Source organism: Orcinus orca, chromosome 8, assembly GCF_937001465.1.
Source record: "Orcinus orca chromosome 8, mOrcOrc1.1, whole genome shotgun sequence".
Classification (NCBI taxonomy): Eukaryota; Metazoa; Chordata; class Mammalia; order Artiodactyla; family Delphinidae; genus Orcinus; species Orcinus orca.
Window position 1 is genome coordinate 37023589 of NC_064566.1, and position 263516 is coordinate 37287104.

General features: G+C 42.5%; 3 protein-coding genes and 2 long non-coding RNA genes across 12 annotated transcripts; 2 read left to right on the top strand and 3 right to left on the bottom strand.

The window, feature by feature from the left end:
* Positions 1–17086: 17086 nt before the first annotated feature.
* E2F8 (E2F transcription factor 8) lies at positions 17087–35302 on the top strand. 7 transcript variants are annotated; one of them, XM_033409289.2, is made up of 13 exons: positions 17087–17643; positions 19391–19518; positions 21930–22208; positions 22555–22711; positions 24651–24965; positions 25185–25346; positions 27003–27140; positions 28634–28837; positions 29143–29230; positions 29473–30004; positions 33556–33688; positions 33806–34200; positions 34557–35302. In XM_033409289.2, the coding sequence occupies exons 2-13, from the start codon at positions 19504–19506 to the stop codon at positions 34737–34739; spliced, it is 2601 nt and encodes an 866-aa protein (XP_033265180.2). In that variant the 5' UTR covers positions 17087–17643; positions 19391–19503; the 3' UTR covers positions 34740–35302. The 7 variants fall into 7 exon arrangements, with proteins under 7 accessions (XP_033265180.2, XP_033265172.2, XP_033265191.2 ...); XM_033409281.2 differs by lacking the exon at positions 17087–17643 and adding an exon at positions 18074–18207; XM_004263913.4 differs by lacking the exon at positions 17087–17643 and adding an exon at positions 18964–19068.
* LOC117197440 (uncharacterized) lies at positions 34694–70621 on the bottom strand. The gene is made up of 4 exons (XR_004478074.2): positions 67973–70621; positions 63931–64056; positions 63177–63367; positions 34694–34829 (listed from the first exon to the last, which is right to left on the bottom strand). It is a non-coding gene; the product is annotated as an uncharacterized LOC117197440 (long non-coding RNA).
* Positions 65743–77420, top strand: CSRP3 (cysteine and glycine rich protein 3). Its single transcript, XM_033409354.2, has 5 exons — positions 65743–66548; positions 70778–70946; positions 72670–72802; positions 75392–75485; positions 77089–77420. Exons 1-5 carry the CDS (start codon positions 66341–66343, stop codon positions 77163–77165), a joined length of 681 nt encoding a protein of 226 aa, XP_033265245.2. The 5' UTR covers positions 65743–66340; the 3' UTR covers positions 77166–77420.
* Positions 77421–85816: 8396 nt separating this feature from the next.
* Positions 85817–134477, bottom strand: ZDHHC13 (zinc finger DHHC-type palmitoyltransferase 13). Its single transcript, XM_049713482.1, has 17 exons — positions 134041–134477; positions 119132–119277; positions 116226–116348; positions 114535–114612; positions 113158–113302; positions 111673–111737; positions 110113–110275; positions 109752–109877; positions 106610–106743; positions 103412–103514; positions 98513–98635; positions 97579–97641; positions 96784–96877; positions 95060–95143; positions 91120–91277; positions 88738–88835; positions 85817–86431 (listed from the first exon to the last, which is right to left on the bottom strand). Exons 1-17 carry the CDS (start codon positions 134386–134388, stop codon positions 86293–86295), a joined length of 2190 nt encoding a protein of 729 aa, XP_049569439.1. The 5' UTR covers positions 134389–134477; the 3' UTR covers positions 85817–86292.
* An 806-nt stretch (positions 134478–135283) lies between these two features.
* On the bottom strand, positions 135284–184453 carry LOC117197399 (uncharacterized). Of its 2 annotated transcripts, none has more exons than XR_007478782.1 (3): positions 178078–184453; positions 147463–147684; positions 135284–138166 (listed from the first exon to the last, which is right to left on the bottom strand). It is a non-coding gene; the product is annotated as an uncharacterized LOC117197399 (long non-coding RNA). The 2 variants fall into 2 exon arrangements; XR_004477989.2 differs by having other exon boundaries at positions 147529–147684; positions 178078–184433.
* Positions 184454–263516: the final 79063 nt, after the last annotated feature.

Sequence of the window (263516 nt, forward strand, 5' to 3'; positions counted from 1 at the left end):
TATATATAAAATAGATGACTAATAAGAACCTACTATATAGCACAGGGAATTCTACCCCATACCCTGTAATGGCCTATATGGGAAAAGAATCCAAAAAAGAGTGGATATATGTATATGTATAACTGATTCACTTTGCTGTACACCCAAAATTAACACAACATTGTAAATCAACTATACTCCAATAAAAATTAAAAACAAAAAAGTAAATTTAAAAAAAAATTTTTTTTCTCTGCCAAAGGAAATATGAGGAAAAAGAAAATTCACCACCTGCAGCCCTGGTCTGGCTTCCTGATCTTGGAAAGCTCTTCCATCCTTCCCTCCTCTCACAAAGGACTCAAGGAAATGTGTCCTAAAATGTGATGAACAGTCACCAAGGGACGTTAACAAACTAGGAGAAACTTTCACCCTTGCCAGGAGTTGAAAAACACAAATTAGAATTAGATAGTCTTTTCACCTGTCAAATTAGAAAAGATTTTTTTAAATGATAACATCTAATGCTAGCAGGTATGGAGTAAAACAGGCATTTTTACATCCTGCTGGTAACAGTGCACATTGATTGTACTTCTCTGGAAAACAGTTTGGCCGTGTCCAGTCAATTCTTGCTATTCCCTGTAGTTACATTTTATAAAGTCACCGCGAACACAGAATTACAGTGAATACTGAACCGTAGTTCCTAGGGGGAATACAGGGTTAGGTTACTGGGAGCCTCTGGTCACAACACTTTTGTCAACCAATCGATACGTACCTTGTTTTACATGTGTCTCTATTTAAAAACACCACTTCAATATACTATATACTGTTGATTCGTTAATATTGAACTCACAGCCAACAGCACTATAAGCCAGGCCTGAATGAGGCTCACCAAACACACGTATTATCTGTGTAAAGCACATCACAGCCTTCCCGTGCTTACAAACACTAGACAGCACTCTAGCACAACACGTGGGGGACATTTTAAACAGCAAAATCACCAACAGAAAGCACAGAAAATGCCAAGAGCACGGCCCTGAGAAGACCAGGTGAAGGACACTATAGTGTAAGGGAAATGAGGAGGCAGAACATCTCAGCTGGAAACGTGCATGATGGAGACTCAAATTTTTCCACTCTGCGCATGTCAGCAAATGACTGTAAAAGCCCAGCGAGCATTGATTTCGAAGTTGCAAATCAATCTTAGCAAGTAGGTGAATTTGCAAATCCGCGAAAAATGAGGATCCACAGTATCTATTAAGAACCTAAAAAGCTCAGCTACCTTGAAAAGGACACAGGTGACACAAATACAGACTTGATTTCACAAGTGCCTTCTGACCTGATCCTATCGCAGCTGAAAAAGATCCCTCTGAAACAGAGTCGGGGCCTGACTGGTAAGTACTGTGCATTTTGGGCTGAGAACTGCAGTAAGGAGAATTAAAGGCCCCCCACTTGGATTTGGGGAGGGGGAGCATCACAAAGCCAGGCACAGGCTCCTCTGCCTCCTCACAGACTCTAGGCTCTGTCCTCAGGGAAAAGTTCCCACTAAGGACCAAGCCCTTCTCAAGTCTGTGCCAAACCCATGGTCCTTGTAATGGCCTGGAGGTCAAGGCCTCTTCTCCCATTCTGACTTACCTCCTGCCCCCTCTCACTTTGACTTGTTTCTGTCCCACTGGTCTCCTTGCTGTTTACTTGAACGCACCAGGCAGGGTATGATCCCACCTCAGGGCCTTTGCACTTGCTGTCTGCCCCCCCTAGAACTCTTCCTCCCGAGAGTCAATTGGGTCTTTCCCTCACCTCTTTCCTCTCTGCTCAGTGGGGCTTTCTCTGCCTGCCCCCACCCATCTCTCCACTCTCTCTCCCGTTTTATTTGTCTTCATAGCTGTTATCATCTGACTTATTCATTTCACTTGTTCATTTATTGTTATCTCTCCCCACAAAAGCTGAGAAAAGGGGGTTTTATCTTTTTTTTTAACCCCATATTCCTAAAAGAAGGCCTAGCACATACTAGGCACTCAATAAATATTTGTTGATCAAATGAATGAAATGAATGTCAGATACTAGTAGTATAGTAATAGGAATTAACATTTTTGCACCACTCACCGTACTTGGGTGCTTTACACGTTTCTTCATTGGTGTCTCAAAGCTTTAACAGGTGAGCACTCTTTTGCCCATTTTATAAGTGGAAGCACCAAGGCACAGGGAGATAATACACTTCAATTAACATCAACCAGTTATTGAGATTGGGCTGCAATAAAGGCCAGATTTTTCTAATTCCACAGCTTCTACACCAATGTTTTTCAAACTATCTGTGGTGAAGGACCAGTTGGGTGTCTTTTTTCTCAGTCCATCCCAGACTGATAATAGAAAAATAAAGTGGAAAAAAGTATAAGATACCCTCTGCACTTGGATGGCACAGCAATATTAAAGTTTTAAACACTTGCAGTGTTTGTATTTATCTCACCACAGACTGGTAGAAACAGTTCCACCCAGACGGTACTGAGCAGCTCTGCACGTACACCTAAAGAACCAAATAGTCCTGAGTTTCCAGGTGGCCTGGGGACTGGGGCTGAGACTCCATGAGAAAAGTTCGTAATCCCTTTCCCATGTAGGGAACCTGAAAATTTCACAAATCAACCTTCCTTCATTTGACCCCTGCAGTTCTGTGAGGTGGGAAGTAGCTTTTCTCATCCTCAAGATTCAGGTAAGAAGACCTGCTTTTCCCTCTGCCCAGAAGGCCCCTTCCCTGGGTTCTTCCCTCATCAGCCTTGGCGTCTCGGCTCAGCATCACTTCCTTAGAGCGCCCCCTGGCCAGCCACCCCCCCAGCCCCCCCCCACGCCCCGCCAGATACCACCTCTGACCCGCTCTGTTAACACACCCTATTTATTTCCAGCACAGCACTCATCACTACCAGAAATTGTCTTTCTTTTTCCTACGTGTTTACTTGTCTACTTTCCCTCTTCCCTCTTCATGAAACTCCAGGAGGGCAGAAACCTCCTCAGTTCATCGGTCTCTCCCTAGTACCTGGCACAGAGTCAGGCTCCCTGAAAGATGTGTTGAAGGAACGCAGTAAAAAAAAAAAAACAGTGGTTAACTAGCTTACCTAAGGTCAAAATCAAACAAGTGTAGGAGCTGGAAAGCAAATCCATTCAGTCGTTCATCAGATAATGTTTCCGCGTCTCCTCCTGAGTCAGCCATCGGGCTGTGCGCTGGGGTCGCGGTGGTGGGCAAGAGACGCAAGGTCTCTGTCCTACGGGGGCTCACAGGGCTCAATTTCCAAACGCGGTGCTCCTCCTCCCTGCCTTTCTGGCCCTTTCTAGTTTCTTTCACCTGTACGTGCTTTTCTGGCTGCAAACACTTCGTCGAGTGTTATCGTGTAAGCAGGGAACTTTTTTACACCTGTTTTTGCCAGAAAAAATACATTTGAATTGGAAATAAACAGTGAGTAATTCTTTAGGATAGTATGTCCCATGCAATTACAGGCATACTTATTCTGAGAAATTATTCATTGTTTATCTGAAATTCAAATGTAACTGGATGTTCTGGGGTTTTCCTTCTTTTCTTCCTCTAAATCTGGTAACATGACACATTTTACAGATGAGGAAACTGAGGCTCAGTGAGAACAACTGACGTAAGTGACTGGCCACAAGGGCACACAGCCAGTGGGAGAACCAGAACTCGCCTTATCTGCTGTCCAACAATTAGCTACGTCCTCATCCTCTCTCAGAGACCCTGTGCTTCTGCGCCCAAGCCAATCCCTGCATAGCTGTCTAAACCCACACACTGTGAAGGTGATCTTGCAGTTGAGATGTCTCCTTGGCCTCCAGCAAGTTTCTATGTCTATATGTAATCATTTTTAGTAAATCTTTTTCTGATTACAAACATACAGACGGGCAACATGTTTACACAATTTAATACTTCACACCAATGAAAAAGAACTGACTTCTGCTACACAAAACAACAGAACAGATTGGTGAGTTTTTATGTATTTATACACATCAGCTTAAAGAAATAATATTGAACAATAATCCAGACACAAAAGAAGACATCCTGTATGATTCCATATATATATAAAGTAAAAACTTAGGCAAAACTAATCCATGGTGATAGAAGAGTCGTTCCTAGCAGGAGAGGGGTTACTGGGAAGGGACCCAAAGGAACGTTGGGGGCTTGGGTAATGTATATCTTGATCTGGGTGGAGATTACTTATGTATATAAATATGTAAATCCAAGCTGTTTGCTTACAATTTACATATTTTCCCTTTGTAGGTTATACTTCAATGAAAAAGGAAATACAAACAAGAAAGTTAATAGATGCCCATTGTAAAAACTGAATGAAGTACAAACAAGTATGAAAAAAACAAAACCAAACCATCTGTATTCCCACCACTGGGAGAGATCACCACTAACATCTTAGAGCATATCCTACCAGATCTTTTCCCAGTAGCATTTCCTAAGAAAGGAATTTGGGACCTAAAACCAATCACTGGAGGTGCTAATTTATTTAGGAGCCTGAATTTCCTGGACATGTCTTTCACTTACCCAGAAAGCCGTGAAACGAGTAGATTTAATTTGACCATTTTAGAAGAGCATGGAACAATTAACAGCAAATAAATGGAATTAAAATCAAATTGAATACAGCCTTTCAATGATATGACTTAGAATCTGATTTTAAATACAGTAATGAATATAAAATGAAAGCTTAGCATGTGGAAGGCTAAAGGGCTCTTGAGCGTCCTGTGACCCAGAATGTCACCTACTGGTCACAGTCTGTAATAACATCCCACCACACCATTATCTAAATGTATGGCCTTCCTACTGAGAAGCCTCAAAATAATACCTCTTTTTTTTTCTATGAGTTTATATATCTCTCCCAAGAGCTTCCCAGACACATTTGCTTCCATAGTGAATTGCACAGGTCCTAGCACGTAACAGTTTGTTGAATGAATGAACGAAAGGATGGATAGACGGTTGGATGGTGGATGGATGGATAAACAGATGGACATTATTGTGCGTTGTTGTGAAATGAGGAAATAATCTCTGCCCTACCCAGCTCACAGGATTTTTTTGGTTTATTTTGTTTTTAATAAAAATGATTTGATACACAGAGTGAAACGATTACCATAGTCAAGCTAATTAACATATCATCTCACAGTTACCTGTTTGTGATGAGAACACCTGAATTCTATTCTCTTAGCATATCTCCAGTATTCAACACAGCACTGTTAGACTAGCCATCGTGGTCTCTAGACTTATTCATCCCACGTAACTGCAACCTTGTACCCTTTGACCAATGTCTCCTGATTCCCCCCACCTCCGCACCCCCAGTAACCACCGTTCTACTCTCTCTGTGTTCAACTATTTTAGATTCCACATATAAGTAAGAGAATGCAATTTGTTTCTTTCCTCAGAGGCTTTTTTGGGAGAGTGAATAAGACAGCCCTTGGGGGAGGCCAGATGAATGTGAGGGATTTTTATGACAACCCAACGCCAGGGGGTGGAGGAGTCCAGTGGTGACCAGAGTGAGCAGTGAGGCTGCAGAGACAGGTACTGCGTGAAAAACAGGAAGCTCAAAGAAATGTGAAATGTCTCGAACCAGATACTCCACAGGCACCTGACAGCTTTTAGCTATTCTCCCTTTCCTCCTCCTCCTTGCAGCCCAGTTCACAAATCCCTGCACAGGACCCGAGGGGCTAAGAGCAGAGATTTGCTCTTTTGGGGGCTGACTCAGAGGGTAGGTAATGTTCAATGTTTGTCTGCTGTCAGTTTTTGAAACAGGCCAGGGTCACAGTGCTTGCGGACGTGAGCTGGCCCGTCAAAGCCCTCCCTGAGTTAAGAAAAGTGGTTTCTGAGCCACTGTCAGGCTGCCTGATCGCAAGGTGCCCATCTGAGCGTGTCCACTGTGACAGTGCTTGACAAGCATCACGCCGGCCTTGCTTTTAGATGCCGCCCAGCGGGGGCTCTGGTCTGCAGAAAGGCAGCCTGATGCAATTGAAAGAGTACGGACAAGAGGTCAGAAGACTGGGCTCAGCCACCTACTACTTAGGTGACCTTGAGCAAGTCTGCTTGCCCTTGCCGGTATATAAAAAGTCTCATTAGGACAGTGTAACAAGATAATGCCTGGGAAAACACTGTCATCTAAAGCACTGGACCCAGGTTAAGGTGTGGCTATTAATAAAACCCTAGATGAACATCATGCCTGAGTGACCTGCATGAGCTCAAACTACAAGTTGTGTCACCTGCATTGATCTGGGCCTGGCTGCTTCTTATGGAATCCAATCCTGTTTCAGCGGCTACATCACAATTATGGCCCACTAACACCTACCCCCTATTGGCTTTTTGTATATGGGCTGCGCCCCTTGGAGCACCATCCACTCCTTATGTGGGCGATTTTTTGAAACTAAGTGTAAACTTTGTGTTACACATACACTAGGTAAATTTAATCTTATTGCTCTGGTCTACCTATATAAGCTATTAAAATATTTTTAATACTGCTTCGGCTACCTATCTGCCTGCTGACTTGGTGAGAGCCATACATTTCAACAGTGTACAATCCATGCATTTGTTCATTCAATATACATTTACTGAGCACCTGCTATTCTCTAGACACTGGGTTAGGAACCAGGAGATTCAGAGGGTATATCTGATGGAGGGTAGCAAATGCCATAGTAGAGGCTAAGAGAGTAGGGCATTCCTATTGCTGTCAGCAGCATGGGAAGTTTTCTCAGTTCAGGAGATGTGGCGGAGGCCACTAGCCACTCGCCTCTTCTTTCTGAGCAAACCACTGGACTATATTTTCCAGCCCTGACAATTTGTGGTGCTTCTGCATTAATGACCATATCTTCCTAGGCAGATGAAGAGATGAAGTCCACTGTGACAGGCTTCTAATGGTTTCTTAGAAACTGCAGGTGGCAACAGCTAGCCTGCTTTTATCTGTCTAACCTCTTCACCCCATCCTCATCCCCTCGTCACACACACATTCATTCCACAAATATCGGTAGAGTTCCTACAATGGGCCAGCACTATGTTGGGCACTGCTGCATTCTCTTAAATCCTCTCTGAGTTCAAAAATCTCCACTTTGAGGAGCAGGTGCCTTCTCCATGTGGGTGGATCCCCTTCCTTAGCCGTTTCATCCCAGCCAAAATCAAGGTCTGAGCCTCTGCATCCTCACACCCCCAGCTTGGTATGGCCAGGCTCTGTGTAAATGTGCCAAGAAAGGAAGGAAGGAAGGAAGGGAGGGAGGGAGGGAGGAAGAGAGGGAGGGAGGGGAGTCAAGGCACTTCTGTCTTCTTGGTCTCTTCATTAGCAGAGCACTGTAGTGAGTAAAACTTGGATGCAGATACAGATCCAGACTTGAGTCCCAGATCTGCGACCAACAAACTTTGTGACTTTAGCAATGGCCTGTACAACAAGCTGAATAACCCAGAAGACCTTTGAGTTCCCACTCAACTCTAATATTCTGATTCTTTCTATGCTAATCCCGAATTCCTGGATGAATGCTCCTCTTCTAATCTAGCTTTACAGAGGAATAAAAAAGTTTCCCCAAAGAGGCAGAAGAGAGGGAAGAGTTTCACCAACTTTCCTTATAATGAAATATCTGCTGGCAATAAGCAGTCTGAAGCTAAAAAACAAATGCTAAGTGTTATAACTGCAGAATATCCTAAAATTCTTCCTTGCCTGTAACCTGATTTCTTTTAGGCTCAGCCTAATTCTGTCCAGACTCAGGCTCCATGTTAATTGTCAAGACCGGCTTGAATTATTCATGGAATTTCTACACTGGAATGGTTTGCGAGATGTTCTTTGCAGATGTATTCATCCTTTCACGGCTGCAGGAACTCAATAATGAGCTGTTTGGATTGGGGAGTTCCTTCACTTTCTTGGGCCTCTGTTTCTTCACCTGTAAACTAGGGAGGCAGTTCCCCCCAGCTCGAGAATGTCTTTGGTTCTGTGGTTGCAGGTGCCTCAGCCAGAGATTCCACATGCAGCTCACAAGCAGCAGCAAACCACAGAGACAGAAAAAAAAAAAAAAGAAGGTTGCCATCCAACGATTAAATGCAAAAGGAATTATGCAATTAGCAAAGGACGTTGATCACACAACATGGGAGTCTAATTGCAGCACATGCAAATGTTTGCTAAGTTAGATAAATATGGGTTTGCAGTCACTCTGGTGCACAGATTGAGTGGTAAAATTAAGGAAAATATAAAAGTTAATTATGAGATGGGAGTGATAAACATAGTGTATGTGCACTAGGCCCATTAGGATTATTAACCAAGTAATCAGCACACACCAAAAGTGTTATAGGAGTCCCAGGCCCATAGTTGGACTACCGTGTACTGGTTACCATGTGTCACAGGACATGGAAAACATGCTTCATTTTTACATAGCACCTGTCACCTGTCACCTGTCACCTGTCACCTAGGGAACCCCAGCACTCAGGTCCATTGGCTCATCAATATGCCCAATGCACATGGCCAAGGTGGGCCAGGCTTCGTGTGCTGGCTCAAAGAAAAGCTGTATCCTATTGGTTCTCAGACTCTCCTGAACCTGCCGCCAAGTCATAAATCCATAAGCCCATGAAGTAGCTCTCACAAGATGTGCATATCAGCCTGCTGGGACCTTTCAGCGATGGGTAAACAGTCCTGGAGAGGCAGCCACAGTGAGAGCCCAGGTTCTAGAGGCAGACAGCTTGGCTTTGAATCCTGCGTCCTTCACTAATTCTTTGACAAACTGGCTCAGTTCACTGTGTCCTGGTTTCCTCATGTCTGTCATGGGTACAATAATATCACCTACCTCTTGGGGTAGCTGCAAGGATTAGAGGAGTTATGACCGATAACAGAACACTGTCTGGCACATAATAGACACTCAATAAGTGCCTTGTTTCTTACCCTCTGGTTTCCCCTACTCATTAGATCATTCATTCAACCAAGTAAGGGCCCCGTGGGGTGAGGCACTATGCTAATGATAATGACCATGGGGGTGGAGGTGGGGTGGGAGACATACACACACGGGCTCCGCCCTCATATCGGGATTAGGGAGGAAATGTTGGCACACAGATAACTGCAGTGAAGCCACACATGAGGTGCACTGCTGAAGTGTTATGAAATGCTCGAGGGTGCATCATTCCTGCAAGGCAGCTGGAGAAAGCTTCACTGAAGACAGGCCACTTTGAGGTAGGCCGTGATGAGATTTTAACAGATGGTAGGCTGGGTGGAAAAATGTGTAACATTCTAGGCAGAGGATATGTCATGGGCAAAGATGCCGAAGTCAGGAAACTCAAGGCAACATCAAGTCATTGCAGGAAGTGATGGGTAAGGCTGGGAAGGAGCTCTGAGGTCAATCGTGGCAGGGGTGGGGTGGGGAGGTCTTGATATCAAGCCCTGAGTATCAACCTCGTCCTGTGAGCCATAAAGAGTCCTTGGGACATTTTAAATAAAACATTTTAGGACAAAGCAGTGTTAAAGGAAGATGAACCTGGCAAGGGGAGCAGAAAGGATAGAAAAGGGAAAGGCTGGTGACAATGGGAGCTGGGAGGCTACTGCAATAGTCCAAGTGCACAGTAATGAGGATACGTATGAAAAGAAATGCAAGGGAAGGACAAATTGACAGGACTCAGTGACCAAGAGGATGTGCAAAGCACAGACAGAAAGGAGGAGATAAGAGAAGGTTTTGAACTTGGGGAGCATGGACAGAAAAGGAGGCTTGCTAGTCAAGCCAGGGTTCTGATTCCTAGTTCCCCAGCATATTATACCAGTGAAGCTCTACCAGTGGGAAGCAGCATAGAGTAGAAGTTCTGAACATGGTCTTGAGAGCCCACATCCCTGCCCTGCTGCTTGCTAGCTGTGTTACCCTCAGCCAATCACCTCCCAGAGCTTTCCTCATTTGCAAAATAGGGATAAGAGCAACCTACCTCTCAGGTACACGGTGAAGATGAAATGAGATAATGTGCCGATAACGTGAAGCACCTAGAAAGTGTCTGCCCCCCTGGGGACCGCTCAGTAAATGCTGAAAAAAACAAAACCAGGACCTCAAAGTAGAGACTATCCAAAAAAAAAAAAAAAGCCCTAAGTAACTCTGCACTAAAATTCCCCTGAACATGGTTTGTTCACGCTTTGAGTATTCAGAAGCTCTTTCCAGAACTTGCAGAAACACCAGTACACTATCACTGTGCTGTAGTCCCGCAGAAGCACTGGTTGGTACATATTCGGGTCAGAATAAAGATAAACCTAGCTCACTGTACTGATTTGGAGGCGGAAGGAGAGAAAGCAGTGAGCAACAATCCCAGATCCTGCTGATGGAGTCAGACCATGAATTTGGGTAACTTTCTCCCGTTTTCATCAAGGACCTCACCATTTCCTTCTCTTGCCTCTCAGGCAATGCCAGCTTTGACACGCTATTTCTGATGTCCTGTGACAAAGGTTATAGAGATGATCCCAGGGGCTGCTGACCAGTCAGTGGGCATGTATGGACTTCCAAAGCCTGCTGAGACACAGCTGCAGGAACATCCCTGGGCGGGGGGCCAGTGGTGGGAGGCAGGCCTGTCTGAAATGCTTGGTCACACCTGGAGAGCCGCAGAACCAAAGGCAAGGGCGCCAGTAAACCATCCCAGCTCTTGGGGCACTGTTATTCATTCAACAAAAATTCAACATGCAAAAGCAAACTGGTTCTACCAAATGGGCCACTGGAGTTTGGAAATTCTAGACCTGAATCTTGGCCTGATCCGTTTCATCACAGAGCTGTGAGCTCTGCTCACAGCTAACGTCTTCCTGCAAGCAAAACTGCTCTTCAACCAAACTGCGGTTCGTTTTCCAAAATACCTGGAACCCTCTGAGACAACCTTTCCGGGTCCAGAAAGACAAAAAGACAGCGAGCTGTGAAGTGGGGGATTGACCCCACTCTGTCAGACTTCAAAGCCTGTGCTTTTTCCAATTTCCAAGGGAAGCCTAACACCAGCATAAAATTATACAATGTTGGGAGATTTAAGTAATTAAGTCTGCTCTCCCTGTATCACAGGGGAGATAACTACAGCTCAGAGGAGTTGAGTGACTTGTTTAAGATCACATAGCACATAGCAGTTCCTACTGTGGAAATCAATAAGCTAGCAAGAGATCTGATCATATGAATAAGACTATTTCCTTATAATCAAATCACAATTCATGTTCTCAAACATTATTATTTTTACTTATGTTGCTTTGGTTGGTCTCACACAATCAGTGACATATTTATGCTACAAACATTACCAACCCCTTTCAGAGAAGGAAACTGAGGCTTGAAGAGGTAAGTGGTCTACGCTAGGGCACAGAGGTAGAAGGCACCACAGCCAGGGCTAGAGCCGAGTCCTTGTATTCTAAGCCAGTTGGCAAATTCTATGCCCAGGCCTAGGTTTACAGCCTTTAAGATGTCTGTGTGCTGGGAGCACAGAGAAAGGAGAACAAAGAGCAGGAGAGGCAATATATACTAACAGAGCCCATAAACTAGACAGGAAACCTTCAATTATGAGGTACTTATTAATTCTAATAAGAGATAAGAGTATGTTATGTTCGAGCATTTATTTCCTCTTCAAAGTATCTTTCTCAAGCATTTCTGTAAATTATGTCCTAAAAAAAGGCCTCAAGTTGTTATGCTTCCAGGACACTGGACATGCCCCCCTGAAGTTGTGCACTGAGCCAGCTGCACCTCCTGCCGGGGGTGGCAGGAGGAAGGGGAAGAGGGTGCGAAGATGCAGACTCTGTTGGTCAAGAGGAATTTCCTGGCCAAACCACCTGGTTACCGGGAATCTTTTTCTCCAGAGTGATTAAACCCCACAAAGAAACAAAAACAAAAATAAATATTGCTTTGTCTGGATTTGTGTGGGTTACAATAACATGTAATAATAACTGTTATCGAGTACTTACTGTAACGTGCTAAACACTGTGCTAAGCACGTTACAGTACTCGGTAACAGCTATTACCTCATCTAATCCTCACAACAACCCTTCAAGGTGGGTATTTTGATCCCCATTTTAGTGAGGAGGGGAAAGTGAGGCTCAGAGAGGTTAAGTAATGTGCCTAAGGTTACACGGCTGTAATGATGAGGTAGGCTTTGAACCAAGGTCAATTTCACTCCAAAGTCCTAACTTGTATCCACATCCTATCTTCTCTCAAGGAAGAGGACTGACTAGAAGATGCCCCTCCATTCTCCAGACCCTGAGTTTCTCTAAGAGGCGGCCACAGATGCTATGACACAGATAGGACATTATTATCACAAGGATACCAAGATAACCAGTATCTAAAAATTTTGGTTAGCAAATACCTTTCCCTTTTTTAATAAAAAAGTAATGTTTCATATTATTCAAACTAACCTTAAAACAATTATACATTTTTATTCCAAAGACTGAACTTGTAATAAAGCTTAGCTCTATATTTATGTGTTTATTTATTTATTTACTGAAAGAGTTAAACTTTAAAGCTTAGCTCTATTTTAAACACATTTGTAGAACTATCCGTTTTGTGGGCAGATTCATATGCAATTACTCCAACCACTTTCCATACAGAAAAATACTGTGAGCTTTTATTGAGCATTTGCAATTAAAACTGAGAAGACAGTTATGCACTTCTTTCAGAAGATCCTAAGTATTTTGTCAACAAAATTAACTATGTATGTCCTATCCAATCTCTGTACTATATGATGAGGCAGTGTAGTAAGCCGTTAAACTCTACCATAATATGTCTGGATATCATGGGTATATTAGATCAAGTCAGATCCTGAAAACCATGACTTGAAGGAGAATTCACATGAGCCAGTGAGTTAGAAGAAACGTGTAAGGGGAAGAAGTGGGTTCTTAGAGCGCTTGGTGACTGCCTGTAACCCAGTGGGGGAGATGCCCCCAGCCCAGCTTGGCTGATTAAGAGCCTGTTCTGTCTTCCTGGCTCCTGGCTCCAAGACTTGGCAACAGAGAGCCGGCAGAGGTTTAACTAACCCACTTAATCTGACTTCAATGATCATTCCAGGAGAAACCGGGTTGCCTCCAGGGACTCTGAAGCAGCAGTCTGAAAGCCTCAGATAAGCAGACAACCTGTCCAAATGAAGTCCATGTCCCTGGAAAAGAAAAAGAGAGAGAGAGAGAGAGAGAGAGAGAGAAAGAAAGAAAGAAAGAAGGGTGGTGAGTAAGTGAAAGGTTAGTTTTGTCACTGTGATGCGACGGCAGCCGCCAGGTCCTATAGCAGGTGCCCAGCACAGTCCCTAGGCTCAGAGCAAGTGACCCATACACATGAGCTGAAAGAAGGAAAGACCAGAACTTGGGTTCCTAAGGAGAAAAATACCTACAGAAAACTTAAAAAAAAAAGTACTATAGAGGTAGGACATAGAAAAGAAGCCATTTGCTAAACTGAGGGGTGGCAGAGAAGTCTCACATTTACAGGAAAAAAATAAGATGATGGTAGTAATAATAATAGCAGTTAACACTTTGTGCCAGACACTGTTCTACTCCTTGACTGTAAATTCCAGTAGGGCAAGGTCTTTTCCTCTTTCACTCACCTGTACACACCAAGCACCTAATTCAGGGCTTGGGGCCATAGTAGGCATTCAGGATACTCTGTTTTAGTGAATGAATAGATAAAACAGAAGTCATGGGTCGGGGAGGGGGGTGGAAATAGTATTTAGCTAAGTTAAAAAAAAAAAAATTAAAGGATGGTAATTATGAGCTCATTTTTTCTAACATTATTGAGCACTGAGTATGTGCCAGGCATTGAACTTGGCCCTGAAGATAGAGATTAAACGACAAGGTATACTCTGGGCAATTATTTAATCAACCAATACTTATCAAGCCCCTGCTCTGGGCCAGGCATCCAGATGAGCACTGCGGGGAGAGAGATATAAGGGAGTTCCTTTCCCTGCCATCCAGGAGTTCACAGTGGTGTGGGTGGGGTGTGTATAACAAGAGAGGCATACACAGCATTATGATCAGGACAGGGTGTGAGGAACCTGCCTGAAGGGGCCAGCACTGTTACCCTTCCCTACCAGACTTCAAGCAAAGGGTAGCCATCGCTGATCAGGGAGGTTATGGGATTCCTGCATTGACTGGGACTTTCTCAGGTACTAAATTCCTGCCCCCACTGCCAAGAATCTGTATATGTTTTCAGTACTCTAGAACCTGGAAAATGGGCTCTTCCAATCCAAGATAAGCGCTAAGCCTACATGATCCTCAGGTCTATGACAATTTTAAGATCAGATGATGCGGTAACGCAATGAGGACAGCACTCAGACTCCAATTCTATAAAAAGGGTCCTCAGTATTTTGTGTTCTGTTATCCCCAAAGCACTTTTAAACTTAGATGCAATAATTGCTCAATAAATGGCAGCAACTGTTGCCGCGGCAGCTGAGTTCAGGGCTGCAGATATCCGCTCAGGGCTCGGAGTCGAGTGGCGTTCCCCACAGGAAGTCACAGGAGAGCTGGAGCAAACCTCACACACAGCCCAGCAGGCTCTGACCAATTCTGGCTCCACCGTCAGCACAAGCCACCTCCAGGCTCTCCTACCCTCCTGCACCCCTTGCCGTATCTACCCTCTTTAAACCTTGTCCAAAGTGGACTCAGCATGCTTCATTTTCAGGAAGAGTAACCAACTAGTTAAAAAGCCCAGGGAGGGCTGAGATCTGGTTGGGAGCAGCTGCGACCTAACCCAGCACATGGCGATCTGTGCCACTGAAAGCTGTAGATGACTCTTTTGTGGTGGTCGTGCCAATGTGTGCTGCAGAAAAAGCACAAGCCCGCACTGCCCCCACTGGGTCAGGAAGTAGAGCGGGTGATAGAAGCACGTGGGGGGTGGAGGCAGTGAGAGAGCAAGAGGGAAAGGTCTAGGAGCCCACTGGCTAGAGCAACTTTTTTCTTAGTTCCTTGACCTGCCCTGGTCAGCAGGGAAGAGGCTGCTTTTTTCACACCCTGTGTGTGAGGTTCTGATGATAATGAAAAGGGCCGTGATTCCAAAATCCTGAATGTTACCTTTGATTCTAGACACCTCAGGTGACTCCCATCTTTCCCCATTACCTCTGATATCTTTTTACATTGTTTAATGCTGAACTCGTTACCCAATATCTCACCCTCCAAGTTGTGCTAGCATAAGGGTAGCAGCAGAGAGTCGAAAGACTGGCCTACTTCAGTGAGACACAGATTATACAACATGGTGAACAAAAGACCAGCAACAAATGCACGACTATTCCCTTGGATTATATAACTGGAAAACACGTCTGATAGCAATACAAGAAAAAAAGATTTCAAATCTGTCCCTTCATCCTTCCTTCTTGGTTGTGCAGTAAACATAAAAGTTTTCAGTTAGTCTTGTGTCTTTCCTTTCCACTCATGCTGAATTTCAAATCAGACACACCATACAGTGTTGAGTAGAATTGTTTTCGCTTGCTTTCTTTTTTCGTTTCCTTTACATGAAAGGGTTGTTAAGACTTTAAAACTATATCATTTCCCTCTTAATAGGGCCACTTTTCATCCCAGTCAGTAAACTGGATTATAATTTGCATGTTTCAATAAGACACGACAATTGTCATTAAAACAAGAATTACAGATCCCTCTTTTTCTATATTTTGTTATGTTGGGGGAGGGGTTATGTAGTCAAGAGTGGTCTAATGTGTTACCAACATTGCTTTTATAGGGACTTTCAGAAGCAGTGGAATGGGATATATGAACTGGGAGCAGGTAGACCTGGATTATAATCCTGACTCTATAGCTAACTTGGCTATCACTTAAACCTTTTTGTGCCTCAGTTTTCTTCTCTATAAAATGGGGCGCAACTATCCTGTGAAGGAAGTACGGACTGGCCCAAGCACAGTGGAGAACATGGCTTTCAGTGGAAAGCCCTCAGGAGTAAAGAGACTTGGCTTCAAATCCCAGACCAGCCACTTACCCCGAGACCTGGGGTTTGTTACTTAAAAATGTTCTACTTCAGGCTTCCCTGGTGGCACAGCAGTTGAGAGTCCGCCTGCTGATGCAGGGGACACGGGTTCATGCCCCGGTCCGGGAAGATCCCACATGCCGCGGAGCGGCTGGGCCCGTGAGCCATGGCCGCTGAGCCTGCGCGTCCGGAGCCTGTGCTCTGCAACGGGAGAGGCCACAACAGTGAGAGGCCCATGTACCGGAAAAAAAAAAAAAAAAGTTCTACTTCACTTTCTGGATGGTAACTCACAGTTAACACCTGTACTGAGTATTGAATGAGATGACATCTGTGCAGCCTCACCAGAGGCGGCGGCTCCTTGCATTATTTGCCTTACAGGTACTTGGCCCTCAGACCCCTAGGGCATGAATGCCCCCGTAGACCACAGATGTGAACGCATCAGTCACCGGTTCTGAATACAGTGGCATCAGACCTTCCCTTTAAAGAGGATTCCCGGGTTGTAAAAACTTAAGGTAGGTTGAGCAGAGCTGGACAGGAACACTCCTGTAAATGCTGGTGGGAGAGGGGGAACAATCCGTGAAACAGTGGCTAAAGCAGAAGCACCAACTGCCCCCCTTTCGTTGATGTGTATATAAACACACCCTCCTCCGGAAAAGGTGTACCGGGGCTCAGTAAGAACGAGCTGCTCAGTGCTGTCGGGGGTGGGGCCCGGTGGGGCCCTGCCCAGTGACCTCACTTTATTTTAAATCTGAGAGCTCTAGGTGGCCGCTGGCTTCTGCACAGCACCGCGCCCAAGGTCGGCTTTCAGGTGGAAGCGAGTTCTTGAGCGACACTTGCCTGAAGCCGGGTAGGACCCGCTCCCCGGGTAGCGGAGAGGGAAGGACCGAGACACCACGGCGCTAACCGTTCGGGGCAGCCACCCTGCGCGCCCTGAGGTCGCGTTCAGCGGCAGAAAGAGCCACCGCTCGCCACCGGGACCCCCAGTCCTACGGCCTGTCGCTACAGCACGGCGACCTTAGCCTCAGTATCACTGTATCCCCGCCCTTATATCGCGTCCGGGAATATAAGAATATCCCGCGCTGCAAGTCAGCACTGGGTGATTCGTTGATAAATATAAATAAGTTACACGCTAGGGGATTGCGGCCCCGCGCTTTGCTGGAGCTTAAAAGATGAGAAATTACAAAAGAGGAGGAAGAGCTCAAACCAGTCGATAGATGGGCGCCCTGATCTAGGCGCTGTTGGGCAATAAATGCGGTCCCGCAACTCCAGCACAGGTCCCCAGAAAAGGGAAACGCTTTAAAGCAGAGAACAGCGGAGCAAGACAACGCGGGCGCAAACAATCCAGGCACAGGCAAAGGCAGCGCTGCCGCCCCGGGCCTCGGTTTCCCCGTCTGCAAAACAGGGCGTTGCACTACAGTGTCTCCCAAACCTCCTATTAATCTAGAACTCTACAATAATCCATGCTGAAGCTGCCCGAGGCTCGGAAACCGGAAAAAGAGGGAAAAGCGAGGGAAGACGACAGGGAGGGGGAAAGGGAGGAGCCGGGAGGAGACCTGGAGAGGGAAGACGGGGGACGCCTGGAACAGGCTTGGCGGGTTTTCAACCTTATTCCTCCTCCTCCCACACCTGCATTCTCAAGTCTGGGCCGAGACCCCGCGCCCATCAAATCTGATCTCCGGTTGGCAAGCTTCTCCCTCCACACCCCAGTTTCTAGAGGCCATGAGCAGATGGTGGGCAACACAATAATGCATGCCATGGGTGGAAGGGGTAATGGTCCTGGCTGGGATCCCCAGGGCAGGTGAGCGGATCTGGGGCTGGGCAGCGGGTGGGATGGACCCAGGCTGGGGATTGCGGAGCGCCCGCGTCCCAACCCGCGTGCCCCGGGCGGACTAAACTTCATTCCCCAACTTTGAGCTAGGGGAGGGGGTGTTTGCCAAAAAAAAAAAAAAGTTGCTTAACTTTTCCCCCAACTCTGTCGTGGAGGCAGGACCGGAGGGCGGTGCCTGCACCCTGATTCGCCGCCGGCTCCAGTCTGGAGGCTCGGATTGGCGCGCGAGGTCCGGGGCCGGGATGAGCGGGCGTGGGGGAGGGGAGCGGCCCTCCCTGCCCGCGGGATCGGCTCGCGCCGGGAGCGGGTTAATTTCAAATCGGGGGCTTGACTGCTCCTGGACGGTCACGTTCCCTCTGCCCGCCCGCCGGCCCGCCAGTCCCGGTCCCGGCGTTTCCCTCCGGCACCCACCTCTGCGCAGCGTAAGGACCGACTGACTGCCCGACACGCGGGCTCCCGGGCCTGAGCGGGGAAGGGGTGCCGAGGAGTCCCCGCTCAGCCCCCGTCGGCTCCAACCGTGAGGTGAACTGACAGGTCAGCGGGGCGCAGAGGGACGCGGCGCTCGGCCAGCCTGGCACCGGGAGAGGGCTCGGGAAGGCAGCGGCGGCCGTTTCCCGCCTCTCGCTCCTCCCGGGGCCGTGGAGGGAGGAGCTGAGCTCCCGCGCAGAGGGGAGGGGGCGAGCGAGGGGGAGGGGCAGGGATGCTGTGGTTCCGGGCGCGGGTTTGCCCGCGCTCAAGCCCCGCGCTGATAAGGGGCGGCGCCGACCACGGTCTGGCTTTCCGCGCCAAATTTTTAAATCGAAGGCGGAAGGTCCGGACCCGCCCCTGGCGCCGCCAACCAATCGCAGGCCCGCGACCAGCACTCTGATTGGTCGGGAATCGTTGCCCTAGAAACCGCGAGGATGCTGTCCAGGAACTGCCTGGCGGGCGGCGCGCTGAATGGGACCGGTGGGGGGAGGGGCAGTTGGCCTGGCGCTAGGGGAAGTGCGCGGGGCGCGGGAGCCGGTGGCGGCAGGGGGACTGTACCTGGTTGCCTTGCTGAGCAAATGCAGCCTTCCATGGTAGGCTCCAACATTGTGGCGTGAACTAGCCGCCTGAATAGCGAGTACATAGCGCTTTAAGGAAGCCGCATCTGTAAGGAAGTCTTTTTTAAAAAAAGTCTTAATCATAAGGCGCTCTTTAAATGCCCAGAATACGTTTGGAGCTTAAGGACTGAATTTGTAAGTTACCTATCAAGCTGTTTCCCAAGACTTTACTGCTGAGCCTATGCACGTGTGTGTCAAGGGAGAAAATCAGACATCTAGATGCAGACTTTTATCCAGATACTTAGGGTTGTGGCTGCTTAGCCGGAACCTGGGCTCATGCTTTGAGTCCCGAGCTCTGATCTGTGAACAGGTGGGTGCTTGTGCTTGCTACAGTCCATTTGGTGGGGTCTGGAGAATGGTTTGCCTTCTCTAAAGGTGGGAGAGGGCTGTCACTGGAAATTCTGTGGGTTGCTTGAAGTCTCATGACAGCAGATCGGTTAGCTGAAGGAATTTACAGGCGTTTGATGGAGTTCTCTGCCCCGTGGGGCTGTCTGTGGTCGAGAATAAAATGTAAATGTAGCTTGTCAGTTTTCTTTAGCCTTTGTTTCAGTAGCCTGTGGTGTCCATGAAGTTATTTTCAACAGATCTACGGCTTTTATTTTTAACTTTTTCTATTTCCTTTTTTCTTTAAGGATATTAAAATTTTTAATTGGACTACCTGGACTACTTGAACCATCAGGATATTGGGAGGAAATCCAGATTTTTCATTTTTAAAGAAACTCTAAATGTATGAGAAATTTACAGAATGGAGAACGAAAAGGTACCTTTTTAGCTTCAATACTCATCCTTGCAGTTTTAAATGCAACATCATCCTGATTTAGCTCCATGATTCTTCAATATCCAATATCTTACTAATGCCGCATCCTTTTTTTGGTTATCCTTTTTTGGTTAGCCCCTATAAAAACCCAGAAGGAAGGGAAATTTAATTTTTGAAGAGGGGAAAATTACCTAGGATTACTCTTTCTAGTTTTTTATGATTTGGTAGAAATTTCAAAGAGATAAAGTAGAGAGAAAAGGTATTTTTAAGAATAATAAAATTTGTTAGTTGCTTTATGATATTTCTGAGGATTCTTGAACAATAGGAATTCAGAAAGGGCATTTGACATGATTTGAGATTGGATTTCCTGTTAAGATCATTTTCTACCAAACCACCAGTCTCTTTTAACTATAGGGGACACTGTCAGTGAGGGGTATCTTGATTGATGTCCAAATACTGATAGGTTAAAAAAAAAATGAAATATGCAAATTTCCTAAAAGTTTTAGATAGTAGTCAAATAAGAGAATTGCTATTGCTTCTGATGGTCAGAGGCAAAGGACAGCAGCCCTGAGAAAAATCCCCTTCTTGGATCAGCACCTCTCAAGTGCACCATCAGGGGAGGGTCCCCCCCTTGGGTCCATCACACTGACTTCCATGTAAGGGTACCATAGTTGGATGGAGGAGATTCAGATTCAAGTCCTGTGTGACCTCGCTCAGCCTGGGTGTCCTCTTCTGTAGAATAGAACTACAGGATTGGATGAAAACACAAATGGAAAAGCACTTGATAAATCCTAAAGAGTCACAGACATATAAAATAGTCCCGTTAATCTTTGTTCCTAAAGTCACTGAAGAATTAGTGAGTCAGGCTTCCCTGGTGCGCAGTGGTTGGGAGTCCGCCTGCCGATGCAGGGGACACGGGTTCGTGCCCCGGTCCGGGAATATCCCACATGCCGCGGAGCGGCTGGGACCGTGAGCCATGGCCGCTGAGCCTGCGCATCTGGAGCCTGTGCTCCGCAACAGGAGAGGCCACAACAGTGAGAGGCCCGCGTACCGCAAAAAAAAAAAAAAAAAAAGAATTAGTGAGTCTCTATTCTTTCGCTTATTGCCATCCTAAGCATTTTCTTATAGATATAGATGTATTCTCAGTGTTTCCATTAAAACAGAACAGTTAATGCACAGCAATGCAAGAGGGGGATTGACTGGTCATTGTACATTGTAAATTGTAGACAAACATCTTTTGTTGCTGTTAATAAAAACATGATAATAAACATCCTAATCAAACTTTTTAAAAATAAAAATAAAATAGATACAGGTGGTAGGAATGTGTGAAGTCACCAGTGGCCAAAAGTAGAAGAAATATAGTCTCCATCAGTCTTAAGTATGAACAGCTATTAATAATGTACCCCCTTGTTTCTCAGTGGCAGTCCAGCCTCTGCTAGGAACCAGCTTTGTGGTCTTAGGTAACTAATTTTACTTCTCTGGGTTCCATTTTCTCCATCTGTAAAGTGAAAAGGTTAAATATTCAAAGAGCAGACTTCTCTGGTCGGAAATGCTGCTCATAGGCACTCTGGATTTTGCTCCCCAGTGGATTTTGCCACCAAGTCTGACCATATGCTAGCCCTCACCCTTGTTTCCTTGGCTCTCTGACTTTTCTGCAACAGTGGTATTTTATTGAGTAGCCACTGCATGCAGTCATTGTGCTAGATACACAGATGAATGGGACATGGTTTCTGCCGTGGAGACGTTTACTTATTACAGTGTCATAAGTCAAAGTCACTCCGAGGAGTTTGGGATCACTTAAAATTATCAGTCCCATTAAGGGAAGCTAAGTGAAAGGTATACGGGAATGCTCAATCTTTGCAACTCTTCTCTAAATCTAAAGTTATTTCAGAATCAAATTTTTAAAAATTATAAGTCTTGGGCTTCCCTGGTGGCGCAGTGGTTGAGAGTCCGCCTGCCAATGCAGGGGACACGGGTTCGTGCCCCGTTCCGGGAAGATCCCACATGCCACGGAGCGGCTGGGCCCGTGAGCCATGGCCGCTGAGCCTGTGCGTCCGGAGCCTGTGCTCCGCAACGGGAGAGGCCACAACAGTGAGAGGCCCGCGTACTGCAAAAAAAAAAAAAAAAAAAAAAAAAAATTATAAGTCTTAAAGTTTTCTTTTTAAATTCTTGGAACATAAAATGAAAAGTTTAAGTCCATGCTTTGTTGAAAAGTTAAAAATGGGAAATTTAGCTATTAGAATGGACAAGTGTCAACGTGATCATTGGAATATAGTCACTAATTTAATCAACTCGACAACCTCACTAGGCATTTTTTTCTTAGCACTATTCTATTTATACAATTTCTAGAGTCAAAAGCTATCTGATAAATCCTTTTATACAGTGGATTTAATAATTTACTTGTTTTGAACCAGGAAAATCTCTTTTTCGAGCCACATAAAAGGGGACTGGTGAAAACACCTCTGAAAGAATCCACCGCAGCAAATATAGTGTTGGCGGAGATCCAACCTGACTTTGGCCCTTTAACCACACCCACCAAGCCCAAGGAGATCTCCCAGGGAGAACCGTGGACACCAACAGCCAACCTAAAAATGCTAATCAGTGCCGTGAGCCCAGAGATCCGCTACAGAGATCAGAAAAGGGGTTTGTTTGACAACGGAAATGGATTACCTGAGGCCAGAGATTGTTTACATGTAGGTTTTCAGAGGCCTGGGTGGAGACTGGGGGATTTGGGGAGCGGGGGTCGGGGGAGCAGTGTGAAGCTGTTGCAGAAGCACTAGCAGTGTAAAGCATCACCCCCCTCAGAGCCCTGGAGGGGTCTGGACCCCATCAAATACAGCCCTGGGAATTCTGAACCTGTGACTTACTTATGAACTTCTTCCCTTTCAGATCTGTCAAGCAATTTATCCTGGCTCCACACCTTTTCTTTCCAATTTTGTAGCTATTGAAGCAAACCATGTGTATAAGTGTTAGTCATTGAGCGCAGATGCCCCCAATAAATCTTTATGAATAAGACATTATTTACATCTTTCTTTGTAGGAACACTTATCTGGAGACGAATATGAGAAATCCCAACCCAGTCGAAAAGAGAAAAGTTTAGGACTGTTGTGTCATAAGTTCTTAGCTCGATATCCCAACTATCCCAACCCTGCTGTGAATAACAACATCTGTCTTGATGAAGTAGCCGAGGAACTTAGTAAGTACGCAAAGAGCTCACCGAAATGGTTAATCATTAAAGGGACTTCATAGACTGACTTCTTCAGACCCACACTCATCTAGCCAGTGTTTGTAATGACACAAGGCCACACAGAAGTTAGCCATCTGTAAAGCCCTATTAATTTAAGAATAACCGCATACAGTTTCCAGTCTCAGTTAAGTCTTAAAACAGAAGCAGAAAATCACAATGGAGATTGCTCTGACTGCATTTCGAAAGCTCTGATGCTTTAAAGGGAGGCACCATTGTTCTATGACTTGTTTCATAAACAGCTACAACTCTGAACTTGGGTCTTGTTTCTCACTGGAGCCAGGCTGTGGAATGGTTTCTTCACAGTTTACAATGAGGATCGGCCTCTGGGCATGGGAGCAGGGCTTTAGCCCTCCCTGCCATTCAGCGCTACTCTGAGAACCAGTGCATTTTCTGAATGTTTTGTGTTTGCCAAAAGTTACTGTGTTCCCCTGCCCCCTTTCGCTCCTCTCTTCATGGACTCAAATCTAGTTACAGCTAAAAAGGAGTCTGTGGCAAACTTGGTATACCTTTGGAGTCATGAAAATACGATAATCTGGATCTGTGAAGAGATATACAGGATATTTTAATATCTAGCTATCACCCTGGGAAGAAAGTTTTGTCCTTCTCATACGTGTTTATACATATCAACTTTATTTCATATTTTAAGAATATGCTATTTAGATTCATCTCTTCACATACACTTCATTGTAGCTATGGAGGATGTACCCTTTAATTCAGCAGGTATCTACTGATCACCTATTATGTGCCAGGCAATGTTGTAGCAGCTGGGATGGCATTGGCGAACAGAAAGACAAAATCCCTGCTCCTGTGGAACCTGCTTTCTAGTGGGGTCAATAGATAATATGCAAAGGACATAATAAGTAAGTAATTATGATATATGTTAGAAGGTAATATGTGCTGTGGAAAAAAGAAAATGTAGACCAAGGTAGAGGGGGATTGGAGTGCTAGGGGTGTGCTTTGCAATTTGCAATTTAATTTTAAATGAAGTGGTCAGGTCAGGCCTTGTTAAGAGGGTGACATCCGAGCACGGACTCAAAAGAATCGAGGTGGGGAGCTGTGAGGACATCTGGGAGAAGGATTCCAGCCAGAAGGAGCAGCCCAGCACAAAGGCCTCAGGCAGGGGCATATCTGGCAAGTTCCAGGAACAGCAAGGAATCTCAGCACCTTGTACCTATCATATGACAGCCGTGTGTGTGTGTGTGTGTGTGTGTGTGTGTGTGTGTGTGTGTGTGTGTGTGTGTGTGTGTGTGTTGGGAACTAATATAAGAAATGGAGTGTAGGGCTTCCCTGGTGGCACAGTGGTTGAGAGTCCACCTGCCAATGCAGGGGACACGGGTTCGTGCCCCGGTCCGGGAAGATCCCACATGCCGCGGAGCGGCTGGGCCCGTGAGCCACGGCCGCTGAGCCTGTGCGTCCGGAGCCTGTGCTCCGCAACGGGAGAGGCCACAACAGTGAGAGGCCCGCGTACCGCAAAAAAAAAAAGAAATGGAGTGTAGAGTGTGGGATTTAGAGCACTGAAGACTTGATTTTGCCACTTACTGGCTCTGTGCCTTGAGGTGAACAGCTTAGCCAGCCTGAGCCTCTATCTCCTCATCCTTAAAGTGTGGATAATAATGCCTACCTCACAAGTTTAGGGTAAAAATGTCCTAAACCTGTATGGCGCAGTGGAAGCCCTCAATAAATGTCACCTTTCTAATTCATATTAACTATTTGTGCCCTTGGAGAGCAGGGACATGCCTTTCTCATCTTCACACTCTTTGTTGAGCATAAATAAAGTTAATATAATCCAGAACCTACTGTCTAGTAATCCCTGGAAGGAAAAGGTATTCAATTCTATCCACATTACAAAATCTGATCCTAGTAAGGTACAATTGCTCATTCTTTGCAGATGTTGAGCGCCGACGCATTTACGATATCGTCAACGTTCTAGAGAGTCTGCACATGGTGAGCCGGCTTGCCAAAAACAGATACACTTGGCACGGCCGACACAACCTCAACCAAACCCTTGGGACTCTGAAGAGCGTCGGGGAAGAGAACAAGTATGCCGAGCAGATTATGATGATCAAAAAGAAAGAATATGAACAAGAGTTTGACTTTAGTAAGAGTTACCGTATAGAGGATCCGATCATCAAATCAAACACTGGCCAAAACGGACACCCAGACATGTGTTTTGTCGAACTTCCTGGAGTGGAATTTCGGGCAGGTGAGAGCTGCTGCTGAAAAGCTCAGGCGGCAGCGCACCTCTGGGAGGTCTAAAGAAGAGGTTCCTTAGGGAACCATGCTCAAAGCTTCTGCTGCTTTTAATGTGAAAATGCTGCACATCAGCCGTGGGATCAGGTTGTGGTATTTTTAGCCTGGTTACTTTAGAAAGCACTTGTCCCTTCATGAATTTTAATTCTCTAATCCTCTTCCTTCTCCAAAGCCTCTGTAAACAGCCGCAAAGACAAGTCTTTAAGAGTGATGAGCCAGAAATTTGTGATGCTATTTTTGGTGTCAACGCCTCAGATAGTGAGCCTGGAAGTTGCTGCCAAGATTTTAATTGGGGAGGACCATGTGGAAGATTTGGATAAAAGCAAGTTTAAAAGTAAGTGGCACGACTGCCATGGACTTTCGGACCTACTCTTAAATAATAAAATCTCGGTTATTAACTGATTTCCAAATACATTTGTTATATAAACAGATCATATCTAGTTAGGCTTTTGTATCTTCACTTCTCCCCAGAAGCCATGATGATACTGCTTTAGCTGACTTGTGGGATTCAAAGATACGTATATAATTACTCTTATCTGACACTTTGGCTTATACAGTTCCTTAAATGTTACCTCCTTTGTTACTGTAACATTGTCTCCATTTTACACATGTAGAATCTGTACTGTCTGAAATCTAAATGAGCAGTAAATTGTAAAGTGGGACTGGAACCCAGGTCTCTGCTCTTTCCACTGCCTCTCATATTTGAGGGTGAAAGTAACTTCTAACACTGTCCCCAGAAGTGACCTGCAGCACAGATGGTTCGCCGTTTTGAAAGCGGTTTTAGCCAGAATATCTGCTCTAAGTTGCAAAGAGACCGTAGATTAGGTCCCTAACACAGCTCTACCCTTGCCTCTAAGAACAGACTTTGCAGGAACCCCCTCAAAAAGGAGTAGAGAGTGTGGAAGGGAGTGCTCAGCAGACACCTGAGGGCATTAGCGACCTCCAAGTAGGGCATGAGGCTGGCCTGGACATGGGTCATTCGGGGGACCCGGCTGACTGGTGAGGAAGAGCTGCCCCGAGCCACAGCAGAGGCTGGGGGAATGCCTGCGAGCTACCACACAGATCCCTTCCCATCCCTGGGAAGCTGTACTGGTGAAGTATATTAAGAGTATATGAAAGTATATTCAGACATCACCAGTGTCCCTATAAAGACAAAATGAATAGAGATTAAGGCAATAATGCTGGCAATGGGCTTGGGAGATCTGTCATCTCAAAAAACACATCCCGATACTACCAATGGGCTGCCCGCTTTCTCTGAGCCACCAGTTTTCAGCTCTCCATTTCACTGGTTAGTCACAGCCCTGGAAACTATTCCAGGAACTACAGATGTGTAATTTCCTGAATCCCCAGGGAATTCAGAACCTTGTGGCATGGCCATGAAGAAGGGGCTCAATTTGTAACTTTGTACTGTCAAGCTGAAGTAAAGGCAGACTTTTTGTAGCAAAACTTTTCAAGATATGTAAGATTTATAGAATTAACAAATCTCTACTTTTCATATTACATATGGACAGTATGAAAATTTATAAATTTTGATGGGCTATAGAATATTCCATGCTTATATTATTAAATAAATCTTTTTATAAACTATCACAAGCAGGAAAGCAATACATTTATCATCGATACTGTATTTCTATTTGTTCATAATCCTGAATCCTCACTAGGAGATGCCGAGCAATGGTAAATTTTTATTAGAAAATCTGTAACATGATTCCCAATAAGGTGATATCGTTGAGTCACTTTTCCTTTTCCAACATGTACTTTTGTCATTTCAAAATTCAGTATCATCAGTAACTGCGTCTTTTCAATATTTAAAACTATTTTTTGTTGTTTTAATTAAAGCAGTGTCCCTAGCATAACTTAAGAGTCACATTTTTCTCTGACACTGATGGTTAGGATAGCTCTTTGAATGTACATGAAGTCCTTACGAAGCAAAGTTCTTTGATCTTTCATTATTCCACTAAGGGATGTATACACTTTTCTTCCCCCCCAGCAAAAATTAGGAGGTTGTATGATATAGCTAATGTTCTGAGTAGCCTGGATCTTATCAAGAAAGTTCACGTTACAGAGGAAAGAGGCCGAAAACCAGCTTTTAAATGGACAGGCCCAGAAATCAGTCCAAATCCCAGTGGTATGTATTTGTTTTCTTTCATTCATTGCTCCGTTATTTTGAATTAACGCACATTTGGAGATATTCTCCCTTTCCCTTCCTACCCACACTCCCACATGTAAAGAACATATATAAGTGATTGAAATGACAATTAAAGATGAACCGATATGGAAAATTTAGCTCTTGGCTCCGTCAGCAGCCAAGGTCCATAACAACTGCACATCCTGTGCAGGAGGCAGAATCTGTATGTGAAAGGATTTGAGAAAGTTGAAAGCATCATGAAGCATAAGATACTACTGCTGTCATTATTATGCTGCTCAGTGACCGTAACAGAGTCTGTGCACATGGAGAATATGAAGTGAATTCATTCCAGTATCAATATTCTCGTCTCCTTCTCAACTCTGGGATTCTGACATTTTGTGTTCCACCAAGATCCCCACACAGAAGTGCTGGAAGGTGGGAAGAACATGGGCTGTGGAAGCAGAGGGAGGCTTAGGTTCCAGTCCCAGCTCTGATACTTATCAGCCTTGTGGCCTTGGGCAGGTTACTTCTCCAAGACTGTTTCCTCACCCACAAGTGGGAAGAGGTTATTGTGATTTTGGATATAACTACAGAGAGAGGTCCTTTGGTACAGGGATTCAGAGTGTAGGCTCTGGGCTAGACTGATCGGGTTCATATCCCAGGCCCACATTCTACAAGCTAAGAGACCGTGAGTCAGTTAATGTATGAAATGTCTCTGAAATGGGGTTGCATTTCCTGAGAAGTACCTACCCAAGTTGTAGAGAGTGTCTTAGCCTGTTCAGGCTGCCATAGCAGAGTACCATCAACTGGGTGGCTTATAAGCAACAGACATTTACTTCTCACAGTTCTAGAGGCTAGGAAGTCCAAAATCAAGGCACCAGCAGATTCAGTGTTTGGTGAGGACCTGCTTTCTAGACAGCCGTCTTTTCATTGTAACCTCACGTGGTGGAAGGGACTAGGGAGCTCTGGGGGGGTCTCTTTTATAAGAGCACTAATCCTATGCAAGAAGGCTCCACCCTCATGAGCATCTCGCAAAGGCCCCACCTCCCAATACCATCATATTGGGCATTAGGTTTCAGCATATGAATTTGGTGGGTGGGGGAGTGGGGAGGGACACAAACATTCACTCCATAGTAGTGAGGGTCACCATATTTCATCAGATTACGTCTCCACTGATTCTGAGATGCACAATGTTTTATATATCAATAAGAAAGAAAAAATCAGTAACAGTCACACTATAGCACATCACTGGTTATAAGATACAACGGCTTTCAGAGATGTTAAAGTGTGAAATATTATCTCAGAATTTATTTAATAAGATAAACAAGGTTTTGTAGGTGAAGCCCTTAAAACGGTATCTGGCACATAGTAGGTGCTCTATTAACTGTGGCCAGTTTAATTCTTAAAATCATTTTAGAATCACACTCTGACCTCATACCCCAGAAGGAGGCCGAACCAACCGTGTATTCACACACTGCCCTTTCCTGTTTCAGGTCTTGGCCCAGTGCTTCCTTCTGCTCCCTCTGATTTGGAAGGGAGGCGGTCTTCTAAAGAGAACTGTGCCAAAAACCTCTTTTCCGCACGTGGGAAACCAAACTTCACTCGACACCCATCTCTCATCAAACTGGTAAAGAGCATAGAAAGTGATCGGAGAAAGATAAATTCTGCTCCCACTAGCCCTATCAAAACCAACAAAGGTATGTTTACAATCATGTCAGGGCTCTGTTCGGAAGAATTCCTTTTTATCCGACTTTTTAGCTTACTTGATCCCGCGGGACTTGCTAGAGAATTGTTTCAACTTCCATAGTCCCAAACCCACTTGAAGACTAACTATATATGAATTAAAGGATTAAAAAGTGATTTGTGGGGTTTATTGTTTAATTGCTGGGTGATTTGGGGGAGCGGTGCATGTTCCTTTGACCTCAGTGATGTTTCATCTGTGTGAACATGTATTCTTTTGCTTTGACCAATCCTCTCCCCCACCTTCTTTTTATTTTACCAGCTGAGAGTTCTCAGAATTCTGTGCCTTTTCCCAGTAAAATGGCTCAGCTCGCAGCTATTTGCAAAATGCAGTTAGAAGAGCAATCAAGGTAGGCAACGCTCTTTAGTAACAGGATGCATTACTTTACCTGCATCGATAGGATTACTTATTTTACGTAAGAATAGGCACTAGCCTTGGCAACTGGTGAGAGAATCTTTTCTATACGGAATCATTACAGAAACTATCTGCTAGTTTCATAAAAGCATAGCTTGGATCTGGGGCAATCTGAAGTGGTAGAACATTTTAGAGAACATGTTTCCATCGTATCATGTTTTAAATCTTGTCTTTTAGTGAACCCAGAAAGAAAGTGAAAGTACAACTGGCAAGATCTGGGCACTGCAAACCAGTGGCCCCTCTGGACCCTCCAGCAAATGCTGAGCTAGAGATGACAGCACCGTCCCTCATCCAGCCCCTGGGGGTGGTCCCCCTCATCCCCAGCCCATTGCCATCGGCAGTGCCCGTGATCCTACCTCAGGCCCCTTCGGGCCCATCATATGCCATCTACCTGCAGCCTGCCCAGGCCCAAACGATGACGCCGCCCCAAGGCCTGAGCCCCACGGTCTGCCCCACCCCCTCTTCTAACGCCACGAGATCAAAAGGTTCCACGGATACCACCACAGAGAATGCAGCCAATGATCCACCAAAGTCCAGTGCCTCCGCCAGGCCTGGAAGCTTGCTGCCAGGGCTAGAGCGACAAGGTACAAAGAACCGAGACAGGGAGCCTGCTGGAGAAAGAGGCTCAAAGAGGGCAAGCATGCTCGAGGACAATGGTTCCAAAAAGAAATTTAAAGAAGACCTAAAAGGACTTGAAAATGTCTCCACAGTAAGTACAGCCTTGAACTGTGCAAAGCTTTAGGAGCTCCCCAGTTGATTACGAGAGAATCTGGTGGCTTGTGAAATTTACCAGAGCAAACAGCAGTCTCTCAGAAAACAGGGAACTGTTCCTTAGCATCCCATAATCCAAACAAGGCCTCAGACAGCTAATCCCCTTACTGGGATGATGGCAGGGACATTTTTAACCTCTGGAGGAAGGGATTATTTGCTCTCTTTTTAAAGCACTGCGGGTGGTTGTCCTTAAGTCCATTTCTCCCGTCACACACTGGAATGCAAACACCTGCCATGAAAGTCTTAAATAATTTACAAGCAGCCGTGACCCCAAATGAATGGATGGACACATAGGGTCCCTTTAACTCCTGCTTTCTGAGTCATTACTTGATGTTTGTTTGATGTCATGTAACTGGCATCCGTTGCCTAGAAGAGAAATTGTTCCCCCTGTTTTTACTTTCTACCTAAAATTTAAACCAAAATTTCCATTTTGTGCAAATAGAAAAATCAAACTTAGCTTGGCTAATTTTAGGTATATTTGATGCATTGGTTTCTAGAGATTTTGATGTTCTAGACAATTTTCTTCCTAGATGGAGTTTTATTCAGGAAGGAATGAACATCTATTGGATGCCTACCCACATACCATACAGCAGAAGTATTAGGCACTTTTACATACATTATCTCGTTTTCCTCCCTTAGGACAATTATATATGAAAGACAGCATCACCAAATAAACGAACACCACTAAACGTGGAAGCAGAAGTTAATCTCTCATTTTGTCCCTGCTGTTAATTCAAGTTATTTTACTTCCCTTCATCTTGTTTTTCCACATCTATAAAGAATTTGTTCTGCCAGTTTTTCCTGATCGTCTATTGGGTGTAAAGAGAATATGCTTTGGATCAAACCTGTGCTCTGGATCAAACCAAACCCAGCACCTGCCTTTGGGGGTGGTTGCTTTTGCGCACTTGCCCCAGGGCCATATTACAGTTTTTGTGAGGTTAAGTGCGTTTATTACATGATGTTTTACATAAAGGGGTTTGTGGTCCTTTTAAGGCACCGTAGAAGCTGAAGGGTATTATCTGTAACTGTTGTTATTAAGGAGGCTTTAGAGTTTGTCAAATCTTCCCTAAGGATGGCCTCATGGTAACCATTCAAAACATCCATTATCTTAGCATAGTATCATTTTGCATCTAATGTCCATGCTAGGGGGAAAATCACAAGGCTTCGCTTGATTCGATTTTCTGGGAGGTCCATAATCTCTTTGAGCCAATGGGTATGATTTAATAATGGTCTCCTATTGCTCACTTAGTTATTCAGGATTAGGGTTTTCACTGGATAGATTTTTCACGTCCCCTGCTTCTTTGTTCATCTCCGACTTCATTTTGACCATTTCTTTTTAGCACGGACTGAGCAGAACAAAGAAAGTGAGAGATTCATGTGTTAATTCATTCAACAAACATTTACTGAGAATCTACACTTCTAGGGGTGGAGAGAAGACAGTATACAAACAAACATATCAGGTAGTGAATGATAAGAAGGATGGTGAAAATAAAACAGGATAGTGTCATAGGAAGAGGGGTAAGAGTGGTAATGTAGGCTCAATGAGAAGATGTGCAAGTTGAAATATGTCAAATTCTTTCATCCTGCTATTTTAATAGTTCTAATTTTTTTTAAAAAAAAGGAATTGGCATTATAGGTGAAAAAATTTTGCGATGAATATAGTTTGTAGGAAATGGAAGGATAATTATTATTAGAGTACTTTAGGTCTTGCTGGAAATTTGAAAAGAGTTAAACCGGCAACCAGAAAAACTCATACCATGAGAGAATACAATTAAAGATAGCAAAGAGCAGCTATTTGTAAAACACCTAAATCTACCCCTTGAAAATTCTTTTTTGCTGCAGTCTTTAAGGAACCTACTAGTAAAGATATTGAATAGAACTAAGCATCTAAGAAACAAAATTGAAAGTCTGTGGTTCCCTTTAGCATTGTGGATTCTGACCAGACCTATTAACAGCTAGATCAAAGTATAGACTGTTGTTTTGACAATGGCGAGAAGAAAGATCCAGAGGAAGATAAAAGGAGGGCCCCTAGTTTACAAGACCTGCTTTTTCGCTTTTACCAATCCTGCTCCTGGTAAGACTGAGCAGACTTTTCAGGCGGCTCAGCCACCCATGTAGGCTGTCTCTGTTTGCAAGAGTACAAGGATCAGCAGGCATGGCGCAGACACACACAACCCAACACTCTGGCCATTTCGGTTTGGAATGTAACTTTATTCCCTAAAGCTTTTGCTGCATGACAATTGGGCATCTCATATGAATTAATCAGTTCTCTTTTTTATCTGTAATTTTTTGAACCCTGGTGCCCTGCCCTTTCATTTGTATATTATAAGGGTGTTTGTTTGGTATCATTTGAACCTAAAGTACTAGGGGGAAAAATGTATAGTTGTATAATTCCTTTGCTCTAAATCAGGAGTCAGCAAACTTTTTCTGTAAAGGACCAGATAGTAAATGTTTTTGGCTTTGTGCGCCATATGGTCTCTGTTGCACCTATTCACTCTGCCATTGTTAAAAAAAAAAAAAAAAAAAGGCTTCCCTGGTGGTGCAGTGGTTGAGAGTCCGCCTGCCGATGCAGGGGACAGGGGTTCGTTCCCGGTCCGGGAAGATCCCACATGCCACGGAGCGGCTGGGCCCGTGAGCCATGGCCGCTGACCCTGCGTGTCCGGAGCCTGTGCTCCGCAACAGGAGAGGCCACAACAGTGAGAGGCCCGTGTACCGCAAAAAAAAAAAAGAAAAAAAAAAAACAGCCAGGAGGCTGTATTTTTGGCCTATGGTTTGGCATTCCCTTTCTGTAAGTCAACATTTCTTGAAGTTTTCCTTAAATACCAATACTACCAAAAATTAAGTTGCTGAATAACCTAGGAAATGTTACATGATGCCCCCTTGGAGAACAATGCATGCCATCATAAAAGTCCCTTAGAAATTCTGTCATAAAGACCATTTTCCTTTGTTTAATTCAGAATTTCCCAAACATATTTGACTATGATTCGCAGAGTGCCTGCTTGCATCCCATAGGACTAGAGCCCCTCAGAATATTCTTGGGAAATACCATCCCACACAATTCAAGGACAATCAGATAATAACACAGCAGTGCCTTTACGGTGTCCAGCTGCATTAAACTTGTTCTGACAGTACCACATCATACCAAGAAGTCTGGTAGCAGGACTTAGGGCGTCAGTGGTGGGGGTCAGGGGGGATGTGCTGGGTAAATCCTGTCCTTAAGCAGGTTCAGTGCTAGCTTTAGGACACTTCCGAAGACCACAGATGGCATTTAAGAAACACATGGTTTGTATTATTCAGGACAGGCACTGGAATGGGAAGGAGGGCTATTGTCTTCAAAGAGCCATTATAGCTGGCCTGCCCGTGGCCCATACCATTGGAGGCTTTAGTCTGATGAGAGAACCACCAAGGGATACTAGTCCCAGAAGAGGCGCTTGGCCATTTTTCTTCCATATTTGTGTGTAAAATAAATGCTTCCTCCTTGTTTTCTAGACCTTGTTCCCATCAGGATACCTAATCCCTCTTACCCAGTGCTCAACCCTGGGGGCAGAGTCCATTTTGTCTAGTAAAGAAAGCTCAGGTACACTTTCCCCAAACCACAGGATCTACAGCTCCCCGATTGCAGGTGAGTGTACGTAAAACACTGTTCAAATGTGGGTCATTCTCAAGTTCACTCAAGCCTTGTATGCTTCTCGGACAAATGCCTGTGCTTTTAAGATATTCTCCCCCCTTTTCTTTCCAGGTGTTATTCCAGTGACATCATCTGAACTCACTGCTGTTAATTTTCCCTCTTTTCATGTAACACCTTTGAAGCTAATGGTCTCACCAACTTCCGTGGCAGCCGTCCCTGTCGGGAACAGCTCGGCTCTCACTTCGAGCCACCCTGTTCCCGTCCAGAACCCGAGCTCAGCCGTTGTAAACTTCACTCTGCAGCACTTGGGCCTCATCTCCCCTGGTATGCAGGTGTCCGCCAGCCCTGGGCCTGGAACCGTTCCTGTGTCTCCAAGAATAGAGGCTGTTAGTGTCACACCAGAAAATGCAGGCACTCAGCAAGGAAGGGCCACCAAGTACGACGTATCAGTCCTGGGCCAGAACCAAACAAATGGACAATCAGTTGCAGTGACAGGGGCACAACAGGTAAGAGTATTTCCATTTATTTTTTTCCTTAGGTTATTAAGTCCCCAATATCAACATCACGGGAGACTCACATTTGCTTTTCTCCTTTGGGAGAGGGACGAGATTAAAGGCCTGCCTTCCTTCCAAACCCAGGAAGAGTGCCCAAGGAATCCATTTTATGGGGTTATCATGAGCTTTTTGTCTCACCTTAGCAAAAATAATTGAGAACATGAAACTCATGCAGGCTCAGCCGGCAGATTTCAGGGCATGCGAGGTTCCCATCATGTGACGTGTCCCTCCAGTCCAGTTTTCTAAGGTTGCCAGGTGTGCCTGTCTGCATGGGTTTGACTTTTCTCCATTCTTCTCTTTCCAATCAGCCTGTTCCTGTGACACCCAAAGGGTCCCAATTAGTGGCTGAAAGCTTCTTCCGTACCCCAGGTGGACCAACGAAGCCGAAAGGCTCCTCCTGCGTGGATTTCGACGGTGCTAATAACACCTCCATAGGAACTCTCTTTGTTCCACAGCGAAAACTGGAAGTCTCAACGGAGGATGTCCATTAATTGAGAGATTCGGCCTCGTTTAATCTTCTAGAGTTGTTTAACAGAGATGATATCCTCAGACTGATATGGAGAACACATTCTCTGAAAATGCTGTAAATACGTTGGGAGTTTACTTAATTTCAAAACAGACACTTGTTTTCATACTTATATATATCCATACACACATAAAATATATATTTGTATTAAGCTAAGTTCAGCCATCAGTCCTACAAAATAAAAGAACTGAAGTATATTAACTTCTGGGGGAAAGAGTTCGTTGTTCCAGCTGTGCCTATACTATTATGCCTAGTAACTGTGTTAAAGTTTACTTCCCTTTGAGTGAATCTGTGACAGGCCTAACGCAGCGCTCTCTACAACTTTGCACAAAGAAAACGCTGTGATGTACAATGTTGTATTTTTAAATAGGGCTGTGGCTATATTTTTTGTAATTTCTTTCAGCTGTTGTTGCAGTATGTCTTTTTGTAAAGTTCGCAACAATCCTTACTTAATCAAGTCTATGGAAAAATTATTTATAAAATGTATTTTTAATCATAAGTTGTTCAAATTAAAACTTTTCTAAAATGTATTTAACTTTTCATTTGGCCTTTTGGAAGAAAAGGAAAATTTCTCGAGCCTCTGAGGCAAATTCTTAGTACGGAGAATACATCCTGGGTTTCCTTAGATATGCCAAGTTTATTGCCTACGTTCTTCCCCTCTTTTGATCTTCCACATGGCTCCACTTTTACAGAGTGAAAATGGCTTCAGAGAAGCTGTTGCTTGGCCAAGGACGGCCAGCTTAGTCCCCTGGGCTTTCCACCACGCCCTGGGAGGTTGGAAATGAGAGGTGTGAGTTGGGATGCTCCTGCCCTGGCATGGCATGGCATGGCCAGCATCCACCCTCTTCCGTCCCGCTGTCGACAGAAGAGGGGCTGCAGCTACAGTCCTCTTTCCACACTTTCCAAATGGCCCAGCTCCAGGGGTGGGCAAGTAGCAGTAAGGATTCTAATTTCGTCCACACTCAAGGAACTACCACATCAAACCCTCCATGAGCTCCAAGAGAAGGAACGAGCTATAATGTGTTAAGTGTGCATCTCCCTGATCCCCTGGTTATGCAACAAATTGTACCTTAAGAATTAACACATGCCTTCCCTTGTCAGGGTCTTAAAGGATCATTGTAATATCTACTTCCTGCTTGTTTCCTATGTGCCAGGCACTGTTACACATTTTAAAGGCATTATCTCTACAAGCTAGGGCGATGAGGTCACCGAGGCTCCCAGAAATTCAAGCAGCAAGTCCAGGGTCACACTGCCAGTGTACGCAAGGACTTAACCCATGTCTTTATCTCTTTATCTGTTCATTACCCATCTGCCTCCAGATGCATGCCCAGCAGCTCTAGCAGGAACCAAGCACATTGTTTCAGGGTAATCTGAGCATTTACAAGCTCAAAGCTTTCAAATATACATGTTTTGTTTGCACAACCAAGTACAGCTAAGAGGCAGATTTGCACGCTGACCTAGAGATCCCTCTTCCTCCACACCACTAGAGAGCCAATATGAACTATTTCCCCCAAAGTTCCTCTGCCTTGTCTTTTATAAACCTACTTGGAGGGCATGTGGATGGTTCCTGATTTAAGAAATGGCTCCTGCCTTTGCTTATAGTATCATTGAGGAAGACAGTATGTACACACAAATAAATGAAAGAAAGTAAATCCATTCAATACAGAGAAGGTAAGCTGCCAATAGTAGATATAGACTAAAGATACAGTTCAGCGGAGGCTACTACATAATTGCACAGAGAACTGAGAGAAACACCAACCCAGACAGGCAGTCACTGAAGCTCCAAGGAGGTGAATCTCCTGACATCTGCTCCCCAATAGCCGAGCTAGAGAGACTGCAGGCCAGGTTTTGTTCTGCCCCCCTTCTCAGGTCTACACATGGAGAAGTACCTCCCTAGGATGGAGGTTTGGGGAAATCAGATGCACAGAAAGAAAGGAGATGTGTCAGGTTTTGAGACAGCTCTGGGGTTGTCCCACCCAGCTCTGCCACTGGCAGATTCGTAAAGTTGCCCCATAACCCCCACCTCCTGGTGTTCACGCCCTTGTGGATTCCCTTCCCTTGAGTGTGGGTGGGACCTGTGACTTCCTTCTAACCAACAGGACACAGTGAAGGTGATGGGGTGTGTGTGAGTGTGTGTGTACATGATTAAGAGCCTGCCTTTCCCGCTTGGAGGAGTCAGAGTGGCCATGTTTGGGGAGCCCAACAAAGGACCTGTGAGCAGCTGTTGCAGCTGAGGGTGGCCTGCCACCAACAGCCAGGAAGAAACTGAAACACTGAATATGGTGCCAACAGTCTGAGTGAGCTTGCAAGCAGATCTTTCCCCACTTGGACCTCAGATGAGACCGCAGCCATGACCTTGACTGCAGTCTTATGAGATTCTAAGCAGAAAACCCAACTAAGCCACTCGCAGACTCCTGACCCACAGAAACTGTGACATAATAAATTTGAGTTGTTTGAAGATGCTAAGTTTGTAGTGATATGGCCATGCGGCAGTAGGTAACTAATACAGCTACATAACCCACTAGTGTTCATAAACGTCTTCTTCCAGTTTGTCTTATTAATGTTCACTGGTTTTATAGGCATTCATAGAAACAAGCATCACTGGCACATGGTAACCCCAAAGGCTTTCATGGGAGAGTGTCCATTTTTAAAGCTGGAAACAACTTTAAAGATGCCAGGTTGTAGCACAGTAGTGGACAAAGTTATCTGCCCAGCACGAAATTTCTTTCCTCAAACTGCCTCCTGAATTTCCTCTTAAGGAATTACTGGGTGGAGCCCAGTGGACCATAACTGGGGGTCCTAGCACATGTCTATCAAGAGTGGGGTTGACATCCAGTCTAAGCCAACCTCCCTGGAATTTGATGTTCATTTCATCCTCTCAGTGGCGTTCTTACCATTCTGTCCCCACTGCAAGACTGTTGCTGGCGTTCCTGCTTCCCAGCCTCTGGAAAAGCTATGGCACCTGCCCAAGTTCAAGCCTGATTTTCAGTCACCTGATTCTGTGCACCTCTGCTATCCTTCCAAGAAATTTCCTTTGCTTCAAGTTGCCAATCATACCTGTGGCTGGTAACCAAAGGACTCTTAACAAATCACAGAGTGAAACTCAGAGCCAAGGCTTCCCAGTTCCCAGACCAGTTAAATCCCTGTTCCCGGGACCTGATGAAATCCAGCCAATGATTGAATAGAAGAGGCCTTAAGAAATGCTTATCTCACCAGAAAATGCAAGCAACTCACATCTGTTCAAGTGAATGCAACATGCCATTTAAAATACCTAAAAGGGTAATAGCATGGGGAAGAGATGCAAGTAACCCAGGGAACTAGAGCAATAGAATTTGCTGCAGGAAAAAAAAAAAAAAATTGTTTAAACCCAGCTTTAAAACAAGTTTCCTCAGCCTTTTCCTTTTCAAGCGATTAGGGCTTCTGCAGATAAAGGATAAAGAGATTTTCAGAATTTAAGCAGATAAGCTGTCTGAGCAATCCTATTAATTATATAGAAGAGTGTGGGTTGACTGCAGATTCTTTACTATATTTACCACCGACTGGTAGTTTTCAAATCTTGAGAGCCTGAAACAAGAGGTAAGCTGGAAACAAAAGTGTCATTATTTCAGGTTGAAAAAAAAAAGTATCAACTTTACAGAAGTGATTTTATATCTCAATGTTCTATTGAGGTCATTCAGGTCAATTACGTGCTCAGTTGGATCAGTAACTATTTGGACTTGTCGTGACTGTCAACAATTTGTAGAAAAATAGGTAGGGAATATATTATCAATGTCCTTCAACAGTCAAGTAACTAACTACATTTCTGAAAGTTTGCAAGAGAATCATCCATATTCCATGAGTTAAGCTCTGAGTCTGATTTGCCCTTTATATATTGAATTCTTCTTAAAAAGTATTTATTCTGTAAAATATCTAGGAATACACCTACCTAAGGAGACAAAAGACCTGTATGCAGAAAATTATAAGACAATGATGAAAGAAATTAAAGATGATACAAATAGATGGAGAGATATACCATGTTCTTGGATTGGAAGAATCAACATTGTGAAAATGACTATACTACCCAAAGCAATCTACAGGTTCAATGCAATCCCTATCAAACTACCAATGGCATTTTTCACAGAACTAGAACAAAAAATTTCACAATTTGTATGGAAACGCCAAAGACCCCGAATAGCCAAAGCAATCTTGAGAAAAAAAACGGAGCTGGAGGAATCAGGCTCCCTGACTTCAGACTATACTACAAAGAGCTACAGCAATCAAGACAGTATGGTACTGGCACAAAAACAGAAATATAGATCAATGGAACAGGATAGAAAGCCCAGAGATAAACCCACGTACATATGGTCACCTTATTTTTGATAAAGGAGGCAAGAATATACAATGGAGAAAAGACAGCCTCTTCAATAAGTGGTGCTGGGAAAACTGGACAGCTACATGTAAAAGAATGAAATTAGAACACTCCCTAACACCATACACAAAAATAAACTCAAAATGGATTAAAGACCTAAATGTAAGGCCAGACACCATCAAACTGTTAGAGGAAAACATAGGCAGAACATTCTATGACATAAATCACAGCAAGATCCTTTTTGACCCACCTCCTAGAGAAATGGAAATAAAAACAAAAATAAACACATGGGACCTAATGAAACTTAAAAGCTTTTGCACAGCAAAGGAAACCATAAACAAGATGAAAAGACAACCCTCAGAATGGGAGAAAATACTTGCAAATGAAGCAACTGACAAAGGATTAATCTCCAAATTTTACAAGCAGCTCATGCAGCTCAATATCAAAAAAACAAACAACCCAATCCAAAAATGGGCAGAAGACCTAAACAGACATTTCTCCAAAGAAGATATACAGATTGCCAACAGACACATGAAAGAATTCTCAACATCATTAATCCTTAGAGAAATGCAAATCAAAACTACAATGAGATACCATCTCACACTAGTCAGAATGGCCATGATCAAAAAATGTACACACAATAAATGCTTGAGAGAGTGTGGAGAAAAGGGAACCCTCATGCACTGTTGGTGGGAATGTAAATTGATACAGCCACTATGGAGAACAGTATGGAAGTTCCTTAAAAAACTACAAATAAAATTACCATGTGATCCAGCAATCCCACTACTGGGCATATACCCTGAGAAAACCATAATTCAAAAAGAGTCATGTACCAAAATGTTCATTGAAGCTCTATTTACAATAGCCAGGACATGGAAGCAACCGAAGTATCCATCAACAGATGAATGGATAAAGAAGATGTGGCACATATATACAATGGAATATTACTCAGCCATAAAAAGGAACGAAACTGAGCTATTTGTAGTGAGGTGGATGGACCTAGGGACTGTCATACAGAGTGAAGTAAGTCAGAAAGAGGAAAACAAACACCATATGCTAACACATATATATGGAATCTAAAAAAAAAAAATGGTCATGAAGAACCTAGGGGCAAGATGGGAATAAAGATGCAGACTTACTAGAGAATGGACTTGAGGACATGGGGAGGGGGAAGGGTAAGCTGGGACAAGGTGAGAGAGTGGCACGGACATATATACACTACCAAATGTAAAATAGATAGCTAGTGGGAAGCAGCCACATAGCACAGGGAGATCAGCTCGGTGCTTTGTGACCACCTAGAGGGGTGGGATAGGGAGGGTGGGAGGGAGATGCAAGAGGGAAGAGATATGGGGACATATGTATATGTATAACTGATTCACTTTGTTATAAAGCAGAAACTAACACAACATTGTAAAGCAATTATACTCCAATAAAGATGTTAAAAAAAAGAAAGTATTTATTCTGGTTCAATCCCAGGTTTTGTCACCAAAAAAAAAAAAGCATTTATTCAATTTTTACTATATGCTTAGAACTGTTATGCAAAACAATGCCACTTTTGATAATAAAATATCCTCTGTGTATGAATCTTCTAAAAGTTTATCCTGAATAAAAAATTTTTTAGTTACTACTAATTAAAATCTTTCTAAAATGATAATATACCCTTCCAGTTCCTAAACAGAGTACTCTGAATATAATTTAAACTTTTCTTCATGTTTCAGAAACTCATGAGCACTATTTTATTAAAGTCAAATTCAACAAACAAACAATTTAGACCATCTATGATACAGTAATGCCCTCAAGGGCTATTAAGTATGTAGGTCTGTATCCTCCTAAAATTACTGGCTCCAGAATATTATGCTTTCCAAGTTCTGTTTTTAATGGTTTTCTGTCTCCAACTTTGATATCAGCTTCAACTTGCTTCTTCCCTCTAACCTCATGATGAATCTCTCTTCTAACCCAGGAAAACTGAAGGATTCCAGGGGAGCTGATGTCACCACACTCACTTTTATAAACCACTCAACAGATTTCTAACTATTTAAAGAGTGCTCTTTTTCTCTCTTGGGGGATAAAGGCCATGAGCTTCACCTCAGGTGTTTCCCTTGCCAAACAGTGGTCTTTCTCACTGTCCACACAAATCCAAAATTGTTGATACTGGGAATCTGGGGCATGACGGAGTGCCAGGAATGCTGAATTTAAATTATAGCTCTATATTCATGATCAAAATCCACCTTAGCCAATAAGGGCATTTCTACATGGAGACATTTTGAGAAATACTACACGTCCTAGATGTACTAGGGGGAAAGGTGGGACTGGAGAGATAAAAGGAGTCATTTTTATTGAGCATCTACTACTATACCTACTCCAAAACAGTATTATGAGGTGGTTACTATTGGTGCCATTTACAAATGAGGAAGCAAATATGTAGCTTTTCAGAAAGTGTGAGGAGCATGTCCCAATCCCACAGTATGTGTGCAAAGGCAGCACGCACGTGCAGATCAGCCTGGTGACAAAGCTTTTCTGATTCCAGGGCACCACGCCCCACTGCTCCATCACACTAAAGCTATCACACGTTTTCAGACTGTGGTGAAACAGGTTGTTTCCAGATTGTTCATGACAAATGAGAACAGAGCTTCAGGAACATTACCCTCAAGGTATGACAGCTGTTTCTATTTAAGGCTCTCTACCTACAGTGATTAACGCTGTATCAAGTTGCCTAAGCCAGAACACCATTTCACAAAAACCCCTTCGTGTTATGGTTGTGCTTTTGAGTTTTCCAAACGAGGAATGCTTGGCTCCTTGAATTGACTTGTTGGTGCCAGCTCTGGTTCTCCACCTCACCCTTTCAAACCTTCACTATCCCAGCTCCTCCTACAATGGTGTGAGGTCTAATTCCTGTAAAAAAAATCCCTGACTTCATAACTCATCGCAGTTCTGCTTCCCTGATTTAACACTGACTATACAATACCGTGCAGCACATTTGAAAGTAAATGGGGCTTGGGGAGCTCCAGAAGTGGCCAGGGGCTGTCTAGTTCCCAGAGCGCAGAGAATAGGATGTGCCAGTAAACTGTGGGTCACTTTATAAGCTGTGGGTCATTTTGGTTGCCAATATTTTAGTAACTGCAAATCCAGGAGCTAAAGCATGTTTAGGTCAAAATGCCCTTTACAAATGCACTGCATGGTACTCAGCCACGGCCCACTCACTGCAGCATCTGACCCAGCTCAGTTACCGAGTTACTCAGTTACTGGAGACTCCCGGGGGCTCCAGGAGACTCCGCATCCAAGATCTCACCTGCCTCAGCTCAGTCAGATAGAAAATGTGTTTCTTAGGAGCCAACATCTGGCTTCTGGCCCCAGCTCTGACCCCCTAAATAAAGCACATAACCTCTCAGGCCTGGTTTCCTCTTCTATCATTACAGAAGCAAGCTCAAGGAAATGATTTCTGAAGTCCCTTAGAAATAAATTTTTATGAAAAGCAAATTTAAAGTCACTAGTGATTCCTAGCACATAAGCAGAAACTGCACTCAACCAAAAGAAGTTTGTCAAATATATGGGAAAGGGATAATCCTAGGGAGAAAAGGAGATGCTTAATGAAACCACTTATCCTCAGACCTGAGCATACATGGGCTCCCTTCTGGCGAACACCACATAAAGCAGATTTAGAATTTATTGCTGCTTTTAGTGCAAAAAGTTGTCATTTCCATGAAACTAATCTTATAGGTTAGGAGTCCATTCGTTCTTCTGTTGGCTTTAATATCTTGACTTTGCCTATCAGTTCTACATATTTTTTGGTCAGCTCTGTGGCAGCTATGTGGCATCACATAGATGACCTATGTGACCAAGAGCTTCAGTTAAACATTTGAGGGAAGTGGCTAGGCACCTCACTTAACAAGCAGCTTTCTGAATGGGATATTCTGAATAATATAGAGCCTGAGGATCTCAGGGTTGGAAAGGACCTTGGAGATCACCTCATCCAGGGCTTCTCACACTTCCAGCTTGGACCCTATCTCCAGGCCCCCCCAAAACCGGTGCCAGGTTGGCTATATCAGAAACTCAGAAACATCTTCTACAGTTTCTTGGGTTCCCACCCTCAGAAATGAGTCTAGGGTAGGGTCCTGGAATTTACGTTTTTTTAAGTTTCCCAGTTCATTCAAATTTGTTGCTAGGTTTGAGAATAATGATCTGTAAGAGTGGTCATCCAGTATTTAAACTGTCATTACAAAACTTCTGGTGCTAATCAAGACAGAGTGAACCCATGATAGCCTATCTCTCCCATCGATTATAACTAAAACCTCCAGAGAGAATACAAAAGCTACTAGCTGAGGACTCCGAAAAGTAAACGGTAGCATATAGACTGAGAAGGGAAGTCAAAACCTGAAGCACCACTGGTATGGCAGTGAGATTACTCGGTTTTTCTTACCTTTATCTCTTGGCTTTGATCCGAGGGTGGGCTGAGTCCTGGAACTGTGCTACAGGTAGAGACAGCAAAAAATCTGAAAGAAACCCCCTTTTCTAGCCAGAGGATCGGGAAAAGGGGCCCTTAAAGCTGAAGAGTATGGGGAGAATCCCTTTAATTTTTCTTTCTTTTTTTTTTTTCCTCCCGGGCCTCAATGCCAGTCCCAGTCCTAAAGCTTCACTGTCACGATGGCAGCAGCAGTGGTGCGCGTAACCTAAAACTCAAACAACCATCTCTCGGTTTGCACAAATCGGGAAAGAGTCCCAATGGCCTGAAGAGAATGGGAGGGATTCCTATTATTTTTCTCTCTTCTTTCTCTTCATGCTGCCTAGAAGGCACCCCAGGTTCTCAGAAAGTGCATGGGTTAAAATTCTGGGAGAAACAATGGCTTACTAGCCAGAAGACTGCAAAAAAGGGCCCCTGGGAGCCACAGAGAGTCAGGGCAAGTCTAAGGATGAGAAAGCTGGAGAAGCAAATCCCTTAATTCTTTTTATTTTCCTTTTTTTTGGAAATCCCTTCATTCTGACTATGAACAAGCACCAATCTCACTCACTCCTGAGTTATGCATGTACAACACAGACCCAAAAAGAAGAGAAAAAGTTTTGAGACCTAAACTATGATATAAATCACTGCCCAAGTAACAGATAAACAATTGAATGGTGTATGTGTTGGGCAGACAGACAGAGCACGGCAAAAGCTTTGAACTGACATTGCACCCACCACTCTCAGAAGGTAAGATACAACTTGGAATATGAACATAACCAGGCACGTTGCCTGCTAAAATAAGCAAGCAAATAAAAATTAATGCTCTCCAGAAGATTTTAATAAGGCCCAGAGCCTCACAGCGTAATATTCAAAATTCCAGAATACAATTCAAAATTACTTGACTTACAAAAAAGCAAAAAACACAGAATAGAGAAAATCGGCCCAATTCTCAAAGGAAAAGAGCACCAACAGATGCCAAACCCAAGACGATCCACATGTTGGAATTAGAGAGTGGCATGGACATATATACCTACCAAATGTAAAATAGATAGCTAGTGGGAAGCAGCTGCATAGCACAGGGAGATCAGCTCGGTGCTTTGTGACCACCTGGAGGAGTGGGATAGGGAGGGTGGGAGGGAGACGCAAGAGGGAGGAGATATGGGGATATATGTATACGTATAGCTGATTCACTTTGTTATAAAGCAGAAACTAACACACCATTGTAAAGCAATTATACTACAATAAAGATGTTAAAAAAAAAGTGACTATTGTAACCATGATCCATGAAGTAAAGGTGGACACTCTTGAAATGAATGGAAATATAGATGTTCTCATCAGAAAAATAGAAACTATAAAGAAGAACAAAGTGGAAATTTCAGACCCGAAAAATACAGTTTCTGAAATAAAGAAAATTCACTGGACTGACTTAATAGCACAAACAAAAATTAACATTCCCCAGAGATTTTAGTAGTGCTCAGAATCAATAGAGAGACCAAAAATGGACCCATGCAAGTATGGTCAATTGATCTGATACAATTTTTTGACAAACGTGCAAAAGAACTTTAATGCAGAAAGAATAGTCATTTCAGCAAGTAGTGACAGAACACTTAGACAACCGTATACACAAAAGATTGAACCTCAACATACACCTTATGCCTTATACAAAAATAAACTCAATATGAAAAAATAAAATAAAATAAAATAAACTCAATATGGATAATATGCCTAAATATAAAATGTAAACCTATCAAACATTTATTTTAAAGGAACCATAGGAGAAAATCTTTGTTACTTTGGGTTAGGAAAAGTTCTTAAATACAACCCCAAAAGTTTGCATAATCCATGGAAGACATAATTATTAACCTGGACTCCATCAAAATGAAAATCGTGGAGTCATAAAAGGCTTGAAAAATGTTTAAAAAATGAAAAGAACATCACAGACTGGGCAAAAATATTTGAAAAATCACATAACTGATAAAGAACTTGTATCCAGAATATATAAAGAACTCTCAAAACTCAACAATAAGAAAACAATCCAATTTTTAATAGGCAAAAAATTTGAACAGTTTACTAAAGAAGATATATTGATGGCACATGAAAAGATTCTCAACATCATTATTCACTGAGGAAATGCAAATTTAAAACACTTATTAGAACAACTAATTAAAATACCATTATTAGAATGACTAAAATTTTTAAATCAAGAAATTGACTATACCAAATGCTGGTAGATATAGAATCTGGAATTCTCATTCACTGCTGATGAGAATGCAAAATGGTACAGACACTTTGGAGAACAATTTGGCAGTTTCTTAAAAAATTAAACATGAACTTACTTTATGACCCAGAAATTCTCCTCTGGTGTATTTACTTCAAAAAATGAAGAGTTATGTTCACACAAAAACCTGTATGCTACTGTTTGTAGAATTAGCAGTTTATTCCTATTCACTCCAAACTGGAAACAACCCAAATATTCTTGGAATTTATCCTACTTGGTGTTCTTTAAGATTCCTGGATCTGTGGTTTGCTGTCTGACATTAATTTTGGGAAGTTCTCAGTCATTATTGCTTCAAATTTTTTTTTTGTTGCTCCTTTCTCTCTTCTGGTATGTTACACCTTTCATAGTTGTCACACAGTTCTTGGATATTCTGTTCCATTTTTTAAGTCTGTTTTCTCTTTGCTTTAGTTTTGGAAATTTCTGTTCATATGCCCTCGTACTCACTGATTCTTTCCTCAGTTGTGTCCAGTCTACTAATGAGACCATCAAAGGCATTTTTCATTTCTATTTTGGTATCTTTGATTCCTAGCATTTCTTCTTGATTTTTCCTTGGGATTTCCATCTGTCTGCTTACTTTACCTGTCTGTTCTTCCATGTTGTTTACTTTTTTCATTAAAACTCTTAGCATATTAACCATAGTTGTTTTAAATTCCTGGACTGACAATTCCAACATTCTTGCCATATCTAAATCTGGCTCTGTCTCTTCAAACTCTGTTTTTTGCCTATTAATATGCCTTGTAATTTTTTGTTGAAAGCTAGATATGAGGTACTGAGTAAAAGAAACCCAGTAACGGTTCCCATGAAGGTCTTTACTTGTGGGTTTCTGCTCCAGTAAATTGTGATTCTCTGTATCCACCTATCTGTCTCTCCAATTTTGGGGGCAGTAGTTTTTCCTGTGGTCTCAATTCTCTGATGGGTATAAGAAGAGTTGTTAATTTTCAGTTTATTCAGCTTTTAACTTGTTGTTAGAATGGAATCATGACTTCCAAGCTCCTTACATGCCATACTGGAAACCAGAAGTCACTTATATATTCTTCAACTGGTTGACGGATGGACATTGTGGTAGATCTATACAATGGAATACTACTCAGCAATAAAAAGAAACAAACCTTGGATGAGTCAACAATACGGATGAATTTCAAATACACTATGCTGAGTGAAACAAACATGATTCAAAAGGCTGGATACTGTATGATTTCATTTACATGACATTCTGGAAAAGGCAAAACTTTAGGGGTAGAGAACAGGTCAGCAATTGCCAGTGGTTGGGGGGGTGGTGGATTTGACTACAAAGGGGAAGTACAAAATAATTTTGGAGGATGGTAATTATTGTGTATCTTGATTGTTGTGGTAGTTATGTGAGACTACGTATTTGTCAGAATGCATAAAACTGTACAATAAAATGTTCATAAATTTTAAAGAATTTTTAAAAATTGCCATTACAGCACCTCATCTGGGTTGTTTCCAAACTCTGCTTGAAAATTCCCTATGACGGGGAATTTATTCTTTTCAGAGACCACTGATCCTATTAGTACAGAGCTTCCCTATCACTGTGCTGTGAATGGATTACAGGTTGCCAAGATAGTAAACATCTCAGCCCTCAGGCAGGTGGGAATCATTGGACTACTCTTTTCCACAGTGGGCTGTAAAACTTCTTTCATTTTCTATAATTATCATTAAGTGAAAAAGGATGCACTGTGTTATTAGATGGATTAAAGTTTTTTTATACATTGAAACAATATCAGCCTATCTACAATGTCTATTCTTATTGGTCCTTGTTTTTTCTTGAAACACATTTACTCCCTCCTTATATATATGGCAGTTCATCAGGTATTTGAAGATTTGCTATATGTTTTCCTACTCCCACGATCACCAGTTCGTCTCTGAGTAAATGTGTCTGGTTCCTTGGATCTACAAGGAAAACATTTTTATTGAAGCTGGTCTATGATATCTGCCTTCACACATCCAGCAGAGAATGAATAATACAATCTTTTTTTGCAGACTGAAACTATTACAGGGTCTCGTGATCTTCAAGTTTTGTCATCTAACCGTACTGGCTCTAAAGCCTCTAAGAGTTCGTGGAGCACTTTCAAATTCTAGCATTTGGAGACAACTCACTAGAAGGAATTCACAGAATCAAAATATCACCAAGCAAGTTAACTATAACACAACCACCAGCACCATATCTCAGCATCTATAAAAGGATCCACATCTATAAAAAAGATCCACAGTTGTCACCCCGTATACTTGGCCTCCCTCCAGCACTGTGTCATTCTGTAACTAGAGCTCCTTATTGCCCTGACCCTTTTCTTTCATATACTCATGAGGCAAAACCTTCTCATCTTCCAGGAAATGGGAGACCTTTCTTAGGTTCCAGCTAATCTTCTCAGGAAATTGTTCCTCACTCACAAAACATCTCACCATCTACTTAGCCCACATTCCAGCTGACAGACATTGCCATAACAATATGTATACTCAGCGAGAAATAAATTTTATCTCCTGTGGCTTTATGGAAACTTAGTTGAAATCCCTTGGTCTATGACTTCAGATATAGCAAAGTGGATTTAAGAAATTGGATTGAAATCTCCCAACACCAAGACATCCCCTCAATGGATATTTGAAACACACATTGCAAGTTATAACTCAAATCTGATGACAGATGATTTTTCTAACTTCTGTTTATAACTCCTAAATCAAGGAAATACAAATAAAACAAAGCCTATTTCTATAGGCTAGAAAGAAATTTCTGGATAAGTGAGATTTCTGCTAAACAATTTAAAAGTAGAATTTTGCTTGAATGGATCTATTAAAAATGAGAACAGCTCTGCAGAAGATGCTGAAAAAGAGAATAAGGATACAAGCCGCATTTGCAAAAGTCATATCTGATAAAGGACTGTTATCCAAAATATACAAAGAACTCTTAAAACTCAACAATAAGAAAATGAACAACCCAAGTAAAAGATGGGCAAAAGACCTCAACAGACACCTCACCACCAAAGATACAAAGATGGCAAATAAACATATGAAAAGATGCTCAACATCTTATGTTGTTAGGGAACTGGAAATCAAAACAATAAGGTATCACTATACACCTTTTAGAATGGCCAAAATCCAGAAGACTGACAACACCAAATGCTGACAAGGATGTGGAGCAACAAGAACTCTCATTCATTGCTGGTGGGACTATAATACAGTCAATTTGGAAGACGGTTTGGCAGTTTCTTACAAAATTAAACATATTCTTACCATATGCTCCAGCAATTGCACTCCTTAGTATCTACCCAAGGGAACTGAAAACTTTTAAAACCTGCACATGGATGTTTATAGCAGTTTTATTCATAATTGCTAAAACTTGGAAGCAACTGAGATGTCCTTCAGTAGATGAATGGCTAAATAAACTGTGGTCCATCCATATTCAGCACTAAAAAGAAATGAGCTATCAAGCCATGAAAAAATAGGGAGGAAGCTTAAATGCACATTACAAAGTGAAAGAAGCCAATCAGAAAAGGCTACGTGCTGTGTGATTCCAACCATATGACATTCCAGGAAAGGCAAAACTATGGAGGAAATAAAAAGTTTCAGAGGTTAGCGGGGAAAGAGGTTGAATAGACATAGCACAGAGGATTTATAGGGCGCTGAAACTACTCTGTATGATAATATGATGATGGGCACATGTCATTATACATTTGTCAAAACTCACAGAATGTAAAACACCTAGAGTGAACCCTAACGTAAACTATGGAATTTGGATGATACTGATGTGTAGTGTAGGTTCATCGATTCCAAAAAATGTACCACTCTATGCAGGATACCGACATTGGAAGAGGCTGTGCGTGTATATGGAAATTCTCTGTACCTTGCGCTCAACTCTACTGTGAACCTAAACTTGCTCTAAAAAATAAAGCCTAGTTTTTTAAAAAAATGGGTAGAATAGCATTTCAGAATATTGGAGGGCTTTCAAGTTTCCTGTTACACAAAAGGAAATTGTCACAGCATCTAACAGGTGCCAGGGATACAGCTGCACTCACAACATTGAGGATTTCCGACTCCCTTTGTACCTGTGACGTATTGTAGAATGCCTTCCCTAAAGACCTGAATTTAAAACTCCACCTCCAAGCATCTTCTCCTTCCTCTCCAAACCATCTTCATGTATGACCTGACCACTTTATTCTCTCCTCCATCTTTGTGAACCCATCAGATCAACTAATCTTTCTGAGGTCTTTTTCTTAGCCTTATGCATGGCCTTTCAACTTTAAAGGGCCAGAGGCCTGATGTTTTGGCAGTAAGGAATTTTTTGTTAGTTGTTTTGCTTTTGTTTTTGTTTTTTACCCTGTATCAGGAACTCTTACTTCATAAAATATTTGGTGCTTTTTCTAATACCTAAATTTTTTTTGTGTGTGTGTGGTACGCGGGCCTCTCACTGTTGTGGCCTCTCCCGTTGCGAAGCACAGGCTCCGGACGCGCAGGGTCAGCGGCCATGGCTTACGGGCCTAGCCGCTCTGTGGCATGTGGAATCTTCCCAGACCGGGGCACGAACCCGTGTCCCCTGCATTGGCAGGCGGGCTCTCAACCACTGCGCCACCAGGGAAGCCCTCTAATACCTAAATTTTATGTAATGGGGCCACAGTAGGAGAAAAGTGTTTTTATGACAATGTGGAATGTCTGCTCTTGTTACTAAGGGACCATCACACTCAAAGGGAAATAAAGACTTAGTCTTCCTAACTAGAAGATAAGAACCTTCAAATTTTACAGTTAGAAGACACCTTTAAAGTCATTTTGTCAAGCATTTTAGTAAAGAAAAAATCAGAAAGGGGGACCGACTTGCCAAAGGGCACACAGCTCAGCCCATCACAGAGGAAGGACTAGAAACCCAATCTGTTTGTTCCAACCTGGTGCTATTTCCATTTTAGGCATGGCATGAACTTTTTGGTAAAGCCAGTAAAAGGCTTCCAACTATTCAAAAAGTACACCCAATCCTTATTTTAACATTTTAGATGGAGTATGCTTAAATAAGTAATTTCTTCATGCTGATTTTGTGCTTTCTGTTTTGCTCCTTATCTCAGATCTGGTAGGAATTTAGCCCTTTCAAGACCTCTCAGAACCACCCAGTTAGGGACTTCCCTGGTGGTCCAGTGGGTGAGACTCCGGGCTCCCAGTGCAGGGGGCTCCGGTTCCATACCTGGTCGGGGAACTAGATTCCGCATGCACGCCACAACTAAGAAGGCTGCATGCCGCAATAAAGATCCTGTGTGCCGCAACTAAGACCCAATGCAGCCAAATAAATAAATAGTAAATAAAAATGATTATTAAAAAAACCCCACTCAGTTAGATGAATAAATTCAACCAAAAAATTTCAAATGCCTATAGGTACCAACACAGAGGACACAAAGATGAAAAAGATGCTCTCTGTTCCCCTAAGGAGTTCACCATCTCATGAGCCAAAATGACATATGAAAAACCAGTCAAAATTCCTTGAAATGAGGAGTGTGAAAGGAGTGTTTGGGGGCCGGGCAGAGAGTGGTGCGTCCCACCTGGAAAGGGGTGGGTGAGGAGGCCTGCACTGAAGAGGCAGCATCTGAGCAGCTCATGGAAGGCCGAGGAAGATTCCATCGAGGGGGTAGGTTAAGGAGGGGGAGGACATTCCAGGCAGAGGATGGAGCATGAGCAAAGCAGAGAGGCATGAGAGGGCTGGCTATTTTTAGAGAACAGTGATTAGACTGGAGAGGCTGGAAGATAGAATAAAGGAAAGTGGGGCGGTGGGAGGAAAAGTTGGAAAGTTAATTTGGGGCAAGGAGGAGAAACCTGAATGCCATGTCAAAAGTTTTTAGTAAGATCACATAGTAAGGGGGCGCTAATGGGGGTCTTTAAGCTGGAAGCTGCCATCATAAGATCTGTGTTTCGAAAGACAGCTCTGGTAGCAGTGTGAGAGATGGAAGACAGGTGGGGAAAACTCAGCGGGAAGCTTCTGAAAAAGTCTAGGCAAGACATCTGAGCCACGGCAATAAGAGGAGCAGGGATAAAAAGGACTGGATTCAAAAGAATTTCTGTTGTTGACACAGGTGAACAGCGACAGATGCTAGCCAACCCACGGAAACAGCTCCTAAGATGATCGCATTGATCCGCTTTAGAACCTCCATGAGTGGATTTGCGTTTGTCAATTTGCTGTCCCTGTGATACCCGCTTAAGGGGTTTGCACGGCTTCAGGCTCCTCCTAGAGGCTTTGTCTTGGCTGAATAGCGAATGTAGAAACAGCCTCTACTGAACCCAAGGGACCACCGATGTAAATAAAGCCCTGCGAATCTCTCAGGGCAAGATGAAGTTGAGTTGGTACTTTGGCTGCAGAGGCACTCTGACCTGTAGTGATTCTCAGACCTAGTGTCCTCTCTCCCAACTATGTAATGCCGACCAGATCACGTGAAACCTCCCTCAGGGCACTGGCTCTGGAGCAGAGCACCTGGTTCAAGTTCTGACTTCACCATTTACTGGCTGTGTGACCTCACCTCTCAAGCCAGGATCTTCATCTGTAAAAAGGGAATAATAACACCTATATCCCCCCACTGCTTGAGAGAAACAGAGAGAAAGGGACAGAGAGAGGAGAGAGATCACATCTGAGAGAGAATCAAACACTTGATAATGCTTTTAAGCTGAAAGCATTATGTAAGAAATGCTGTCATCGCTGTAATCAGCAAGTGATGTATGGCCATAAGAACAAAGAGGCCAATACAAAAATCTGAATGACGCAAGTACATCAATTATTTGTTTCTCCAAGTCTCACTCCATTTCAGGAGGGACAAATACATATATATATATTTTTTTTATCTCTTGGGGAAAAGGAACCATCTTAGTTCACTTAAGTGTTGCTTTGCTCATTTCTCTGCCTTTCATGGATGGGCCGCATGGCCAGGAGCAACCTTTGAATGGTAGTCTTAAATTAATTCTCTCTTTGAAATAACAGCCAATGACAAAATGTCAGACTACTGGTGCATAGAAATAGTGAAAAGCCCTAGTTACTCCAAGAATGTGGCTAACGTTGAATACATTATAGTCCAATTATGTTTCTTTTCAGAGGGGTTTGGATGAGCAGATGAAAGCTGAGATTCCCAGGCCTGTAAATTCTTCGACAGCATATTCCCTCTTAGTATGGCATGGTTTAGAGCAGTGGTTTCCAAAGTGGAAGGGGGCACCAGCATCCTAGAGAGCGTGTGAAATAATACTAGAGCATGAGAAAAAGAATTAGAACTTTTATTACATTTATTTTTATCTTTTTTAGTGCGTAGCATGGAGTGTGTTTTATAGTGTATATTACAGTAATGTTTATAATTTACATATATATGTACATACATATGTGTGTTGTGTGTGTATGTGTAAACAAAAATGTTTACCGAGGGGACAGCGGTCAAATGAATTTGGGAATCAATGTTGTAGAAGGGATTTGAAGTTCAATCTGGGTTTGAATTTCCCTGTCTCCTTAGTCATCTGTGTTTCCCAATGACTCTCCAGTTTTTAGCTATCCTAGGAGAACGGAGCGGGTAAAGCAGCGTATTCTAGTCCTGACATTGCCACCGACTCACTGTTGACTTAAGTATGTGGCCTTGGGGTAATTACTTAGCTTTCAAGCACTGTATTTATTTCATTCCTCACTCATACAATGGGTATAATAGTATCTTCTTTACAAAGTCATTGAGAGAATTAAATAGAATAAAGTTTATTCTGATTTGGGTATAAAGACAGTGTTTTAAGGCATGTGTTTAATATCATCGTCCCTTCTTACTCTCTCGCCTGATCTTCTTTGTGTCCTATGTTTCACAACAGCTGACTCATTTATGGCTATTCTTGGGGAACAATGGGGCAGAAACAGTGGGTTCTAGTCCTAATATTACCATTCACTCACTGTTGAGTGAATACTCAACTAGTATTCATTGAACACCCTGCCATGTGTCCAACACATGCTTAACATTATCTATTCCTGTTAGAATCCAAAAGGCATGTGCATCATTTTTCAGATGAAGCCGCTCTATAGCAGTGCTAGTCAACAGAACTTCTGCAATGATGGAAACACGCTATAGCTACGCTGTTCAAGGTGGATGTATGAGCCACAGTGGGTGATAAGCACTTGGAATATGGCTGCTATGACTGAGGAACCGAATTTTTCATTTCATTTAATTTCAAATAATTTCAATTTAAATAGCCATATGTGACTATTGGCTACTGTATTGGACAGTACAACTGTAGAGACTGCTGAGCTAGCATTCACGTGTAAGGCAAAACTGAGACTGTCATAGGCTGAATTGTCTTCCCCAAATTGTATGTCGAAGTCCTAACCCCTGGTACCTCAGAATGAGACTGTATTTGAAAATAGGGCCTTTAAAAGTAAAATGAGGTCATATGACTGGGCCCTAATCCAATATGACTGGTGACTGGTATCCTTATAAAAAGAGGAGATTAGAACACAGACACACACGGCAGAAGACCATCTGAAAACATGTGAAGAAGATGGCCATCTACAAGCCAAGGAGAGAGGCCTCAGAAGATACCAACCCTGCTGACACCTTGATCTTAGACTGCTAGCTCCAGAATTGTGAGAAAATAAATGTCTGTTGTTTAAGCCACCCAGTGTATGGTATTTGTTATGGCAGTTCTAGCAAACTAATACAAAGACCTTTTCACTTCTAGTTCACTTACAACAGGCTTTCTCAATAAATTCATCAAGAATACATTCTATCACTCACACACACACAAACAACACAATACACAGAGTTACAAAAGTAAGATACAAAAAATATATAAGTAACAGTAGTTGAATGAAGAAAGCAGTAAATTTATAATTAGGGGTTTTTTTGTTATTTTTTAATAGATCTTTATTGGAGTATAATTGCTTCACAATACTGTGATAGTTTCTGTTGTACACCAAAGTGAATCAGCCATATGCATACACATGTCCCCATATCCCCTCCCTCTTGAGTCTCCCTCTCATCCTCCCTATTCCACCCGTCTAGGTCATTGCAAAGCACCGAGCTGATCTCCCTGGGCTATGCTGCTGCTTCCCACTGGCTATTTTACATTCAGTAGTGTATATATGTTGATGTTACTCTCCTTTAGCCCCAACTTCCCCCTCCCACCCCATGTCCTCAAGTCCATTCTCTATGTCTACATCTTTATTCCTGCCCTGCAACTAGGTTCATCAGTACCTGTTTTGTTTTGTTTTTTTAGATTCCATATGTATATGTTAGCATACGGTATTTGTTTTTCTCTTTCTGACTTACTTCACTCTGTATGACAAACTCTAGGTTCATCCACCTCACTAAATATAACTCAATTTCATTTCATTTTTTTTAAAGCAATTCTTTATTTACTTATTTATTTGGCTTAGCTGCTCTGCAGCATGTGGGATCTTCCCAGACCAGGGCTCAAACCCATGTCCCCTGCATTGGCAGGTGGATTCTTAACCACTGCTCCACCAGGGAAGTCCCTTGTTTCTTTTTACGGCTGAGTAATATTCCATTGTATACATGTGCCACTTAGTTTCTCATCTCATAGAAGAAATAAAATATGGCTACCACTTAAATCTATATCTATCTATCTGTGCATAGCTTTTAAATTAGAGGAAGAGGATCATTTCTAAGTCATAAAAGAAAACATGACAAGGAAAACTATTAAATCTAATAAAAGTCCAGAAAAGAAAAAAGAAACATTATTTAAAAAAAAAATGAAAGGAATAAGCCCATATATATCAAAAATCACAATAAATGTGACTAAAGTATCCTTTTAAAAGGTGACTCAAGTTATGTAAAACCCAAAATATTGTCACGTGTTAACTCTGGGAAAGAAAGCAGGATTGTGGGAGGGAACTTTTACAATTTACTGTAAACACATCTTTATCATTTAGTCTTTCACGATAAAAATGCATTCCTGTATTACTTGTATAATCAGACAACATTTTTTTAAAGGTCAGAAACATTAGAGTCAAACCCAGATTTTCTGGCTCCAGAAATAATTCTACTATACACATTGCATTTCCCCTTAAGGGAACTAAACCCCTTCTTTGGGCCTTAACATCTGTACTATAAAATGAAAGTTGTGGACTACATTTGTGACTTTCAAATTTTGTCTCAAAAAAGTATTTTAGAAGCCACTTTGGGGGTTCCGAGAAAGGCTATGTGAGTAGACCACCTATTCATTATAAGAGACCACCTATTTATTTCAAGCAGTGAATTTCCTCTTTTATTTGCTTTATATATCAATGTTCCATTTAAGACTATTTATAGAAAATAGTATTATCATTCTAAAAAAAAGTTTGAAAGCTGCTATCCTGGAAGACTTCTAAAGTACCTTCTAACTTTAACATTCTAGAGTACTCGCCATTTCCCCATTTCTACAACAAATACACTTCTGCATGAAAACATAGACTAGGAAAATCGCATATTAGGTTTTTGCTGTGTTCATATTCGTGAAATTAGCACAACCTTCTTTACAGTTATTTCCATCACTCAACCAACTGCTTTGTGGTTATGTAATGAACAGGCTAATATGGCTGATTTGAAGGGCTGGATTTCATATCCCTCTCGGTTGGGTATTACCTACACCTAACCTCAACAGCTAGGTCAACACTAGTGGAAACTGCCTTCCCCTAAGAGACAGATAACCTGGATTTTCATCTGGGACCTACCAAGACTCATTGTTTGGCCTTTAGCAAGTTATGTATCTCAGTTTCCTCAGCCATAACATGAAGAATTGGTCTAGTAAATCTCTGAACTTCTTGCTAGCTATCAAATTTTATAATTTATATGAGTCCTTGATGCTTGATCAAAATATATGCTCATTTCAGGCAAAGAGAAATGAGACCTCCAAAAACAATGTGGGTTCAGAGAGACGTGTCAAGACTTGTAAACAGGATGCACAGCCGTGTTAAATTCTTAAGCAGAAAAAGATAACAAAGTAACTCAAACCTTTGGAAAGAAAGGTTTTCTTCATAGGATAGCGGGCCATGAAGCGACAGGACCCTAATGATTAACTGACCTTTTTTTCCCAAGCCCCTTTGAAGAGATTATCTAACTATCATTTCAGACAACCATGACTCCTATTTTTAGCTCTGAGTTTTCTTCACGAGCACAGTGACCTGCGTCTCAGAGTTACAAAGGGCTCCCAGATATGGTTCATGATTCATATGCAGGTACCTTGCATTGACTTCCAGGAAGGTTAGGGGGGGTAGGAGCCAGGAAAAATGATTTTAGGTGTAAAACCTTTCTTTGCTCTTGTTCCTTTTCCCACCACTTGATCAGAAACGCACACTCCACGAATTGATCCCTTGGCGCCATAGGCGATTGGCGATTAAAACAGAACCCAAGAGATACTGTTCTCCAAGGGCCTCGCAGCTGGTGTGGGCGGGACGACACTCAGGGCTTTGGTCACCGGCTATTTCCAGCCTCTGATAGCAGTTGTGTTACTCATGTCTCATTCACCCTCTCCCCTCGGCCTCCCTCCCCTCCCCTCCGCAGGCCAAGGCTGGTGACAGCCCCCATATATTTAAAGAGGACGTGAGCCCCCTTAGGCAGTTGAGCCGACAGAGACCGCACAGGCAGGTGAGTGGAGCGAAGGGCATCAGGGCTGGGGGTGGGCTGGCCTGGTGGCCAGCTGGGACTCGGAAGGGTCCCGTAGAGCAAGGGTGTGTTTCATGTCCCAAGTACCAGCATCCACTCTGGTTCTGTGTGAGGAGGCTCAAGTTATGCTTGATTCTGGGTGGACCTAGTTGTCTAGAACATTCCTAAAAGGGTGATTAGCATTTGGGGGCTCAAGGAAAATCCACAGAGAATGAGTAAGGGATTATTTTCGGTCTAAAACTATTTCCATTATTCATGGAATAATGTTGCTTATCGTCTTAGTCAAAAGACCTGCATTCTAGTCCTAGGACCACGTAAATGAAAGGATGCGTGACTTTGAGAAAGTTCCTGCCCTCAGGGTCTTGGTCTCCTCTGCAGTGATGGATGTGGACGTGGTGACAGTTTTCTAAACTGTAAAGCACTGCACAGTTACAAAGTGGTTGCAATAGATACGATACAGCAGAAGCCAGCTTTCCAATGCGCAAAATACAAGGATGTGCTCTTTTCAAAGGTGTGGGTGAATGACTCATGTCTATATTTCACCTTACCCTGTCTCTCACATAGGTAATACTCAATGGAGTTGTTGATTTAAAATTGATTTTATATCCCAAGGATGTTCAGCAACTGGCTTGCTTTTAATAATTTGAAACTAATCAAAGCAAGACCCAAAACAGACATTGCTGTATTGAAAACCCATTAAAAGCTCTGTTTACCGGGAAGATAATTCCAAGCTGGGGCTGAGGGGTGATTCCCAGTGTTTCCTCTAGGTTTCAGTAAAGGACTTTTTTTTTTTTTTTACATCCCAGTGAATGATAGGCATAAGTGTGACTGATAATAAGAAGTGGTTTTAAACAATAGTCTGAGTGGAGCTGCTGCCTTCAGATCAAAGCCACTGCCTCTAATTTCTGTTCCCTTCACTGAGCTGGGGAAGTGACTCCCCAAGAAGGAGGGGTTGGGGAACAGGTCTGAGGAACCTTGTCTCTCTGCAGTACAACTCAATGCAATTCAATGAGCTTGTACTGACCATCTCATGTGTCGGAACTGGTGTGAAGTAGAGGCATCACTAATGCAGGGAAGGTTGGGCATCAACATGGACAGGACAAGAAAATAGGAAAGAGCCTGTGTCCTCAGTTGCCTTTTGGGACTGAATCTCAATGCTGGGTACATCCAATTCATTACAATTTATGTAAAACTGCTTTCTGATCCAGAAAATGTCCGCGATTCTTCTGGCTTGGCGTTGGTTCCATTCTGAACAACTCAGTCATTAAAATGAGCCCAGGGGACTTCCCTGTGAGTCGAGTGGTTCAGATGCTGTGCTTCCACTTCAGGGAGCGTGGGTTCAATCCCTGGTTGGGGAACTAAGATCCCTCACGCCAAACGGCACGGTCAAAAAACATAAAAAAATAAAATGAGCCCTGGCTGTTGGCAGAGCGTACAGCCGACCCTCAGGCTCAGCGCCCTCTCAGCGGGCAGACAGGTGCTCTGCAGCCCCTGCACAAGCCGTCCATTGGAGATGGAGGGGGCAGGCCAGGGGGCGGGGGGAGAGAGAAGGAAAGAGCGAACAGGGTCCTTCAACAGGCAAATTGCCATGGACTTCTTGGAAGAAGTGGAGACAGACTCTCAGTAGAATACAAATTCAGAAATCCTGGGAACTTGAAGAAGGAAATAGGAGAAAGCAAAGAGCATCAGTCATAGAGGCAGTTCAGATTCTAGCTCTGAGCATCACTGCTCTGAGTTTCCATTTCTGAGCAGTAAAATTAAAGTAAGGCCACCTATCCCAAAGGGATTTGTTAGAATCAAATGGGATAAAGTATAAGAAAGTACTTTGTAAGTCTAATAAAACTGTACAAATATTCAAGGCCTTGGAGAAAAGGCACAGGGCCAAACCTGATGGGCTGCAGGAGGATTTCCTGCTAAGTACAAATGTGATGATAAAAGTCCAGAGGTCAGAGCAAATAACAAGTTGACCAGGAGTTAGAAGATGATTAATTTGTTTTACAAGAGGAAGGACACAGACAAGGAATATAATACACAGGGAATATAACTCCTGAGGCAGGCAAACTTCCAATCATAACTGTGCCACTCAGATTTCTGGGAATACTATATCCAGAGTTGGCCTTCATGGCCAAAGAGAAATGTGATGCCTTCAAATGCAAAAAACTTCAGTTATTCATCACAATGAAGGAATTCAGGAGAAGAGACAATAATTGTCTTATTACTGGGACCAAGGAAGATGGAAGCTTCGGAGCCTCATCACGGACCTCACCATGGGAAAGCGTAGATCGTGATTTGTTGGTCGTTTACTGCCCTGTGCAAGCTCAGAACAAAATTAGCCTATTTAACTGTCACCAAAAGTCCTGCAAGAAGTCATTCTTCAGAGGAAGTAACGAAAGTTCAAAGAAGCAAAGTAATTACTCAGGATCACACGGCTAGGAAGTGGCAGAGCCAGGATGTAAACCAGGGTGCAACGTGGTCTTAAAAACAAATTATAAAGGCCAGGATAGAACAAAGTGAGTTTCTGAGAGTAAAAGTCAGCCACACCTCAGAGATAATTTCAGGAAAGATATAATATGACCTGTGCATTACAGCCTTAGTTTAAGGGGCAGGTGTGTCTACTCTGAATTTTAAAGGGATGAGAGCTGGGTTTATTTCTGTGCTGGGATTAAGCAACCTATCTCCCCAGGCTTTGTGAAAGGGCCTCTGGAAGGGGGACTTCATATATCTGTTCAGAAGCTTAGGAGGAAGCCGCTGACCTTGAATGTCCTACACCGGGGAGCTGAAGGTCATGGTCTCCCTGGGCCACAGTGACTCTGTTTGGGTTCACTGCTTCCCTTCAAAGTCCAGAGCACCAGAGAGGTCAGATGGTGGTAGGCACCAGAGCCGCCAAAGTGAGGAAGCGGGTGTCCCGGGGCACAGGCTCAGGACCCTGCCTGATGTGCCGTCCCTGGTGCCAGGCACCCTGATCCCCCCAAGGAGGCTGACTCTTTCCCTGGCCTGGCTGCATCTGTTCTTGCGTACAGCACACTCTCAAGGCTGAGACACAGAGTTGGTTCACAGTCTGAAGAGAAGGGCCATGGAGAAGGAGTTGGAAAGATTTACTTGTTTTAAGAAAATGGATTTTAAAACCATTTTGGAGATAAAATAATAACAGTAATAATGAAAGCAACTAAAATTATTAAACACCTGCTACGTATAAGCATTGATGTGTAATATGTTAGCTATTATTATCTCATTTAACTGAAAACAACCTTCTAAGGCAAGTCTTCTCATTCTCTCTTTATGTGCATGACGACATGGGCTCAAAGATTTTAAGTAATTTGCCCGTGGTTGAACAGATAGTGTTTTTTTGTTTTTGTTTTGCGGTACGTGGGCCTCTCACTGTTGCAGCCTCTCGCGTAGCGGAACACAGGCTCCGGACGCGCAGGCTCAGCGGCCATGGCTCACAGGCCCAGCCGCTCCGCGGCATGTGGGATCCTCCCGGACCGGGGCACAAACCCATGTCCCCTGCATCAGCAGGCAGACTCTCAACCACTGCGCCACCAGGGAAGCCCCAGATAGTGTTTTTTGAAACCTGGCTTGGTTCTTTCCAAAGCCCTTCTTTCCCCACATCATCTGTTCTACCTGGATTAAGAGACTAGAGAAGAGGCAGTGTTTGAGAGGAGACACTACTGGGCAGCTTTTCTGCAAGGTGAGGCTCTAGTCAGCGATCAGATCCCTAAACCTGTCTCAGGGCTTGAAGGACCCTTGAAGGGGGCTTCACTACATTACAGCCACTTGGACACCCATCCCCTGCCAGGCTAAATCAATAGTGAGAAAGAACTCTCCAGCCCCAAAGGAGCCCTTTCCATGTGTGAAGAGCACTGACTCTGAGAAAGTCTTTTATTTTACTGAACTGAATTCCGCCTCCCTCTTTTACTCCCACCCATGAGCATTCTCTCTGTCCCATGGAGAGACAATGGGTCAATCAGATCCCAATTCCCATCAGCTGGGAAGGTTGGTTAATGGAGGTGCTGACCCTTGTGCCCTCTCGAGCGTGTTGTAAGCAGGAACACGGGACACAGAACCAGCTTAAACTGGGGTTTGAATTGTGGTTCTGCCGCTTACTGGTGGTAGGACCTCAGACAAGTCACTTAAGCCCTCTGATCCTCATTTTGCTCATCTGCAAAATGGGGATAACAAAATTTACTACGCAGGGCTGTTGTATTTAAGGATAGTATGTCTATAGCAACTGATACACAGTAAACAATAAATAGAAGCTAATGTTAACAGAAGAACACAGCTTTGGAGTCAGAGCGACCTAAATTCCAACCTAGCCATGTGACACACACTAGCCACGTGACCTTGGGCAATGTAATTTCCCTGAGATTCCATGTCTCCATCTCTAAAGTGAATGTTGTAAAAGCACCTACCTTGAAGGGTTGTTGTGAAGCTTAAATGAGATTTACCATAGGGCCTGGCCCAAAGACTGGGCATCAGACGCCATGGCTTTATAACAATATTATTATATTAGTAATAATTGTGATTATCACTTAGATTCCAGATATGTGTTTCTATGATCCAAAATCTTTGCCTCAGTCAGTGTAGACAATTTAACTCACTATGTGGAATCAGGCACCTAATAGGACAACCAAATAAACCAACACTGAGATGAAAACAGCATTGTCGCTGGAGGTCTCTGCTCAAAGCCATAGCCTAAGGTTCCCTCCCTGGTTCTTTAATGGACCCCTAACAAAGAAAGAACAGAATCACTGAGCACCCATTTTATCTACACCACCCACTTTTGCCCTAAGGTATCACCTTTCAGCTCCGCAGTTGGTAGTTTAAAAAAAGAAAAACAGAGTGTTGGATTAGGAAGAATGTGCCCAAGTTACACAGTACAGTTATACTTTTAAAAATTCAGACTGATACGTGACAACTTAGAGTTGTGGCAGAACTCATTAGCTCTTACATTTTATAACATTCTGCGGTTTACAAAGTGATTTTACTCACACGAACAGCTACCGTCCTCCCAGCAATAGTGAAATAGATGGGACTAGTATGCCTGTTTTATAGAGAGGATATTGAAGTTCAGAGAGCCTGCATGGTTTTCTCAGATCACACAGCTTTGAAGAGGCAAGACAGAACTAGAACTGTGGCCTCCTGCATCTGGTTTACAGCCTTCTCCAGCCCCTACTCTAGCACATTCCCAGTATAATCTCTTCCACAGCACTACTCGTTACAAAATCCACCCAGGTAAGTCTCACACTGGGATCTGGTATCTAAAAGTCTGGAGTCCACCCTCTCCCTAGTTGACATCACAGGGTCCTGCATTCCGTTTCATCCTCCTAATTTCGACTGTCCCCCCTTTCAGTCCTGACACACGACTTTGTGACAACACAGCCATCTCTGGGACTGGCCCAGGGAGTAGTGCCAGGTGATGTGATGGAGACTGTGATCCAGGTGACAAATGGGGCTGAGTGACGGGCAAGCCTATATTTGGTGTCCCACCTTCAATGACCCTTGCCTGTGTCAGGCAACGCTGATAAACAAATGGCCCACCCCTTGGTATCTTGCCTGCATAAACTCGCATTCCAGGCCTGGCTAGGGGAGTGTTGAGACACAGGAATTCCAAAGCAATGCAGGAGGCTGAGAAGGTTAGATATGTAAGCCAGGACCTACGTGTGCTTTCAAATCATAGTGACTTAATTAGCAGATCGGTGCTATTTGAGTAAACTGAAATAAAGTGAAGAGCACTGTCTTACCTTTGAACAGCTTCTCAGTGCTGCTTTGAATTCCATCATCTTTCCATGACCTTCACAGTGATCCTGTGAGGAAAGTGCAGGACATAATCATCATTTTTGACCCATGTTAAGGCTGCAGGGTCAAGATTAGAACCTGTGTCTTCCAATTCAGGATGCTTTACAACACACGCTGCCTTTTGGCCTTTGAGCATCTGAAGAAGAAATCAGAGACGTCGTCTGTGTTAGGCCCCCATAGCTACATTTCCATCTTTAGAAGTGCAACTGAGCACCTGTTTAATTGAATGCTTATGGATTTCTATTTTGAGTTTCAAGTCTTGATAAATGTACGTCAGATATTTATGGTCACTTAATAACAACCTGTGCCAGGCTCCATTACCTTGTGAAAAAGCTATTATCTGTAATCTTATACGCACTTTGGAAAGTATCATGTGTGGACAATTGCTGAATACACACACACACACACACACACACACACACACACATACACACACACACACACACCCCCCTAAGAAGCATATCTCTTTCCCATTAACTTGCAGGACATGCCAATGAAATCTCCATTGAAGATTTGAAATGAGAAATTTGACCTGGGGTTGTTTTCATTGAAAATTTTCACATCATTAATTTCACAAGTGTCACTGTCACATTCCTGGATATATACTGCATTTCTCCTCTATTTTATATTATGTTGAAACTCAGGACCAAAATGAACACGAAGAAAATTATGATTCTACCCTTTTCCAAAAAAACATACCATCTTTAGTCAGAGAAGGGTGGATCTTGGAAAAAGAAGTTGGGTAAAAAATTACCCCCAAATGTCACTTTTTATGCCTCATCTTGTTTGTACATGAGATGGCAATCTTGAAAATCTATTCTGCCCCTGAAAGTAAAAAATAAAACAATTTGGGCTCTTTTAGGACATATTAAGTTCTCCATGCCTTTCTGTGTGCTCTTTTCTCTGCCTGAAATATCCTTTTCCCTTTTCTCTATCTGGTGAACTCTTATTCACCCTTCAAAACCCCATTTAGATGTGATGTTTTCTGTGATCCTCCAACAACTCACTGCTTTCCTCCCCAATCTAAATGTCGGTAGCCATGCCCTCCTTTGAGTTTGCATAGCACTTCTCATAAGCCTCTTTTCTGGTACAGAGTATTCTGGTTCCTGCCTATCTTTCTCACTAGAATGTAGGCTTCTCAAGGCTAGGGGACAGGACACAAATTACCCATTTTTATAAGCTTTCCTCTCCTTCATTCCTCACCGAGTAATTAGTGCAGTGTCTGACACATGATAGGTAGGTAGTAAATGCATGGTGATTAAATGAATAAATGAGTAAATGAATGCAGACTTGATCCCAAGCCTTTCAATTCAAAATCCATTACGCTTCCCATTAAACTAAGCAATCTGAACTATAGAAATAGTAGCACTAAATGTTTCCTTTTAAAAAACTTATTTCCTAAGATTTTACTGAATAAAAAGAAGAACCTGCTTCTCTGAGAAGGGTAGGATGTTCCTGGCTAACCTAACCTGCTTTTGGAAGCAGGAAAATCTCCTTGCAGGACATTTAGGTGGAGCGTTTCCCTTTGGTCCTAGTATCGGTTTCCATGGTCTGTTTGCTATTTACCTTCTGTTTCTCAGCAAAACCTGTCTTTCTTACGAGGCTGGGAGACACAATCCAGACCAGGTGACCCAGGAGGCTTAGTGTTAATTGCCAACTATTATAAGAAGGTGACTAGCTTCCCAGAAGGGAAAGAGAAGGTCAGAGGCAGCCACTTGGAATTGTCTGATAGTGCTTGGTGTCAATGACAAGATGAACACCAGGCTTCTTAGAAACCAAAGGATCTCAGAGAAAATTCAGCCCCCCTGGGACTGGCAGGATTTCAGATTTCACTGAGTACTGATGACTTATTTTAGTTCCGCTCTGGGGAAACTGAAAACTGGCTTCATACTTACAGACAGACACAGAGGAAAGAGAAAAAAGTTTCTTGATGTCCCTCCTTGCCTAGTATCTCTCAAACATAATTCTCTAGTCGGGAGACAAGGATGGCCTGGGGCTGGCTATCAGCAGCTTCTGGTAGCAGAGGGTGCTTGAAGGGTGTGCAAGGACCTGCAGGAGCATCACCTGTCCCTGTGAGCTCTGACGAGTACCTTCCTGTACATCCTCTGAACTCCACTGTGAAGCAACAGGAAAAGAATGACCCTCTTCATATCATAGGTGGGAAAACAGAGGTAAATAGAAGCTCTGAAGTTCATCTCGATGCACATGGCAAGTTGCTGGTAGCCCCGAAAGCAGGAGGAGGCTTCCAAACCACTGATCTAGTGCAGTGCCAACATAGCTCATTGCCTGGGCAATGATATTTCTTAAAAAGGAATGAATGGATAGATGAAATAAATCTGAATAGAGTTTTTATATATTATGTATTTTTATCAGCAAGATGAGCCAAGGCTTTGCTAACCGAAGGGTGGTGCCCTCCTAGCAGCAACAGCCCTGCCTGGAGTCTTAGAAGTGCAGAATTTCCTGCCTCTCCCCCGATCTACCAAACCAGAATCTGCATCTTAACAAGACCCAAGGTGACTCAAGAAGCGCTGAGCTAGATAAGAATACCATCTTCATAGGTTACTCCCACTTCTGATGGAATAATTTTTAAAACCCTAAGTGGAAGAAAATAACAATACTGAATATTTGCATACAATTTCAGATACACAAAACTAGCTTATCCATTCCTTCTAAGGACCCTGTGAGGTACACGGGAGCAGGGGCTATTGAAATTTAACAAAAGAGGAAACTGAGTCCCCAAGTGGTAAAGTGACTTGCTCAGAGCTTGCTCTGAGTGTCTGAGCTTATCCAGTGACTTACACACAATAACCATTTGCTGAAGGAATGAATGAACCACCAACAAACTGGGGCTGGATCCTGGCCTTCAGACCACAGCACTACTAGGGATTGGGTCACTCTTTTTTTTTTAAATTTTTATTGGAGTATAGTTGATTTACAGTTTTGTGTTACTTTCTGCTGTACAGCAAAGTGAATCAGTTATACATATACATATATCCACTCTTTTTTAGATTCTTTTCCCATATAGGCCATTACAGCGTACTGAGTACAGTTCCCTGTGCTATACAGTAGGTCCTTATTAGTTACCTATTTTATATATATTAGTGTGTATATGTCGATTGGGATTGGCTCACTCTGGAGGTTGCCTAAATTTAGGGTATTTGCTTTATGTCCTGTTAGACTTGACCTTGACCAGAGAGTCTTCAAGATGCCAAACTGGGGCGGAGGAGCGAAATGCGGAGCCTGCGGAAAGACCGTCTACCATGCGGAAGAAATCCAGTGCAACGGAAGGAGTTTCCACAAGACCTGTTTCCACTGCAGTGAGTTGGGTGAACGCCATGACGGCCCCTCAGCACTTCGAAGTTCACACTTAGTCACAGATACTGTGTATCAGTAGTTCTCAGAGTATGGTCTGGGGACCAGCAACATCAGCATCCCCTGGGAACTTGTTAGGAATATCACTTTGGGGCCCCACCTACAGAAGGGATGGTGCTCTCCTGAGCACCCCCTCTCCAACCACTTGTCCAGCTCAGAGGCCGTTTCCCTGAAGCTCAAAGTCAGAACAAGCTCCCAGTGGTGAAAACTTGACCCAGTGGCGACATTTACAAAGTGTGACTTGACAGAGTAAGAAAGCCATCACTTATCTGCAGCCAGGATGGACTTGGCTTGATGTGCTGTCCCCACAGGCCAGCGGTCACCGAAGCCAGCTGCAACTGGTCTTTCCTAAGAAAGAACCTGTGTCAGGCTGGGGGGCAACAGATGACAATTCTGGAAGCGTCGGAAAGGGAAGCGTTTGGGGCACCATCAACTTGACAAGGGGAATCTTTACCGTCCCCTGCTGGACACAGTTTCACAAATGTCAAAACTAGGGGGGCATTTAAAACCCCGTGGTCCACCTGGGAGTCAGGCTCTACCCAACTCATGTGACTTTGGACAAGTCATTTCTCGTCTCTAAGCCTGGGTCACTGGCATCTGCAGCAGAGCCAGGAGCAGAGTCTGTACCTTCAGATTCCCAGTCCAGTCTCTTCAACACGACTGCATTCTAGAGTTTCCTAGCAGCTTAATCCTATTTTAGGAGAGCACTTCTGTCTTGGTCACTTGCCTTCTTTGCTCCCCTCCAGTAGGTCTGGCTTAAGGGTTAGCTTTACTGGACATTTCGCAGACGCGCGCTCCCCAACCCTTCGTGACCCATCCGCCCCCATGTCTCAGCCCAGCAGCCGCAAGGCATCACGTTGCCTCAAGCTGTTTCAAACAGAACTTCAAGGGTTGGGCTCCATCTGTTAGGGCATGGAGACACTTCATCCTCCAGAAATAGTAGCACTTTCTCTGCTGCAGGAGTTTCCATTATCCCTTACCTCCCACAACAAACATAACTGTCACCAAGCAATAGGGGGAAACTGCTGTGAGTGATTGGGTGTGTGGATTTACTAATGCTTTAGGTTTTAATGATGCGTAATTCTTTTTAAGCCATCATACACATTCATCAGGTTCACCACTATCATCACAATGATCCAGAGTCATTGCTCAAGAGAGTTCATTCCATAACCCTCTGGCTCTTGTCCAAATATAGCTAGTGTTCTTTAAAAAGAGTGGGGGAAAGGAATATTGGAAAGAACACTGGAGTTGGAGTGAAAATGACTAGGGTTTGAGCATGGGCTCTACCATGCACTTTAACTGTGTGACCTTGGGTAAGTCACCATTGTGAGCCTCAATTTCCCCATTTATAAAATAGAGATGGTTATACCTGCCACACAAGTTGTTGTAAGAAGAAAGCTGGGTTTCTTCATCTGAGATCCAGTTTTCTAGGCCTTTATTCTCCTTGCATCAACTTGGATGTCTGAGTGGGTACAGGCAACGGTGGGGATGCTTTCCATGGCGAGGGGTGTCTTGTTTTCCCAGGCAGCAGGAGGATGCCCTGTTTAACGGAGCCATGGAAGAACGATGTGAGCATTTGCTGCTGCATCCCTTTCAACCCCTGGATATTCTCCTTAGAACCTGTGGGTGGGATGGGGGTCTGAGCAGTACAGGTTTCTGCAGTGGTGGACAGAAGGATCCTGGAGAGGAGCGTGATTTTCTGTAGTATCGTCACAACAGTGGTCTGTCCACAGGTCAACCTGTAGTTGCTGGAAATAGAGTTCAGAGAGGCAGAGTCTACCTTAGTTTGTCTCCTGGCCAGTGTTCTCCAAACTTCTATATAAATCTTAACCCCCCTACCAGTGCTGTCCAAAAGATATATAATGCAAACCACATATGGAAACTTAAATTTTCTAGTAAACTTATTTTTTAAAATGTGAAAAGGAACAGGTGAAATTAATTTTAAAACATTTAACCCAATATATCAAAAAATTGTAATTTCAACATGTCACCAATATACACATTATAACATCATGTGACGGGTGAGTGGCTATGGTATTACACAGCACAGCTCTGCTATGCCTGTGTGTGTGAAAGCTAGTCAGAAGCCAGGGAGTGGCTATAGAATTGGCCAGGACAAGACAAGGTATAGGCAGTCCTGGAATGATGGGAATGAGCACTGGAGTAGGAGTCAAAGGACCTGAGGCCAGTCATGGCTCTGCAATTTACCACTGTATAATCGCGGACAAGTCACTGATCTTCATTCACACATGCATGCATGCATTCATTCATTCATTCATTCACTCAACAAATGTTTACGGAGGACTAACTCTGGGCTAGGCTCTGTGTTACATTCTGGGGATATTAAAACTGTTTTGCCCTCAAAGAACTCAGAGTATAGAACATAAATGAATAGTCAACAAGTTGTTCTGAAAAAAAAAACAAAGAAAACCAAGTTGTTCTGGAGATTAGTAACTGACAGCTACAGGAAGGGCAGAGACAGGTATATACCTTACATGCTCAAATATAAGGCAAATTCCCCCCAAAATTATTCCTCATAAAAAGGGTTTGCCTTGGCTTCAGAGTCTTATAAAGTCTCTCATGCTACAGGACAGTCTCTCAATTACTCCATTTATTTAAACTGTTTTTTAATAGAAATTCTTACAAACAATATTGACCTAATTATTTAATGAACTCCCATATGCCTGTTTCCCCAGCCACATAACCATCAACCTCTGGCCAATCCTACCTCATCTACAACCTTATCTTCTTCTCCCACTCTTGTATTCAATAACACTTAAAAAAAAAAAATAACCACTTGAGAAAGGCATATTAGCCTGAAACAACCTCATTCAAAGCTGGATGGCTTATAGAGGTCACTTGATGGGACTGTTTTTTTAAAAAGGAGGCAACTAAATTGAATGTCCATATATTATTATTCCTGTGGATATATGACCTCACTGTTACAAGCACTAAGTAGCACCCAAAGCAACCTTTAAGGATCATCATTACAAAGCGATATAGCAAGGTATTAGGCTGTGGAGATCCTACATACTTTTTAATGCTGCCCTAATATTATTGCTAATAGGTACTTCTTGCTGAGATACAATTTCCAGGTGACAGCCTCCTTCTCAGGTAAACAGGGCTGCCTCTAAAAGACACAGACAGAAGTAGGGATGAGCTGCTCTGGAGAGCTGAGTCAGCTGCCTCAGAAAGACACTGTGGAGAAGGGAGATGCTGATGTTGAAGATGCAGAGGAATAATTTGGATACAATTGTTTCCTGAATTTGTGTCAGATTAGAAAAAAGTAACATCTCCAAATCCATATATTGTTGATCTATATTATTAAATTAAATGTTACAAGCAGATATTTGACACTTTCATTTATATCCTTAAATGTTTATTTATTCAAGTTGGCAAAAATTTTTCTATTAATAGAAAAGTCTAATTAATAGAAGATTTTCTATTAATCTCTTTGGAAAAATAGGGGATTGTCTTACATACTATGTATAATGTATATACACAACATGTGTATAATAACTATACTAGGGTAAAGTATGGGGGATACTTTACATTAGGTGATATACAGTAACCAAGGGGCTTGAGCCAATATAAGCCTAACAGCAGGTCTTCATTGCCTCCCCTGCTTCCAGAAGTGGATCAAAAGAAGTCTCAGCCGTAATTACCTCCTTGAATATCAAAGTGCTTTTCAAAATCCATTTTAAGTAGAGAAACTGCTCAATGCTGATTCTGATATGATTAAGAAAAAAATAAGTTCCTCCCCTGCCTCAGCCCCTCACCCCCTACTCACCCACACACAAATACACTCACACTTCCCGATGTCATTTGTGGTGAGACACTCAGGAGTGCATGTTGTCCCCATTCAGGGACAATATTCTTGGCTGGTCCAAGACCACACACCAGGTTCCAGTCCTGGCCTCCACCTCTTTCTAGCTGGGTACCACTGAAAACATTACTTCCCTTCTCTGTGCTCCAATTTCCTCATCTGTGAAACAGGACTGCCTTGGAATCTACGACTCAGGACAGATGCTCTGGTCAGGAATCAAAGTTGTGTTCTTGGCTGGTGGGGGCGGCCCTTGTGCTGAGTCCCTTGGTCCCAGTCAGGGTATTGGGGGTGCAGGGAAGGCGGGGAGGAATCTCAGTGCTAACCCCCTGACCATCCTTTCCTCAACAGTGGCCTGCAGGAAGGCTCTGGACAGCACCACAGTGGCAGCTCACGAGTCTGAGATCTACTGTAAGGTCTGCTACGGGCGCAAGTACGGCCCCAAGGGGATCGGGTATGGACAAGGTGCCGGCTGCCTCAGCACGGACACGGGTGAACACCTGGGCCTCCAGTTCCAACAGTGAGTTACTGTTCCGCTTCTCCCAGCCCGTAGAGCCCCAGCTATCAGGACAGTTCATTCTGTTCCCATGGCAACGTTTTCTGGAAGTGGGAGAATGGACTCTATTGCTGACTTGCCAACAATAGGAATACTCAGTCTGACCAAGTTCTAACAATGTGTCATCTCTCCGAAGACTCTCTTTAAATTATCTGCCTTTCAAAAGGGCAATTACTTTTACACCATGGCTCTTGGTTTGCATGTCAAGAGAAAACCCAGAATGTACAGATGTTCTATTGTTTGACCTTCGCAAAACTGCATGGAGTCTCTTTTCTTCCTCGTTGAGCATTTTTTGTGTAAATCACATAAATATGGCAGGGACGCAATGGCCATCCTCTGTGTGCTTGTCACTGAAAGATTTCTTCCCTTGGGTTGTAAGATAACTAACGTCTGCATCGCAGTGGGGAGTGGCTCTGTGGGGATGGGCTGTGCCTCAGAAGTAGACAATTATAACTTTCTGTAGGTCTCCCGTGCTGCCTGTTGCCAGTACAATGTTGAGGTTTCCCCAACATTATCCTAGGGAAGCCAGGGTTTCACACTGTGCCACCTCCATCTACCAGTCTGCTCTACTTGATGATCATGCTGACCTCCAGCCCAAAATTGAATATATACACTGACAGTCACTGGCCTGCAGCTGCTGTCTGGCCAGCTGGTACCCGGGCTCAGCTCTGTGGCGAGACTGGCAGAAAGGCCCAGCCCAACTGAGGCAGTGTCCCCCAGAGAATAGTGAGAGCATCTGAAGAGTCATCTGGTCCCTTCCAAAGAAAGTAGCCCATGGTAGAGCCTGGAAAACTGCAGGGATGTGTGATTAGTCATATAAATTTTTCTCACTACTCAAGCCCAACCAGAGATGCTATTTTAAAAAGAAAGATGATACCAGCTGCATTCTCTGTCTCACATTACCCAAAGCTCACTCTTCTACGTTAGGGCTTTCCTGTGGTGCTGCACAGCCAGGAAGAGTCTGGAGACCTGGGTTTCATCCCAGCTCCACCAGTTATGAGCTGCTAACCTTGGGCACTTACCCCTCTGGCCCATGCTCTCCTCCAGCTAGCCCTGCCTCCTTTAGAGGGTTATGGTGAGGCTCAAACGATAAACGTACAAGGAAACGCCAAAAGATATGGAATCACAGGGTTATTATTGTGCCTCTTTCTTAGACTTTGCTCTCAAGAGGACAGGGGACCTTTGGATGCAGGGTGACAATTTGAACTGTGATAAGCATCAGCTCATTGGACTGTGGTTTGTTTAGTATCAACTGTCAAGATCCCATCTTGCCCTGTAATATTTTTACTCATTTTGGAAAGCAGACCCGTGGGTTTCAAGATGGTATAGAAAACCCTAAATGAACAATCACAGCAATATAACAACAAGACAAGGGTAATTATACAAGCTAACATACGTGGAACACTTGTGAAGTGCTTTACAACAGAAAGGAAAGAGGTAAGTGAATTCTGGCTAACATTCCTCAGCCCTTACAACAGGCCAGGGAGGCACTGTTCTAAGTGCTTTACTCATGTGGCCTCATTTAACCTTCTCAACAACCCTGTGAGGAAGGTACTTTGACTATCCCCACTTTCCAGATGAGGCATCTAAGGCACAGAGAAGTTAAGTAACTTGCTCAAAGTCACACAGCTAGTACTGTTTGCCAAGGGAAGTCTATAGGTTTCATTCATTTGTCAATTTCCACCAGGTCCCCAAAGCCGGCACGCTCTGCCACCACCAGCAACCCTTCCAAGTTCACTTCGAAGTTCGGAGAGTCGGAGAAGTGCCCTCGATGCAGAAAGTCAGTCTATGCTGCTGAGAAGGTGATGGGAGGTGGCAAGGTAAGGACTTCTATATGAGTCAGATGGGATGCTGGGAGGAATGAGAGAAGAAAGTAGGAACTGAGGGCGGGTGGAGGCCAGACCCTCCTTAGCTCCCAGGAACCACTTAGGAGCCACCCATCCTTACCCACTTTCCTGGGCTGTGACTGTCACCCTGCAGTGCCTTAGGAAACTGGAACTGGTGGATGGAATTCGATGCAATAAGCGTTAACCCACTAGGGGGAGGCACCCAGCTAGGAGCTCTGGAGAAACAAAGGCACACAGGCTCCCCTATCCTGTGTCCACAATCCTTCCAGAAAAGTGTCAGCCCTGGGAGCTGTCGCCACTGCATAACTCAGCCTGATATTGGCATCACACTGATGCACACAGCAGACACCCCACAGCAGTGAGAAGCATCCTCGCTCACAAATGTCCTGGCAATAGGGAAAGTCATCTGATGTCTGAGACAGTAACACACACTTGTCTACAAGCTCCAGTTTCAGGCCTGAAGCCAGGGTGTTCACCGAAGGATCTGAGCCTGAAGACAGACAAAAATCCTGTTTATACTAAGTAGGGGGAGGAAGCCCACAGAGAGTGTCTGACTCCAAATATAGGCGCAGTCTCCACCCCAGGACAGGCCATTTAAATACAGGTGAGGACCCTGGGCTGTGCCTAGAAGACACGCAGATAAGAAAGCAGACAGTCTTCTGGATGATCCAAGTCACACAACTCTCTTCCATCAGAAATACAGGGAGAGTATCAAAAAGGCTACAAATAATAAACGCTGGAGAGGGTGTGGAGAAAATGGATCCCTCCTACACTGCTGGTAGGAACGTAAACTGGTGCAGCCACTATGGAGAACAGTATGGAGGTTCCTTAAAAAACTAAAAATAGAGTTACCATATGATCCAGCAATCCCATTCCTGAGTATGTGTCTGGAAAAGATGAAAATTCTAAGTCAAAAAGATACATGCACCCCAATGTTCATAGCAGCACTATTTACAATAGCCAAGACATGGAAGCAACCTAAATGTCCATCAACAGAGGAATGGATAAAGAATGTGGTGTATAGGGACTTCCCTGGTAGTCCGGTGGTTAAGACTCCATGCTTTCACTGCAGGGGGTGCAGGTTTAAGCCCTGGTCAAGGAACTAAGATCCCACATGCCACACAGTGTGGCCAAAAAAAATTTTTTTGTTTGTTTTTTTGTTTTTTTTGCGGTACGCGGGCCTCTCACTGTTGTGGCCTCTCCCGTTGCGGAGCACAGGCTCCGGACGCGCAGGCTCAGCGGCCATGGCTCAAGGGCCCAGCCACTCCGTGGCATGTGGGATCTTCCTGGACTGGGGCACGAACCCGTGTCCCCTGCATCGGCAGGCAGACTCTCAACCACTGTGCCACCAGGGAAGCCCCCCAAAAAAAATTTAAAAAAAGAATGTGGTGTATATAAATGTGTGTGTGCTATATATATGTGTGTGATATATATACCACACACACACACACACACACACACACACACACACATACACACACAATGGAATATTACTCAGCCATAAAAAAGAATGAAATAATGCCATTTACAGCAACATGGACGGACCTAGAGATGATCGTACTAAGTAAGTCAGACAAAGACAAATATCATATGATATCACTTATAGTGGAATCTAAAAAAATGATACAAATGAAATTATTTACAAAACAGAAAGAGAGTCACAGATATAGAAAACAAACTTATGGTTACCAAAAGGGAAGTGGGGGGGTGGATAAATTAGGAGTTGGGGGTTAACGTATACACATGTTAAACATCAAGGACCTACCTACTGTATATCACAGGGAACTATATTCAGTATCTTATAATAACCTATAATGAAAAAGAATCTGAAAAAGTATATATATATATATATATATATATATATATATATCACTTTGCTGTACACCCAAAACTACTACAACATTGTATATCAACTATACTTCAATTAAAAACAAATACACAGGGCTTCCCTGGTGGCACAGTGGTTGAGAGTCCACCTGCCGATGCAGGGGACACGGGTTCGTGCCCTGGTCCAGGAAGATCCCACATGCCGCAGAGCGGCTAGGCCCATAAGCCATGGCCGCTGAGCCAGCATGTCCGGAGCCTGTGCTCCGCAACGGGAGAGGCCACAACAGTGAGAGGCCCACATAACGCAAAAAAAAAAAAAAAAAAAAAAAACAAATACACAAAGAGTTAAAATGAAGTTGAATTCCCTGGATGATTGCCCATTTCTTCACCTTTTTTCTTTTTTCATTTTATATTCAATATGTTACCCACTGCCTCAAGTCCAAGTTCCCCTCTCTTCAGTATTTTGGATCTTCTAGAAATGGGAAGCCCTATTCTATTTAGTCTGTTCTGAAGGAATACATATGGAAATCACCTTGATCTATTCGTTTTTAGGGGTCCTAAGAGTCGCTGGCCAAGCCCGTAGCCAGAATAATTATTCCAGGGGCCAATTAGGTGGGTGAACTGTTAAGACAAGGGCATGCCTTTACATGCTGCTGGTCAGGGGACTTAACACGGAAATAAATGCCCTGCCTGCCCTATTAAATATCCACCTGCCTGTTCTCCTGTGCCCTGCAGCCTTGGCACAAGACCTGTTTTCGCTGTGCTATCTGTGGGAAGAGTCTAGAGTCCACGAACGTTACTGACAAAGATGGGGAACTTTATTGCAAAGGTGAGTGGTTCCAGAGAAGACTCTCTTGAGATGTTTTCCCAGGGAGGGTTCTTGGCAGGGGAAGTTGTGTTCCTGCCGAGAGGCTTGTGTCTGCCCGGAGGCATGGCTTCTCAGCCTGAGCCAGGTTTGAGCTCACAGGATGGGGAGCAAAGCCACCTAAGGGAAAGTAACCTCCTGCCTGACCCAGCTCTGGTCCCCTCCACAGGGACATCTGGGGGGACCTGATACTTATAGATGCCCAGTGGTTCCTGAGCACCTGGGGGGAGAGAGGACAAGGAGGAAGCAGTGTCCTGACTGGCCTTGGAAGAGGCCTTAGGTCTGGACAAAAACATCACATTTCCTTTCAAAAACCTGAACACTGTCCATTTGACTGGCAGATAAGGGTGACAGCGTTGCGGGGTATGCGGATGAACTGTGTTCTGCCTCTCCTGAATTTATCAAGACACATCTATCTCCTTCCTCCCTCCCTCCCTTCCTTCTTTCCCAGCCCCCTTCCTTCCCTCCCTTGCTCTCTCCCTCCTTCCTTTCTGACATTTCTGTTTCTGACGTTGCACATCACTTCGTGATCACAGAAAGCGAACTGACAAGCTGGTTTCCCTTCTGGTCCTCACAGCTCTGCCCCTAACTGCCTCCATCATCCCTTTGTCTTGCAGAGAGGCAATAGAGGCTTAGCTCCTTCCTGATGCTACAAAGAAGAAGGGACGCTTTAGGGCCAGGGCAATGTGTCCGTACCCTCAGAGCCTCTCCTAGGCCTTTTCTGTTTCTCAGCGGGGTCCTCCCACCCTTTCACTCAATGATGGTACCTCAGGATCCCCAAATGTGTGTGTTAAGAGTTGGGGAGAGGCAAGGGGGAGGACGCTACTAATCAAGACTGTAGGTGGCCCAGCTTCTCCCAGGATGAGACAGGATGGAAACTGATGCACTATCTGACAGGGGCTGCCTTCTTCTGTCAGTACAGGGTACAGAGGGTTCTCAGCAGTCACAGGCTATAAAATTCTAAAATGTTGCCACAGCCAGTAGGGAGATCAACCTATAGAGAAGTAATTGCATTCTCAAGTGGTACAAGCTCTAGTAGAGGATGCTACACAATGCAGGGCGCAAAACGGGGCAAGTGATTGGCTGGGGGTGTCGGGAAAGCTTCTTAGAAGAGAAGCTTCCTCTGGGCCTTGAAGGGTGAACGTGGGTTTGGGAGGGGGCATTCCAGGAACAAGGAGCAGTGAGTGCAAAGGCACCAAGGCCAGGCCATCATGGCTCGTTCCAGGAACTGCAAGCAGTTGTGTGTATCTGAAGGGCAGGCAGGGAGGCGGAGGCGGAGGCGGAAGCAGGAGGGGATGAGGCTGGGCAGGCAGCCGGCAGCCAGATTATGTTGACTCAAATGAGAAAATGTCTCTGAACACACCTAGGGAAGTGCAAAGAAGTATAAACCGTTTTATTAGCAGATCTAAAATAAATACAGTTCAATGTGTTTGAAAGTTAACTTACAAACACATTTGTCAAAAGGATGCTTCTCCCAGGTAAAAGGACTGTGGTCAGACAGAGGGAACTGAAATGATGGTGCTGACCAACCCCTTCTCTCCCCTGTCCTCTTCTCTCTCGTTCACAGTTTGCTATGCCAAAAATTTTGGCCCTACAGGTATTGGGTTTGGGGGCCTTACACATCAAGTGGAAAAGAAAGAGTGAAAAGTGCACCGTTTCTCAGGTCTCTCATCGGCCTAAAGCACTTGCCAAGTATCCTACCCAGATGGAAACCCTCCCCAAACATCCTTTTGTTGGTAGTTGGACAGTGTTTCTCTTCAGAAGTGATCACAGTCTTTACCTGAAGTTAGAAGAGATCTTTGGAAGAAAATTATTAAAAGTCTAATCCGTAACAAACACTTTATTATTTACGATACTTGGGGTGGGAGAGGCCATAAATAAAAGTTTAAGCGGTAACTTCTACGTCTCTGGATCTTTTCTTTCAAATAGGGGGAAATTTTCAAAAAAACAGAGAGATAGTTTAAAAAAAAAATTGTGCAGAGGATGTAATGAAGTTTGGTGTCAGCTGTGGAAAGAGTGAGGAGGAGGAGGAAGCCACGGGCAAAGGGAAGGCGTCTTCTAGAATCTGTTGGCTAAGCTTCTTTCTAGTTAGCGCTAATGGAGAAGAAAACAGGGGGTCCCGGAGGAAACAGACAACATGGTAGCAAATTCTCAAAGGAAAATCAAACTAATAAAACTGTTAACGAGCTGATCCTTCTGTCCGTATCATGGGCTTTGCAATATTACACATTTCGTGAAAACTCAGAAATGGCAACAAAACGTGGAGTTTGCTTCTGTGTTATAAACAACATGAGGATGATCTCCTTTTATTCTGGGACAATTCCCTAAGGTTTAGCAATTGTCTTAAAACTTCTCCTCCATCAGATTGCCAGACTCACGAATGAAACGCAGCCAATTAAAAATGTCTTCCTCTGCCTCCTCGGCGAGATCTCAACGGCTCAAGCGTGTGTATTTTCTCGCCTCTGCTTTTAACAACCACGGCATTTCTCCCACCACCATGCACTTCTCCATTATTTGCAGAAAATGAGAGCAAATGAAAATCTATTGACAAAAATTGTGAAACACTTGACTAAACCGTGGCTTTTTCTATGCTCCAAGTCCCAAAAAGGTGTTCTTTAAAATGAGCGTTTATTCAGGGTTGCTTACTTGCTGTCATGGACAAGGCCTTGCACTGACTTCATTATTTATCTATGTATCTATTTTTTGATGCTCAAAATGCAATTACATTTAATCATTTTCTCTCTCTGATTGGCATTAATAGAATGGTTCAGAAAAAAAACAACAACAAAAAAACAGCTGGCAGAGGTTGTGTCCCATCCCACTATCAAAGAGATAATATACAAACATGCTTTACTTGCCTAGAGACTCTCGCTGGGGTAATTCAGCCACTGAGTTCCACTCAAACGGCCTGAGGATGGAAATATTGTACATTCCACATTCTCTGGGGAAGGAAGCCTAGGACAACGTATTTTTAATTTGTAAACCTTTTCCCAGAGCTATATAAGAGATCCCATCATTGTCGATCGAACAATTAATAACACCAGGGATGAAATGAATTAACTAAACCAAATCCCCTTTAACCTGCACTGACTTTAAAAGCAATATGCTACCTTGGCCCTTCACTAGGAAGTCCCCCACACTAGGGACTTCCAGCCTTGCTGAGGGGTAAGATACATGTGAAATGACTACCAGACAGTGCAACCTATTCCTCCACTGCAGTTCAGTTACCAGCCCCACTTACCACACACCCAGGAGACAAGCAAAAAACTTCAGTCATCCTTAGCTCTGCCCTCTCCCACATCCCCCCTTGCCTCATTCCCCAAGCCTCCCTGATTCTGACTCCTCCACGCCCACTCTTCGGTATGTGTATCAATCGGCTACGGCTGCCATAACAGAGTACCATGGAATAGGTGGCTTAAACAACACAAATCGTTTTTTCACAGTTCCGGAGCCTAGAAATTTAGGATTAAGGTGTCAGCAGGGTTGCCGTCTTCTGAAGTCTCTCCTTGGCTGGTAGATGGCTGCCTTCTCCCTGTGTCTTCACATGGTCTTCCCTTTCTGTATGTGTGTGTGTTGTAATTACCTCTTCTTATAAGGACACGAGTCATCCTGGATTAGGGACCACCTGAATCACCTCGTTTTAACTTAATTATCTCTGTAATACCCTATCTCCAATTATAGTCACATTCTGAGATACCGGGGGTTAGGACTTGGACATAGGAGTTTGGGGGTATAGGGGGGCACAGTTCTGCCCATAACAATATGTCATATAAGGACTTTCACGAATTGGTCTTGGACTTAACCCATTCAACTTAGCTTTAGACAATCTCTTCCATACAAGCCCCAGCTACATTCAAAGATCTGAAGCTTTCCAAATACTACAAGTACCCTCACCCCTTCATGCTTTTGTGAATGCTATTTTTTTTGCCTGGAATGTCAGGAAGATGGAACCTCCTCCCAACTCCTTAGCCTGGTGAACCCCTAGTAATCAAGTCACAGGTCAAATGCCATCTCCTCTGCAAAATCTATTCCTGAACTACCTGAGCAGAATTAATCCACCTCTGTATTCTCATAGCCAGTACATAATTAACACAGCACTTATCTCATTGCATTAAATTTTTAAACCCCCATCTGCCTCCTTGTTAGAATGTGACACACTTGTATTCACAGTGCTCGAAAAATAGTAGGCACTTAATAAACATTTGTGGAGTGAGTGAAGTGGGAGAGACTGTAGGCTGGACTAAAAGCAAATTCTACTAGAATATAAAAGAAGAGATTATTATATACTGGAGTGGAGGGGTTTGGAAATGAAAAAACAAAACAAAGAACCTTATTGTGGTTCAGCAGTGCCTGTGTTTCTCCTCTGCTTCCTGGGCACACTCTTCTACTGCATTTCCCAGGCTCCCTACCAGTGACCAGGACACATGCTGAGTTGGCCAATGGAGGCCCGGCCCCCAAGACTCCCAGAAAAGTCTCCACTCTCTCTTTGCACATCTGTGGATACAGAAGGCCCAGTGGACACTGAGGCCCTAGGAAATGGTGGAGCCATTAATTGGGAAGGAGCGTGGGTCCCTGCATGGAAGAACACCTGCTAATTCTAAATGGACTGTGACAAGAAGGAGAAATAAGTCTGATGTTGTGTTAGGTCACCGAGATTTGGGGGATGTTTACTATCGTGTTAACTTCCTTGACTAACGTGCACCTGAAATAGTGGATGTGCTGCATCCAAGAGAGCTGCTATCAGTGTCCATCCCGTTCATTTAAGTCGCAGGGAGCAGCAACAGGATTTTGCCTACTATTTGTGAGATCAATTCAAATGTGTGCTCTCCAACGTGACGATACCGGCATTTGGGAAAAGGAATGAAGTTACGGCATGGTGATACGAGTCACATGATTGGGCTTGCTTTGACTTTAAAACAAAACAGAAACAAAGCCCTGCTATTACCTCCAAGCTACTGCCTTCTCCCCTCTCCTTTCAGAGCCAAACTGTAAGACTAGGTCCCATTTATTCCTTAGCGTCTCGGCATCTGGCTTCTGATCCCCCCATGCCGCCACACCGCCGCACCTCCTGAGCACAAACTCTCCGGTATCTCCTCAGTTGCTCTTCTCAGCCCTGCCTTCACTCCTGACCACTGCTTTCTCTCTGAAATTAGTTCCTCTCCTTGAATTCTATGACTCCGTCTCCCGACTGCCCTCATACCCAACCTCCTCCCAGCCCCCTCCCCTCCTTCTCCAGCTCCCTAGATCCATGTTCCATAAGGTCACATTCCTGCCCTTCTCCTCTCTTTTTTTTTGTTTGCATTGGTTTTCATCTTTGGTCTATTTTTAGAATTGATCTTCCCATTTGGGGAGGGCAACTCCCTTTTCATTTTCATCTCATTTTTCTAGGTGTCTCCTGTGACAAACTCATCCCTGTGCAGGTGACTCCCATCCATGCCCTGGCCTCCTTCCAGCTGTCTTAACTGTTCCACTGGATAGCTTTAAGTATCTCAAACAGGCCCCAACTACCAAACTCACCACCCAGTCTCTCCACACTGTCTCCTTTACTTCTCAAAACAGCACCACCGCCCCCTCATTCACTGGGTTCAACACTGCAAAGCCATCCTTGACTCCTCCTCTGCCTCAGTCAGCAACGGGGCCTGCCCTTCCCTCCTGTGCCTTCACTACTGGTTGCCTAGACCACACTAAAAGTTTACCTCTAACATTTTTTATCTGTCAAGGTCCAGTCAGAAAAACAGAAATCACACTAGTTTTGTTTTTTAAGAGAGAAAATAATAGAGTAAATTGGCTAAACAAGTGCTAAAATTTTTGAAAAAGTAACAAGGGACACACTGAATTAACACAGAGATACAAACTGCAGCAAGCAGCTACACCACCCCTGGGGCTGGGGAAACAAAGAGAAGAGATGGGGGTATCCTCATTTACATGCCTCAAGGAGAGCTCTCCGGGGGGCTAGGAGTCAGACCTCTGAGGAGAGCGCCCTGCCTAACTGCTGGTGCTTCTAAGGGGCACCATGGAGCTGATCCAGGGAAATAGGTGAACACTGATTCCAACTGTCATTGTCGGGGTGAAGGGCCATTGTTTGAAGAGCACTGAGGGGAACAGCTGGCAAGTAGGATGGAGTAAGTCCCTTCTCCCCTCCTGCTTCCAGTCTACTGGCAGAACTTAACGGAAAGTCGGCTGACAAGGAGACTGTAATTTTCGGAGTCCTAGCCCAGACACACAACGCAGAGTAGAAGGGGAAGATGTGGCACATTTCCCTACCACTAGCTTCTCTCTCTCTAGTCAATTTTCCAAAGATTTCTGAATAGCCAGCAGTTATTGAGCCCTTACTATGTGCCAATTACAATTCTAAGCACTTTCAATGTATGAACTCATCTAATCCTCTTAACAGCACCTGGAGGTGTATACACCCCACAATATTACCCACAATACAAATAAGGAAACCGAGGCACTAGAAAGCTAACTCATGTGCCCAAAGAGATGAAAGTAGCTTATAATTGACATATCCAGGATGCATACCCAGGGTGCCTTTCACACCTACATATACCCGAGGGAAAAGCCAAAATAGAATAATGGGAGTGCAATTCCCAAAGTAAGTGATTCTCAAACTGTAGCACATACATGTAAGAGCCATCTGGGGAACCTGACAGAAATTCAGACTCCAGGACTCTCTTCTGAGAGACTGATTCAAAAGGTCTGAGATGAGAAATTTGAATTTCAAACACATTATCCCTGGACACCACCCTCCACACCCACCCCCCAGCCCCTGATTCTGATGTGAATGGTCTGTGGACCACAATTTGAGAACACTAACTTGGCAGGGGTTGGTGAGAAAATAAGAGAGGATATAACTTGAAAAACTCCACTTGCCCCCAGACTGAGAATCAGCCTTCAACACAACTCTGATCACATCGTGTTCTGCTTAAAATCCCTCAATTCCACTCAACAGATTTATTCAGCAGATTCATGCAAATATTTATTGAACACATACTACGCGTTAGACAGTATTTTAGGTGCTTGGGATACATCAGTGAACAGAACAAAGATCCCTCATAGACCTTATAATCTGACAGGATGGAGAGGGAGACAGTATGCAGTAGACCATAAATAAATCACACAGTATGTCAGAAGGTGGTAAGTGCTATGGGGGAAAAGGTAGCGTAGGGTAAAGAAGAGGAAAAGGGCAAGAAAAGGATGTTACGGGCTTCCCTGGTGGCGCAGTGGTTGAGAGTCCGCCTGCCGATGCAGGGAACACGGGTTCGTGCCCTGGTCCAGGAGGATCCCACATGCCGCAGAGCAGCTGGGCCCATGAGTCATGGCCGCTGAGCCTGCGCGTCCGGAGCCTGTGCTCCGCAACGGGAGAGGCCACAACAGTGAGAGGCCCGCATACCGCAAAAAAAAAAAAAAGAAAGAAAGAAAAGGATGTTACAACTTCCAAAATGTGGATGAGGGTAGGCCTCATTGAGAAACCGACATTTCAAAGAAAGCTGTGAGGAAAGGCACTATGGATTTCTGGGGTTACAGCAGTCTAGGCAGAGAGAACAGGCAGGGAAAGGTCTGAGGCAGAAGCATGCCTGGGAGGTATGTGGGATCAGCAAGGCGAAAAGCAAGAGAAGCGGTCAGATCCTATAGGGTCCTGCAGGCTACTGTCAGGGCTTCGGCTCTTCCTCTGGTGAAATGAAGAGCCACTGGAGGGTTCCTGAGCCCAGGAGTGACGTCATTCAATCTGCTTTGTACGAGGATCACCCCACTGCTTGTAACAGGGTGAGGGTAGAAGCAAGGAGACCAAATAAGAAAGCTGTAGTAATCCAGGCAAGAAGCGCTGGTAACTCAGGACTACAGCAGCAATGGTGGCCAAAAGGATTCAATTCTGGATATATTTTGAAGACAGAGCCAGTAGGATTTCTCAAAGAAATGAATCTGTGGTATTACGAGAAAAAGTAAGTTATAAGAAAAGATTCTAAGGTTTTGGCCTGAGTAATGGAAAGGATGGAGTTTCTGATCAACTGATATGGGGAACACTGAGGGTAGGGAACAGGGTTGTGTATTTTTTATTCATTTACTTTAAAATGTATTGTATGTTTTATTTTTAATCGATTTTTAAAATCTATGTTTTATTTGTGCACATGGGGCTAGGGTAGAAATCAGAAGTTCAGTTTCAATTTGGACAAGTTAAATTTAATATGTCTATAGATGTTTAAGTGGGTATGTCAAGTACACAGTCTGGAGTTTGAGAAGGAAGTCCGAACTGGAGTTAACAACCTGGTGCGTTTGGGCACATAGATGGTATACGTCACTACACAATCCGATGAGATTATAAAGGAAGAGGAAGTGAGTTTAGATAAAGGGCAAGAAGATCAAGGAGTCGCCTCTGGGACATTCCACAATTAAATGGTAGGGGCGGCGGAAAAACAGCAAAGGAGATGTTAGGCTCTCAAGAGCAACCAGCGAGAGGAGGAGGAAACTCAGGGGTGCTCTCCTGGAGGCCAGGTGAGGAAAGTATATTAAGGAAGCACCTGTCAGATGCTGCTGGTGGGTTCTGTACGATGGACTTGGAGCTGACACGCAATTTAGCAACACAGAAGACACCGGTGTGCTTGACAAGAGCAGTTTCCATGAGGTGCTGGAGGTGAAAGCCTGACTGCAGATGGGTTAGGAGGAGGATGGGAGAGAGGACTTGGAGATATTGACAAGGTTTTCAAGAACTTTTACCTACAAGGGTAAAGAAATTGTTCCTTATTGCTCACTTTAATCTTACAGTTCCTTCCCTTAACATCGTTCAATGCCCCTGGTGATCTAGCCCCCGTCCACCTTTCCAACTTATTAACCAAGCTCCCCACTTCCAACATCCTATAGACCCAGGCTGTCATTGTTCTGACTATACTTTAGACTTTCCCGTTGTCTTTACTCACAGAGTTCTCTCCATCTGAATGCCTTTCACTTCCAACTCCCCATTTCCAAACTCAGTATCACTGAAAACCGTTTCTAATGCCCTATCATCCATAAACACTTCCTTGATTACACCCACCGAGGCTCTCCCCAACCTCTAAACTCTAACCGTATTTAATTTGCACCCCTCTTAAAGCTTTTAGTATTTTCTACATTATACTATAGTTTCATGTATCTTAGCTTCCCCTCTAGACTGTAAATGCCATGATTAGTATGCCCAATTAAATGTTTTATGGCCTGCAACACCTAGCATGATGCTCCATAAATATTTGTGGAATAATTTAAAAATGAATGAAATGTGCTTTCCATGTTACATATCAATTAGGTGTGCTGCAATACAGTGGCTCTGGGAATTTGAATTTTAAACAAGTGAGCCCCAGGCCCCTGCCCTGTCCCTGTGACTCTGATCTAACTGGTCTATGGACCACAATTTGAGAATATTTACTTGGCGGGTGTTGGTGGGAAAGGAAGGGAGAGAGAGAAAGTCCTTCTGTCCCTTAAATGAGAATCAGTCTTCAAGCCACAATTCTGATCACATCATGTACTGCTTTAAAACCCTGCATTCATACAACAAATTCATTCAAATATTTATTGAACACATACGTGTCAGGTGGTATTCTAGGAGGCTGGGACCTCAGAGTGGGTAGCCCACTTGGTATCCATTTGACCTTGAAGAAAATACAAGCTTCTTTAGGCTTTAGTTTCCTTATCTCAAAGCCTCTGTAGAAAAAAGGAGAACAGGTCTTTGAGGAACTGAAAGGTCTATGCAATTAGAGTACAAACTGTGGTCCAAAACAAGATGGTAAACAAAATAAGGTGCTATCATTCAGGGCCAGCTGGACATGATAAGAATTTTAGCTTTTACCCCAAGAGCAATGGGAACCTAAGGAGGGGTTTTCAGCGGGAAGGTGCCATGCATATCCAGGGGCGCGCACACACACACAGACACACACACAGACACACACAGACACACAGACACACACACACACACACACACACACACACACACACACACACACACACACACACACACACACACACACACACACACACACACACAACCAAGAGTTCAAGTTGAATTAGCATTTCTTCCAGAACAAAGAAAATGAGCAATTACAATCACACCAGTCGAATATTTTAAGGGTGCTAAGTAAAAATTGTAATTAATCTTTAAGATTTCCTGTTCAATTTTCTAAGCAAAACGGAAAACAAAATTAAATCTTGTTATTGCTACTAACAGTGATCTCAGCTCATTCCTGGGATTTGGGAATTTTTCTTCACATCCTATATATACCTTTTCTCGATTTAAGATTCAAGAAGTGTCAAGTGTCAGAAACTAAGTCTCAACTACAAAAAAAAAATTTTATTAAGTGTGAAAGCAAAACAGGTACATCTATTTAAATATTTTTTTACATATTTATAGATAAAACAAAGACAAATAATTTATCAAAAATTACAAGTTTAAAGAATAATACTATTTTGAAACAGCCAATAAAAGTATCTGAAAATACCGCATTTTCTCCGTAATTGGTGAATATTATCTCCAAAAAAAAAAAAAAGGAACTTGCATTTTCTTGTGAAAAATATAAAAGTTTTTTTTTTTAGATGTCTGCCAAGATTGTTCAGAAACAGTCCATCTTACTAAGTCTGAAAACGTGTAAGCCTTTCTCGAGAACTTCTGTTTTTACCAAATGCTTTAAAAACCACCTGTGTTTTCCTTTGGGCTTAGGTGAACTATAAATCTTCACTTCACTTGCAGACCACAGGGCATCAACATAAATACAAACAACTCAGAGTGAGAGCTGTGGGTTGCTTTTCTTCACACTGAGCGAAGAACTTTCTCCTTAGCTGGGTGAAAGACCATGGTGTACTGTGACGTCCAGTCTACTGCACAGGGCTTGACCAAGCCAAAGCAGCCACACTGAAAGAAATCCGCGAGGTTCTGTGTGAACCCAAGGCTGCCAAGAAAGAAAGAGAACACGTCTTACTACATTTCCTGTTAGCATTTGACAAACATTCATTCAAACCATAAACAGTCACTGAGAATTTACAGTATACATCCTTCCAAGATCCTGCAGGAATCTAGAGGTGAATCAGACAGTTCTTGAATTTATGGCCCTTGAAACTGAAGCCCAGTTCCATTTCTGGACCTGAATCCCTATTTTGAGATTCCCTGGCTTGTGCCCAGCAACTCAAGTTCATTTTGGGTCCCCACTCACTAGAACAGTCACTGCCACCATTAAGTTTCTTTCTTTCCATTCCCACTGCTCTAATTCAGACTTGGACTATCTCAAAGGACAGACAGGCCAGAAAAACTATGATCAACAAGATGGGATTCTTCGAATTCTAAGAAACTCTAAATGGTGTCTCTGTCTCAATTCCTTCTAATTCATCCTACATACTGGAGACTGGTCCTCCAAACACCTGATATATTCATAGCCCCTAACCTCCCAGTCAAAACCCTTTAACAATATTCCTCTGCCCAGAGGCTCAAAGCCAAATCCCTCATCTTTGTACTCACAGCCCTATACAATAAAGCCCAGGACTCCTCGGGTATTGAAGCTCCAAACTCATCTTTTGTTATAGCTACTCTGGCTTTATTTTTCCCATGATCACAACTGCATGGGCCATTCTTCTACCCTGGAACCCACACTCCCCTACTCTTCCATCAGGTAACACCCTTATCCTTTTAAGCCCTACCAGTTCTCAAGGCCTAGGTCAAGGCCCACTTCCCCTTTGGAGCCTTCCTGACTACATATCTTCAGCATCATTTTTCCCTCCATTAAATTCCTGAATGCTACTGTCTGTTCCAGTTATCATGAATATTCATTTTTAGGCATATGCCCCATCTTTCAAGCGCCTAACCCAACGTCTTAAACACATCAGAACACATCTGTGTGTGAGGATGCATGTGCCACAGCTGCTGGTTACTGAGAGTGGTCAAGAAATTTGCAAGGCTTCTAAGAAGGTAGCTTCCCAGGCAGGGGGCTGCCCACACGGAACTGATGGGGTGGAAGCAGGGAGGCATGCTGGGGACCGACAGGGCCCAGTTCAAGAGCTGGCTAGTGAGTAAAAGTAACTTAGGGGAAGACAATAAGACAAATCTTGGGAAGCTAGTTTCAAAGTGGCTCCAAGGCTTTACCTTTAGTTCCTCCAGTAATGCTGCCATGTCTTAGCAATTCCCCAAAACGCCCCAACTCTCTCGCCTCTGGTCCTTTATTCAGACACTTCTCCAGGGCTCGGGATGCCCTTCCTTCCTGCTCCCCACCCCACACCTTTCAAGGCTCAGCTTAAAATTCCACCTCTATCACAAAGAGGTCCATACTTCGGTGGAGTAAATATTCCTCTGGTTAAGTCACTGAGAAAGGGATTTTATTATCACTGCCAGTCTGAAACAATCATCACAAGCTTAACACGACTCTCTACACTCCATCACTTTGGCCGTCTCTTCCCAATTAAGTCAATTTCTCTCCTCTAAACACACATCATAGTCATATCCCAGGCTCTGATTTCCTTGTCTAACAGCCTAACAGTTTCATCTTGTACCGTGAGTGTGCTTTAAAATAGACTGCTCATGAGATACGCAGCGAGCAGGCAAATCCCTAGAGGGCACTGGGTCACCTCTGCAGCGCTCTCAGCCTCCAAGATCCCGACATATCTGACAGGAAGATAAGCTTCAAACCCTGATCTCTCATCTCATAAGATGACGGCAATCCTACAAACACTCTCATTTTCAGCTGGGGACAGGTTTTACACAACCAGTGCTCTGGGGAAAACATATCCCAAACCTGAAAAAGTAACTCTTCCCTGACACAGGTGGGCACTTTAAACATCGGGCTAAAAGAATTACTGGTGATAGAAAGTCAGGTTGAAAATCCTGGCAAAGCTCACAATCTAACGCTTTCTACAGAGAGCCCCGTGGCTGGCTTTCTCAGCCACGTGCTTAGTTATCTCCCGCTGACTTCATGCCAGCAATATGCAACCTTGTGACCATGTGGCTTGACTGAAGAGATCTCCCATCTTGGCAAAACTTCAAAGTCACTTACTGTTTGTGCTGAGTCCAGCAGACTAAATCTTACCACCTTGGGGCTCATGACCTTACCACTCATCTCCTGTCACTGAGGCTTCCAAGAAAGAAGAGGTTCAACTCCGTCAGCCAGTTAGAGGATGGCAGCAGGGCTGTGGGTGGTGACACTAGGTCGGGAAACCAATGGTGAGGCCAGCACCTTCCACCGGCTCAGTGGGCAGAATAGGTCTCACTTACTTGTATGGGGTCCTCCTGAGGGACAATGTCTGTTTCATGTGCCTGCTCTGCTTCAGCAGGCTGGTTCTCTCATGAGAGGTCAGGCCCAGAAAAGCAATCTGAAAATGAAGGTGGGAAGGTACATGAAAAACACCCCCACATTGAGGCTCATCACTCTTGACAACGTATCACAGGACACTGGCAAACATTCAGTTCTCCCCTAAAGGCAACATCACCTGGACTGCTAACCAATGATCACGGTGAGGGCAAGGACAGAGCAGCTCAAAACAAGACTCCTATGTAAATCTAGTAGCTGGGCATTTTTTTTTTTTTTTAATTGTCTGACTTTTATTAACCTTCAAGAAAGCAGAGTGCATTGACTCAGTCGTGAAATGATTGCTTTAGTAATTCAAGCTGTGGCTTACGGCCATGTTTAGACTCTCAACACATTCAGCATTCAACTTCCAGGTGAATCAAACAACATAAGGTTAGCATTAATGCAATTACCTCAACCTCTATACGCTTCTTAGTATCTCTTTGAAAAGGGCCAAATAAAAAAGTTAATCTGAAGTGAAGAACATTTAAATCCATAAATTTGGGGAAGTGTAAGAATTAAGGTAACTTTAAAAACTCTCAAATCATTAAAACCAGTATTTTTCACTAAGCTATCTCACCTAATCCTCAAAATAATTCAAACATCAAGTTCCTTATCTGTAAGACAGAGATTATCACAGCATCCTCATCGGATTCTCTAAGGATCTGCGATAAGATATTTAAAATGATCCAGTGCACAGGCTGACAGAGATGAAGTAACTGGTCCAAGGCCACACAGCTTAGAAAGTGGCAGAACTGGGGCGGACACCTCAGTCAGTGTGAGAATAAAGCCCACGGTCCTTGCCAGCCATCTATATGCTCAGTTTGACTCCCTACGGTCAAAACCATGACTCACCTGAGCCCTCGGGAAACGAAAGGCTTTAAATAACTGGACTGTCTTGTTTATTAAGAAAACAACTTTACTCTGAATTCCTGTTTTTGAAAACTATCCAAAATTTTGAGTCCACTCTCCTGCCTCAGAGAGTATAAACAAACTTTCTTTTAAAAAGTAAAGCTATTATAGCCTCAAATGTACTTATTCTAAGAGTCCAGGAAAGAAGAAAGAGAATTAGAACTGATGTCCCAAATCTTAGGTTCTGCTTCTAACTCCACCTCTGACTGAGCCCTATGGCCATAAGCAAGGCACTCAACATCTCTTAGGTTTAGTTTTCTCATCCATAAAATGGAAACACAACTTTGGCACAGACTCCATCTCAAATGTCTGTGAGGCCATTGACGGGAAAGTGCTTTGGAATACGTAAAGCATATATAAATATTAGGTATTACAAATGATTATAATATTAATAATCATTGATGCTAATATCCATTCTTACTGCCTGAGTCTGTAGATGTCAGATAGGAGACTAGGATGGGTATTATTCAGAAACCTCAGTTCAGCCAGTATTATTACCTTAATTCCTTTCCTTAGCCTTTTCCCCCTTTTTTCTTACTTTATTTTTTATTATTATTGCAGAATTGGTTACTCCCCCGTAAAAATGGAATACATCTTGCTTTTGCTGAGTAATGCTCTAATGATCTGAGCTCTGGCAATAACCGGCTCAGATGATCACGGCTGTCCATTCCACGGGGGCAGGCCGTAGCAACAATGAGAATGAGGTTATGCTCGTAAGCGAAGGCAGGCAGCAGGGCGGGGACAGGAGCTTCACAGAAAGCTGAAGGTGGTGGCTACTGCCCCGGAGCATGAGCTTTCTAACGGTCACGACCTACTCTGCAAGTGTAATTACCATGTCTGTTGGTTAGTGATACATCTTTCATTTCTCCCCCACTTCCATCCACTTAAGTACTGCATAATAAGAACGATAACAGACAGGGCTGGGAAAAGTGAGGGAACATAATCATCTCGCATTTGCACAATGCTTTACAGTTCATACCATGCTTTCATACGCCATATAATTTAATTATATGATGGAAAAACCCCTTGAAATGAACTGTCAGAAGACCTAAGTTTCCAGTTCTGATTTTGCCACTCACTGGGTTACCTTGAGCAATTCAATTCACCTCTCTGTACCTCTATCTGTAAAAGAGGTCAGATTAGATAAATCCTAGGGCTACACTAACACCTTATTACTCTAACCTTTAAACCATCCTGCGAGAGTAGACAGGCATTATTATCCCCATTTTACAGACAAGGAAACTGAAATTCAGGAGTCAAATGACATGCCCAGACCCACAGAGTAAGTGACAGAAGTGGAACTCAAATCTAAGTCTTCTGATTTGAAATTCTAGTCTTTCTATCTCACTATGGGGTATTGGAAATTTTACTCAAAGGCATTATAAGAAGATAAATACCTGAAAGAGCTGAATTAGTAATAAAAATGTTGACCATGAGAAATGGAAAGTTGCTAACGTGAAGATATATACGACCCAAGGGGAACAGGCCACGATCTGATTGAGGTAGGTCCACAGTCCATCTGCTTTGAATGTTGTGACGCAATGATTTGACCAATCTGTGAATTCACAAAAAAGGAACCCATTATTTAAAAAGGCAACAAACTAGTGATCATTCCTCAAGAAGATAAAAATCACTGCAGTTCTGTTTAGGGAGAAGAGAAAGTAAGACATGATGGCACAGATCAGAACTCAACTTTAAGATTTTATCTTCCAAATAAATGTCAGCTCAACAAAGATTAAAAAAAAAAAGATACCTCACTGTTAAGGCTATGATAATACTGCATTGGTAGTTGCCAATGAGGGAATAAAAGCAAAAAAGGTCTATAAAATCATCACTAAAATTAGCATATTCAGTATAAAATACACTGGCCAGAAGTTAATTGTTCAAGGACTTGATAACTGGGAATGATTATATATTTAATAAATATTTGTCCTAGAAAATTCTCTATCGTATCCATGTTACAGCAAGATAAGGGTCTATTACAGAACAGAATATAAACTCTTACTAAGGGTTCAGATCAACAGGCCATTCCTGTGGGCACAAGAAATCCTATAAGCACCTAGATACCACTGGACCACAGCCTACAGCATGCAGTTACTGGGTGTACTTCTGCACTGGGACCATAATTAATCCTGCAGGGGTAGAAAAGCCAGGTGAGAGAACTCATGAGTCAGACACCCCTAGGAAAAGAACAGAGAACAAGATTCATATGGTCGCAGCTCAGTTTTTCCCCAGGAACATCTATTTATATGCCAATCAAAAGTGAGGCCTTCACTATGGTCTTCATGATGTTGACCCCCTAACCACAGCCAAGAGCAGCAGTAAGAACACAGGTAGGAAGCAGCAGAAATAAGGGAACAGATCTTCAAGGTTATGTAAAACCAATGACTTTAAACAGGCATCATGAGCATTCATAAAGGACAAGGAAATAAGAATTGTGTAGATTTGCACCTTGAGGTTTCATAAATGCCTCTGACAATTTGATAAGTAGTTTCAGACATTTTCCCAAAGCAGCACTTAAGAGCTCCTGGGACAGGAAGAAAATGAGTCCATGACTTAACTATCAACCGTCTGTCCATTTTTTCTTTTTGAGTCTCATTTGATTTCCAACCACCTTTCATGAATATATGCCAGAAGAATTCTAAGGGCAATCATCATAGAGTAACAATCAAGGTAAAAAACGTAAGGTAAATTACACTTTCTTTAGAGCTTCTCATTAGGACTGCAAAGAAAGATGCATTCCATGTACCTGACATAACAAAAAAAAGAATATCATTTCCAACAGCAGGCAGAGGAAACAGCTGCTGAGTGGGAAAGAGTATCTACTTTCTTTCAGCTTATGGATTTCTACTGCTCCCTTCTGGGAATTTTTTTGATAACACAGCATGACTTTGAATGGAAATTTTCATAGGACTGATTTCAGATTTATCAAAGATATGGCTGCAAATGGCCACATACATTATGTTATGCAATATAACACTTTAATATGTACTAACAATACATTCTTATCAGGTGGTCACTGGCTAGTGATAGGGAACGCATATTGCTCCAGGACAATCATTTTCATCTTCAAACAACTCTGACAGTTACGATGTTCTTTCTAACAATGATCTAAAATATTTCTCCCTGTAACTTGCGGGATGCTGACACTTTGAGTGACTTACTGTCCACCCTGAAAACAGACCTCACAAAAGGGGAAATGCATGGAGGCTGCACAGAGTCAGAGTAGCTGGAACCGGATCCCACGAGGAGGATGAGGGTGCACAGCAGCATTCTGGCACCAAGAGCGTTAATGAGAAACAAAGGAGGTGGGATGACAATGAGGCCTCATTAGAAAAATGGAGCACAAGTTCGTTTTTGCCGTCTGTGAAATAACGATAAATGACAGGATGCGTGCATTCGGTGTAAAGAAATACTGTCAGAATATAAATGGGATAAAAGTAACAAAACATGTTCAGCTAGTCTATACAGCTGTTAGTAAATGTAAGGTGGGACTGTTCCTAAGAAACAAAAAAACGTGATACAAAAATTGGTTCAGAGCCAGAGAATAAAGACAAAGAGGAGGGAAGAACCAAACGCATGTAATAAGGAAGCAACTTGGAAAGAATGAATGTGATGGAAAATTACTTCTGTCCTTATCAATACAGTTGTATGCTGGACATAGCCACCACACAAAGATGACTATTTTTAGTGAAGAGAGAGAATGGGGAGAGACAAGAGTGGTGTAAAATCTGGCTCCTCTCCCCGAGGATCAAGTCCAAGGGACAAGGTGGTCCATGGGCCAGCTTAAAAAGGTTTTCCAGGAATACGCTTTATTCTCAGGCCTTAAAAAGGCAGCTCTTTCGACAGAAAGCAGCACTGTCAAAAAAATCTTTTTTCTTACACCACAGGACATAATCTAAGAGGTTTTAAAATTTCAATGCTTAGGACTTCTGATGGCCTTTGACAAGAACTGAGATCAGGGATCACAACCTTCTGACTTAGGTCCATTTGAGATGGTGGCAGTTACAGTGAGCTACGAAAGCATTCCCTAGTGATCAGAGACACCAAAGGTGTCTGGTACGGAGAAGGGCTGACAAGGTAACTGAGACCCCCTCCATGCCTACGGCAGGGCTAAAAATAGATCATTTCATAGATTTTAATTAACAATCTCTAAACATGAAACCCTAAACAAAACAAAACTTGTAATACTGGATGTTTCTGGAGAAGAGATCTGGGAGGCTGGGGACAGCACAGGAGGAACTGTCTTTCAAAAACTAAACAAAGTTTAAATTAGAGAAAGCCAGTGGGTGAGTGGGGTGGGGAGTGTAAGGTGCGGTGGGACTTGGGATGCTAAGGGGAAAAGAAAAATTGTAGGAAAAAACTTTCCACGTCTTCCTGAATCATTTCAGATTTTAGCTCAAGCAACAAACTAGTATTATTCTACTGGCAAAATCTAAGACTTAAGCATGAATACAACAGGAGGGTGGATGGAAACAGATCAGTAGCGAAGCCTCTGCCTCTAGATCCAAATTCTCCTAAAACCTTCAGAATAAATGAATAATAAACAGTTAAACAAATAAAGTCAAAATAAACTACAAGCACAGTGTTTCTGGTTAGGTAACCTATTCCAAGGTCTGAAAAGCATAGTCATGCAATTCTTAAGAGCTAACCAAAATCCTCCCTGCTTCAATTTAAACCCTGTTCTTAGTCACTCACCTTGGAACAGCTCAGCGTCACTCCCTACATGAGACCCCTCAACGCCCTTCTGCAGTGCTGATGAAAAGTTATTTGCCTTTCTCAGGGATGCAGAATAAGTGAGCTAATGTTTTCTTCCAAGTTATTATTTCCGACCTTTCGATCATTGTTACTGTTTTCCCATCAGTTCTAAGTTGTGACTTGACATCTGTCAAATGGCATGAGCTTTCAGTTTTGTTCCTTAATTACTGTGACCACCTCCACCTCCCTCCCACAACCTCTCTAGCACCAACCTTTTTTTTTTCCTAGTTTATTTACTTATCACTTCCCTTGCTTTGTACTTGAACACCTACCTGATTTTTACTCATTTCACTGGGGGATAAATCTGCACTTACCTTAAATGAATCTCTATTTCTGACCACTTTTCAAATTTATCAAGGTCACTTTAGAGTAGAATCTCTTCCAAACTACCGACAACTAACCTCTTCTAGCACTTCCTGCAGCTTCCCAATGCTGAGAGAGTCTTAGAGACATTTGTTTCATTTTTATTAGGGTATGGTTTATAGTCATCCAGCCGGAATGTGAGATACAAGAGTTTACAAGAAAAAGTATATGTGAGTGCGGGTGCATAAGTTTGCTATAAGAAAAATTTATACTTACAGATGAAAGATTCGTATATAATCCAGTCACACACGATGGAAAGGAAAAATAAGAAGAATATGTAATAATGATGGTTGCCAAAACCTACATCAAAAAGAAAAACATGTTTAATACTTTCTTCCAATGATTTTCCAGATCAAGACCTTATTAAACCACTTCCCTGTCAAAAGCCTTCACCAAAGTAAAAAAGAAATAAGCAGTTGTTTTGCTTTTAAATACAATTAAACCCAAACCAAACAGCTCTGATATGTCATGTTCAATTGTCCATGTTCACTAAACTAATATTTATTCATTACCTACCTAAAAGAAGACACTTCTTTTTTGGATAGAACAAATACAGCTCTAGGATGGCCTATACAGCATTGGAGGGAGGGGAGGAGGCAGGATTTGGGGCAAGTCATACCCTGTCTCTTCCTTCCTTCCGTGTAATAAGTTTATATAAGTACAACTTCTGGACATCAAGTACTGACTTAATCAGGGGAACAGAGAAAACAAATCTGAGGGGCAACAGATATATTGCAGGAGACTGACACAGCAAAAGAGGGGCAACCTGCGGCCTGAGAAAGGCCTACAGAAGCAAAGAAGGGGTTAGGGGGCCGGGCAACCAAGCCCCACTGTTGCACGTGCTGCCCCCTTGATGCTGGAGATGGCAGCATTTTGATACTGATGACACAAAAGCTCCTTAGCCACCATCACATTCCCACCTCCTCCTGAGGTAGCAAAGCCCAGCAGAAGGAGCAACACCCGCTGGAATCAGGAGACCCAGATTTACGAATGACAAGCTGTGTGACTACAGGTACATCATTTAACGTCTCTGATTCAGTGTTCTCACTTTTAATATGGGGAAAACATCTCTTCTGTCTACTGCACAGGCCTGTGGCAACCAAACAGGATGATATATACAAAAACACTACGTAAACGCAATGTGATAAAAATATGTGGGCTCATACTATTGTTTTCCCACTGCCATTCAAAGGTGTCTGCTATAATGCCAATCATCTCATCTCTATGGTGGGATGGGGTACACGAAGCCTGGAAGCCCAGGAATTCTCTCTTCACCTGTTCTCTAGGAACAGTGGAGAACATCAAAATGCACCGAGGAAAGCTGCCTGAGCTGAGGCAGCCTTTTGTTCATCAAGATTATACATGCATAGCCTCCCCTGAAGACCCATGACCATAGTTCCTCTGAAGTTCCTCATAATAAAGCCCTGGCTTTTACCGTGACGGCTCGGAGGAAACCCAGGGCTTCAGATCAGAACACTGCCTGGGTGGAAGGCAATCCCCAGACCCCTGCCATCTCTGGTTCTAGCACCTACCTGAGCCTTAGAGGCAAGTAGAGAAGGTGAATAAAAGGGACAAGACACAAAATATGGAAAAGACATGGTATCTAGAGTGGAAGACTGGCACTACTAAAGTGATCTCAAGCAAATAATTTGACCTTTAATATTTTTTCAACTCTAAAATGGAGGTAATAATACCAACCTCTGATGTTCAAAAAGGATACTATATATAAAGGTACTTTATACATGTTAAAATATTATACAAATGACATTAATTATTATTATTAACATCAAGAGTCAGTGTTCCAAAGGTGTTGGACCACAAAGCTGATTCTCTGACAAGCAAGAGTGGACCCCTTACATGCTTTCCACTTTTTCTGAGTCACACACATAACTAAAGAGAGCTGAACTTCAAAATGGTAAATGGAAACTTGAGCCTCTCACCGATGCACCGTCCAGTCCACAGGCAATGTTGATCATACCGAGCCACACAGGAGTCGCACACGTGGCAGTGGAGTGACCGTAATGGCTTCCTTATCTAAGTGGACAATTAAGAGAGATCTAAGCAAAAATCAGAATCTCAAAGTGGTAACAAATCAAAAGCAAAATCTTATTCCTAAATTATAACGACATTGGCACAAATAATCCTACATCGATCATCAATTCACTTAGAGGCTCTGAGATGCCTTATTACTATTTACATCCACATGTCTAATTAGGCCATCACTAAAAGGGATTTGAACTCCAGAGCTTACTGACACTGACTAAGGGGAAAAGAGGCAGCACCACATAGCAGAATGAGCCCTGGACTAAGAAAAAGGGAACCGAGTTACACTTCTGGTTCTGCCAATAATTTAGGGAAAGTTACTTCCTCCCTTTAGGCTATGAATCTTCAGTTGCTAAATCAAAGGTTTCACTAAGTGGTTTCTAGGGTCATCATGAGCCTCTGACTCCAAGTTAGTTCTAACATATGCTTCATGGCAGGAAAAAGCAAAGAAAACACACAAAGAGATTTAACCACAGGCAACTTCAAGAGATTACAAACATCATTCTCCCACATGTTCAAGGCAGAAGACTGTTCTGACAGTAATGCAAAATTTTAAAAAACAAATTTTACACCTGGTAAAAAGAAAGGTGTATAAATATACCATGAAGATTTGAGAAATGCTTACATGAGCAATGTAACCAAGAATTTGCTTTTACGATGGGAAAAAAATTATAAAGAAAAGACTCACTCACAAGACATGATGTACAAAATGTTCTGAAATCCAGACAGCCGGTCTCTGCAAGGGTGATGATATTCTGAAAGACATCAAGTTTGACCTTATGTTTGCGTTTTGTTGGGGAATGGATGATGCATGGTTACATACCATTCTCACAGCTCTCTCTTCAAACTGAGGTAGCTAGAAAAGCAACTTAGAAGACTTGCCACCATATCATTCTGTGCTTGAAATATGTGACTTTTCAAGGCTGCATTTTCAACCATAGCCAATAAATTAGAACGCACAAAAATTACACCCCCCCCTTTTCTCCATGAATGGCAATGATTTTTCAGTTATAATATGCTATAGAAAAATAAATACATACATTATACACTCATAAAAAAGGAACAAGAACCACCTACACATCAGAACTGATGGTTATAAGCACCAAAGGCAGTCTTTCAGGAACACTGGCTTTAGGTAACATAGAAGACAACAGTCTCCCCAACTTCTAAACATTCATGAGCAATGGAAGACACATCATGTCATCTGACAATTTCATGTCTGAGGAAGAGAAGGGGCCTCTTCTCAGCCAGTAAGGAGAAGGACTCTCCTTGACCCCTGCCTAGATACCCTCCATGTACTTAATGGGGGAATTTAAACTGTATGACCATTATCTAAGTATTACTATAAAGAAGTAGGCGCTCACATCTACTGACAGAAATTATACCTGAAAAAGTTCCAGTGGGATATTACTGTAATAAAAAATAAAAATATTTTTTAAACTTTCATATAAATAAATGACAGTGGAGAAATCTGTTCGTTGATTTTAATCATCCCACATTTACAGTGCATCTATTAGGTCCCAGGCACTAGAGACATAGGCACGACAAAAACCAACATGGTCATGACCCTCTATAGTTTCCATACCCTCCTATAAAAAAATCAGTAACATTACAGAGAAAGCTCACCATCTTCCTTTCTTCTTCGGAAGCCTTAGTGAAGCCTGGATCAGTTGCCCAAGTCTTGTAGAAAAAGTAGAGGAAGGCTACTAGGCTGAGAATGAAAACGAAATAGAAAATGGTGCCTGCTAAATGTTAAAGCAAAGTTAAGGAACATATCAGACTTCCAGTAAGAACAGCCTAATTATGATGAAAGAAAATTTCATCACTGGTGCCTAAGAGTCTCTTCTCTCTGCATTCTAGCCTCACCTTCCCTTACGTACACATATCCCTACCCTCAAACCTGGCCCCATTCTATGCTCTAATCCTGTAGGAATTTGCTCACAGTTGGCTAATAATTAATCTCTTCTCATTAGTTGAAACTCATAAAATATTGATAGGAATAGTTATAATATATGAAGAACCTCCTAAAAATTGAAAAACCTTCCAGATCCAAATAAATTAATATCTAAACGGTGTAACTGTGGCTCTCCTGTGCACATCTAAAACAGTATTTTCTGATCATTTTAACAAAATTAGTCAAAGAAACAAACCACTGAATTCAGAGAGGCCAACTAAAACTATTTCCCTATATATTAAATTAATGCCAGCAAAGATTTCCTACTGGAAAGTTTTCATAACTTAATCCTCGTAACTGTATTAGGCTGAGTTAATTCAGAAACAAATTGCTCTCCTTGCAAAGAGATTACAAATCAGATACTATTTGGAAAGGCAGATATTATGGCTAAGTTAAGATAAAGTGTTTCAAACATTACCCACTTTGAAGTGTTTTTGAAATGGTACAAATTCTTTGTATAAAAAAGTAAAACTCTGCCCCAGGGAAAGACAAATGAATGTGCAATAATAAACCGATAGTAAACCAGTTCTCCTTGCCCAATTAAAATCACTATATTGACATAGTAACTGTATCTGCCTTCCAAGGTGTTGCCAAGATGTTCTTGTGCTAAACTTCAGAGTGGAAAAGGTGGCCATAAAATAAAATTCTGAACGCTTGCTATTCAAAGTGTGGTCCATGGGTCCCACAGTAATGGCTTTACCTGGAAGCTTGCTACAAGGGCAGAATTCCAGACCTCACCCCAGACCTGCAGAAGCAGACTCTGGATTTTAACAGGATCCCTAGAGGATGCACATGCACATTATAGTTTGAGAAGCACTGCTCTAGCCCACAAAAAACAACACAACCACATCTGGTTCAGGTAGGCAGGAACGAATCCTGTTGGTTTAGTTTATCTGTTTATCTGCAGATGGGCCTGGCTTTAAGAAAGATAGGATCCAAAAAAGTTGTGTGAAACTGAAATTTAATTCCCATAAAATCCTGATCAACACACATGACACAGTCTCAAAAACACATTCAGTTTAATCACATGATAATCTCATGTGTATTGACTGGACCAAATTTTGGGCTCTTATTCTGAATAACTTTCAAAACCAATCCCAGGAGAATCAATGGATTTTCTCCTTCCAAGTAACCTGAATTGCACTACATTCCCTCACATAAAAGCCAAACATTCCTTGCTTCCATGTCCTTGCTTTGTGTGGTTCATTGCCCTCAAGTGCTCCCTACTTCACCCCATCTACTTCTAAAACCACATTTTTGGGACGTCCGAGTCCTAACTGCCTTCAAGACCTAACTTAAAATCCTCCTTCCCCCTTTAGGTCTTTCCTGATTCCCTATGGGAAAGGATTCTCTCCCTTCCCTGAACCTAAGAATGCTTATTCTACAGCACTTAGCCCTTAGGTCATAGTTGTTTGTAGACATCGCAGCCTCACCAGTTAGCTTGTGACCCTTTTGCAGTTAAAAAGTTTCTCAAAGTGGTTCTAAAATCTGCCTTTTTATAACTTGGACTAACTGGTTTTCATTCTTTAGCTCCTTTATTTCTACACTGTAGATCTACACTATAGGTGTCCTGTAGATAGACCCTATAGAAGCTGCTTCCCCATTTGTTCAATAATTATTGAGTGCTCATTCTATACAGTGCACTGGCTTCCAAATGACAGACTTCCAAACACCTGAAATTGGAAGGCAGCGCTCACACCTCCAGGATAAGCAGCAACAGCATTCCTCCTACAACACGCTCTCCTGGGTATGTTCCTGCTTTGTTCCTGCTCTCTTTTAAAAGAACACATCTCAGCTGTGTCCTGACCAGGGCAGAAGACAGTGAGATTGCTGATGTCTTTTCCTTGGACACTCACATCGTCCTTATATACTGGCTTCCTTGAAAGCTGCATCACTACCCATGCTGGGTTTTTAGTCAAAGCTCCTGGTTCTTTTTCACTTGACCGGAACCTATGTCATTCCCGAAACAATGTGCACTTGTACACGTTGATCCTCTGAAACCCAGCATTAGGGGCTTCACATATTTATCCTTCTGAGTTAAGTAACTCAGCTAGAGACAGAATCACAAATGTAACGTTCAGTGGTTCGCCATCTCTTTCCTGAATCCTCATCTTACTTCCAAACTCATCAGTTAGGTCCTCTCTCCTCTCAAACCTGCCTCATAAAAGATAAACACATTATTTGCTGAACATATAAGAGGCACCAGAAGAAACTGCTCATCTGAGGAGCTAACCTAGAGCTGCTCTTAAAATTAATCCCAACATGTAGCCTTCCACACAGATTTTATTCATAAGAGCAATTAATAATAATAATAAAATAACAGGTATTCTTTACAGAATGGGGACTATGGTCAGCACCTTACAGACATCCTAGCGCAGTAGTCCTTGCAGCTGCCCCATGAACTTGGTACTGTTATCTCCAATTTACAGAAAAACAGAGACTCAGTGAAATTATTTGCCCAATGGTACATAACTAGTAAGAAAAAAAAGCCTCAACTCCAATTCATTCTGTCTGATTCCAAAGACCACACTCTTTCCACAGTTTCCCAGACTCTCGTCCCACGATGGGCAAGGCGGCTGTGGGAGTGGAAGCCCCATGCAATCCACACTTGGCAACACGGCTAGTCTACACTCTCAGGCTGGGTCTTTCCAGGGCAGCGCCTCAGTGCACACCCGAGGCGGTTCTAACAGCATTTACCATTCAGCCTGAAAACCACTGATCTGATGGCGCCACCTACTGACCGACCTGCCCTCACCAGCAGTGGCCTCACACGGGTGCTTAGAACAAACGGCTTCATGCTGTACGTGTGAGTAAAATACCTTCCTGTCAACTCCAACATCTTAAGATTCTGTCCAGCTACGGAAATCAAAACAGTTCTTCTGATATAATGACATCTTCACAAATATTGAACAGCAGTAAACTCAACTGAATACGAAGCTGAATACTAACTAAATACCTCTGTAATTGAGGTTTTCAAACTACAGTGCAGTAACATGTTTGTTAATACTAATGCTGCAAATTTGAAATAATTCAATGTAAAAACTACCACATTTTAGGTACAAAATTTGGAATAGTGTGAGTTTCTCACATTTTAAAAATTCATCAAGAAACACAATTTTTAAACTGTGCTTACTCCACTGCATGTGAGTTGGTATATAAAAGTATCAGCCAGCCCTTTCAGTACCATGTCAACTACAATAGGATTTACCAGCCTTGGGACTCCTACAAGTGATAAAGTATTTTTGTATCACATTATGATATCATCCAAGCCTTTATTAAGTGGTGGTAATAAGGCTAGTGCTTAAAAAGCTGCTCTCAAATCAATAATTATGAGACAAAGGTTAGATGTAATAAAATCTTTTGAAAAAAGTCAAATGCCCTCCGTAGTATGCTGTGCCATTCATTTAGATTAAAGGAATCTGAAAAATATGAGAGCTAATGCTCAGAAATAAAAAGCATCCTTAAAGTAAAAACATGCTATATAGTGAGGGGAGATGCACTCTGAGAACTCATATGCCTCTCTCACTTTACATTTATTCCTATGAAAAAGTATTCTTGAACTGAGCGTATGCATCTCTCTCATAAACAGTATTCTTTCTTTTCAAGTGTGTCACTACTAGAAAGAGAAATAACATAGAGCTAAAGGAATATGCTTAAAGGTACATGTCTATCTACCATACCCCTTCTTCCCTTACCCTGTAAGGAAAACAAGACTTTAATGTCTTCCTAGGGTCCTTCGAAGGGGAAAAAGGAGCCTGGAAAGAGGTGGGAACATCAAAAATTGGAGAAAATGCCTCTTTCCCAATGGGAGCTATAAGTAACTATAAAGTAAGAAGTAACCCCTATCCCCACTTCTAGGTGACTAGACTTGGCCTGGGCCCTGCTCCTCAAGTGATAAACCTATCCCTTAGATGAGATTTTTTAAGCTACGGGCTGCCATCCATTAGTAGGTCATGAAAGAAATAAATGGGCTATGACCAGCACTTGTTAAAAAGGAAATAGAATAGGATAAAACAACAAAATATCAGAGTAAAGCACATATTCAGATTATTGCTTTCTGAAACATTTTTCACATATGTTTTGGGTGGCAATGCAAATTTATTTATACTGTGTACTGAAAATCACTGCCTTAGATAATAACACTGCACTGACCATTGCTGAGGAGGACATATTTCCTCCAGTATTCTTCCCATGCAGGAGACCTTGGTACCCAGAAGATTTATTCATCACCTATAACTGCTGACCAAGTTAAAAGAACCATCGGACCTTGAAGAGAATCTCAAGGCAATACAACAAATTTTTATGGATCTAAATAAAACAGTAATTCATTATATTGTTTCCTTCCTATGAGTAATCAATACTAGACACCTGCTGTTTCCATAGTGTACTCTGAGATCATTTCCAGAATTCAGTAGATTTCCAACATTAAACATCTTCAACCAGGACCATTAAATGAATATAAATTTGACTTACTTTCCCTGGATCTCTTCTAGTAGCTAAATTTCTAACAATGGCATTAGTAATTTTTAAAAGCAAAATGAGATATGCATTTAAATGTAACCTGGAAGGATATCAGGAACAAATAAGATGAACCAAGTCACAAATATCCAAAAAATGGAACTCAGCAAAAAGACTGTTGGTAAGTACATAAGGCTCTTATACCCGACCAAGAACCTACAAGAAAAAAAAGGATAAAGTATTAGTGAAAATAAGCTCAAATCATATTAATTTTAGCTCTAAATCCCCTTAAGTAATAATAGTAATAATAATGATGCCCTCACATAACAACAACAGCTTTCACTGAGTGCTGTGCGCCACTTTCCATGTGGTAACAGAGTTACACACCATCATCACCCCATTTTACATGTGAGAAAACTGAAGCACCGGGACCTCATAAAGTGAATGTTCTAGTTCCCACAATTAACTTATAGATTATTCCATTCCCAATAACTTTACACTTTCAAATCTTTTTTACTTCTATTGCAACATATATTTGTATTTCTTTCTTTTCTGGCATATCATATTTTCAAATACTCCAAAATGCAAAAATATAAGTCCTTGGAGATTCACCTTCGCATTTAACAAGCTTTCTTCTAGAGGCTAGCAGTGTATTTCTGAAACATACAGATGCACACAACCTTGAGCACTTTCATCCCACAAACAGCTTGCAAAGCAGACCCTCGATGTAAGAAGACACATAAAGGCTAACGGTGACACTAGTCATCAAACACCAACCGTCTCGCTTGGGTCAAAAGCAACTTGGAAGTCCACATATAACTTACTCAAACGTTTAATATTGTTGTTTCAAATGAAAAAATCTGTCTTTTACAATAAATACTCGATATAGTAAATCAGTGCATGAATAGAGTTTACCTGGATCTACTTTAAAATTTATACCAGAAAAAAAAAGGGTGATGGTAGATATTAAAGGGTTTTTAAAAAGCTATCAAGATCATAAACACAATTATGATAAAATAATATCTGACAACAACTAAAGATCCCAAACCTCAGGTCCCCAGTATGCTGCCAGAATAGGCCAAGTAGAGCCCATGTAATCTCCATGGCATGGCTTGTCTGAGATTTTGCAGCAAAATATGTTTGACCTAATTAAGTGGTGCAGTGAACCACCTAGTTTGTAACAGCCTGCTACTACGACCTGTCTACTTCTAACAGGTATCTCATAGCAGCCTGGATCAATAAGCAACCTCCCGTGGAGCCTAATAACAGTGGAAGTTTACAGCTGCTTACCTCCGTGAAACTGGGACTCTATAGAGTGGGAGAAATAATAGCAGTTACCATATGAATTTCTCTCCTGTTTGAATAGTGTACATATGCTAAGCCTAGCATACGAAGCCCTCAGCTCGCAAACAAAAGTTTCCATATACATTTTTTGTAATGTGAGTTTCTATTAAAACAAACAAAATCTCAAATGCCCCTATCCTAGGTGAGTAGATATAGCCAGCCTTTGCTTTCTCTCTGGAAAAAAGAAAAAGTGATGATTGTAATTTGGCTTAAAATTTATCTGAAGACCAAGTCAACCCAATTAGTGGAAAATAAATGAATATCTCTAACTTATAAGTTTTCTGAATAGCAGACAATTTTAGGCATTTTGCTATTTTTCAGAAATTTGAACTTTTATTTAACATTTAAATTCATTTCCAGCCTACTGTCCTGCTCTTGAGTGATTAAGAGGTAAAATTCCTCTAATGCTTTGTTTTTTTGTTATAACAAAAGCAACTCATGCTTATTCTACAAAACGCTGGTAATCAAAAGAAGGACACAGAAATACTCATAATTGCACCCTGAAGAGAGCAACACAGCACTTCCTTCCAGATTCTCTTTTATGGATCATCATCGTTACATTTTCCTTTCAGTGACTGAAAATGTTCAACAGGAAAGACAAGTGTCCTGCTTGTATGAGCCTTACATTCCAGGAAACAGTGATTAAGTGCCATGAAGAAAATACAATGGGGTGATGCAGTACAGTCAGTCAGGCATGGCCTCGCTGAGGAGGGGACGCTGCAACTGAGGCCTGACTGACGTCTCCCGCTATGCAACAATATGGTATCAGAACCCTTCAGACAGAGACGCAAGCAAGAGCCAAGGCCAAAGGTGGGAATGAGCTTGACGTGTTTTAGAAACAGAAAGAAGGATGGAGGGCAGTGAAGGGAAGAGATGATGTCAGAGGGGAGGGAATGAATTACATAATACCTCACAGGCAAGGAGTCTGGATGTCATTCTGAGAACAAGGAAAAGCCACTTGAGGGCTTTACACAAGGAGAAAAGACAGAAACTGGTTTGCCTTTTTAAAAGACCACCCTGATTGCCAAGTGAGGAGGAACTACAGCGGGTAAGAGATGGAATCAGGAGACCAGTTGGGAGGCTTGGTCTAGGGTGCCAGCTGAGGAGAGGCAGAGAGCAGACCAGAGAGCAGGAAGGACTTGGTAATGTGCTGAGTGGGGGAAGCGAGGAGAAAGGAAGAACAGAGGAGGACAGTAATCCAAGGATGGCACCCCTTATTCATGTGAGGAACTGGGTGCCATTCTACAGGGAAAGGGAGGTAAGAGGAAGAGACTGGGGTGTGACGTGATTATTGAGCACTGTGTGTCGGCCACTGTTTAACCATTGTATTTGTATTAACGATGAGGCAGGCATTGTCACAATTTTCATCCTCATTTTATAGACGAAGAAATCGAGGCACAGAGAGGTAAACCAACTGGCTCAAGGTCAGACTGTTATGTGGTAAAGCTTGACTTGAACCCAGGCAATCTTTATATATATCATGTATGAATATTTTCCTAAAAATAGAACCATACCATAGTTACTATTTTATAACTTCCTGTGATTTAATTAGGTTGTTTCAACTAAAAAACATTAAGAGCAAAAGTAACTAGTTTACTAGTTTAGATTTAGAATCTAGATTTAGAATAGGAAAAAACAAAATTTCTGAAAAATGGGCAAAAATGCTTCAAGATGCAAAACAGTTACAAAAATCTCCCCATTATTCACTGAGATTAACAATTCAAAAAGTGAGCTAGGATATTTATTTTCCACCAATTGTCAGTGCAGTTAAATTACTGGATTGACCAATTTGCTTTCAGTCAAATCATATGCCAGCAAAGCTCTTCCCTCCCACCCTGAGGATGTTTCTACGTGATAAGTAACATGCACAGTTCAATAAAAATCTGCAACTCCAGCTAATCAGCAATAGAAATAAGCACTCAAATTGGAAATGCTATAACCAGCCTTGCAGAGATTGATATACACACCTTGGAAACAAAGATGTCAGAAAAAACAATACTATTAGAAGAAATCCTTTTAAAAGCCAAGAATCTGAACTGAAGTCCAATATGTATCCAACAGCCCACATGGTAATCACACAAAGCATCATCAGCAGGAAGAGCTATTAAGAGATTCAGAATTTTAGAACTTTATGGATTTTACCACCTAAGTATCTAATAATAATTAGTTCAATAGAAAAACTACTTCCTAAATATACAGTAACAATTAATACAACAGCAGAACACAGAATTTTTCTTCAAAATTGCAGATTGATAAATCTGAAGTTTGAGAAATTACAAATCTTGGAAACAATCTTTTAAAAGCCTTACATTAATAAAACGTTGCTTAAACATGTTTTGTTTTGCTTTCTTCCACTCCAAGAAATGGTGATCTTTTAAGAAAAGTGTTGATGATAGCTGACATTTAAAAAAATAATTTCTTTCAAACAGTATTATATGTCAGAAAGCATAAAGCAAGACAAAAAGACCACACAAAAATCAACACACCCAAGATTCAACGAAGAGAGTATAAGAGTTCCAACCTGGGCACCGCATGGTGCCATCCCCTAATAAAGAAGGTTAGAAGGAACAAGTCTGGATTGCGTTTAGGGCACATGGAACTGTAGATGCCTATGGACGTCTAGGAGATAGCCAGGAGTCAGTCAGAAAAGCAGGCCTACCACACAGGAGAAAACCTGGTGTTCATCAGTATACAGGTGGGAAAACCAGGAATGAAGAGCATCCTGAGGAATGTGTGCAGGTAGAAAGGGGCAGAATCTTGGCCGTCGGAAACACTCAAGGGTCAAAAAGGTAAGTCCCAAAAGGTAAGTAAGTAGAGTGATCAGTATGACCAGAAAGGCAGGACGAGAACCAGAAGAAAGGTTCCAGTAAAGCCAGGGGAGAGAGCTTCAAGAAGGGAGTAGTTCTCAGTGTCAAATGTCACATGGAGGCCAGAGACTTAAACATATCCTCAGGATGCTAATAATTCGGGTTTATTCTGAAAAGTTAAAAGAATGAAGCGTCTACAAACCAACAGTGTGGCTATCTGCATTGAAGCCAGGCACCACATCTGTACAATGCAATCCCTTAAGTGCAACATACATGACCTTGGAAGTAAGCAGGGCTCATGCGACAGCAAAGGGAGAAAATATATTCTGCCCTATCTTCTTCAATCTTTACTTCCCTGAGCCACGTTCTGAGGACGGATAATTTCAAATGATATGAAATCTTTAATATGCTTCCAATTCTAATTTGCATGATAACACAAAATGTGCAAGTCTAGATTTCTTTTTAAAAAAGGTAAACTTGGAATCTACAAGCAACATAATCTCAGTACAGAAATAACAATTAAATGTGGATCTCAAAATTTTAATCCCAGATACAGTACTCACAGATGAGCCACACTATTTCCTCATTCAACAAATATTCCAGTGTGTACCATATGCTAGGCACTGTTCCAGGCACTTAGGGGCACATCGATGAATTTAAGGTCTTTCTCTCAATGGGGCCTAAATTCTAGACAGACAAATGTACTAACTGAATTTTATAGTATATAAAAAGCTGGGGGCTTCCCTGGTGGCACAGTGGTTGAGGGTCCGCCTGCAGATGCAGGGGACGCGGGTTTGTGCCCCGGTCCGGGAAGATCCCACATGCCGCGGAGCGGCTGGGCCCGTGAGCCACGGCCGCTGAGCCTGCGCGTCCGGAGCCTGTGCTCCGCAACGGGAGAGGCCACAACGGTGAGAGGCCCGCGTACCGCAAAAAAAAAAAAAAAAAAAAAAAAGCCGAAGTCCTTACATTGGTTTCCATCCAGCTTTTTTTTTTTTTTTTTTTTTTTTGCGGTACGCGGGCCTCTCACCGTTGTGGCCTCTCCCGTTGCGGAGCACAGGCTCCGGACGCGCAGGCTCAGCGGCCGTGGCTCACGGGCCCAGCCGCTCCGCGGCATGTGGGATCTTCCCGGACCGGGGCACAAACCCGCGTCCCCTGCATCTGCAGGCGGACCCTCAACCACTGTGCCACCAGGGAAGCCCGACTTTGGCTTTTACTCTGGGAGAAAGTGGGAGACATCATAGGATTCTGAGCAGATGAATGATAGTATCTGACTTACACTTTAAGATTCACCTGGCTGCTCTGTTGAGAAGAGACTAGAGGTGAGTAGAGGCAGGGAGATGTCAGACAGCTGCAGAAATCCACATGAAAGATAACGGTGGCTGGACCAAAATGCCATGGTAAAATGGTAAGAAGGGTCAGATTCTGGATATATACTGAGGGCAGAACTAGCCAATACGTTTTCCTGACGGACTGGATACGTGATTTGACAGAGAAAAGGCAAAGATAACTGGAGAGTGGGAGTTGCCACCTACTGAGATGGGGAAAGCTGTAGATGAAACAGTTAGGGACAGTGGGGAGGAGAGATCAGGAGCTCAGTTTTGGATGTTATGTTGATGATGCCTATTGGACGGTGAACTGGACAAATCAAGGTAGCTGGATATACAAGTATGGAAAGGTCTGAACTAGAGATAACTTTGGGAGTTGTCAACATAGAGAGGGCATTTAAAGCCATGGAAGTTCATGAAATCACCAAGAGAATGACTAGAAAGAACAGGGCACTCTACCAATAAAGGGGGGGAGAGAGCAGAGGAGATGGCAAAGGAGACTGAGGAGTAACCGTTACTTCTTTTTCTCTCCCTCCACATACCTAAATGCAAAATTGGTGTAGTATTCATGATGACCCTCTGCATAGAAATCCCATGCCTATTAATCTAGAGTCATCCTGAAGGTATAATTACTAATTATTATTCGATAAGACGATGCTATCATATATGAAAACGTTAAATAGTGAAATCAATTCAATACCCCATTTTAATAATTTTAATTATATTCTCTATTACAACTTAGATTTTCCTGGCCATTCGTGGAGCTTTGGAGCCATCTAGATAAGGACCAACAATAAATTGCCAATAAAAGTGCCAAATTTCCAACTGTGGGTTATGGGATGTGTGGAAAAGATATAATCAGCAGATATAATGCAGCACTAGGCCAGCTCCCTGGTTTCCCCTGATGCCTTAAAAAACAAAAACAAATGAACAAAACAGTTCTTACAGCCCACAGAATAGGCCCCGAATGAAAGTACCTCGCACTTCTGCAGCCACCTCCAAAGTCTGAAATTTTTGTTGGCTCGCATTTTGGCCTCTGATTTTAGCATATGAATAATGAGCCGATTTTTGTTTTGCGCAGCCATATCAAGAGGGGTTTCTCCCTAAAAAAAAAAGTTCAATTATATTTTTGATATATCAATACCATAGATGCTAAACATTTTTAAAAACTCACCAGAATCACAGATTCACTGTATTTATTCCAAGGGTAGCCAACTATGATTGTTTATACTTATCTCGTGGTAACCGAAAACATATGTATAGCTTATCTTTATGTTAATTTATCAGTCTCCTAACTCAAGATATAATAAATTAAGGGAGATAAACACCTGGTCATACCTTAACATTTCGGATATCCAGGCTAGCACCAGCTTCCAAGAGTTTATCAACGGCATTAAGATTTCCTGCGGCAACTGCCCAGTGAAGTGGAGTGTTTTGGTGTATTTTGTCAACTACATTGAGAGAGGGATTAAACTTTAAGAGAAATCCAGTTGGTTCTGACCTGTCTCAAAACAATAAAACACCAAGAGATATTAGACAGCTGAATGATTTGAAGGGTAAATGTAAACAATGAAACTGTTTGCTAACGTATCAATGAACCAATCAGTAAGTATTCTGAAAACTGAGGAACTTCTCTGTGCAGAGTTCCATTCTAGGTGCTAATACTGGAGAGTTCCCGCCCCAAGAGATCTATTAAGTGATAGTCTGCTATATAATGTAATTTTAACATCAATACTGTGGGATAACAGCTTTTGTTTTTCAAATTTTTACTTTCATGTTGCTGTTCTATTGGTTAACATTTTTTTTACACTTAACTTCGGCCAACATTAAATGCTATGTTATTTATCCAATTAAAAAATTAAATGTACAACATTATATTTGAGGAGATAAACCAAAGCTAACTTCACATTCTCCCTCCAACCAATTACTGCATAAAGTGGTATAAATAATGTCCTAAAATATTTGTTTGTCATAGAAAGTGATGGACTTGAAAGCAGAATTCAATGAAATATTTTTACTTTATCGTCAACACCTTCCCTTCTTTTATGACTACTCAAGAGACTCCTTTAATAAAACAATATTCTACCTTACTTATTCTATCAAGATTTTTAAACATTATACCTGACTTTACAGTTACCAGCAATGACAAAATGCTTTCTGACAAAATTCTACCCCAGCCCCACCTCTACATGAGCTAAAAGGAAATGGCATCAGAACTAACTCAGTTCCTAGGGGAGACATCTTAAGTAAAAGCAGAATCAGAAATTAAGTACAACGTTGGAAACAAAACTGACACAGGGCAAACTGTAGCATGTATTTGAATAGAAGAATAACAGAAGTTGGACAATATGGTGATCAATAATCACAAGTGATGATCAATAATCACAATATGGTGATCAATAATCACAAAAACTTAAATATGTAAATAACTGATATGTACATAGAAACATACTATTTTCATAGATCAGTTATAATTAATATTTTCAGAGCAGTCAATAATGTCAGAGAACCTCAAAATTTATTGCTTTCTGGAAAGTCTATTTCTCATCTACATTTCAAATTATGAGAGCATTTAAACCTGCAGCCATTCTTGAAAAATGTAAACTAAGAAATGTATGTCATGTTAATAAGTATATGCTGTGGAATCTCTACCTGTTCTGTAAGGAAATATTTTTTCTTATTAGTAGCTTTCAAACTTTTCCCCAAAGCTACCAGAAAACAGAAAATTTACTTCAATGGTGCTTTTCTAACTACAACTACATTAAAAGTCCATATCACAGTCACAAGATGGAAAATCTTACTTTCTTCCTCAGAATGTTGTGTCATCTCACAAAGGCTAAGATACTTAAATTGCTGGATCAAGAGTCAGAATAAGGCAATTCAATTAAACTCACTTACCCAAGTACTTTGTGAGCTGATAACATGAGAGGTGTCTGCCCATTTACATCTGTCATATTCACACTCTGTTCAAAAAGAAGAGTCAATCAGCCTAATTGTAAACAAAGTCAAGATTCTGTCTCATCTCTTAGTAGAAGTATCTCTTTAATACATTCAATACCACTAGTGTGTCTATAAGAAGGATTCAAATATCATTTGAATAAAAGAATGTTCTGCTTCACATCCATAGGGTTAAAATCCACTGATCCCTACAAAACTTTTTAAAGGGAAAATCTGATTATATGATTTTAAATGTCGTATGCTGTGAGTGGAAGAGAGCTAAGGGAAAGAGAAAAATGTTGATAAACACCATCAAATATGAGACAGTAGAGACCTTAGAAGTCACTTAGTTTAGACTTTAACCGAAACATTAATTCATCCTACCCCCTCTTACACAAAGTCATCCAGTCTCTACTTAAAAACTTCCAGTAATAGTGAACTCTTGATCTTCTGAGGCAACTTGCAATTTTGAACTTATGTTTCAAAAAGTAAAATATGAAAAGTTCTTTTTTATTTTCTAGAATATAGAAAAAAAGGGAAATCATACCTCCAAGAGGATATGCTTCTTTTAATAAAATGGACCCAGATTTGAGGTATATGATACCTCAACCAAGCCAAAAAAAAAAAGTCAATTACTGAATATTCTTATGGGCCTTGGAGGAATAAGCCCAAAGAGAAGCAGAAAAGATGACTCGTCATATAGCTTTCCAAAATGAGACCCAGGAAGTTATAATTATTCTACTTGAGTTGAAGAGAAAGTGCTTATTTGAGTCTAAGAGAAAGTGCTTATTTGAAGAGAACACAATCATCCCAACAGCATTTGTGCAAACATGTTTCCACGCCTGTTACAGACGAGACTACTGATATATAAACTACTTGCTACCAGAAAGCATATCCCAGGCAAGTAGAGCTGACAGTGAAACTCCCACCGCCAGCAACCTATAATTTAACCAGTGCCATAAATGGATGCCACTTAAGGCAAGCCATTTTTCATGGATTTACTTTAGGGAACAATAAGAAACATACATTCAAATTGGTCTCCACTTGGACTTAAATAATGCAAGCAAATGATGGGTTAATTTAGTGATCTGACTACCATTTCCACATTCAATCAGAAGAAAAATACAGGCTTTGAAGTCATGTTTTTGAAAAACTCTGCAAATTACTTGGCATCATAAGGAAAACTATTATAGGCTTACAAGTTTCAGAAACATCTATTATATGTTACTGAGCTAAATGACCTATCCTTTTTGCTCCAGTGAAGCTGGAAAAGCAGTATTCAATAGCTAGACTTACTGAGGCTAGTATTTGAATATTTGGATATCTGTAACTTCTACTTTAAAAATGAGGGCAGAAAAAAAAAATGAGGACAGACTACTAGTAATCATCCTCTGAATCCCTTCAGATTTACAATAGCTGGAGTACAAGAAACATTTCAAAACATACCTGTCCTTTTGAGATGAGATACGCTATAATGGGCATGTGTTGAAATAACACTGCCAGGTGGATGCTGCTGAATCCCTCTCCATCGATAAGAGTGGGGTCTGCACCATACTGCAGTAATAATATGACCATAGGTAAATGCCCTTGTCTGGAAAGAAAGGACAAAAATTATACTGTATTCTGTCGCGCAAAAAAGAGAAAAATTCAGGGAGAAACCAATGTTCCTAAGACACGAAGGATTTTGGTTAGATTTAAAGAGTACTGCCTAACAATACACAGATTTTTAAAACACTGGAGATTCTCTAAATGTCTTTTACATAGATGCTCCAAACTTAGAACTATCTGGATGGTCCTTCTTGAGTGCAGGTAATAAACTTAATAACCTCCCAATCTACCTTAAATCTTATGTGTAAAATTACTACCATGTGTAAATAATTTTACATAACTAATGATAAAAATGGAAATTAAAAACCACTTAGACTTTACTGCTGCTATTTTAAAAACAAAAAATAATCATGAAGCAGATATGCCACAGCATAACATTCACAGACTGCAGGTATACTGTGATAATCTTTTTCTTAGGAACTACATATTTCTCTTTGAATATGGCTCATTTCTCTGTAAAGCACTGTACCTCAGTAGCTTAACAGGGGGATGAGCTAACCCCAGATTCCTCAGAATCCTTGGCTATGGAGAAAAGATTCAATTCCTTGCCTTAAATGAACAATTATTCACTTCACTTTCAGGTTCATATCAATCCCACCAACCACAGAAAGAATGGAGTTAAAATGAAAGATGAAGAAGTTGTTAAGTATCCACACAGACACTTACTAACTTCAGCTTCAGATGCCAACACATACGAGAGAAAAGAACTGATTGAGTTTACACTCACTGAACTACCACTTTTATCCATGTGATCAAATATTAAACATATTTATTTTGATTATAAAATATAATACAAATATTTGAGGTTGAGCATCATAGTGGAGCCCCAAATTAAACACAAAAACATCATCTCTGGAAACTCTTTAAAACTGTAATTTATTTATTTATTTATTTTTGAATGAAGGGGTAAAAAGGAAAGAAAGCCTTGCAAATGGTCTGTAACTGCAATTTTCAATATGGACTACTAGTCATATACAGCTATTTAAATTCAAATTAGTTAAAATTAATTAAAATTAAAAATTCCATTCCTTAATTGCATTAGCCACATTTTGCATTTCATGTATGGCTAGTGGCTACCTTACTGGACAGCACAGAATAGAACATTTCCATCATCACAGAAAATTCTACTGGAAAGTGCTGGTCTGTAATATTCACAAAATGAGTAAGTCACTTTTGATTCTGAACAGCAATTTCAGTATTTAAAGAAACCTTTACCTGATGGCCCAGTGAAGAGGAGTTGAATTTAAATCTCCGCCCAACTGATCTACCACAGCACCTTTCGAAATATAAAACCTGTTAAAAGCAGACATAAATGAAAATAAGATTTAAAACTTAAAATTCATACTAAGAAAGAAAACATCAATTTTTCTTAGTAATAAATGTATTAGAAAACAGAAATTATAATAATACCCCTCCCTAAAAACACTCAGATCTACAGAGGTCTGAAAGATTCACACAACAGCATCAGATCCCTGGTGAAATATTCTCATCATGTTAAGTAGTTACTCCTGCTGTCATGAGCATTCCATGACAACTATACACCAAACACATAATAACTACTCTCTGCATATTCTAACCACCACAACACTCTTGGAATGGTTTATATTCAAAAGGTTTCTATTACAGATATTCTACTTAACTGGCAAGAAGAAAGGTAAAACTGTGCCACTGCTAACAGTTTAAAATTAGAATTACTATGTGGGAATGAATTCTAAAAGTAGGTAGCAAAAAATTAATTCAAAATCCTTTTGGAGAAGTTAGACATTTTGAGCGTTTCACTCTCTATTTTGGGGGCACAGATGGGATACACTGTATAAAGTGAAACTATAAAGTAAAGAGACTTATTTTCTTCAGCGGTTTACAGGAATTAGTCTCATTATTTGTGCTTCATATATCATATTATCTAAACAATACACCAGTTTATTTCCACAGAAAAGGAGTTTGCTTGTGAGTATATCTGTACATCTGTTTATTCTAAACTTTAGCATATTTCTACTTTTTTAAACCTCAAGGATTTTAAGTACGTATAATACAAAACATATACACATTCACATACATACACATTTTACATGCTAAGGTATAAAACAAAGAAAAAACAAAAACAATGGGTAGGCAGTAGTGCTTTATGAAGGGGAACTATTTTATACAATCCCACACATGCCTACTTTAAAATGTGTTCCATATTTAATTTTGTTTTTAAAGTTAAATTATTCCCCTACCTAACCATTCCTCCTGGCGTTATTACAACATAAAATATTTCAGTGATTCTTCTAAACTAGATGAAACTATCTGTTCTATCCTGGAAAATGTGTTATGCTTTCCCTTTTCAAAAAGTGTTCAATTTCATTGCCTGAACTCTATCTTTATGATGGGTCTCTGTGGCTCTCTCTCTCTCTCTCTCTGGCTGCATTGGGTCTTCGCTGCTGCACGCGGGCTTTCTCTAGTTGTGGCGAGCGGGGCCTACTCTTCGTTGCGGTGCGTGGGCTTCTCATTGCAGTGGCTTCTCCTGTTGTAGAGCACGGGCTCTAGGCACGCGGGATTCAGTAGCTGTGGCGCACGGGCTCAGTAGTTATGGCTCACAGGCTCTAGAGCACAGGCTCTAGAGCACAGGCTCAGTAGTTGTGGCGCACGGGCTTAGTTGCTCCACAGCATGTGGGATCTTCCCGGACCAGGGCTCGAACCCCTGTCCCTTGCATTGGCAGGCGGATTCTTAACCACTGCGCCACCAGGGATGTCCCCTGTGGCTTTATTTTTAATTTTCCTTTTTGGGCCAGTGAGAGTCCTGCTCCAGACAATCTCTGAGGTCCTTTTCAATACTATGATAACCAATGTGCATGGCACAAAGTTTCAAATATTCATTTACAGTAAAGGATTAGAGATGGTTCAACTAATATATCCCATCTTACTTTACAAGATCCAGCCTGTTGTTAATAGCAGCCCAATGAAGAAGCGACACATTTTCTTTGTCTGGTTGCCTGACATCATATCCTGCTTCCACCAACTCTTTACATCGTTCAAAAATCCCATATCTGAAATAAGAAAATGTATAATTGATACCATTAAAATAATTTCAAATATCAAAATTTCTTCCTTTTACCATGTCCTTATCCCATCTGTCTTTCAGCCAACATAGAAATACAATAATTAACAAAGATATGCACAAAGAGGACAGATTATAAAGCCAAACGACAAAAGTAAACCTGGCTATTGAATGATCAGATTAATCCATTTGGAGCTGAACTTGATTTTCTTAAATAAACTTTAACATTCACATTTGCCCTCTTTCAATAAATTTCATTTGATTTTCCACCGGGAATGCACCAGGAATACATGGTGTTGATTCTGTATGACAATCTTATCCCTGAATCAAACCAAGTCCAAGCAATGACCTCACAATAAGGGAGAGAGACTAAAAGCAAACTTGGAATGGGATAAATTCAACAATAAAATATGCACACAGTATAGGTATAGAAAAGGAAGGAATGATTAGCCCTTCCTGAAGGAGATGGAACAAGCTATGTTTTATAGGTTGAAGGGAAGACATTTCAGGCAGAAGGAATAGCATGTACGAAAACCAGAGATATAAAACTGCGTGGATGTTTGGAGAAATATAAGCAATTTAGCACCACAGAAGCATTAGCATAAGAAAGGCAATGGCAAGAGATGAGGCTAGGAGAGGCAGGCAAAGACTGCATGAACCTTCTCTGCCATGCTTTGAAATTTAGACTTTATAGTGCAAGGGGAAGCCACTGAAGGTTTTAAAGAGAAAAGCACTCAGACTTTGGGCTATAAGAAAGATCACATTAGCAGCAGTATGGAAGCTAATTCAAGGCCAAGACTGAGAGACCAGTTTAGAGCATCTTACAATAGAGACAGGAGAGCAGCAATGGGAGCCTGAAGAAAAAGAGGCAACAGGAATGTAAAAGGAGGGACAGACTGAAGGGATATTTAAGAGAGTCATTTAACTGACTCACTATCAGAATGAAAAACAGGAGAGAAATACCTCTTTTTAATGCAAAAATAATTTTAAAAATCGTTCATTAGCACTATTTCTTTTCCACAGAAACTATTAAGACCCACCAGAACATTTAGTGCTTTCTTTGAAACTTATTTCTATTTAGAGGGACCCGAAAGTTTCGATATGTCTTCAAGGGTCAAAATCAAACAAAATGGCAGAATTGTCTCTATTTCCTACACTGTTAAATAACCTCTGCCTCACCAAAACGTGTGTGTGTGCCTGTCTGTCTGTCTTTATGGCATTTTTTAAAAGATGGAGGTACCCATTTGACAATGCTAAGTGAAAATATTAATAAGAGAATGAATTGTTGATAATGATATATATGTATTGGGGTGGCCAAAAAGTTTGTACGATGTTACAGAAAAACCCGAATGAACTTTTTGACCCAATATTTATATTCTCCATCTTTTAAATATCAACTTTAACATTTTACTGGAGAAGAAATACTCCCTTTACTTGAGAAATATAAAGAGTACACAATAATTAGGATTTTGGTGGTTTAGAAAATACAAAAACACCTATCCTAGCTAGCTCTCTTTCACCCTTCCCAAATACTACCTAAATATACTCTCACAACCACTTAAAGTCCAAGACCTGAAGAAAATTTGGGGAAATATACATAATGTGAGTTTTTATTGATATTCCCTGTGAATACAGCCTAATTTCTCACGCTTATCATTACAGAGCTTTATTGGTTGCAGAGAAACATTTAAATGTTTCCATTCTAATTAAAGCAAATACCTATTTACCTTAAGACCACTCTCACAGTCATATAAATATAATAATACAAACAATATCAAACAATATTCACCTAAAGTAGTGGTTCCCAGAGCCTCCAGAGTTCATATAAATTAGTAATTAGAATATTCAAATAACTGTCAATAACTTTTTAACTAACATAAGCAATACATGAGTCTACATTAAAGCCAAACAGGTTAACTAATCACCAAACATCTTTGCTTTTGACAGAAATTATATCAAGTTAGTACAGTAACATTAGTTTCTTTCATGCAGATTAGAAGCTCTGATGGGCAGGCTTATATTTGATTACTAAGAAAATGGATTACTAATTAACATAATCTGACAGATAAAATATTTCAAAATATATTCAATGGCAAGAGGTGGGGTAGATGTTAACAGTCAATGAGATCCACAAGGGTGAAAACGTTGGAAATGGTTTAATGCAAAAACCCACAAATGGACATCGTAAGGGGAAACTTTCAAAACATATTTCATTTTCAATGCAAGCAAAATAACCGACTATAGTTTCAAGTGGTCAGAAAACCTACTTCAATTTTACTGACTTTTTTCTAGTGCACCCAGAACAATAGGTACATAGAAAGTACTCAATAAATAAATGTTTAAACCACACACCAATGTGTGAGTTGATATTTTTCTATCCCATCTTCATATTTAGGTTGTAGTACATTTTAAAAGATTCAGATTTGTGTTTCAAACTCAGAGTCTAGTTTTAGTGTCATTTAAAACCATTCATTCAATCAACAAACATTTATTGGGCATTTAATAGAAGACAGCAACTGTGTAAAAGTACTGGGGTTACAAAGATGAAAAAGACATGCTTTTGCTCAGAAGTTGCTCACAATCTAATGGGAGAGACTAATAATAAACAGCTAAGGTGTACTGTATTAAATGCTCTGATGTTGGTATGACAAACATACTATCACTGGAGAATGAAGGGAGGAAGGTGTACACTGGAGTGCCATGAACCACACATGCGTCATTATAACAATTCAACAGAACCTAAGGATAAAACAAAACATTGGGAAGACTTACTGAGTAGCTTTTACAATGTCACAGTTACTAGAATCCTCTATAAGAGGAAGAGCTTCTCTCGCCTTGGCAAGTTCTTTGTTTTCATGTGCACAGACTTCGTGTCGACCAAATCCTGGAGGGTGGGGGCTGTGGCTGTGATTCCTGCACTGAAGAGTAAGAGTAATTTGACAAGGCTCAGTAAGAGAATTAATGTCACATTCAATTACATCATGAAGCACTTGGTACTATCAACAATATCTATTAATTAAAAGATTATTTTTCAGTCTTAGAGGTATATCTTACAGAAGATTTTCATTTTAATTCTACCCACTAGGATTAGATGCTTAATATTAGAAAATTCCAAATTATATATTTTGTCATAAAACAAAGGTCATCTGCAAAGGCACCAATGGCTTTTGCTACTTGTAGTAGGTGGAGGGTCATGGGTATTGACAGTAGGCCTCTGCTTCAGGGAGTCGTGGTAGACACACCCTAAGGATATCTCCCAATGAATCAAGTTCTTGAATATGTATAACTGGAGTCCCAGAAGAGGAAGAGGAAATAGTTTTAAATATTTGACTAAACAATAGACAAAAATCTTCCAAATTTGGTGAAAATTATAAACACACAGCTCCTACAAGCTCAACAAACCCAAGCAGAACCAACCTCATAATATTACACCAAGGCATATAATAATCACTTGAAACCAATGATAAAAAGAGCAGCCGAAGGAAAAAGACATATTATGTTCAAGAAAACAAAGAATGAATTCAGACTTCTTATCAGTAAGTACCAGCCAGAAGACAAAAGCAAAACAGTTTAAAAAAGCTGAAAGAAAAAACTAAACCTGGAAACACCAACAAAAATATTCTCAAAAAATAGGGGTGAAATATACACTTTTTTCAAACAAACAAAAGCTAAGAAAACTGCCAACAGACCTAATGCTACAAGAAACGATACAGGACGTTCTTCAGGCTAAAGGAAAATAATACCAGATGGAAATCTGAACCAATACAAAGGAATAAAGAGTGATAGAACTACATGGGTAAATATGTATAATTATGTGGGTAAATGTAACACACTTTTTTACATTTTTTAATTCCTTGATGATAATAAACAGAAATATACTGTTATAAGAGATGTTATAATAGTATTTGCAGAAAGACAGTGATAAGTTAATGTGTATAATGTTAACCCAAGAGCAATCTCTAAACAAATAAAACAAAGTCATATAATAAGCCAACAGCAGAGATAAAATAAAACACTTAAAAGACACTCAATTAATATTCTTTTAAATGCAGGAAAAGTAGGGAAAAAATGAACAAAAACAGAGAAGGAAAAAACATACAAGATAATATATTTATACTTAACTATATTGATAATCACATTAAATACAAATGGTCTAAAGAAAACCAAATGAAAGACAGTTTGTTAGATTGGATTTTTTAAAAAAAAATTTTTTTTTTCAAAAAAACTACATATTGTCTACAAGAAACCTACTTTAAATATAAAAACATACATAAGTTAAAAGTAAAAGGACAGAAAAATATATACCATGCATAAAGGAATACTAAGCATAAGGAATGTAGTGGTTATATTAGTATAAGACAAAGTAGACATCCGCACAAGAAATATTACCAGAGATGAGGAGGGACACTGCAAAATTTATCAAGAAGCATAAGAGGGACTTCCTGGTGGTCCAGTGGTAAAGAATCTGCCTTCCAATTAATGGGTTCGACCCCTGGTCAGGAAACTAAAATCCCACATTCCGCAGGGCAACTAAGCCCACGCGCCACAACTACTGAGCTCGCGCATCTCAAAGAGAGAGCCCACATGCCACAAACTACAGAGCCCATGTGCTCTGGAGCCACAACTAAAGAGAAAACCTGCACGCCACAACTAGAGAGAAGCCCACGTGCCGCGATGAAGATCCTGCATGCCACAACTAAGACCCGATGCAGCCAGAAAAATAAAGAAAATAAATAAACAAATTTTTAAGTGACTTAAGGAAAAAAAGACATAACAATCTTAAATACATATGCACCCAAAAGGAACTTTAAAATTCATGAAGCAAAAAAGAAAAATAGAAAGATTCACAATTAAAGTTGAATATTTTAATACTTCTTTCAGCAACTGATGGAATGAGTAAACAGAAAACCATACTGCATAGAGAAGAGGAGAGAAATCAGAAAAGGACAGAGAACACTTAACACTATCCACCAACTGAATCCAGCTGACATTTTCATAAAATTACATCCAACAAGAGAAAAGATATTGTTTCAAGTACACATTTAACACTCAGCAAGACAGATAATACATTGGGCCATAAAACAAGCCTCAACAAACTTAAATGGGTTGAATTCATACAGAGTATGTTCTCTGACCACAAATGGAATTAAATTAAAAATCAAGAGATTACTACAAGCAACTATGTGCCAATAAAATGGACCACCTGGAAGAAATGGACAAATTCTTAGAAAACTACAACCCTCCAAGACTGAACCAGGAAAAAAAACAGAAAATATGAACAGACCTATCACAAGCACTGAAATTGAAACTGTGAATAGAAATCTTCCAACAAACAAAAGTCCAGGATGAGACGGCTTCACAGGTGAATTCTATCAAAGAGAAGAGCTAACACCTACCCTTCTCAAACTCTTCCAAAATGTAGCAGAGGGAGGAACACTCCCAAACTCATTCTACGAGGCCACCATCACCCTGAGACCAAAACCAGACAAAGGTGTCACAAAAAAAGAAAACTACAGGCCAATATCACTGATTAACATAGATGCAAAAATCCTTAATAAAATACTAGCAAACAGAATCCAGCAGCACATTAAAAGGATCATACGCCATGATCAAGTGGGGTTTAACCCAGCAATGCAAGGATTCTTCAATATACACAAATCAATCAATGTGATACACCATATTAACAAACTGAAGGATAAAAGCCATATGATCATCTCAATAGATGCAGAAAAAGCTTTTGACAAAATTCAACTCCCATTTATGATAAAAACTCTCCAGAAAGTAGGCATAGAGGGAACCTACATCAACATAATAGAGGCCAAATATGACAAACCCACAGCCAACATCATTCTCAATGGTGAAAAACTGAAACCATTTCCTCTAAGATAAGGAACAAGTCAAGGTTGCCCACTCTCACCACTAGTATTCAAAATAGTTTTTGGAAGTTTTAGCCATGGCAATCAGAGAAGAAAAAGAAATAAAAGTAACCCAAATTGGAAAAGAAGTAAAACTGTCACTGTTTGCAGATGACATGATACTATACATAGAGAATCCTAAAGATGCTACCAGAAAACTACTAGAGCTATCCAATGAATCTGGTAAAGTAGCAGGATACAAAAGTAATGCACAGAAATCTTTTGCATTCCTATACACTAAGGACAAAAAATATGAAAGAGAAATTAAAGAAACACTCCCATTTACCACTGCAACAAAAAGAATAAAATAGCTAGGAATAAACCTACCTAGGGAGACAAAGGACCTGTATGCAGAAAACTATAAGATACTGATGAAAGAAATTAAAGATGACACCAACAGATGGAGAGATATACCATGTTCTTGGATTGGAAGAATCAATATTGTGAAAATGACTATACTCCCCAAAGCAATCTACAGATTCAATGCAATCCCTATCAAACTACCACTGGCATTTTTCATAGAACTAGAACAAAAAATTTCACAATTTGTATGGAATCACAAAGGACCCCAAATAGCCAAAGCAATCTTGAGAAAGAAAAACGGAGCTGGAGGAATCAGGCTCCCTGACTTCAGACTATACTACAAAGCTACAGTAATCAAGACAGTATGGTACCGGCACAAAAACAGAAATATAGATCAATGGAACAGGATAGAAAGCCCAGAGATAAACCCATGCACATACGGTTACCTTATCTTTGATAAAGGAGGCAAGAATATACAATGGAGAAAAGACAGCCTCTTCAATAAGTGGTGCTGGGACAACTGGACAGCTACATGTAAAAGAATGAAATTAGAACACTCCCTAACACCATACACAAAAATAAACTCAAAATGGATTAAAGACCTAAATGTAAGGCCAGACACTATCAAACTCTTAGAGGAAAACATAGGCAGAACAGTCTATGACATAAATCACAGCAAGATCCTTTTTGACCCACCTCCTAGAGAAATGGAAATAAAAACAAAAATAAACAAATGGGACCTAATGAAACTTCAAAGCTTTTGCACAGCAAAGGAAACCATAAACAAGACCAAAAGACAACCCTCAGAATGGGAGAAAATATCTGCAAACAAAGGAACTGACAAAGGATTAATCTCCAAAATATACAAGCAGCTCATGCAGCTCAATATCAAAAAAACAAAAAACCGAATCCAAAAATGGGCAGATCTAAATAGACATTTCTCCAAAGAAGATACACCGATTGCCAACAAACACATGAAAGAATGCTCAACATCATTAATCATTAGAGAAATGCAAATCAAAACCACTATGAGGTATCACCTCACACTGGTCAGAATGGCCATCATCAAAAAATCTACACACAATAAATGCTGAAGAGGGTGTGGAGCAAAGGGAACCCTCTTGCACTGTTGGTGGGAATGTAAATTGTCCTCCCTATGGAGAACAATATGGAGTTTCCTTGAAAAACTAAAAGTAGAACTACCATACGACCCAGGAATCCCACTACTGGGCATATACCCCGAGAAAACCATAATTCAAAAAGAGTCACATACCACAATGTTCACTGCAGCTCTATTTACAATAGCCAGGACATGGAAGCAGCCTATGTGTCCATCGACAGATGAATGGATAAAGAAGACGTGGCACATATATACAATGGAATATTACTCAGCCATAAAAAGAAATGAAATTGAGTTATTTGTAGTGAGGCAGATGGACCTAGCGTCTGTCATACAGAGTAAAGTAAGTCAGAAAGAGAAAAATAAATACCGTATGCTAACGTATATATATGGAATCTAAAAAAAAAAAAAAAAAAAAAAAAGAGGTTCTGATGAACCTAGGGGCAAGACAGGAATAAAGATGCAGACGTAGAGAATGGACTTGAGGACATGGGGAGGGGGAAGGGAAGCTAGGATGAAGTGAAAGAGTAGCACTGACATATATACACTGCCAAATTTAAAATAGATAGCTAGTGGGAAGCAGCTGCATCACACAGGGAGCTCAGCTCAGTGCTTTGTGATCACCTAGAGGGGTGGGATAGGGAGGGTGGGAGGGAGGTGCAAGAGCAAAGGGATATGGGGATAAATGTATAAATATAGCTGATTCACTTTGTTATACAGCAGAAACTAACACAACATTGTAAAGCAATTATACTCCAATAAAGATGTTTTAAAAAATCAATAACCAAACGATATGTGGAATATTCTCAAATATTTGGAAACAAAACAACACTTTTCTAAATAGAGTGAATTTTTAGCTTTAAATGCTTATAATAGGAAAAAAGAAGAAACTAAAATAAATGATCTAAGCTTTCATCTTAAGGATCTAGAGAAAAAAAAAATTAAATCCCAAGTAGACAGAATGAAGGAAACAATAAAGATAGGGAAATCCATGAAATACAAAAAAGAAAAAAATGCAGAAAATCACTGAAACCAAAAGCTGGTTCTTTGGAAAGAATAAATCAATCAAATTGATAAAGCTCTAGTCAGACTGATCAAGAAAAAAGATGTCAATGACAAATAGCAAGTTTAAAAAAGGGGACATCATTATAAGATTCTGCAAATATTAAAAGGGTAATAAGGGGCTTCTGTGAACACCTTTATGCCACTAAATTCAACAACCTAGGTGAAATGCATAAAATATCTCGAAAGACACAAGTTATCAAAATGGACTTAAAAAGAAATGAGTAGCACTCTATCTATTAAAGAAATTGAGTTCATAATTTTAAAACTTCCCATTAAACAAAACAAAACAACTCCAGGCCCACATGACTTTTAACTGGCAAAGTCTATGAAAACAGTCAAGGAAGAAATGATACCAATTCCTTCAGAATACAGAGGGACTGCTTCCCAGCTCATTTTAGAAGGCAGCATTATCCTGATACTAAAAGCAACAGATATAAGCAGTAAAGAAAACTATAGACTCAATATCCTTCATGAACACAGATGAAAATATCCTAAATGAAATATTAGCAAAACTGTATTCAGTAATATATAAAAAGGATAATATACATTACAACCAAGCTTAAACATTCAAAAGAAATCAGTGCAATTCACCATATTAACAAAATAAATATACTCACTTCAGTAGAATAAGCATTTGACAGAATTCAACACCCATGCATGATAAAAACTCTTAGCACACTAGGGAAAGAAGGGAACTTCCTCAACGTAATCAGGAGCATTTTTTAAAAATCTACAGCTACCATACAGTCAACGGTAGAAGACTGAATGCTTGAACTCTAAAGACTGAAACAAAGCAAGGATGCCCACTATCACCACTTCTAATCAACAATGTACTGAAGTCCTAGACACAATAATAGAGTAAGGGAAGGAAAAATGCATACAGATTAGAAAAGAAGCAAATCCACCTTTATTTGCAGACAACATGATCCTGTACACAGAGAATCCTCAGGAATCTTTTTTAAAATTTATAATAGCATCAAAAATATAAAACACTTAAGATTTTATACTGTATCCAGCATTTTTAGTTGCATTTAAGGTGGAGGTTCACATCAAATACCTAGCAAATCATTCCTAGAGATCAAAACTGGCTATTTTATAATCCCATCTTGTTCTTTACCATAAAGTTGTTACCTGGCTTTTATCCACCTTATTCACCACAACTGTCTCTCTGACCAACTTTTCATTGTTTTAAAAAAATTCTCAAAGGATGAATACAGATTAAGAACAGAAAATTGAAGATACTTGAAATGATGTGTCTACATCAATTCTCCAGGAATTCCAAAAAAGATTTAACAAATAGTAGTTTTACTGCAGTAAGTCCATAACCCCTCAACAGGTTACTCTGAAGGAGCAAATCCTTTTGTTCTAAGTTACCTTACAGTTAAATTGACTTTTTGGTATATAGTTCTGTAAATTGTAACCACTACCACCATCAGGATCCAGAATGGTTCCAACACCTCAAAAACCTCCCTCAGGATACTCCTTTTTAGCCACACCCTCTCCCTACCTCCATTCCTGGCAACCACAGACATGTCCTTCATCACTAGTTTTACCTTTCCCAGAATGTCATACAATGGAATTAGACAGAATATAATCTTCTAAGACTGGCTTCTTTCACTCAGCATAATGCTGTGTGTTATTAATAGTTCCTTCCTTGCTATAAAGTATTCCATTATATGAATGTATCACCGTTTATCCATTCAAACTCACGTGGGTTGTTTCCAGCTTTTGGCAATTATAAATGGAGCTGTATAAACATTCATTTTGTGTGAACATATGTTCTTGCTTCTCTAAGAGTGAGACTGCTTGGCCCTCTGGTAAGTTGATGTTAAGTTTATTAGAAATGGCCAAACTGTTTTCCAGAGTAGCTGTACCACTCTGCATTGCCATTAGCAACGTATGAGAGCTCCAATTGCTCTGCATCCTCTCTGGCGCTTGATACTGTCAGTATAATAGATGTGTAGTAGTGTCTCATCATGGTCTCAATTTGCATATCCCTAATGGCTAATGGGGCTGAGTGTCATTTCATGTGCTGTTTGCTATCTGTTTATCTTCTTTGGTGAATTGTCTAAGTCTTTTTACCCATTTTTAATTAGGCTATTTATTTTCTCATTGCTAAGTTTTGAGAGTTCCTTATATTACACATGCTAGACAAAAGTCCTTTGTCAGATATGTGATTTGTAAACTTGTTCTCCCAGTCTGTAGCTTACCTTCCCATTTCTTACATCTCTTTCATAGAACAAAAATTTTTAATTTTGATGAAGTATAATGTATCAGTTTTTTTCTTTTATGGATCATGCTTCAGGTGTCACCTCTAAGAACTGTCTTGGGACTACAACTCCTCTGTTCAGAGAGGAAGTCCTCCTGCCTCAGAGTTTCAGTGCCTGTGCTGCCAGGAGTCCGCTTTCCTGCTCCTTGAACCTGAACTAGAAGGCTTCTCCAGAAGTGCTCTCTCTCTGCAGGGATGCTCACTTCCAGGGTTCAAGTCCAGGGAGAGGGCGGTGGAAGAGAGGAGGGGACCCAGATGGGAAAAAGGTAAATTAGTTCCTGGTTCAGTGGTTTTCTGAATTCTGGTTTTTTCCCCCACCCTACCTGCTAAAATTTTCTTTTGGGAATCCTTAAATAGCTTTCTATCTAGTGCATTCAGTGGGACAGACAGGGTGGAGTGTGCTTTACTCCATCTTACCCAGAGCTAGAACCACAAATGCTTATTTGAATACATAAGTTCCGATTTATCTGGTAAATTCAACCTCACTGCGTGACACTCTTTATTTTACACACACAAACACACACACAGCTAAATAATAAACATATAGGTAGTCAGATTAAAACATAAATAAGACCATTACTTTTCACCATATCACAGTAACTATAATTACATCTAACTGGAAGAAGACAAGGGGTCAAGGAAAGAGCTGAATATACTATACTCAGAATTTCTCCAGTGTCAATAAACAGCAGATGTAGCTAAAATTGACAGAGAAATCAGTCTGCTTTTCATATAAAACTTAGAGTTTTTAAATTATAAAATTTTAAAACTTTCAGTTTAAAACACCAGCAATATCAAAGTGAATAAAGAGTTGATAATCTGGACTCTTTCCCTTCCAATCTTGTACCAACAGAGATACTATTATTAACAGTTTGGTGTATCCTTCCTCACTATGTGTATATACTTTAACATATATAACATTATACAGGATACATAGGTTTTTATCATTTTCTTCTTATATTTAACAAAATTTATCCCCAAACATGGGATCCAGTTATATAATTATTCATCAACTTGCCTGTCTCACCTAACAATATATCATGTACAGCGCTGCAGGTCAGTAACAAGTAATAGTTGAATACTATTCCACTGTATAGACCTAGCATAATTTATTCAACCATTTCCCTATTGTTAGACATGCAGGTTGATTTCAGCATTCACTCTCTAAACAACCCTATAATTAACATCCTGTACATTCTATAACACTGATTCCCCAACACAGGACTGCTGGGTCAAAAAATATGTGTATTTTAAACATAAACAGATACTGACCTTCCCTAATTCACACTCCCAACAGGCAAGTATGTAAGTGTTCTTTTTCCCTACAAACCTCCTAACTGAATATTATCAATCTTTTTACAATCTTGCCAATCTGATGGCTAAAAAAATGGCATCTTGTTTTGCATTTGCATGCCCCTAGTTGCTAATGAATCTGAGTTTGATTGTTTGTTCTTTATTGGCTCTCATACTTTCTCTTTTGTGGGTTGCCTTTTCATAGTCTACTGTTTTTCTAGTGGATTGTATATCAGTTTCCATTTATATATTAGGAAGATCAAGACTTTGTTTATATACAGACTTTTCATCACAAATAAATGTCACATATTACACAGATACAAATTTATTGCTTCTCATTATGCCTTAAGGCATTAAGGACATCAGCTTCACTTTTCATGCAGAAAGTTGAGGTGGATTACACGTTTCAATGTAAAGAGCATTTATTTATTATAAGCATGTATTTATTCAGCAATTAATTACTGTGTATTTATGATGTGCAAAGCATTATGCTAGGAAAACAGAAGATGTGGGTACGTATCCTCCAGGAGTTTAAGTCTAATTGGGCAGCTAAGTCAGAGACAAAGAGCGTAAAGTGATAATGGAAGCAATATGTGATTAAGTGGCAAAAATGGGTGACAAAGACGAGAGAACAAGAGGTACTTTCTGTTCACGTCATCATTTTTTGTCCAAATCCAGATCAGAGTAAAACCTAAAAATGATTATATAAACTCAAAGCCTGTTTTCAAAGTCAATGGTCTCCAAAGTGAGGCAAGTGCACTCAAGGCCAACCACTCAGTGACCCATTAGGTAACGGAAGAAAATGTTAAAGCTGTTATAATGACTTTTCCTTTTTTTTTAAAAAAAAAAAGAGGGGAACCCACAAAAATTTATACATTTGGCTTCTTTAAGATTTATGAATTCTGGGGGCTTCCCTGGTGGTGCAGTGGTTAAGAATCCGCCTGCCAACGCAGGGGACAGCGGTTAGAGTCCTGCTCCGGGAAGATCCCACATGCCGTGGAGCAACTAAGCCCCTGCGCCACAACTACTGGGCCTGCACTCTAGAGCCCACGAGCCACAACTACCGAGCCCATGTGCCACAACTACTGAAGCCCACGTGCCTAGAGCCCAAGCTCCACAACAACAGAAGCCACCGCAATGAGAAGCCCACACACCGCAACAAAGAGTACCCCCTGCTCGCCACGACTAGAGAAAAGACCACGCAGCAACAAAGACCCAACACAGCCAAAAATAAATAAATTAAATAAATGAATTTATTTAAAAAAAAAGATTTATGAATTCTTAGCCCTCGCAGCCTCACTTAATCTGTATATCAAGTAGGTCACTCCTCATGGTCTGTTTACAAGGTAACTTGAGGACAGAGTAAAAGTCCACACCCAGAGGGGTTACAGTGGGACCTTCAACATTTTGCAGTATACATCAGGCTAAGTAATTTTCAAGGTATAGCATCTCATTTTAACTACTTACTAATTTTAAAGTTACCCCTCCCAAAATGAGCAAGTGGCTTAAACTGATTACTACTACAAAGAAGCCACGAACTGAAATAATAACGATAGTAAAAGTACAAGCAAACAAGAAAATGGCAGAGCTGACACTTCTCATAGCAGGTGCTCTTTACTGGCCACATAAAGTAGAAACAAAGACAATCTAAGCTGATGTAACAAAAAGCCAGCCTCCCTCCAAAAAAAATTACAAATTATCAAGAAGGCTGATTTGAAGCAGACTTACATTTACTATCTTTATTCAAAATCTTACCATGAGTATATACTAAGCTATTCACTCATGAATACAATTTAGAAACACGTTGTCAAATCCTACAATAACATGCCCCATGACAATATGAATTTAGAGACTGGCTCCTTTCCCCAGCCCCCAGGTACATCAAACAGAGGGGAGCTGAACTTTTTAAGTCCCAGCCAACCACATGACACGGAATCATCCCCATTAACACATAAGTTAGAGTGATCAATGGCCAACCATGGACAACAAACTGCAGTCAGTGGTACCTGGATGATTTGGACTGCACAGCTGGCGGCCTGAGCTCCCAGCCAGCTTGCAGTGCACGTGCCACTCATCATTCCCTTAATCTCACAATACATGACATTTTACAAAAATGAACATTTCAAATCCTCCTTGTCACACTGTGGTTTTACTCTAGGGGTGCAAGCTCAAAACTGCTTTACTGATAGGAGTGCATGATCAAAAAAGCTTAGCGGCCACAGCTCTAAGCTATGTCCTGTGCTCTAGATATCACTCCCTCCCAGGATTCTGCCATAAGAGCTACAGCTGAGAAAGGAGACGACCTGCTTTGGGAGAGGTTACTTTCAGAGACAGTCGCATAAAAATGTTTAAGGAAAACCACCATACATTCCCATCACAAAGATTAAAGCAAAGTTTGTCATGATACAATATCCTTCTTAGAAATTACTCTCTGGTTATCAAGAAAATGTTTTTCTAAGTACTCTCTAGTTGTTTCATTTTACCATGGTGAAAGGTAAACTCCTTGAGAACAAGGCCCAAGTCTCAGATTTCAGGCGGCTGTATGATGGTGGCTAATCATCTACCTGATTTTTGGCTTCAGTTTCTACATTTGTAAAATGAAAGGAGCAGGTCAATATAGCTATACAGTTCTTTCCAAATCCATGTTGTATGGTTCTAAGAGGAGCTGTTACAGTAGTCATTATTGACATGTGTACTGGTAAAGGCATCACCGCATAAACAAACACCCTTTGTGGCAGTGGAAGCGTAACTGATGTATGGCTGCCTACAATGTTAAGGTAACAGAATAGACCAAGCGAATTCTTAAGACACCAGCAAACTCATAAGAGTTTTATTAGTGACTGCTTCACTAATAAAATACCACAGAAGCGATGCTCTGCCAGTTTGCAGGTTCAGGCCTCAGAAACTGGCAGCTTCCTCTTTCTGTCTCTTGAAATGCTCACTCTTGGAACCCAGCTACCATGCTGTCCAGAGGCCCAGGCCACATGTAGGTGTCCCTGCTCAAAGTCAGCATCAACCACCAGACATGTGAGTGAGGGAACCATCAGATGTTACCAGCCCCAGCTAGCAAGTCATCCCAGGTGACAAGTCTTTCCAGCAGAGGCTCCGGACATGGTGGAGCAGAAACAAACCATCCCTGCTTTGCCCTGGCCAAAGTCCTGATGCACAGTCCATGAGCATGACAATGGCTGGTTTACACCACTACGATTTGGGATGGTTTGTTACACAGCAATAGATGACTGGAACATACTTAAGATATAAGAGATATTTCTCACGTGGAGATATCTTAAATCCAATTATATTTTCTAAATAGTAAATAAGTACTGTTAAAGTTAATTAATTTAAGAGAAAACCAAGATCTAGAAAACCATATTTAAACTCTGATGAGGGTCAAAATGCTGACAGATTATCAAATAAAACAAAGAGAGAAACAGAGATCTGACAGCCATTAAAATTTCTCATGGCATTAACAGAAGCATTCTGTATTAACAGAGCTAAGTATCCAAGCTCATTCACTGGACAATTATTTACAGAGTATGTTAATGGTATTAAATGCCGAGAAGAAATATAAAGGAAGGAAGGAGGTTAAGGAATGTTGCTGGTAGTGGTGGTGATGGGGAAGGCCTACCACATTGAGGTGACGATTGTGTCAAGACCTTACAATGGTGGGGGGGGGGGTAAGCCATGTGGTTATATGAAGAAAGAGTTCTCCAGATAGAGCGAATACTAACTGCAAAGGCCTTGGGGCCAGCATAGCTGTGGTTGATTGAGCAAGCAACAAAGTAGTAAAAAATGAGGTCAGAGAGGAAACTGGGGCCCAGACAGTTCTGGCAAAAACCTATCAGCTGGAATCAGGGGAACCAAATTCAACCAGAGCAGGAATGTTTTTATCTGTTTTGTTCACTGATTTATCTCCAGCACCTATAACAGTGCTTAACACCTGGTAGAATGAATGAAGTCTTGGCTCTCTCAGCAGCTATTTGACTTTTAACAACTGACTCCAATTTTTTTTTTTTTTTATGGCCACATCACACGGCTTGCATCATCTTAGTTCCCCGACCAGGGACTGAACCCGGGCCACAGCAGTGAAAGCACTGAGTCCTAACCAGTGGACCACCAGGGATCTCCACGACTCTAGTTTTTTGAACCTCAATTCTTATCTCTAAAACTGGAATAATAATCCCTCCCCACCTCACAGGGTCACAGTGAGGAATAACAATAAGGAAGTATTTTGCAAACTGTAGAGCATCTTATATAGGTAAAATCTATTGCTATTATTGAAAAAGTTAATACCAATAATTATTAACAACAACAATGATCTCTCTACCTTGGCCCATTTAATTTCAACCCCTGAATCATTCTCTCCCTCCATCTGGCAGGGAATTCGGGCAGGTCAATCTTCCCTGCGGAACAAGGTAATGAACTTTAAGCACTTGAAGGCTTTTGTAAATGAGTGGCAGTAATTAAGGTATGATCATTACTGCTACCAACGTTTCCCTGAAACTCTGAGGGGAAAAAAACAAACAACAAATGAGACATAGTTTCCATGTGAAGATTCTACACCCTTTTGTAATATATGGTCTGCTTGCAAACCTTTTTTATTCTATCAAAATGCAAGAACACCCGACAGCTTCCCCACCTGTCTTGTTCCTCACTTAAACCTACATCAGATTGCTGAAAGCAGGAAGGGAAAGGGGGAGTGTGAGGGAACACTCAATATGCGAAAGACTTTTTTTTAGAGGCCAACTAACCCAATCATCTCAAACTGCTTGAATCCCACTAGGGACAGAAAATCTACTACCTAATTCACTCCAGCTGCTGGAGAGAGCTTCGGTTTTCTCATCTGTAAATGGGGATGATATCACCTTCTTAAGGATGCTTCAATTCTGGAATTAAATATTGCATATAAAAGCACTTGGCATATGCTAAGAACTCACTAAACATTGGCTGAATCTGAATATTTTTCATGTATTCAACAAAAATTAAGTAAACAGCTATAATATGCCAGTCGGGACCATAAGCAAAAAGGACAAAAATCTAGTTTTCTTGGAGCTAACATATATCTCCTGTAACTTTCCCCACTGGCCCCTTCTGTTTTCTGAAACTACATCTGGCTTCTAGTACGACCTCCTCCACAGAACAGAGTCCTTTGGGATTTTGCAGATAGCTATCACGTACCTCCCTTTCCTGCCACCGCCCCCCCCGCCCCGCCTTTCTCCAGCCTAAACAAACAGCCTCAAATCTTTCAAAGAGTAAGCAAGGATGTGGAAACGAGAGCTAAAACAGGGCTGGGAGGAGCGAAGGCGGGTTCCCAGACGCCCCGGCCGAAAAAGAAATGATTAGAACCTCATAGACTCCAGGCCAATGTCAAAACGGGCTGGTCCAACTCAGGTGTGTCACCTGACACCTCTCCCAGGAACGCCACCCTCCCCTCCCAGGGCCCGCATGGGTCCCTGCCGGGCACGGGGCGCCCCGGACCGCAGGTGGATGGAGGGCCGGTATGGCACTCATCCCTGTCCTTGCCTTTTCTTCCCGGTCGCCTCGGAGAGAATTCCCTGCATCATTCTCGGTGTTTCCAGGCTTCCTCCTCCCTGGACCCGGCCCCTCTGCCCCCGGAGGCCCCTCTGGGAGCTACCTAACACGCATGCCCTCCCTCTCTCCACAGCCGCGGCCGCCCTCCGAGCCCCCGGGACAGCCTGCGCCCAACCGCACTCACCTGCGAGCCCAGTCCCGGCCCCTCCATCTCCGCAGTGCCGGCGGCGACTCGGCAAAGTGGCGGCAGCTGCCCGCTGCCCAGCCTGTCTGGAGCCGCCTCCACTCTCACTTCCTGCTCGTGGCCCCGCCTCCACCGCGGCTGCCGCTCGAGCCCTGAGCCGTCAATCGGCATCGAGAGAGCCAATCCCTGCCTTCTCCTCGGCTGGGGGCGGGACTTTCGCGCCCCCAGGGAAGCTAGCTGGGAGTAGCCAGTCGGAGGCTCAGTCCCCGAGCCACCCGCGCCGGGCGATAACCGTCGCTGGCTGGGACTGTGCACTGCTCGCCCAGGTAGATGTCCACCGGTCCGCATGCTTCATCCTGCCCCTCGTACAGGTCCAGGATCGGGCTGTTATTCCAACATCAACCACCATCTACCGAGTGCAAATCCGGACTTGGCTGCGTAATAGCTAGATGACCTTGTGAAAGTCTCTTACTTTACCTCCATTTTCCTCATCTGTGAAATGGAGAAAATAAGGGTACCTACTTCACAGAATTGTCAGAAGGATTAAATGAGAAAAAGCATGTAAAGCCCCTTAGCCAATGTTTGACGTAAGAAGGAATCAATAAATGTTAACTATTAAAACATTTGCCACTGTCTGTTCCTGTGATCTTGGGCAAGTCCCTTTCACCATCTGGGGTTCTGTTTCCTCACACAAAACAGAAAATATATGAGTTCCACCGCTCAGACTAGAGGAGTATTGGGCAAGAGCCCCCCATCTGCACTCTCCACGCCGTTTTTTGGGCTGCCCTGAAAAAGGTGGCATCTAAGCTCTGTTCAGCTTGAAGGACAGCTATGAAGCTAGGAGAAAGCTTGGTTCCTGCCCTTGGGGAGTCCAGTGGGCCAATGGGGCTCTCCTACCTCAGCCCCCAGAAAATACTGGAGCTTTTTCTAGCCCACCATTTAATACAGTCTTTGCAATTATTCCTTAATGTATCTGTTGCCAAAGCAAACCTTTGGAAGTTAAATTGGAAAAGAATTGAAAACATTATGACTCCCTTATTCTATTAAAATAGTTCTAAATCATAAAATAAATGTCTAGAAATTGAACAAAGTGCTGGTTTTTCCTAGGATAAATACTTCAGTACAATATAATTGTAAATTTTTATTACTATTATAGTACCCCTGCCTCTTGGGCACACCCAGCCCTGAGTTGCCCCAAAAGCCCTACACCTTCAAGGGTGGGACCTTATTGTATCCACCTGTGAACTTCCAGTGCCTGGCACAGCACTGGGACATTAAAAAAATGCTACAATTTTACTGAGTGGATGCACAGATGGATAGGTGTGTCATCAACTTCTATGATGGAAGGAAGGACAAACTGAGTGACAAATAGAAGTGCAAGCAACTTCCCTCAAGAGCCAGTAGAGCAAGCAATGAATTTGGACAGACAGGATGAGACATTGGGCAAGGCTTCACAGAGGAGAGCCTTTAGGTATGGTCATTTTGCTTAGCTAACAAGAGTTCTGTTTATTGATCACTTACTATGTATAGGCACCTGTGACAATGTTTTTGAATATATTATGTCTAATCCATGAGATGGGTGTCATTTTCCCCATCTCCCAGAAGGAAAAACTGTGGTTCAGATGGATTTCATAAACCCCAAGTCACTCAGCTGGTAAGTGGTTGAGAAAGGATTCAAACCCAGGCCTCTTACTGCAAAGGGCTTTGGCTGAAGCGGTTTGGTTGTTTCACTTTTAAGGACTGAATTAGAAGATGTTTTTGCTGGAGCTTCCCTGGTGGCGCAGTGGTTGAGAGTCTGCCTGCCGATGCAGGGGACACGGGTTCGTGCCCCGGTCCGGGAAGATCCCACATGCCGCGAAGCGGCTGGGCCCGTGAGCCATGGCCGCTGAGCCTGCGCGTCCGGAGCCTGTGCTCCACAACGGGAGAGGCCACAACAGTGAGGCCCGCGTACTGCAAAAAAAAAAAAAAAGATGTTTTTGCTTGAGGGAGGCTTGAAATCTGCTATTTCAATGTTTCCTCACTGATGTCCTAACATATAAGAAGATTCTGGAACAAATAAATCCTAATGCTCTACTCTTTAGCAAGGCTCCTGCTTCCCTCTGCTTGTTTGTTTTATGCTTCCAGTGAGCCACTTCAGATTGGGATGAGTATATCCATAATTTATGGCTATAGGAAAGCAAACCCAGTGAGGCCTCAAAGGGCCATCATTACCTCTCATCTTTGAAAATGCCTCTGGCTTGGCATGTAGACATAACACTGGAGAACAGCCAGATGGGTGAGGGCACGTTCCTGGAGCAGACTGCCTGGGCCTGAATCCCAGTACAAGCACTGAGTTGTCATATGCTCTCGGGCAAGTTGCTCAATCTCTTTGTGTTTCAGTTTCCTCATCTGTAAAAATGGGAAAATAGGGACCTCCGTGGTAGCACAGTGGTTAAAGAACCCTCCTGCCAATGCAGGGGACAGGGGTTCGATCCCTGCTCTGGGCAGATCCCACATGCCGTGGAGCAACTAAGGCCGTGCGCCACAACTACTGAGCCTGCGCTCTAGGGTCCGCGAGCCACCACTACTGAGCTCACGTGCCACAACTACTGAAGCCCGTGCTCCTAGAGCCTGTGCTCCACAGCAAGAGAAACCACCACAGTGAGAAGCCCATGCACCGAAACAAAGAGTAGCCTCTGCTCACCGCAACTAGAGAAAGCCTGCACGCAGCAACGAAGACCCAACGCAGCCAAAAATAAATAAAATAAATAATTTTTTTTTTAAATGGGACAATAAATAATGCTTACTTAACAGGGCTGTTGGGAGAACTAAATGAGCTATTGTGTGTAAAGTACTGAGAAGCGTGTGTGATACATGATAGGCAGTATACGTGCGTTAGCTGTTATCATCGTCATCCTCCTCATCAGCAGTGGGTGTTGGAGAGAGTACCAAATGGACCATCTGGATGGTGTCATGTAAAGGGCTTAGGAGAGAGATTCAGCAGACCTGGCTTCTAGTCCAAACTTTACTGTGTGTATTAGTTGGCTTAGGGTTGCCATAACAAAATACCACAGGCTGGCTGGCTTAAACAACAGAAATTTATTTTCTCACAATTCTAAAGGCCAGAGTCCAAGATCAAGGTGTCAGCAGGGTTGTTTCTTCTAATGCCTCTCTCCTTGGCTTGCAGACGGCCGTCTTCTCCCTGTGTCTTCACATCATCTTCCCTCTGTGCATGTTATCTGTGACCTAATCTCCTCTTCTTATAACGACACTAGTCATGTGGATTAGGGCCCCAAAATCACCTCATTTTAACTTTCTTCTTTAAAGACCCTACTTCCAAATTCAGTCACGTTCTGAGGTATTAGGTGTTAAGACTTCAATATATGAATTGGGGGTGAAGGGGCAAAATTCGGCCCTTAACACTGTGTGACCCTGGGCAAATCCCTTTTCCCCTCTGTGACAGTTTCCTCATTTGTAAAATGGGCCTGAGAGCAGCAGTGGGAACACTAACCCTAACCTTGATGGTCCCTCTCAGTTTTGATCATGTGATGTCCCCAGCTGAGACTAATCTCTACCTCTCCAACCCCCACAGCACATTTTCTTAATCTCTTTTAGATGACACTATTTCCCTCATTCTGCAAGTATATACTGAGTTCCTATCACAGACCAAGCACCATTCAGCACTGGGGATTCAATATGGAACAAGACAAAAACCCTATCCCCTGGCTTCCTGCGGCTTCCTGTCTAGCAGCAAGAGACAGACTTTAATCAAACAGGCTCACCAGTGCTTCCCTGGTGGCGCAGTGGTTGAGAGTCCGCCTGCCGATGCAGGGGACACGGGTTCGTGCCCCGGTCCGGGAAGATCCCACATGCCGTGGAGCGGCTGGGCCCGTGAGCCATGGCCGCTGAGCCTGCGCGTCCGGAGCCTGTGCTCCGCAACGGGGGAGGCCACAACAGTGAGAGGCCCGCATACCGCAAAAAAACAAAACAGGCTCACAAACACTGACCTCTTAGAGTCAGCCTTGCAGTTCTTGGTAGATCCTCTTTCCTCTACTTGGCCACGGGCTTCTGGTGCACATCCATCTTTACGTCCCTCACCCTGCTTTGCACAAGGTCTGGCACGTGGTAAAGCCTAAAAAAAGAAATGCTGTCCAAACAAACAAACCAGTGAATGAATACAGCTCAAGTGATGGTTTACAAAAGGAAATCAAAGGCGGTTCGACTCCATAAATCACTCTAAGAAGTGCTGACCGCACAATGCTTAACAATTCTTAGCTTTGAAAACAATTTCTACATTAAGGTTTGCTAATCCTCACTGTCACACTATGGGCAGCAAATGACTTCAATCTGACTCAACTTTTGATTCTGGCCTCATTTCTTCCATGGCCCTGGTAAGGACAGGGGAAATTTTTTTGAAACAGGGGCTCATTGTAATCACTTCAATGTTGGCGCTAAAGTGACCCTTTGGAATGTCGACAACAACAACAACAAAACAACCAGAAAAGCCCACACATTTGTTAGCATAGAGATTCCCACAGATACCAGTTAGGAAACCCCAATGCTCTCTGGTACCAAACCAGCAGGGCTGGGGTGGGGATGAGTGCTTGCTAGGAATATTTCAGGCAACAAATGTTTATTGAGCTCCTAATGTGTGCCAGACACAGGCTAAAACATACGAGTACAGTGGTGAACAGTACAGTCTCAGCTCTTCTGGAGTTCAAGTTTTTTGGAGAGGGCAAATACTGATGGAGATAAAGAAACAGATTTTTTTTTTTTTTTTTTTTGCGGTACGCGGGTCTCTCACTGTTGTGGCCTCTCCCGTTGCAGAGCACCATCTCCGGACGCGCAGGCTCAGCGGCCATGGCTCACAGGCCTAGCCGCTCCGTGGCATGTGGGATCTTCCCGGACCGGGGCACGAACCCATGTTCCCTGCATCGGCAGGTAGACTCTCAACCACTGCACCACCAGGGAAGCCCCAATAAATAGATTTTTTGAAAAGAAGAAGTAACAATGATAAGTTCTAACAAGGAAAACTGCGAAGGATGTAACCCAGGGACCCGCTTTAGCCTGGGAGGATAGGGTAGGGTAGAGGTTCCTTTTCATAATTCATAAAACTAGCTCAAAAGGACTTTTCCAACTTCCTCTATTTATAAATGGGGAAAATGAGGCTCAGGGAGGGAAGTGACTTGTCCAAGATCACTCTGCAAGTTAGTGATGAAAGTAGGATTAGGGCAACTCTCCTGACCCCGCTCATGGCTATCTCACCAGCCCTCAAGCAGCCTCAGCTTTCTAAATACAACCAATCTCACAGACTTTCAGGGCTGTGGGTTGAGGGACAGGGCAGGGATTGCTTAGAAGTCTTGCTCAGTCTCTTGTCTTCTATCTATGAAAATGCTTCACAGTTAAAAAGTGAAAGTGACTCTCACTTCATTTTATATACCCGTCATCAAGATCTGGTGATGAGATACTCTGAGAACCTCAGTTAATACGGTCTGGGTTAGGAGGATATGGTACACATCTTATATTTTACTTGCCAGATTAACTGGATTCATACGGGGGTGTGTGTATGTCTGTGTGTGTGAGAGAGAGAGAGGAAGAGAAAGAAGGTGAAGCAGGAAGTATTTTTTGCTGTTTGCTATTTTGAGTCTTAGTCACCTGATTGCAGTCACATATTTAAATAGCTACTCCTATGGAAAATTTTCTGGTTGTGTCCAAATTGTGACAGCAACACTCAGAACTGGGGAATACATCTACCTTGACTCTCTTGTGGCAAGAACCCCCCTCTCTACCTTCTATATCCATCTATCATAGCTCTATTGGTTTACATACGCATCTCCCCTAGTCTCTGTGCTCCTAGAAGACATTTAAATATCACTTCCTGGGGAAGACCTTCCTGGACTCCTAGACCAGGTTAGGATCCCTGGTAGGTGCCCCCATATCACCTGTAATTCTTCTAACGGCATTCATGGAACATTATTGAATTCACACTGTGAACGTCTATCTTCTCTGTGTACCATAAACAGCACTGTGAGTATAGAACTTGGCCCTGTCTCAGCCATAGATGCATTCCCAGTGCATAGCACAGTCCCTGGTCCCTGGGAGCCACTCCCTATTCGGTTGTTGAAATGAACAAACAACCCTATATTATTCATTTTTATTTATATCCCTGGCACCTAGCATATTTCCCATCCCAGGCTAAGTGCTCAAAAAATGTTGACTTGAGTTAAAGAATCCCATCTATGGCTCTACACAGTTTGCAAAACACACTTTCTTCTTTTAGATTGAGACTCATAACATCCCTGTGGAGTAAGCAGAGCAGCGATTAACATCCTACTTTATAGACTATGGCTCTGGGAGCTTTAGCAATTGCCCCAGGGCATCAGGCTAGAGCCTGTGGAGGAGACCTTACCATTTTGAGCCTCCATGCTCTCATCTGCAAAATGGGACTAGTAATAAAACCTACTCCATAGAGTAGTTGTAGGGATTAAATGAACAAATGTATGTAATGTGCATACAGTAAGTGCTGTATACATGTTGGATGTTACCAGGTACAAAGGCAACTGAGAAAACCTGAGATCTTAGGGAAAACTCAGCCAACAATGATCATGACCCAACTCTGGAATATTCCTGACTTTACAGAAAATATGATCAAGGTTCCACTGGCCAGTATTCACCCCTTGTTTAAACAAGGACATTGGGTGGTGACATCTGATAGAATTGTACTTCTCTTTCCTCCACCGCCCTGTCCCGCACACTAAACTATTTACGTGAGTGAGAAAAGTTACATCTCCCTCAGCTCTGCCTTCACTAGAAGACAACACACTGGTTAAATCTGCTGTTAGCTGCTGCCTGTTGGCTCCGATTATAGCGACAGAGTGGTGTCCATGGTAACCAGCCAAGCTGGCTTGCTGTGGTGCAAGTTGTTGGAGAATATAGAGAAGGGACCATCGGAGGCTGAACTGGCTGTCATCTCAGTTTCTAAATGAAAGAATTCCACACTGTGCTTTGGATAGTTGGTGAATCCAGACAAAATCTGGATTTCCTAAGCAGAAGGCACTGAGTTCATTCCAAGGCCACTGAGTTTCTGATGAATCTGACAAGTAGAGATATGGATTGTTGGCAAGGGCAGTAGTGGGTGAGATGGTAGGAGGACAGAATGCCAAATAAAATGATAGAGTGAAATCCTGCCACTCCCTTGAACCTTCTGTGGCTCCTTATTTCCTGCTGCAAAGTCTTTTGTGGGGCTGGACTTAAACACTGAGTTACTCTCAAGAACCAAGGTAGCCACGGTCACTATTTTCTCTCTCTTGTCTCTGTGCCTCTGGACATCTGTCCTGTTCTCTCTGTAGAACGGGGCCTTCTGCTTTCTCATGGTTCCTGCTTCCCCACAACTTCTGCTTGTGTATGACATTGACTGCAGCCCTGACTCTACAAGATTTTACAGGTCCAGCACCGGCTACCTGCTTGTCACTGGCTCTGTGCCTCTTCGTTCAGAATTTTGAAAAAGGGAATCCATTTGGTTGTGATTATTCAATGGCTTAGACGGCCTTCGGTCGCTTATCTACCCTGATCAGTCAGCTGCGATGGAGTAGCTTGTTTTTACCATGATCACCAAGGGATTTTAGCAAGGACTACACGTGGGGACAATTCACAGAGAAGGGGACATACACCACCTGAAATTCCATGAATTAGAGATTCCTTTGTCCTTACAAGTAAACGCATTCAGTAGGATGTATTCGTTTCCTAGGGCTGCCATGACAAAACACCAGAGTGGGTGGCTTAATTCTGGAGGCTAGTCCTAAATCAGGACTAGTCCTAATTTAGGACTTTTAGGAAGTCCTAAATCAAGGGGTAGGCAGGGCCATGCTGTCTCTGAAAGCTCTAAGAGAGGATTCTTCCTTGCGTCCTCCTAGCTTCTGGTGGTTGCTGGCAATCCTCATTCCTTGGTTTATGGGCACGTCACTCCAGTCTCTGCCTCCTTTGTGGCATTCTCCCTGTGTGTCTCTCTGTGTGTCCAAACGTTCCTCTTCCTATAAAGACAGTCATTGGATTAGGGCCCACCCTGATCCTGTATGAGCTCATCTTAGCTTGACTGTGTCTGCAAAGACCCCATTTCCAAATAAGGTCGCGCTCACAGGTGCCAGGAGTTAGGACTTCAACATATCTTTTGGGGGGACACAATTCAACCCACAACAGAGGGTAAGGAAAATAAAGAGAATTAGTCTAATCTCAGTGCACCTGTCTGAGAGGTCCTGAGAAAACAGCAGTTTTGATTTGGGAGTAAGCAGACATGAGCTAGAGGTAATTTTGAGACCAGGCGCACTTCCTGGAGGGAGAGGCCAGTTAGGTGGGACAATGAGAGACTTTGGACAACCTGGAGATAGTGAAGGGAACTGGATTCCTGGGTAGCTGAGAAACAAAAGCATCAGGAAATGGGAGAAGATAGACTTTATTTATTTTAAAATGTGGTCCAGGACCCACTAAGAATGGTCACAGAAATTTGGAGCCAACTGCACATAACACCTAGGAGAGTATCTCTTAAATGATAGGCACTCAGGGCATTTTAGTGAGAGAGCAAGAAAGAGAGGAAAGAGAAGGCGGTGGGTTGGGTTCGGGGGGGCAAAGGGGAAAGAGGAGAAAGACTGGATGTGTTGTGCAAAGTCTCCCACCACCCCCCGGGGCTGGAGGGACTGCCATTGTCCACACGCCACAGCTTTCCAGCTTGGTGCTTCCCTTACTGTATGAAGCTGCCTGCTGACTTGCCCACCTCTGCCTCCCGTCTGTGACTCTGTGAGCCAAGGGGCTGTATCCTTTCTGTTCACCACTGCATGCCCGAAGCCCACAATGCGTGGGCTCACAATTACGCTCGATGGTTATACACAGGTGAGGGAGTAAAGATTGTCAGGACGAAGTGAGAGAGTGGTATGGACATATATACACTACCAAATGTAAAATAGCTAGCTAGTGGGAAGCAGCCGCATAGCACAGGGAGATCAGCTCGGTGCTTTGTGACCACCTAGAGGGGTGGGATAGGGAGGGTGGGAGGGAGACACAAGAGGGAGGCGATATGGGGATGTATATATATGTATAGCTGATTCACTTTGTTATAAAGCAGAAGCTAACACACCACTGTAAAGCAATTATACTCCAATAAAGATGTTAAGAAAAACAAAACAAACAAATAAAAAGAGATTGTCAGGAGCCCCAACCTAAGTCCTGGGCTGACAAGGTTGTGGGGAGCAGAGGAGAAAAGGCTATAAATTGGAGGTTGACCCAGGGCCTAATGGTTCCTAATTTCAGTTAGTCACATGACTCATGTTCATGGTCCACATGCACCCTGCCTTCCGCAGGACCGGTTCAGGAGCAGCGAAGCCACGGTCGCCTTGGCTAAGGGCAGCAGTGGTGAAGCCCAGGGCACACGTTCTGACACAGCTGTCTCAGGCCATGGAGGCTGCACACAACCCAACCAGGAAGAGCTCACAGGGCCCGGATAACCCCAGGGTGGGGCGGATCAGAAAGGAGAATTAAGACCTATGACCTGAATCCAGGGCACCAGAGACCAGGCCTCCAGCTGTGATCAGACCCACCACGGAAGGCCTGAGGCAAGAGCCCCATCTCTCCTTGGCCCAGCTTCCTCCTCCGTCAATGTTGACACTGGGTGGCCGAAGGGGACGTGTGGGACAGTGCAAGGAGATGGGCAAAGAGTCAGAAGGGACAGCTTTCAAGTCTTTACACAGCCAGTTACTAGCTGAATGGCTTCTCGTGAGACATCAAAGCTCTGTAGGTCTTAGTTTCCTCACCTGCAAACGGAACTTTGGCCAGAGCACACTTGAGTAGCACTTAGGAATCGGGGCCATGGAAATATCATCCATGTAGTTCCTCATATGCCACAGACAAGAAGGAAGGGAGTCCTGAGTTCCAAGGCCAAGTTAGTTTGGTCTCAGCCCCAAACATGAACACTTACAGGTGATTCTCCTCATGGTGAAGGACAAACTGGGTTCCTGCCTCAGGAAGAAGAGACAGTTCCACATCATTACCTTAGCTCAGAGCCTGGGGTGAGGGACCCACAGGCAGGCAGAGGGAGACAAAAAGAAGAGCCAAAATGGTGCCTCCGAGACGCCTCCTGCTCTGCGGTATTGTTAGCGCCTCAGCTCATGCCCCATCTGGGTCCTTTTCCTCAGGCAATTCACTTAGAGTCTGAGGCAGAATATTAAAATCAGTAAAAATATTTTCCAGCAAGAATCATCTTAATTGGATAAATATGGAGGACTTTTTAAAGGATAAACATGAAACTAAAAACGCTGGAAAAGTTGAAGGCAGAGTTAAATGCTTAAAGATGCATAAAAGTTTGCAAAACATCCCTGTGGTGTATCTGATTATCAAAACATGCTTTTGTGGTGTTTTTTTTTTAATATATATAACCAATGTGTCATTTTGACATGTAAAAAAAATCAATTTACCATCTGGAGTTGACCTGGAATCTTGGGTCAGCCTTGTGAGAATTCTAACTTCAGGAAATGGGGTGGGCAGAAAGCAAGGAGTAATTTCATAATCATAGAATCTGCAAAAACCCTCCACCGATCTGCTCCCTCAGCCAGGATTCTCTCGCTCTCCCCATTCACTTAAAAGCTGTTGGCACTGTCTTTTTAAATGTCCACACTTTTTTCTATCATTTTAATTATATTGAGCAGAACTCTACCTCGTTATAACTTTTACAGTTAGCCCTGTTTCTGGCTCACGGAGCCATAAAAATTCCAATGAATTCTCTCTTCTATCTCACAGCCCATTAGATATTTGAATGAATAAAGACACCCCTAAGTGTGCTGTCCTCCTGGTTAAACCTCCCCAGTTCTTTCAACCATTCCTCCATTCGCATGAAGACGAAGTGGGGGAAATGCTGCTATTTTGGGAGCCAGACAGAGGTAGCTTTATACCCTGACTCTTGCCAAGTAGCTGTGTACCCTTGGCCAAGTCACACAATTTTTCTGGGACTCTACTACTATTTCGTGAGGTTGTAAATAAGCCTCGTTGAGAGAATGTGTGTAAGACACTGGTGCGGCGCCTGCCTCACGGTTGGTGCTTTGTATGATGGTCGGGCCAGTATTGACATGGGACCAGGGAAAAGTTGCTTGCAACCACTCCTCCTTCAGGATAATTCTACATAAAAAAGGAATGGGGGGCTTCCCTGGTGGCGCAGTGGTTGAGGGTCCGCCTGCCGATGTGGGGGGCGCAGGTTCGTGCCCCGGTCCGGGAGGATCCCGCGAGCCGCTGGGCCTGCGCGTGCGGAGCCTGTGCTCCGCGACGGGAGAGGCCACAGCAGTGAGAGGCCCGCGTACCGCAAAAAAAAAAAAAAAAAAAAAAAGGAATGGGGTTGAGATACGTGGAAGTGGAGAGAAAACTTGGGTGGGTGTGGCCTGGCCAAGGGAACTGGGCAGAGAGGGGCTCTGAGTCAAAAAGGGGAGAAGGGACCAGTCACAGGAGGCTAAAGAAGATTCTGTGAAATGAAGATGAAAATGCCTGCTTCTTAGTGGCTGGATAATGAGGAACAAATGATATAGTGTATGCAAAGTGCTTTGTAGAATAAATGCTCCTCTGTGCCCCAGAGCACTTGGTGCTTCACCATATGTATGATAACAATGTCAGCGTGTCTATTTCCCCCTGAAGACTCTTAGTTCATTGTGGTGGGGAATTTTTTTTCTGCCCAACTTCCTCCTGCCATTGAGGAAGTGCCTCTCCTTCATCCCAAGTGGTGCAGGTGAGACTGTCAATTTCGGTATCCTGTGAACCACAGGACTGAGTCCTTGAGCCATGCTTGACCAATCAATGTGCTCCAGCTCTTTGTCCAGAGGGACTGGTCCAAGGTGTAGGTTGGGGGGGGGGAGGGGGAATGGCATGTGACCCAACCAAGGCCAATCAGAGTCCTTCCATGTAACTTGATCTATGGATGCTGGAAAAGACATGTTTCTTTCTTTTGAATGATGAGCTCTAAGAATATTAGCATGGCATTACAATTTATTCATTCAACGAGTATTTATTGAAGGCCTAAATATCAGTCAGGGTTGGAAGGGTCTGATCATGAGAACATATACCTCTCTAGGTATTTTAAACAGAAAGAATTGAATATAGGGAAGTGACTATACAGTGTTAGAATAGCTGAGAGCAAAAAAAAAAAAAAAAAAGGTGTATCAATTAATCTAGAGCATAGAAACTGCTGGAAGAAGCTGCCATCCCTAAAACTGGAAGAACAGGACAGAAGTGGTGTTACCAAGAGTCCAGACCTCGGAGAAAGAGAGCTTAGGCTGATGCTTTCAGCCATAGAGGTTTCCAAAGGTGACTGGTGTTAAGATCATGGTGGGGGCACTGCATGCTGGTTCCTGGACCATTTTGTAGATATAGGCTTTAAGGAAAATGTCCCACCTGCCAGTGCTATAAATACCAAAGTCACCTGTTGCTCTCTACACCTGCTGCAGGGATGCTAATGGAAGTCCAAAGCAGAAGAGCCTCTTCTCTGCTTCTGTCTTATTGACAATCTCCCACCAGTGCCTAATTGACAGAGCCTATCTGAAAGCCTGCTGGCAAGAGAGTCTGGGGAATGTGGTTGCAGGGTCCAAGCCTCTCTAAAGTACACAGCAGACTCCCCAGTACATGTCCACTGTAAATAACCATCATCACCAGGGCTGCCACCAAGGCCCAAAGCACAGACAGGACAATGGACCACGGCATGCTGATCATGTGCTGAGATACCCTTCAACCACGGATCTGACTACGTGACAACCTTCCCAAGCAGTTCCTCTGTGCTGGCTGCCACAGATTTCACCAGCTATACCTCCCCAGGGCTTGTCGGAGCCATACCGAGAAAGGACTCTTTTTTTTTTTCAGGACTTTGCAACTACTAAAATAAATTACCCAGTCTCAAAAACAGGATACCCACCCACTTCCTGAATAAAATATTGCACTTGCTTAGGATGGAGGAGTTCGGTGGTGCTGGGTGGTAATGAAAGTGTGTGATGTGATGCCTTAGCTCACGTGGGGTTCCTTTAGGGTTTCTGTACATAAAGACAGCAGTGATTTGAGGTTATTCTAGGCCAGAGAAGATCTGGCTTAACTGAAGTGCTGCTAAATCCTGCTCATTCCCGGCTGTTCTGGTCCCAAGGTAACTTGAAACTTGTTTCCCTAGGGTAACTCGGGTAGCGCCTAATAAACCAGATTAACACACTCTAAATGGAACTTTTTCCTTACCCAGCCAAGGGTAAAGTGGCCAGTTTCCTAATCCCACCCAATACCTGTTATAGATTAACTTGATTTAGCACGTGCCTAGGGGAGCCTGGAGATGAGGCCCATGCCGGCTTTAATAAGGTGAGCAGTGTGTGCCCTGGGAAGCAGTGTGGTCACTAGGAAAGGGCTGAGGCCAAGGAGTAAGGTTTCTACTGCACGTTAACTCACCGTAGACCACTGAACTCTAAGCCTCAGGATCATTTGAAATGGGGGCGGGGTGGTTGCATTAAATACCTTCAGTCCAAGCAAAGCACCCAGGACTACCAGCCACCCATCAGGGACGTCCACTCTGGGGAAAATCTTCACTGAGCCTCTTTTGACAGTGATTTTTCTGATGGCTCCATGTCTTCTGCATCTTCTTATAGCAGATGTTGCTCCTGAGTGTGGCATCTGTGGAATATTAAAAACCAAAAGTGGCACAGTGACTCACAATTTAATATTTGCGTTGTGATTATCTATGACAGCCATCTTTTGAATCCTCTGATATTAACATGCTCAACCTCTCCCAATTCACATTTCATAACCTCCCCCACACACATCCATTCATGAATAGGATTTCATTATTAAGAATTTCATTTCTCATAATGGATTTTATTTTCTAATTTAGGCTCCACGGGCAATGCACTGAAATGACATGATTTATTTTTTCCAGTTTGCTGGCTCATCCTGCCTGTGTACTAATTTTATGGCAGGACGAACTTCTGCTCCTTTACCAGCCTCTTCCCGAAAGAGGAAAAACTGTAGCCCTAACACCTTCAAAACAAACAACAACAAAAAACACCCTCAGACTGTAGAGGCAAACCTTTCCCTTAGAATGAAAGGCTCACACTTGTTCAAAATGCTATTATCCCACCCATGAGCTATTGAAGATGGACTGAAGAAAATGCCAGACAAATAACTGTTCTGGTAGAAAATGGAGCAGACTGATTAATTCTTAATTCGTATCCATGTAGAGTAAACATCCTTGTACAGTAAACATCTAAGCATGGTCTTAACAGACATTAGATTCTGCATTAAACATATCTACTCATATTGGAGGTCTCTCCTATTGGCAATGAAATTTATATGGAAATACATACTATTTGTTGCATAATACATGTGCATGTTTATTTTCCAGAGCTCAGAAAGATTGCAAAAAGAGGGAAAATTAATACTACTGAGTGTACAATGTTCATAGCAGCATTATTTACAATAGCCAAGATATGGAAGCAACCTAAGTGTCCATGAACAGATGAATAGATAAAGAAAATGTGGGGTACACACACACACACACACACACACAATGGACTATTAGTCAGCTATAAGAAAAAGAATGAAATTTTGCCATTTGCAACATCGTGGATGGACTTGGAGGGTATTGTTTAGTGAAATAAGTCAAAGACAAATACTGTATGATACCACTTATATGTGGAACTAAAAACTAAAATAAACTAGTGAATATAACAAAAAAGAAACAGACTTACAGATATAGAGAGCAAACCAGTGGTCACCAGGGAGGGGGGAGATGGAGTAGAGGAGGGGCAGGAGAAGGGTAGGGAATTAAGAGGTACAAACTCCTATGTATAAAATAAATAAGCTACAAGGATATATTGTATAACACGGGAATATAGCCGATATGTTATAATAATTATAAATGGGGTATAACCTTTAAAAATTGTGACTCACTATGTTGTACACCTGAAACGTCTATAATATTGTACATCAACTATACCTCAATACAAAAAAAACTTACTGAGTATATTTGCTTCCTGTGGCTGCTGTAACAATTTGCCGCAAACTTGGTGGCTTAAAATAACAGAAATCTATTCTCTCACAGTGCTGGAGGCCAGACGTCTGAAATCAGCATTAGTGGGCCAAAATCAAGGTGTTGGCAGGGCTGCATGACTTTCAAAGGCCCTAGGGAAGAATCCATTCCTTGTCGCTTCCAACTCCTTGTCAGCGTTCCTTGGCTTGTGGATACATCTCCAAATCTCTCTTTGCCATATCTTCACCTTCTTCTCTCTGAAATCTCTCTCTGGCCCCCTCTTGTGAATATACACATGATTGCATTTATTTTTTAAATTCATTTTAAAAGTTATTTTTAATTTATTTTTATGATTATTATTATTTTTGGCTGCGTTGGGTCTTCATTGCTGCGCGCGGGCTTTCTCTAGTTGCAGCGAGCAGGGGCTACTCTTTGTTGTGGTGCATGGGTTTCTCACTGCAGTGGCTGCTCTTGTTGCAGAGCACAGGTTCTAGGCTCGCGGGCTCCAGTAGTTGTGGCACGTGGGCTCAGGAGTCATGGCTCGCAGGCTCTAGAACGCAGGCTCAGTAGCTGTGGCACACGGGCTTAGTGGCTCCACAGCATGTGGGATCTTCCCGGACCAGGACTTGAACCCATGTCCCCTGCATTGGCAGTCGGATTCTTTTTTTTTTTTTTTTTTTTTTGCATTACGCGGGCCTCTCACTGTTGTGGCCTCTCCCGTTGCAGAGCACAGGCTCCGGACACACAGGCTCAGTGGCCATGGTTCACGGGCCTAGCCGCTCCGCGGCATGTGGTATCCTCCCGGACTGGGGCATGAACCCGTGTCCCCTGCACCGGCAGGCAGACTCTCAACCCTGCACCACCAGGGAAGCCCAGCAGTCGGATTCTTAACCACTGTGCCACCAGGGAAGTCCCCACATGATTGCGTTGAGGGCCCACTTGGATAATTCAGGATACTCTCCCTACCTCAAGATCCTAAATCACATTCACAAAGTCCACCCAAAACACATGGTTTTTTGTTTGTTTGTTTGTTTTTGCTATATAAGGTAATATTCACAGATTCCAGGGATTAGGACATGGATATCTTTTGGAGGGCCATTTTCAGCCTACCACACTGAGCATTTAGTCTGTACCATTTCCTACTTGTATCATATACCTGCACCTCCTCCCACAAGCCCTCTATGAGGAACAAGCAGTAGGAAAAAACCGTGGCTGAGAATTAGGAAGCTTAAGTTCTTTAACTTACCAGCATGGGTACCTCCTTATCTGTGTCCAGGGCAGACATTGCTAACTGATCACAGCATTAGTTTTTGCTGAATCCCTAGACCTCAGAACCCTCAATACGGTGGTCCAGGAAGTCAATGTGAATAGAAGCCTACTTGTCACCTTTATGTTAAACACTCAATTTCCTCCTGTGTAAAATAGGAATACTTCCTGCACATCTTCCTCCTAAGGACAGTGTAAGGATCAAATGACATAATGGATGGGAAAGCACTTTATGAACACTTAAAACAGGTGACTAAAGAAGATATGTCCTCAACAGGAACTCATGGGAAGATTGTCGAGGAGACCCCTGTCTAAAACTGTAGAGGGCTCTCAGTGCGAGGGCATTGTGAAGGTCAGGTTCACGGAGTGAGCGTAGGTCTGAAACCTAGAAGATCATTCTTCTCTTTATTTCATCCAATAACATAACAAGCAAGCACAGCCTACACATTCAGTAAGGATACCTTAAAGATAACATCACTAAGCATGTACATTTTGCTCTACTGCTTGCTTGGCTCACAATAGCCATCTGGTATGTGTCAGCCTGAAGTCAGGACTGTACACTTACCAGGTCTCCAGGAACCACCAACTCTGTTCAAATTATATCAACCCTTCAACCACTACTGAAAATGCATCCCTCTAGTCAGTCTTCCCTGGTATAACAGGAAGTGCTCTTTCCCAACTGCACATGCATTTTTGTCACTTTGCATATGCATTTCAAGGTTCCTGTAGACAGGAACAGGGACAACTCATCCCTGCCTCCACAGATGTTTCATGGGCTCTTGCCAAAAAGCCTTTAAGTGAATACTTTAAATCCCTCTTCAAGACTTCAAAGTGTCTCCTCTTTTTTTCCCACTTTAGGAATCAGAAGGCTATCTATCCCTCAATATTTCAGTGACTGCTTTGCGTGACAGCTCCACCTGGGGTGCCTTTATTGGGATCTGGTTCTAGGCTTGGCTCTGCTACAGACCAGGTGTGTGATCTTGACACGCTCTGAGCCTCAGCTTGCTCTTCTATAAAATGAGAAGAGGGTTGAACACCTGTCCTCCCTGCCTCTCCTGGTCGTTGGCGATGACTAACAACATGGGCTTGGTTGCATACAGACTGGTTCAAATCCCAGCTTATTCACACTCTTGCTGTGTGACCTTGGGAAAGCTGCTAAACTTTGCTGAGACAGTTTTTTCACCTGTAAAATGGAAATGCCTACCTTCTGGGACTGTCAGTAGGGATAATACATGTATAATTCTTAGCACAGTACCCGGCATCTAATATGTGCTCACTACCTGTGAGCGAGAGTTTATTTTAAAGGAACTGCTTTAGTTAAAAGAAATGGTATTATCAAACGAGGTGCAGCCAGGCAGGACAGAGGCGGCTGGGACCAGACAGAGAGTCTAGCAGCAGGCAGGTTCAGGAAGGGGGATCTTGCGGTCTGAAGTTCAAGATCAGGCAGGTTGTGTTGAAATAAACCTAATGTTAATCATTGGCACACAAAATGGAATTGTCCTAGACATTCGCAACCCTCTTCCTCTTCTCCTCACCCTCCACTCCAGTCTCCAGCTGTTTCTGGACCCAGCTTGATAGGAATCAAGAATATGGGCAATGTGGTTATTGAGTTCAAGGTGAAGACCCTAACTGTGGTAGCAAACAAGGACTTGTTCTTAGAAGCTAAACAGGACCCAGGTTGTAAGCACAGAAGTCCAAGGTCAGCTCCTTCCCTGCACTAAGGCAGCAATTCCCTGGTGAGAGTCAGGCTGTAACATGTCCAGCCGTATGTAAGGCAAGGCAGGCCGAGATAAATGCTCTAACACAGGATAATGCTATTTTATAGATGAAGAAACTGAGGCTCAGAGAGGTTAAATGACTTGCCTAAAGGTCACACAACCTGTAAATGACAGAGCTACCCATCAGAGCCAGGTCTTTGAGGACCTCATTCTTGGTGCTCTCTGCTACTTAATGCTGTCCTGAGATTCCACGAAAAGAAAAGGTAGTCCCACACCACTTCCTCCCCTCCCCGAGCATTTTCTGTTTCTAATGGATTCACCATTTTGGTACCACTGTTCAGCCCACTTGGCATCTCTATGGGGAAGCTTCATCTCACACCCTTCAAACATTTTCCTCCTGAGAGTTTTTTTTTATTGCTCACTGGGAGGCTGGGTGAGGAGGGGAGCGGCTATGGGACCAATAGGAAAATCTGGGGGTTACATTACTGGAGGTATATAAGTTGGTACACATTTTCTGGAGAGTTGGTAGCAATGCCTATCAAAATCTTAATAATGTGGATATGCTTTGATGCAGCAAGTTCTTTTTTTGTTTTAAGATCTTTTTTGATGTGGACCATTTTTAAAGTCTTTATTGAATTTGTTACAGTATTGCTTCTGTTTTATGTTTTGGTTTTTTGGCGGCGAGGCATGTGGGATCTCAGCTCCCCAACCAGGGATCAAATCCACACTCCCTGCACTGCAAGGGAAAGTCTTAACCACTGGACCACCATGGAAGTCCCTGATGCAGCAATTTCACTACTAGAAATTTATCCTGAGGAAATAATCAAACAAGTATATAAAAATACAAACAAGTGCAGGGCTTCCCTGGTGGCGCAGTGGTTAAGAGTCCGCCTGCCAATGCAGGGGACACGGGTTTGAGCCCTGGTCCAGGAAGATCCCACATGCCACGGAGCAACTAAGCCTGTGTGCCACAACTACTGAGCCTGCACTCTAGAGCCCAGGAACTACAACTACTGAGCCCGCGAGCCACAACTGCTGAAACCCACGCACCTAGAGCCTGTGCTCTGCAACAAGAGAAGCCAGCACAATGAAAAGCCCTCGCACCACAACAAAGAGTAGCCCCTGCTCACAGCAACTAGAGAAAGCCCACGCAGCCAAAAATAAATTAATTAATTAATTAATTTTTAAAAATACAAACAAGAGCAAAGAAAAAGAAAACAAAGTCTACAAGGTCTTAGTAAGGGATTAGGTAAAGATGGCATATCCATACAATGGAATACTATGCAATCACTCAAAGTGATGATGTCAGACTATATTTATTGTCATGTAAACAGGTTAAACCAAAAAGTGGGCCATATGGATTTCAAACTTTGTAAATAGATTATATTAATGTCTGTTGTGTGTGTGTGTTTGCTTACAGTGTCAGCTCTCCTAATTGACATCCAACCACCTAGGGGACTCATCATTTGAGTCAACCCTCCCTTTCCACCTGGAAAACCTCCAGGGCCGCTGCTCAGGCCCACTGAAGGTTCTGGATGGAAGGCTGTGTACCTTTGTGCCCAGCCACCTGTGCTCCCGCCAGACAGCTCATGTGTTTGGCAGGAGTCAGTTTTACAGTTCTCTAGCCTCTTTATTCCAATTTACTTATTATTATATTCATAGTTAAATATTATAGAAATTAGAAAAAATGAGTAAAAACAGAGAAACGTATTTTTAAAAACTAAGTTGAATTCTTTGAAGAATTCAATTGCTCTTGTAGTGAGGGAGCTATAATGGGTTGGGGGAGGGGGATAATTGTAAAGGTTCAAGATTTTGCTCTCAGAATGCTTCATAAATGTTTTTAAGTTTTCTTTCTTCTTCAGAGAAGCCAATACAAGAATTTGGAGACAAAATATTATGGTGACTATATGAGAAAGATAAACGTGAATTCCCTTCAGCAGAGTAACAAGTGACATAAAAGGCTATATTAAAACATCGATATATTTTAAACGAAATAAAAGATTTAAAGTACATATATATATACACAGTGTGATATTATTATCATTTCTTATTTAAACTATGTTTTTTTCTTAACCCACTAAGCACAGTCCCACTACTATCAGATAAAAAGCCTTCTGCTACATAGGTCTAGAAAAAGGAAGGATATAGTGATATTTCTGGAAGGATACAGTGAGATTATGGTTGATTTTTACTTCTTTGTACCTTTCTGCACTTTTAAAAATAAGAATGTCTATTACTTTTATAATCAGGAAATATCACAAAGCCATCATGATCTTGGGAAAGAAAAACAGAAAGAGAAACTTCAGGATGAAGGGAACGACATGCTGATGCTTGCAGGTGCCCCAGGCAGACCCTGTCTGTCTCCCCTGAAGACTGGAACTGTTTGGATTATTTTGTTACAAATCCTAATGGTGATAATGAGTTTGGCTCCTTGGTTTCGCCCCATCCTGAGGGTCAGGTTGACATCAGCACTCAGACATCTCAATACACTTAATTATCAGGGGAAGGGGGCTCGGGACTCAGGCAAGCAGGTCTCAGGAGGAGAGACGGACCTTCCTGGGTGATGCAAGCCAAGGAGTCCATGAGTAAGCCAGATCAGAGTCAGGAGGCAAACCAGTGGGGGCAGTTTTGAACACCTCAGGTTACTCTCATTCACAGAGGTTACAGCAAGTACTTAAAGGTCACACACCAGCAGATGCAGCCTTGCACAAAGATGAGCTGAACTTCCTGTATATATAAAATCACAATCTTTATTTTTTAAATAAATATATTCTTCCCATCAAAACTGTAAAATATTCATGCTTGACTTATAGAAATATTTGTTGAAAACAAACTTCCGACTACAATAACTAATTCTAAAATCATAATAAAGTTATTCAAAGTCTGGCATTAGGAAAAAAACATTGGAAACAAAAATCTGTTCTTATTCCAACGTCTTCCCACAAAACACTCTGTTTCAATGCTAGAAACGCTGGGACCATTGGTCAGAGAAAAGGCAAACCTGACAGGGTTGAAGTCCTATCCTTGGCAACAGGATTATTAATTGTGCAAGGACGTTCTGGGGAGATGGAGTTTAGCAGCAGCTCAAAGAGGACTTAGGACTCTTCTTAGAATGATAGTCCGGGCAGGGGGTCATGTATGAAAGCAAATGGGAGGCACTGCACACGGTCTAGCTCTGACTGGCACAGGGACACTGGGCTTAAGGAACAGAGTCGGGCTGGAGCACAGACAAGTGCAATGGAGCAGAGATGAGGAGGATTCCACCTTCCCTTCCAGTTTGCCATCAAGAGCAATGACAGGCAGCTCTCAGCTTGGGATTAGAGCCCCAACTGCAATCCCATTCCAGGCACTATTTGGCGGATTAACTTCACTCTAATGCTGAGTGATGGGCTTTGGAGTCAGCCAGACCTGGATGCACATGTTGGCTCTACCACATATGCGTTCTTAAACACAGATCTTTTTTAAACCAATTCAAAATAGAGGGCATGTTGGAGGCATTCGTGCTAAAATTCAATCAATATTTCCCTCATTTTACATAACTGATATGTCCCAGCAAGGTGACGTGCAAAGCAAGTGCTGGGTTAAATGCATGAAAGGCACATTTCTCTCTCTACCTCTCTCTCTCTCTCTCTCCCCCACCCCTCACCATATTCACACACACAAATCAGTGTAACCCACAAGACTCAAACAGAAGAAGCATCACTTTTTATATTTTTCTAAATCAACGCAAATCCTGCTAGGCCCCCACTTGCGTGGTTGGCAGAGCCAGGAGATTCAATCTTGGTCATTTGGAGGTCTGCTCCCCGTCACTGTGATTGTACATGAAGTGATTAATTTCTCAATAACTCAATGTCTTTATTTTTTTAACATCTTTATTGGAGTATCATTGCTTTACAATTGTGTGTTAGTTTCTGCTTTATAACAAAGTGAATCAGCTATACATATATATATATATATATCCCCATATCTCCTCCCTCTTGCGTCTCCCTCCCACCCTCCCTATCCCACCCCTCTAGGTGGTCACAAAGCACCGAGCTGATCTCCCTGTACGATGCGGCTGCTTCCCACTAGCTATTTATTTTACATTTGGTAGTGTATATATCTCCATGCCACTCTCTCACTTCGTCCCAGCTTACACTTCCCCCTCCCCGTGTCTTCAAGTCCATTCTCTAGGTCTGCATCTTTATTCCTATCCTGACCCTAGGTTCTTAAGAACCACTTTTTTTTTTTAGATTCCATATATATCTGTTAGCATACGGTATTTCTTTTTCTCTTTCTGACTTACTTCACTCTGTATGACAGACTCTAGGTCCATCCACCTCATTACAAATAACTCAATTTCGTTTCTTTTTATGGCTGAGTAATATTCCATTGTATATATGGGCCGCATCTTACTTATCCATTCATCTGTTGATGGACACTTAGGCTGCTTCCATGTCCTGGCTATTGTAAATAGCGCTTCAGTGAACATTTTGGTACATGACTCTTTTTGAATTTTGGTTTTCTCGGGGTATATGCCCAGTAGTGGGATTGCTGGGTCATAAGGTAGTTCTATTTTTAGTTTTTTAAGGAACCTCCCTACTGTTCTCCATAGTAGCTGTATCAATTTACATTCCCACCAACAGCACAAGAAGGTTCCCTATTCTCCACACCCTCTCCAGCATTTATTGTTTGTAGATTTTTTGATGATGGCCATTCTGACTGGTGTGAGGTGATACCTCATTGTGGTTTTGATTTGCATTTCTCTAATGATTAGTGATGTTGAGCATCCTTTCATGTATTTGTTGGCAATCTGTATATCTTCTTCGGGGAAATGTCTATTTAGGTCTTCTGCCCATTTTGGGATTGGGTTTTTTGTTTTCTTGATATTGAGCTGCATGAGCTGCTTATAAATTTTGAAGATTAATCCTTTGTCAGATGCTTCATTTGCAAATATTTTATCCCATTCTGAGGGTTGTCCTTTCATTTTGTAATAGATATGGTTTCCTTTGCTGTGCAAAAGGTTTTAAGCTTCATTAGGTCCCATTTTTAAATCTTTGCTTTTATTTCCATTTCTCTAGGAGGTGGATCAAAAAGGATCTTGCTGTGATTTATGTCATAGAGTATTCTGCCTATGTTTTCCTCTAAGAGTTTTATAGTGTCTGGCCTTACATATAGGTTTTTAATCCATTTTGAGTTTATTTTTGTGAATGGTGTTAGGGAGTGTTCTAATTTAACTCTTTTACATGTAGCTGTCCAGTTTTCCCAGCACCACTTATTGAAGTGGCTATCTTCTCTCCATTGTATATTCTTGCCTACTGTATCAAAAATAAGGTGACCATATGTGTGTGGGTTTATCTCTGGGCTTTCTATCCTGTTCCATTGATCTATATTTCTGTTTTTGTGCCAGTACCATACTGTCTTGATTACTGTAGCTTTGTAGTATAGTCTGAAGTCAGGGAGCCTGATTCCTCCAGCTCCGTTTTTCTTTCTCAAGATTGCTTTGGCTATTCAGGGTCTTTTGTGTTTCCATACAAATTGTGAATTTTTTTGTTCTAGTTCTGTGAAAAATGCCATTGGTAGTTTGATAGGGATTGCATTGACTCTGTAGATTGCTTTGGGGAGTATAGTCATTTTCACAATGTTGATTCTTCCAAACCAAGAACATGGTTTATCTCTCCATCTGTTTGTATTGTCTTTAATTTCTTTAATCAGTGTCTTATAGTTTTCTGCATACAGGTCTTTTGCTCCTTAGGTAGGTTTATTCCTAGGTATTTTATTCTTTTTGTTGCAATGGTAAATGGGAGGGTTTCCTTAAGTTCTCTTTCAGATTCTTTATCAGTAGTGTATTGGAATGCAAGAGATTTCTGTGCATTAATTTTGTATCCTGTTACTTTACCAAATTTCCTGAATAGCTCTAGTAGTTTTCTAGTAGCATCTTTAGGATTCTCTATGTATAGTATCATGTCATCTGCAAACAGTGATAGCTTAATTCTTAATTTCCTATTTAGATTCTTTTATTGCTTTTTCTTTTCTGATTGCTGTGGCTAAAACTTCCAAAACTATGTTGAATAACACTGGTGAGAGTGGACAACCTTGTATTGTTCCTGATCTTAGAGGAAATGGTTTCAGTTTTTCGCCATTGAGAACGATGCTGGCTGTGGGCTTTTCATATGTGGCCTTTATTATGTTGAGGTAGGATCCCTCTATGCTTACTTTCTGGAGAGTGTTTTATCATAAAAGGGTGTTGAATTTTGTCAAAAGCTTCTTCTGCTTCTATTTAGTTGATCATATGATTTTTATCCTTCAATTTGTTAATATGGTGTATCACACTGATTGATTTGCATATATTGAAGAATCCTTGCATTCCTTGATCATGGTGTATGATCCTTTTAATGTGCTGTTGGATTCTGTTTGCTAGTATTTTGTTGAGGATTTTTTCATGCATATTCATCAGTGATATTGGCCTGTAGTTTTCTTTCTTTGTGACATCTTTGCTGGTTTTGGTATCAAGGGTGATGGTGGCCTCGTAGAATGAGTTTGGGAGTGTTCCTCCCTCTGCTATATTTTGGAAGAGTTTGAGAAGGATAGGTGTTAACTCTTCTCTAAATGGTTGATAGAATTTGCCTGTGAAGCCATCTGGTCCTGGGCTTTTGTTTGTTGGAAGATTTTTAATCACTGTGTCAATTTCAGTGCTTGTGACTGGTCTGTTTATATTTTCTATTTCTTCCTGTTTCAGTCTCAGAAGGTTGTGCTTTCTAAGAATTTTTCCATTTCTTCCTGGTTGTGCAATTTATTGGCATATAGTTGCTTGTAGTAATGTCTTATGATCCTTTGTATTCCTGCAGTGTCAGTTGTTACTTCTCCTTTTTTTCTAATTCTACTGATTTGAGTCTTCTCCCTTTTTTTCTTGATGAATGTGACTAATGGTTTATTAATTTCGTTTATCTTCTCAAAGAATCAGCTTTTAGTTTTATTGATCTTTGCTATTGTTTCCTTCATTTCTTTCATTTATTTCTGATCTGGTCTTTATGATTTCTTTCCTTCTGCTAACACTGGGGGTTTTTTGTTCTTCTTTCTCTAATTGCTCTAGGTGTAAGTTTAGGTTGTTTATTTGAGATGTTTCTTGTTACTTGAGGTAGGATTGTATTGCTATAAACTTCCCTCTTAGAACTGCTTTTGTTGCATCCCATAGGTTTTGGGTCGTCGTGTCTCCATTGTCATTTGTTTCTAGGTATTTTTTTATTTCCTCTTTGATTTATTCAGTGATCTCTCGGTTATTAAGTAGTGTATTGTTTAGCCTTCATGTGTTTGTATTTTTCACAGAGTTTTTTCCTGTAATTGATATCTAGTCTCGTAGCACTGTAGTCAGAAAAAATACTTGATATGATTTCAATTTTCTTAAATTTCCCGAGGCTTGATTTGTGACCCAAGATATGATCTATCCTGGAGAATGTTCCATGAGCACTTGAGAAGAAAGTGTATTGTTGTTTTTCGATGGAATGTCCTATAAATATCAAGTACGTCCATCTTGTTTAATGTATCATTTAAAGCTTGTGTTTCCTTATTTATTTTCATTTTGGATGATCTGTCCATTGGTGAAACTGGGGTGTTAAAGTCCCCTACTATGATTGTGTTACTGTCAATTTCCCCTTTTATGGCTGTTTGCATTTGCCTTATGTATCAAGCTGCTCCTATGTTGGGTGCATAAATATTTACAATTGTTATCTGTTCTTGGATTGATCCCTTGACCATTATGTAGTGTTCTTCTTTGTCTTTTGTAATAGTCTTTATTTTAAAGTCTATTTTGTCTGATATGAGAATTGCTACTCCAGCTTTCTTTTGGTTTCCATTTGCATGGAATATCTTTTTCCATCCCCTCACTTTCAGTCTGTATGTGTCCCTAGGTCTGAAGTGGGTTCTCTTGTAGACAGCATATATATGGGTCTTGTTTTTGTATCCATTCAGCCAGTCTATGTCTTTTGGTTGGACCATTTAATCCATTTACGTTTAAGGTAGTTATCGACATGTATGTTCCTATTACCATTTTCTTAATTGTTTTAGGTTTATTATTGTAGGTCTTTTCCTTCTCTTGTGTTTCCTGCCTAGAGAAGTTCCTTTAGCATTTGTTGTAAAGCTGGTTTGGTGGTGCTGAGTTCTCCTAGCTTTTGCTTGTCTGTAAAGGTTTTAATTTCTCTGTCGAATCTGAAAGAGATCCTTGCTGGGTGGAGTAATCTTGGTTGTAGCTTTTTCCCTTTCATCACTTTAAATATGTCCTGCCACACGCTTCTGGCTTGCAGAGTTTCTGCTGAGAAATCAGCTGTTAACCTTATGGGGATTCCGTTGTATGTTATTTGTTGCTTTTCCCTTACTGCTTTTAATATTTTTTCTTTGTATTTAATTTTTGATAGTTTAATCAATATGAGTCTTGGCATGTTTCTCCTTGGATTTATCCTGTATGGGACTCTCTGCGCTTCCTGGACTTGACTGGCTATTTCCTTTCCCATATTAGGGAAGTTTTCAACTATAATCTCTTCAAATATTTTCTCAGTCCCTTTCTTTTTCTCTTCTTCTTCGGGGACCCCTATAATTCGAATGTTGGTGCATTTAATGTTGTCCCAGAGGTCTCTGAGACTGTCCTCAATTCTTTTCATTCTTTTTTCTTTATTCTGTTCTGCAGTAGTTATTTCCACTATTCTTTCTTCCAGGTCACTTATCCGTTCTTCTGCCACCTATCAGTTATTCTGCTATTGCTTCTTTCTAGAGAATTTTTAATTTCATTTTTTGTGTTGTTCATCATTGTTTCTTTGCTCTTTAGTTCTTCTAGGTTCTTGTTAAATGTTCCTTGTATTTTCTCCATTCTATTTCCTAGATTTTGGATCATCTTTACTATCATTACTCTGAATACTTTTTCAGGTAGGCTGCCTATTTCCTCTTCATTTGTTAGGTCTGGTGGGTTTTTATCTTGCGCCTTCATCTGCTGTGTGTTTTCCTGTCTTCTCATGTTGCTTAACTTACTGTGTTTGGGGTCTCCTTTTCGCAGGCTGCAGGTTCGTAGTTCCCGTTGTTTTTGGTGTCTGTCCCCAGTGGCTAAGGTTGGTTCAGTGGGTTGTGTAGGCTTCCTGGTAGAGGGGACTGGTGCCTGTGTTCTGGTGGATGAGGATGGATCTTATCTTTCTGGTGGGCAGGACCACGTCTGGTGGTGTGTTTTGGGGTGTCTGTGACCTTATCATGATTTTAGACAGCCTCTCTGCTAATGGGTAGGGTTGTGTTCCTGTCTTGCTAGTTGTTTGGCATAGGGTGTTCAGCACTGTAGCTTGCTGGTCATTGAGTGGAGCTGGGTCTTAGCATTGAGATGGAGATCTCTGGGAGAGCTTTCGCCATTTGATATTATGTGGAGCCGGGAGGTCTCTGGTGGACCAATATCATGAATTTGGTTCTCCCCCCTCAGAGGCACAGGCCTGACACCCGGCCAGAGCACCAAGACCCTGTCAGCCACATGGCTCAGAAGATACTGGAGAAAGAAAGAAAGGAAGGAAGGAAGGAAGGAAGGAAGGAAGGAAGGAAGGAAGGAAGGAAGGAAGGAAGGAAAGAAAGAGAGAGAGAAAGAGAGAGAGAGAAAGGAAGGAAGGAAGGAAGGAAGGAAGAAAGAAAGAAGGGGAGACAGAGAGAGGGAGGAAGGAATGAAGGAAGGAAAAAAATAAAATGAAACAAAGTTATTAAAATAAAATTTTTTTAATTATTAAAAATTAAAAAGTAATAATAAAAAGAAGAAGAGAGCCACCAAACCAAAAAACCAATCCACCAATGATAACAAGCACTAAAAACCATACTAAAAAAAAAAAAAAAAAAAGCAGACAGACAGAACCCTAGGACAAATGGTAAAAGCTAAGCTATACAGACAAAATCACACAAAGAAGCATACACATACTCAGTCACAAAAAGGGAAAAAGGAAAAAAAATATGTATATATTTTGGGAAGTGAGAGGTTTCTGCCAGCATTCAGTAGGTGTTCTGTAGGAGTGTTCCACATGTAGATGTATTTCTGATGTATTTGCGGGGAGGAAGGTGATCTCCTCTGCCATCTTAAAGGCCCCCCCCATGTCTTTTAAATAAGGAAACCCTGTAGCAAATCCTCTAATAGAGTAAAAGCACCCTCTAGAGATTTGATGAATAATCACCTCCCAATATAACTGCTCTGCACATAGTTTTTTTTTTTAAGTGACAAAACCAATAGTGTAAATATATAATGGTCACGTGGTACTTTAAAAAATTCTAGAGACAGCTTTGCTTTTGAGGTCAGGGGTCATTGTTTTATGTTTTTTAAATTTCATTGGCTTATACATTTCTTTTATTCCAATGTTTAATGTGGTATCCATTGAATTACAAATTTTCTTGAGAAAATAAGTCATCACCTTTATTCAGTTGTGTGGCTAGATTATCTTTATGATCTAGATAGTCACTGGTAGTCTTCTTGAGACTGAAAACACAAAGTTGAGGTTATAGCCTTAATTAAGGTTGACATGACATGAAATTTTAATCAGCAGGAAATAAAAGATAAATTATTTTTCTATTTTTATAACTTCTGAGTTGGCTGTAATGTTCCATAGAAGGTAACTCTGATTTCTATGTAATTTCCAGAAATGATCTGGGTCCATAGTTTTGAATTCAATTCCATCCCTTACCAGTGTGTGATCTTGGGCAAGTTACTTAACCTTCTGATCTAGACTGTAAATATCAAAAAGGCAGTAACCATTTGTTTACTTTTAATTTTCAGGCATAGTGCATGGTATACAGAAGGCATCCAATAAATTATCGAAGAAATGAACAGACTAAAGGCACCTAGCACAAGTCAGATGTTTAATAAGTATGAGGATCCTTTGCCTCTTTCTTCTCAGTCCACTTTTTAACTTTTAATTTTGAAATAATTGTAGACCCACAAGGAGATGCAAAAATAGTGTGGGGATGTCCCGTGTACCCATCATCCAGCTACCTGCAATGGTGACATTTTACACACCTATAGTGCATTACTGACTGACTGGCACATAGTCTGACCAGTTTCTGCAGGCACTCACCCTTTTTGTAATATTTGTATATGTATTGATTTGTATAATCACTGCCACATCAAGACACAGAGCTGCCCATCACCACAAAGCAGCTGTCTAGCGCTGCCCCTTTATAATCACACCCTTCCTCCCCTTTCCAAGCCCCTGGCAACCACTTAGCTCTTCTCCATCTCCATAATTTTGTCCATTTGAGAATGTTTTATAAATGAAATCATACAGTATCTAACCTTTCAAGATTGGCTTTTTTCACTCAGCATAATAGCCTCATGATACTTCCCAGGTGTTGCATTTATTCGTTCCTTTTTCTTGCCAGGTAGTGTTCCATGGAATGGATGTACCTCAGTTTGTTCAACCTTCACCTATTGAAGGACACTTGGGTCATTTCCAGTTTGGGGCTACTACAAATAAAGCATCTTTAAACATTTGCATATAGGACATTTTATGTGAGCATGTGCTGTGAACATTTTGTGTGAGAATGTTTTCGTTTCTCTGAAATAAGTTCCCGAGATTGAGATTCATGGGTCATACAGCAAGTATATATTTAACATTTTAAGAAGTTGCCAGACAGATTTCCAGAATGGCTGTTACCATTTCACATGCTCTCCAAGAGCATATGCAAGACCCAGTATCTCCACATCCTTGCCAGCATTTGTTTTATCGGTATTTTTATCAGTATTTTTTATTTTAGCCATTCTGTGTAGTGGTATCTCATTGTGGTTTTAATTTGCGTTTCCCTAACAACTAGTGATGGTGAACATCTTTTCCTGTGTTTATTTGCCACCTGTGTATTAGTAAAGTGTCCAAGTCCTTTGTTCATTTTCTCATTGGATTATTTGTTGCCTTACTGTTGAGTTTAGAGTTCTTTATTCTGAAAACAAGTCTTTTGTCAGGTAGTTTGCAAATATTTTCTCCCAAATGGTACTTGTCATTTCATCTTTTTCCCTGTCTCCTACAGAGCAAAAGTTTTTAATTTTAATGAAGTCTAATTAGTCTAGTCTTTCCTTTTATGGATTGTGCTTTTGGTGCCGTGTCTAAGACCTCTTCTCCTAACTTTAGATCACAAAGCTTTTCTCCTACGTTCTCCTCTAAAAGTTTCATGGTTTTCTATTTTACATTTAAACCTATGATCCATTTTCAGTTTATTTCTGTATAAGGTGTGAGGTGTAGGTCAAGTTTCATGTTATTGGCTATTGATGTCCTGTCCATTTGTTTCTGCCAAGTGAGATAATGGCACCAGGTTCTACAGGAGCCATGGAAGTAAGATACTACCCAGAGGGGCAGGCTGTCTAAACAGTCCCTTGTAAAATTCATCGCCCTCCCCGGGTTACCTAGAATGAGCTCGATGCTACAGAAACCAAACATTTCACCACTGAGTCTTCCTTCTGCAATCATACTGTGCAACCAAATGCTGTTCATGTTGGGTCCCTGAAGAGTCCCCTGCGGCCCCTTGCACCACCACCTAGAGTGAATTTTTGTTTGAAACAAGAAATGAGCATTGACCATTTCTGTTGCACATGATAAAATACCACTTAAGGGTAGGAAAGGGTGTGTTTTATGGAAACATGGTCCCAGAGGTAGAAAGGGCCCAAAGCAGGAATCCCTTCTATAGCATCTCTGCAAAGAAGGACAATATTTCATTCAACAAATATATTTTGAGCAGCTACTATGTGTCAGGAACTAGGCAATGAAGATGCAGAGTGAAAAAAACAGACATGGTCCCTGCCCTCTACTGGGGAAGGGGGTGGAGTACAGGTAATTACACACACGCGCGCGCACACACACACACACACACACACACACACACACACTACTGTATGCCAAAGGCTAGCAACAGAATGCTAAGGCAATATATGGCAGGGACATCTAACCCAGGCTTGGGAAGCCTGGCAATGCTTCCTGGAAGACAAGACACTGAACCTGAGGCCTAGTAGATGAATTGCAGAGAGCTGGGAGGAGTGGAGTGGGTGGGATAGGAATGGTAATAAGAAAGAAGACGCTTCCAGGTGAGGGGGAACAGCATGTGCAAAGGCCCAGAGGTAGGAGTGAGTGTGGTGGAGCAGGGATCTAAGCCTCCAGTACTGCTGGTGTGTAAGATGCAGGGGAAAGAACAAGGAATGAGGCTGCCCAGGTCAGACCATGAAGAGCCTTGAAAGTTCAGCCATTTCATGAGGACACCAGGAATCCACTGCAGGGTTCTAGGCAAGAGCGTAACAGATGCACATTTGCATTTTAGAAATCTCACTCTGGCAGCATGGAGGCAGGTTGGTGGGAATCTAGGCGGCTGGCTGGGGCACTGGTTAGGAGACTGTTGCAAGAGCTGATGGAACAAAATGGGGGCAGTGGAGAAGGGTTGATGCATTTACACCTGAGGAGGAGCCAAGGTTTAAGGAGAGAAGATGCAGTTTTAAAGATCTCTTTGAGGGCTTCCCTGGTGGCGCAGTGGTTGAGAGTCAGCCTGCCGATGCAGGGGACACGGGTTCGTGCCCCGGTCCGGGAAGATCCCACATGCCGCGGAGCGGCTGGGCCCGTGAGCCATGGCTGCTGAGCCTGCACGTCCGGAGCCTGTGCTCCGCAAAAAGAGAGGCCTCAACAGTGAGAGGCCCGCGTACCGCAAAAAAAAAAAAAGATCTCTTTGAGAAATGGAGGGATAAGTTGTGCAGAGAAACAGAGGTGAGTTGAGGGATCAGTGAGGATGGAGCCTTTGCTTGGACACCCCTACTGAGGAAGAGCTGGCTTATTGCTTCCCCTTTGTGACCCTCCCATGTTTGACAGGTCTGCCTGAGCAGAACCCTGCTACCCTGTAACTTCCCTGCCTTGGTCCAACCTTGGCCCTGAGGGACCACCCTGAACGAGTCCACCTCTGCTGGTCATGGCAGCCCTTTGACTGTTTTAAAGACATGGGTCACATTCTCTCAAGCTTTCTTTCCTCCAATTTATTCACTTCCCCCTTGGCATGGGTTCCTCTTCCGGGTAGTCCCTCCACTCCCCACCTTTAATTTAATCACGTGATGCCCAAACTCTGGATAGAGTCTGATCAGCCAGAAGACAATAAGCGTCCCCTTCTGGAGCCTGACACTTCTACCTGCAGCATCCCCACACTCCTCTGCCCTTGTCAGGAAGCTGCCCCCCTTCCCTGCACATTTGAGGCAACACCTCCCAGTAGGATCTGTGGTAGCCTGGGCACTGGGACAGGCCTGGGCCCAGAGCCTCAGCTGGGGAAACAGGTTTGACGAGGCCCTCGCTGCCTCACTTCCGATAGCAAACAAGCCATGCCTGGGAGGACACGACCCAGCCTCACCAGCCAATGGATCTCCTGCCTTTTCTCCTCTGGGGAGAATCAGGGCACCAGCGACTATTCACTGACCGCCGTTGGGTGTGTGGCTTGGTGGGGAAAATAGAGCTGGGACACTGACTCTGTCCTCAGGGACTATGCAGCCTCGTTGGGAGAGAGGATATAGAACGGGTGGTCAGAGACGGGCCTTTACAGAGGAGACAGGGCCACAGCTAGACCTCGAAGGATGGGGGAGTCTCAGCTGGTGAGAAGAATAAGGCGATGCACTAGGACGGCACGGAGAGACGCAGAGGTCAGAGGACTGAAGGTGGACCCAGGGAAGGAAAAGAGGACACTCTGGTCAGAGCAGAGACTCTATGCGTGAATATTGAGAGAAAATGCTGTAAAGGTAGGTTGGAACCATAGCGGGCTAGACTCTCCTCTAGGTAGGGAGCTGCCGAGGGCTCTTGAACCAAAGAAGGAGATGATTAAAGTGGTGAGTGGTTTGGGGTCCGGGTCTGGCAAAGTTAGCGATGAATCCTGCCCTCTGCTGTGGCCCAGGATGCCCAGGGAGGGTAAAACCCTTCCCGGAAGTCATCCAGGGAACCTAGCTGGCACCTGGCTGGCCTAGTTTTAAGTCCCCTTCGGGTGATCTTTCCAATAGCCTTTCCTAGGGGGATAAAGACAGGGACAACAGTGAACTATTCAAATGAGTGACCTGGGAAGTGCTTTGAGCGGCAACAACAAAGGCTGTAATCTGGGAGCAGAACTGGCTACATCATCCCGTTGGTCCCTTGGTTACAAATCGTTAAGGATTTCAAGATGGCAACATTGAACCAAGCCTGGGGCCCCTCTAAGCACAGAGTCCTGTGCAACTTTAGGGGCTGCACGCTCATGATGCTGGCTCTGTCTGGGGGTCAAGACGAGAGCAGGTTCTTATCCAAAAGCACACAGTGGGCTTGCAGTGGGGCTCCCACACTCAGAAGGCTCACAGTCAGTCATCTCCCTCTCTGTCCTGGACAGGTGACAGCCCAGCAATCCAGCTCAGGCAGCTTATGGCTCTTGGCCACAGGAAAAGAATAGACCAGGGACAGGAAACCTGAGTTCCAATCTTGATTTTGCTTTCAATCTGATGTAAGAATCACTTAACTTCTGGGTCTTGGTTTTATGGCCCATATTAAGTGTTCAGCAGGTATTGTTTCTCTCCCTTTCCATAAAGAAGCCCCAATTGTAGGACCTCTACCGCATGGCCTCTTGCTGGAGTATTTGAAGCAAAACACAGGTTCCAATGATGGGTCTTGAGTTGCAGAAAGAACTCAGTGAAATGCATTTGTATCTTGGAGAAAACTCCAAATACTCTTTTGCACCCCATACCTTCCAACTTCACTAGAAAAGTCATCTTTAGCCATTCTCCGCCAGAGATGTGTTTGAAGAGATTTCAGGTCTACGCTTGGCTCTTCTGCTGACTCTCTGTAGGACTGCAGGACACTGACTTCCTCTCCCTGTGCCTCAGTTTCCGCTCCTGTAAAATGTGAGAATATGACAAGGTTCTTTTCTGCTCTCAGTTCTGCATTTTCTTGAATCTGTGAAGTAACTGGTCCAGCATTGCATGATGTCATCACATGATGTTGGGATGAACTTCTCTGGCTCTGTCATTAGAAAATAAGCTCACTGAGGTCAAGAATGATTGTGATCTGTCTCTGAACCTCCAGTTCCTGGCACGGCAGTTTGCACTCAACTGAGTGTTGAATGAACAGAGACATCAGTGGATGGACGAGGTCTCTGGGTGGGGGGGGCATCAGAACAAATGAGCCACGAAGTGAAAACAGAGATATGATCAGAAGGTGAGGCCTAAGGGGAAGAAAGAGAACCAGGGCAACATCGTAAGGAGGGAGATTGAGTACTGGCTGACCAACATCTTAAATAACAATACAAAGGAAACAGAAACTTTAAGGCTTAAAGAAAAAAACCACTGGATTTCATAATTAGGAGGTCAGTGGTGACTTCTGAGAGAAGCCAGGCTGCCCAAAGTTAAGGAATGGGTGGGTGATGAAGAAGTGTGAACAGCAGACATAAATGAATCAAGAAATTTTGTGGAAGAGAAAGATACGAAGGTCACAAAGCATCTGGGAAAACTGAAACAAGAAGCATCAATCGTTTATTGGTCTCTTTGCTTTGAGAAAAGGAGAACCAAAACATTTGTTAATCCAGAGAAGGAGACAAGGAGGAAGAGACTGAAGACTTTAGAGAGTGAGAGAGGAGGCCGTTGATGGATTTATGTCCTTGAGGAGTCAGGAGAGAGAGAGAACCAAGGGCACAGCTCTTTCACCCCCACTCTCTGCCACCTGCAAATGTGACAAGTGTATCAGCGGGTGCTCTAGAGGGAAGCCAGACCTCAGAAAGGGGTTGGGCAAGGTGACTTTTAAGGTGCCCTCCCACCAATTCTATGACCACCGTGTCCATCCATCCTTATTGTGCCACGTGGCCCACAAGCAGATGATGGCAGACAACGTGAAGAACATCTTTGAAATACAGTCCAGTGCCCACAGCATTCCCTGATCTACCAACAGCCCTGACTGATCAAACAGGAAATGAGCCCTTGGAGACAAACTCCATGTGTTTTGGGCTGTGGCCCAAGGAGGGAGAGTGGCCGAGTAGGAAAAACACCAGATTGGGAGTCTAGAGTCCAGATCCTGTCTCTCCTTATCACTCTCTAAGCGTCCTTGGGTACTCCCCTTCTCTGTGAGTCACAGTCTTCCCTGGAGAAACAGGAGTGTGAGATCAGTGACTGGTTTACTTCTATGTTCTCTGACTCGAGTTTTTTTACAGAGTCATCCTGAAAGAGCTGGCATTGTCTCTGAGGTTCTTGGGCAGTTCTGCACTTCGTGTGATCACCACATACAATGGGCAAAACAGGTCCTGTGAAGGTAAAGCAAATAAGTCCTCCCTGGCAATTCACACTCGTGTCACTGCAGAGCTCACAGCACTGGCACCGGCTCCAACAAGAAAACCCACATGCTTGTCAGTGACATCCTGGGCCCTCCCATTTGGGCTGTGGCACCAGCATAACCGAATCATGTTTGGCGAAGGAAAGATCCTGTCTGGCTTTGTGCTAATGACACTGAAGAAAAAGTCAGTACTCTTTGGGGGACTGAATTCCTAACTGACTTCCAAGTTCTGAGTTCAGAACTAGGTTTGCCCTTTCTGGACAAAGCTCCCCCAGGATTAAAGGGAGCTGATGTATCTTTGTCATCAAACACATCATGACAAATTAGTCTTTCACTAATTCATCCAAAAATGCATTGAGCAACTGCTTTGTCCATTAAAGGTGTGTGAACCGATGGATGGATGGACAGAATGGATGGATGATGGGTGAGTTCACTCACCAGCTGGGCATATGAGACAGGGTTTTCTCTCTCACAAGTGACAAAAACTTAAATTTAAGTACCTTAAGAGAGAATAAAAAAAGAAACGCACTGATTTATGTATCTGAAAACTTATCAAGAGTTTGCAAAAGTTCCTCTTTACCTTGCAGCTCTGCTTTCTTCTGTGTTAGCTTCAGTTTTAGACAGTTTTTTCTCCAGTGGCCAGGCTTACCCCCAGCAGCTCCAGGCTTACATTCTTCTAGCTTTGCAACCCCAAAGGAAAGAGTGCCTTGCCTCCAGGAGTGCTAGAAAAAGTCAAGAGGATGTTCACTGGCTCAGCGTGTGTCGTGTGCTCATCCCTCACAGATCCTGTGGCCAGGAGGGTCCAGTGCTGAGTCTGAGTCCTGGGCATACCCACAAAGTCTAGAGGTGATGTCAGCCCCAAAGAAACCCCACAGACTGAGAGTGAGGATAGAAGAGAAGAGAATGGATCCCCGGCAGGCAAAGTCCTCAGATGCCCTCTCACTTGGTAACTAAATATAAAGCAGTCCCTTTGCCACTTAGAACCTCTCACTTTCCTCCCCGGTCAACCTCAACACACAGGCTTGTGATATGAAGGCCCTTTGAGAAGGTGGGGAGTATTCTTCTCACTGGTCATTTATTAACAACCACCACAGTTCCTCCTCCCTCTTAAAGCTTTCCCCAACATCTTGGCCTCCAGACTCTTCCCTTTTCTGACCTAGGCCACTTAACATTTCGTGTCATCCAATGTGACAACTAATCATTCAGTGTATCTGGAGCAGAAACAGTACCTAGATTTTTGTCTGGCCCAACAAGAAAGAGTGCCATGAATAAGATCCTCTCTCCCCACACAGGAAACTCGCAATCTAGTCAGTGACAAATCTTGCATTGTTCTCTAATTGCTCTGTGTGGAAGTCTAATCTCCAAAACAGAACTACCGGCTCCCTGTGGGCGAGGCCAGGCCTCACCCTTCTCTCCCGTCACCCGCATCCCTCCAGGCTGTCTCACCTTGAGTGGACCAGTCACGGGGCCTTGGAGCCCCCAGCAGTGAAAGTGCTGGAAGCCTGACATGCTATAGGACACTCATGTTCCCAGCGGTCAGGACAGTCCTCCTCTTTGCCACCTCACACCGCACGCCCTGCTTCCCACGCCACCTCATCCTGGGCCCTCGGTCACCGCATCATAGTCACCCTCACCCCCAGCTTAACAGTGACTTCCGTCTTTGGTTCTGAAGTCACTGGAGCTGTGTGGCCCTGGCTGTCCTTTGCATCCAACCATTTCCAAGCCAAAGGGAGGAAGGATCCTTGTCTAATCTGTACCAGACCATCCAACAGAGTGGCAGCTTCATGATCTGCTCCTGCAGTCAACAGATATGTTCTCAGCATCCACCGCTCTGTGCCCAGAACATGTGCTGGGTTAAGTGGTGAATGGCGGGCAGGGCTCTGTCCTCCAGGAGCTCACACACCAGCAGGAAAGACCACTGGCCCCTCACCCAACCCTGGGAGAGGTTTTCATGCTCCCTAGTGATCCCTCCTATCCATTCATCAGAATGGGGATGAAAGGAACTTGGTACAAGTAGCCAGGTGTCTTGGTCATGGTACAGGGGAGTAGGGAGGAGAGGAATGGAGTGGCCTCATGATGGGTCACTCAAAGCGGTCCTTCTGTGTCATTTGTCAATCAGGTCCCTGGACTAAACCCAAACTCACTCTCCCTCACCTACTGCCCAGTAGGTGTTGGGGTAGCCACTGGCCACATGCTGGGGCATCTTGGCTTTGGCCTTAGCCATTTTTTTTTAATTGGGGTATAGTTGTTTTACAATGTTGTATTAGTTTCTACTGTACAGCTAAGTGGAGTTCCTGTGCTATACAGCAGGTTCTCATTAGTTATCTATTTTATATATATTAGTGTATATATGTCAATCCTAATCTCCCAATTCGTCCCACCTCCTTCCCCCTTTCATGTCCATATGTTTGTTCTCTACATCTGTCTCTATTTCTGCCTTGCAAACTGATTCACCTGTACCATTTTTCTAGATACCACATATATGTGTTAATATACGATATTCATTTTTCTCTTTCTGACTTACTTCACTCTGTATGACAGTCTCTAGGTCCATCCACGTCTCTACAAATGACCCAATTTCGTTCCTTTTTAGGGCTGAGTAATATTCCATTGTATATATGTGCCACATCTTCTTTATCCATTTGTCTGTCAATGGACATTTAGGTTGCTTCCATGACCTAGCTACTGTAAATAGTGCTGCAGTGAACATTGGGGTGCATATGTCTTTTTGAATTATGGTTTTCTCTGGGTGTATGCCCAGTAGTGGGATTGCTGGATCATATGGTAATTTTATTTGTAGTTTTTTAAGGAACCTCCATACTGTTCTCCAAAGTGGCTGTATCAATTTACATTCCCACCAACAGTGCAAGAGGGTTCTCTTTTCTCCAAACCCTCACCAGCATTTATCATTTGTAGATTTTATGATGATGGCCATTCTGAATGGTGTGAGGTGATACCTCACTGTAGTTTTGATTTGCATTTCTCTAATGATCAGTGATGTTGAGCATCGTTTCATGTGCCTCTTTGGCCTTAGCCATTTGTTTAAGGCAGCCACCAGGACTCTCCTGGGAGGTTCCTGTGCCCTACTACTTACCCCAGTGTGCCCAAGTCTGCAGTGGGTACACTCGGAAAGCCTTGCTTCCCTTACATCTTTCAAATCAGCACAGGCCTGAGTGCTAGAGAGCAGCTCAAAGGACAGCTCATGGACAAGTCTAAAGTGAAATAAAGCAGCCAAACTGAACTGAGCCAAACTGAACGACCCTCTCCTAGGCACACAGGAATTGATTTGTTTTTTAAAGGAGGAATATTTCCTGATCCATCTGCTCTTCACTGAGTATCCCTTGAACTCCCAAAGGTGAGGCTTTCCCTGGCAAATTTCTGCTCTTATCGCCTTTGAAGTCATAGGTGAAATCAATCCCGGGATCCCAGTCCCCTTCTCTCTCCCCCCACCTCTTCTTTCTGACATTAAAATCTGTTTCTGCCTTTCATATCCACACAGGAGGGGGCAGAGCTCTACTAATGAATGTTTGAGAAGCCCTTTGAGATCCTGGATGAAAGGCACCTTATAAAATACAATAAAAAATAATAGGAGTAATTACTAGCTGGGCTAATCCCTGTAGGATAATTTGAGAGCTTTCCTCAGGCAGATTCTGAATTCATGCAGAAACACATGGATTCACGAGGCAAAACTAATTTGAGAGTTCGGGGGCCATTGCTATGCTTCTCCCATTCTAGGATCGTGTACTAGAATCTTTCTGAAACCTGAGGTGCACTGCAGCGGGCCAGAGCTGGAAAGGATCTTTGAGATGATCTGTCTAACCTCTTTGGTGTGCAGATGATGCTGTGAGGCCCAGAGAGGCGAGGTGACCAGCTCAAAGTTGCACAGCAAGTGTGAGAGCTACAGCTCTAGAGGTCCAGTCCCTGGATACCCCAATTCGGGGGCTCCTGTTACCCCACTCTCAATCAATAACACACCCTTTCCCATCTCTGTATACTGATCACCTTCTCTTGCACAGCAGAGCATTGGAATAAGAGTCAGATAGAGCTGAGTATGAATCCTAGCGTATGAAAGACAGTAGCAGACAAGTAAGCCTCAGTTTCCTCATGCGTAAAATGGGAATAATGATGCCTTCCTATAGAGGTGCTGTGAGGAGCCAGTGAGAAGTGCACACAGGAGTACCTGGCATGGAGCACATGTTCAGTCAATGCTGCTTGAACGAATGCTCCAAGAATGAGCCTGGCAGTGCCAGGGTTTGACCTACAGTCCTTGTTTTATACAGCTATGTTCAGTCTGTATTTAATGAGCACCTACTATGTGCTGATCTCTATGCTAAGCTCTCCAGGACGCTATCTCATTCAATCATCATCACCATCCCCATGAGGCCAGCAGTGTCAAATCGAGGTTCGGGGAGGTTAGCTAACTTGTGCAAGGTCACACAGCTGAAGAGGAGGCAGGACTTGAACCCGTGCTCCCAGCCACTATGTAACACTGCCTTCCCTTACAAAAAGAGGCATGAACATTGTTGTAACCACAGTGGAGCCCGCAAAGGAGTCTCTGCTGTGATACAGGAAAGGAGTGATGGAGGGGCCGGGAACAGTAGTAGCCTAACATGATCCACTGAAGCACTTTTACCTTCAAGGTTATGAAAGTAACACTCTTCTCCTTACGTCAGATTATTTCTTCTGAGCGCTGCACTGATGCAAGCCACACGATCTCCCTCAGGAAGGGCAGTTAGTAGCTGTAGCTGAATTTGGAATCAAGAAATCTTGGGACTTCCCTGGCGGTCCAGTGGTTAGGAGTCTGTGCTTTCACTGCCGAGGGCTCGGGTTCAATCCTTGGCTGGGGAACTAAGATCCCACAAGCCGTGAGGTGCAGCCAAAAAAGAAAAAAAAAAAACTAGATCCGGGTCCTGGATCTGCTCCTTAGAAGCCAAGTACCTTAAGCACTCTGCCTTCAGAGTCCCGTGCTCCTGGTCTGTATAACAAGGATAACTCTTCCCACTTTACCCCTCCAAATGGGCTCTTTGGAGTCTCAAGTGGGAATGAACATGGAAGTACTCTGTCAGTTGCAACCTTCTGTACGAATGTAAATCATTGCTGTTACTAGTGATAGTTTTAAGCCTTTCAATGTGATAAAGCAAGTGGCTAGGGTCCCAGGCTGGTGGTGGACTTCAGGAAGACTGACTCAACACAGCTGGCAGGCAGGGGACAATATGCATTACCGGTCTTCGAAGGACAGTTTAGTGCATTCAGAGCTCTGACCTCAGATTATTTGATTGGAAGAGGGCACTTTAGGGGCCCAGCCCTTTGAAATTCAATTGTAAACCTAATGGGTTCCATTTATTTCACGTTTCATCTTTTTCCCAGATGAGACCCAAGGTCAGAACCTGTTGTTTCACATTCTCTGCTTCTGTAAGTGTGGAAGAAACCAGCCCCTGTGAAAGGCCACTCACTGGGTTAGGCCGGCAAAGGAGGAAAGAGGCTGATGCGAGCGTTGTTAATCACTCCCGGGTGATTTCTTCATCGATGAAGACTTTCCCAAATACCACCTAGAAACTAGAATAACCAGGACTGTGCCCTTCTGAACTACCCTCCTCAGGATGGATGGCTCTGAGTCACCCTCTCCAGAGATTTCCAGGGCTGATCAAGACTGTCAGAGCTAAAGGGAACTCCCAAGTTGCCCTCTTCCAGCCTTTGGGCCTCTTGGAGAGACAGCCGTCTGACACCCCAGAGACGGGATGCTCACTCCCTCATGTTGTTGGACACTCTCCAGCCACCATCTGCCTCCAGGTGATTCTCTCTCACTGCTCATGGGGCCTCCAGCACCACTGGTATCATGTCAACTTCAAGACACCCCTTCCCAAGACTAAATTCCCCATATTAGAGGGCAAACCAAAAGTACAACCAAAAGTGCATGGCTTTAGGCATCAGAAAGAAAGGCCTGAATTCAAACCCTGGATCAATAACTCATCAGCTGTGTGACTTTGGGAAATTTAATTAACCTCTCTGACCTTCAGTGTGCTTATCTTTAAAACAAATAATAATCATCAGTACCTTTCTGGATTGTTGTTAGGATCCAAACTAACACAGAGAACGTGCTTGCACATAGTAGGCATTCAATAAGCAGTAGTCTTTATATGGCAAGACTCATTCATTTTAGAAAACAGGTATTGAGGGTTTACTTTGTGCCAGGTGCTCTGCTGGGTGCTGCACACAGGAGAGCAGAAAAGAGGAGTGGAAAGAGAATGGGCTTTGGTGTCAAAGACCTGCGTTCTAATCCAAACTCAACCATTTACCAACCTGGTAACCTTGGACAGTGGACTGACTGAGCCTCCCTGGACCTCCCTTATCTCATCTCTGCACAGGGATGGTGTAGGTGTTAAATGAGATGATGTACATCAAGTGCTGAACCCAGGTCCTCGCTCAGCATGAATGCTGAGTAAGTGGGAGCCGCACTGCAAGATTCAGGGATGCTGAGTACGTGAAGAAGTTAATGCAAGGCCGAGTTCAGGCAGGACAGGGGATATTTTATTATGTAGAAGTTAAAGTAATCTTATTTAATGTTATGGTTCCTGACACTGTTTGGACTGTTTCCTTTGTCTACTTATTTTCCCAGGGAAATAGACTCTTGAATATAGAGGGACAAAGTCCTGTCCCTTTAGCTTTGCCGTGTTGTCTTTGAGACTAGAAGGGGGTCAAGGCTGGGGTTCAGGGCCAGCTCCATCCAGCTTCCATTCAGAGCGGAGAAACTAAGGCAGAAGATCAGTCGTGTAGGCAGGACATCAGGGAGGGGAACGGGGAAGAGGGGGCAGAAAACTCAGTAGGCACAAGGGCTCCCTGGCCCTACAAACACAGGGCAGGGACAGCACTGAGACCTCTGAGCCCATCCCTGGGGGTCATGCCCAGCTCAAGAATTGCTCAGGGCTGGGTCCATCCATCCAGGGCCTCTGTGGAGCTGAGAAAGGCAGCAGCTGACAGAGACATCACACTAATCCTAGTCTTTTTTTTTTTAATATTTTTTTTGATGAGGACCATTTTTAAAGTCTTTATTGAACTTGTTGCAATATTGCTTCTGTTTCGTGTTTTCGTTTTTTGGCCACGGGGCATGTGGAATCTTAGCTCCGCAACCAGGGATGGAACTTGCACCCCCTGCACTGGAAGGCAAAGTCTTAACCACTGGGCCGCCAAGGAATTCCCAATCCTAGTCTTTCTTCATTTGAGCCACTGGACCCGGGAGAAGCCAGGGGGAAGGAAAAGAACAGTTTCATTTTGTCCCTATCTTGGAATATCCACGCAAAGTGCCTGTCCTGCTTCTGTTTCAGGTAATATGGTAAAGGAAAGCCGTGCTTCTCAACCTATATAAGTCCTCTGGGGTTGTATAAAAATGTAGATTCTGATTCTGTGGGTCTGGGTGGAGCCTAAAACTCTGCATCTCTAAAGAGTTCCCAGGTGATGCTGAGGCTTCCCTGAAACTCTCTGCCTATGAAACATATCCAAATGTTAGAAAAAAATCTTTAAAAAACATATTTTTAAATCAGTGGAAGAGACTTCAAGGAAGGGGAACCTAAGGCCAGGAGTGAAGCCGGCCCCCAGTCCAAGTGGATGCATGTAAAGAAACGGTCACATTCTCTGGGGGACCCTGCACAGCCTCGTGACCTAGAACTGCTATGCGTAGAACTATGCTAGGAATGGGGGACAGGTGACACTCAGCATTAATTCTGTACCCACGCAGGCTGGGGAGTCACACTGGAGACCCCTCCACGTAAAGCCAGGATTCAGGAAGGGCTATATCCTGAGGAAAACGGTGAGAGATAAGAACAGCAACCACACAACAAAAGCAAAACAAAAACAAGGAAAAGTGTCTGTGCCAGACTGATTTGGGGTAGTTGGAGAAAAAAATTGTCCTCTGAGATTTCAGGGCTACTGGCTGACCCTTGCCTGACCAAGCAGGAGTCTGAAATGACATGGTAGCGTGGTCTTAAAACTCCCCTAAATTATCCTTTCAGTTTCAAGTGGACCCTGGTCTATTTTATGTCCTGATGCCCAGTGGAAGCAATCACAAGTCCTCCTGCAGGAATGTACCTCAAGCCAAACCACACAGTATCATCATAGGATTCCCCGCAAAAGGGCCTCACAGTCCAAATCTCAACGCATCCGAGGAAACAGACCACCACGAGTGAGAGGCAGCAGAAAACAGCACTCTGTAGAATCAGACCCACAAAGACTTCAGAGATTGGGATATAGACGATTGAACAATAATGTTAATATGTTTAAAGAAATAAAAAGAAAATTAAAAGTGAGTAAAGAGTAAGAGACTATAAAAATGACCAGGAAGATTTGAAAAAATAATCAAAGTGCCTACTAATGATGATTACATTTCCCTAGCTTCCTATATTGAAGGCAACACATTTTCTATTAGAAAAAAGTTTGGAACGTGCCCATCCCCTCCCTGGCCATTAAATGCAGCCTGTTCACACCTGTCCTGTGTCAGCAGCCGGGAATGTTATTGCAAATATTTTTCCAGAATCATCCCTCTGCCTGGCCCATCCTGTCTTGGGCTACTCCTCCTAGCTCCGGGATTCCCCGGCTTCCTTCTCCAGTTCCCAGATCCTACTTCTGGCCCTCTTCCTTATTTAGGTGACACATCCAGACAGTCCCTGGGTCCCCTCCCAACTCCACATGAGCCCCTCTTTCACAGTGGGACCCTCGGTCCCAGTGTGAGGGGTTGCAAACGTGACGGTGCTAGCATCGGTTATAATCTCACCCCATTCTACCACCACCGCCTGCTTACCTGTTTACAAAGCACCTTTCATGTCCGCCAGAGCACTATCGTTCTCACAAACAGAGAAGAAGGCTCACAGCCATCATCAAGTGTCTAGAAGTCAAAAGAACCAGGATACAAAATAGGACTCACTCCTGTGCTCCCATCTTGGCCCCGCGCTCCTTCTGCTGCTTCACAGCTGCCTCCAATTACAGCAATGCTCAATCACCAACCAGCGCTTTCTGCTCCCTTATTATGTCAAACCCTTACCAGCCTTCACTGATTGATCTTAACTGACATTTCCTTAGTCTTACCCAGTTGGTTGGGAAATCTCTGCGTCATAGCCAAATATATATTTATGGTCAAGAAAATGTTAATTTAGGTTCCATCTAGCTGAAGATAATCTGTCTCTGGCTACAATCAGTGGAGACATAAGGACAAGCTGGCTCAAGTAAGAGTCAGTGAAAGCTTAGCAGAGAAGAGGTGTGGGAGTGAGCCAGGGTCCCATGCAGATTCCCTTCCCCGTCTCAAGGCGGTATCTCAAAATCCCACAGAAAAACATTTTATTTTACTCCCAGAAACATGAAAGACCATGATACATGACAGTATGGGTATATACTACAGATACTAGGCAAATTGTGAAATTTCAGTTAGGGTTCTGTTAGTTTTACTCCTGGGAGATTTTCCAGCCAGAAACTGAAAAGGAAATTTATGGGCGCCCTCTTGTGGGCATATCTAGCACTGCAGGGCCGCCCCCAGCCACCCCTGCGCGTGGGGGGAGTTGACGGAGACAGGCGCTGTTCTGTCTGCCTTCGCGGAGTCTGCATTCTAGTGGAGCCAGGTGGGGAAAAGAACAAGCAGGTAAATGGGCAAGATCCTTTCAGATAGTGAAAGAACATAAAATAGGGTGACGTGATAGAGAGTGCCTGGGTGGAGGGGGTCTGAGTAGGGGGTACCAGTTGTGTGTTCAGAGAAGGTGGCTAGGGGAGGGGATGGCTGAGCTCAGGCCCCCAAGACAAGAAGTTACCGACCACGAGGAGATCAGGGACTAGCGTCCCAGGCAGTGCAAAGGTCTGGAGGCTGAAACGAGCTCGGAGTATCTGAGCACAGAGAAACCAGTGTGGCAGGTGACGCAGAACAAAGAGAAGACCACCGGGCAGTCAGGGCAAAGGAGGAGGCGTCTCTGGGAACACCCACCTCATGCAGGTGGGAAAACGGGGTCTGTTGTACATTTTCAGAACATCTGATTCTCACCCCTGCATCCGCCCCCCCATACCAGGTCCTTCAGCAAATCTAACCAGCTCCGACTCAGACCGTCCACTTGCCTCCTCTCTACAGCCACCCGCAGCCCATTGTCCTCCTCTCCTACAGCAGCTTCCTAATGGATCTCCTTGCCTCCTGCAAGGCATTCTCCCCTCAGCAGAAAAGTGATCTTTTAACTGTAAATGGATAGTAGCTCACCCTTGCTTAGAACTCTTCAATGACTGTGCATTTAGAATAAACCCAACTCAGGCCGTCCTTCTCCCTCCCTCCCTCTGCTCCAGCCATAGTAGACGCTTACCTCTTTTCTGCCACAGGGCCTTTGCACCTGCGGTTCCCCACACCAAGAATGCTCTTCCCCTGGTTCTCGCCAAGTCTGGTTCCTTTTCATCCTCCAGGGCTCAGCTTAAACTTCTCAGAGAAGGCCCCAGGTTACTCCAGATCCCATCACCATGTTGATTTCCTTCATGGTACCCACCACATTGTGTAATTATTTTATTTAATCATTGTTTTCTTGCTTTTTGTCTTTTTCCATCTTGGGTTTTGACCTCCACGAGGGCGGAGACTATAACACTTTTATCCACCACGGGATCTTCTGTGCCTCTGAGGTCCTGGCATTCAAGTGATATTTGTGGAATGAACAAACGAGCCCCAGGAGATGGGAGCCCATGAAGACCTTAGTGATAATGTAGCCCAGTAGCAATTTTTATTTTTAGCACAGAACCTCCTTCCAAATGAAATCTTGTACAGAACCTCAGTGCTGAGACAGCAGACGTGAGCCCTGCCCTCCTGCTTCTGTCTTTGTACCACCAAGAGCCCTGAGTGAGCTGAGGGTGCTACGGGCTCTTAAGAAATCCCCCCGCCCCGCCCCGCCCCCGGTGGCTGAGTTGTCCTGAACGGCCCCTCAGCCCGGCATTTCTCTGGCTGTTGCCCCTGCTTTGATCCTTAGAACAGAAGCAGGATGGAACATGGCATTTCGGACTCTCATAAGCAATTTAGGAAGTGCTTAGAGTTAAACGTTTTGGAGGAAATTTACACTCGGAAACATATTTGGGAACCTGATGATTTACTCCTGGGGGGGCGGGTGTGAGCACGGTGGTTTTCACTTCAAAGAGCAGTGAATGATTGTGGGCTCAGGCAAACTGGGAGAATTCCCTGGAAGCCCTGTGTACCCAGGAGAGGGGGCATGGACCACCCGCTTCTGACACCATGCAGCACAGCCCAGTGGGCCCAAATGGAGCATGAGACAGCAGAGGCTGGGCTCACAGGGCATCTGGGTGCCTTGGGAAGGGGCCTACGTGTGTTGGACATCTTTTATGCCCCACTTCACATATCCTAGGCTTACCTTTTTACCTTGGCCATTGCTGTGGCAACAAGCGCTACAATAATTACACAGAGTATCTCTTGCTTTCTGATGGCTACTTATTAGCTGTGTGATCTTGGGCAAGTTGCTTAACCTCTCTGTCTCTCACTTTCATCATCTGGAAAAGGGGGGTGATAATGGTACTCCCTTCATATGGCTGTAGTGAAGATTATACAAGTTAATACATGTGAAGTGCTTGTAACAGTGCCTGGCACAGAGTACGTACTACCAAAAAGAGAGATGTAACTATTATTATTATTATTATTATTACTCTATCTAGGGCTGGGTGCTAGAGGAGAGAGATGGGCCTCCTAACTCCGAGTCTGCTAGGTTGGGGCCTGCCGTGGACGGGAGTTGACTGCAGACCTCGGGCCTATGGTTGGGAGTGGGGCAGGGGAGCACAGGAACTACCATTTCTCGAACGTGTAGAATCTCAGAAAACTCTCAGGGAGAAGATACTCTTGCTATCTCCTTTTTAGACGTGAGGAAACCAGGCTTAGAGAGGTAGCGAGTTGCCCGAGGTCCCGTGGCCAGGAGTGGCTGACCAGGGCTCCAGCCAGACCCGGCGAGCCTGGACCTGGTGCCCATGGACACCGTGGGAGGCTGCAGAGACCAGAGAGGAAAGGATGTCTCCCTATCGCTCCTTGATTGGTAGCGTCCAGAGATGGTGGAGAGGTGCCTCCCAGCCGTCCAAACACAGGGGATTGCCTGTCTGGGCTGAGAGGAAGGTGGGCCCTGAACCCTGCCTGCCTGAAGTCCAACCAGAGGGCCAGGCTCTGGGGCATGAGGGTGGGGCAGAGGGGCTGTTGGAAAGAGCACTGGGCCAGGCAGGAGTCAGGAGCCGGATTTCAGGCCTGGCTTCCTGTGCAAATACCAGCACCAAAAACAGGGCCCTCCAGGCAACAGGTGCTCAATCAATATTTGCTGAACAAATGGATGAATGAACCAATGACTGAATGACGTGGTCCCTGCTCTTGGGGAGTTTCCAACCTGGAGGACAGACTCATGAATGTCATTATAGAGCAGGATGTGCTGTGTCACTTCTATGGGGTGGCTCGCAGGGGCTGCAGGAGTCAGCCAAGGAAAGCGCCCTGTGAGCCAGGACGTATTCCAAGAAGGGAACTTGACTGGGCCTAAAGGATAAAGGCAGATCCAGGTGGCAGAGAAGAGTGGCAAGCACAGAGCAATGGCAGGCCTGCACACAGAGTGCCTCTGAGGCAGGAACAGTTCAGCGTTTGAAAGGCATGTGAGAAGGTGGCTCGATACTGCACAGACCTTTATACTCTGGAACATATTCTGCTCCAGCAAGCCCCTCCCCTCCATTCTCCTAAAGCATAACTGCAAACTGCACAGTTATCTGTAAACTGGGCATGCGCCCAGCTCCCTGGTACTGGTTTCCTTTTTTAAAAAAAAATTATTTATTTATTTTTGGCTGTGTTGGGTCCCCGTTGCTGCACGCAGGCTTTCTCTGGTTGCGGCGAGCGGGGGCTACTCTTTGTTGCGGTGCATGGGGCTTCTCATTGCCGTGGCTTCTCTTGTTGCGGAGCACAGGCTCCAGGCGCGCGGGCTTCAGTAGTTGTGGCACGTGGGCTCAGCAGTTGTGGCTCGTGGGCTCTAAAGCGCAGGCTCAATAGTTGCGGCGCACGGGCTTAGTTGCTCTGTGGCATGTGGGATCCTCCCGGACCAGGGCTCGAACCCATGTCCCCTGCCTTGGCAGGCAGATTCTTAACCACTGCACCACCAGGGAAGCCCCCCAGTACTGGTTTTCTTAAGTCTGGCCCCATATCAGGAGCTGGCGTAGTACAGAGAACTGTAGGGCCCCAGCCCCACGAGTGTCCTCCTTCCAGCAACTCCCGCCTCAGGGAGCTCCAGGCTGAAGCTGAACCCAGGCCTGGGCCTGCACCTTTGCCCTCCCCCTCCTCAGCCGGCTGCCCAACCCATCACCACGGCGTTCACACACCCCCTACCCGCCCTGCACTGGCCAAACACGGCAGAGGGAAGCCAGAGAAAACCAGACTGGCAGGCCTCACCAGGTGGCAGCCAGGCCTCACCAGGAATTTGGGGAGGAGAGGGTGACATGGGAGTCACTTGGGCTCCCTGAAGCTAGGAAGCCGTGAAGGGGAACTGCCCTCAGCGGGGACCCAAGGGCCATAAGTCTCATTCTTTTCTTCTTACCCAGTAGCCCTGTAAGAGTCGAGAGAATTATACCAGCTATAACGACGCTTTACACCTTTAGAGGGCTTTACAGTTTACAGCCCATGTTTCCACAAGGTATCTACTCTCACAGAGATGCAGCAGCAGAAGTGGAAATGGGCTCGCCCTGAAGAGCCAGTTCGGGCCCGGTGCTCTGCCCCAAAGCCTCACAGGGGAAGACGTGGCCTGAGCAGCTTCAGACCCTGCTGGCCTTGGGGACTTGAATTTCAGGACCAAGATTCAGAGGCTCTGAAGTGTGGGAAAGGAATGGGATGATAAAGATGATGGCGACGAGGATGAGCGCGTTGCTGGTAATCCTAGGGCTCTTACCATGTGCTGAGCACTCGCTTGTGTTTGAGGACCTCGAAACAACCCCATAAGCGGGCAACACCATCTCACACGTGAAGAAACTGAGGGTCAGTGAGGTTAAGCAACGTAACTGGTAGCAAAGTTAAGTTAGTAATCCTGTTAGATCCAGAATCTGAGACTGGGAATGACCATTCCAGAGGCTGGTTTCATAGACACTGCCCTACACTGGCAGGAATAGCTGTCCTTACTACCATCCATGAATAACCACCCAGAAGTAACATGGGTCCCTTTGCTATCCTACTTCAAATTGGATCGCTTTCCAAACTTCATGGACGTCAGCCCCCTGCTGGCCAGTCAAGGGTGATACGAGCCCCACAATAATCATCGACTGCCACCTAGTGGCGCCATGTGGAATGTCACATTTCTTTTCTTTCCCCTCTTCATCCTATGTGATACTTCAAAAACCAGAAACCAAAATGTTAAAAGCAGACTCTTTGCTTCTCCCTGCTTCGACAGCCTGAGAAGAACTGCAGGTAGATGCTATTCCAATTTTATGAATGATGAAATGAAGACCCAAGGGAGTTAAGCAGCTTCTTAAAGGTAACACAATGAGGATTGTATATAGAAGTTAAGGGTCAGAATCATTTATTGAAAGTGTGACTCTGAGTAAGACATTTTATTATTTGTTTCTGGTGGACACAAAAAAAACCCTCTGCTACAGTAACAATTTTTTCTTGGCTTTATTTAATAAAAAGTTCCTCCTTTACCCATCTAGCTCCCATGCTAGCTCTACTGTATTTCAGTTTGGTATTTGAGTGAATCTGTTTCTGGGCTGTCTTTTCTAATCTACTGGTCAATTTGTCTCTCACTAGGTTTGTACCATATAGTCTTAACTGCTACAGCTTCATAATAAAGTGCAGATCCTCTCTCCTTATGCTTCTTTTTCAGAAGCATATTGTCTATTGTTGATGCTTCTTTGTGAATTTAAAAATCAGTTTATCAAAGCTTCACATAATCCGATTGAGATTTTTATTGGAGTTGCATTGACTATATAATAGAGAAACTGAAGAGAATTCATCTTTATAATGTTAAATTTTCCTATCCATGAACATATGCTATCACTTCATTTACTTAAGTAATCCTCAATGTCATTCAAAAAATTTTTCTTAAGGTTATACATTCTTTCAGATTTTTTCCCAATTACAGTTTTGATATTATAAATGGTTCTTTCTAAAATTATGTTTTTAACATTTTTCTACAGCTACAAAAATGCAATAATCATTTTTTTTTTTTTTTGCGGTACACGGGCCTCTCACTGTTGTGGCCTCTCCCGTTGTGGAGCACAGGCTCCAGATGCACAGGCTCAGCGGCCACGGCTCACGGGCCCAGCCGCTCCGCGGCATGTGGGATCTTCCCGGACCGGGGCACGAACCTGCGTCCCCTGTATCGGCAGGCGGACTCTCAACCACTGCGCCACCAGGGAAGTCCAATAATCATTTTTATAACTAAAAACTCCTGTGTACATCTTATAACCATAAATATTAATATATCAATAACTACATTTCTTCCTTTTGGTTAGTGTTTGCCTGGTGAATCTTTTTCCATTCCTTTACTTTTAATCTTTTTGTATCCTTAGGTTTTAAATTAATATCTCATAAATAGTATATAGTTGGATCTCAATAGATTGCATTAATGGTGTAAGAGAGCCAGTAAAGAAGTATGGGGGGCACTGCTGTTTACTCAGGACAGAAGATCCCAAGAAAAGACAGATCCTGCTCTCACCACAATGAATATCCATCCACCATACAAGGAATGTAGCCATGCTGAGCGATGGGCCATAGAGGGGTAAGATGGCGACAGAGCAAGGTGGCCATAGAGAGCTTGCCAGGCAGCCACAACTGGGAGCTGTGCTGTACCTCAATGATCAGGCTGAGGCCGGACACGCACGCACACACACGCACACACACACACACACACACACACACACACACACACACACACACACACACACACACACACACACACACAGAGTGAGCTCCAGTTCTGGGTGCTCCAGTTCAAGGGAGCTGTGCAGATTACAGCTGCCCCTTCTGAAAAGAGCCACCAGTAGGAACAGACACTGAGCAGGACACACAACAGCTAATGCGTTCTGGGCTTGAGTGTTAGGGTTACCAGAGCAGGAGGACGACAGAGATGCAGCACTTGTGGCTGACAGCCAGCAGGATGCTCAGGTCTAGCATGTAGGAGAAGCAGGTGGCATGGATAACAAGGGGAAGCAGTAGGAGCACAATTTTCATTCAAGACCTCATGGTTAAAGGAGAAGAGAAGCATAGAGGAAAGGCAGAGGCTGTCAGCAGAGGAAAGGGATGGAGAAGCCCACTGCATCTGCCGCTTGACCACAGAAGGCAATGAGCTGAGTCAGCGAAATCCAGGCTCAAGACCCCTGGAAAGCCATCAGAAGGGGTCCTCTTTTTTTTTTTTTTTTTTTTTTTTTTTGCGGTATGCGGGCCTCTCACTGCTGTGGCCTCTCCCGTCGTGGAGCACAGGCTCCGGACGCACAGGCTCAGCGGCCATGGCTCACGGGCCCAGCCGCTCCGCGGCATGTGGGATCTTCCCGGACCGGGGCACGAACCCGTGTCCCCTGCATCGGCAGGCGGACTCTCAAACACTGCGCCAGCAGGGAAGCCCAAGAAGGGGTCCTCTTTATAGAGCTCCCCTAGGGTTAGAGTAGAAGCCATCAGAAGAACTCCCCTAGGGCCAGGGTGCTCAGGTAGGCTGCAGCGTCTGGGTCCACAGTCAGGGGCCTTCTAGCTATTGCTGGACATCCCTTAGAACACAAAACACATGGAAATGCACTGGAATCTTCTTGTCACTGTCTTCACAAAGTATACAGAGGTATTTACAAACATCAGACTTACTACCATCCTTTACTCATAAACCTCTGGTCCCAACAAGTAGCTCAGGCCCAACTCCAAGCATCCGTTCCTCCAGAGTCAGCAAGGCTTCTGGGAGCTACTCTCCCCAGCCCTTTCCCTTTTCCTTTGCCTCCACACGCTTGCTACCAAAGGACCAGATGCCCACTGCCTTTGTTCTGCATGCTCAGTTTCCCTCATAGGGCCTGCCTGCACACCCTGGAGCTGACACCAACTTCAGGGAAGTGCCTGACTCTATGACTCCAGCTCTGGATCCAGCAGAAACTCTCCAGAGACCTTCCAAGTCCTGCCCCTGCTTCTCCCATGGTCCTCACACACCTCCATGGTCCCCAGACTGAGCTGTTAACGAGAAGAATGGGGCCCTAATGAGGACCGGCAGAGATAATCCCCTCAAACTGCTGAAGGTGATGTGAAGGTCTGGGAATGAGGGCATGGATAGGAGTGACATACAGAACCAGGGACAGAAAGAAGAAAAGCAGAAATAGAGGCGGGCAGAGATAAACAGAGAGGGAACAAAGACGGCAAAAGACCTAGACAGAGTCCGAGACAGGCAGACAGGGAGAACCCATCCGGTGGGCAACGGTATGGGCAAAGCGTCATCACCTTGATAGCGACACAAGAGGCTCCTTGGTCACATGGCCACCAGGTCAGTCAGAGCAGCAGTTTGGCTGCTGACCGACCCGGGGGCGGTCCTAGTGCCTCCAGTGGTCAGTGATCGCATCCTCAGACAGTGCCCCTTTTCTGAAAAAGGTGAGATTATCAGTGCAGTTCCCTCCCCAGCAAGATCACCCAAAGGTGAAGCAGTCAAAGGGAAGGCTTTGTGGCGAGGCGGAGGGGGCAGCGCCAGCCCCAGGGAGGAGCCTACAGTTCTGTTCCCTGCTCTGTGTCTCACCTTGACGTGGCACATGCCCTCCCTGACTCTCAGTTTCCCCAAATGCAGTGTGGCCGCTAATATCCCCTCCACCTGTGAGATCTGGGCACCTGTGAGCCTTGGCGAGAAACTGATGGAGTGGAAGAAACAAATGCGGGTCAGCACAATGCGGGGAGCTTCAGGAAAGAAAGGAACACCAATGCCTTTCACAGCACAGAGGTTGCTAGCACTGAATTGAATACGACCAGATCAAACAGGAAAAATCAGCCAGAGTTGTACTCAGTTAATCCAAGCCTACCGACTACGCACACACGTGTGTCCAGAATGTAACTTTTAACAGGCACTGGGATTTCTGTCTGTGATGCTCACTCCTTATAATCAGTGCCTGCCACAGTGCCCTGCACAAAGTAGCCATTCAAGAAATATTTATGAATGAATTTATGTGATGCTTGGAGGAAAAAGAAATTCCAACGAGGAAAACTAGAGCATTGGTTGTCCCAAGTTTTTCATTCCCAGAATCCCCCCAGACCATGCTCCCTGACAGCAGATCTGAACAGCTGACAGATGGAAGGACACGGTATGAAGGACCAGAGAGGAGCTGGCTGTCCCCACTCAGATGAACCTGGCCGCAGGCTTCCCTGACCACTCAGCTGCTAGGAGCCCTGGAACTCCTGCCTCCACGATCCTCTGACTTTCTGAGGAGCCCTTGTCCGAACAAGAGCAGATTGACCTAAATGACAAAGGATGGGAAGAAAGGAATTCAATAAGCCTTCTTTCTCCTCTACTCCAGTAGAAAGTCAGCTCAGAACTGCCTTGAAGCAGGAGGTCCTTCCTGGAGCCCCTGACTCTGTAGTAAACTTCTGGTCCTCTGGCTGGGAGAGCCCTGGAGAAGCTGCTGCCTTATCTGGTGTTGCCAAGAGTCTGAGAAGCCGTGTGATTTCCTATTCAAGGATCATGGTTGCTCTCACAAGGGAGGCTCCGACCTCTTGCCCGCCTCAGCTCTCGCCAGCTTAACTCCTCTTTCCCTCGCTGAAGTCATATAACTGTTTCTCCTTCCATCCAACCAGTTCAGACTAACTTTGATCCAGTCCTCCAGCACCCCATGGCAGGGCCAACATAGATCAACCGTCATTCTGATTACGCACGCTTAGTCTTCCATCCCTGGTCAACAAGAGACAAGAGGGACTTCCCTGTTGGTCCAGTGGTTAAGACTCTGTGCTCTCAACACAGGGGGCACGGGTTCGATCCCTGAGCAGGGAACTAACATTCCGCATGCCGCACCACACAGCCAAAAAAATAAAATAAAATAAGGCTACAATCTGTAAAAAAAAAAAGAAGAAGAAGAAGAGACAAGAGATTGGTGAAGCCCATTTTACAAAGGGGTTTTTATAGGAAGGATCCTGCAACCCAGGGACCTTTCTGTCCCCACCTCCAACCCCAGCAATATTCTGCTTCCACTTTCCTGGACCCCCCTGTGACTCTCCATGTCACTGTGGCCTGCTCCCCCACTCTCTCAATACACTGCTTCCCAAATAGTACAGGTATTGGGAAACTAATCTAAGTCAACTACAGGTACATTCTATTTCCCACGAGGGCTGGGCTTCTTAACTGTTGGGTACATTTTAAAGTGGACTTTAACCTGTCAAGTTTTCTTTGCCTTCATTTTGTTTTGCTCTTCTGTTGGCATATGTTTCTCACAGTGAAGCTTTAAAAGTTCTCTGCCCAGAATGACTTCCCAACCTTCACCTCTCCAAGTCATCTATTCAATCACTAATTCACTCATGCTTGCAGACACAAGTGTATGCACTTCAAAAAAAAAATTGCTGAGCATGAGGTCAGGCACTATCCCAGGCCCTGGGACTCAAAGACATGTTCGTTATTCTCAAAGAGCTCATAGTGCAGTGGGAGAGAAATCATGTCCTCAGATGCTTAAAGTACTGTGTGATAAATGCTTTGATATGGACACATGTATGGCTGTGTGAGCAAAGGAAAGGCCCAAATGAAATTCATTTTGGCAAAAATGGGACATTATTGGTTCAAATAACTTGGTGTCTGCAAGAGAACCTGGCTCCAGGCATAGTAGCATCCAAGTTCAAATGACATCATCAGGATACGCCCCCTCTCCTGGTTTCATTGCACCTGCTTGGCTTTCAGTGGCTGGTGATAACTGCACGGAGTGGAATGAGAAGAGGCCCAGATCAGCGATGAGCCACCCACCCCCTTCCAAAATATGTACCTGTGCAAGCTCATGTAGTAAAATCAGCTACACACACACACACACACACACACACACACACACACACCCTCCCCGCAACACATACTCCCCCAACAAAACTGTCCTTTATAGGGACTTTCTAAATGACACTGCCCTGCATTCTCAATTCTAATGGAAAGAATTCCTAACAAAATTTGGGGCCACGGAGAGGAGCCTACGTTGATGAGAATATCACAATGATGAGAAGGGGAGCCTCCTGGAACCATAAAGGACCTAATGAATGACAGTCATCCTGGGATCAAGTTTGGCCTCAGAGAGATCCCCATTTGAGGTCTCCACTCTCTTTGGAACAAAACAAATCCAAGGAGAGGGGAGGGTACATGAAGGAAAGAAGCCTCCACACGTACCAGGGATTTCATTTTAGATTCATCACAGCTGGAAAGCATCTCATTTCAAGGATAAGGAACTATGACAAAACAGGTTCCACAATTAATAATTATCGAACTGGAAATATATTACATATTGCAAAACAGCATAAATAGTTGTATACTTTGTATGCATGTATCATAGTATTCATGCAGTTGTTTCCATGTGACGAGAGATCTATAGTTTCATCTATATTCTATATATTCTCCTCCCAGCAGCCTGAGAGACTCTTCTGAAGTGCAGAGCTGATCAAGTTACTTCCTTGCTTAAATTCCTTAAATGGACCCCTTTGCTCTCAGAAGGAAACTCATATTTCCTAGTATGACTACTACAAGCCCTGCATGATCTAGCAAAGGTAGAAGATAAAGTTTTAGGACAACCCAAAAGTGGGAAGTCTAACAGGGGTGCCCCACGAAAAATTGAGACCTCAAAGACTAAACCTTGGTGTAGTTTTCATTAGTGAGAAATAAAACCACCAAGAAATTGTTTGACCAAGCTTGGATGTAGGTGAAGAGAAATTTTCTCTTGAGAATTTGTAGCCCCAAGACACACTGTGGTCCAAACTCACACAACCTGTTGTCTCCCTAAAACTTCAAATGACAGATGAGGTTTCTGGGGACATCCTGATAGATGAGAGCCATGTTGGGAAGTTTCCCGAGTCAATCAAACCCCCACAAGTCTTCTCTAGAAGAACTCAACTATAATTCAGACCTCAAGGAATTCCCACAAATAAAGTCCCAAGGAAAGTGAGCATCTGACAGCCTAAAATTACAAATACACAAAGAAACAAGGCACCATATGAAAAGATAGAAGAAACAATAGACAGTAAAATCAGACATAGATAGACTTTGGCACTGGAATTTTCAGATGGAGAATTATAGTATTGCTATGCTTAAATAGGGTTAAAGACATAAAAGAGAATTGACAATGTGAGTCAGCATCAAGACCAAGCCAAAGCTGCCCCAGCAAATTTAAAAACAAAATCTCAAGTAGAACTTCTAGAAATTAATAATATAAAAATTGAATTTAAAATTCAGTGGATGAGTTAAACAGATTAGACACAGTGGAAAAGAGACCAGAAACTTAGAAGATCCATCTGTAGAAATTACCCAGAAAGCTGCCTAGGAGCCAGAGAGATGGAAAATAAGAAAAAGGTGTTAAGGGATATAGAGAGTAGAAAGAGAAACACTAACATATGTTGAATGAAACTTCTAGAAAGAGATAATAATAAAAATGATCACAGGAGCCAATAAGTATATAGTACTTACCATGTGTCCCTGTTCTGAACTATTATATAATTAACTCACTAATGTTCACAACAAACCTATAGGTAGGTCATAATGTCATCCCCGTTTTTTTTTTTTTTTTTTTGCGGTACGCAGGCCTCTCACTGCTGTGGCCTCTCCCGTTGCGGAGCACAGGCTCCGGACGCGCCGGCTCAGTGGCCATGGCTCACGGGCCCAGCCGCTCCACGGCATGTGGGATCTTCCCGGACCGGGGCACGAAGCCGTGTCCCCTGCATCGGCAGGCGGACTCTCAACCACTGCTCCACCAGGGAAGCCCTCATTATGTTTTCATTTGAATTTCCCAAATGACTTATGAAATTGAGCATATTTTCATATGCTTATTGGCTACTTGTTTTTCTTTTAAGTGTCTGTTTACCTTTTGCCTGTTTTCATTCTTTCCCTTTTTCATTATTTATTCGTAGGAGTTTTTATGTGCTAAATATAAGTACTTCGTGAGTTATGTGTATTATAAATATTCATCTAGTTGGTGGTTTGCCTATTCATTTTTAATAGATTTTCTATTTTAAAGCACTTTTAGATTTATAGAAAAATTTTGCAGAAAATACAGGGGGTTCCCATATACTCCCTCTCCCCATCCCCACTCCACTACACAGGTTTTCCTGTTACTAACATTTTCCATTAATATGGCACATCTATTGAAACTGATGAACCGATATTGACACATTATTATAAGCTGAATTCCATAGTTTACATTAGGGTTCAATCTTTGTGTTGTAAAGTTCAATGGTTTTGACAAATGCAGAATATCATGCATCTACCATTACAATATCATATAGAATACTTTCTCTGTCCCCAAAATGAATTGAATACCTAGCATATTAATCACAGTTATTTAAAATTCCCAGTCTGATAATTCCAAATATCTCAGCCATATTCTAAATTCTTATATGGAGAATCTTATGTGGGGAATCATATCTTACATGGGGGATCAATTGATTCTGTTGTTAATACTGATAAATTAAAAATTAGAAATATAAAAAAAAAATTAGAAATATAAGTTTACTATTCAAATCTATAACCACTACTGATAGAATTTAGAAAAAAAAACTAAAACAAGTTGTTTCTTCTGGAGAATAGGATTCAGGAAGACTTTTACTTTTACCATTTAATTGAAACTGGCAAGAAATTGTAAACCTGTATGCGTTACTACTATGATGAAGAGAAAGGGTGGGACAGGCCATGGAGAACCTTGAATGACAAGGAAGGAGGGTGTGCTTTATTCTTGGCATTGCTGTCCAAACACACAGTTGGGCAGCAAAAGGTTCCACAACAACAATCCCTTGCAGGGACCAGCACTGAACGTGGTGGGGATGGGCAAAGGCTGAGAGATAGGAGAAGAGCTGGACCAAATGTTGAGAAACATCTCATGAGCGATCATGACTCAGAGAACTCCACACTCTCATTTGCCAGCAGGTCTCTCTACAGGAAATCACAGGGACTGTGCAGCATCTTGATAAGTCTCACCCAGGCACCAGGCTTCACCCCTGCCCCTGCTGGCACCTCTCCAAGGCAGAGAAGCATCCTCTAGAGATTGTCAATCCCATGAGACTTTTCCCTACATCATGGGTCAGCATGTCACCTCCAGCAACAAGAATGGAGGAAAGGTACATTTATCAAATATTTATTTCCAAAGCCAGCGTTGGGTTTTTCCTCTTAGTACCCATTCACATAACTCCACCTGGGGGTGGAGTATTCAGGAAGCCACAGGGGCTGCAACAGGAAAAGGCAGGAGACAGGAAGCTCCCTCCTGGCATCTCTGGGTGCTGTCAGCCTCAGCCATGAAGATCTGAATTGATGAACCAACACTGTTTATTAGACTTTATCCCTACTCTCCCCTCCTTCTCAATCATTCAAATGTGCTATCATGGTGAGAAATCTGCTGCTGTCCTTAATTCAGGGAGCAAGATAGGGCACATGCATGCATCCCAAAGCTAAAGTGATGTGAATAATCCAGTCATCTGTTTTACTTCCTTTTCAAATGTTCTTTTTCTTTCTGTATCTCTCGGGCTCCCAGCAGGAAACAGATGGCCGAATATGTAATGATTAAAAAGAGTTTAATTAAAGGACAATTTACTAATATGAGCAGATGAGGGAAAGTTACATGGGATGATGACCTCTCCCCACGGCGGAAAGTAACAGAAGGGAGCCGTAGCATCACTAGGCTTGAAAGACAAGGGAAGGAGAAGTTACTAGAACTCAGGGAGGGCTCTGGGCTGTAGCTGTAGTTGTCACTGTGGCTGTAGGAAAGGGCCACCAGACAGGGGCTACATCCCTGTATGTAGAGTCACATCATCACAGCCTGGCAGGAGAAAGCCAGGAAGCTAAAAAAATCCCCAAATCGCTCTCCTCCTGCCTTCCCATCACTGTTAGTGTCTCCCTTCCACTGAAAGCAACCAGGAGCCAGAGGGAAAGGGAGGCCATCATGAGACACAGAGAGATCTCCCAGGATATAGAGAAGGAAACAGAAGATGTAAATGAGAGTTCATGGCAAATGGAGAAAATCCACCTCGTCTTACAGCCTCATCATAGTTGGTATTTCCTGGGACTTTCTCTATCTCATTGTGATTGGATCAATCTCTCATTGTATCTCCGCAGTTTGTTTCTTTGTTTGTTTGTACCTCTATCTGTGTCACTTCTTTGGAATAATCTCTCACTATCATCATAAATGCCTTGAGAATGGAATGCAGATATTCTTTAAAGAGGAAGGAGTACACAGGGACTTATAAGTATTTTCAGTTTGTGATTTGAGCTTCTCTAGAAAGAAATTCATTGTAAGATTGACTTAAGAGAGAAGTTACTAGGACTGGACTGGTGCCTCCAAGGCCTTAGACACTAAGGCTCTTTTAAATTGCTGCTCCCATCTGTAGAGAGGTGACTTTGTCCCTGACGTCCTGCGTAGCTCCTGGACACATCAGCATTCCATCCAGAGGAGAAGAGGAGGAGGAAACGCACAACCCAGGAGTTGGTTACATCACTTCTGCTCACCTCCCATTGGTCAGTGCCTAATCACATGCTGCCATACAGCATTAAGGGAGGCTGGGATAAGGATCCTTTTTCTGGTCTAAAACTCTCGGAATTATTATGTGAGAGAAGAAGAAATGGATATCTGGAGCCACTAGCAGTTTCTACACCTCGGAGTATCACATTCTGAGCTCACATGAAGATTTTTTCCTGGGGGCTCCTTCCATAATAAATGATGGTGAAGAACAGTGGAAAAGCCTCAGGCAGGGCTCGAGGAGCCCAGAGCTGGTGTTGGACCTGCTATTCACTATGTCATCTCAGGGAAATCCTTTGACTCTTTAAGCCTCGGCTTCGTCCTGTGTTAAACAGGAGCATTATAACAGGTGGTCTCTCAGAGAGGGACATGTGCTAGATGCTGAGGATACAAGAGTGAACAACAACCAAAAAAACCCCGGCAGATCTAGGTGTTACTGAGCACTGACTTTAACAAGGGAGATTAAAAAAAACCCAAAAGACATACACTTAAAAATTAGAGCTGCAACCTGTGTTCAGTGCCATGAATAAGAAGTACATGGTGAAGAGCGGCCAAGATAGCAAAGCAGAGACCCTGAGCTCACCTCCTCTCACAAGCACACCAAAATCACAACCATCGGTGAAAAAGACTGCAACCTACCCGAAAAAGATCTTCTACAACTAAAGACATAAAGAAGGAACCACAACGAGATGGGTAGGAAGGGGAGACTCACGATGCAATCTAATCCCATACCCGCCAGGTGGGTGACCCACAAACTGGAGAATAATTATACTTCAGACGTTCTCCCACAGGAGTGAAAGTTCTGAGCCCCAAAGTCTTCCACAGCCCACAGCTGCCTCTAGACATGCCCCTAAACACGGCCTTGCCCACCAGAGGGCCAAGACCCAACTCCACCCACCAGTGGGCAGGTACCAGACACAAGAAAACTATAATCCAGCAGCCTATGGACAGAGTCTGCCGACAGTAGGCCAGAGCCTACCCTCGGGCCAGCTGGGCCCTGGCCCTGCCCACTAGCAGACAAATGCAACCTTGGGGATACCCTGGACCCTACACCCATCTGTGTTAGGAACTGGCCCCCTAACATCAATGATCTGAAACAAGCTCTGGGATCCCCGGGTCCAGCAGCCAGACTCCAGGAACCAGCTCTGCTGCCAGGAGCCTGGCACTAACCCCAGGACATGCTTCACCTGCCAGTGGGGGGGCAGCAGTGCCGGAGTCTTCAGGACCCTGACTCCTCCCACCAGTGAGGCAGCATTAGCCCCGGGGCCACCTAGGATCCAGCAACTAGACACCTCATCACCAGGCACCAGTAAACAGTAGCCGGCAGCATCCACGCAAGGCACGGCCCGGCAACTAACCAGACGACTGCCCATGTAGTCAGCCCACCACGGCAGAAGGACCCCCGCAGCCCTCTTAGGGGAATCCCCTAGAGCATGTAGCTTGGGTGACAAGAGGCGAGTACACTGATGGGATGCATAGGACGCCTCCTACAGGAGGCCACTTCTCCAAGGTCAAGAAATGTAACTAACCTACCACATACATAAAAACACAAATAGCAACTTAGACAAAATGAAGCAGCAGAGGAATATGTTCCAGACGAAGGAACAAGATAACACCCCAGAAGAAGAACTAAGTGAAGTGGGGATAGGCAATCTACCTAAGACAGAGTTCAGAGTGATGATGAGTATTATTGGTTGTAGGTTTTTCCCTTTCATCACTTGAAATATATGGTGCCACTCCCTTCTGGCCTGCAGGAGAATGGATGCACAGAGTGAGAAGTTATAAGTTTTTAACAAAAAGTTAGAAAATATAAAGAACAACCAAACAGAGATGAAGAACCCAATAACTGAAATGAAAAACAAACTAGAAGGAATCAATAGTACACTAAATGATACAGAAGAATGGATGAGTGAGCTGGAAGACTGAGTAGTGGAAATCACTGCTGCTGAACAGAAAAAAAGCAAAAAGAGTGAAAAGAAATGAGGACAGTTTAAGAGACCTCTGGGACAACATCAAGTGCCCTAATATTCACATTATAGGTGTCCCAGAAGGAGAAAAGAGAAAAAAGCGACCTGAGAAAATATTGAAAGAGATAATAGCTGAAAACCTCCCTAACCAGGGAAAGGAAACGGTCCCCCAAGTCCGGGAAGCACAGAGGCTCATGCAGGCTTAACCTAAAGAGGAACAGAACAAGATACATAGTAATCAAAATGACAAAAATTGAAGGTAAAGAGAGAATACTAAAAGCAGCAAGGGAAAAGCAACAAATAACATACAATGGAACTCCCATGAGGCTATCAGCTGATTTTTCAGCAGAAACTGCAGGCCAGAAGGGAGTGGCACCATATATTTAAAGTGATAAAAGGGAAAAACCTACAACCAATAATGCTCTACCCAACAAGGTTCGCATTCAGACTTGATGGAGAAATCAAAACCTTCACAGACAAGCGAAAGCTAAAAGAATTCGGCACCACCAAACCAGCTTTACAACAAATGTTAAAGGAACTTCTCTAGGCAAGAAAGAAAAGGCCATAACTAGAAACAAGAAAATTGCAAAATGAGGAAGTTCACCAGTAGGCAAACATACAGTAAAGGCAGGAAATCATCTACACACAAAGTTAGTAAGGAGGTTAAAAGACAAAAGCAGTAAAATCATCTGTACCCACAATAAGCAGTTAAGGTATACACGGAACAATTATATGTAAAATATGGTACTGAAAACAGTAAGCATGAGGGGAGGAAAATACAAATGCAGGATTTTTTTCTTTCTTTTTTTTTTTTTTTGCGGTACGCGGGCCTCTCACTGTTGTGGCCTCCCCCGTTGTGGAGCACAGGCTCCGGACGTGCAGGCTCAGCGGCCATGGCTCACAGGCCCAGCTGCTCTGCGGCATGTGGGATCTTCCCAGACCGGGGCACAAACCCATGTCCCCTGCATCGGCAGGCGGACTCTCAACCACTGCGCCACCAGGGAAGCCCCAAATGCAGGATTTTTAAAGTGCATTTGAAATTAAGAGATCAGCAACTTAAAACAATCATATATATAGATATAGATTTATAGATATATATATAGACTGCTATACAAAAACCTCATGGTAACCACAAACCAAAAATCTATAATAGATATACACACAAAAAAGGAAAAAGAATCCAAACATAACACTAAAGATAGTCATCAAATCACAACAGAAGAGAAGAAAAGATGTAAGGGGGAAAAAGACCTACAAAAACAAATCTGAACAATTAACAAAATGGCAATAAGAACATAGATATCGATAATTACCTTAAATGTAAGTGAACTAAATGCTCCAACCAAAAGACACAGACTGGCTGAATGGATACAAAAACAGGCTGTGTATACATGCTGCCTGCAAGAGACTCACTTCAGATCTAGAGACACATAAAGACTGAAAGGGAGGGGATGGAAAAAGGTATTCCACACAAATGGAAATCAAAAGAAAGCTGGAGTAGCAATACTTGTATCAGCCAAAATAGACTGTAAAATAAAGACTGTTATAAGACGCAAAGAAGGACACTACATAATGCTTAAGGGATCACTCCATGAAGAAGATATAACAATTGTAAATATATATGGACCCAACATAGGAGCACATCAAAGTATAAGGCAAATATTAACAGACATAAAAGGAAAAATCAACAATGACACAATAATAGTAGGGGACTTTAACACCTCACTTACATCAATGGACAGATCATCTAGACAGAAAATCAATAAGGAAAAATAGACCTTAAATGACACATTAGACCTAATGGTCTATAGAAAGCATTCCATCCAAAAGCAGCAGAATACACATTCTTTTCAAGTGCACATGGAACACTCTCCAGGATAGATCACATCCTAGGCCACAGAACAGGCCTCAGTAAATTTAAGAAAACTGACATTATATCAAGCATCTTTTCTGACCACAGCACTATGAGATTAGAAATCAACTACAAGAAAAAAATGCAAAAAACACAACATTAGGAGGCTAAACAATATGTTACTAAACAACGAATGGATCACTGAAGAAATCAAAGAGGAAATAAATATCTAGAGACAAATGAAATCAAAAAACAAGATGATCCAAAACCTATGGGATGCAGCAAAAGCAGTTCTAAGAGGGAAGTTTCTAATGATACAAACTTACCTCAGGAGTGTATCACCTCATACCAGTCAAAATGGCCATCGTGAAAAAGTCTATAAACAATAAATGCTGGAAAGGGTGTGGAGAAAAGGGGACACTCCCACACTATTGGTAGGAATGTAAATTGGTACACCCACTATGGAGAACAGTATGGACATTCCTTAAAAAACTAAAAATAGAGCTACCATATGATCTAGCAATCCCACTCCCGGGCATATATCTGGAGAAAACCATGGTTCGAAAGGATACACGCACCCCAAAGTTCATTGCAGCACTGTTTACGATAGCCAAGATATGGAAACAACCTAAATGTCCATTGACAGATGAATCGATAAAGATGTGGTACATATATACAATGGAATATTACTCAGCCATTAAAAAAATGAAATAATGCCATTTGCAGCAACATGGATGGACCTGGAGATTATCACACTAAGTGAAGTAAGTCAGACAGAGAAAGACAAATATCATATATATAGCTTATACGCAGAATCTTAAAAAATGATGCAAATGAATTTATTTACACAACAGAAACAGACTCATAGACTTAGAAAACAAACTTATGGTTACCAAAGGAGAAAGGTGGGGGGAGGTATAAGTTGGGAGTTTGGGACTGACATACACACACTACTATATTTAAAATAGATAACAAACAAGGAACTACTGTATAGCACAGGGAACTCTGCTCAATATTCTGTAATAACCTAAATGGGAAAAGAATTTGAAAAAGAATAGATATGTGTATATGTACAACTGAATTACTTTGCTGTACACCTGAAACTAACACAACATTGTTAAATCAACTATACTCCAATATAAATTTTTTTTTAAATTTAGAGCACTATATATTGGTCAAAATGCTTTTGGTTGGGAAGGAAGACAAAACAATAAAATAAAAAACTTACCTCAGGAAAAAACAAATCTCAAATAAACAATCTAACTTTACACCAAAAGCAACTAAAGAAAGAAGAACAAGAAAAACTCAAAGTTAGTAGAAGGAAAGAAATCATAAAGATCAGAGAAGAAATAAATGAAATAGAGACTAAAAAAAATAGAAAAGATCAATGAAACTAAAAGCTGGTTCTTTGAAAAGATAAACAAAATTGATAAAACTTTAGCCAGACTCATTAAGAAAAAAGGGGAAAGGGCCCAAATCAATAAAATCAGAAATGAAAAAGGAGAAGTTACAACTAACATCACAGAACTACAAAGGATCATAAGAGACTACTACAAACAACTATACACCAATAAAATGGACAACCCAGAAGAAATGGACAAATTCTTAGAAAGGTACAATCTCCCAAGACTGAACCAGGAAGAAATAGAAAATGTGAACGGACCAATTACCAGTACTGAAATTGAATCAGTAATTTTAAAACTCCCAACAAACAGAAGTCCAGGATCAGATCGCTTCACAGGTAAATTCTACCAAACATTTAGAGAAGAGTTAACACCCATCCTTCTTAAACTATTCCAAAAAATTGCAGAGGAAGGAACACTTCTGAACTCATTCTATGAGGCTGCCATCACCCTGGTACCAAAACCAGGCAAAGATATCACAAAAAAAGAAAATTACAGGCCAAAGTCACAGATGAACATAGACGCAAAAATCCTCAACAAAATACTAGCAAATCGAATCCAACCATACATTAAAAGGATCATACACCATGATCAAATGGAACTTATCCCAGGGATGCAAGGATTTTTCAATATCTGCAAATCAATCAATGTGACACACCACATTAACAAAGTGAAGAATAAAAACCATATGATCATCTCAATGTGTGCAGAAAAAAAACTTATGATAAAATACAACATCCATTCACAATAAAAACTCTCCAGAAAGTGGGCATAGAGGGAACACACCTCAACATAATAAAGGTCATATATGACAAACCCAATGCTAACATCATACTCAATGGTGAAAAGCTGAAAGCATTTCCTCTAAGATCAGGAACAAGACAAGGATTCCTACTCTCGCCATTTTTATTCAACATAGTTTTGAAAGTCCTAGGCACAGCAATCAGAGAAGAAAACAAAATAAAAGAAATCCAAAATGGAAAGAAAGAAGTAAAACTGTTACTGTTTGCAAATGACATTATACTATACATAGAAAATCCTAAAGATGCCATCAGAAAACTACTAGAGCTCATCAATCAATTTGGTAAAGTTGTAGGATACAAAATTAATATACAGAAATCTGCTGCATTTATACACACTAACAATAAAATATCAGAAAGAGAAATTAAGGAAACAATCCCATTTACCACTGCCTCAAAAAGAATAAAATACCTAGGAATAAACCTACCTAAGGAGGCAAAAGACCTGTACTCTGAAAACTATAAGACACTGATGAAAGAAATTGAAGATGACATAAACAAATGGAAAGATATATCATGTTCTTAAATTGAAAGAATCAACATTGTTAAAATGACCATACTACCCAAGGCAATTTAGAGTCAACGCAATCCCTATCAAAATACCAATGGCATTTTCCACAGAATTAGAACATAAAAATTTTAAATTTGTATGGAAATACGAAAGACCCCAAATAGCCAAAACAATCTTGAGAAAGAAGAACAGAGCTGGGGGAATCACACTCCCTGAATTCAGACTATACTACAAAGCTACAGTCATCAAAACAGAATGGGTTCAATAACAAAAAAAAACAACCCAATCCAAAAATGGGCAGAAGACCTAAATAGACATTTCTCCAAAGAAGATACACAGAGTGCCAACAAACACATGAAAGAATCCTCAACATCATTAATCATTACAGAAAGGCAAATCAAAACTACAATGAAATATCATCTCACACCGGTCAGAATGGCCATCATCAAAAAATCTAGAAACAATAAATGCTGGAGAGGGTGTGGAGAAAAGGGAACACTCTTGCACTGCTGGTGGGAATGTGAATTGGTACAGCCACTATGGAGAACAGTATGGAGGTTCCTTAAAAAACTACAAATAGAACTACCATATGACCCAGCAATCCCACTACTGGGCATATACCCTGAGAAAATCATAATTCAGAAAGAGTCATGTACCAAAATGTTCATTGCAGCTCTATTTACAATAGCCAGGACATGGAAACAACCTAAGCGTCCATCATCAGATGAATGGATAAAGAAGATGTGGCACATATATACAATGGAATATTACTCAGCCATAAAAAGAAACGAAATTGAGTTATTTGTAGTGAGGTGGATGGACCTAGGGTCTGTCATACAAAGTGAAGTAAGTCAGAAAGAGAAAGACAAATACCGTATGCTAACACATATATATGGAATCTAAGAAAAAAAAATGTCATGAAGAACCTAGGGGTACACCCCTAGGAATAAAGACACAGACCTACTAGAGAATGGACTTGAGGATATGGGGAGGGGGAAGGGTAAGCTGTGACAAAGTGAGAGAGTGGCATGGACATATATACACCACCAAACGTAAAATAGATAGCTAGTGGGAAGCAGCCGCATAGCACAGGGAGATCAGCTCAGTGCTTTGTGACCACCTGGATGGGTGGGATAGGGATGGTGGGAGGGAGGAAGACGCAAGAGGGAGGAGATATGGGAACATATGTATATGTATAACTGATTCACTTTGTTATAAAGCAGAAACTAACACACCATTGTAAAGCAATTATACTCCAATAAAGATGTTAAAAATAAAAACAAACCAGAATGGTATTGGCACAAAAACAGACACATAAATTAATGGTACAGGATAGAAACCCCAGAAAGAAACCCATCACTATGGTCAATTAATCTATAACAAAGGAGGCAAGAATATACAATGGAGAAAAGACTTCAAGAAGTGGTACTGGGAAAACTGGACAGTTACAGGTAAAAGAATGAAATTAGAACATTCTCTAACACCATATACAAAAATAAACTCAAAATGTATTAAAGACATAAAGTAAGTAAGACCAGATACTATCAAACTCCTAGAGGAAAACATAGGCAGAACACTCTTTGACATAAATATTTTACACTGAAGCAATATTTTTTTTGGATCCATCTCCTAAAGCAAAGGAAATAAAAGTAAACGTAAAACAAATGGGACCTAATTAAACTTAAAAGCTTTTGCACAGCAAAGGAAACCATTGAAAAAATGAAAACACAACCTACTGAATGGGAGAAAATATTTGCAAATTATATGACCAATAAGAGGTTAATATCCAACATATATAAACAGCTCATACAACTCAACATCAAAAAAAAAACAACCTGATTAAAAAATGGGCAGAAGAACTGAATAGACATTTTTTCATAGAGGAAATGCAGATATCCAACAGGCACATGAAAAGATGCTCAACATCACTAACCATCAGGGAAATGCAAATCAAAACCACAGTAAGGGACTTCCCTGGTGGCCCAGTGGTTGGGACTCCGTGCTCCCAAAGCAGGGGGCCCAGGTTCCATCCCTGTTCAGGGAACTAGATCTCGCATGCCATAACTAAAGATCCCGTATGCGGCAATGAAGATCCCGTGTGCCGCAACTAAGACCCGGCACGGCCAAATAAATAAATAAACAAACAAATAAATAAATTTTGTTTAAAAAACCACAATGAGATATCACCTCACACCTGTCAGAATAGCTGTCATCAAAAAGTCTACAAATAGCAAATGTTGGTGAGGATGTGGAGAAAAGGGAACCCTCATACAATGTTGGTGGTAATGTATCAATAAATTGGTGCAGCCACTGTGGAAAACAGTACGGAGGTTTCTCAAAAACTAAAAATAGAACTACCATAAGACCCAGCAATTTCACTCCTGGGTATATATCCAAAACAAAAACAAACACTGATCCAAAAAGATACATGCACCCCAATGTTCGTAGCAGCATTATTTATAATTGCCAAGACATGGAAACAAACTGAATGTCTATCAACAGATGAACTGTGTGTGTGTGTGTATGTGTGTCTGTGTAAATACTGTACGATATCACTTATATGTGGAATCTAAAAAGGACAACAAACTAGTGAAGTGAATATAACATAAAAGAAGCCGACTCACAGATATAAAGAACAAACTAGTGGTTACCAGTGGGGAGGGGTGAAGAATCAATACAGGCATGGGAGAGTGGGAGTACAAAGTACTGGGTGTAAGATAGGCTCAAGGATGTACTGTAAACATTAGGAATGTAGCAAATATTTTGTAGAAACTGAAAATGGAAAGTAACTTTAAAAACTGTATAAAAAATCAAAAAAAAATTTTAACTTAAAACAGAGAGAAAGGAAGGAAGGAAGGAAGGAAGGGAAGATGCCATTAAATATGATGCATCATTCATTGTAAAATGAACTGTAGATTCAGAGACATTAAAATGTTAAAGACTTTAAGAAAAACAAGAGGCTCGTACAGGCACATCTTATGCTGACAGGATGCTAACATCACTCTGATATTCGTATTTGTGGTTCTCTCTAGTGTCAGCCTGACATGCTAATCATATTCCTGTATGGCTCCCATTGGATGCAAATGACTAGGCTGTGTGTGACCAGCCTGTGCACAATGGTGGTCATATTGTGGTGGCCTGCCTGCTGGCATCCACTCATTCGTTGGATGGGGGATTCAAACTGGTTACAACTCCTTCTTTTGTTTCCTTCATTGCACTGTGTTTATCCTGCTCTGTGTTAATGGCTGTACCAATCTCATCATTCACTTCTTCACTGGCTTCTTTAGGCAGTGGCAGAGATGGCAAACCCTCAAATTGGTTCCCCAAAGGGCTCTGCAGGATATTTCTGAGGTGGATGGACACGGAGGAAGCCTTCTCCAGGAAACCCTGGAGATGTCCAGAAGCAGTCTAGGGTGGTGCTGAAGAGCCTCTGCCCTGGTCAGTCACAAGTGACTTTGAGAGGGACTTCCCTGGTGGTGCCGTGGTTAAGAATCCGCCTGCCAATGCAGGGGGACATGGGCTCGAGCCCTGGTCCAGGAAGATCCCACATACCACGGAGCAACTAAGCCCGTGCACCACAACTACTGAGCCTGCGCTCTAGAGCCCGCGAGCCACGACTACTGAAGCCTGCACGCCTAGAGCCCGTGCTCTGCGACAAACAGAAGCCACCGCAATAAGAAGCCCACGCACCGCAACGAAGAGTAGCCTCCGCTCGCCACAGCTAGAGAAAGCCCACGAGCAGCAATGAAGATTCAGTGCAGCCAAAAATAAATAAATAAATAAAAAGAAGTGACTCTGAGAGGCAATGCTGCCCTGCCAGACTTGGCAATTATCCACTCTTCTCTCAGCCTTATGCCTCTGAAATGCCTCAGTGACTCCCCGGTGCCTTCAAACTGATTTTCTAAAACCTGGCTCTTCTGTTTTTCTCAGAAAAGCGTTTTTCTGAAAGTAGAATATCTGTATCTCTCTGTACATTATAAATAAATTTCTCATGTTATCTTCTCTGAATCTTTTCTTATTCAAAGCTTTCTACTTCTAGTTTCATTTCAATGGGAAAAAATATTTGTCTAAAATCATAAAACCCTGTCTATAATTGTTTTCTACTTGATGATATAGAAAAAGAAGAATCCTTATTTTTCTCTGAGACTCTGTTCCTCTAAGATTCATGTTTGGGCCTGTGTCTGGAAGCATGCTGCAAATAAAAAAACTTCATTCTAAATGAGTATCTAGAGTTCATTGGATTCTCTGGTCTTTGGGAAAAGAATGTCCTTAGAGTTAGATTCTGCCTGCATAAGAATAGTCCAGGAAATCAGGTTTAGGAAAGGTCCTCTGGAGATATTTGTCCCTGACATGGTGACCAGTTTGCCATGGGTTCTAGGAGCGAAAAACACAGCCTTTACCTTTGAAAACTTATGAGTGGTTATTTAGCTTTTGCTCCAACCAATGGAGAGTCAAAAAATATGCCCACTAGTTCTAATTTGGCCATTGCAACTTCAGTGTCGATTTCAAAATAGAAATTACCTTGGAAACCATTTATTACTAGCTTTTGGAACAGTCTGTAAGCCTCAAGGTTTTGTACCAATTGTTCCGGCTGTGACTTTTAGTCAGTTTCATGGCCAGTCCCCAAGAGGAGCGGGATTGAAAACATTTGAACCTTCATGTCAATCGTATTGATAAAAAAGTTGGGTTTGGTACAGAATTCTTAACTGTTCTCTGCCAATGGTTACTCACTCCTCACAGCATCCGGGCAGACAGGGAGGGGTCGCCATGAGATGGTGTGATAACACCCCCCCAGAAAGGAGAGCTAACAAATAAACTCTTGATACTTAGGAGACAATACACGGTAGCTAGGAAAATAATACCATTTATAGTTTACAGTTTTTCCAACCCAATATATTGATCATTCCTAGAACACAGCTCAATACTCAGATCTCAGATCCAGATCCAATGGTCTTCCCACACTAGCACTCAGCTGTATCCTATATGCAACCCTTGATTTCCAAGTGCCACAGCAGGGCTTGGCTGTAGGTGAGGGCTCCTTAGCTGGGGCACAGGGTGGTGGGAGGAGACAGGAAGACAGTGCTGGTGGCCTATGCACCAGGCAGGGTGCCTTGATGCTGTGCCGCCAACTTAGACAGGTTCGTATGAGAGTCATTCCTGTGAGTCCTGTGAGTTTATTAATTGTACAGCTTTGGCTGGATTTTGTACATCACGAGAGCCCTGTGGCAGGAGAGGAAAAAATGGCTCACCTTTAAATTAAATTCAACATTTTAAGCCTTACAGAAAAATTCAGTTCTGAACATTTTTATACCCTGATATGCATGATAGCTTAAGAGTTGTGTAACCAGTGATCAGAAGCTTTACTTTTAAATTCTACAAGTCATGTTGCATTCCTCTTGAAACGTATTTTGTGGAATATCTTGATATTTAGATAAACCTTCTATTTTGACATCCTGTCATGCATATGGGAGAATAAGACACATCAATTTCAGAAGAACTGAAGAGTGACAGATCCAGGTGAGCTGCAGGCTTGGGCTATAGTTGTATCTTTAGTTTTATTTATTCGTTTTTAAAGAGAGATTGGCAAATATAATAGAACTTCAATATATGCTTGATTTTGAGGTGGGTATGTGAATGTTTATTTTCTAGCCTAAGTACCTGGTTTATAGTCATCTCCAGCACCACCCCAGCCTCACTCTGGGGACTCGAATATCCATTTAGATGGTTAATCCAACATTCTAACCTCTCAGCTTTCTAAACACCTCCTTCCTTTAACCTTGTCTCCCACTGCATTCTAATCACCCAGTCCTGGATCTCGTCATCACCCACAATAGCATCACCTCCAAATTATGTTTCAAGTCTGCACTGCCTGCCCTTCACCTCTGATCTGCACAATTTATTTTCCCTAGTATCCCAAATCCAATGACCAGCAAATACCATCCTGACCTCCCATCTCTTGACTCAACACATCTCATTGCCCATGATTCCCTCATGCCCTCACTTCCATTCCTGCCATGTTTAGATTCCATGACCTGTTGCTATAATCACTGCTTTGCACACACCCTCCTGGCCCTTATCACACTCCCCTCTGCCACACTCGTCAGAAAAAACCCGATTCTGGTGAAATCTGTCTCTCACTCACGCCATGCTTGTTCCTAGAAACCCAAGTATGGCTGGTATGTGTGCTAACTTCTTTACATCTCAAAGGGAAGCCAATTTATCCACTTTAGCACAGATCAATTTTAAAAACAGAAACCGAATTTTATTGTTCAAAGCTATAATAATAACTAATGAAAGATTTAAGAATAATAACTAACAAAGTGTTGCTTTTGGAGAATAGGATTCAGAAAGACTTTCATCTTTTATTTGATATACTTCTGTGCCATTTGGAAAGAAACTGTAAACATGCACACATTAGAACTATGATAAAGAAAAAGGGTGGGACAGGCCATGGAGGAACTTGAATGATAAGTAAGGAGGGTATGCTTTATTCTTAATATAAAGTCGCCCAGTGCAGGCTTACTTTGCTTGGCATTGCTGCCCAGACACACAGTTGGCAGCAAAAGGCTCCACAACAACAATCCCTTGCAGGGACCCGCACCAAATCGGGTGGGGATGGGCAGAGGTTGAGAGACAGGAGAAGAGTTGGACCAAGTGTTGAGAAACATCTCACGAGGGGTCATGACTCAGAGAACTCCACACTCTCATTTGCTAGCAGGTCCCTGAACAGGAAATCACAGGGACTGTGCAGCACCTCGATAAGCCTCGCTTGGTCACCAGGCTTCACCCCTCCTCCTGCTGGCACCTCTCAAAGGCAGAGGAGTGTTCTCTAGTGACTGTCAGTCCCAGGAAGCTCTTCCCTTTAGCATGGAACAGCTTGTCAATTCCAGCAAGAAGAATGGAGGAAACATACATTTATCAAGTATTTATTTCCAAAGCCACTGTTGGGTTTTTCCTCTTAGTACCCATTCACATAACTCCACCTGGGGTTGGAGTATTCAGGGAACCACAGGGGCTCCAGCAGGAAAAGACAGGGTAAAAAGACATAAACTCCCTCCTGGCAACTTTGAGTGCTGGCAGCCTCAACTGTGGGAGACCTGAATTGGGAAAACAACACTGTTCCCTCTTCCTGGATACTCTCCTTGTCCTCCGCTCCATCCCAACCATTCAAATTTGCTGTCATAGTGAGGAATCTGCTGCTTTCCTTAATTTAGGGAGCAGAATAGGGAACACTTAATGCTTCTCAAAGCTAATGTGCTGTTAATAACCCAGATTTCACTGCTTTTCAAAAGTCTTCTCCTTTGTGTATCTGGCAGTGTCCTAATATAAAATAAGTGCCCCAAATAGATGGAATAATTGAGGTGAGTTTAATTAAAGAGGTATTTATGAAGATGGCTGGGCTAAGGTAAAGTTTAAAAGGAATGGTGACTGAGAAAAACATAATTCAAAAAGACACATGTACTGGGACTTCCCTGGTGGCGCAGTGGTTAAGAATCCGCCTGCCAATGCAGGGGACAAGGGTTCAAGCCCTGTCCGGGAAGATCCCACATGCCACGGAGCAACTAAGCCCGTGCGCCACAACTACTGAGCCTGTGCTCTGGAGCCCGTGAGCCACAGCTACTGAAGCCCATGCACCTAGAGCCCATGCTCTGCAACAAGAGAAGCCACCGCAATAAGAAGCCCGTGCACCAGAACAAATAGCCCCTGCTCGCTGCAACAAGAGAAAGAAGAAACACACCCAGTCGCAAAGATCCAACACAGCCAAAAATTAATTAATTAGTTAATTAATTTAAAAAAAATTATTGAACTCTATGCTGTCCATAAGAAACTCATTTAACATCCAAAGACACAAATAGGTTGAAAGCAAGAGGATAAAACAAGATGTTCCAGGGGAACATCCAATTTCCAGTTCATGTAAGGAGCTTAGAAGTCACCACTCCATCCTCAAAACAAGTAAAACCTGATTACATTGAAAAATCAACAACCCTTTGGATCAGTAAGAGAGAGGACAACACAGGGTAAACTATAACCCCCAAGACTGGAGAGACAGACAGGCAAATACAGGGAGTCACAAATTACTGGAGCAGAGGCTCATGAGCGGAAACCACCACAAGATCCCATGCCAGGGTAGGAAAACCTGAACTGTAATCGACAAATGCCTGGAGGCTCAGCCTGGACAAAACTGAGGGTTAAAAATGCCAGGGGGATCCAGTCATAAGTGAGCACCCACACTTTTATGAATTTTACTTCCAGAAGCTTGACCAGGTCTTCACAGTAAATCTCCTTGTGCTTCTAGCAGGGTGAGAGGAAAAGAAACCATTCTGAAATACACCAGAGTCTGTTCTTCTGTCAGGGCCTGGCCTCACGAGAAACTATTTAGCCAGAGCCTAAACTGCTGGGGTATTATCAGAGCCTAACTGACCTGGGAAAAAGGTAATACCCAACTCCAGCCCACTCTAGCCATCCTGTCCCAACCAAGCCAAGGGGGATGACTGAGAAGCACTTGTGAAGTTCAGAGTCCAGAGGCTTGGGCTCACTAAAAGAGGGGACTGGGGCTTCCCTGGTGGTGCATTGGTTGGGAATCTGCCTGCTGATGCAGGGGACGCAGGTTCAAGCCCTGGTCCGGGAGGATTCCACATGCCGTGGAGCGGCTGGGCCCGTGCGCCACAGCTACTGAGCTTGCATTCTGGAGCCTGTGCTCTACAGCAGGAGAGGCCACCACGATGAGAGGCCCACGCACCGCGGCAAAGAGTAGCCCCCACTCACCGCAACTAGAGAAAGCTCATGTGCAGCAATGAAGACCCAACGCAGCCAACAATAAATAAATTAAATTAATTAATTAAAAAAAAACCAAACGGGGACTTAATTGTGGGCTATTGACCACTTCTCCTCCCACACCTCACCACCACATTACTAACGGCTTATTTACAGCCATTCATTTTATACAGCACAACATGTCTGGCAATCAAAATAAACTATAATGCAGACTGAAAGGAAAAAAAACACAAATTGAAGAGACAATGCAAGCATCAGAACCAGACATGGCAGGGGTGTTGGAATTATCAGACTAGGAATTTAAAACAACAACGATTAATATGCTAAGCGTTCTAATGGACAAAGTAGACAGTATACAAGAATAGATGGGCAATGTAAGCAGAGAAGTGGAAATTCTAAGAAGGAACTAAAAAGAAAGGCTAGAGATCAAAAACACTGTAACAGAAATGAAGAATGCCTTTGATAAACCTATTAGTAGACTGAACATGGCTGAGGGGGAAAAAAATCTCTGACCTTGAGAATATATCAATGGAAACTTCCAAAACTGAAAAGCAAAGAGAACTAAGACAACACACACAAACACACACACACACACACACACACACACACACACAATATCCAAAGACTTTGGGACAACTATAAAACGTGTAACATACAGATAATGGGAAGACCAAAAGGAGAAGAAAGAGAGAAAGGAACAGAAGAAATAGTTGAAACAATAATAATGAGAATTTCCCCAAATTAATGTCAGACACCAAACCACAGATCCAGGAAGCTCAGAGAACACCAAGCAGGAAAATGACAAAAAAAAAAAAAAGCACATCTAGGAATATCATTTTCAAACTGCAGAAACATTAAAGGCAAGGAAAAAAATCCTGAAAAAAGCCAGAGGAATAAAGAACTTCAGTGCAGAGGAACAAAGATAAGAATCTCATCTGACTTCTCTTCAAAAACCACTGACTTAGAATTCTGTATCCTGCGAAATTATCTTTCAAAAGTGAAGGAGAGGGCTTCCCTGGTGGCGCAGTGGTTGAGATTCCGCCTACCGATGCAGGGGACACGGGTTCGTGCCCCACTCTGGGAAGATCCCACATGCCGCGGAGCGGCTGGGCCCATGAGCCGTGGCCACTGAGCCTGTGTGTCCGAAGCCTGTGCTCCACAACGGGAGAGGCCACAACAGTGAGAGGCCCGCGTACCGCAAAAAAAAAAAAAAAAAAAAAGTGAAGGAGAAATACACTTTCTCAGACAAACAGAAATTGAGGAAATTTCTAACCCATAAACCTGACTTGCAAGATATGTTAAAATAAGTTATTTGGAGAGAAGAAAAATAATATAGGTCAGAAACTTGGATCTTCATTAAGAAAGAAAGAGCAATGAAGAGGAATATGTGAAGGCAAAATAAAATCTTTTATTTTTCTTGTTCTGAATTGCTCTAACACAAAACAGCTTGTTCAAAATAATAATACAACAATCTGTTCAATTATGTATACTTAAGTATCTATCATCATACATACATGTTTATGTATGCTTATAAATAAGTGAAATGAATGGTAGCAATGTTACAAGGGACGGAGGGAGGAATTGGAATTATTTTGTTATTATAAGCTATTCAAACTATCTGTAAAGTGCCATAGTGTTATTTGAAAATGGACTCGGATTAGTTGGGACTGTATATTGCAAACTCTATAGTAACCACTATCAAAAAAAAAAAGTTTTTATAAAAGGAAAGGATAGGGGCGGAGCGCAGGGAGAGGACTGGCGGCGTGAACACAGCCTGAAGGGGTTAGTGCACCACGGCTAGCCGGGAATGAGTCCAGGGAAAAGTCTTGACCTGCCGAAGAGGCAACAAACTTTTTCTTCCCTCTTTGTTTCCTGGTGCGCAAGGAGACGGGATTAAGAGCGCTGCTTAAAGGAGCTCCGGAGACAGGCGCGAGCCGCGGCTAACAGCGCGGACCCCAGAGACGGGCATGAGACGCTAAGGCTGCTGCTGCCGCCACCAAGAAGCCTATGTGCGAGCACAGGTCACTATCCACACCCCCCTTCCGGGGAGCCTGTGCAGCCCGCCACTGCCAGGGTCCCGGAATCCAGGGACAACTTCCCCGGGAGAACGCATGGCGCGCCTCAGGCTGGTGCAACGTCATGCCGGCCTCTGCCGCTGCAGGCTCGCCCCGCATGGTGCCCCTCTTTATCCCCGTTCTGAGTGAGCCAGAGCCCCCAGATCAGCGGCTCCTTTAACCCCGTCCCGTCTGAGTGAAGAACAGACGCCCTCCGGCGACCTACACGCAGAGGCGGGGCCAAATCCAAAGCTGGGCCCCGGGAGCTGCGGGAGCTGCGAGAACAAAGAAGAGAAAGGGAAATCTCTCCCAGCAGCCTCAGGAGCAGCAGATTAAATCTCCACAATCAACTTGCTGTACCCTGCATCTGTGGAATATATGAATAGACAACGAATCATCCCAAATTGAGGAGGTGGACTTGAGAGCAAGATTTATTATTTTTTTCCCTTTTCCTCTTTTTGTGAGTGTGTATGTGTATGCTTCTGTGTGAGATTTTGTCTGTATAGCTTTGCTTTCACCATTTGTCGGGATAGAACCCGTTCGTTTTTGTGGTTTTTTTTTTTACTTAAAAAATTTTTTTTTCTTAATAATTATTTTAATAACTTTATTTTATCTTACTTTATTTTATTTTATTTTATCCTCTTTCTTTCTACTTTTTCTCCCTTTTATTCTGAGCCATGTGGATGAAAGGCTCTTGGTGCAGCAGCCAGGAGTCAGTGCTGTGCCTCTGAGGTAGGAGAGCCAACTTCAGGACACTGGTCCACAAGAGACCTCCCAGCTCCACATAATATCAAACGGTGAAAATCTTCCAGAGATCTCCATCTCAACACCAACACCCAGCTTCACTCAACAGCTAGCAAACTACAGTGCTGGACACCCTATGCCAAACAACTAGCAAGACAGGAACACAACCCCACCCATTAGCAGAGAGGCTGCCTAAAATCATAATAAGTCCACAGACACCCCAAAATACACCACCAGACGTGGACCTGCCCACCAGAAAGACAAGATCCACCCTCATCCACCAGAACACAGGCACTAGTACCCTCCACCAGGACGCCTACATAACCCACTGAAACAACTTTAGCCACTGGGGACAGACACCAAAAACAATGGGAACTACGAACCTGCAGCCTGCAAAAAGGAGACCCCAAACACAGTAAGATAAGCAAAATGGGAAGACAGAAAAACACACAGCAGATGAAGGAGCAAGATAAAAACCCACCAGACCTAACAAATGAAGAGGAAATAGGCAGTCTACCTGAAAAAGAATTCAGAATAATAATAGTAAAGATGATCCAAAACCTTGGAAACAGAATAGAGAAAATGCAAGAAACATTTAACAAGGACCTAGAAGAACTAAAGATGAAACAAGCAATGTAGAACAACACAATGAATGAAATTAAAAATACTCTAGAAGGGATCAATAGCAGAATAACTGAGGCAGAAGAACGGATAAGTGACCTGGAAGATAAAATAGTGGAAATAACTACTGCAGAGCAGAATAAAGAAAAAAGAATGAAAAGAACTGAGGACAGTCTCAGAGACCTCTGGGACAACATTAAACGCACAAACATTCGAATTATAGCGGTTCCAGAGGAAGAAGAGAAAAAGAAAGGGACTGAGAAAATATTTGAAGAGATTATCATTGAAAACTTCCTAATATGGGAAAGGAAATAGTTAATCAAGTCCAGGAAGCACAGAGTGTCAGGATAAATCCAAGGAGAAACAATCCAAGACACATATTAATCAAACTGTCAAAAATTAAATACAAAGAAAACAAATTAAAAGCAGCAAGGGAAAAACAACAAATAACACACAAGGGAATCCCCATAAGGTTAACAGCTGATCTATCAGCAGAAACTCTGCAAGCCAGAAGGGAGTGGCAGGACATATTTAAAGTGATGGAGGAGAAAAACCTACAACCAAGATTAGCCTACCCAGCAAAGATCTCATTCAGATTTGATGGAGAAATTAAAACCTTTACAGACAAGCAAAAGCTGAGTGAGTTCAGTGCCACCAAACCAGCTTTACAACAAATGCTAAAGGATGTTCTCTAGGCAAGAAACACAAGAGAAGGAAAAGACCTACAATAACAAACCCAAAACAATTAAGAAAATGGGAATAGGAACATACATATCAATAATTACCTTAACTGTAAATGGATTAAATGCTCCCACCAAAAGACACAGACTGGCTGAATGGATACAAAAACAAGACCCATATATATGCTGTCTACAAGAGACCCACTTCAGACCTAGAGACACATACAGACTGAAAGTGAGGGGATGGAAAAAGATATTCCATGCAAATGGAAACCAAAAGAAAGCTGGAGTAGCAATTCTCATATCAGACAAAATAGACTTTAAAATAAAGACTATTACAAGAGACAAAGAAGGACACTACATAATGATCAAGGGATCAATCCAAGAAGAAGATATAATAAATTGTAAATATTTATGCACTCAACATAGGAGCACCTCAATACATAACGCAAATACTAACAGCCATAAAAGGGGAAATCGACAGTAACACATTCATAGTAGGGGACTTTAACACCCCACTTTCACCAATGGACAGATCATCCAAAATGAAAATAAATAAGGAAACACAAGCTTTCAATGATACATTAAACAAGATGGACGTAATTGATATTTATAGGACATTCCACCCAAAAACAACAGAATACACATTTTTCTCCAGGGCTCATGGAACATTCTCTAGGACAGATCATATCTTGGGTCACAAATCAAGCCTTGGGAAATTTAAGAAAATTGAAATTGTATCAAGTATCTTTTCCGACCACAACGCTATGAGACTAGATAACAATTACAGGAAAAGATCTGTAAAAAATACAATCACATGGAGGCTAAACAATACACTACTTAATAACGAAGTGATCACTGAAGAAATCAAAGAGGAAATCAAAAAAATACCTAGAAACAAATGACAATGGAGACACAATGACCCAAAACCTATGGGATGCAGCAAAAGCAGTTCTAAGATGGGAAGTTTATAGCAATACAATCCTACCTTAAGAAACAGGAAACATCTTGAATAAACAACCTAATCTTGCACCTAAAGCAATTAGAGAAAGACGAACAAAAAAATCCCAAAGTTAGCAGAAGGAAAGAAATCATAAAGATCAGATCAGAAATAAATGAAGAAGAAATGAATGAAATGATAGCAAAGATCAATAAAACTAAAAGCTGGTTCTTTAAGAAGATAAACAAAATTGATAAACCATTAGCCAGACTCATCAAGAAAAAAAGGGAGAAGACTCAAATCAATAGAATTAGAAATGAAAAAGGAGAAGTAACAACTGACACTGCAGAAATACAAAAGATCATGAGAGATCACTACAAGCAACTCTATGCCAATAAAATGGACAACCTGGAAGAAATGGACAAATTCTTAGAAATGCACAACCTGCCAAGACTGAATCAGGAAGAAATAGAAAATATGAACAGACCAATCACAAGCACTGAAATTGAAACTTTGATTAAAAATCTTCCAACAAACAAAAGCCCAGGACCAGATGGCTTCACAGGCGAATTCTATCAAACATTTAGAGAAGAGCTAATGCCTATCCTTCTCAAACTCTTCCAAAATATAGCAAAGGGAGGATCACTCCCAAACTCATTCTACAAGGCCACCATCACCCTGATACCAAAACCAGACCAGGATGTCACAAAGAAAGAAAACTACAGGCCAATATCACTGATGAACATAGATGAAAAAATCCTCAACAAAATACTAGCAAACAGAATCCAACAGCACTTTAAGAGGATCATACACCATGATCAAGTGGGGTTTATCCCAGGAATGCAAGGATCCTTCAATATATGCAAATCAATCAATGTGATGCACCATATTAACAAACTGAAGGAAAAAAACCATATGGTCATAATAGATGCAGAGAAAACTTTCGACAAAATTCAACACCCATTTATGATAAAAACCCTGCAGAAAGTAGGCATGGAGGGAACTTTCCTCAACATAATAAAGGCCATATATGACAAACCCACAGCCAGCATCATCCTCAATGGTGAAAAACTGAAAGCATTTCCACTAAGATCAGGAACAACACAAGGTTGCCCACTCTCACCACGCTTATTCAACATAGTTTTGGAAGTTTTAGCCACAGCAATCAGAGAAGAAAAGGAAATAAAAGGAATCCAAATCAGAAAAGAAGAAGTAAAGCTGTCACTGTTTGCAGATGACATGATACTATACATAGAGAATCCTAAAGATGCTACCAGAAAACTACTAGAGCTAATCAATGAATTTGGCAAAGTAGCAGGATACAAAATTAATGCACAGAAATCTCTGGCATTCCTATACACTAATGAGGAAAAATCTGAAAGTGAAATCAAGAAAACACTCCCATTTACCGTTGCAACAAAAAGAATAAAATATCTAGGAATAAACCTACCTAAGAAGACAAAAGACCTGTATACAGAAAATTATAAGACACTGATGAAAGAAATTAAAGATGATACAAATAGATGGAGAGATATACCGTGTTCTTGGATTGGAAGAATCAACATTGTGAAAATGACTCTACTACCCAAAGCAATCTACATATTCAATGCAATGCCTATCAAACTACCACTGGCATTTTTCACAGAACTAGAACAAAAATTTTCACAATTTGTATGGAAACACAAAAGACCCCGAATAGCCAAAGCAATCTTGAGAACGAAAAACGGAGCTGGAGGAATCAGGCTCCCTGACTTCAGACTATACTACAATGCTACAGTAATCAAGACAGTATGGTACTGGCACAAAAACAGAAAGACAGATCAATGGAACAGGATAGAAAGCCCAGAGATAAACCCACGCACATACGGTCACCTTATCTTTGATAAAGGAGGCAGGAATGCACAGTGGAGAAAGGACAGCCTCTTCAATAAGTGGTGCTGGGAAAACTGGACAGGTACATGTAAAAGTGTGAGATTAGAACACTCCCTAACACCATACACAAAAATAAACTCAAAATGGATTAAAGACCTAAATGTAAGGCCAGACACCATCAAACTCTTAGAGGAAAACATAGGCAGAACACTCTATGACATAAATCACAGCAAGATCCTTTTTGACCCACCTCCTAGAGAAATGGAAATAAAAACAAAAATAAATACATGGGACCTAATGAAACTTCAAAGCTTTTGCACAGCAAAGGAAACCATAAACAAGACCAAAAGACAACCCTCAGAATGGGAGAAAATATTTGCAAATGAAGCAACTGACAAAGGATTAATCTCTCCAAAATTTACAATAACTCATGCAGCTCAATAACAAAAAAACAAACAACCCAAAAAAAAAAAAAAAACAAACAAACAACCCAATCCAAAAATGGGCAGAAGACCTAAATAGACATTTATCCAAAGAAGATACACAGAGTGCCAACAAACACATGAAAGAATGCTCAACATCATTAATCATTAGAGAAATGCAAATCAAAAGTACAATGAGATATCATCTCACACCAGTCAGAATGGCCATCATCAAAAAATCTACAAACAATAAATGCTGGAGAGGGTGTGGAGAAAAGGGAACACTCTTGCACTGCTGGTGGGAATGTGAATTGGTACAGCCACTACAGAGAACAGTATGGAGGTTCCTTAAAAAAGTACAAATAGAACTACCATATGACCCAGCAATCCCACTACTGGGCATATACCCTGAGAAAACCATAATTCAAAAAGAGTCATGTACCAAAATGTTCACTGCAGCTCTATTTACAATAGCCAGGAGATGGAAACAACCTAAGTGTCCATCATTGGATAAATGGATAAAGAAGATGTGGCACATATACACAATGGAATATTAGCCATAAAAAGAAACGAAAATGAGTTATTTGTAGTGAGGTGGATGGACCTAGAGTCTGTCATACAGAGTGAAGTAAGTCAGAAAGAGAAAGTCAAATACTGTATGCTAACACATATATATGGAATCTAAGGGAAAAAAATGTCATGAAGAACCTAGGGGTAAGACAGGAATAAAGACACAGACCTACTAGAGAATGGACTTGAGGATATGGGGAGGGGGAAGGGTAAGCTGTGACAAAGTGAGAGAGTGGCATGGACATATATACACTACCAAACGTAAAATAGATAGCTAGTGGGAAGCAGCCGCATAGCACAGGGAGATCAGCTCAGTGCTTTGTGACCACCTAGAGGGGTGGGATAGGGAGGGTGGGAGGAAGGGAGACACAAGAGGGAAGAGATATGGGAACATATGTATATGTATAACTGATTCACTTTGTTATAAAGCAGAAACTAACACACCATTGTAAAGCAATTATACTCCAATAAAGATGTAAAACAAAAAATGGAAAGGATAAAGTGTAACCTTTATGCTAAGAAAGGAGAGAAAATGCTAAGAAAGGCTTGCTAAGTGACATGCTAAGAAAGTACAAATAGAATCACATAAAATGCTCAGTTAAAACCACAAAAGGCTGAAAAAGTAAAAGACAAAAATAGGAACAAAGAATAAGGGCAACAAATAGAAAACAGTAACAAATATGGTAGATATTAATCCAACTACATCAATAATCACTTTGAATGTCAATGGTCCAAATACACAATCAAAAGACAGATTGTCAGATTGAGTCAAAAAACAAGACCCAACTATATGCTGTCCATAATAAATCCACTTTAAATGTGCAGACACATGCAGATTAAAAGTAAATGAATGGAGAAAACTATACCATGCTAACACACATTTTTAAAATCAGGAGTAGCTATATTAATTTCACATCAAGCAGACTTTAAAGCAGGGGAAATTTCAGGGATAAAGAAGGGTACTACATAATTATAAAGGGGTGAATTCTCCAAGAAGATATAAAAATTCTTAATATCTATATGCCTAAAAACAACATCAAACTACATGAGGCAAAAGCTGATAGAACTTCAAGGATAAATAGAGGAATCCATTATTATAGTTGGATACTTTCACACCCCTCTATCAGAAATGGAAAGATTCAGTGGGCAGAAAATCAGTAAGGACAGAGTTGAACTCAACAACATCATAAATCAACTTGCTATCATGGACATCTATAGACTGCTTTATCCAACAACAGCAGAGTACACATTCTTTTTATGTTCACATGGGACATTCATCAAGATGGGTCACATACTGGGCCATAAAACACACCTTAACAAATTTAAAAGAATAGAAATCTTTCAGTGTCTGCTCTCAGACTACAATGGAATTAAGCTAGAAGTCAATAACAGAAAGATAACTGGAAAATCCCAAAACACATAGAGATTAAACAACATACTTCTAAATAACACATGGGCCAAAGAAGAAAACTCAAGATAAATTTTAAAATATTTTCAAATAAATTAAAATGAAAACAAAACTTATCAAAATTTGTGGGATTCAGTGAAAGCAGTGCTTAAAGGGAAACTTATAATGCTGAATGCATATATTAGAAAAGCAAAAAAAAAAAAGAGCAAATTCGGGACTTCCCTGGTGGTCCAGTTGTTAAGAATCCACCTTCCAATACACGGGACTCGGGTTTGATCCCTGGTTGGGGAACTAAAATTCCACATGCCACAGGGCAACTAAGCCCATGCGCCGCAACTACTGAGCCCATGCACTCTAGAGCCCACGTAACACAACTAGAGAGCTCACATGCCACAACTACTGAGCATGCATGCTCTGACGCCTGCACACCACAACTAGAGAGAAGCCTGTGTGCTGCAATGAAGAGGCTGTGTACTGCAACAGAAGACCCTGTATGCCACAATGAAGATCTCACGTGCTGCAACTAAGACCCAATGCAGCCAAATAAATAAATAAATATTTAAAAAAAGAAGAGCAAATTAAATATAAAGTAAGCAAAAGAAAAGGAATAATAAAAATAAAAGTAGATATCAATGAAATTGAAAATAGAGAATCAATAGAGAAAATCAATGAAACCAAAAGCTGTTTCTCAAACTCAAAGATATAGAGAACAAACTTGTGGTTGCCAAGGTGGAGGGGGGTGGTGGAGGGATGGACTGTGACTTCGGGATTAGCAGATGCAAACTATTATATATAGAATGGATAAACAACAAGGTCTTACTGTATAGCATAGGGAACTATATTAAATATCCTGTGATAAACCATAATGGAAAAGAATATGAAAAAGAATGTATATAAATGTATAACTGAATCACTTTGCTCTACAGCAGAGATTAACACAACATTGTAAATCAACTATACTTGAATAAAATTTTTAAAAATTTAAAGCTATTTCTTTGAAAAGATCCTTAAAATTGATGTCACTAGCCAAGCTAACTAGAAAAAAAAAAGAGAGGACACAAATTACTAATATCAGAAACAAAGGAGGGGGCATCACTACAGATCCCATGGACATTAAAAGGACAATAAAGGAATACTATACAACTCTATGCCCACAAATTTGATAACCTACGTGAAATGGATGAATTCCTTGAAAAACACAGTCTGCCAAAACTCAGACGAGAAGAAACAGACAATATGAATAGACATATATATTAAAGGAATTGAATCAATAATTAATAACCTTTCAAAACAGAAAGTGCCAGGCCCTGATGAGTTCACTGATGAATTCTACCAAATGTTTAAGGAAGAAATTTTACCAATTCTCTACAATCTTATTTGGAGGATAGAAGAAGAGGGACTACTACCTAACTCATTCTATGAAGCCAGCATTGCTCTAATACCAAAACCAGACAAAGACATTACAATAAAAGAAAATTACAGACCAATATCTCTCATGAACATAGATGCAAAAATCCTCAACAAAATGTTAGCAAATAGAATCTAAAAAGGGCGTTAAAAATTATGCACCGTGGCCTCTTGCCTTCCAAGATGGCCCACACTCTGTCTATGGAGTGTGTATCTCCCTGAATAAACCTTCTTTCACTTTACTATGTCTTGCTCTTGAATTCTTGCCTGCACAAAGCCAAGAACCCACACTTGGCGGCCATCCCAGGGACTCAGACATGACTTGGGATGTGACCATCCTCTCGCACCCCACTCTCTTTCCTGCAACATCTTTCCTGGCACCCAATGCGGGGCCTCAAAGGCCATAATCTCGATCCGCCTATTGGGCTACGGCTCCCCTCTGAAGGGTGGCTGGGCCTTACCCTGAGCCATGGAGATTCAAGTAGCCCGTTAAGTGGCAGCTGACGTCGCCTGCAGGATCTGGCAGAGACCAGTTCTCCGGCCGTGAAGAAGCGCACTGAGGCCAAGGCTTTTCCCCCTCAGTCTTTCTCATTCTCCTATTGCTCTATCTCTTTGGACTTGAAAAGATGCACCCAGACGACCACCAAACATCCAAATTAAGACTGCGTGGCAAGTAATTGACAACTTGGTTGGGTCTAAAGAACTCCTGCCAGGGGGCTTATCTGGTGGCGCAGTGGTTGAGAATCTGCCTGCCAATGCAGGGGACACGGGTTCGAGCCCTGGTCTGGGAGGATCCCACATGCCGTGGAGCAACTAGGCCCGTGAGCCACAACTACTGAGCCTGCGCGTCTGGAGCCTGTGCTCCGCAACAGGAGAGGCCGCGATAGTGAGAGGCCCACGCACCGCGATGAAGAGTGGCCCCCGCTTGCCACAACTAGAGAAAGCCCTCGCAGAGAAACGAAGACCCAGCACAGCCAAAAATAAAAAAATAAAATAAATTAAAAAAAAATTATACACCATGGCCAAGTAGAATTTATTCCAGATATGCAAGGCTGTTTCAACATTTGAAAACCAATTAATGTAATCCATAACATCAACAGAGTAAAAAGGAAAAATCACATTATCATTTCTATAGATGCAGAAAAATCATCTGACGAAACCCAACACGCATTCATGATAAAAACTCTCAGTAAACTAGAAATAGAGGGGAATTTCCTCAACTTGATAAGGACTATCTTGTACAGCTAACAGCTACAAGCTGTACAAAAATTGTACAGCTAACAGCATACCTGAAACTTTCCCACCAAGAAACCTGAAGCTGTCCCACTAAAATCAGGTACAAGGCAAGGATGTCCCATCTCACCATCCCTTTTCAACATTGCTGAAGTCCTTGCTAATGTAATAAGGTAAGAAAAGTAAATAAAAGTATATAGATTGGGAAGGAAGACATAAAACTGTCTTTGGTTGCAAATGACATGAATGTCTATACAGAAAATCTATAAGAATTACAAAAAAAAAAAACCTAGAACTTATAAGCAATTATCATAAAGTTGCAGGATACAAAGTTAATATACAAATGTCAATTGCTTTCCTATACATCAACAATGAACAAGTGGAATTTGAAACTAAAAATATAATATTATTTACATTAGCATCCTCCAAAATGAAATACTTCGGTATACATCTAACAAAATATGTATAAGATCTATATAAAAAAACTACAAAACTCTGATAAATGAAATCAAAGAACTAAATAAATAGTCCATGTTCATAACTCAATATTTCTAAGATATCAGTTCTCCCCAAGTTTACCTATAGATTCATCAATCATTTCTATAACACAGGTCAGTACTCAGAACTCAGGTACCCTGACTCCAGATCCAGTGCTTTCCAGCACTCTGTTGTCCAGCACTCTGCTGAGTCTGTATCCTACATGCAACCCTTGATTTCTAAATGCAGCAGTGGGGTTTAGCTGTAGGTGAGGGCTTCCTCAGCTAGAACGCAGGGTGGTGGGAGGAGGGTGCAGGGTGGTGGGAGGAGGCAGAAAGACAGTGCTGTAGCCTATGCACCAGACAGGGTGCTTTGATGTGATGCCACAAACTTAGACTGAGGGTTCTTAGGAGAGTCAGCCCTGTGAGCTGTGATTTCATCAACTGTATAGCTTTGGCTGAAAATGTCCATCATGAGGAGCCTTGCAGAGAAATTTCAAAATAACTTAGAGCTGGATGCTTAATCTCAGTCCCTGCAGCCCACACTGAACACACTTGGCTGCAAAATTCCTCTGTTATAACACTTATAATATTGTACTGTAATGATTCATTTATATGTCTCCCTGCTCCACCACACTGTGAGGTCTTTAGGGAAAAAAAGCATGTCTTTGAATCCATAGTGCATGGGACTGGACCTGCAATTTAGAAGATGCTCGGTGACTATTACTCTCAAGTAGCTCCCACCTGAACCCAGGGTTGTCCAGCATCTTGAAAGAATGGCTCAGTCACCAGGTCTCCTTCAGGCACCTCCTGCTCAAGAGGACAGAGAGTGTCCTCTGGAGTTGGTCAGTGTGAGGAAGGTGCTTCCCTTTCATTGCAAGTGTGCTTGCTGCCTCTGGGGAGAAGAATGGAGGAAAGAAAAGGGTTTGTTCGTGAGTTGCCTTCTTTCCGAAGCCAGTGATGGTTTTTCTTCCTAGATTCACCTTAGGGTGGATCATGCATGATATTCAGGAGTTTTCTTCAGGAAGAGAGCAAAGATATGAAAGTCCCTCATGGCACATTTTCGGAAGTGTCATCCACAACTGCATGAATCAACAAACATTATCTAAACCTACCTGATAAAGCACTATGCTATTTCTTTATAGAGCAAACACCTTTTAAGTAAATCTCTGGTTAATAGAATCTATCTGTTTAACCAAGCCTGTCCATTCCATTCAGAAAATATATTGATTGATGTCCAGTAAACGCTGAGTCCTCAGGACCATTCACTGATTATCTAGTACACCTGGACATTATAGCACTGTGTTATCTGCTTCACAGGAACCAACTGGGCCTGTTTCCAACCCTCCTTATGCCAGTTGGACTTGTTCATGTAATTATCTAATTTATCAAAGTACAGTATAAATCAATGAAATATGAATATGTAAAGAGAATTATACTTTTGATGAAAATTAATATGCATGCTTAAAAGGGCAATAAAAGCTAGTCTCAAGATTATTGTAATTTCATTAGGAATGAGCCTGACAACTATACAAGATTGAAAAAAATTAGCCATATTGAAAAATATCATCAAGCGGAATACTATACATGACGTTAAGATCGCTAATAAATCCAAACTGCAAGTCATAGACAATGCTGAATGAATGTGCTTTCTGCAAGAAAGAGCAGAACTATACCTCATGATCCATAATCAAAGGAAAATCCTTCTCTCGCCCTTATTTTGGTGAATGAATTCTAGGTTAAAATAAAATATTCCTATTACCAATGTATCCTTTTTTAATAATTGCCCTTTAACAGACCATTGCAATTAACCTATCTACTGCTACTCTTGAAGATATCATTAAGCAGGCTTCTCATAGCAGACTCACTCAGTCATTCTTCTGTTCTTTTTATAAATAATAACTGAAGATCTTCAATGTTCCAGCCCCTGTACCAGGCAAAGACAACATATTCATCTTCAAGGAACTCAGTCTGTGGAAGGAAGGAGCCTAGTGTGGGACAGGCTGCCATACAATGTGATCCATGCTATCATAGAGTTGTTTGGGAGTCAAGGGTGCTCAGAAGAGGGGTCATTTAAAAATCCTAAATTGCTTCCATCCTGAAGAAGGATGTCACACCCAACTGTCCAGGTAAAGCATGGCAGTATGAATACAGGTGGCTCCCATGATGGACAACATCCTCCGCAAAAGGTTTACAGTTGATGAAATCATTAGACTCACTGTGCTGAATCTTCTAACAGCCTTCAGTCCACACTCTGACATCATACCAGTGCACAATGCATGAAAACATTTTGCAGGTGCTAAGGCCACAGGCATTACACCTCTACTTATTCCCATTACCCTATATTCCAGCAGAGGAAGCCCTTGCCTCCAGCCAAGTCCACCTCAGCATCCAAATATCCTGGGATAGGCAGGAATATAGAACCTGCCAGTGCTAGGCTGGGAAGAACACCTGGAGTGTTCTTCAGAGTGTTCTATCAGAAGACCTGGAGTCAGGGAACCTGGATTCTCATGCTAAATCCATGAGCAACTTGGGTCACAAGCCCATCCTAGGCAATCCAAGCAGATATTGAGGTAATAGGATTGCACCAGTCTGAGTTTTATGACATTTGTGGTTGGGTACCTGTCTTCAGAATAAGGCAGTAGGGTTTGACTTCACCGTGGACATGGACTGAAGGTCACTTCAGTTGTAAGTCGGGCAGCCTCAGAAGTTCATGTCTCTACACTCTGACTATAATCATGAGCATACACTCTTCTCATGTGAAGGTATATTTGGCAGCTACCTGGAATTCAGGAAGGTTGCTTAATGCTCTCTCTGTATGATAGTAAGGTATATATTAGACACCAATATTGTCAATGTACCAACGCTGGCTGTAAAAATAGATGAGATTTGGTTCTTGTTCTCCAGGAGCTTATAGTAGAATATGGAAGAAGGGATCTTCTACACACCTAGCATATTATTACAATTGGCTCTGAATTCTTCCAGGATACAATCACAGAGATGGGGAGCAGAGAGTGAGAAGGCCTCGTTAATAAGTATGTACGTGGTGGCAAGTGGATCAGGGAAGGCTTCTTGAAATACCTGGAGTTTGAATCAATGATTCTACAGTTTACCAAGCAAGTAACCTGTGCCCCTTTTGCCAGCCACACCAACCTTTTGAGGTAGGCAAGGAAAGATAAATAGGATCTGGACAGATGGAAATGTGAGAAAAAGCAATTCATAGTGGCATTGCTAGTGAAAGCACCGAGGTTGTTTAGAAAATGGTGATCAGTATGTAAATAAGTTTTATTCCCTGTGACACCCCAAGTATTTGGTCATGGTTGCTAGATCCCTTTTAAGAAGGGTCACAAGACTGGAGTGCTGTAATCAATGAGCAATGTCTCTCATGGCCCTGAAGTGACAGAGGTTGGCATAAGTTTTGCAAAATTAGTTGGAGTCAATTCTACAATATTGTCAAGTCCAGAGAGAGCCAGCAAAGTTACCCTAGCAGGACAAGCAAAAAAAGCAAGTCCTGCTCTCCTGACCTTCCTCCCTGGAATATATCCAACCCTCCGGGGTCAGAAATCACAGCTAGAAACAGTAGGAAGGTGAGACAAGGAGAAATGTGGGGATCAAAAGAGAGAAGCAACAGAATGTACCCTCTTCTCTGCTGCAGACTTTTTGCCTGCAAAGGTCAAATTGGGAGCAGGGGAGATGGTTCACCTTTAAATTGAATTTGATGTTTTATTCCTCACATAAAAATTGAACTCAAAGTTTTAACAACTTTGATATGGATGATGGTGTAAGAGTTGGTAACCAATTATCAGAAATCTCCTACTTAAATTCTGCATGTCACTTGTACCTTTTTCAAAATGTAGTGTCTATAGTATCTAGATATTTAGAGCAAAACTTCTGTTTTAATATCCTGTTACACACATGAGAGAATAATGCATGTCATCTTCAGAAGTTCTGAAGAGATCATTGAAAGAAGAGATGCAGGTTTGGGCCTCCAGATGAATCTGTAACATTTTAGTTATTCACTTTTAAGGAGAGATTGGAAACAAATATGACAACATTTGTATATATGCTTAATTGTGATGGTGAGTATGTGAATGCTTATTACATTATATTCCGGCAGTGCGCTCGGTTTATAGATTTCTCTCCAGCATAACCCTGTCCTCATTCTGTGTCTTCAGCATCCATGTAGGTAGTCAATCCAACAAACTAACCTTTCAGTTTTTTTAACTTTTCATTCTGAATTAATTATAGACGAATGTGTTGCAAAAATAGTACAGAGAGTCCTGTGTACCAATAACCAAGCCTCTACCAATGGTGAAATCCTCATAAATAAAGTACATTATCAAAACCAAGAAACTTCCCTTGGTACAATAAAATTATCCACACTACAGATCTTACTCAGATTTCACCCATTTTTGCATGACTCATTTTTTATGCCACTATGTTTAATTCTAGGGCATTTTATCACGTGCATTATATTGTATAACCACCACCACTTTCAAGATATGAGACTGTTTCTTCACCACAAAAAAACTCCCTTCAGCTATGTATTTATAGTCACACCGACCCCATTCCCCTTCCCAAACCCCTAGCAACCACTGATATGTTCCCCATCTCGATAATTTTGCCATTTCAGAGATGTTATATAAATGTAATAATACACTATCAAACCTTTTGATTTTGGATTTTTTCATTGAGCATAATATCCTCAGGAGCCACCCAAGTGATTGTATGTTTCAACAGTTTGTTGCTGATTTTTTAAAATTGTTGAGTAGTATTCCATGGTACAGATATACTACATTTGGTTTCAATATTCACCAGTGGAAGGATATCTAGTTTGTTTTCAGTTTGGCTATTATAAATAAACCTGTCATGAACATTTGTACATAGGTTTTTATGTGAACAAAAATTTTCCATTCTCTAGGATAAATGCCAGGAATAGATTGTGGGGTTGTATGGTAAGTGTATGTACAATTTTTAAAGAAAATGCAAAAGGGTTTTCCAGTGTGGCTGTACCACCTTACATTCCCACCAGCAACATATGATATGAAAGATCCAGTTTCTCAAATCCTTATCAATATTTGAAACTACCAGTATTTTTTATTTTAGCCATTCTAAGAAGTGTGTAGTATGTAGTGTCATTGTGGTTTAAATTTGTACTTCCCTAATGGTGAGGAACGCCGAACATCTTTTCACATGTTTATTTGCCACCCATGTAAGCATCTTCACTTGATGTGCGCATCAAGTCTTTTACCCTGGTTGAATCTGACTCCCACTAACTCCATGCCTGTTGCCAGGGAGCTGAGAATGGGTGAAAAACAACATCCAACTATGCCCAGCGGTTTCAGTTTCAATGTATGTCCACACACCTCAGGTATCCACTTGGCTCTGCTGAGTGATTATGTAATGTTTCTATAATTACCCTCTCCAAGGGAAATATTTCACACCATCTCTCCCCTGAAATCTCCTCTTCACTATTTTATCACTCTCAGATGATGCTCTGCTGAAAATTTCTCCATCTCCTGACACCAAATCTATCAGCCAATCTGCCTCTGAGCTCATTTCTCTGCCTTTCCTGTCATGCCAGGGAACAGTTCTGCACACTCCTATCCTAAGCCATCCTTTCTACCTGTGTGCCGGTTCCCACCCTGCTACTACACAGAAACACCTTAGACAATGATTATCTCTCCCACCTGCATCTTCAGTGATCCTTCTCTATTGGATCATCCCTGCAACATACAAACATGGTATTCTATCTCCTGGCTTAAAGACCACCCAGGTCTCCATTCTCCTCCGTCCACAGCCTGATTCCTCTGCTTGCCTTTATAGCAAATCTCTTTTCTCTCTCAATCTATTTCTACATCTCTCTCCTCCTCCTTCTCCTCTTCTCCTCTTCCCTCAACTCCCTCTTTCTCTCTCTCATCTTTTTATATCTGTCTCCTCTTGGTTATATCATTAAATTTATTTTCCTTGTTTCAAAATTTTATTGTTGAAATAGCAATACATTCATAGTTTTAAAAAAACTGTTTAATGCATACATTGAAAATGGTCATTCCATTCCAGGCCTTCAGGCATCTATGCCTTCCCCACAAAGACAAATATAGTTATTACGGTTATTAGTTTTTTTAAACCTTTCCAGAGATGTTTAATCTAAAACAAGTGTGTATCAATATATTTGTATGAGAAGGAATAGTATATGTAACACTTATATTATATATTATACATATATGTATGTGTAATATTTAGAATTATTCATACATATGAATATATGTATATATTCATACATATACTTATTGTTCTATGTTCTTTTTTTAACTTGCTATATCTTGGAGGTCCTTCCATATCAGGTTTGTTGCTCTTTTATACAGCTATACAGTATTCCATTGTATGGATTGACCATAATTTACACAGTATTGATAGCCATTTTGGCTGTTACTAATCCTTTTTATTGCAAATAATTCTGCATTTATGAACTTTGTACATATGTATCTTGCATATGTACAACTATAATCCTAAAATTAAATTCCTTGATGAGGAATTACAGGTAGAAAAATTATGACACTTCATATATGTTTATATATGTTGCAAGTTGCCCTTCCTGGAAGCTATATCAATCTTCACTCCCACCAGAAATGTGAGAGGGCCTTGTCTCCAGACTATACACACAGTACACTACCAAACTACTGGGTCTTTCATATTTCAATGAATAAAAGATAACCCTGTGCAATTTTAATTTGCATCTCTCTTATTATATGTGTGGTTTCTCATTTTTCTGTATGTTTGAGCCATTTTTATTTTCTAGAAATTGTGAATTTGTAACCTATAGTCATTTTCTTATTGGTTCACTGGATTCAGAATTATCATTTTACAGGAACTTTTACAAATAGGAGGAACTCTTTTTTTATAATTTATTTTTTTAAACTTTTATTCATTTATTTCTTTATTTATTGGCTGCATTGGGTCTTCGTTGCTGTGCCTGGGCTTTCTCTAGTTGCGGCGAGCGGGGGCTACTCTTCGTTGGCACGGGCTTCTCATTGCAGTAGCTTCTCTTGTTGTAGAGCACGGGGCTCTAGGCATGCGGGCTTCAGTAATTGTGGCACGTGGGCTCAGTAGTTGTGGCACACGGGCTTAGTTGCTCTGCGGCATGTGGGATCTTCCCGGACCAGGGACTGAACCCATGTCCCCTGCATTGGCAGGCGGATTCTTAACCACTGCGCCACCAGGGAAGTCCCGAGGAACTTTTTTTTTTTTTTTTTTGCGGTACGCGGGCCTCTCACTGTTGTGGCCTCTCCCGTTGCGGAGCACAGGCTCCGGACGCGCAGGCTCAGCGGCCATGGCTCACGGGCCCAGCCGCTCCGCAGCATGTGGGATCTTCCCGGACCGGGGCACGAACCCGCGTCCCCTGTATCGGCAGGCGGACTCTCACCCACTGCGCCACCAGGGAAGCCCTATTTTTCTCTTTCTGACCTACTTCACTCTGTATGACAGACTCTAGGTCCATCCACCTCACTACAAATAACTCAATTTCATTTCTTTTTATGGCTGAGTAATATTCCATTGTATATATGTGCCATATCTTCTTTATCCATTCATCTGTCGATGGACACTTAGGTTGCTTCCATGTCCTGGCTATTGTAAATAGCGCTTCAGTGAACATTATGGTACATGACTCTTTTTGAATTATGGTTTTCTCAGGGTATATGCCCAGTAGTGGGATTGCTGGGTCATAGGGTAGTTCTAGTTTTAGTTTTTCAGGGAACCTCCATACTGTTCTCCACAGTGGCTCTATCAATTTACATTCCCACCAACAGTGCAAGAGGGTTCCCTTTTCTCCACACCCTCTCCGGCATTTATTGTTTGTAGATTTTTTGGTGATGGCCATTCTGACTGGCGTGAGGTGATACCTCACTGTAGTTTTGATTTGCATTTCTCCAATGATTAGCGATGTTGAGCATCCTTTCACATGTTTGTTGGCAATCTGTGTATCTTCTTTGGAGAAATGTCTATTTAGGTCTTCTGCCTATTTTTGGATTGGGTTGTTTGTTTTTTTGATATTGAGCTGCATGAGCTGCTTGTATATTTTGGAGATTAATCCTTTGTCAGTTGCTTTGTTTGCAAATATTTTCTCCCATTCTGAGGGTTGTCTTTTCATCTTGTTTATGGTTTCCTTTGCTATGCAAATGCTTTTGTTTCCTTAGGTCCCATTTGTTTATTTTTGTTTCTACTTCCATTTCTCTAGGAGGTGGGTCAAAAAGGATCTTGCTGTGATTTATGTCATGGAGTGTTCTGCGTATGTTTTCCTCTAAGAGTTTTATAGTGTCTGGCCTTACATTTAGGTCTTTAATCCATTTTGAGTTTATTTTTGTGTATGGTGTTAGGGAGTGTTCTAATTTCATTCATTTACATATAGCTTTTCTCTGGTCTATTTTTAAACCAACAACCACTGTTCTGATGACTGTAGCTTTGTAGTAAGTCTTTTTAATTTTTTTGTCTGCATTGGGTCTTTGTTGCTGCATGCGGGCTTTCTCTATTTGTGGCGAGCAGGGGCTACACTTCGTTGCAGGGTGCGGACTTCTTATCGTGGTGGCTTCTCTTGTTGTGGAGCACGGGCTCTAGGCATGCAGGCTTCAGTAGTTGTGGCACACAGGCTCAGTAGTTGTGGCTCGCAGGCTGTAGAACTCAGGCTCAGTAGTTGTGGTGCATGGGCTTAGTTGCTCTGTGGCATGTGGGATCTTCCCGGACCAGGGCTCGAACCCGTGTCCCAGGGAAACCCTGTAGTAAGACTTAATATCAGGTAGTGTATGTCCTCTAACTTGGGGGAGGGGGTTATTTTAGCTTTTGCACTTGCATATAAATTTTAGAGAAACTTCTCAATTGCTATGAAAGTCCTGATGGGATTTTCATTGTGTTGAATCAATTAATTTGGGTATAATTGACATCTTAGAATGAAGAGTCTTTGGGGACTTCCCTGGTGGTGCACTGGTTAAGAATCCACCTGCCAATGCAGGGGACATGAGTTCGATCCCTGGTCTGGGAAGATCCCACATGCCGCAGAGTAACTAAGCCTGTGCGCCGCAACTACTGAGCCTGTGATCTAGAGCCCATGAGCCACAACTACTGAGCCTGCGTGCTGCAACTACTGAAGCCCATGCACCTAGAGCCCGTGCTCTGCAACAAGAGAAGCCACTGCAATGAGAAGCCCGCGCACCGCAACGAAGAGTAGCCCCCGCTCACCGCAACTAGAGAAAGCCCGCGCACAGCAACGAAGACCTAATGCAGCCAAAAATAAATAAAATTTCTTTTAAAAGTCTTTGAATTCATAAAAATGGTATATCTTACTATTTATTCAGATCTTCCTTAATTTTTCTCAGCAACGTTTTGTAGTTTCTACCATACAGGTCTTGCATACCTTTTATCAAATTAGTATTTTAAGTTTTCTGATGCTATTATATACATTATTTTGTACTTCATTTTTCTGATTGTTCATTGCTAGAATATAGGAATACAACTGAGAGCAAATTGACTGGATAGGAGGCTCCTGACTTTGGCTCCTCCCGCAGAGGATCAATTCCCTCTGAGAGAAATCCAGAAGTGAGTTAAGTGACTCCTACACATCAGGCAACTGAGAAAATGTGAAGAATTTATTTTTGCTCATGAAAAAGAAGGAAAGAAAAAGAGAAAAAAGATGAGGAGAGCTAGAAAGATGGCAGATGGCTAGCTGGGTACCAGGAAGCATAAAGGGCCAGTGAGAAACCTCTAGTGAGGGAGGGCTGAAAGGATACTTTAGAACAAAAATGTATAATATTTACACATAGATGATCTGTTTATGTGATATAACATATGGCCTCTTTCCATGACCTCAAATCTTCAATGACGTCTACACCACACTTACAAATATAAATGTGGGTACGGTTGTGAGTAGAGAGGGGAGCTGTGTGTGCGCACGTGTGTGTGGGTGTGTGTAAATCCAGTTAGATGAACCTCCCTATGAGAAGATACACTAGAGAAAAAAAAGAGACCAACTATAAACTAGATCCTGGAGACAGAGGTAATGTAAGAATGCAAGACCCCAGATGACACCTGGGTCATCCATGGCAGTATAAATTAAACATGGGAAAAAAAAAAAAAAGGACACACAGAGTTGGGGACAAAGTGATACCAGAAATGAAGCTGAAGTGCTGATCATTCAAATCCCTTAGGACCGTCCGTCCAACATGAGGACCAAAGTCTTGTCAGTCACACATTCATGATCCATAAATAGGCCATTTCCCAGGGGAACTGCAATTGTACTTTGCACCAAGATCAGATGTGCTTTGCCCTCAGGACACTCTCCTAACTCAACATTCTCAACCACATCCTAAGAAAAGACACAAGCATGAGCTTCTGCAATGACTTCTGACACCAACTATCTGGAGTTAGGCCAGACTTCACAGGTGAAGAGCACCGTCCTCACAAGACTGCTCTCATTTTGGACACCAGCCACAAGTTCAGAGGACCCCTGGCCAACATCACTCTTGGGGCAGCTGGCTAGAAATTCAGTGGTTTGTACTATCACCTCAGCTTCAATAATTCTCTAGAATAACTCAGAAAACTCAGGAAAGTTCTATGCTTATGATTACATTTTTTTTACAGCAAAAGGATACAAATCAGAATCGGCCAAGAGGAGAAGCATATAACGGGAGGTCTGGGACAGTCCCATACATGAAGCTTCCATCCCCCTCGAGAATGCGTCACCATCCTGGCACACCAATGGGTGGTAATATGCAGAGTATTGCCAACTAGGGACGCTCACATGAGCTTCAGAATCCAGAGTTGTCATTGGAGCTACATTATATAGGCAGGATTAATTGACTCATTGCTCATGTGGTTGAACTCAATCCCAGGCTACTCCCCCATCCCAGGACTCAAAGCCCCAACCCTCTAATCACATGGCTGGTCTTTCTGGCTTGGCCAGCCCCCATCCTGAGTCATCTAGTTAGCATAAATTATCCAGGGCTTACCATGAGTCACCTCATTACCATAAACTATCAAGTATGGTCTAAAAGACCCACCATGAATAATAAATACACTGCTATCACTCTGAAAATTCCAAGCATTTAGATGCTACCTCCCAGGAGCCAGGGACAAAGGCCAGCCAAATTTTTATTACACAGCCTCTCATTGGTTACTTCTAACAACAGCTCTCAATCTAGAATGTTGGCACCAGACGAAAGCACAAATCAGAAAAAAAAATCACTCTCAATGGAGAACTGTAGCTGGCTGTTTATGCTGGAACAACTGAATCCCCCTCTCTAAATTATGGGGACAGGGCCTCAGCCCAGCCCTAGGACAGCATCTGGAAAGTGAAGTAGGAACAGGATTCAAGGTTAGCTCAGAGGAGAGTGTGCTAAGATCAAATATTGGCTATAAAGGTAGGGGATTAAGAGGTACAAACTAATAGGTATAAAATAAGCTACAAGGATATATTGTACAACATAAAGAATATAGCCAATATTTTATAATAACTATAAATGGAGCAAACCTTTACAAATTAAATTGCTATAGTGTACATCAACTATACTTCATTAAAGGAAAAAAGATCAAATATTGGCCCCTCATGCAACAACCCTTTGTGTAAACTTGGGTGAACCCCTCCCCCCTCTGGCTTCAGCATCCCCTTCCATAGAAGGAACGGCTTGGATGACAGAGCCTCCACATACCTTCCACTCAGGGATTAGATGGTTCTACACTTTCAGTGCTGGCAGAGAGCCGGATCTTAGAATATGTTGGCAGCTTAGACCTTCTGTCCCTTTGCCTGGCATCCAAGGAGTCAGATTTCCTCTTACTTGTTCTCCACTCTTGCAAGGCAGCCCCCTCCTTACACATATATTCACTTCTCCAGTTGTTGAGAGTATCTCTTTCTGGGTGACTACTCCTGGTTCTAGGTTTTATCTGCGAGTTCAAGCTGGATTGTAAATGAAGCACACTCAGAACGCCATTGAAAGCCTCCTTCGGGGCTTCCCTGGTGGCGCAGTGGTTAAGAATCCACCTGCCAATGCAGGGGACACGGGTTCAAGCCCTGGTCTGGGAAGATCCCACATGCCGCGGAGCAACTAAGCCCGTGCACCACAACTACTGAGCCTGCCCTCTGGAGCCCGAGAGCCACAATTACTGAGTCCGCGTGCCACAACTATTGAAGTCCTCACGCCTAGAGCCCGTGCACCACAATTACTGAAGCCAGCATGCCTAGAGCCTGTGCTCTGCAACAAGAGAAGCCACTGCAATGAGAAGCCCGCGCACCGCAACGAAGAGGAGCCCCCGCTCGCCGCAACTAGAGAAAGCCCGTGAACAGGAACGGAGACCCAACACAGCCAAAAATAAATTAATTAAATTTTTTTTAAAAAGCCTCCTTCATCTGGTTTCCCCAGCTTCCCTAACCTTAATTTCCCAGGTGATCACAGCCTCCAGTCACTTTATCTGTGCCTCAGCTCAGCCAGCTGTGACCTGTAATAGTTCATCTTCCTCTCTCATCTCCGTGTCAAACTAAATTTAATGTGTCTTCATCCTTTATTCTAGTGCAGTCATCAACAAACATTTTCTGTAAATGGTCAGATAGAAAATATCTTAGGCTTTGTGGGCCATAGGGTCTCTGTTGAAATTACTCAACTCTGCCACTACAGCATGAAAGTAGCCATAGACAATAACTAAGCAAAGGGGTGTGGCTGTGTTCCAATAAAACTTTATTTACAAATACAGTTTGTGGGCTGGATCTGGCACCCAGGCTGTCATTTGCCAACCCCTGCTTTAGTGAAGCAGGTTCTCTGGGGATCATGGAACACACATTTGTTTGGGGAGGAAATAATGATAACAGTTACCATTTAGTTGAATCATATGTGTCATCTCATTTCATCCTCATAATCACACTGAGAAATGAGTGGTGGGAATTAGAAAAGGCCTTGAGCTCTATTGCCAGGTTGGTATGAGTGAAAATCGTGAATACAGGGAGATCCAGGAGCCAGAGGGCAAGGGCACCGCTGGCATTTGGGCTGATAATAGACAACAATGATTATGCACCCGATATGTGCCAGGCACTAGGTACATTGCTCTCATTTCATGTCCACAATTACCCTAAGAGGTGGATGCTAATATCATCCTCTCTTTTTAGACAAAGAACTAGGCACAAAGCATTAACAGAGATCATACAGCTTTAAGTTTAGAGCCCAGATTTATTCCCAGACAGCCTATGTACAGAATCCCCAACGGCCAGCACTACGCTCTCCTGCTTCCGCAACTGTCCTTCAGCTGGGCTACACAAAAAGGAAAAAAGTTATAATTTCTAGTCCACAATAAAACAAAATAGACAACCAAAATTATGTGGTGTGTATGTATTTGAGTGTTTATGTGAGTGTCTGTGTGTGAGTGTACGTGAGCACGTGGGGGTGGGGGGGAGGATGTTGAATTGACCAAAAGGTCAATTTCAGACACACCGTGGAAGAATGGTCAATAGCCTTGAACTAGAAATAGGTGGATGCAAGTCATTGGGAAAAGGAAACAGTGTCCAGGACTCTTTTCTCCCTAGAAATGGAGGCAATCAGCAAAGGACTGTCATAGGAAGGAGGCCTTGGGTGGAAAGAACATCACAGAGTCTGAGGGCCAACAGTTGGCAGAAACAATGAAGGGCACTTAATGAGACCTTTCGGTGAGACAAGGTCATTCCTTAGAGGACTGGCCTGCTCACTTACAGTCCATGGTGTGAATTTGGTCAGCCAGTCTGAGAGTGTTGTACATATGCTTAGAACTATTCTGATGTCCCTGTTGGTCATCTGCTGTATGAAATGTCCATTATTGTCCCCATTTCACAGAGTTGAATGCTTGGAGGGAACGAAGCCATATAGAAAGGCGGACCAGAAGAGAGAAATGTTCTGGTGACCCTAATCAGATCTGGCACAGTCAAGGTTGCCAGCACCCAAAGCTGTCAGGGGGAAGCTTCCTATCTCCTGTCTCTTCCTGAGGGTGTGCCATGACCCCCCACGTACCCCACCCCAAGGTGGAGCCATAAGGATGTGGACTAATTGCAAAAACTATCACTGGCTTTGAAAGCAAGATCATTAAGCAAATTCTTACCTTTCCTCTATTCTTTTCACCAGAGGGGGTGAGCAGACCCTGCTGAAAGGGAAGAACTTTTCTGAGATAGGCAGAGCTAATCTCAGAGGTTAGCTCTTTGCCTTCTCAAAGGGTAACTGTGTTACCAACCAGGGTTCTTGGACTCCTTAATCAATAGAAACTGATAAGAGGCCAGACAAGAGATTCAGGCAAGGCTGTACTGGGACTCATGCTACGGCACAAGGGATCGAAAACAAGTAACAGGTTCCCTTGCTCGCTCACTGAAAGGGGGCGAGCTGGTCCCTTAAATGGGGTGAGGGTAGGGGTGGGCCCATGAATCAGGCTAGAGGGATGGCTTAGGTGGTCTGCCCACCCCCCTGGTGGTGCTATGTGCAGGGATCACGGGCAGTACCCTGCTTTTGATCCCAACACCTTAGAAGCGGCAGTTGGGTTTTTGGTCTTTTTGTATTTTGTTGTTCATAAGTTGCCCCAGCTGCACATGCACGCAGTTATTTTCAGTCCCTTGTAGTTTCTTTGTATTCCATTGCTCAAGGAGGCATTTGTCCAGGTGTGAGCACTGCAGCAAAGGGTCCCAGGTCCTTGCCTGTCTCAAATGCAGGAGCTGCAGTGGAAACTGGTGCCTGAGGAAGGCTTATCAAGATGCAGGATAGCCCTTGTAACTTCCTTCCTTGGGCCCCACTGGTCACTAGAGGCCCAGATTTGCTGGACACACAAAACCTCACAAGATGTTAGTCAACTTCTACCTCTGCCCATCCCCGCCCACCCAGTACCCTTCTTGTAGAGAATCACTGTTCTAGAATCTTCAGTAAATAGTGAGTCTAGGCGGCCCTGCCAAGGGATATGAGCCTGTAGCAGGAGGTTCTATAACTAAAAGATAAGTGCAGTCATCTTTGCTTGGCATTCAAGGCCCTCCATGGCCTGGCCCACACTATCTTTTGCTTTGCTTTGTTTGGACTGTTTTCTTTTTATCATAGAAGTAACATACACACAGATTTGAAATATTTTCTTAAAATGACACAGAATTGCATATAATCAGAGATAAAAGCCCTCCCATTCCAACCCCCAGGGGGAATCACTGTTTATAGTTTCCATTCTTAATTTTTAGTAGTTACCTTTCTAACTTTAAATGATAATACAAGTTAAGTTCACAGTTCTCAATATCAGGCACAGTCCACTGACCCTTCTTACAAAAGATAAAGGATGTAGCACATACATCTTTCAACTCAGGATCCTTATCAGCACTATATTTTCAGTCTGTCAAGGGCCAGGAAACGTTTTCAGTCTTATGTCCTAGGTCTTCCCTTTAAGGACTTCAAGTTGTACCCTAATTAAGCTACTTGTCATTTTTAGAAATTTATTTAATAATTAAATGTATCAAACTTTGAGAACTTTAGTCAAGTTTGACACAATAGACCAGGGGTCCCCAACCCCTGGAACTGGGCCTCACAGCAGGAGGTGAGCAGCAGGTAAACAAGCAAAGCTTCATCTGTATTTACAGCTGCTCCCCATCGCTCACATTACCGCCTGAGCTCCACCTCCTGTCAGATCAGCAGCGGCATTAGATTCTCACAGGAGCGCGAACCCTACTGTGAACTGCACGTGTGAGGGATCTAGGTTGTGCACTCCTTATGAGAATCTAATGCCTGATGATGTGAGGTGGAGCTGAGGCAGTGATGTTAGTGCTGGGGAGCGGCTGCAAATACAGATTATCATTAGCAGAGAGGTTTGACTGCACAGAGACCATAATAAATCAATTGCTTGCAGACTCATATCAAAACCCTATCAGTGTGACTTCCCTGGTGGCAGAGTGGTTAAGAATCCACCTGCCAATGCAGGGGACACGGGTTCGATCCCTAGTCCGGGAAGATCCCACATGCTGCAGAGCAACTAAGCCTGTGTGCCACAACTACTGAGCCTGCATTCTAGAACCCACATGCCACAACTACTGAAGCCTGAGCGCCTAGAGCCTGTGCTCCACAACAAGAGAAGCCACCGCAATGAGAAGCCCACGCACCACAATGAAGAGTAGCCTCCGCTCGCTGCAACTAGAGAAAGCCTGTGCGCAGTAACGAAGACCCAATGCAGCACGCCCCCCCCCCCAAAAAAAAGCCCTATCAGTGAGTGGCAGGTGACAATTAAGCTGCATCTGGTGGCAGGCTTTAAGTCAGAATCCAACACTTATTTCAGTCTATGCATGGCCCACCCACTATTTTATTTACCACTTCTGTCCGCGCCTCTTTCCTGCACTGCACATTTGTCTCAGTCACAGTTTTGGTAAGCTCACAAGCTAACCCTAGCCAAAATGAGTAAAAAACAAAGAAGCAAATGAGAGCTTCTTTGAAAAGAGGGAAAGACCCAATGATAAGACAGCAGGAGACTCTAAGACTGCCAACAAAAAGAAAGCTGCATTTAAAAGAAAATACCAAGAGTTCTACTTAAATTACAGGTTCCTTGCAACAGGTGATTCACATTCTCCAAGACTGCTTTGTATAGTATGTGGCGACCGGCTATCCAATGAAGCCATGACATCTTCAAAACTGATTTGCCACATGGAGACCAAGCACCTTGCATTAAAAGACAAGCCTTTGGAGTTTTTCAAAAGAAAAAAAAAGTGAACACAAAGAACAGAAGCAACTACTGAAGGCCACCACTTCATCAAATGTGTCTGCAATGAGAGCATCGTTCTAAGTGGCTAACCGCATTGCTAAAGCTAAGAAGCCCTTTATTATTAGTGAAGAGTTGATCCTGCCTGCTTCTAAGGACATTTGTCGTGAACTTTTAGGAGAGGCTGCAGTTCAAATGGTGGCACGTGTTCCTCTTTCGCTAGCACCATAACTAGATGAATTGATGAAATAGCAGAGGATATTGAGGCACAATTGTTAGAGAGGATTAATGAGTCACCATGTACGTAATCCAGGTTGACAAATCTACCAGTGTTGACAGCAAGGCAACAGTGCTTGTTTTTGTGCGATATATTTTTCAGGAGGATGTGCATGAGGATATGTTGTGTGCACTTTTGTTGCCAGCCAATACCACAGCTGCAGAACTATTCAAGTCTTTGAATGATTACATATTAGGAAAACTGAATTGGTCATTTTGTGTGGGTATACGCATGGATGGAGCGGCTGCCATGACTGGACAGCTTTCTGGTTTCACGACTCTGGTCAAAGAGGTCGCTTCTGAATGGTGAGTGTATGCACTGAGTCATCCACAGAGAAATGCCGGCTAGCCGAAAAATGTCACCTGAACTTAACAACGTTTTGCAGGATGTGATGAAAATTATCAACCACATTAAAGTACATGCCCTTAACTCACGTCTGTTCACGCAGCTCTGTGAGGAGATGGACGCAGAGCACACACGTCTTCTCTTATACACAGAAGTGAGATGGCTTTCTAGAGGTAGATCACTGGTCAGAGTTTCTGAGTTATGAGGGCCACTCCAGAAATTTCTTTTAGAAAAACAGTCACCACTGGCAGCACATTTCAGTGACACAGAATGGGTCACAAAACTTGCTTACTTGTGCGACATATTCAACCTGCTCAACGAACTCAATCTGTCACTTCAGGGGAGAATGCCAACTGTGTTCAAGTCGGCAGATAAGTTGGCTGCATTCAAAGCCAAGCTGGAATTATGGGGGCGACGAGTGAACATTGGGATTTTTGACATGTTTCAAACATTAGCAGAGATTTTGAAAGAGACTGAGCCAGGGCCTTCTTTCTCCCAGCTGGTGCACGATCACCTATCTCAGATTTCAAAAGAGTTTGAGCATTACTTCCCAACCACAAAAGACCCCCGAACTGGGAAGGAATGGATCCACAACCCATTTGTGAATAAGCCAGGTGAACTGACTTTGTCCATGCTAGAAGAGGATCAACTGCTTGAGATCGCAAATGATGGTGGCCTTAAAAGTCTGTTTGAGACAACTTCAAATCTCCATACGTTCTGGATTAAAGTCAGGATGGAATATCCTGAGATTGCCACAAAAACACGGAAAAGCCTGCTTCCATTTCCAACATCCTATCTTTGTGAAGCAGGGTATTCTGCAGTGACAGCAACCAAAACGAGATTACGGAGTAGACTGGACAAAAGCAACACATTTTGGCGTCACTGTCTCCCATCACCCTCAGATGGGACCAGCTAGTTGCAGGAAAACAAGCTCAGGACTCCCACTGATTCTGCATTATGGTGAGTTGTAGAATTATCTCATTATATATTACAATGTAATAATAATAGAAATAAAGTGCACAATAAATGTAATGCGCTTTAATCATTCTGAAACCATCCCCCCACCCCAGGTCTGTAGAAAAATTGTCTTCCACGAAACCAGTCCCTGGTGCCAAAAAGGTTGTGGACCGCTGCAATAGACCATATCCAGGCTCACGATACTTAAAGTCCCAATCAGTTTAAAAGGACTGAAAGCTTACAGTGTATTTTCTCTGAACAAAAAAGAATGAAATTAAAAATCAATAACAAAAAGATATGTGGAAATACCCAGTATTTGGAAGTTAACATGGTTCTAAATAACCTATGGTCAAAGAAGAAAAAGTAAGGAAGTAGAAGATATTCTGAACTAAATGCAAATGAAAACCACATATCAAAATTGCAGTATGCAGCAAAAGCAGAGCTCAGAGGGAAATTTAAATCAGTGAAGTTGAAAACAAATAAGCAATAGAGATAATTGATTAAACCAAAAACTGTTTCTTTTTAAAAAAAAAAATCAATAAAACTGATAAACGTATGACCAATCACGGAAAAAAATAAAGGTACAAACAACCAATATTAGGAATGAAATATCAGTCCAACGTCCCTCGTGAAAAGTGATGCAAAAATCCTAATAAAAATATTAGCAAATAGAATCCAGCTATATATAAAAGGGATGATATATCACAGTGAGTGTGATTTATTTAAAGGATACAAGGTTGTTTCGTCATTCAGAAAACAATCAATATACAGGGTTGGCCTAAGACCGGAGCTTAAGAAGGTCAACCCAGAACCACCCCAGCCTTCACTACTAGCCTTGAGCTCAGTAGCAAACAACAGTAAGGGGTTGAACAAGGCCATGCATAGTGACACTCCCTGTAGCACAAACATGGATATACATATAGTTTATATATATATATATATATCTGAAAGCTAAAGGAGTAGCAGGAACATTGAGAAAAAATCCACTGGCACCCCAGATCCTATCCTTATATACAAGCACAAGGCAACAGCAGCCCATCATTACAGAAATTTGAAGCCTACCATGCAGTGAAGGTAACAATTACAAACATCACCACTGAAACTTAACTACTGTCCACGTTGACTCAACCCCCAGATGCTAATGACAAGACAGAAGAAGAGAACACTTAATACTATTACCTTGGTCTCTACTGTTCTACACTAGAAGTCCAGCATTGAATCAAAAATTATAAGAGGCATAATAAAGTAAATAAAAATACTCCAATACCTATACAGGCAGACTCAAACAGGATCCACATGTTGGAACTAACAGACAGTAACTTTAAATATATTAAATGATATAGACAGAAAGACATCCTGCATGGACACATGGAGAATTTCAGCAAGGAGATGGAAACTATCATATGAAAGGGTCAAATGGAAATGCTAGAAATAGAACATAAATGTCAGAGGTAAAGAATCCCTTTGACAGGCTCATCAATAGACTTGACACATCAGAGCAAAGAATCAGTGAATTTGAAGATGGGTCAATAGAAATTATCCAAACTGAAACACCAAGAGATAAGAGTGAAAATTAAAGCAGAACATCTATGAACTGGAGGATAATATCAAATAGTCTAAATACATGCACCTGCAGTCTCATTAGAAGGAGAGGGACAACAACCAAAAGAAATATTTGAAGAGACGATGGTTGAGAATTTTCCAAAAATGATTAAAGATGTCAAAGCTAAGATCCAAGAAGCTCATAGAACCCCAATGAGGATAAATAAAATTCAAAATACCTAGAGATACCACACTGTCTTAGTCAGCGTGGGCTACCATAACATAATACCATAAACTGGGTGACAAACCACAGAACTTTATTTCTCACAGTTCTGGAGGCTGGGAAGTCCAAGATCAAGGTGCCACCTGATTTGGTTCTTGGTGAGAACTCTCTTCCTGGCTCACAGATAGCTGCCTTCTCACTGTGTCCTCACATGACCTTTCCTTGGTGCATGCACATGGAGACAGAGATCTCTCTCTTCTTCTTATAAGGCCAACAATACTATCAGATTAAGACCCCCCCACCAACCCTTATGACCTCATTGAACTTGAATTACCTCCTAAAAGCCCTGTCTCCAAATACAATCCCCTTGGAGGTTAGAACTTCAACTTATAAATTTGGGGGACACAATTCAGACCTTAACACCTACTATGCTGAAAATCAAAGATAAAGAGAAAATCTTGAAGGCAGCCAGGGAATACAGAAAGACTATATATAGAGAAACAAAGCCAAAGGTAAAATTTACAAGTCTTCTCCTCAGAAACTATGAGGACCAGCAGACAATGGAGTGACACTCTAAAGGACTGAATTCTGCACCCTATAAAAATATCTTTCAAGGAAGAAAGTAAAAAAAAAAGACTTTTTCAAACAATTGAAAGCCGAAATAATTCATTGCCAGCAGATTTGCACTACAAGACATATTAGCCAGAGTTCATATAACAGTTCTATGACCCTAAATGGAAATTTTGATCTAAAGAGATCTAGAAATGGTAAAAATGAAAGTAAATGTAAAATACATGTTTTTATAATTTTTAATCACTCTTTAAATTAATCAATATAATTATCACATTAACAGATTAGAGGAGAAAATCATATAATCATCTTAATGCAGAAAGAGCATTTGGCAAAATTCAATGCCCATTCATAGTAATAATAATTATATATATATATTTTAACATAAAAACAGTAATGGAATATAACATCTAAATCTGATAAAGGACATTTATGTAAAATCTACAGCTAACATTATACTTTGTGGTGATATACTCAATGAATATTCACTTCTAATTTCAGAGATAAGACAAGAATATCCACTCTCATGACTTTTGTTAACAATGTTCTAGAGATGCTAGCCAGTGAAATAAGGGGAAAAAATAAATGAATAGTATACAAATGGAAAGGAAGAAGTAAAGTTCTCTTTGTTACAGACAACGTGCTATTGAGGTAGAAAGTCCTAAGAAAACTCCAACAGGCCAATTCAATTAATTGAATTGAATTAATTGAAAAGAATTCAAAAATTCAATTAATAATTGAATTTAGTAAGATAACATGCTATATGGTCAAAGAGGAAAAAAATCAATTGTATTTCTATATTCTAGCAACAAACAACTGGAAAATAAAATTCAAATACAATGCCATTCTCTCACCCATTGACACTCAGGAAAAAAGTGTGGCAGTTTCTTAATAAACGAAGCATACCTTTTTCACATAACCCAGCAATTTCACTCTTGGGGACTTATCCTACAAAAATTAAAGCTATGACCATAAAAAACATGTACACAACATATTTATAATTGCCCAAAACTGGAAACAACCCAAATGTCCTTCAGTGGGTGAATAGTTACAAACTATAGTACATCCATACTCAGAAATAAAAAGAATGAACTACTGATATACACAATAATTTGCATTAATCTCAATGTGATTATACTGAGTAAAAAAAGGCAATCTCAAGGAGTTTTATGGTTTCCAGTCTTATATTTAGATTTTAACCCATTTTTAGTTTATTTTTGTATATGGTGTTAGAGAATGTTCTAATTTCATTCTTTTACATGTAGCTGTCCAGTTTTCCCAGCACCACTTATTGAAGAGACTGTCTTTTTTTCATTGTATATTCTTGCCTCCTTTGTCATAGATTAACTGACTACAGTGCCTGGGTTTATTTCTGGGCTCTCTATTCTGTTACACTGATCTATGTGTTTGCTTTTGTGCCTGTACCATATTGTTTTGATTACTGTAGCTTTGTAGTATAGTCTGAAGTCAGGGAGTGTGATTCCTCCAGTGCTATTCTTCTTTCTCAAGATTGTTTTGGCTATTCAGGGTATTTTGTGTTTCCATATAAATTTTATAATTATTTGTTCTAGTTCAGTGAAAAATGCCATTGGTATTTTGATAGGGATTGCATAAAACTCCTAGAGGAAAACATAGGCAGAACACTCTTTGACATAAATCACAGCAATATTTTTTTGGCTCTGTCTCCTAAAGCAAAGGAAATAAAAGCAAAAATAAACAAACGGGACCTAATCAAACTTATGAGGTTTTGCACAGCAAAGGAAACCAAAAACAAAACAAAGAGACAACCCACAGAATGGGAGAAAATATTTCAAATGATATGACCAATAAGGGGTTAATATCCGACATATATAAACAGCTCATACAACTCAGCATGAAAAACAAACAAACAACCTGATTAATACTGGGCAGGAGAACTGAATAGACATTTTTCCAAAGAGGAAATGCAGACAGCCAACAGGCAAATGAAAAGATGCTCAACATCACCAATCATCAGGGCAACGCAAATCAAAGCCACAATGAGATATCACCTTACACCTGTCAGAATGGCTATCCTCAAAAAGAACACAAAAAACAAATGTTGGCAAGGATGTGGAGGAAAGGGAACCCTCATACATTGAGGGTGGGAAGGTAAATTGGTGCAGCCAATGTGGAAAACAGTATGGAGGTTTCTCAAAAAACTAAAAATAGAACTACCATATGACCCAGCAATTCCACTCCTGGGTATGTATCTGAAAAACCAAAAACACTAATTCAAAAAGATACGTGCACCCCAATGTTCATAGCAGCATTATTTACAACTGCCAAGATATGGAAGCAACCTAAGTGTCCATCAACAGAAGAATGGATAAAGATGATGTGGTATATATATACAATGGAATACTACTCAGCCGTATAAAAGAATGAAATTTTGCCATTTGCAGCAACACGGATGGACTTGGAGGGTATTATGGTAAGTGAAACAAGTCGGACAGAGAAAGACAAATACTGTACAGTAACACTTATATGTGGAATCTAAGAAATACAACAAACTAATGAACATAGAAAAAAGAAGCAGACTCACAGATATAGAGAACAAACTATGGTTACCAGTGATGAGAGGGAAGGGGGAAGGGCAATGTAGGAGTAGGGGAATAAGAGGTACAAACTATTATGTATAAAATAAGCTACAAGGATATATTGTACAACACAGGGAATATAGTCAATATTCTATAATAACTATAAAAGGAGTATAAACTTTAAAAATTGTGAATCACTATATTTTATACCTGTAACTTATATAATATTGTATATCAACTATACTTCAATTTAAAAAAATTTTAAAGCCAATCTCGGATGGCTATTTATGATACCATCTATATAATGTTCTTGAAATGACAAAATTATATAGGTGGAAGAGAGATTTGTGGTTACTAAGAATAAGGCAGAGGGAAGAGAAGGGGAGAACTGTGACTATAAGGATAGCACAAGGGATCTTTGTGATGATGGAATAGATCTGTATCTTGATTAAGGGGTGTTTTGACTCTTTTGTTGTACTTTGAATTTCTGAGTCATGCTGGGGTTTTGTTTTCATGGTCACTTCTGTCCCCTGAGCCCCTCCTTTCAATTTTTTTCCTCTCGTTTTCACACATCAATTCACATGTGCCGTAAGCTCATACAGAATATTCATTAGTGTAATAAACTTTAATTAAGTTTTGGTGTCCATGGTGATTTGTCCCATTGTTCATCAGATAGAAAAAAGCTAAGATGTAATTTGATGATGATGATGATGATGATAGTAGTAGTGGTAGCTAACACCTATGTATCACTACCAGTGTTCTAATCACCTTATATATGAACACATTTAATTCCCTAACAACTTTCTGAGCTAATGTAAATGTATGAGTTATATACCTGTGCTAATATTATCTTTTGTTATTCAATAAAACTGTATTTAGTCAATTTAAAGGACAATTTTTATCCTTAGAGTTTATCCTGTCTATATTTTTGTAATCAACTTCAGTGAACTAAAATTTACATATTAAAAAGGCACCCATTTTATGTATACAATGGTATGGTCACAATGGATTTTGGCAAATATATATACCTATGTAATCACCCACACCAGTCAAGATATAGAACTTTTCTATTACCCCAAAAAGTTCCCTTATGCTTTGTTACAATCAATCTCCCAACCCTACCCACTACCCCAGACAACCACTGATCTGTATTCTGTTACTAAAGAATATTTTTTCCCGATTTAGAATGAACTATTACATCGTGTAATCTTTTGTGTCTTGTTTCTTTGTGGCATGCATCTGTACTTCATTCTTTTATTCCTGAGTTGTACTCCATTGTGCGAACATACCAAAATTTGTGTATCCAGTCACCTGCTGTTGAATATTTGGATTGTTTCAAATCTTTGGAAATTGTGAATAAAGGTGCTTTGAACATTCACGAATAAGATCTATATCTGTGTATATACATGACATATATATGACACGTGTATGACATATATATATATATACACACATACACTTCTGTTGGGTAAATACCTAGGATTGTAGGGCCAAATGGAAAGTACATGTTTACCTTTATAAAACTGTGCCAACCTATTTTTCCAAAGTGGTACCGTTTTACATCCCCACCAACGAGTGAGAGTTCCAACTCCTCCGAATTCTAACACCTGGTGTTTTCTTTTAAATTCTAGCCATTTTAATAGTATCACATGGTGATTTTAATTTGCATTTGCATCTCTGATACTAATGTGCAACATTTTTATGTGCATATTTGTCATTTGCATATCTTCTTCATTTAATGGTCTGTTCAAATCTTTTGACCATTTTTGTAATTTGTCTTTTCATTATTGAGTTGTATTTTCTATATATTCTGAATACATATCTTTTGTCAGTTTTATGCATTGTAAATATTTTCATTTTCTTACAGGAGTCTTTCAAAGAGCAAAAGTCTTAGATTTTGATGAACTTTAATTTAGCAACATTCTTCTTTTATGATTAATGCTTTTCTGTAGCATATGTAAGAAATCTTTGCCTGTTTCAGTCAGTGTGGACTGCCTTAAGAAAATACCATAATCTGGGTGGCTTAAATAACACAAATTTATTTTCTCACGTTTCTGGAAGTTGGAAGTCCAAGATGTAGAAATGTAGAAATGGACAAGATATAGAACTACAGGGTGTTCTCATGAGGGCAGGGGATGTTGGCTACCAATAACTACCATCTCAGAGCTCGCTGAGCACAGAGGGTGAGGTTGTTTAGGACTCTGTGGGGTGGGACCACAAACAAGCGGCATCTTCAGGGAAGGGTAGGAAGTTCAGGGCAGGAGCTCTTACCTTTATGCAGCCCTTCATTTACAAAGCAAGTTCCTAACAGCTATCTTTTTTGGTCTTTTGATACTCATGACAATCCTAGGAGGTGCCTCAATTTAAGACAAGTAAATTTTCGACAGGAAGAGATTGTGACAGGGAAAGCAAGCAGACATAAGATAATTTCAAGAAAGGCACCAAAACTACTTAGGGAGCACTGAACAACAGGGAGGTTTCCTCGCTCTCAGGTTAACACCAGTTGACTGGTAGAGTCTGTGGGGTACCGTCTGCAGAAGAATTCTCCATCTCCAGCCAGACTCAGTGTGACAAAGTTCTGGGATCCATTAACCATATCCTCCATGGGTGGGGTTTTGGAAGATGATGTCGAAAAACAGGAGAGGAGTAGTTATAAATGAATATGGAAAGGTAAGTAGATGCCAGAGTGTTAAATGTCAGAGGGTATGGAAAGTTGATTAGTCATTGTTTTCTACAGTTGCCAGAGATGAAAAAAATGTTTTCCTATTAATTTAGGTTACACCAAACTGTGGGACTCGTCCACTCAGTTGTGTGAGATTCCTGCATCTCTAACAAATAAAGTGAAAAATCAGGACCGTTTTCATAACCACTGTACTCCTCTTGTTTGCCATAGATTTATTCCCTCGGCTCTCCCTTCTGTAAAAATCTGGGGTTCAGTATTACAGCAAGTGTATGTGAGGAATTACTGTACTTGTCCACAACTGTATGACAGCTGCAGTCACACCATGGGAAGGTGTCTTCTTCTCCCCTGCAGCTCTCTGTGGGCCTCCATAAGCACAGGGCAAAACAGCCCAGAATCCTGTCCTCACTATAAACTTTCACCAATACACCTGCCTTGAGAGAGATACGGTCATTTGTTTCAATCGTGCTCCCCTGGAAAGACAACTTGAAACTACCCAAAAGTCATGGACACAAAAGTCCTGATAACAGGACTGATGTGTGCAGATTCAACCCAGACTGAAGAGTATCTGTCAATGAGTAGCAACTGGCACCCAAGACCCTTCCCCTTTATGGTCTCTGTTCCATCACCCAGGGAACGACACAGTCCCTCGATCACTGGCTGGGCAAACTCCCACCATTTTAAAAACACCGGTCCAGAGTTGAAACCCTTGAGGCTTCGTAGGATCACATACAAAAGACCACTTGTGCCTTGAGGGCAGCTTTGTGAGACCCTGAGCAGAGGACCCAGCTAAGCCATGCCCTGACTCCTGACCCATGGAAACTGTGAGACAATAAATATGTGCTGCTTTAAGCCTCTAAGTTCATGGTAACTTTTTATGGAGCAATGGGTAAACTAATTCAACAGGCAACGAGACATACAAATCTGGAATTAAGAGGTTCCAGTGGAAGATATATATTTGGAAATCATTAGTATACAGGTCATATATGTGCTGGTTATTATCCATTTGCTCCCACCTCAACCAATTCTCCACCCTCTCTTCCTTTCTCTGTGCCCCAGGAGGCTACCTTCTATTGACCACAACACATGGGCTTCTTTGGTTCAGCCAATGGAAGGCACCAGCAGGAGATCAGGAAGCAGGAGAGAGAGGATGAAATATGTCTTCCCCTGCTCCCTCCTAGCTCTGGGTAGTATAGCCCTTAGACTTGGATAAGAGTGGCCCCTGCTGGGCCAGCAGTGCCATCTGGGTGGGGCTTCACCCTACAACCCGGACTCCTACTGCATGGGGTTGGTCTTAGTAGGGATAGTAATAGTTCATCTACAGTAAAGAAGGGAAGTAAGGAGAAGGTTCACCTGTAGTAACAGAAGGGAAGAGAGGCACATGGTTCAAGATACTGGTAGGTGACAGATATAGAGGTGAAGCTTTGAGGAATTTCTCTTCTAATTGTTTCTGTTATCCCAGTTAAGGTCATTGGCTGACAGTGAGGATGATGGAGAAGGTAACAGAGGCTTAAGGAAAGAGGAAGTCATGGAATAGTCCTCAAGGAGAACAAGAGATGAATGGACTAGAGAAATATACCATGGTTACCTGGCAGCACTGAATATTCAGTTGAAGTCATTGGTCATTTTTAAAGTGATACCGTTCAGTAAGATTCCTTCTCCAGACATGTTTAGCTGAGAGGGTGCAGACACAAACTGAGCAGATTCAGAGCTAACTAGGGTTGAGATCTGTCCAGGGAGAACAGACACTGGTGGTGACCTGTCCAGATCCCTGAGACTTCTTTTGTGGTTTTGGTTCCATCTGTCCAGCCACCAGCTGGTGCAGGTGCCACTGCTAGTAGCTCACACCTGCAACCTTCTCCAAAGGCTTGTCCTTGGGTGGCTGGAGCCAGCTCACCCTGAGATGCTTGGCAGAGGAGGAAGTGGAAAAACCCTTCTTTCTTGCCTCAAGATGGGACAGACTCCACATTACAGTTTATATTCAAGGTCAAGAGGAGACCTGACTTTACCTGAGACCATTTCCATGCTTAGCTCTACCCCTTCCCTCTTCTGCTTCCCTCACTCTCTTACAGGTCTCTCCTGAGAACACTCCACTAACTAATCCCAGGAATCCCCATTTCAGGCTCTGCTCCTCAGAACAGCCCAGAAGATGCTACCTCTACCAAGGTGAAAAGGAGTGAATGAGGAGGAGGGTGTCAGCTGAGAAGCTCCTTGGTGGCTGTCCTCTGGAAGCCAGAGGTGGCAGTGAGAGATACTGTTACAGAGCTGGGCTCCCTGTTTTCAATAGGGATGGTAGGATCCCAGAGTAGTAGAGACCAAAGAGCAGCACTAATCATCAGAGGCAAGATAGCCTTAATTACCCACAATGAGCAGCAATGTCAGAACTTGGAGGACTCTATGGAGATGGAAAATGGAGCACAGTGTTCCTTGGGGCAGTAAAGATTTTCAGGCATCAAAGATATCACTTAGGGCTTCCCTGGTGGCACAGTGGTTGAGAGTCCGCCTGCCGATGCAGGGGACGCGGGTTCGTGCCCCGGTCCAGGAAGGTCCCACATGCCGCGGAGCGGCTGGGCCCGTGAGCCATGGCCGCTGAGCCTGAGCGTCCGGAGCCTGTGCTCCGCAACGGGAGAGGCCACAACAGTGAGAGGCCCGCGTACCGCAAAAAAAAAAAAAAAAAAAAAAAAAAAGATATCACTTAATATACATAGCCAAAAGAAATCAAGAATGAATGAACAGAAGGCTGAGGTCAGCCACCTCAATAGAATGTCAGACCTGAGCCAGGCCTCAGACCCAGAACCCATCAACTGAAATGGAGGCTGATGAGCCCATGCAAGGAGGACGTCAGAGCAGGGGGGGAGGCAGAGCAGTGCGATCAAGGCCTCCACGAGGAGGGTGTCCAAGCAGAGTGCTGGCCCAGAGGGGTCAGGTTGTTCGTTGTATTCAGGAGGTTTAGCAAATAAGTAAATATATTAAGCATAATGGGAGCCATATTTCTCTAGGTTGGGAAAAGCAAATACAAACAATTCCAGGGACAGCTACGAACCCCCTTGGATTGGTGTTGGATGGGAATTGAAGGTATAGGTATAAACTAATGATTTTCAACATATACCGATAGAGATATCCATATTTATATGTGTGTATATGCATGACACACCCCCACACACAAATCCACACACATCCACGCTCGCAAACACACATATATGTACATATATACACACACACATATATGTATGTATGTATGTATATATTCTAATTCTGACAGTTGAGGGGGCCTGGAAGCAGCAATACTCCAATAGGTATTCATTTCTAAATACCATTGTCCATTTAAAGAAAGTAAGACTGCTTGGGGAAAAAAAGTGGCTGATTCCAGGACTAGAGCAGGAAAAGAACAAAGTGACCTGGGAAAAGTCTTATTATTCTAGAAAGTAAAGAAATGTTCAGAGAATGATGGAGATATGTAAAACGAACAGAGAGACTAGTGCAAAGGAACTCTCACTGGAAATACCCGGTACAATTTGATCATCAAAATAAATAAGTGATAGTACCAGATTATAACTTGTTGAATAATAGAAATCAATGAGTCCACAATGACACAGATATATGAGTGAGATAAATGGGGAGAAGAAAAAGTGTTTCCTTATAGTCGAATGCCAACTGAAAATTGATGGAATCAGAAAATCAACATTGGCAACCACTGAAGTAATAATTAAGGCAAGAAATAGCAATGGATGCTAAAATTAGTGTGCTAAAATGGGATGAGGAATGAGATTTACTACAGCTTCAAAGTATTTCCCAGCAAAATTCTTACTATTTACAAAAGGGAGAAAAGTAACTATAGTGGAGAAATATGGTAGATACCATCTTGATCAAGTGATCAAATTAATACCACCAGTAATGGGACAAATCCACATCATGTAGGGTTGCAATCAGAAAAATACAGCATCACTTCTGCAGTGTTCTGGCCACAATGTATAGCCTAGGTCTAATCATATATGAATATTAAACAAAACCATTTTGAGGGACCTTTTACAAAATGACTGGCCTTCAAAAAATGTAAGTCATGAAAGTTAAGGAAAGACAGGGGAGCTGTTGCAGATTGGAGGAGACCACAGAGACCTGATATGTGAATGCAACACATGATCCTGGACAAGTCGCTATAAAGGACAATTCTTTTTTTGTTTGTTTGTTTGTTCTGTTTTGTTTTGGGGGAGTTAGTAGCTACAGGTGGATGTTTATTTATTTACTTTTTTTCTTTGGCTGCGTTGGGTCTTCGTTGCTGCACACGGGCTTTCTCTAGTTGCGGCGAGCGGGGTCTACTCTTTGTTGAGGTGCACGGGCTTCTCATTGCAGTGGCTTCTCTTGTTGCAGAGTATGGGCTATAGGCATGCAGGCTTCAGTAGTTGTGGCTCTCAGACTCTAGAGCGCAGGCTCAGTAGTTGTGGCACACGGGCTTAGTTGCTCCGCGGCATGTGGGATCTTCCCGGACCAGGGATTGAACCACTGTCCCCTGCATTGGCAGGCAGATTCTTAACCACTGCACCACCAGGGAAGACCCAGGACATTCTTGATGAAACTTGAATAGGGCTTTTGCGAGAGAGCATGCAAAATTTCTCTGTACTAGTCTTCCAACTTTTCTGTAAGTTTGAAATTGTTTCAAAATATAACCTTTAAAAAAAAAACCTATACTTTATTTTTTTTTTAAAGAAAAGAAGGCTGAGTCCCCTTGGGGGAAGTGCCCTGAAACACCGCAATAAGTGTGTATAGTAGTGATACCTCCAGTCCTTCCTCAAAGTATTTGGATAACTGTAGTGCCAATGGTGGGGTAAAAAGAAATACCTAGATCTTTTGACGGCTGTAATTTACAGAGTCTGAGCTGACACAGAAACCCAGGGACCCAAAGGGCCATCATTGTCTCCTTTTAGAGAAGTGGCAGATTAAGGTCAAGTAATAAACAGAGTCCTGGACCAAGTCCATCTCACAGTGAATCCACTGAGTCCACAGACCAACTGGTAGCCATCTCCCCAGCTCTTAAATATATATTTGAAATGGTCTTACCTAGCAGTTAGCGAAAGCCCATATTCATCCTTGACCTATGGAGTAAAAGCTACTGTAGTATGAAAGATCAAATGGAAGTCCCTGAAACTATACCCTCTTCTAGACAAAATAATAAATAAAAAACAACATTGCATTCCTGGGGGAACAGCAGAGATTGGTACTACCCTCAAAGATGTAAATGACGCAGAGGCCATTGTCTCCACCATATGTCCATTTGATTCACTAGTCTGGCCCTTCTAAGAAGCAAATGAATATGTCAGATGACAGTGGACTATCACATCTACCAAGAATTAGGACCAGGTGCAGTTGCTTTGCTACATTTAGCATCTTTACTAGAACACAGTAACATGGCCTCTGGTACACAGTGTTGCTTTTGATCTGGCATTATTATAATTTTTTTTTTTGCGGTATGTGGGCCTCTCACTGTTGTGGCCTCTCCCGTTGCGGAGCACAGCCTCCAGACGCGCAGGCTCAGCGGCCATGGCTCACGGGCCCAGCCGCTCCGCGGCATGTGGGATCCTCCCGGACCAGGGCACGAACCCGCGTTCCCTGCATCGGCAGGCAGACTCTCAACCACTGCGCCACCAGGGAAGCCCTGCCATTATTTTTAATACCTATCAGGAAGGAGGATTGGAAGGAGTTTGCTTCAGGGGTGGACAAGTATATGGACATGGATGGACATGGATATGGGATGGACAAGTATATACAACAATTACACCCTCTGTCGCAAAATATCCCGAAGAGACTTGGGCCATGTGGACATTCCAGAAAATACTGTACTGGTCCACTATATTGATGACAGCATATTAATTTGACCTGGTAACCATGAAGTGGCAACTACTCTGGATATCCAGGAGATAAATATTACAGAAATTCAGGGGCCTGCTTCCCTCATCAGTGAAGTTTTCAGGGGTTCAGTGGTTTGCCAGGACATCCCCTTCAAAGTAAAATACATGGTATTGTACCTTATGCCTACTGCTACCAAGAAATAGCCTTGGTAAGCCTTTTGGGGTTTGGAAGCAGCATATACCACACTGGGGGATACTGCTCTGACCTATTTATTGAGGACGTGGAAGGATGTCAGTTTTGAGAGGAACTCGAAGCAAAAAAGGATTCTGCAGCAAGTTCAGCCTGCATCACGAGCAACCCTGTCACACAGGCCATATGACCCACAGATCCCATGGTACTGGAGGTATCTGTGGTAGGAAAAGAGGAGCCCTCACACATCGCTGGCAGGAATGTAAATGGCGCAGTCCCTGTGGAAAAGTTTGGCATTTCCTCAAAATGCTAAACATAGAGCTACCATCTGACCCAGCAACCCAAGAGAAATGAAAAAATATGTCCACTCAAAAACTTGTGCACAAATGTTCATAGCAGCGTTATTCATAATATCCAAAAAGTGGAAACAACCTAAATGTACATCAATTGATGAATGGATAAACAAAATGTATATTCCTACAATGGCCAACATTTGGCAATAAAACATTAGGAAGTACTGATACATGCTATAGCATAGATGAACCTTGAAAACATGTTCAGTGACAGAAGCCAGACACAAAAGACAACATATTATATATGATTCCATTTATGTGAAATGCCCAGAATAGACAAATCCATAGAGAAAGAAAGTAGATTAGTGGTTGCTTGGGGCTGGGGCAGGGAGAAGGGGAGAGAAGCAAGAATGGGGGATAACGGCTACAGGGTACAGGGTTTCTTTTTGGGGTAATTAAATGTACTAAGATTTGCACAACTCTGTGAATATACTAAAAACTGATGAATTGTACACTTTGGTTTTTTTTTTACTTTATTTTTTTAATTTTTATTGAAGTAGAGTTTCTTTACAATGTGTTAGTTTCTACTGTACCGCATAGTGAATCAGCTATACGTATACATATATCCCCTCTTTTTTGGATTTCCTTCCCATTTAGGTCACCACAGAGCATTGAGTAGAGTTCCCTGTGTTATACAGTAGGTTCTCATTTTAGACATAGTATCTATTTTAGACATAGTATCTCATTTTAGACATAGTTATCTATTTTAGACATAGTATCAATAGTATATATATGTCAGTCCCAGTCTTCCAATTCATCCCACCCACCCCTTTCCCCTTGGTATCCATACATTTGTTCTCTATGTCTGTGTCTTTATTTCTGCTTTGTAAATAAGATCATCTATACCAATTTTTTCAGTTCCACATATATGCATTAATATACAATATTTGTTTTTCTCTTTCTGACTTACTTCACTCTGTGGGACAGTCTCTAGGTCCATCCACGTCTCTACAAATGACCCAATTTCGTTCCTTTGATGGCTGAGTATTATTCCACTGTATATATGTATCACATCTTCTTTATCCATTCCTCTGTTGATGGACATTTAGGTTTTGTCCATGTCCTGGCTATCGTAAATAGTGCTGCAATGAACACTGGGGTGCATGCGTCTTTCCGATGAATTGTACACTTTGTATCACACATTAATGCCCACCAGAGGGCTTCTACTGCAGGAAAGGCATGAAAAAACCAAGTGGACAGGATCCAGTAGATGTTAGCCAGCCTCTGTCCTTGGCCACCCTAGCGTTGGTGAAATGGGATCATGAGTGGAACAGCCACGGTGACAGAGATGGAGGTTATGCACAGGCCCTACAGCACCATCTCTCTCTCCCCAAGGTTGATCTGGCTACTGCTGCTGCTGATCCCCAACCTGTCAGCAACAGAGACCAACACTCAGGCCCCCAGTACGGTATCATCCTTCAAGGAGGCCACCCAGCCACCTACGGCCATGTGGGCCGTGTGGGCCATCGCTGGAAGCATCCATCCTGGTAGTGGCAGCAATTCATCTTGATTGGATTGGCACATATTCTGGGTATATCATTTGCCCTTCCTGCCTGGAGTGTCTCCACTAACACCATTACTTGAAGGCTCACAGAGTCAGGGCCTGCACCAAGGTGAAGCAGTACAAAAGAGTACAAAAGAGTGAGCTTTGTACACTTAAGGTACTCATCTTAAGGTCTGCACCCTAGGCACCTCACTTTCCTCACTCTAGTCCCATTCCTGCAGAGTATCTGATTTACCGTCATGAAGCCATAGACAATTTTGCCTTGGACCAAGGGACCCTATCAATGGCCAAAGAAGAAAGCAGTGGGCACATGGAATCCAGTGGTCTTATCACATACCACATCATCCAAAAGAGGCTAATCTGATACTGGTTAAATGACCTCTTCAAGATGCATGCAAGGTGCCAGGTATCCTTAAACCAATGGCCAGTATAAGTGGAATGTCCTCCAGGGGTAGAATATTCCATCTAGGAACCAACAGATGGAAATAGGAGAGGCCTCCGCTCACCTTTATTCCCTGTGACCCCCTTAGGGAATTTGTGCTTCCCATGCCTGCAACTCTGGACTCCGGGCGTCTAGAGGTCCTGGTCCCCAGAGGGAGCTCGCTTAAACCAGGGAACAAAATAAGAGTCTCATTGAACTTAAAAGTATGGCTGCCTCCTGGACACTTTGTGTTCCTTGTGCCAGTATACCACCAGTCCAAGCAAGGCCTCACCTTACTTCCAGCAGTGATGGACCCTTACCACCATAAGAAGGTAGGGATGCTGCCACAAGAGTGGGGGCAGGGAGGAACATGTTTGCCACTGGGTGTCTCTTCTTACTCTCATGCCAAGTTTAACTGTAAATGGGCAAAAGAGAGCAACCATGGCCTGATAAGGACATGGTAATAAGGGGTTCAGACCCCCTGAGGGTCTAGGTTACTCCACCAGTCAAGCCACCTAGACCAGCAGAAATGCTAAATGGAGGTGAAGAGAATCTCTAACGGGTGGGAGAGAAAGAAGATAAGTGTCAATGGCAGCCTGAGGGCCAGATACGGAACTGAGGGCTGTGACTCATCTCATTCCTCTCCTGTAACTTTCACTGTAAGTTACGGCTATCCAGAATCCTGGAGAAGCTGAGACAAGATGAAGTGAATTCCATCTGAGATGCAGGTGGATCTAAGTGGTGGCAGAGGTAGACTATAGCAGATGTTATTGGTATCCCTGAGATCTTCTTTTCCAGTTCGGTACCCTTATGCCCCAGCTACCAACTGAATTCCTACTAAGAGCTTACCAACCTCCGCCCCAAAATTGTCTTTGGGTGATTGCAGGCACCTCACAGTTTACATTTCCCCCAACCCAGGCTGCCCCTAGCCAATGACTGCCCAGTGTGGGGGCTGTGCAGAAGCCCAGCTTCCTTGACCCCAAATGGGGCAAGCTCTGTGGTACAACCTGCACTTCCAGGCAATATGCAAAATCATGCTGAGGCTAGACTTGGCTGAAATCATATTCTTGCGCAGCTTCTTCCCTTCCCCTTCCTGGCTTTCCCCGTTCCCTTACAGGCTTCTCCTGAGAGCACACCTTAATAAATCACATGCACATGAATCCCCATCTTGGATTCTGCTTTGAAAGAACCTGACCTGAATTTACAAAAGTGATTTCAGTTTTCATGTGAATACAAACTTTAAATGAAGCTTAATTTTAAGTAACGACAAATTCAATTTGAAAGTCATCCTCTAGACCAGCTATTCCCAGACTTGTGACTGAAATCACACGGCAGATTTCTTAAAATGCCATTTCTAGGTCCTATCCTGGACCTCCTTAACCAAAACTCCAGAAGTGTGACTTAGGAGTCTCAATTGTTTTAAAGTTCTCCTGGTATTTCAGCTCATCAAAGTTTTGGAACCCATTGGTTTAGACCAGCGGTCCCCCACCTTTTTGGTACCAGGGACCAGTTTTGTGGAAGACAATTTTTCCACGGGGGGTGGGATGGAGGGTTAGTTCAGGCAGTAATGCGACCAGTGGTTCAGGCGGTAATACGACCGATGGGGGGGATGCGAAGTGGCAGATGAAGCTTCACTCACTCACTGGCCGCTCACCTCCTGCTGTGCGACCTGGTTCCTAACAGGCCGCGGACCACTACCCGTCTGCGGCCCGGGGGTTGGGGACCCCTGGTTTAGACAACTTAACTTGTATTGGATGGTTGCTATATACCTCTCTATATATGAACTTGTGACATGTGCAAGATAAAACTTTGAGGTCCCTCCCAACACCACGTGTCTGTGATTCAGCTAACCGTGCATTACAAACCAATATCCCTTAACTGAAAAAAAAAAGTGATCTTGATTTTAAATCAATCTTAGTTGATTAGTCTTTAAAATATAATTTAATATAAAATTGGACATAAACATTTCTGATTATGGTACAGGTTTGATTATATTTCATGAAATGGTAATACTTCTTTTTAATATATAAGTTATATATAGTATATAAGTTATACATGTTATTGTATTAGTCGGAATAGACTAGGTAATGCTGGGGCAACAAACACCACCAAAATCTCAGTGGCATAACCCAGAAAAGTTTATTTCCTTTTAATACAAAGTCCACAGCATGTCTGAGCACCTCTTCAGGGCAGCTGTCCTCCTGGTCCACCGCTCAGTGGTGCAGGAAGCTTCCATCTTAAGACGCCTCAATCTCAGTACAAGACTTGGAATTCTCTGGTGCTAGAAAGACTCGCACTGGAAATTAAATGCGGTGGCCCTGAGGCAATCCTGGCCATTTCCTCTGATCACATGGGCCACCACTTATTGGCCAGAATTAGTCATATGATCCTACAATAAGTGCAAGAGCAAAGGAAGGGTAATCCTGCGTGTTGCATGCCCAGAGGAGAGAACTGCATACAGGGAAGACTAGCAATCTCTACAACAGTTATTTTTTAAATGTGGAAGATTCACAAAAGTGGAAAAAAAAAATGTGTGTGTGTGTGTGTGTGTGTGTTCTATCACTGCTATTGGGTTTTGGTTTATCTCCTTTGAGTCACTGAAAATACAAGTTCTTTTGAATAATGGGTTTTTTTTACAATTATGCATCCTCACTGTAGAATATTTTTAAATACATCAATGCGTACCAAAGAAAAGTTAAAACCCTTGCAATCTCATCTCCAAAAGATAGTCACATATGACTTCTAATCAAAATTAGAATCACATTATTCACACTAATTTATAATATGTTTTTTCTCCTATCAATACATACAAATTCAATTTTTAATTCCCATTTGCTAATGATCATTGATTGTGATTTCAGGAAAGGCATTTCTCTCTGGGTCTCAGTTACTCTGCCTCTAAAATGAGGGTGTTATCGCTAATTCACCTATTGCTAATTCATACTAAGATTGATTTAAAATCAAGATCACTTTTTTTTTGTCAGTTAAGGGATACTGGTTTGTAATGAATGGTTAGCTGAATCACAGACATGTGGTATTGGGAGGGACCTCAGAGTTTTGAGAAATGCAAATCAAAACTACAATGAGGTACCACTCACACTGGTCAGAATTGCCATCATTAAAAAGTCTACAAATAACAAATGCTGGAGAGGGTGTGGAGAAAAGGGATCCCTCCTACACTGTTGGTAGGAATGTAAGTTGGTGCAGCCACTGTGGAAAACAATACGGAGGTTCCTCAGAAAACTAAGAATAGAATTACCATATAATCCAGCAGTCCCACTCCTGGGCATATATCCAGACAAAACTATAATTCAAAAAGATACATGCACCCCTATGTTCATAGCAGCACTATTCACAATATCCAAGATATGGAAACAACCTAAATGCCCATCGACAGATGAATGGATAAAACGGTGTGGTGTATATATATATACATATACATATATATATATATATATATATATATATGATGGAATACTACTCAGCCATTAAAAAGAATGAAATAATGCCATTTGCAGTGACATGGATGCAACTAGAGATTATCATATTAAGTGAAGTAAGTCAGGAAGAGAAAGACAAATACCATATGATATCACTTGTATGTGGAATCAAAAACATGACACAAATGAACCTATCTACGAAACAGAAACAGAATCACGGACATAGAGAACAGACTGGTGGTTGCCAAGGGGGAGGGGGCTGGGGGAGGGATGGAGTGGGAGGTTGGGGTTAGCAGATGTAAGCCTTTATATATAGAATGGATAAACAACAAGGTCTTACTATATAGCACAGAGAACTATATTCAATATCCTATGATAAACCATAATGGAAAGGAATATTTTAAAAACGTAAATTAACACAACACTGTAAATCAACTATACTTCAATTTAAAAAATAATAAAATAAATAAAATAAGTAAAATGAGGATGTTTGAAGAGATCATCTCGAAGATGTCTTCCAGCTCTGGTGACTTGAGAATATATGCAACTCCTGATGCCTATACATGTTCCTCTTTCTCCTCTCCTCCCATCCACAGGCTACAGCCAGGACTAATTGTACCTTGGAGAACAAAAGCCTTGAACCAGCCTCTCCACTTTCAGAACTCAGAACAGCACCTAGTGGTTGGGCTCCTGTCTGTCAGGGTGATGTCCAGAGGTCTCAGCTGCTCTCACTCTGATATACAAAATCTCCTTAGGGCCCTGAGCCCCTGGCCAAAATCTGTTACCAATGTTTGCCAAGCAAGACTACCATTACTTGGAACAGCTGAATCTGAGAATCTCTGATCAGAAAATAACATTGGAGGTTATTTCCCCCAATAAAATGTAAGCTCATAAGACAAGGACTTAGTTTTGTTCACAACTTGTACATCCTGTCTTTTAGGAAGTTCCTGAGATATAGTAGGTACTCAATAAATATTCGCTCATTTGAATCAGTGAATCTAAACTTATACCTAACCTTTTCTAACATTCCCAAGAAGGACGCCTGCAACATCTGCTTCTACATCTCCAACAACAGAAAGCTGATTATCTCCTGGAATAATTGATTCCATTGTTTCACTGAGAGACAGGTGTAACTAAAGGATGGCCGTGTCAAACTCAATATATCCTCTACCCCAATTACAGAAGGGTGGACACGCCAAATGGGCAAGAGTTGGTTCTGCGAGTGTAAATACAAGCTTCACATATATAACCTTCCCATTTGTAAACTATATATTACTTTACAGGACATATGTGTCCATTTTTTTAATCCTGCCTTGAAGGTTAGGCAGAGGCAGGATTTAAGTTCAGTATTTGTTGAATGGCTGAGCCTTTCTGCAATTTTTACATAGGTCACCAGGGGGCGCACCTGTTGCTTAAATCGTCACTTAATCATCCCTGCAGCTGGAGACCGGCAGAGTCTGAAGGGCGACACTGGACTTGAAAAATAATTAACCAGAGACATTTAGATCCTGTCACTGGCCCTTCATATAATAAAGGAACGATGCTAAAATGCTGATAGCCGGGGCGCGTCACATCTACTGAGAAGGGTGGATAGAAATCCTCTCTTTACCATTGATTAAATAGCCAGAGGAGAGAAAGCCAAAGACCTACAGCTGAATATTATGGCTTCAAGGCGAAGGGGTCCCAGAGCCTTGCTGACCTGGAAGGAGAGTCGTAGAGACATTACCTGCTGGTGCTACCTTGTTCTCTAAATCCCTGGCAGTCTCCTTCTAAAATATTAGGGCTAGAAGGAACTACAAGAGCATCCAAGCATTTCCTCCAACCTGTTTTACAGAGGGGGAACTGGGGCCCAGAGAAAAAAATTATTTGTCCAAGGTCAAATGACAATCGAGTGGTGGAACCAGAATTAAAACCCCGGAGGTCATTTAACTGAGTATTTAATAGTTTGGCTGGTGGGGGGGGCGGTCTTTAGGAATTACCCTTTGGATTCAGGACAACCTAAACTCTATTGGTGATTAAGATTGGTCTTTTTAGAAGAGGTTGTTGATTATGATATCTTTGCTCAAAAGAGAAAAAGAGAGAGAGAGAGAATGAAGGAGGGAGGGAGGGAAGGAAGAGAAGGGAAAGAGGGAAGGGAGACAAGAGTTTTCTGATGGCCTTGTCTCCAGGCAGCCTCTGTGGCTGCTCGCCCTTCCTAGCAACCGCAGCTATGCTGCATTGTTTGAAGTATTCATTTTTTTTTTTTCCAAAATCAAACGATGAAGGATAAACTCCCAAAACAAAAGGCATTTTTCTTCCAAGGGCTTAGATAAACCATAATTCAAGGACAAAAGAGTCAAGGGTGAGCAATCCCTCAAAAACCATCTGCAGAACAATGAAGCATTGTCAATAGCACAACTCATTTCTGAAGTGCAGACTTGGAGAGCCTTTGCAAGCCGGAACTAGAAAGGATCTGGGAATCATCATATTCAAATACCTCACTTTACAAATGAGGAATGTGTGGTTCACAGAGGGGAAGCGATAGGGTCATAATTCAAATGCTTACAGAGACCAGGGAAAGCAAGCTGGGGTCAGGTAAGAGGTCTCTTAGATGGGTTCCAGGAAATATATGACTTTCCCCTTTAAGAAAAACAACAGAGCAAGCATGCTGACACATGGCAAATAACACAGGCCCTCAGTAAATGCGGTAAGAGTGGAGACCATGGCAAACTGGACACGGTCTGCCTCAAGGGAGCAACTGCTACCCAGATTCATTGGTCGCTGTCACGTAGGCGTGTGAGCCTGAACTTACCAGATCTTCTGTTATTTTTATATGGATTTGTACTTGCAATGTCCTGATTTTTTTTTAACGATGGCGACTAATTTGAATTAGTTGTAGGCCAAACAGAGCCCTTCTGGAGTCTAGACTGAGCTGCAAGTTTCCTGTGTGCACCCTCGGGACCAGGGTACCGGGGGTGGTAGGGAGAAGGCCTTCGGCTCAGACATCTACTCACTTTGTGACCTTCCAGAAACCACTTTTCTCTAGCGTCTCTTTTCTCATCTGAAATGTGAGGGGATCTCTCAAGTTAGATCTAACGGTCTGTGGTTTCTGAGTGTTCTTGACAGATCGAGATTCTAAATTAGCAAGGCACTGTGGGTAGAGCATAGGAACTGGAGGCCAAAGGCCCACAAACTCCTGTCTCTCCGTGTCCTTGTCCCCTGGAACTTCCAACACCACTTGTCCAAAACTGAGCGCATCATCTCCCTACCCAAGTGGCCCCTCGGCTGGCCTTTACCCACAGTATATGGCATCACTCCTCACCTAGCTGCTCAGGTCAAAAACCTTGCCCTCTTCTTAAACCCCTCCCTCCCCCTGCACCCTCATCCAATCAGCAAGTCCTGTCAATTCCACTTCTCTCTCGAGGCTGTTCACTTCCTTCCACCTCAAGGGCCACCATGCTAATCCAGGCAACCATGATTTTTTCACCTGAATCACTGCATCAGCCCCCTAACTATCTCCCTACCTTTATTCTTACCCCGCTCCAGTCCATTCTTCATACTGCAGTCAGAGTTGTCTTCATAAAACACAAACTCCCGGTTTAAAATCCTTCCGCGGTTGCCCTCAAGATGAAGTCCAAACTCTTTAACATGAGGCCCCTGCTTTGGTTGGGTTTGGTTTGGTTCCTGACCCACACACACGCTGAAGCCTTTTCTCTTGCCCCTGCCCCTGGAGTTGGCAAACTTCTGCAGAGAAGAAACTACAGCTGCTAACTAGTGAGCTCCCAGAACCCAGCACAGTCCTGACGCCTGACAGCCAATTGCTATTGGACGAATGAGTGTGGGAATGAATGAATGAGTGAATATATGAACCCAAAGACTCCACCACTTAGTAGCTGTGTGACTCTAGAACATGTGCACACGCTTTCTCCATCTGTTAAAAGTGCCTGTCCTTATAGGTTGTCATGAGGAGGAAATTAGACAACAGGTATAAATGGGCTTTGGAACCTATAAAAGCAGGATCTAGGTGTTAGTCGCTACATACCTGCTCTGCTCCAGTTTCCTTGCTCAGTATCTATCTCAGTATCCTCCCCATAGCCTTAAAGTATGAGTTAAATGAGTTAATAGATGTAGCATGCTTTGAATAGTACCTGGCACATTGTAAGTAGTAGACAAATAAGTATTACTATGATCATGGCAATGATGACAATGACGACAGATCTTTACAGCCCTCTGAGGTGCCAGATGTAGAGGACATTTTGGGCTGCTCTTGTGGTAA

Bases quoted from the DNA above. Each gene is read 5' to 3' on its own strand.
- E2F8 (XM_033409289.2), top strand. The intron at 24,966-25,184 runs GTGAGAGCTGCT...CCTTCTCCAAAG, and splicing joins TGGAGTGGAATTTCGGGCAG to CCTCTGTAAACAGCCGCAAA. The intron at 33,689-33,805 runs GTGAGTGTACGT...TTTTCTTTCCAG, and splicing joins CTACAGCTCCCCGATTGCAG to GTGTTATTCCAGTGACATCA.
- ZDHHC13 (XM_049713482.1), bottom strand. From the start codon at position 134,388: ATGCGGACCGGTGGACATCTACCTGGGCGAGCAGTGCACAGTCCCAGC. The intron at 109,878-110,112 runs GTATGACCAGGT...TTTTTTTTTTAG, and splicing joins TGGATATCCGAAATGTTAAG to GGAGAAACCCCTCTTGATAT. The intron at 96,878-97,578 runs GTGAGTGAGTCT...TTGTCCACTTAG, and splicing joins CATTTTGTACATCATGTCTT to ATAAGGAAGCCATTACGGTC.
- CSRP3 (XM_033409354.2), top strand. From the start codon at position 66,341: ATGTCGATTGGGATTGGCTCACTCTGGAGGTTGCCTAAATTTAGGGTA. The intron at 70,947-72,669 runs GTGAGTTACTGT...AATTTCCACCAG, and splicing joins CTGGGCCTCCAGTTCCAACA to GTCCCCAAAGCCGGCACGCT. The intron at 75,486-77,088 runs GTGAGTGGTTCC...TCTCGTTCACAG, and splicing joins TGGGGAACTTTATTGCAAAG to TTTGCTATGCCAAAAATTTT.